The sequence below is a fragment of the Struthio camelus genome, chromosome W, assembly GCF_040807025.1.
Source record: "Struthio camelus isolate bStrCam1 chromosome W, bStrCam1.hap1, whole genome shotgun sequence".
Taxonomy (NCBI): Eukaryota; Metazoa; Chordata; class Aves; order Struthioniformes; family Struthionidae; genus Struthio; species Struthio camelus.
This window is the reverse complement of record NC_090981.1, coordinates 21,173,660-21,417,452: the sequence shown is the minus strand read 5'-3', so window position 1 is coordinate 21,417,452 and position 243,793 is coordinate 21,173,660. Positions and strand designations below refer to the sequence as shown.

Genomic DNA, 243,793 nt, shown 5'->3' with positions numbered 1-243,793 from the left:
CACGCGGACTTTGCCGGCCTTAAATTAAACCGACCGACCGTTTCCAACCGTTTTATCCCCGTTGCCTTCCCCCCCCCGCCAACGGTCGGCGGGAGGGGGGCGGGGCGGTGGCGGCGGCGGCACGCGCGCGCGCAGGCTCCCCCCCGCCCCCCCCTCGCGCCTCCCCCCGAGCCGGTGCCCGGCCCCTCCAGTCACAGTCACGTGCTGGGCGGGGCCGGGGCGTCACGTGAGCGCGGTGGGGGCGGCGCTGGCGGCCCGGGCCGGAGGGAAGATGGCGGCCGAGCGGGAGCCCCTGCCGCTGGGGGAGGCGCGGCACGCCGAGCTGGAGGAGCCGGAGGATGGCGAGGACCTCTTCACCAGTACCGTGTCCACCCTCGAGGTGAGAGCCCGGCCCGCCGGCCGCCCCCGCTCCGCCCTACCCTGCCTTACCCTGTCGCCGCCAGGGCCCCGGCCGTTGCCCCGGCCCCCGCCGCGGCTGCCCTCGCCGCCGAGCCCCGCGCCGTCCTTCCCGTAGGGGCCCCCGGCCCGGCCTCCCGCGCCCCGCCGCCCCGGGGCCTCGTCTGTGGGCGGCGGCTCCTGGGCCCGCTGCTCCGGCCGGGGCGAGCCGCCTGCCCCCCCCCGCCTCCTTCTCCCCCCCCCCCCCGGGCCGCTCGGTCCCGCCAGGGCCGGGTCCTTCCCCCGCAGCCCTTCTCCTGCCGCAGAAACCCGGAAAAGTCTCGCCGGGTAGCCGCTCTTCCCTGTCATCCCGTCCTCTGCACGGCTAGGGTGAAAAATACTTGCACCTTCCCTCTCTGCAAGACACCAGCTTCACTAGGCCATCTGCCCTTAGACGTGTCGTGGAGTAATAACTCATTTTCTTTGTTTGGTCTAAGGCTTCATCCCCTTTCAGTTTGCCAAAACTTCTAACAACTTGTTTCTCCCCAAATCTTTTTCTGCCACAGTTAGTGCAGTGCTCAGTTGTAGTCATGTAGCAGCATATTGCTGTTGAACAGCTGCTAGGACTTTCCCTTCCCAGAGTAGTTTTTTTGTTGGGGGAACTGTAGCATCACTCTCTCCATAAACAAGTGGTAATTATGGGTAGCTAAAGAGAGGCATTCATGCAAGAAGCTGTGAAACCTGCAGTTGTTTGGAGAAATCACTCTGAAAGATCTGAAAGCTTGTACTGAATAAATCTAGAAACCTTTCTGTGTCAGGTGTCTAATAAAAAAGAACCCACGACTGAACGTGTAAGTACTTCCTAGTTATGAAAATATTTGCGTTCGTTTAACTGGGAGCTTTTCTTTCTAAGTTGTGGCCATGTTTCACCTATGGCAGTCCCTTTTGGAAAAACTTCGTTCTCCTTGTACACAGTGATCCATTTAAAAAGAAAATTGTTCCTGTTCTTCTTTTCCTGAAGAGTTTCCTGTCCCTGACCTTTACAGTAATAGGATCAGACTGTTTCTTTGTTTTGCTCTGATTGTTGCCTGTCCTTAACAAAAAAAAAGGTCAGTAAATAAAGAGACTCTTAAATGTATTTTAAAGGCACTTGCCTTCTCTGCAATCACTTAAAACATTTTTTCTTCTTTTTATAGATACATACTCTGTTCAGTGCTAGAAAAAAAATCTGTGGAAAAATGCAGTGATGGAATGACAAATGATATGATTTATGAACCTGCAGTTGACAACTGCTTTAATAAACCTTTGTACAGCTATGTGTGGTATAGCGTGTATCATTGGAGTCTTGTTTTGTAATCTTATGCTTTACTGCAATTTTTCTTAAGTAATTTCTTTCCTGATGTGGTTTAGAATTAAAACATCAAAGCATACGATAGGATTATTGCCTAAACCGCAATCTAACAATGAAAAAGCCTCCTCTTAATGTTTTAAAAATAGTTACTGACAACTTTGTAACGGGAGAAACGGGCAAAGAAATGCACTTTCTGTGTATTAAGTGGTTTGGTTGACAGTGCTGTTCTGCTTTGTTTTTGTAGTTGGTACAATTGGAAGAAAGTAGAAAGGGAAAACCACTGTGTTTAAAGAGAAGCTCTGAAGAACTTTTGTCAATAAAGCTTTTTCCTGACTTCTAATCAATGGATTAGGAAAGAGCCTTGCTCTTTTGAATTTCTAGGAAATTTGGAAGGAAGAGATCACGAGAATCAAGTTTGAACTTCTCTGTAGCTTGAAGCTAGATTGTTTAACTTAAGTGTACTGTACTTAAGTTCACTGGGCACCTTAGTCCAGAGAAGAATGAGTGTCATGGTGTGGGCCTAATTCTGTATTTAAGTGTTCTTGTAGTCCTGTAAATATTCATGAAGTACCTGTTTCGAAATAGCAGTTGAAGCTCTATTAAAATAAAAACAGAGTAGACTGTGTTCCTTATAGTTGAGTACGTATGTTAGCTGACGAGAGGAGGGCATGGCAGAAGACGGTGAGGTCCAAAGCCAACTTTTGTGAAGCTTATGGTACTTTTGAAAGGGTTCCTGACTGCTTTGGACTTGGAGCTGTTCCTTTGCTTTTTGTGTGATTAAATTCTGCTCTTGTTTCCTCATCTCCCTTTTTTTTTTCCTTGCTTTCATTTTCTTTGCACTTTGCAAAAGACATGCTGTTCCTTTCTTACCTGGCAAAGCACTGGAAAAGCTATAAGACTGCTAATAGTTCTTCCAAATAGCTTCAATGTTAACAAGGTCTCCCTTTATAAAACAAATACCATTCCCTCTAAGTTTGTTCCAACAAAACATAAATTTCATGGATATTGTGAACAATGAAAATAAATGAAATATTTAAATATGATGTATAAGGAAGGCTCGCTCACTTCAGATGCTCGTCTTTAAATATGACAAGACTGTTACTTATTTCAAGCTGAATTCTCTGCATGTGAAGAGAAAGAAGCTGGAGCTTTAGCTTTCTTTGTGCACATACTAAAAGCTAATGTCTTGAATTAATTCTAGAATATGAAATGTTAAAATTTGGTGCTCTTCCCTGTAACATCTGGAATTTCTGAGATGCAGTGGGAAGGAGTTCTGAGAATGTAAAGTTCCCAGGGATGGGGACAACTGGACCTTCCCCTTCTGAGAATATAGTCTTTGAAAACTCGGCATGTGGAGTAGCTCCTCTGAGCTAGCAGGGTGCTGATTTCTTCTTCAAATACCTGCAGCGCCTAAAAGTAGTAGAATGCTTCTCAGGTTTTCATTGTGTCAGTTGTATTGTAATGTCTTGTAGAATACCTCCCTTAAATTTGTGGTCCCAGAGTGATCTTTGCCAATTGCCGCGCTTGCTTTCATAGGTAAGAACAGCCAGGCTTGGTCAGACAAATAATCTCTCTAGGCCCAGATCTTGTTCACAACAGCAGTCAACAGTAGATGCCATGTGAAGGCTTTTACTGATGATTATATGTATGAACTAGTACTCACAGGGGTTGTTCTCCCAGCTACCGGCGTTTTGTAGTTCAAGGACTTCCTGAGCTGTAAGTAGCATATAATATTATTAATCTTCCATGGACTTATGTAATTGCTAAGTTTTCAGGTGTTTTTTAAAAAAAAATCCAAGATGGAGGGAACAAGAAGTTATCTATGGAACAGGAGATGAGTCTTCTCATAATACAAGGTTTTTGTCAACAGATTGCTACTTTGCTATCTGTGTCCTTTGCCACTATTAGAAGAGACAGCAAACAGCTGTGTGAAAATCACTTTTTTGTAACATGTATGAAAAAAAGCATAGTTTAAGCTTTTCCTGAAAAGTAGGATGTGTAGTGCTATTCTCGTTTCATCACATCCTTCTCTTCCTTCTTCCTTGCCCAATCTGTTTCATTCCCTACTACTTTCTTGCCTCTGTTTTTCTGCCACCTCCTTCCTTGCTTTTCTGTTGCCTCTGTTGTGCCACTTTTTACTTCATCTTTCCCTAAATACTCCTTATGGGTTTCATTATTTCGTGTCTCCCTCTTCTGTAAAGCAGGTGCCTTGTGAACGTACAGCTAAGCTGCCACCTACTCATTTCCAGTGGTTTTATACTCTTGATTTTTTTTTTTTCCCTAGTGGAAGAAGATATGGAGGCACTTGAAAACAATGAGTAAGCAATAGATGTGGTAATTTATCAGGGACTGTCATTTAGGGCAGGGTGTGTATATAATCTCATTGCAAGTATAACAGCTTATGTCATTGACCTATGGGTGGCTAAAATATAATCTCATTTTGTGCACAGAAGCCAAGACATTAGATAGACCGTTATAGAAGTCCAGATGTCTTTATAGGTATCTAAATCAATTTTAACATGGAAATTGAAAGTTATAGGGGAAGCGTTAATGACCCTGTCAGAACTTCTGGGATTGAAACATTAAGTCTTTGGGCACTGTATTAAAACTTTGCAGAAAACTAGGTCTATATCCGTGATTAATTGGTGTAATTCTGGTGGAAGCATGCATCCCTGTCTTCAGTGTTAAATCCAGGCAGTAAGGGAAAAATAAAGTAATTGGTCCTGTTGAGATTGCTTGTCCTCCTACCTTTTGGTGAAAAGGTTTCTGTTTTACTATTGAAGCCCTATTCTCTCTGCCCAAGCAGCAGTTTGTGGGCCTTTGTACCCTGTTTCAGTCAAAATGAGCCAGGTTAGCGCAGGTAGCTAGGATAGCATGCTTTCTTCAGCCTACTGCATCCTGACCAGAAGAGGCTAGGGAGCTGTTCAGACATGTAGTTGAACTGGCTGGGGCAGGGGAGCTGTGCTATTAAGAGAGGGGATGATGCCCAAACAGCTAGGGCTATTATTTCAGCCAACAAAAGGTGTATGGACTCGTTCTTGTGCCTTTATACGTCAATGCTATTAAAATACTCAGTTCTTGACACCAAATGTAATGCACAATAAAAGTGGGAAAAGTGAGCTCTTGTTAGTGCTGGTGCAGACTGGAACGGGCCCATAGTCCTCGCATGTGTGTTCAGTAACTCGTTTTCTGGAAAACAAGTAGAGCCGGATCCCGAGTGTCTGGCATGTGTGAATATGCTGACCGTTGGGTGTCTCGGTTGGATGCTTCCCCTGGCTCACTTCCTGCTCAGGAGTTTCTTGGAGGCTTTGTAAGCACGTACCTTTCAAGGAATGGACAGGTTCGTGACTTTTTGTGAATCCTTGGGGTCAAATAAATTGAAATATTCTAAACAGCTGTCCCGTGCATGTGGCTGGCTAGGCCCTGAGGTTATTTTTTCGTGGTTGGTCTCCCTCCATTTCTTGTGTGATAGTCAGATTTTCACTGCCTTGTTTCTGTTAGGTGCTCTGAGCTGCTCTGCTTTTGTAGATGGATTAGCTCTCCTTCACAGAGATAAAGGAGCAAAACTGGGGGACTCTTTAGCTTGCACGTGCACTGGAACGTAGCTGGAATAACTTAACGTGTTAATGCCTGTACGGGTGGCCTTTTTATTGGGGAGGCTGAACAGCGCTCTGCGATCCACTGATCATATAAAATAATCAAAGAATTGGGAATTACTGACACCAGTTTCTGATATGCTCAGGAGGGTGGCTTTCTGTGTCTTCCTAGTTCACTCAGAACAGCTGTCTGTTTTGAAGACAGACAACTAAGCTTTGTTGCAAAACTCAAAAAGAAGTTGTGTTCAAAGTTACAGTAACTGTTCAGGCCATGAATCATTTTTAAGAAGCGTTTTAGATAGTTATGCACTCTGACACAAGTTCTAATTACTTTAAAAAATTAATTTTGTTGTCCTTTTCATACAAAGGAAGTCCCAACTGAACGTGAAGATATTTATTCCCATCTTTAATTTATGTGGGAATGGCAGCTGTTAAAAGATGCCAAAGTGCCACTGAAAGATTTAGTAGTGCAGGAAATACCTTATTCAGCTGAAAATGCATTTTAAAGGAAAGACATTTGGTCTGTAAATCATCCACAAAACAAAACTTTAATATCTGCTCTTCATAATAGCAGAACCTGAGGGTATATAACAAGTATAAATTTATTATGTATTTATATAGTAGGTAACAGATAGGCAGGGTATCTGTTTCACTGGAAATCTGCCTGAGTGTGTCACCTCTGGACCTCGTGCCTTGTGAACTAGTTAAAGCTTGTTCGTGCAACAACTATGTTTCATGAACTTTGAGGTGCCCCTAAGGTTTGTTCGTTTGCGTCTTGTTTTGTGAATGTTCTCTAGTTTCACTTCATTGGAACCAGGTATATGAAATACTGTGAAAGTCCCTTGTAACTGACACTCTAGCTAAAGCTGTGAAGCCTCATGTCTAGCACAGAATGCCTGGTTTTCTCGAGTAGTGCCACGGACAGAATCTTTCCCAATTTAGTAACAGGAAATGATCTGTAATCCTACCAACACTTGGTAGCGTCTTTCCATATATATATATATATATATGTCTTTTCTAGGAAGCCTCTGTTCCTTCCTTCAGAGTGGGAATGTCTTGGTATTGGCCTGCTTTAGATCCTCTGGTGAACTTGTTGATTTAGGCACATAAATACTGCTGCTGCTTATTATTATTATGGCATATGTGGATCAGGTTTAAGAGTGCAGGGTGAATCTTGTGTCTGGTAGGGTTTCTTTTTTGTGACTGGAACCCAGGTATAATCGAAAGTGAACATCAATAAACAAGATAGCTACCTTGGCTAAAACCGAGGAGATAGATTGGGGGCATAGCTTGAAGATGAGAGTGCTCTTCCAGGGCTCTTCTCCACCATTCATTAATCAAGAGCACAACTAAGGGATAGAGCTGAAAGCCGTCTGCTGTGTGTAGCAAGTGTCTGGGAAGGCTTTTATTCCCTGTGCCTGGCTGTGTTACAGCTATTCCTCACGGAGGTGAAGTCGACAAGCGTGAACTGTATGTCGTCCTCAGTCTGCGTTATTGTGGGGTGCTTGCTACCTACCCAAACCCGTATCTATCGGGATGGAAGTAGGTTGTTGCCAAAGCTGAGCAGCAAAACTGATTCTGAGTAAGTGATCTATAGTGTTTTAAGAGCTGCTTTTGTTGATTAAAATTTTAAACTACTTGAGTTTCTCAGGGAGATAAGTTTTCCAATGCCCTACTATTCCAATTGAAGTACAAAATATTGAATTCAAAGCTCTGTGCAGAAAGATGGACCCTTTTCTTCTGGAATGTGCTGCTTCCTGAGTTCTCAAATCACTTTAAGCTGTTGACCTTTACATGTGACACGTACTGTCTATGTTGCCATGCTTCATTCTTCTACAAATGATAAGTGGTGCGTGTGTGTGGTTTTTTTTAATTTCCTATTTCATTTTTCTAAATTAGTTGCAAGTCTTGTGATACAGCTTGAAATCATACTTCACAGAATGAGCAAACTTCATTGGACTCTTTTTGCTGTAGGATCGTTTAGGCATTGATTTAGTGTAATATGAGAAGCATTCATCTGCTCAGTAGATCTGTTGATTGTAAGCTTATAAACTCTGCTACCTACATATAGTTGTCTAGCGTTTCTGCTCTGACTTTTTTTTTGCAAGTTCTAGGGTACAATCCAACAAGCAACTTGAGTGGCCACTACCTTTTGTGGCTCGTAACTTTTATTGGTTTCCCAATGTTGTATCTGGGTTTTTCGGAGAGTGGCGGTCTTGAGGAAATGGAATGGGGTATAACCTCGTTATCTGTTGTTTGAATGGAGTGTTTCCTTGTTGCAACCTTAATCTGGTTTAAGTTTATCGGAATACAGATTTTCCAGTATTCTTGTATCCACTTTTAGCTTCCTTGTCCCTTCAGCAGGGAAAGACTTAGTTCAACTAATACCTTTCCAGGCTGAGAGAGTTTTAATTTCATATGTCCTGTGAAAAACTGTTTTGTGCTGTATCTCATTGTATCTGGCAGAATCGTTACTGCTCCTTACTTACTTCCTCTGACTGGGATTTCAGGTAACTGAGATCTGGATTGACGCTCAGGCCGTGACCTTGCTTCAAGTACAGCAGCCCTGCTGTGCTTCCTGCCAGAAGATGCGCTGTTCTTGGCAAGGCCGATATGAAGAGGCCTCCCTCTTAGGGCTGTTTTCTGTGCTGTATTCATGAACGTGCAGTATGGAGTCTGGACAGAATTTTTCAGGGGCTCTTCAGCATTTTTCAGCCTTTTTTCCTTCTGTAGCCCATGACTTTTTTTGAACTGGCCCCTCTCACGTTCTGTTTCTAACCTTAAATTATGACAATTTTACGCAAAAAATAGGAAGTCAGTAGTGACTCTCGATTTACAGATGTCCCTTCTAAAATGCAGGTTTGTTTTTTCATAAATATGCTCTTGTTGAAAATTCCTTAGCTAGCTACTTTGGTGAAGTTGTGGGAAATGAGTCTCACGAATTTTGAATTACTCTGAAATAACCAGAGTTGATGCAGAATCGACAAGGACTTGCTTACTGAAGCACTGATCTTCAATTAGATGTGTGTGTTTTTTATTTTTTTTTAAAGCTATACATTCAGTACCTTAACTTCAGTGTTGCTTTTATTTCCCTGAGTGTCTTCAAATATTTCGCTTTTCACAGGACATGCTAGCCTTCAGTGAATTAAAAGACCGGAATTTGTGGTGAGCCCAGCTTGTATTTCGGTACAGTGTGACCCTCTGTGGCAATAATCCCCAACTTTGAGCTGTTGCAAAGATACTATCCAAGTAATTTTGGGGCAGCCTGCTTTCTAACTCCAAAATTTCTTGTGGCTGCAGGCAGCCTTGGATTGTTCTTTGAACGCAATCGACTTGTTTTCTTAATCTCTGAAAGACTGCTGTGGAACACTCTGGACTGTTTTTGTACATAGAAAAAAATTACTACAAATCTAAATATAAGCCTTTCCAAAGGGAACTTAATAATCAGACTGCACTCAGAAAGACTAATAAACATATTCTAGATATTTCTGTAGCAGTTTTTGTTTCATGCTAATTATACTTGAGGAAGCGGGTAACTTTTTTTTCCTGTGACAAAGGAATGAAAAGAGTTGTTGACTGACTAACTCATATCCTTTGTTCATTGTTATCCCACTAGGAGTAGGAAATGGAAATAGCTGACAGGGTTTCCTTTCTGTACATCTCACTTTGTTTCTTTGCAATGAAAGACTGTTTGTTGCAATAATTCTTATATACAGACACATGGCAACTGGTTCTCTGCTTATTATTCCACCTCTTTTTTTTTTAACAGTCAAGTCCTTCCTCTCCAGAGCCAGCAAGTCTTCCTGCAGAAGACCTCAGCACAAATTCTAATGGTCCAAAGCCAGCTGAAATCATGCTAGATGATGATAGAGAAGACCTCTTTGCTGGTAACTGCTCTTTTCTTTTAATCTGTACAAACAGATTCTTTTCCCCTTAGACATAAAGGAGCGTGCTTTTGCAAGGAGGAGGGGGAAAGCGTTTTATGCCGTAAAAGGTCATTTTCTTAGCTGTAAGGAAATGGAAGCATTACCCTTAAAAATGGAAACTCTGGTTTTAAATTTTCACAATTCAATATTGTAGTACATTTTAACCATCGCTTAATCTGCGGTTACATTTTCTGGAAAGTTCACTAAAGGTTTTCCTTTGAGTATTAGGAGTATCACTAGCTTTTGCAAATCATTCCCTGTTGGGTTTAGCCATCACCTATTTAAAGTTCTATGATCTTCTGCAGTGTAATGTCAAATTCATGAACTTGCAAATTTGCAAGAGAAGTAACATACTACAAAGGGAAAACAGCCGAGGTTCTTCCTTGCCCACAGTCATTTGTTCTGCCATTATTAACATGTACAACTATTGTTTATTATTGTCAAACTGTTTGAGTGTGGCCTTTTTATTGCGCGCTCGTAAAGCAGAAGACTTAATCTTGCTCATTACTGAAAATAAAGCATTACGTGACTCCCTTTTAGGGATAGATGAGTTTTGCTTAGCTTTCTGTTTTTTGCTTAGAGTTCTGCAGTGAGTTTGTGTTTTGTCTCAGGAGGAAACACTTCCATCGCGCTCATGACAAAAATCATTTTTGTAGCAGACCTTTTAAGAGTTATCGTGACTTGCATGCTGAATGAATGACACTTTGAGAAGCTTATTTGATAGAAAAATAAAAATACATTTTCTGAAGTACTTTGTACTGAATTTTCCTCTTAAGTGAGAAACTGGCCTATGAGATCAGTTCCATCATTTCACTAGTGTAAAATTCTATCTCTTAACGTTTGACAGTACTGGATGTTTTGGAGAAAGATGTATGAAACTTCTGATTAGTAGTCAATAAACAACACTTATTTCTAATCGTTGATCAATTAGTCACTACTTTGTTTATTTTCTACAGCCTGTTTTTCGCAGAATAGTCACAGGATCACATAACAGCTGGGTTTGGCAGGGACCTCTGGAGATCATCTGATCTGACCCCTCTGGTCAAGCAGGGTCATCCAGGGCAGGTTGCCCAGGACTGTGTCCAGTCGGGTTATGAATATCTCCAAGGATGGAGACTTCGCAGCCTCTCTGGGCAGTTTGTGCCAGCGTTCAATCACCTTTGCAGTTGAGAAGGTTTTTCTTGTGTTCCAGTGGAATTTCCTGTGTTTCAGTTTGTGCTGGTTGCCTCTTGTCCTGTCAGTGGCTGCCACTAAGAGTCTGGCCCTGTTCTCTTTGCACCCTCCTGTCAGATACTTTTACACATTGACGAGATTCCCCCTGGGGCCTTCTGTTCTTCAGGCTGAACCGTTCCAGCTCTCTCAGCCTCTCCTTGTATGAGAGATGCTCCAGTCCCTTAACATGAACAATGATTCCTGTCACAGTTACAGGTGTAGAAGCACTTACTGTTCAACGAAGGAGGTGTAATGTTTAGAATACGTTATATATATCAAAAGATGGCTCTAACACTTTTTTCCAGTACTAACAGTTACCTTTATTACTACTCATTGAGTGAGTCAGTTGACAATTTGTTTTGAATACAGTCCTAGTCTCATCTTTGTGGATTCTCTGATGTAATCATTTGATATTGAACTTTGTAGCGTTTGATTCTGTGTTATTTTATGTAGTTAGGGGTGTGTGTGTGTATATATATGTATGTATGCACATATATATACACACATAATGTGCATTACCTTAGTTTTCAACTATATCTGATATTATGGTACTGTTAGAATGTGTTAATTAGTTTATTAACTCTCTGGAACAGACTGAAGAGAAGTAAGGAATAAACAATTCAGCAATAATCCTAGTAGTTTTGTATTTATTTCCTGACCTTATGACCCACAAAGATGGGGAGCACTTTAGAAATGAACCTTCCTTGTACTATTAATTTGGTTATATAGCTTCAGTATGTAAAGGCAGCTTTTTGTAGCCGTAGGACCATCTGGAATGGATATTTCAGGAAAGCCAATTCTCCTTTGGCTGGAAAATATTAAATTAAGAACAAAGGTGCCTGGAGCATATATTGATGGGATCCAGACAGAAGTAACAAACGTTAGCAGCCAGATTGTTGCAACTGAAATGAATGCTGCGAGAAAACACGCTTCCCAAACAGATTTAGTGAGTTTGGGTTTTGCTATGGAAGACGTTCTCTTAAAGGCAAGCAGCATTCAGTTGAAAGCGTATATAATCCTGCAGGTCTAATGCAATTGAAAGGGGTTTTTAGAAGGTCATTATATGTACAGACTAAGGCTAGTACAATCTCTCCAATGGGAAAAACAGTCCAAGATAACGTGCAGAAACATGACATCTTTCACAGTATCCCGTTCTAAGCAGGAAGTTTGTGTAGTGCAGCGCTATCCTGGTGATGAAGTTCTACCTTTGGGTCACTGTCAGCATGCCTTTTCTCAGAAGCAGAATCTAATGTGCGTTTCCATGTTGTACGCTCACAAGGATACCTTTTTTCTTTCTTAGGACTGTTTTGCCAGACAGTGATGTTCATCCAGTGCTTTCTGACACTGATTTGTGATGAACAGGCATAACACGAGAAGGTTGCGTGAGATGTCTTTCCTAGCGTTCAGCGTGATTGCATAAGCCTTGCTTTCTATGAAAGCAAGACTTGAGTAAAAAATCAAATGCAACTGTGTGTGTGGCTTTTTTTTTTTTTCTTTTCCTTTGAGTTCTCTCCCTCAGCATGTTGAAATTTCAGAGGAATCTATCCAAAGCTTGCAGGGACAATTAACTGGAGGGGGGGAGAAGGATGAAGTTCCATGCCTTCCTAGCTTGTGTTGCTCCTTATTGCATTATTAGATGCTATAAAACCCATGTAAAGGAAGTCATACAAATGGCTCCTGAAAGGATGGACTCTGACCATTGCAGACCTATTTGTAAAAATGTGATGGTGTTCCTCTCTAGCTACTGTAGGCTTGATAAATCTTTTTCGTTATTCCATCTAATAATGCAGCCTAATGGGAAAAGTATGTGAGGGAGAACAAAGTGGAATATTTCCTCTGCTGTCTTAATGCAGCTCAGAATCTGGAGCTTTTTAGGCTTTGCTACTGTGCTTCTGTGGCAGCTATCAGATAGCATCGGCAATAAACAGTTTTAGATATTCTTTGCCTTGTCTCTGAATCACAGTCTTTGTCTGAGCTATTAAAAATGAGTTGTAAAGTTGGAAGACAACAAGTTTTCCACCTATCATTGGAGACCAGTAGACTTTGTTACCCCATTTATAAATATTGTAGTTCTTGACTCGGTGAGTGGGGATGGCTATCTTGCTAAACCCATTTAAATGCTTTCTCCTGTAGGATAAAAGTCAGTGTGTTGATTATTTCAGGCAAAATAGAAGTTACTTTTCTTAGCTTGTAGAGCTTTTATGTTTGGAGACCATATTGATCACTGCTCCAAACCACATAGTATTCTAGAGATGTTTTGGAGGCATTTGGCTTTTTGTAGTTAGGAGAATACGATAAGAGCACGCATTCTGATGTTCAGTCTTAAAACCTGGCCATCTCTAAACCCCTGAATTTCTAATATCAAGATAAGAACTAAATCTTGAATGACTGACTGTTCCAAAATGGTGGCCTGAAGTGCTACTTATATATATACATATATATATACACATATATATATACACACACATACATATAGCTGTAGCTGAAGAAATGTGGATTGCCTTTGCAGAGCGTAGCTATGCCTTCTGCCTCTGGTGCTCATAAAATATGAGCCAGGCTGTGAAGTTACATCAGCGCTCTGTTACCATTTTCAGAAAAATACCAATTGTACCACTTCTCTAATCTGATAAAAGATTACTTTTTACCATTTCCCTCCCCCACCTCCCCCAAACCCTTGCCCTTCAAGGGGTTTGGGAATTGATCCTCTTATGCAGATGTGTAGCTACTATGTGCTGAACAAAAGTCAACTTTGTTTGGTTTGTTACTTAAAGCTTTAGGTCGTACTAGATTTGTCTTAGGCTTTTATTTCTGGGAGGTCATACGGAAAAGGAGATGCTAATTCTGTAGACCAGACAAAACGCTTAGTTGAGGCCCAGTTGAAGAGCAAAAATTCTAGCTAATGGTGTCTGTCAGGCCATTGTTGTGTGACGTGTCCGATCAGGGCCGTCATGCGCAGATGCTTGGCTGCCTTTCACAAGCAGGATATTCAGTTTGAGGTCACTTCTGGAAGAGAGAGATTCACAAAGATATTTGGCCCTACAGTTTTGAAGTCGAAAGAAAGCCTTATAAGTAGTTGACTGTCCTGTCAGCTGACCCCTTTTTAATGACTTATCTTCCATTTTGGACAACAGTATCTACTTCAGTTTACTTCCAAATTTGTGCAGTCACCTTCGTAAACCTTCAAAGATAATAAGCCAGTTTAAGCACCCAAGTGATGTCAGAGTGTTAGAGGTTTGTGGCACTTAGGAGTGTGATCAGTAAAAATGACTTATTCAACCTGAGTGATGCTGCTTGTGATGAGTTGGAAGCTTGCACTTTCTCAGATGATGATGGTCAGTGAGTACTAATGGTGAGATGTAAAGAAACAATAGGCGTCGAATGCCGAGATTGACCCCCAAGCTTAAGCGCTGAAGAGTGTTGATAAAAACTTGGTATAGTTGCCTGTGGAGTGTTAATTCAGCATGAATATCTTCTGCAGCAGGCTGTGAGGTTTCACGACCTCTCAGAGTTAAGCATCTTGACAGTGATCTCATATCAAAGCCTGTTTGTGGATGGTAAAGTAGGTATTAATGTGTGTAAGTTTTATGATGCTAGATTGGTAGGAGTGCCTAGTATGTGCTGATAGCTGCCATCGCTGGTGTGGCTGTTGATCTCGATGCTGCTCTTCTAAAAGCTGGATGGAGCAGTTGCCTCTCTATGCAAGAGCCTTGTGCTTTTGAGCACTTTCCAGGAAAGCTGGTGGCCTAGATTTCATTGTCCATGTAGATACTAAAAGTTAAAAAAAAAAAAAAAAAAAAAAAAAAAACCAAAAACCAAACCCCACAAATGCTTAAATTTTCGGGGGAAAATCTAAATTGAATAACTCAAACGTTTCTGGAAGTGCATTAGTTTCTACTCTGAAACCTACCTGTTCATGATTTTAATGCATGTGCAGGTACAGGTCTGAAAAGGAGGGATGATGGGAAAGGTGGGCTATTGTTTTGTCTGGTAGCACTGCTAGTTTGTTCCCTTTAATTCACTCTTTTCTGTAGATCATCCTTTTCCAGTAAGGGAACGTGTTTTTTCAACTGAAAATGAGAAATGTGGTCTGAATTGTTTCATGACTTGTATTAAGCCTGTCTAAAACGTGAGGGTACCACAGCAAAGTGCACCTGATTAATGGTTTGTTTCTCAAACATGGGTGCTGGCAGAAAAAGGAAGAGTTTGAGTGAAATGGCCTTATACCCTTTTCTTTTCCTCCTGTGAAATAGTCAGTGGTATAACTTCTTAACTCTGAATGCTTTTACCCACCAATTGAGAGAACGACCTCTTTTCCATGTCTAAATGTTTTGCTTCCAGGATTTCAGTCTAGAAGTTTCTTGTCAACTGTCTCAGCATGTTTTCCCACCTGATCTGAGATTTTGAATAAAACCTCTTTATTGGTCTAAGATGCAGTAGCCTTCCTATGGCATTTGAGGGTAGGAAGCCACCAATAAATTTCTTCCAAAAGATTCAACAGTAAATGTAAAGCAGTTTGTATGGTAAGAAAATCAATCTTTTCAATGAATGCTCTTAGATAGTGTTTGCTCGTATTACAAGTGAGGAATATAAAAGGTGTCTCCTTTTAAGCTTAGTTTGAAAATACTATCAAAATTTATAATCTGAAAGTAGGAAGAGCGTTGCTAGCAGGTTGAGGGAGGTGATTTTTTTTTCCCTTCTACTCAGCACTGGTGAGACCACATCTGGAGTGCTGTGTCTAGCCCTTTGCCCTGCTTTGGGCTCCCTAGTACAGGCGGGACACGGACACACTGGAGCAAATCCATTGAAGGGCCACAGAGATGATGAAGGACTGGAGCATCTCTCATATGAGGAGAGGCTGAGAGAGCTGGGACGCTTCAGCCTGGAGAAGACAAGGCTTGGGGGGGATCTCGTCAATGTGTATAAATATCTAATGGAGGAGTAAAGAGGACAGGACCAGACTTTTGTCAGTGGTGCCCAGTGATAGGACAAGAGGCGACTGGCACAAATGGAAATACGAGAAGTTCCATTTAAACATAGGAAGAAACTTTTTCACTATGAGAGTGGTCAAACACTGGCAGAGGTTGCCCAGAGAAGTTGGGCAGCCTCTGCTTTTGGAAACGTTCACAACTCTGCTGGATGTGGCCCTGAGCAATCTGCTATAGTTGAGTCCGCTTTTAGTGGTGGGGGTTGGACTAGATCTCCAGAAGTCCCTTCCAACCTCAGCTATTCTGTTATTCTGTGAAATATCCCTAAACAAAATAATGACAGCAAACTCTATCTGCCTTAAGCTAAAACATGCCTCTGGTGGAAACTAGGTTAAGGCATCCTGACCTTGATGCTTGTTTTTAATCTGTTTTGAGCTTCGTTATCGAGCAAAATTTAGGCATGCAATCTTTTTGATCTGTGATGTAGAGAAAGGTGCTTTTGTTTATGAAAAATCACAAATTGACAAAAAGTGCTATAAAAGAATGGGAAACAGAATTGACTAGCAGAACATCTCTTAACTAGCAGCAGGGATAAAGCTGAGTGGTTTTGATATATTAATTAGGAAAGATCGCAATGTCACTTTTTGCAGTGATAAATGATTGGATTCAGTTGCTGAGGGTGCTATTTCCAGTTCTAACTAAGCGGCAAGCTGTTTTGGAGAAGCGCACAATGCTGTGCGGACAAAAAATATACATAGCACAAGTAGCCTCACAAATTGTAAAGGAGATCTAATCTTTAAAATGGCCATTTTCTTATCCCTTGAATAAGGGTTTGTTATAATTAATTATATGCACTAAGTTTTAAAAAGGTTGAAAGGAAGCTCGCTTGTTTTCTTTTGAAAACTGAGCTGTCCATGTAGACCAGAGGTGCAAGAACAGCATTTTTTTTTTTTTCTTAAATCATATAGTAAACTATTTTGGTGGCTTAGTATAACTTGGAGTAGATCCACTTTGCTGTCTCAGGCTTGAACTTGGCTGAAGCACTTGGAACTTAGGACAGGAAGTCTAGTTTGTAGCAAGTCTTGCGATCCGTTGTGAAATCAAATTTCATATCCAATGATTGTTTTATGGTCAATGTTATCGTTAAAGAATTAAATTCTTTAAAATGTGTGTTCAGTAAGAACCACAGCATTAGTTACTTAAGCTAGAACAGCTATATACCTGAGATGTGCATGGTTTGCCAGTTGTCAAAACCAGTTAGTGGAGGGAAGCACGCAGTTAGGCAGAGCAGAGATGTACATCCTCTTTAAACACAGAAGAACTGCCTGCAGGCTGAAGAAAGTGTTTAGTTTTAAGCACAAAAGAGATTAAAGAAAGTAAAAATAAGTAGCCTTACTACTCAGGATGCCTCGTTTGCTGATGTTTGTATTTTACGGGTTATGTGCTTTTGGTGGAAGGGTATATTAAGGTTGTGTAACTTCCCTTAAAAACATACTTCTCTTGGTATGCTCAATTATCAGCCTAGATGACTTAATCAGCTGTTAAAGGCAAAAACTAAAATTGGCACAGGGGTTGAAAAAAGCGGTCTGTGTGGTGGAAAAAATTTCAGTAGTTCTTATGATAACCTCATACAGAAATGAATGACTCACTACTTGTGACTACTCTAAAAGACCCTCTACCTGTCAGCATATATATTAAAAAAAAAAAAAAAAACTTATATCCATGGTACACTGGAAACTCAGATAATGCATGTAGTTTTAGCTACCTATTTAGTATAATCATATGTGAGACAAATGGAAGCTATTTAGAAGTGATCTTATTAGACTTGTGTATTATCACTTTTTAATGTGCATGCGTGGTATCTTTGTGATGCACACTTATCTGTATTGTACAAAAACTTCTCTGCAAACTTGCTCTTTATCTAGAAGCCACAGAAGAAGTTTCATTGGACAGCCCAGAGAGGGATCCAATACTCTCTCCAGAACCTACACCTGCAATCACTCCTGTAACACCTACTACGTTAGTAGCTCCCCGCATGGAATCGAAAAGTGTAACAGCCCCTGTGATTTTTGATAGATCCAGAGAAGAGGTACTGAGTAAACTTTTAAATTGTGGGTTGGTTACTATGAAAATGTCTTGGCCTTTTGAAGTTAAAAAACAACAAAAAAAGCAGTTCCTAAATTTTAAAGTAGGTAAGAGGAAAAACTATTCAATTTATTTTACATTGGCTATTTAACGTGCATTTGACTCTTTCTATAGCATCAGCGTTTGTTGCTTACGCAATTATACTAGGGGTCGGTACTGTGAGGAAGAACATTCCTACGTTCCTATCCCTGCCTACAGGACAGCTAACGCGTCGATGTTATGAAGTGTGTGTATGAGCAAGTGTTGTACTAGATACAGGAGAGATGTTAGAGATGTATAGTAATTCATACTAGCATATTACAAGTTTTAACTTGGATTTTCCAAAGCTGCTGTTAATGACGACAGGGAGGAAGCAGCTGTTAGCCCTGTCTTGCATGCTAACAAACAGCTGAGGCTGATCATAGTTTTACCACTTTTAATATTTTTGATGTTTATGTTTGGTGTTCCATTCCAGGTCTGGGCATTGGCAAATACCACTCATTCTAGAATATGCTCTTGCTGGACAGTGTCCCCGATGAATCAGTTTGCCAAACAAAAGTAGCCTAGGTCTCAATGAAGACTGCTTCCCCAGATGCCCCAAACTGGCATTTTATTTCAATATTCTTCCCCTTCAGCCCTGGCACACAGTCCTGTCTGCCATGTGTTTCTCAAGATCTCCGTTATATCAAACTTAAGTATATTGCATGAAAGATAAATTCTGCATGGTCAAAGCTCAGGCAAATATCTGCAAGTTCTGTAGCTGTTGCTTTCCTCATCCCCAACTGTTCAACTACAGAAACCATTAATGACAAGGAATGTCGGTCTCTCGGTTAGAAGCTTATAGAAACATTGCAAATGAGAATATTTTTGAACCTCCTTATTTGCTGGAATTGGAAGAGATAAAATAGATATTCCCTTAATATAAATATTTACTAGAAATAAGTCCTAAGATCCTAAGAAGAGACTGCCACACTAAAAGTTTTTGCAGGAAGGCTCAAAATTAAAACCAATACTAGAAACTATGTTCACTTAAATTAGATGGTGGATCTGGAAGGGTTTTTTTAATCATTGAGACATACTGACTCTTCTTTCTTCCCCAATACCCTAGTTTCTACCCTTGTACTGATAAGTAATATGAATGCACATTAACTTGTTAAATATGGCATACCCTTTTTCTAGATTGAAGAGGAGGCAAACGGAGACTTGTTTGATATAGAAATCAACGTGTCAGACCCAGAGAAAGTTGGTAAGTTCATGTCTTGAACTTAGCAAGTCAGATGATAGGCCGTTTTACCTCTTGGAGACTATCTCGGGTTATTAGCGTAATTTCTTATTGAGTTATCTTTTTGACTGTTTTTAGTATTTAAGTGAAAAGCTACATAATGTGTATTACAGAACAAAAAATGTGTGGAAGAGTGAAGTGACTTGCCCTAGGATAAGTATTTTAATTTTCTTACAGGGGATGGCATGAATGCTTATATGGCATACAGAGTAACAACAAAGGTAACTAGTGCAACAAATATTTGCAAATAACCTTATATCACATCTGAGCAGATATATTAGTAAGTTATAACTAAAATGACTTCTCTCTCTCTCTCTTTCTTTTTTTTTTTTTTTGAAGACATCACTTTCCATGTTTCACAAAAATGAATTCTCTGTTAAAAGAAGATTCAGTGATTTTCTTGGGTTGCACAGCAAATTAGCAACAAAGTATATGCATGTTGGTTACATTGTGCCTCCAGCTCCAGAAAAAAGTATTGTAGGTAAGTCTAGTTCCTGTAAGATTGAATGTATGCATATGAGTTAGTACGGTAATAAAAATGGAATATTTTAATACCTGTTGTGCTCGTAAAATAAATACTGTTTTGCACAACTATTATGTACTGCTTATCAGGTGATCCAAACGATTTTATGCTTCCCATTTTGTATTCTAAAAAATTTTGTGTTGAAGTTGGAAAGATAGGTGCTAGGCTCTTCCTAACGCAGAGCAGTGCTGATAAGAAGAAGGACCTTTGTCTTAATGCATGTCCTTCTGTTTCTTATCTGTCGTTCTTTCTTCACTGTTGCCTCTCAGGAGCCAATTAGTCTATCAAAACAAAGATGTTAAATGAAAGTTTATTTTTAACTAGTGCTGTTATCAGTTGCCTGTAATACCCAGGGCTTCCTATGCGCTCCACATCTCTGATACTGTAGTCTATTTCTTTTGGTTGTCATGAACACAAAACCCTTAGTTCTTCCAAGTTCTAACTCAAAAAATACTTTTGAATGATGCCTGTCTTGGTAAATTCCTTGAGGAAGCAAATCCTTTGCTTGCTCCATAAGCTAAGGAGCAAGGAGGAGATATTGAAGTGACTTGAAATTGCCAAATTTTTGAGCTCTAAGTAGTAGAGGTTCTTTCAAAATGACTAGGTATTTAAAAAAATAAAAGCCGTTGAAGTCTTTAGTTACGTTTGTGCGGTTTCTTATGTGACTTCCTTTGTGAAAAACAGGATTGCTTTCTAAACTCCAATCAGTTGGGTATATAGAGAAGAGCGGGCCTTACATTTTTTTTTTTTCCTCTAGCAGCAGTTTAGTCTGTAAAGCTAATCAGAGCAGCAACTTTTCAGATAAGTAGTAAAAGACAGATTGAGTAGTTGTAGGGAGCAGAAAGCTTGGAAAAATGATACTTTTAATTTTGGGAAAAGGCCACGTTTTTCAGTCTCTGGGAGTTTTAAGCTCAAAAAGCTTTTTTTCTGGGTGGGGTGAGGAGGGGCCTGCATTTCAGACCTTAGCCACAAACTCCAATGGTGAATTACTTATCACGGAACGGTAGGATAAAGCTGAGTCAGCAGTGAGCTGGAGTTGAATGTTCATCTAAACTGCCCAACTACTTCGTCACTGTGTTTTGGAAAGTCATGATTTTTGTTTTTAAGAAAATAATCACTTAAGCTGTAGATTCCTTCCTGTGAAGCAGTTGGGTGCTTGTGTTACAGAAACTGCCTTCACACTTGCTCTTGAATAGGTTTAAATTAGGAGAGAAGGAAATCTAACATGTTATCTAGACATTACCAGAAGCTAGGAATTCCTTCTTTTAGGCCATTTGATTGCATTTTCATTTTTCTCCCTATGGACTTCTGTTGACATCAAATATGAAGCATCTTTTCTATTAAACTGTAGCATTTTATGCTTTCTGCAGTTTAATATTAATGAACTACTGTTCATTAATGCCAAAAGATAAAGGCATGTGAATTACATCACCTTTGTTTGCATGCTTTAATCCTTATACTTTAAGAACATATTCACTTATGAATTTACAGTTACGTTACACTGTGTAATATACATTTGAAAAATATGCTGATGGGATTTATCTCTATCATGTAATGCAGAAGGGAACCCCTAAGGCTTCACTGAGGGGTTAAGAGTCCCTCCTTGTTCTTGAAAGGATACTTCTTGTTCATGGGTTATTGTGTGAAATTTCTAAAGTCTGACGTGGGGTTGAGAGGGGAACAATTTTGGGAACTGCTGATCTAACAGGTCACAGAGTACATGTTCAGATTTTGAGACTTTTCTACTCAGAACTTCTAGCTGAAGAAGCACGGAAATAATAGAGCAGGAAACCACTACAGGACGAAATAATGATGTTTGGACCGTATCATGACTTACAGCTCCCATGCTTTAGGGAATAAGAATGAGTGTTCAGTGTTTCACACTCATTTTGATAGGACTTAGGCTCCTAAACACTCTGAGTTTGGGTCTTTAGCATGAAAGAGAGTGATGTCAGTCTGAGAGTTTTAGAGATGATCTGTTGCTGAGTTTGAGTGTATTTCTTATCCCATGAGACATCAGGAACAACTCTCTCTCCATTGTCTGTTTCTTTGGCCGCTCCTTTTTGGGCAGAGGAAGCAACATAAAGCCGAATACGCTCTGCAGATTTTCTCTTCCATTCAGTTTGTAGTTGTGCTTCAGAATGTTCAAAGCTGGCTACTTTGCCTCAAATAATAAAAATAATAAAAAGACTCTTAATTTTAGAAATTAGAAGATACTAGAATGAAAGTGTTGGTCATGAGTGTACCAATCAATAGGATTATAAACTGAGATTAATTATCTTATTCTGTTTTATTAGAGTAACTGTTTTCTTCTCAGTATGAATGACCAGTAAGAGACACTGATCTTTTAGATTATCTTCGTAAAAGTGAATTCAACTAATATTTTTAACGTGAATTGCAATAGATGTATTACAGGAAACTGCTTATTTTACGGGGCTGTTCCTGCAGAAGCATACAATGTGCAGTGTTCATGTTCTTTGTATTCCTCTGTGGTGCTTTTCATTATAATTTGACTTAAATACAGAAACTTAGCTGAGCTTTATCTTCTAATCATATCAGCTATGTTAATGATTTCTTAATGATAATGTAAAATCAATATGATGCAATTTTCTCCAAAGGCATGACCAAGGTTAAAGTAGGCAAGGAAGATTCTTCATCTACAGAATTTGTAGAAAAAAGAAGAGCAGCACTAGAAAGGTAATGTATGTATCTAGCTAAAACTTGTTTAGCCTCAAAGTGACTTGTAGTATACTACATGGGCTTTTTAGCTGGGGTGTGGGTCATTTGTACCTCAGTGGATTCTGGAGGCCTTATGAAGCTACTCAATTTTTGTGTAGAGATGGAGTAATTTCCATTAATAATGGGAAATGTTGACTTATGCATATGGAGAGTTATAGCTAAACCTTTTCAAACAGCTAACTTCTTAAATTGGAAATTGCAGGGATGCAGTAAGCAGCTTACTCTAATTTTTTACTTAATTTTTGGTTTTAAGCAACCAAGTGGATCTGCTTCATATAAACTCAACTGTTGGGTAGGCCAAGGGTGTGAAGGTGACTAGTTGAACTTTGGTGCAAGAGATTTCAGATCTCTGTCACCCAGCACTGGCATACAACTAGTACTGTTCTAGTATCTTTGCTGTGGTAGAGTGCTGTCACTGATGCACTGTTTCATCTCTTCCTATTGACATGGCTAGTGAGGCCCTGGAAAACTTCTGTAACTTGTGGTTGTGTTCAGCTGAGTCAAGTATACAGAGCTGATTTTGGCATGAGTTATTATATGCCTATTGCTGTGATGTGATTACATCATATGAAGACGATGTACCATTTAACAGTTTGTTAGATGAGAAAATTAACAGAAATCAAAGGTTTTCAGATTGTCAAAGGGCGCATCTAACAGATAATGTATGAAGGTACCGAGCTTTTGGGGTTCCAGAAATAATCTTGGTTGAAAAATCTGTCTTCAGAATCCTGTTGCTATTATCTTCTCATTACCTAGCTAATCAACTGAACATCTGAACTGATATTGACACTGCAAAATACTAATAGGTTGTCCTGTCTTATAGTTTGTCACTAAAGATTGGTATATAGCTTATTGTTTGCCAGTTAGAATTGCACCCGGAAGTTACTGAAGTAGTTGCCGCTTGGAGCAAAACTCTGAAACGCATCCTGCATGTACAGCAAGCCTTTTGCCGATGAAGTAGCGCTCTGAGATGCGAAGACTTGCAGTAGCAGCCAAGATTGGAGTAATTGGACTGAGAAAGCAGAACAGCCATTTCCACATAACTTCCGATCTTTGCAATAGAGATGACTAGTTTCCCTCTTGGTTGTTCATTTGAAGAACAGAACGAAGATTAGGCAAAGCAAATTGACAAACTTGTGTGCATGCTTTAAGTGCTGCGTTTAATTTGTTAAAGTGATAAAGTAATACCCCACATCTAGTGGATGATGAGCACTGCTCCCATACTGAGGAGAGGACTCCTCAGGACTCTTGACGACGTTGGGAAAGCTTCACAGCATGTTGCGTTTGGTTTTTCAGAAATACCATAAAAATCTTATCTGGCAAGGGGCCACTTTTTCATTAGCTGGCTTTTCCTTCCAGAAACAGAAAAGTAACCTACTTATCCAGATATTCAAAAGATATTTTGAGGCAGTGGGTTTGCTGCTGTTTCCCAAAGCTGAGGGAAACATGTTTATGTTTTTTAGACAGTCATGTCAAAGGAATCTGCTCTCAAAAAAACTGCTCTCCCTTGAGCCCAGAGCTGTGGGATGAGTGGGGAGGGGTATGCCTTTTTAGTTGAGTTCACTGAAGTTTATGCCTTAGAACAGGGAACTTAAGTACTACAAGTCTTCCAGGTATCCTCAAGCACGCATCTAGTTGTCTCCAGTGAAAATGCTAGTAATCTCCCTTGGAAAAAGCGCTAGTGTCTAGCAGCAAAGTTCTTGAGAAAAATCTCTTTGGCTGCTTGCAATGTCAAATTTAACTAGTACTTACTTGCTGCTGAGTGTCAGAACAATGGAGGAAAAGTCGAGCAATGTAATATATGAAATGGTTTCACTGCAACTCTTAGCTCCTTTAGGAAGAAAATTAAGGATCTGTTGGCCGTATCTAATGGGGAATGGAGAAAAAATATTGTATTTACAGTATCAGTATACTCAGGCTTTCAGTTGAGAGTCTCAGTCCACATCACACTCTAGGGCAGTTTCCGTGCAGTTGTGACTGTAATGGAGCAGTTCTTGTACTTTGCAATTTTTGCAAAGCTTTAGTTTTTCTCAAACCTCAGCTGAAAAGCACTGTTGATAGTGTTCTGTCAGTGCATCTTAACTGGCAATATCTGATACTTTCTCATGTTCCCATGATCTCTTGAGATACTCAGTTTCTATGAAGCATTCTTGTAAACAGTGAACACTGTGAATACATAATATTAAAATCAGTTATGATAAACTTGCAGCAATTTTTAGTGGGTGAGTACTGTGGGAATTTCCCTCTTCAACCCACATTGGTTCAGTCAATAGTTTTTTAGACTTCCAAGTGTTTCTGCTCAGATCTAAAAAGGAAGGAGTTGCACTGATTTAATTTCGGGGTGGATGAGTTCTGTAGAACTAATAGAGGTTGAACGCTTAGTCTAGCCAGCAAAAAAATAGTTCATACTATTCCTATAATTCCAAAGCAAGCCAGCCAGAATTAACTGTAACAAAAAAAACCTGTACTCTGCGCCGCTGCCCAAGAGTATTTAAACAAGCTCATCTCGTTTCTGTCTTAAATTGGTTATTAGAGCAGGAAGATGTCATTGAGGCATTGAAAGCATTGAGTGTATTACTGTATTTTAATACTGTGCAACATAGTTATGACGGGTCCCACCTTGAGCAGTTTATGATGTAAACAAACTAGGTTAGAAACCAGGGCCAGCAAGCTGTGGCTGTAATGTTATGGTATGTGGTGCATGGGGCTGCATTATTTTTAGTCAAAAGTTCCTGGTTTTGTGATAGCCTTGCAGGTTTAAGACTTAAGTGAATGTTTAAACTGCTTATTGGTCCTATCTCATGACTCTGTGCAGGACTTGGGTGTTGGGGGAAGGTGACAGAATGCATAAGTATGATTTGAACACTCAGCAGAGAGGCAAAGGATTGAAGGGGCGTGGAGACTGAACTATCCTCTGACCCTTTAGAGGTGACTTTACAAGAGTGTTCAAGCCCCATTAGATAATGAAGGGAAGTTGCGTGCTGCCTGCATTGTACCCGTTCTTTAGATAAAGGACACTTTCCAATGCTGTCAGGCGCATTAAATCTGTTTTGTTATCTAATATTTTAATTTTTAAAATCATAGGTATCTACAGCGAACAGTAAAACACCCAACCTTGTTACAGGATCCAGATTTAAGGCAGTTCTTGGAAAGTTCTGAGGTATTTAAGTTCTTTTAAGTTCTCCTATTTATTTTCAGATATGGTAACCTACAAAGTAATATACTCTCTTTGTACTGAGACCTGATCTCTTAAATTCAAATGAAATCAAATCGGATTGTGCCCTTCATGGGACAGAATGGCAGAAGGCTACTTAGGTAGCGAGCTGCAAAGTCTTTTGCCTCAGCCTCTGTTAAACGTTAGATTGGTAGCGACCAAAACTTATTTACTGTTCAGTGACTTCTACCAAGTGAGTTAGTTGGTCTGTCCAGTTCTGAGTGGCCCAGTTCCGAGTGAAGCTTGTCATACACACAGTGAAAATCCATAACTGATGCTACTAATGGTTAAGTAAGGTCAGGAAGTGAGAGAGCTTTTTCCAAGCCAGGTTGCCTGCAGTGGTCAAGCTTCAGGTTTATTGGTGGGATAATAGGAACAGGCTTGCAGTGCTGCTGGCCGTGCTAGAGGTTTTGTGGATAGAGGACTTCAGTCACCAGTGCTATCAATCTGGCACCTTTCACAAACATTAAATACATTGCAAAAGAGATCATCTGTTATGCCTCTATAAAAACATCAGTCATCTTATAAATGTGCATAGTGGATTCGCTGTAATACTGAACTGTCTTTTGGCCAATGTCAATATCTTAGCTTTACTAAAAAGTCACAGAGGCCTTGCCGCTGACAAAAGCATCATTGATAGATAACTTAAAGTGGATTTGTCAATGTTGCTGACACATGAAACGTCAACTGCGAGGGGTAAATGATCTGATGTCGGGCCCATCTCGTACGGCATATTCGGACTAACTGTAACAAAGAATGATATCAGTTAAATTTAAAGTTTGTTAACTTACCTCCGAGGATATCTAAGTGCCTTGCAGATAGACAGTTCTCACAATATTCTGGAGGTAGGTTTTGAAATCTGGCCTATATTTAAAAGTAAGGACATCAGTTCTTTGTGATCCTTAGACAGTGTAAAACTTGCATTATTTTTACAGAATTTCTGTACCTTAACTTACTGGAAATGTAAGCTTTTTTGTTTCTGTAGCGCCAGTTGGTTCTCTGTAACGTGTAGGTGGCTAGTTAGGACCTTAGGCTAGTTCGTAATAACTTTTGACAAGGAGGTTGTTTGTTCCATTTAAATGTAAAGGTGCAGAAGAAAAGTAAATAGTCTGTATTTTTAAGTTTTCCTCTGAGAACGTAGAAGTAGTAAATCTGAGAAATTAGATTCTGCTATATTGAAACACATAGGAGTAAAGAAAACACTATATCCTTTTCTTTCCCCCTGGTGCCCAGTTAAACCTCCAGCCTTTTAACCAGTCTGTTTGCCCTTATTTGTCATTCAATTCCAGCTGCCGAGAGCGGTTAACACCCAGGCTCTGAGTGGAGCAGGAATATTGAGGATGGTGAACAAGGCTGCCGACGCTGTCAACAAAATGACAATCAAGATGAATGAATCGGATGCAGTAAGAGCTGATTTTTCGACTTGAATAATGAGACGAATTAATGAGGCTCAACAATTGCATTTTAAAGCTATAGAACTAGAAAATGGGATATTAATTTGCTTATTGGCCTGGATTCTCAGCTGTGTTAGTTGACCACCCTGGCAGTACATGGATAATTTGCTGCTTTAAAACAAGAAATGCTGTTGGTAATCTAATTTGTAATGCTTGACTCTTTCATCTTTTGTCAGTGGTTTGAAGAAAAACAGCAGCAATTTGAGAATCTGGATCAGCAGCTTAGGAAACTTCATGCCAGTGTCGAAGCATTAGTCTGCCACAGAAAAGGTACGTTTATTTTTCTGACTGTGTGGACTTAAGTGCTTAGAGCTTTAAAAACATTAATGAAGCAGGAACTTAATAATGTTAGAGCTCTAAAGTAACAAACAGTCAGAGTTGTACAGCAGACTTTACTGCAGAAATCTTCTAACTGTACCTTTTGGTTTAGAGTACTCTAGCGTTTCTGGGTTTTTTGTTTGTTTGTTTTTTAATATATCCCAAATAGCTGTCATTTTTTCTGCTGAACTTGTAAGTTACTGTATTGATTAGTGTAGAACTTTTTTTTTCTTGCAGAGTTTTAATATTATAACTAACAAGTGAAACAACAGTAGACATCTGTAAACGTATCTGTAGATCTCACGGCGAGCGGCATTTCCTTTTGAACAAAAAGCAGCTGCACAAATCCACTCAAACATCTTATGGCTGAGTTTTGTACTGTTAACTGAGTTTAAGCCCTTCATCAGAGATTTGCTGATCTTAAACTGGTCCACATAGCGATGTTTCATCAAAGATACAGTTGAGATAAACTGTTCTGGAAAGATAACTAGTCTTAAAATGTCAGCTTTAGATTTCCTTATTTCAGAGAGAGGGAATGCCCGTAAACTTAATATTTTAATCACCTGTGCAGCTGTTTTGTCAAAGACTGTTTTTCATCACATGCTTTAAAAATAATCGGACTTTAATTTGGTAGTATATGGAACACTATAAATGTGCCTTCTGACACTACTGCTTAATGTTGAAGTATGGGGTCACCTTTCAACTCTGCACTTTGAAAAATGCATGAATGTGTCTTAAGCTGCTTTCTCAGATCTCTACCAGGATTTATTCTCTGTAGTAAAAAAAAAAATCTTTGGACAGATGTCCTCAAGGTTAGAGTATTTCAAGAAGGAACATGGAAAATGAACGTGTATTTGGTTACTGTGGATTTGATGCCTGCGGTTAAATTTGAAGAAATTTATTTTTTTTAGAGTTGTATCTAAATTGTGAGGGTTTTATGTATCTGAAGCTTTTTTCTTCTATAAAAATTTCTGATGTGCTAGTAATTCTACAAAGCTAGCACAGTCACAAACAAACTTGTATTTTCAATCTTAGAGGAAGTTTGATTAATACGATATTTTGTTCAAAGGTTCTTCATAGGTGATAACTTTATACAGGAGGACTTAAGTGGGATTTGATGAGACAATTGTCCAAGTATTTGTTAATGAGTAAGCTCAAAACTTTGGCTTCATGAATGCCAGTCATGCTGGTGGTTTTTTATTGTTACTGTTATTTTTTTTTTTAAACATGCCTTGCAGTACACCTTGCATGCATGACTGGCGTACGCTACAGGACGCGCAGTCTCATTTAAGATACTTTAGTCAGTAGAATAGTACAACGGAAGCAAATTCTGCTCTGCTGTTGATGTTCTCACTGAATACTACTTACTGCGTTGCACTTTCAGCTACGCTACAGATCAGGAAAGAGTGTTTTGAACTTGCTGTGTAGGTGACTTGGCTTTTGTTTTGTGGGTCTGGGTTTTTCTGAGCCGGGCAGTTGGCTCATACTGAAGTGGCAGTTTCTTCCGTGTCTTTTGCCAGACAGAGTAGGCATCACATAACGGATTCAGCAAATCATTTGCTGATATTGGGTACACCATGTTCTCCTAAACGTGCTTTCATTGTAATGCCTTTGTGTCATGGCCATGTGTGTTACCATCATGAGGTTTGGGAAATACAGTTATTTTTCAATTGGTGAAGTCAAGATGGCTGTAGGGCAGAGGTGTCTGCTCAAGAACCAGTTTTAAGTTGATCTATACTGAAGTGTAACAAAAGATACTAACTACGTTATACTGAATATTACTTCTGTATTTCAGAGCTTTCGGCCAACACAGCTGCCTTTGCTAAAAGTGCTGCCATGTTAGGTAACTCTGAGGACCACACTGCTCTGTCTAGAGCTCTGTCTCAGCTTGCAGAGGTTGAGGAGAAGATAGATCAGTTGCATCAAGAACAAGCTTTTGCTGATTTCTATGTGTTCTCAGAACTGCTTGGTGACTACATTCGTCTCATTGCTGCAGTCAAAGTGAGTGCTGCTAGGCAAAATGTTAATTTTTCTGTTTGAGGTCACGCTTTCCCCTTAATTTATAGATTCGGAGTAAATGCATGTTCATGTGCATTTGCACGCTTTATTGTGCAGTCAGGACTTGATGAGCTCTTGTCTGAATGCCAACTGAGTAAAATGAATGAATCCATAATCCACACAGTAAATGGCTGTGATCAAAAATGGGCATGGATAAATCGGATCCAGACAAAATGTAAATGGTGAATGTCTTCTAAATAGAGCAATGCTAGCTGTGCGCAGTATTTAGGGACACCACGCTAATTAGCATGCTGTACTTTTTTCATTCAGGTAACTGATTTTTTTTTTCCCATAAAGTATTTTCGAAACCATAATTTGGCTGTATCAGGTAGCCAAGTAGTTTCAGTAAGTAAGCAACAAATATCATTTGAGGATCTACATCTCATTAAAGTGTTAAGTTTTGGTATAAATCATGCTGTACAGCATGATTTGGTTTTGACATGGGGAGCGATGCCTTAAGAATTTTATCTGGAAATATCTTTGAACTTGCCAGGTGTTTGCAATGTTTTTTTTTTTTTTAATGTATGTGTACTTTTAGTTCTGCTACGTTAGTCCATTGCTAACAAAAATGTATTGCTGGATATGTATATAGTCAATGAAAAGGTTTGATAGCATCTGCATTTAGAGGAGCATTTGTGTAATGCAGCGCTTTGTAGCAATTGCTTTGGTAGTGTTGTGATGGGACAAGGAACACAACGAACACAAAAGGGTATGGGGCCCTAAGGTGTCCACTCTGAAGAGGCTTATTGAATGCCCTTTATTTGTAGGCAGTATTCAGCTTTGCAAGCATGCTGCCAAATTAAATGCAAGACCACCTGTGGTAGACACAGTGAAGTTTCTTTCAGTACACTTGCTCCAGTTTTATGCAGAAATGTATTTCCTTAACAGGAACGTAGATGGCTTTAACAATTCCAATTGCTTAATAACTTTGTCCATCTTTACAGGGTGTGTTTGATCATCGAATGAAATGCTGGCAGAAATGGCAAGACGCTCAGGTCACCTTACAAAAAAAACGTGAAGCTGAAGCAAAGCTCCAGCTTGCCAACAAACCTGATAAATTGCAGCAAGCTAAAGATGAGATAAAAGAGGTAACGTTATCAAACGTTTCTGTTATTCTGGAGGCCAGACTTTTTGCATTGGTTCATTCATTCCACATTAATGCACCACTTTATACAGTTTTCTTTACAAATAACTTATTCGTTTGCTGTTTTCCATATTTACTGAAATTGTTAAAAGGAATTTATTTAAAATATTAAATGTGCACAGTTGTTATCCATTCTGAGATCTGTAAGGCAGTTGAATTCTGTCTCTACAGAGTCTGGGAGATGGGAGGAAGGGGAATACGGGCAAGTTTTAAAATGCTCTTAACTGTTACAGGTAACTTGGGTAGACAGAGGCATCTCTTTGCTTCTGAAACTAAAGTCTATCTAAAAAGATAATGGAGAACTGTTCCTGCATTTTGCTTGATGATGCTGCATTTCTGCCTATATATGTATATGTGTATACACACACACATAGGGTATAGGGTATAATTTCAGTAAAAATAAATCTAAGATGTTGAAGTGTCATAATTTATACACTTTTTCTGTCATGCTTCACTAAGGAAATTGAAGAGGTAGGACAACTTAATTATTTAACTAGAATGTGTGCATTAATGTTATGCATCAGTAATCTCCCATTAAATAATGGGAGAACATCATTGCGGATTTCAAGCTGTATTATGCAATTATTTCATTTGGCTGCCTCATTCGTCGCTAACCACAAGCTGCTTTGTTCTTTCTGCACTTTGATGTATTTTGTGTACAGTGCTGAAGTTACTCATTAACTTGTCTGTCTTAAAAAAACAGAAACAAATGAAAAAAACAAAAAAGCGAAAAATCCCACTGTGTTGCCTGGTAAAACTCTGCATCGCTTTTGTGTGACCACATTCTTGTTGGTTGACTCTCTTGATGTCACCCGTCCATCCACCATGCAACAAGTGAACTGAAACTCCCTGATGAAAATACTTCCTGAATGTTTGGAGCTGTAGGAAATACTCAGTGACTGTTTCTCATCCCTAGTATAAAAAAATTAATGATGTTCCTGGAGGATTTGTTTTTCTTACTTGCTCAAGTGATTAGAGAAGGTTGTTAGTAAACCCACAATTTGAACATGATGACAAGTTATTGCCGCTATTGAAATAGAATTCAGCAACTGGGAATATATGATAGTAGTCCTTCTGGCAGAGAAATTGCAAAGTAGAAGCCAATGCAGCTTGAGCTTCATCCATGACTCATAACCTTTTAGCTGCAAAAAGGAAAGAGAGTAGCCCTAGAAACACCCTACTGAGCAAGGGGAAGATTTCTCTTTTTCAGAAACTGTAAGTTTGCTGACTGTTACGCAATGTTAATTCTTATAAACCCGTACTTGGACATAATGAAACTGGAGCGTGGGTCCGTAGGCCTACAGAGGCTTTCGGCGCCCCTAGCTGCTGTGGTAGGAAGATACTTCAAAGCAGTCTCAATCTCCCTTTTCCTGGGCTGAGCTTTATATTGTCCCATTTATTAGCTAACTCTCTAAGCTGTGTACATATGAGTGTTTTTCTGAAGCACCTCCTGTTACGGCTTATTGCACAGCTTCGTAAATATACATCTGAAGAGACAATAAGGGAACTTTGAATGAATATAAACTAAAAATATAAATATCTAGGTACTTATTTGGATGTTCATTGCACACTGCATCAGTAAGATTACATGGCACCGCAAAACGCTCTTTCAGTAAACAGCACCGCTGGACTGCTGACAGGAATATACTGTACCAGCGTACGTTGCTTCCTGGTGCCTTTTCCTCAGGAAGATAACTGTTACCACAAGTATGAACTCTTGTGATTCCGTATGTGAGATTGAGAGATGCCGTTTCATTTTAGAAGGCCTGTTAGCGCACCTGTGCCTCGAGAGTCGGGAATCCCGCAGAAGGGAGAGATTTTCCTTTTTATACTACACCTACACAGGTGGCTTTAATTTAACAATATTAGAAAAAGCAGGTGCAAAAAAAGAAGCCTAGTAATGACAAGGTAACATAGCCGGTGATGCCGCCTTCGTGGTGTAGCTGGATCCCTTTTCCCATAAACTGAAAGTTTATGAAGGTGACCTAGTGTTACGTAGTATCAATTATGTTAATACCACGCTCCCAATATGGCAAAACCCCATGAGCAGCTTCACTTGCTCTGAATTTTCCTTCTGTGCTGCTCTTAGCTGCAATAACTTTTCTACTCCCACTGTCTCTTAAAACAGTCCCCAGTGAGCAGGAGAGCACGTGCTTTGGCTTGACCAAGCAATGTGCAGTCTGATCGCATAACCAGGAAACACACCCTCCTTAGCTTGTCATCTGCCATCTGCAGCAGAAATATGACAAAAATAAGCATATACTTGACCCTAAGCCAAGGTGAAGATTTAATCGCCTTTTCTGTCAATGGGAAAATACAGGGAACTGTTTTTCTGAGGCTCTCGCATTTGACTGGACAGGCAGTCGCAGAAGGCTTACAGGGTTAGGCTCCTCTTACAGTAGTGTTTAAGTAACTTAAACCTTGAGAAATTTTTTTTTCGTTGCTAAAGAATCTTTGAAATATTTTTTACTATGTATTCCTTAACAAACCTCAGATATTTTTCTGTATGCTATGTAGGCATCATCGCCTTTGGCAGTATCATTGCTTTAACTGATCTGAAGACAGATCCTTCTCTGCAGGATCTTGCTTTGAAATTGTTATATTAAGACTTTCTTTCAAGTATATCTGAAACCAAACAGCTGCTTTTCAGCTCTTGAATGACTATAGTCGTTTCCCCCCCCCCCCCAAAAAAAAAAGAAAAAAAAGGAAAAAAAAGGTACTGATAGGTTGAATGGAGAACGCAAAGCCTTATCTCTGCATGTCTTTCCTTTGCCAGTGGGAGACAAAAGTTCAACAAGGGGAAAAAGATTTTGAACAGATCTCCAAAACCATTCGCAAGGAAGTGGGAAGATTTGAGGCATGTATAATTGTTGTTCAACTAAATGACAATTTTACTTTAATATCAACATTCCAAGCAAAATTGCTTAAGAGTAATCTGCTGCAATTAATTTACTTTATTTGTTAACAGAGGGAACGAGTGAAAGACTTTAAAACTGTTATTATCAAGTACTTAGAGTCATTAGTGCAAACACAACAGCAGGTAAGAGAAACTTTAAAATGTTTGTACAAGCTAATACACTGCTATGTTCCATATTAGGTTAATTAAAAAAGACAGGCTTTAGGTATAGCAGTTCCTAAAAACACAGAGGACTGATTCTAGTCTGTGCTATATCGCTGAACATAGTGATTGCTGTCACCTAGCTATTACTGTTCTTACTTGCATAGCTCTAACTCAGGAGTGCAAAGGAGAAGCTTCCTTGGGGAGGTGTAAGGGAGTAGTGTCTTGTCTGTTCTCTCTCTGAAACTGAGTTAACATTTTCACTTGTAGGTGGGAGTAATGTGTACTGAATATGTGCTTAAACTTACTGAAGAGACTTGAATACTTAAAAGTTTTTTATCAAAAAAAACCATGCTGAATATTTTACAGCAGTAAAATAACTTTCAGTTTAAGGTAAGAATAGCAAACTGAGCTGGCAAACGAATTCTGTATAAATATATCCTGTGGCCTAGTGCTCAGTGCGTAAGGGTAATTCTGTTATCGTGAGCAGATTTGTGTCTTTATTACTTTTTTTTTTTTTCTTGCATCATGTAACATGTTAATAGATAGTATGAAGCATCTATGTTTTTACTTTCTCCTGTGGAGACAAGTCCAGCGCAGGAGGAGGAAGGTGTATGTGTGTTCTTTTTCCAACATTCAGTACTTAACAGGGAGGTGTTTTCCTTCTCTCCAAGCTAATAAAATATTGGGAGGCATTCCTACCTGAAGCCAAAGCCATCGCCTAAAAGAAGAATATTCCAAATAACAAGGCACTCTGGATGTTTGTCCTGGATAAAAAAACTAAATTCCACAGTGAAATCACTTTAAAATCATCCAAATAAACCACTATATATTTTATGAATTAACATGTGGCTCTTTTGTATACTACCGCATTTTATTAACAAGCTGCATGTCCTGACCCTCTTTAAAGTGGACTGTGGCATGATGTTCTGCAATACATTGCTGAATTGAACACTATTGTGTCTTAATACTTGCACTAAAACGTGCACTGCAAGGCCAGAAAGCAGATATTTTTGTTCTTTACAATACAATGTTCTGTAGTATGTTTACCTGATCTTTATGAAACAAATTTAATTGCATTGATTAATGTTCACTTACACATTCCTGTACAAAATCATGTTTTTGTGATTACAATAATAAAGGGATGTACCTTGTGAAACATTAAACTCCCCTGGTTTGTTTTCTGTAGATGTTTACTGTATTCTTAGAAGTAGCATTTTTAACAAATGGAGGTTATAACCAAGGCAGAAACACACCATCTGGTAAAGAACATCAAAGACGGTGCTAAAGATTCACGAATAAGTATTTGTGGTGAACTGTTCTGCTTTTTAAATCTGGTTCTCTTTGTTACAGGCGTTCTTTTAACCTGAAGTTATCACTGCCTTGGTAAACTGTAATGCCTTAATATGGTTAGGGTCAAAAGACTGAAGCTTGGCCAACAGACATACGTGAACTGAAATCTTTTCTGAATATCTTACAAAGCTTCTGAAGGGCTAAGATCACCTGCTGGCCAAATACAGATGTCATATTGGACTGATAAATTTCGTCAGTTTTAATTTTGTCTTGAATGGTCTTGAGATACAAAAAGGGGGGGGGGAAATCTTTCATCAATTCTGGCACCTGAGCAAGGAAAAGTCTGTCTTTCAATTGAGAGTGCAAGCTAGTTGTAAGGGCTGGTGTTCTATTATCTGGACTTTCTTGATTGGAAAACCACTGGTTACTATTATTATTGCTAACGCTGGCTAATATCTTCTGTTATGTATCAGTACAGCTAAAAATATTTTTCTGAAATATGCAAGATGAACATAGGACAAGCTACTTTGTCCTGTGTTTTTACTGAATTCATACTGAATTCATGAGTGGCATGTATAAACCTAACAGTATTAGCAACTTCTGGACGAATGCTAATTATATAACACACCAGAGGAGCTGTTGCTTTCAGCTAATTGTAAGACTGCATGATAAGCCCAAGAATTTGTATGACTTATGGTCGAGAATAAAGAAACACTCGATAGCACTTCTGAACAAAATGGAAACTTAAATTCAGCTGAAAGATCATGCACTCTGTTTTACACAAGGAGACTAGTTTCAACTTTCGAGATTAGTGTCTTCCCTTTTGCACAGAGTTCTGTTGACTCAGCATTTCTCGGAATTTTCAAGGAAACTAGTACAGAAGCTAAGCAGTTTCAAAAAGCCTTTATCAAGTCTTTATCAGGCTTTTTTTTAAAACAGTTGGAATGCTAAACCCTTAAGCTTGTAATAACTTGTGCATCAGCCATAGTCATTTAGCCTGTGTCTGATTTCTGACAAGCTCAAGTTTATAACAGGTTTATTGTGAAGAATTTGAACTAGGCATAACACACTACTGAGTGTTATGATATACTTGACTTTGGTTTGTTCAGTGCTAATGAAAATTGATAGGCAGCTCACCATTAAACCTGAAATCACTTACAATGAAAGTGAAAGCGGGTACTTTCAGAATTAAAGACTCGGTTTCAAAATGGGTAAGCGTATGCTTTTGTGATCTCTTTTCTTTGAGCATATTCTCCAGCATTCTTAGCTCTTGATTCTTTTTGCTTGCATCAGCATCTGAATTGAGATGAATTCCGGATCCACTTTTTCCTCTGTAATGGGTGAACAAAATGAGAAGTAGCTTTACTGGACAGCTAAAAACAAGAATATGTTGTGTAGAATTTTTTTTCTTAAAAACAAAGACTTTTGGGAGAACAAAAAGATAACAGGTTTTCTGGAATTAAGTGGCACAGAGTTACTAATGCAAAAATTTCATCGTCTTTAGCATCACAAGATTAATTTGAACACCAGACCTGATGGACTGTCACTCTTAGCTTGCCTAGAACAGGAGTGTTTCTAGGACCTGTTTGTTTATTTTGCTTATATTCCTTTACACCGTAAAGACTGAGGGATTGCTAATCTTTCCTAGTACAAGAATTAGTAACATCTGTACTAGCAGATACTACTCGAACCAAGTGTATGGTGGTGTTGCTGAACTATTTTCACTGTGGAGCTCACTGGAGGATATTATTCTTGTGGAAATGTCATTTTCCTGAAACTCCAAGTCCCCATAGTGCTGAAGAATCCTTAGAATGAACAAAACGATTGTTGGCAAAATAGTGAAGAACTACTGTTCAGGTAAGGGGTGCTGTACGTTTGCAATGCTGTATAAAAGGTAAGTCGTGGTGCTACTGAAGCCTAGTTTACTTGCCAGGTTAAAACAAACTTAGATGTTTGCAGCCATGAGTTTTAAATCATCCCTGCTCTTGTATCCATCACCTCCATTGTGTTTTTTGAATTGAAAATTTTTGCCCCTGAATGATGAAGTGGTGTAGCTCAAATTGAAGACTAATATTTCCTTGAAGGCATTATGTTATCTTTCTTTTCCTGGCATTCAGTGTGTACAGTAAGTCTCATCTTTTCTTTAGCCACTGTCCTTTTAAGAGAGAATATTGTGCTTTCCCTGTCAATTATTCTGTCCTGTACCTCTCCCAGACTATTTCCTTCTGAAAACCTCAGTTTGTGTTTTGACATATCTGGAGTTTGTGCCCCAAATATGTCGGTTTCTTTCAAGCTCTAGTGGAGAGGACCTGCTGGCTACAAATGGGAAGTTCTCCATTCACCTGGAGTCTTCTGCCATTCTCATTTTCAAATGCATTCTTTCTAGGTTTTCAGTTTTCGCAGCTATTTTTAGTGAGGGGATTTATCTTGGTCAAAACTGGGACGAATGTTTTGTTTACATTCCTTTTTTTGGTACAGCAAATGATGCATGTGCCTTGCCAAATCTTAGTCATCGTTTCATTCTTTGATTAGCATATCCTGGGCATTTAAGTGAACAGCAAACATACAGTACAATTATGGGTACGGTGCAATGATTATCTTTAAATCCACATTTTTCTGTCTGGTCTTTCATTTGCCAGGTGGAAGAGGCTGTGTAATGATTTGTATCCCTGGCAAAATATGAATCTCTTACAACCATGCAAAGAAAACAAGTTTAGTGTTAAACACGTAAGGAGCTGAGGTTTCAGGGCTGTTCAAGATCATACTTGTTATCTACTAAGGAGTTCCTCCAGTTTCTTAATTCTTCTACCTTCCATAGTTGAATGAGAGGTGAACTTGCTAATCAGCAAAATAACTTTTGACTGCACTACTAAAAGTACTTGTTTGTTTGTTTGTTTTCTCTGCCCAAATCTGTGAGGAAACAACCTCCATATGAAAAGGAGACAAAATAACCCAAATCTGTCTTCTGTGGTAACATCATTAAGAAAAAGGGTTTCAGAAGAACGTGGGAGGCAGCTTGGACAGAATTTGGAGCTGCTTTTTTAACAGCCTGCTTCTATGAAAAATAGAGTAAAAGCAATGCACAATGAAAATAGGGGAGAAAAAAACCCCGTATCTATGGCTTATGAGATAATCAAAATAAGAAGAGAGTTGCACAAAGCATGAGAAAGGAAATACTTGTACCTTAGCCTCATATCCCAGATACGTACGTATGTGTACACACACACTGCTTTGAGTACTACTTCCTCATCAGCTCCCAACATAGTGGCTGTTGAGAAAGGGAACAAACTTCATGTTTGGTTCTAGATAGCCGAGGCATGAAAAAACTCGTATGTAGAAAGCAGACTGACTCTTCCAGAATTATCCTCACATCTTTTTTCTGAAGTCGCATACTTGTATAAGACGGTTTTTGGTTGTGCTAACAGGACGCTGAAAGTGCTTTGTGCTGTTTTAGAGCAACTATGCCACTTAAAATTCAAGCTAAGTCTTCGCAGAGGAGGGAGGAAGAGGTGAACGCCTTAATAAGCAAATGTTGTTTTACCTATGGGATTATGATGTGTGTTGAACTTTGCTACCGTTTACTTAGGAAATCAATGTCTGTAGTATTACAATGAAGTGCATCAAGATCACAAGGACTGGTTTATTTAAAACCAATTTTTCTGTTAGCAGTTAGAAAGTTAGCAAACTGACGTTGACTATGTTCTTACTAAAGACTTTTTTAATCTGGGCTCATGTTTTGATATGTACTTTATTTATCACTTTGATTAGAATTTTTATATGTGTTTCTTTTGCCTATTTCTAATCAGGGAACTAGCCATTTGGAGAGTCCTTGAATAGTGAGTGTTACTTGCTGGGAAGTGGTGTTTGAGAGTTGCCAATGTCTGTTCCTCTCTTCCTCTCCCATGATGTTTTATTTCTTTTTTAATTTTGGGACTCCACAATCCTAGGCAAAGGAGCTAAGATGGAACACTTGAGTAAAGAAGGATTTGTGTGGAGAGGGGACAGGGAGAAGAGTTACTTTCAGGATAGCTGTCTCATCTGTAATATCTTCATCCTAGCATGAAGACGCCAAATTCTCCTAGGAGGGATTGAACAGAGACAACAGGTGATTAGAGGGAAAAGAAAAAGGTTGGGTGAGGGTGTAGCGGGGGGAGCAGAAGTGGTCAACAAAGTTTTTTTTTTTTTTTTTCTTCTCTCTCAAAAATATGTTTAATTTATAGATAGACTGAAAGCTAATTGTGGAATATGACACATTTTCATTCAGTCTTTTATTCAAAGTGTGGCCTGCTTTACTGATTAGACTAAGCAATGATCATTCTTGCTAGTATAGTCTCTGTGATCGTGGAAGTCTAAGATGGAGCCTAATGGCAACTACCAGTCAAAGTAGGAGTATACTTATTCATGTAGTTTAGCTTCTAGATGAAATTAAGTTAAGAATATAGCCCAAGACACTGATATCTGTAACTTAAACAAACAAACAAAAAAAAAACACCACACACACAAACAGACTAAAACCTACAGTTCCTAGAAGACCTTTTTGGGTCTGCTTAACAGATGAATTGGAAGGCAGCCCATGTAGCTGTTACCAGTACAGCTCAACCCTTTCACAGTTTTGCTGTTAAGATTACTAATATGATTTTAACGGAAATCTGTCCCAGTTGAAATCAAGCTGCATTGAAACTATATTCCATTCTCTTCGCTGCTTGTGTGTGTGGGGGAATCATTGTGTCACTTGTGCAATTAGCTTTGAAAAACAGGATTCCTGGATAATATTCCTGTGCTCACTCAGGCTATCTGTGACTCGCACAGATGTTGATTTGTGTTTTAGGAATTAATGTTAAGTTTTTGTCCCTAAATGTATGAGACAGAAAAGATGATCCTTGGTCTGTCAGCCATGAGGAGAAATCCTAATTTTTCTTTAGCTGTAACTTTCAAGATTAGCTAACTAATGATGATACATGGTGCAAATTAATTATTTAACATTCCAAAACATATTGATGCGTTTGAATGCAGCTCACCATGTAATCTTGCTTGTTCCTCTTGGCTGATGCACGGTCAAAATTTCCATTATGTACTATTGAACTGGAAACCAGATTAATATCTCAAACTTTTCTTTGGTAATAAGTTATACTACATTGGGGGGAGAGTAGGTTTTGGAAATTATTGGTTATTAAATTACTAGCAACCACAAATAGTGTGAAATTCTTCTACTGGCTTTGCATCAGCATAAATGTATTATGTAAATACATTAAATGTATTATACACCATACATAAATGTATGATGTAAATAGTGTCATTCCTATTATCTGTCCTCCTTATACTGGGTGAAAAACAGAAATTTAAGCTTAAAGACTGGCATCTTCACCAGAGTCTTAACATTTACGATAGTGTTAAAATTGTCCTTTAGGGTGCCTACATTTAATGCACTAATTAGACTACAACTTTCTGTTATTATATGGGCTGTCTTTCCATGCGAGGATTATAACATGTCTAGCAGAGCATGCTCTGGGGAAAAAGGGGATTGCTTATTCAAGCCCTTTTAGTCTTCACAGCAGTTTTTCAAGATTTGATCGCTACAGCTAAAGCGCTCTCAAACTGGGAAGCACTGGGACTGGGACCCAAAAACCTGTTTGTTCTCCTCTCCCCCGCCCTCGGACAGCGCTGGAGCTGGCCTGGAGCCGCTGGTTGGCAGCGGTTGCCGACGCTGGCCAAGGGGCAGCATGAGGCAGGGACAGATAACCCTGGGCGCTGGCCAAGGGGCAGCGAGAGGCGGGGACAGATAACCCTGGGACTGGCTAGCTTTGATTTCAGGTGGGTTTCTATTACTTACAGCTGTTATATTGTTTTAGTTGGGCTTTTATTCTCTGTTTTTTTTTTTTAGTCAGAAGTATTTTACTTTCTATCTAATTCTCCAAGTCTTTGCGTAAAGCAAAATATAACTAAACTTAGCTGGCAGTAAAAGAAAAAGAAATGGGGGCGGGGAGAGGGCTTGTGACACCTTTTCCGCTTGATGCTTCTAGGCTAGAAGGAAGCAGATGGGTTTTCAGAAGGCACTCCAAAAAGATGCTCTTTGAGACACTGAGATAGCATGATCATGGAGGTATAAGTAAGATTTAAGAGATCATTAATTTTGATTTGTGTCTGCTCTCAAGCTATGTTGGTCTATTTGAATCCGCTTATACAAAATCCAACAAGGGTTGGATGAGCCCGAGTTCATAGCGGTAGCTCTTCTTTAAAAGACCAATGAGAGATGGTGAAGTTACCCATCTGACCACTGAAGACTGTCCAGCACTTACAACACCTTGTAACGTGTAGTTTGAAAGCGTTGCCGTCTAGCTAATACGGCTGCGGTTCGTTGTCATCTCGTGGTGTATCTCAATGTTTTGAAACTTGGTGTTGGAAATTTGGGTGAGGTGGAAGCTGCTGTGTAGCCGCTTCTTTGGAGGAGTAAGAAGTTGTACTTAATCTCCCAAAAGAATAAAAATAGTCTCTGAAATTGTCTGAAAGGGTTTGGCTTGCTCTGCTAGATGAAGAGTTGCCAGGCGCTGGCTCAGGAGACCGCGCAGTGCAGCCGCTTTCCCTCGGGTCCGCACAAAACGTGGGTTTCACGGGCTTCACAGCAGGTACCGGCACAGATAGGAGATTGTTGTGCTCTCCTCAGGATCTGGCTCGCCACGTAGGTGAGCAAGTGGTGTGTCCCGCGTGAACCTAAGCCTATACATTCATCCCTTTCAAACCCAGACTCTAAAACAGCTTTATATCTCTTCCCCCCCCCCCCCCCCCCGCTCTCCAGTCGGGACCTGGCGGCGGGTTAAGGCAGGGGCGCTCAAACTGTGCTGTAAGACACCTCCCTCGGCAGCATGGCGGCCGTGACGCAGGTGCCGCCCCTCCCCACCCACCCCGCGCTGAGGCCCCGCCCCGCGGGCCCCCGCAGGTGCCGGTGGCCCCGCCCCGCGCGCCGTCACGTGGGCGGTGTCACGTGCCCGCCGGCCGATGGCTGCGGCGGCGCCGCTCGCGGGGCGCCGGTGGCCGCTGTAGGGGGAGCGGGCGGCTCCCCCTCCCCCCCCCCCCCCCCGCCGCCCGGCCCGGCCCGGCCCGGCGCCGTCGCCGCCATGGAGGTGTTCATCCCGTCCTTCCGCTACGAGGAGAGCGAGCTGGAGCGGGGCTACACGGTGAGCGCGGCCGGGCGCGAGACCCCCGCGCCTCGCAGCGGCGCCTCCTCGCCGCAGCGGCCGGGCCGGGGCTGCGACCCCTTCCTGTCCCCCCTCCCCTCCTCTACCCCGCCCCAGCAGCGCGCGCGCCCGCGGCCGTTATAACTGTCACAACGACAGCTTGGCCGGCTGCGGGTGGTGGGGGCGGCCCGACCCCCTGCCCGGCGCTGGGCGCCCCGCGCAGGGCCGCGGGGATGGTGGCGGGGCTGGAGGGAGGCTGCGGGAGGGCTCTGCGTGTGAACACCTGATGGCGGGTGGTGCGAAGAGGGGGCTGGAGGGAGGCTGCGGGAGGGCTCAGTGCGTGTGAACACCTGATGGCGGGTGGTGCGAAGAGGAGCGGGCCAGGCTCCCCTCAATGGTGCCCGGGGACAGGGTGAGAGGCACTGGACGCAAATCCAAATGCAGCAGATCGCACCTAAACGGAAGAAGAAACTTTTATCCAGTCGCGGACACTGAACAGGCTGCCCAAGGAGGTTGTGGGGCCTCCATCCTTGGAGGTATTGAAAAACCCAACTGGACGCAGCCCTGGGCGGCTGGCTCTGCCTCACCCTGCCTGAGCAGGGGGTCTTGTCCCACCTCAGCAATCCTGCAGCCTCACGGAGCTGTTGGGACGTAACACTATTTCCACGTGTTTCTTAGTGGATGTATGGGATGTGCTGAACCAAAGTTCAGGGCACTTGGCTGAAGGTGGGTGTTCAAAGCCAGCTTATTTTATTAAATGCATTTAGTAATTCTGAGCTGTTAAGAAATACCAGGAAAAATCTGGTCATCTTACAGAGTAGAGAAGATTGGTAGGCATAGTTGCACAGTGCCCAGCTGCATTTCTCCATTGCACCTTTCAGAGGAAGCTGGCTCAAGTGATAAGCTCATCTACCTCGTGCTAATGCTGTATGTTGTTCCTCTGTACCGGCAAAACCATGCCAGTCTGTGTAGAGCTTTTCAAGCCTGCAATGGGCAGTTTGTCTTTGCTCATGTGGTGGAAGTTTGTACCTCTGCGTGCACAGGAGTTGTATGTTAAATCATCAAAGGTGAGCCAGGTGTGGGGGCATTGTTCTGCTTTACCCTCTCTGACATCTAGATCATTCATTGGTGTCAGAGCCACAAACTAAACTAGTGAATTTTAGGAGTGAACGGATATTTTTATGGCAGTATGTATTTGTAGAAAGTATTTTTAGTGTTTGTATTTATTTTTTATTTTTAACAGTAATTCTGTCTGTGAATCCTGCTAAAGGATTTGTCTCCGATTTTATAGATGCCACGTGGATGCCTGATGTGTAAGACCCTGCTCACTAAACTTCAAAGAAATTAGAATTGAAACTGTATCTTTCTGGAAAACAAATCATAGTCTTGGAAGTGAAACAGTTTACTTATTACAGCAGTGGTTGTCTCATGTCACTGGTGATGAGTAACTCTCATGCATCTGAAACTTGCCAGTATGAATTTGGTCTGGCTTATTAGCGATTAATGGTTGTCCTTGTGTTGATGAGTGTGCCTCTTCAGTCAGATGAGTTCCCTGAATCTCCATTTTACATCCCATGCAAACCATGACGCTTTACGCTATCAGACGCATTAGTTCAAGGATTTCACCGAGCATGAAACTGTAACAGCAGTCACAGCTAAAGTTCCTCTGCGTCAGGCATCCTATGGGACAGGATATGGAAGTCTCTTCTGATTATAACAGGTGTTTGTTTTGGTTTTAAAGAGTTTATTGACCGTACGTGAGCCAGACTTGCTCTAATGCAAGTGAAAGTATGTTAAATTATTAAAGAATTTGCAAAAATATTGTACCAAGCATTGGAGTTCATGGTAATGCAAACGAATGCACTGTAAGCAAGCACTCTCTCCAGCAAAGCAATGGCTGAGAGCTTGCTGTAGCTTGCCATCACTCTGCACTAGCTGGGAAGATATTGTGTGGGAAGAGATATTTACGTAAGAAAAACATTGACGTAAGAATTATTTGGCTTTGAGCCAAAAAGGATTTAGCTTGGTGAGTTTCTGTGAATAAATGTTTTGGTGTCCAGACCGTATCTGCTCTTCTCCTTTTGGGCCTCTTCATGCAGGAGTTAATGGTCAGAAGAAGCTGTAGTTTCAGTAGATACCGCTATAAACTATGGGCGTTGAAGATAAAGGACGTTGTGATTAAGTAGCCTCTTTAACCACTTCTGGGCTACCTGGACGTGCTGAATTAGAAAAATTGAGGTAAGGGTAGAAGGTGACTCTGTGGAAGTACTGAATCTCTTCGAAATGTAACCTTTGGATTTAAGGGATGGGTAGAAGCCAGGAGTGCTGTAATACGTCGGAGTATAGCATTTCTGTGAAATGGTATAGGTGATTTTATTTCAATTATTTTATGTCATTCAGCTTACATACAGTGTTAACATTTAAAACGAAGTACAGTGAGGGTCATAGCAGTGCAATTTGCCACACCTGACTTCTTACCATTCTCTTCCCTACAAGTGATAACTTGCTTCTTAGCATATCCAAGCTCCAAATGAAGATGTTTGCTTGGAGTGACTGAAACAAGGAAATATCAGAGATGGTGTGATTAATGGTATAAAGGGATGATGGTGCTTGGGCTACACAGAAGTTTGCTGGTGTGCCAGTTCCACACAAGCCCAGTAACATCCTAGGAGGTCACAAAGGTTGGTCGTCTCCTCTGTGACTTTGAGGGCCTGTTACAGAGAAAGTGGGCTGAAGGAGGGGTTTTTGAGAAGTGTGGTGAGGGGTTTTGTAGTTTGTTTTCTAGAAGCAGCAGCGATCCCCTAGGTGCAATGAGAGAACGGAAGAAGAGTGACTGGAGATCCTCCCTACAGCGGCTCCACACAGCTGACAAAAAACGCTTTCCTGTTTCCGCAGGCGCCTGGTTGCTTGTTTTGGGGAGGACAGGGTGCCTGCTGAAGGGAGCAGCTCCAGTTCTCCTCGTGTTCATCCTGCCACAGTTTATTCTCACTGGCTGGAAAGAAAAGAGGTGGAAAGGAAGCTTGGTCCTTTTCTTTAGGAAAGCTTATTACCCCTTTGCTGCTGTTCAACTTGCTTCCTCAACACCTGTTGCTTTGGATGGTTTCCTTTCTCCCCTTGGTGCCTCTAGACAGCAGTGGGATAGTGGAATAGACAAAGAGCTGTCAACACTAGTTAGCCATAGACGCACAATGCCCTTACAGAGAGAGGATGGAAGTAACTTGCCACAGAAATGAGAAACTTCTCAGCTCCTAGGAGAAACCTAGGGAGAAATTAAGTAGTAAGTAAATGGGGTGAAGTCTTGACCACTGTAAAGGTTGGTCCAAGGAAAGAAATGATTAGGAAGAAAAAAAGGGGGAAAAGTCTCTAGTGCAATGCTTGAGTTTAATGCTCTGTCGAAAAAGTATATGGAGGACTTGTTCCCTCCTGACTTTATTTCAGGAGCTCAGCGCTCTTCCTCTGGCATAAAACTCTGAACACTCTTTTCTCCAGGATAGTCAAGAGTATAGTTGCACTTGTTCCAATTTTGTTTGGGATATACCTGAAATGCTGAAAAAGAGAATAGGGAAAATATCTGTTTTCCGTTTGGCAATTGGATTTCACTGTCAGTTTAAATTGATGACGCTAGCTTCCAAACTATTGAGCCTGTGCTAATAAATGCAACAGTTGTTCATAATTTGGCAGTAAATGACCTTTAAATGTAGACGCTTACTAAGGATATCCCTAGGGGACAATTTAACTTCAAAATGACACCCATGTGCTCTTGTTATCATTTAAATATGCTCCTTTTGTCAATAACAGAATACTAAATACTAGTTAGATTTCTAATGTTGATTCAGATGCTAGGTAACTTGCTGCATAATTAATATTTAATTTATATTGACCAAAAACATTTTACAATGGTATGTTGCAGGTCAAGGTGACATACATTTAAAGGTGTTGTAGAGAAGAGGTTGTGCTTGACTGATGCATGTGCTTACTGCGTTTTTAATTAACTCTTTAATGCTACTCCCCGGATTGCTTCCAAACTTGCAAATGTTATGGAAGCAAGATGTAACCTGTAAGATTCTCAGGCACTGTGGGTTTCTTTGGAAAGTCCTTATAGGCTTTATCTCGTCTCGAGAAGCAACGCTGTAGTTTCTAGGCTCTGCTCCTGCTTGTGGAAGTACAGAACTACGACACAGAAGTATTGATGATGTAAAGCATGGAGGGAGTAATTCTGTGAATGAGTTTGTGTAAAAATAACTTGAAATATTACTGTTATAACCCTTACACAGAATCTCTGGACTGTGTGAACTTGGTAATTTTAAAAATCTGAACAGGCTCTGTGTGCCTTAAGTGGGTGGGAAACTTGCAAGCATTAAGGAGAGAGGAGATTCCTACTTGCCAGCCTGACTTGTGAGAGCTCAACAAGCGTTAGGTTGCCTCACAAATTCTGTGGCAGTCAGTAACGGAGCAGCTGCTCCAACTAACTTAATCGGATTTTCAAGAAAGTTAAACAGAAAAATGGGACCTGTTTTTAGCAACAGTTAGACTTTTTCTGTTGCCTTCACAGAGAGCTTTTAAACGATTAGTATCGCTGCAAGTGAATCACAGCAGCTCTGTACAGATATTTTCTCTCCTGCATGAGAAGATGAAGAGGATAAAGATGATTTGACAGATGCTAATGACTTTGTAATGTCAGAAAAATGCTATAGGTGACAATTGGTTTTTCAATTCTAATGAAAAAGCATGGATTAGTAGATTAAATAGAACTGGTGACTTAAGCTGAAGATTGTTGTGATTGAAAATTTCTTTTTTGGTGAACTTGTGCATTTGGCAGCACTTTAGTTAGGTGATTAAATTTCTTCTCTCCCGTTGTTTTTCCTACTGACAGACTTTAGGTCAGTGGTATAAAACTGACTATTTTGTATGCAACAGGAACATAAAGAGTATAAAGGAGAACAGAGAGTTTTGCAATGTGTGTGCAGAAGGCTGCTAAGTCAGAAACTGGGAAAAAGTACAATCAAAGTGAAAAACTTAACTGATGTGAATGTATACGTCACAATCGGTTAAAGCTGTTTCTTTGTGTGTGTGTTTAATCTGGTTTGGGATGTCGATGGATTAGATGGATGTGCAGCTCCTGTGATATCTGTAATTTTGCAAATGCTCAAGAAAACCCTCATCCCTAGACGAGAAATCCTAGTGGAAAGGGCCGTGTAAGATTTCTTTGAGCAAGAAACCACTTTCAATGGATTCCTTAGGGTATTCAGAAGTAGGATAAACAGCAGCAGAATTATCTATATCAGTTTACCTTCTGAAAGAGCAAGAGTTGCCACATATTCTGCCAGTAAAGCGTAATTGCAAAACATCTGTTCCCCAATTCTCTCTCAAGACTTACTGATTTGTATTTTGATGAGGAAGTGATGTTTTCAGAAAGATTGGGAGTAATAGATCATTCAGACAGGTGTCACAATAAAGATATATTTGAATGTCGTTGAATCTTTGAGAGGTAGTAGTGGTAAAATATTGTTAATGGGGCAGCACCAATCAAATTATTTCATCAGAAGAATTCATGGTTACCTGCCTGTGCTGGTGTTTTGTGTTCACGTAGCGTCAAGTTATGATACTTGCAAAATCTTACGAACTTAGTATTACATGTATCCTTTGCTTCCTGGGAGGAGTGAGGACATACTGAGCTTATAAAGACAAGCGGGAAGATATAATAAGTCTCTCCCTTCTTTATTTCTGTAACACATATTTTAATTATCCTTTGAACTTTTTGGTGCCAAGTACAGTTGCATTTCAGGTTTAATAATTAGTCATCATTGTAATGGCATTTATGAAGTTATCTTGGAATTTTAGTATTTAATGATGATAGTTTTATGCAAGGTGGTTGGTGAAGCCCTTAAAAGGCTGAAGATGTGTATTTCACCCACAGTAGTGACCAGATTATTAAATAAACTGATACTGCAGGAGCAATTTTAGAAAACTGTGTTTTTAAAAACAGGCATGTATTTTTAGAGTAACTGGAAATTTTAAATGGCAGTTCTTCAAAACATTGCAGTTCAAAATTACCGGTTGGAAAATACCACCATTCTTCTCAGCCTGAAGTGACTCTCTTTTTAAATAACTTCTTGAGATTTTATATGAAAGAATTTCAAAGATTGCTTATATGGAGGCTGGAAATACATAAATCCATCTTGGTGGTTCACTGATGCTTCTCTTTGTATTCACAAGAAATATAAAAGAAAATGATGGATTTTTATAGTGCAGCCAGCCTAGTGACTGAATTGTGTTTCTGACTAGGAAGAAGGACAAAATTTAGTCAGAGTCTTGATCCAGTTCCTCTTAGGTCGAGAAAGGTCTTCCTAGCATGTTGGGAATGATGAGGCTGTAGAGAAAACAGATCTGTGAAGCAGAGGGCGTGGTGTTAAAATTCCTGTGCTGCGTTTGGGAATGGTGGAGGCAATGGAAGTAGTTATGTTGGGCATGCACCGTGGAAGTGTACTAAGGGAGTCTTTCCAGTTACTGCACATAGAATATTCTTACTGTGGATATTGATTATTTTTCTTAATTGTTTTAACAATTGTTTTACAATTTTATAAGAGGTGTAGTATCAAATTTTCATTTTCAAGTTTTGGTGAGACTTTGTGGTTTGGAGAAGACTAAAACAGCATTTTGTAGAGCGTTTTGAAAGAGGATTTTTGATGACAAAGCAGAAATTTCATTTACTTTGAAAATGGCACTGTATTTTTATGGGAAACAGAAGGATAAGTGTACGCAGTCTGTTAAAGGAATATATGTTTTCAGGTTTCCCGGTGATAAATATCTGGTGTGCCTGTAGAATGACTACTCTCTTTCCTGGAGCAGTCATACTTGAACGCAATGTGGTAAGCATGTCGCATTTCGTAAACCATTAAGCATACTTTTTTGTTTTAACAGATGATTTGATGTGCTGCAGTGGTGCTTGGATATTTTTAGGAGTTGAAATAAGATGGGATAGAAAGAGCATATTTTGAGAAAGGAGCACCCGCTCCATTCCCTATTCTAAAACACAGATCATTGCCCCTCAGTTTTCCTCTGCTGGCGCAGTGAGAGCTCCCCCTTCTGTTCGAAACAACTTTCAGCTCAGAAAACCTGTAAATAGGAAATCTTGCCAAGACATTTTTGGATGGCAAACGCTACCAGTCTGGATAGAAAGAAGTACTTTATGAGAAGTGGCAATAAAACGTCTGTTGCATCTTCCATGTCATGTGTTATAGATATTTGAATATGATAAAGTCTGTGGGTCTCGATTAACACCGGGGCCCTCTAGGTAAGAATTGTTAAATTGTGTGCATAGTACATGCTTTCTTGACATGAGAGTTTCACAGCTCACTTTCAAAAGCATTGTCTGCTTCGGTAATGCTTTTCTGCTTGATGAGTTGTAAAAATTATTGACTATCCTTAACTATATTATCACTGTTTGACTACTGAATTCTGGAATATAGTGAAAATGGTACAAGACTTCTGTGATAGTCTTTTCTCCCACCATTGCCCCTTGAAAACTCTGAAATAAGAATTACTCATCTATCTTCATTATTTTATTTTTTTATACTTGTCCCCTGCTATGTTTGGTTCCCTTTTTAAAAATGGATTCTGTTTTTATACTAGGGCAGGAAAATATTCATATGCAGCAGTGTCCTCTGATCGGAAAATAATGAAATCTGAAGCTTTCCCATCACCTCTTACATGAGGACAAATTAAGAATCTTGATTATGTGGTGAAGCAATCAATTGTTCAGCAGCAGGTTTGTATTGATTGCAGGGTACTGCTTTTATGAAAAGTGATCAGATGCGCTTCAGCTAACTGGAGTTTACTTCTCGTCTTGCACAAGACTGTTTCTTTGCGTTTAGATTCCCTTACGTACTCTTTTTATTTAGTAATCGAGCCCCTTCCCACAAATAGGAGTCCCTGGTCATGCTTTTTCCTTGTAGTCAAGCTGTTATGGTAATTATGGTCTAAATGTCTTGTTCTTTCGAGATGACGAAACAAAAGGAACATATCTTCATTCTAATTGTTGATTAACGGGCTAATAGGTTTATAGTAATGTCATGGAATGTTACAAAAATATTTGCTTTGGTTGAAAGCTGTGGAAATTAGAGAGTATTTAAAAAAAACTTCAAGATTGTCATTATAGAATCAGAAAATGTATTAGCCTATTGTTTTTCTGATTTCTTCCACCTTCTAAGAAAAATTATATCCTAGGATGACATACACTACCTGAAATTCCAAGCCATTTGCCTCTTAAAAGTAAGTTAGAGAACATTTAAAAGCTAGATTTTAATCAGAGATGCAGTTTCTCTAAAACATAAGAGCCTGCCTTCCCTTTGTAGTAGGTCATAATAAGGGAGCAAAAAAGGCAGTAAGTAACTAACACATTAATCTATTTTTGATACTGAGTAAGAAAACGTCAAAGACCTTTCACTTTGCTGATCACACACAACGTGAGTGGATGTGTGATTGGTAACAACATAATCCATTGTTTCACGCTGTTTCCTGTGAGTGTCTTAAAATTGCAGTTTTACACAGAGTTTGCAAAGTTCAAGTGGTTTTGCAAGTATTGCTGAATATGCTGCATTTTTCCTTGCGTGTTTCACCTCCGCATCAAAATCTGTTCCTTTGGTAGTTTCAAGTTTTGCCTTCCCCTGGCAGAAATGTTGTGATGTCAGACTTCCAGGTTCTGCCGTAAATTCTTTGTGACAGTTGGGAAGAGGGATAGAATATGTTTAGATGTATTTTAGAACAGGAAACTTGGTAGTGACTTGTTAGGAGCGTTAGTGGGGATAGTAGTTCTCTCCTTTTCTTAAATCGGACAATCCTGATCTTGAGCTGAATTAGAGACAAAGTAGGAGAATATATTCTAAGTTCAGCCCCCCTTTCAGTTGAGAAAAATCCTTCAACATTTTCTTCTTACCTTTTGGTCTATAATTGCAATTATATAGTTATCTGGAAAATAAGCCTAAGGAGCATAGGTTAATAGGAATCAGAAGCCATTGAATGTTCTGTAAACTAAGAAAAGATGCCTAAAAATTAGATCCTTAAACCATGAAAGCCATCTCTGATTCTTTTGCTACTTTCTTATGCTAATACTGTGATAGCATCACTGTTTTTTGTTTGTTTTCTGTTTTTGTTTTTGTTTTTTTTATTCAGTGGTGAACATGGCACTCACTAAAGCAAAACTTATCCTAACTGCCTAGGTGTTTGAATAATACACTTTGGGAACTGGTGTAAAAAATGCAGTTACTATAGTTTTGAAGATGATTTGGTGTCTGGGAAAGTACTGGCAACATGCTGCACGTTTGAAGCTATTTTTTGCTACTCGCTAAATAAATTGTCAAAAATTGCTGATTTGAAAGGGGGTAAAAACCTGCTTAAAGTAATCACAGATACAAGTGTTATCTGTTAAGGGCTAAGAACTTAATGCCCCATTTCTCAAATGAGTTTTTACAATTACGAGATAGCTATATCACACTCCTAAGTGAAAAGCTCGTGCACTTGCCTGCGTGGTTATTTCCAACCTCTACTCTTCTAACAAGCTCCCAAAGTTGTTATTGCTAATAAAAGTGGAAAGTGGACCTGATAAAAATGTTTAGTCTGCAGGGCTGTGTTTTATTTATCATACCACAAAAGAACGATGTTTTGTTGCATTGTGGTCAAAATAGAAGCGACCTTACTTGTTCACAAATGCTCAAAGCCTAGAGATAAGAGAGGCAAAATAATAGAGTACAATAGCAAGAGTGTAGTGTAATTATTTGTGGCTTGTCAAGAGAAGCCCTCTCAGGCCCCAAGTGATTCAAATCTGGGAACTCTGCACAATTCTGTACACTCGCCGTAGCCAGCATCAGAGAAATCTCGGCCAGCTTCTGCGACAGTACTGAAATTGCATCAGTTTGTCATGCACTGAGCATGCCAGCTTCACACAATATCATTTGCTTGCAAATGGGCCTGGCCCCAAAGCCCTGAGACGCATTCTTCGGTATCTGACTCTTGGCCTGTGATTTGTCATGTCTCTAGTGCTATCAGCGTAAAGTAATTTTAATAGATTCTGATGGTTTGCTTGTGGAAGGTAAAGAATGCACTACAGATTGTGTCAGGTAGCTTTCTATGGCATGTAACATGGTGGAGGCCCTCATGATGGTGATAGCCAAACAAAGAGTATGGAGAAATGAGAACCCTATTTTGAGTGGTATTTAACACCCCCCTTTTCTACGCCCTGCTGTGGGCATCTTTGCTAACTCAGCAGGTTCAAGAACTGTGCTGTTTAAGCAAGCAATATTTGTGCCTAATGCTTGTTTACAGGTGGATTTTATGGAAGAAAATCGGTGGCATTTTTTCTCTCATTCATAAAGAAAAATGCTTCAGTAAGAGGGGTAAAATGTTAAGTAATTTCCAGAGACTAAGCTGTATGCATTTCACTTTTTTTTCTTGGTATTTAAGTTAGTGCTAATTATTTGGAGATTTAGTAATCTCTACGTGAAATCCCTGTATTTTTTAACAATTGTTTTCTGTAATACTGTAAAAGAGAGAAAATTTTGTGCAATTTATAAATGTGCTCTGGAATATAGATTTACGAGGAGTTACTTGGTTGGCTTTGATTACAATAGTTATTTAGGAGTTGTTGAATAACTCAGTCTTTTGAGTAGTTAGGTAATTTACCTGCGTGTTATGGAATAAGCATATGGCATATTTTTTACTGTTCATTTGACACTGCTGAGATGAGATTATTTTGCCATTGACAACCCTGATCTTTGCATCATTTTTTTCAGCTGACTTCCTTAATTGATTACTACTGTGGTGTTGCAGCCTGCAGCATAGCTCTCCTGAATTCTGCTGACACCGATCGATTAATGTGAAGGTGTTAATGTTAGTGATTTCATCTAAGCAACGTTCAAAACCATGTCAGTAATCTGTTCTTAGAAACTGCCAGATCATTGAATCTTGTAATTTTGCACATGTTAGTTTGAGTTAACAAGGATTTCTCTGGAGAGCAAAAAGAAGAGCAGGTTTTTATTCAATTGTTCTACATCAGTGTGACACACATGCTCGTGCTTAAATATTTAAATGACTGTTTTAAAAGTGTTCTTATCAATATTCATGGTTTCTCTGAAGAATTTATAAAAATGCTTGAGTGGAAAACCACTTCTTTCTTTTACCTAGGGAATTTCTGACAGGAGTGTAACTCTGAGCACCCTGCTAGCAAGTCTGCACGAGTCTGCCAGTTTCTTTCCCACTTTGCCTTCCACGTTTGCTTAGCAGTTTTCCTTAGCTAAGCAGAATGTTAAAATGAGCTTGCATTTATTTTCTCTTTCTGTTCTAGGTATACTCAGCAGATACTATCATGTTATACAGTTCCTTGGAGAAATTCTGCATTAGGGTCAGAACTCACTGTTCAATATTGTAAGGAAAGTTGCTTTTAAAGCTTGAAGTAGATCAACTGTTGGAAATACTTTTTTTTTTGTTTTGGTGATTTTTTTTTTGGTAGGATGATTTCTTAAAACAATGTGGATTTTTGCAATTTGATAACGGATGTGTGTTACGCATGCATCAATAAAACAGCTCTGCTATATTTTCTAGTTAAAACATGCTGTCAGTTGAAAGTTTGCACTAGAATCAACCACCGCATATGCTATTTAGGAGTTGTGAATTTTGCTTGTGTTGGAAGCAAACTAAATGTTTGGCGACTGACCAAGCACCAAAGCCAACTAATTACTTTGATCAATGTCATCTCCTTATATTCAGATAGAGGCAGAGAGTAGATGTGCATGCCCACATGTGTTTGCACATATGTGGGCCCAGGTATGCAGAAGCACGTGCATGCATCATCAATGAAAGAATTTGTTGGATAGTATTGCGGAAAGGTCTGTTTCAAGTCCCGTATGAGTAAATATTTTAATAGCCTGGATGATGGAATAGAGTATGCTTATTTAAATTTGCCGTTGACACCAAGATGAAAGTGCTTGTGAGTGTGGTGGAGAATGAGCAGAATTAAATATGAAGTTGGTAAGTTGGAAATATTATTTGAAAAAGGAAAAACGGGGAGGAACTCAGTAGGAACTAACATTTAGTGCTGCATTTAACAGAAATAATCAGTAGCAGAGAGTAAGATCCAACTGATTAGGTAGTGGTCCTTCGTGAAAGGAACTGGGATTTATTATGTATCACAAGCTGACCCGTGGGTCACATGCTGACCGTGGGTCACTAACGTCATGCTGTTGCAAAAAAGACAAATCTATATTGGGTTTTTAAAGAGGGATATGAAGCGTAAGAGAGAAATAGTCCTTACTAATGCCAAGTAGAGTGTAATCTATGCTGCAGGACTGTGTCCAATTTCAGGTACTGCAGTCCAAGAGAAAATGCAAGTCAATTGGAATGGGTGTCCCCAAGGCAAAGCAGAGTAGGAGGAAAATATGACACTGCTTTCTAGATCTCCAGTCAGTGAGAAGAGCAGAACAAACTGGGGGTTGTTTAGCACTAAAGAAGAAAATGCTGACAGGAACTTTGTAAAAATCCTCGGTAACATAAAAGGCTGTTGCGAAGAGAGGAAGCAATCAGTCTGTGGACTGGAGATGCTGTGCTCTTATGCCCTGCAATTTCTCGTCCTATCTACAGGAAGCGAGAAATATTCTTAAGGGACTATTTTGAATACTGAAGATACTGCAGCATAGCTTTCAGGAAAAGGGTACAGAATCTCCATCTTTGCAGGGGTTAGATGTTTCTGTCCAGGGTAAGAAGTATAGTTGATCTTGCCTGGAGACAGCAGGTTGAGCTAGATAACTCACAGAAATATAGGACTGGAATATCCCTGTGGGGATTATCGGTCATTCAGCCCTGGCAGAGCAAAAAATACTGTAGCGTATGCAGAAAACTTGTGTAAGCAAAGTCTGTGAAGTTCTGAGATCCAATTGGCCAGGTCCCAGCAAAGTTCTCCTAAACCTTTAGTGTTCTCTCTCTCTCTCTCTCTCTCTCTCTCTCTCTCTCTCTCTGCTTTTTTTTTTTTTAAGCCTTCCCCTTATAACTTAGTATTTTGTTCTTTGCATTATTTCAGCAATTTAAATTCTGCACATTGATAATGAGGAAAAATTAGTCAATTCTGAAGCTTTCTAAAACTCTTGAGAGCTCAACCAAATTAACTGTGTTCTCCTGTTCCAGTGGTGCTTCTTGCTGCTGTTCCCCACCTTGTTTGTAAAAGAGTAAATTAGGGTCCTAATTCCTTCCGAGTTGACAGTTCTTGTGGTTTTTGTTGGTGTCTTGTCTCTGTTCATGGAAGGTAAGGTAACACATAATGACAAAGAACCTGAAAGTGAAAGCTAGACAAGGCTGATGTTGCTTTCTTTCATGTTTCACAACTCTCCTAAACTGGGATCGTAATGCATGGCTTGTACGCAGTGCAGTGCAACAGAGAGGAGTTTTGCCTCCTGTGATTGTTAAAGCATCTCTTGCTGGAAGGGTTGCTGAAACAGTCATGAGCTTCTCCATCTCTACCTGGCTATAGTAGAAGAAACCTCTCTTATTCAGTTTGCTCAAGGGAGAAGGCTCCTTTTGCAAGGTCACTCTCTTCCTGAGAGCTTCTTTTCTATTCCTAAGGAATTTCAAGATTTGAGATAAGAGCAGTGCTTGGAGAAGACTTGTGTAACATTAGATTTTTTTTTCCTCCTTATTTAAACACTGCTAATGCTATTTACTAAAGCGTTTGTTTTCCGTATGTTCCTTGTCTAGTACTTCACGCTTGCAGACAGCAGCAGTGAAGAACTGGACCAGCTGTATCCGTTTCCGTAACTGTACATATACATAGCAGTAAAGCCCATAGGAAGGTTCGACACATTGGGGAGAACTCCCTCTCTATAAGGCAGATTAGAAATTAGGAAAACTCAGTGCCACTATTACCTCAGTACACCTCTTCTTGTATGTAATTTCTACCACAAAATGCATGCTCTCTAAACGTTTTAATTACTAGATGGATGGCTTACCTGTGAAGTGAAAAGCAATTCAGGGACAGGAATGACTATGGACACTGCCTGATCAGAGCTCCGGTTTGCCAACCTTAGTCCAGCCCTGTGTCCTCATTTGTCTACTGTAAAAGGAGACGAGCGTGATTTTATAGAAGGGAAAAGCCATGCAGCAGCCTTTTTTGCTAGAGTTAGCATCTTAAAAGCACGGATATATTCCATATGAATCCTGACTCATCTGAAGAGGGATGAAGGTAGACTATATGAACTTGGGAAGTTGGAAGGCTCTTCAGGTTTACTAATAACAGAAATCACAGAACAGAGACCACACAGTTTTTGTCAGTTATTGCCAGATGATCCAGGAGCTGATCAGAGAACTGTATTTTGAGGAAGGGAGGAGTATTTTGGGGAATTTGTAGGGCAGCCATTGGTGCTGTGTTATAACCTTTGTCTGCAGAACTTACTGTAGGTATCATCAAATCTTGTGTTTGGTTAAATTATTCTCAGGTGTGTGTTTTTAACTTTGTGGGGTGAGCTGCTTCTTGCCAACGTGTGCTCTGGTATTCAAAGATCAGTGCTGTCTTTTTTTTTTTTCCTGTTGTTTCTTTTATGTCCACTACTAGTGGAGACCTTTTCTCTGACCTAATGTAAGAGGCATTTTGTAATAAATTTCAGTAAAGTTCTTGTATGCTTTTTCCCATGTGTGTTCTGTTGAGTGCTAATCTAGCTGCTCCGTTGCATCTTAGACCACATACGTTGTCAGACATTGCAGACAGAGCAAAGCAATAAAATAGTGCTGCGCCTTCTGCCATTCCCGTTCCCTCTTGATGCTCTTAGTCTGAGACATCTGCAAATAGCTGAGCTTCGCTTTCTGCTCAGCATAATTCAGATGCTATGTTTAGACTTAGCTCATGTTTGACTTGCTCATGTTTAGACTTAGCTTTTTACCCTTAATACCAAGGAAAGGATCAAAGAATCTTCTGTGGTTCCTGCAAGAGTATTGCTTAGAAAGAGAGGTTTTGGTACAAACTGTTGGGTATACAGAGGTATAATGATGTACCTTTGTTCTGAACACTGATTACAGACCCCTTGTATTTCACCGCTGTCCGTTAGCAGGAGGTGTGGTACTAACTGAATCAAAAATACCTAGTCTGCTAGAATTGTGGTTATTAGCAAGGGATGTGATTAAGGTGAGAGAAGATTTTTATTCCTCCTGGCTTAAGCAGACAATATCTATATTTCTCAAGGCAATGGGGTTGTGAGATTATGGTGGGCAATTAAGAAATGGACAACAACAATCAACATTCACTCAGTCCCCAGTTGCAGAATTAATATATTTGTTTGACAAAAGCCCCCTTTTTACCTCCTGCATTGTAAAAGTTCTCAATTTCTAGTTTGTGGATAGTGAAATACAATTCCATTAACAAATCATCAGCAGACTTCCAGAAGACACTGGGGGACCAATTTATCAGTCCCTATGGAAGGCAAGTTAATAGCTAGGTAACTTTGTGTAGTAGCAGATGGCCTTTGACTGTCGACCTTTTGGAGGCACCAATGCTGGGTCACCTTAGCTCTTAACTAGAACAGTTTTTTTTATATATATATATATATATTTCTTTTTTTTTTTTTCCCCCCCTTAGGAGCAATTTCAGCACAGCTGTATTTTGGAGTTAAGAGGAGGCAGAAACTTTAGCTGTGATTACTGACTCATGGCCAGTCCCCACGAGTGTCTTTTATCTGAGAGTTCAGGGGGTGCACGGACTGTCCAGCCATGCCCATGCCGTGGAGTAGTTTTGGATGCTGTTAGGTCGCAGAAGAGACTAGGTGCTCTGAGAGCATACTGTGAAAAGCAGGTAAGTGCAGAAAGCTACAGGTCACCTGAGAATGCTCTTGCATCCCTGTAGTCACAGCATGTTTTTGCACTGCTGTACAGAGATTGGGGCTTGGAAACCAGTGTAGATTTAGAGCAGTAGTTTGATCAGAGCAGCCTGCTGGCACAGTAGTAATTCTGGGACTGGAGCTGGCTTAATGGTAGCTTTGGCATTTCTGCATTACTTTCTACTACCGTAGAGAGGGAATCTGGGTTTCTGAAAGACCTAGGCCCCTTCCTTTGGTGGAAGACAGCTTAGAAACTTTAAAAGTCCCCGTTTCTGATGTACTGCAGAGATTCAGGCCCCTGTTTCACCAAGCAGTCTGTGCTGGGGCTAAAGGTCTGGAAATCTTGATTCCCCAAGTTTGGGCAGGGTCTTGGGAAGGTTGGGCCCTCGCTTCTGCCGGAGGGGACTGTGGCCCTGCAGGGCTGTATCCTGTAGGTTTGTCCCAGAATGGGAAATGTGATGTCCGTAGCTCAGAGACCTCCCATGACTCGGGACAGTATCCCTGGGGAAACCTGGCTTGAAATGGACTTCCAGCCATTGTGAATAGTTTGATAAATCACATCACAGGGAAGCTTTCTGCCAGGTTTAGTAGTGGGCATCACAAGTTGGGTGTCTGGAATTAGCAAATATTTTTGATGATTTTGGATAAAATTGTTTCAGTGCTTTGTTTCCACGTTCATAGACTAGGACAGTAATGCTACCTCCTAATGTTCATTTTTCTGAAGTGCTGAATCAAATCAAATATTTGATTCAGTTTAGGATTTAGATGGCACTTACAAGGCCTGGGATCAGACACAAGTCAGGCGGACTGACAGACACCCTAGGATGCTTGTCCTCCGAATAGTGCTAAGATTTTGAGAAACAAGTATTTAATTATCCCTAAAGTATTAGGCACTGAGGGATTAAATTGTGCACAGACCGCTTTATTTTTTGATTTCCCTGCTTTTGGAGTGTTTGACTTTTAACCTTAATGTGGTATGTGTTTTTTGGTTTGTTTTTTTTTTGACGTAATATTTAAATTTACGCTTCTACAGTGGAGGTTGCAGTACTCTGTATTTCATTGAAAACAATAGCAAAGTTCACTGTATAATTTTGAAAAAAATGTTGACTTACAGCCACCTTAAATGTTTTATAACATGTCGTTGTTTTTTCCTTTAGTCTCCTTTGTGTAGCATTGTAAATATTTAAACACGGCTCCCAAAAATAAAAACTCTAGAAAATGTTGCACTCCTGTTGAAGGCTTTAGGGATTTGATGTGCTAAGTTGGAACTGGTTGGACGCATTTTAAAAATAACTTTTGATTGTTCTTGTTCACTTCGACAGCTTTGACTAGTGGTCAGAAATTATGGGGCAGGACGTAGGCCAAACTGCTTGTGACCACTATAAAGTCTAGAGGTCTGGATTCTGCCTTCGTCCGGCTACTCTTGAATAGTTGGAGTGGATGAAGTTATTTGCAAGCTCCCATTATGAACAAGTGCAGTGGAACACTGGTCTGACTTGGTTTAGACACAGTGAAAACTTGCAGTAACTGCAGAATAGTCTTTTCTTTTAATGTTCAGGGATTTTAAAGCAGAAAGAAGAGGCTGGACTTCTGCCCTGTTACTTAAGCTTTCTAAGCAAAGGTTTCCTTTGAAGTTGCTTTCTCTTACTAGATTCTTGGAATTAGTCCTGCTCAAAACGAAGTCAGAGGCGAACGTTCTTTTCGTTTGGTCCATCTCCTCTTGCACACTGCAATTTTATGCGTGTGCTATTAAAAAGGCTGATGGTTGAAGAAGTGCCCCTGGAACACACACTTAGCATAAGCTTTGCAGTTTGCTAATTTTTATTGATCCTAGTTGGATACTGATTTTATATAAAAGTGTGTGTGTATGCATGCATATAAAATGGGGAACATTCAGTATTTCAAATAATCAACCGTAGTCTTTTTTATTAAACTGTGAATGTACTCTTATATTAGTGTTAAAATCTTGAGCAGTCTTGCAATTATTTAAATTAATAGTTTAAAAATTAATAAAGTAGTATAATGATAAAGTGTGTGTATTACAGAGCACATTATTGGTCACCTGGCTTACTAATTAGTTGTCTATTAGACCAGGTGGTGTTTAGGTAAATAATTAGACGCTTCTGGGACCTTACTTTTTATGTGTAACATATACAGTAGCAAGTTTAGTCTGATTCACTGGGGCTTGTTGTAGTAATTACTATTCTTGTTAAATTGGGAAAGTACAGTAAACATACCATTTTTTTCCCTCATTTAAAAACTCTTATAGACTGAAGCTTGTTTCTCCAGGTAATTTAAAAGAAAAAAAACTTTTTGGAAAATTTTGAAATCCTCATCATATTTTGGCTCTCAGCCAAAGATGTTGGTATATGGCATGCTTTATTTGCAAGCCATTTACTTGATTTATTTTGTTGTTTTTATTAACAAGATGAATAAATTTTAAAAAGCCCATAGGAAACACTGGGATGCTTCTGCCTCTAATGAGCTATTAGTATTAGTTATTCTGTAAGCTGAGTAAAACGTGCCAAGTCTGTATCTGAAAAGTTACTGGATCCTGGTAGCTGGATGTGAGCTTAGCTCAGGTTCGTTGAGTGGAGTGACTGTATTGCAAGCTTACAGCTTTGCTCAGATGCCTCGCAGACCAGTAGGGGTCACTGTGTGCATTGAATTTAGGGACTACGTAAGTCATTTTAATTAATTTTGTAATCGCATATTGTAGCATGCTTGAAAATCAGAAATCCTAGAGAAACTGTGTTCATTATTTATTATGTTCTACTATCTTTGGGTTGGGAGTGTCTATACCGAGCATATGTAATAGTTAAAAATGTTATAAGCTACATGCAAAGTGTCAGTATTTCAGAAACTGGATGTCTAACTGATACGGTTTGGAAAGGATCTGACTTTGAGCAGGTCAGCTCTCAAAACCTGCTGAAAAGCTGAGTGATCAGAAGGTGGCTGTCACTGGAGCTACCATGTTTCCAGACCCAAACGGTAAAATGCCTCACGGCTGAAAAGAAGGTGGAAAGGTTGATGAGACAGGTAATGGGCCACGTAAGTGCTTCAGTGACGTTTTCCTCCATTTTACTGAAAAAGGAAACCATTTTTAACAACTCCGGTGGAAACATACCAAGCATGTTTTTACTTTTAAAATGCGTATCTTTTAAGTGAAATAGATATATCCTGTCCCTTAAAGTCGGATAGTTAATAATGTAACTAACTGATAATCAATGTGGTAAGTTCAAGCTAATGTTTAAAATCCATCCATTTCCACAGATTTTCTGTGATGGTAATGTCAAGAAATCTTCCCATCTAGAGATGAGTGTTTGAAATATTTTCTGTATAAATGTGAGTATGTACAAACAGACATATCTTTTTTTACGTTCATAAATGGTGCATTTATCCAGTTTCGAAGGAAATATGAAGACCAGGAGTAGTTGTTTGTAATGTTTTAGGCACCTAGATTTCTTAATGAGGGAGATACATTGCACATAATTGGATGCAGTTAGCTGTGCTGTTTATTTTCTTATCCTTCAGGTGATCTCTTCTTCCCTACGTACTGCAGTAGTGTCTGTGTATGTGTTACTCTGTGCTGCATTTGTGCCTTCTGGAGCTCACCTACAGATCTTGAGCCTTATTTCAAAATATGTTGAAGCTAAAAAGAACCTTCATCTTAAGTGGTCTGTGGATGAGGCTGCCCTGTTTTCCAGGAAAACCATCCCAGCCTGATGCCCTAGCTGACATCCAGGAGCTAAGAGCTCAGTTTCTGATTCAGGCAAGTCACTGGGATCTGGCAGTTCACTTCAGTAAAACATGGAGAACTGTGCTGAGTCAGCTAAAACTGAGATAAAGAGTAGGAACATATTTTTACTTTTCACTGTAACAGTAATATTAATACTTTTTGCCTCAGAGGCTGCCTGTAAACTGGTTAGCTTCTGTAATGCTCCCTGATACAACGGCAGATGGGAGCAGAAAGAGGCAATAACAAGATATTAGGCAATAGCATTGCTTGTTTTTTTTTGTGTCTGGGATTTGCTTGATTTGATTCACGGGCAGTATCTGAAAACTTGTGCTGATCACTTTTACACGTGTTCCACTGAGAAGAGAACCAAATATCTGCACAAGGGTCTGTATCCTTTTCTTTACCTAAATTGGCTGAAATTTTTGTTACATTAGTAATCTGTGCATTAGAGTGAAGAATATCTTTTTATCTTCCTTTCTGTAATTGTCTTTTTGCTACTAAGAATTGTAATGCAGTTGGGGGAAAAAACAAGGAGTGAGGAAGAGCATCAATCTTTTCATTGTATTTTTTTTTATGAATTTTATATTCTGCTTGGTCTAAAAAGTGGTAAGTCTTTTAAGCACAGAAATGTCTTCAAATAACTATGATAAATTTTGATTGAAATAGAATGACAACTTCAGCAATCCTGTAACAAAAAGTTGTGAGCAACTTTTCAATGATATTACTTGAATTCATTGAAAAAATTACTTCAGCTTCAGTTTAGGTGTTTCTAAAGTAGCATGAGAGTACTTGTTTTTCCTTCTTCTAATGCTTGTCCTCTGCATCTCCAGTAAAGTCATGATAGTTTGAGTAAATTGCAGCTTTGCTTCCCTCCCTCTGCCCCCAAGTGTATGAGTTGTTTTGGTCATTTAAAACCTAGCATATCTTGACACCTTTGTATGTAGCCTTTACTTCTTCAGAACTGATCTTCAAAATGAAAGCTTGCTCTCATCTTTCATGTCAATGAACTTACTTTTTTTAAAAGGAAATATGATGTTCAGGAATAATTGTAAACCCAGCAATCGTAACTTAAAAGTTATTAAAAAAGAAAAATCAATCCCTAGACCCAAACACTTAGTAGTACAGCTGAGAGCTGACAACACTGAAGCCACTTAGGCAGGAAGGAAAGGCTGTTACATCTGACAGTACTAAACCCCTTACTGGTTTGGGGGGTTATTAGTTGTACACTGAACTGTGTTATAGAAAATAAATGAATGATTTTGCCAAGGAGCAGAGTAAGAAGGTTGAAGCTGGAGGAGGGAGCAAAAAGCAACATGGGAGGGCGCTGCTGGAGTTGTCACAGATCCTCTGCCTGGGAGCCATGCGTGGGACCCTTCTGAGTCAGGTGCTTTCGGGCCCATGCTCAGAGGAGCCCTCCTGCAGGACCCGTTTTCAAATGGAAAGATCCAATTACGTGATGCAGGTTGTAGTGTCTCATTACACTGGAGAGAAGTGTAAGTTACTGTAAATAGGTAAATCACATTGTCAGGCTTTATAACTGCGTGCATATGTTTTCCGTAGTCTTTTAGGATTCCTTTTTAAAAAGTGTTAAGTACTTGTGTTTTTGTAAACCTTTTATAAGACAACAGCCTATGGCACTAGAATCTATACCTTTCTGCTGACAAAGGAAGAAGCTTCTTATGCATAATTAATCCAAATATTAGTTTTTCTTTTGACTTTGACTTAAACTCCATAGAGTTTAACTAGGAAAACAGAAAAGTCACTGCTTCAGCTAGTGTGCCTGTCTAGAAAGAAATGATGATACTGCTGCAGGCATGCTTTGAGCAATGACTCGGGCATTTACCCAGTTCATGTATCCCTGTCATAAAGAGTCAGTCTCTCTTTTGAAGTCAGATGCAGTGATGTGGGCTTTCTGTGAATCATTCACAGGGAAAAAAAGTCTTTTGTCTCTTCTAAAACAGAAACAAATGCCTGTGATGTGTGTTTTCCTGTAATGAAATAAAGGGATATTAAAATAATATCCTAAATGTGAGCAAGTCATTTTAGTTATTGCTTGCTGCTGTTAGAAAGGTTGATAATTGCTTTAGGAAAAGAGAAGTTGCACGTAAAAGGATTTAAGTAATGGCGTTATCAGATGTGGCAGTCATTGTATATTATCAAGAAATTGAAGGAGCAAAGTGTGTTTATTATACTTCACTTTCAAATTCTGCATTTCCTCTATGTATCTATACAACAGCCTGTCATGCAGTCTGTTCTTCCAATCCCCTTAACTCCCTTTCCATTACAGGTAACTTCTTGCTTTTCCTATGACAGCTGACTCCAAGGTATGTCCAGCACAATTTGGGAATAATTAGCACTGAGCAGTACTTGATTTTTAGGGTGACTCAGAACAGGTTAACTTTATTGAATGAAGAGAGAGGGATTTCCTGTGCTTTGGATGTCTACTTTGCACTCCAGATAGAGCAAACGGTTCTAGATCCGGGGTTAGTTTAAAAGTAGGTTCACTTTGGTTTGGTGTGGGGTTTTTTTTTTTTTTTTTTTAAATAATCAGTTATGAATTGCCACAGTCATCAGTATCAGCGTCAAGGCTTTGAGCCCAGATATTTATGTGTATCAGATGACTGAGATGAAGAGAATTTCCTGTTTTCTATATAAGCACGAAGTGCAAGAACCAGACTTGGAAAGGACAAAATGTAACTTGTCTGCAACTTCTTGTCTAAAGATACTCTTCTTGATAATTTTGAGTTCTTATGAATAAAAGCTTATGTGGTAAAAGATTTTATGGCAGAAGTGCAGAAAATCTTTGTTTTCTTTGTTTAAAAAAAAAAAAAAGTTTCTTAAATATACATAAAATAGCATCTTATTTATGCTGTCCATTGTCTGGAATACTTCCTCTTCCCCTCCCACTAACTACCAGAGGATTACAGACAGTTTACTTTTCAGACATTTGGCATCGTATACATTAAATGTGTGACTATTTTTTTATCTTCCTTTTTCCTCTTAGATCAGTACACGTTAAATATGAATGTTGTTGTGCAAGCAGATGCTGACAGCTAACCATAGTATCTGAGATAACACAGTTACTGCTACTTATAGACCAAGCTGGTTGTGGAAAAATATTGAAGAGATATTTGAAAGCCAGCTGGTAACTTGATTAAACCCTTAGTTTCATTTTTTTTCTGGAATCGTTGCAAGCATCAGCTTCTGGGCTGAAATTTGCAATCACAGGTGACTGAAGTTTTTCTTAACTTTGTGGGATCAGTTCACCTGCTTCTGAGAAAAAACAAATAGAAAAGCTGTTTTGCAAGGGTTAATAAAGTAAGTTCAGTCTCGTAACTGTTGTGCCAAGAAACTGTAGTGCCTTTTTTTCTGCTTTGGAGAAGAAACAGGGAAGTAGAATTAGAGTAGGAAAAGTCTTTTGCTATCTACCTGAAATTTGATCCAAACTTTGCCACGTGTCCTCTGAAAAATCTCAATTTACCCCAAGATTTTTCTCAGAGTCTGGTAGTAAAATTCTTCTAGATTGTTTGTGTTAGGTGTGTTAACAGTGGGAAACGCACAAAGCTTTTCTTAGAGTTACTCTTTTAGTCCGAAAGAAGGTTCTGCAATGTGACAGCTGAACAGAGAATAGCAAGACTGTTGTCATCTTTTTGCTTATGCTTTCATGTATAGGATAGTCTGTGTTGTTTCTACCAAGAAATAGAAGAAAGATGTATTCTTCTATTTTAAGATGTTATTCCATTGCTTCTCTCTGGCATTTTTAAAGCTTGCGTTTCTCTAGTTATATATGACTTGGATGCAGTCTGAACCTTTGGTCTCATGCTGCTTGTCTAAGTCGAGCAATAGAAAATGCCTTCTCTGAGAGCTGAGTCTTTTATTGCTTTCCATTTTAAAACGGAAAGAATTTTTCAAGCCTCTGAGGTGGCCAGTAGTTGTTTTGAATCTGAAAACCCCTTTTGATTATAAGCAGTTAGCCTGAGTGCTAGCCTTAGCTTAGAGAGGCTGGGCAACACTTACCCATTGTGAAGAGCCACTGTTGGACCATCAGCTTCTTTTTGCCCTCTGGATATTTTTTTCTTTGAAGCAAAGCCCTGCGCACCTCTGTCTGCTGAAAGATATGAAATGGAGGGTGAGTTTTTCTGAGGTCTGTGCTGTTCTGTGTTCCTCTGGAAGTTTCATGATTTCAGGTTTTGCAGGTACTTGTTTTAATGTGCCGATTTTTTGGAATCATTGCAGTTTACTTTGTGCTCAAACTGCTTTGGGTCTTTCACTTAGACTAGTGGTAATGTTGGATTGTGTAAGGAGTGTTAGCGGAGTGGCTGTATGTTATAATTATATACTTACAGGTTACTCTGGGGAAAATGAGTATATGTTAACATGATTTTCTGTATGCTAAGATAATATAACAGAAAGACAAAAGTAATGAAAGTAAGAAAATGAGCGTTTTAGCTTCAGGAGAGTTTGTGTGGGGAGCCTGTGCCCAGGAACTGTTTAGCCTTTAAATCAGTACAGTTTGAAAGACCCTCATGCAAGTTGATATAATAACCTCTGAAATACTAACGATCAGTTATCACTTCCATTGGGAAACTGTACCAGTCCCAAGCATAAAAATGGTCATTTCAAATGTCTTTACTAAGCAGCACAGAATTCTGCAAAACTAAATCTTGAGTAGATGTGACTCCCTAAATGGTAATTCCATCTTTTTTTAAAAGGTCAGCTCAATTAGATTTTGGCAAGATTGAGTCTTCAGTGTCTCTTAGTATATTCATCAGGACACATTGGCTGGTAGCTTGCAAGTGTTCATGGGCAGTTCGGGTTAGTAATACATTGGTACCAGTACAAATAGATTGTCCTCATCACCGCATAGACAAAACGCTCATGAGAACTGTGCGATTCTTTAAGCACTAGTGGCATGATATAATGAAGTTGTATTCCATTAAGCCCTTGTATACTGGGGAGCAAAATGTCATCACCTGAGTGTGGCTACATTTCTGTGATACAACCTCATCTGTTCCGTCAACTAGTTTTGCTGTGATCAATAAGCAGTTTTCTGTGGCCTTTCACTACTGTCAGATGTCATTGAATGATGTAAATACGCATCAGAAACGAGAAACTTGACAGCTCACCTAGACTGAAGAGAGAAGTGTGGGAGGGGGGAACTGCTGGAATAGACAGAAATGATAGCTGATGTCTGCTCTGTATAAATGATTTGATATTGCTGCAGACAAGACTCTTCATTTTCTGTAAGCATGCAACAAAATGCTTGTACACGAGTCATGCATCATTCAAAAAGGCTTTTTGTGTTATAGGAGGACACTGGTTACCGTGTTTGAAATGGGCCACGCACGAGTTAGGTCTTGTCTCATTCTTCTCTTTTGAGATTAACTTCTGGGTTCTACCTGCAGTCTACTGGGATCTATTGAAAAAAAGGAAAATTAAGTAAATATTGAAAATGTTCTCCTGAGCGTTATACAATGGGATTAATTTCTAGCTGTGCTAGCATACTCTTTCAAAGCATCAAAGAATTCACTTTTTCCATATTTAGTCACTGGATCAAAACACAGTGATATTTAATTGTGAAGTGATTTACAACAGCTTTAAAAACTGACAAGGTAGGGGAGTATTAGATGATGATAGTTATTTTGCACAATGGTGAATGTTAGCTGAAATGTACAGTTTTATTTTCATTTGAATTAGTTGGCTATACTTGATAACTCAGACAATATATCGGCTGCTGTTGGCGTTATACAAGAAGAGAGCGCTCAGCACTATTCAATATTTGGTTTTATAGTTGCTGGATTGTGGGTATCGCACTGTGGAGCAGACTCTTTCTGCAATTTTAGCACAAGTTCATTTACCATACAAGTCCTGGACTAAGTTTTTTTTGTGAGGAGAGGAAGTTTCTGTGATGGATGGTTGGAGCTAGATAAGCATTTAAGCTGTCCTAATAAGAGGATGGTACTTGGCTTTTTGTCTTAGGGTTGATTAATCTTTCTTATGCAACATACGCAGCTGATCTTTACTGTATTTGCTAGCACATAAGAAGGAAAATATGGAAGCTGTGATTCAGAAGAGAAAGTGAATACATTAGTAAAATAAAATCTATTTTTAAAAAGTCCTTAGTTTTAACAATCTAAAGTAATACCTGCTTACGTATAACAGAGACACCTGTACTCTAACCTCCTCCTAACAGCGATCTGCTCTGCTGCCTCAGGTCACTTGGTTGCCCTCCACCTCTGCTCTCACAGCCGCTGGCAAAAATGCTTTACAAGACAAGGACTTTGTCCTTGTGAGGTCGTGTGTGTGTGTATAACAAAGCTACCTATCTAGCATATGTGGTTGAGGCTTCACTACCTTAATAAATTTGTCACCCTTTGATGTTCTTCAAACAAATCAGATTTTCATATAATGGTAAGAGGAAGAGCTCAGGGGCCCTCGGAGTTCAGTGCCGTGCTTTGCTGTCACAGGCTTTGAGTGACTGCTGTGTGGCTGCTGCTCATATCACTGAGGTTTGACCTTCACCAGTCCTTTGCTGCATTGCCATCACGGCGCGTACGAGCATGTCTCAGCCGAAAGGCCTCATTGCAGACCAGGCGTCAAAGTCCCCCTGAGTGTTCAAGCTCCGAGGTCTCCCATCATCTCTACGGCTGTGTGGGTCTTCCTACAGCACTTTCAAAAATTGCCCCTCTGCTAGCCTACTCCTTGACTTAATTTGCTCCATGTGATGTACGTGGACATTTCCTGAAGGAGAGGATGTTACTGGAAAGCCTCTGTGCAGGCTGATTGTTATTTTGAATTAGAAAATGATTTTGAGCTGGTTTCTAGCCTGCTCATCAAGTGACTTAGAGGCAGTATTGTTCCCTTGCAAATGAGAGATGGTGATAAGTCTCTTATCTTTCTGATAAGTAAAATGACCAAAATGATTTAAACAGTGTTCATAGGATGCTTGTCACACAAACGCAGAGTAGTCTCCAGGTCTTCCTACAGCTGGTAAATGGGACTTTTGCTATTGACCTCATTTTGGCCAGGTTTTTTACCGCTTTTTGAGGGGGAGAAAGGGAGATGATTGACTTCATGGCGGGGAAAAATCATTACGTAGAAGGATAACGTTCCAGCTGCTCTGTCTGATGTGTCTCCATGCAAGTACCAAGCGAGGATGATTACTGGAATTCTCTAGAAGCTAGCAGAAGGGCTCTGCTGCAACTTCTAGTGCTTTTCTGTGCTTTTGGATACTTTTTAGGTTTAAGCCAGTCTACTGTGTATTTTCTTCCTATTAAATTTTCTTACGAAATCACCTTTATTTCATTTCCAGTATTTGGTTGCTAGTACTGGCAAGTGAGATAAGATATCTCATAGTCCATTATAACCCCTCGAAGTACTCCGACCTCCAGAATACCTTGAAAATCCCCAAATGAAGAGGGTAAAATGCCATTTTCCCATTGCTCGTAATACCACTCTTGGTGCAATGTTATGTTTTAAAAAGTCTTTTTAGATCTATTTCTGCAGTCCTGAAATACCCGTGCATCCTAAATAGACTGCTCAGTGACGTAAAGATTAAAACTCATTCGGGATGACAGGGAGTTGTGTCGTCAACCCAAACATACTGGTCAAAACAATTTTCCATACTATTCTGTTGTGTAGTCTCTCTGCGTTTCTTATGTATTAAAATAAAGGCACAGTCAGATTTTTTTTTTATTTACAGATTTTGCAGTGTTTCTGTCACTTCAACTTCTTTTTCCTTATTAAGACTTCAGAGATACAAACCAGTAGCTCAGTAATTGCTTTCTTGAATCTGCCTTTAATAATTACATTTAGTAAAGCTGTATCGAAAATTAGAAAGGCAGAGACTAATGGAAAACTAGATTTTTCACTGAATTAGAAAGCAAGACAATCCATATATTGACAACATTTCAAGTTGAAACAGATCAGGAAAACTGTTTTGGACTGTCTGTGCAGAGAGGCAAACACAGGCCTGATGTGCAGTGGCATCTGCATTTTATAGAAGCAGAGAAACTATAAGAGATTTCATGTAAATAGGTGTCTTGAGAGGGGACAGTACAAATCTGATTTGGAAGCAAGTCATTTGAGGTTTTTTTGGTCAGAGGACTACTTTTTTTTTTTTTTCTTAGCATTAACAAAAAATCTGGAAAGTACAACTTTGGACTAATCAAAATACCTTGAGATGGGAGGGAGAGGAGAGAGGAAACATTTGCAGTTCTTATTTTAGCCTGAACCACAATCTTTCAGAAGAATGTTTGTCAAGGTTGTTATGACAGCACTATGAGCCACTCTGCATGAAGTGGGTAGAAGAAAGAAGGTATTTGATCATCGTTCAGTCGTTACTGAGACTTTTCGACAAAAAATTCGAGGCATGTCGATTCCCTTTTTAAGAACAAGCAAAAACATCAAAACTATTTCCAGACTTCTATTCCTGATATGTTAACTATTTTAAATGCCTCTCATTTCAAGCAGGCTCTTTTTTTAGATAATGTGTTCATTAATAAATGAATGCTTGTACCGGCTGTGGTACTTTGAAAGAAACAAAACTCCTTAAAATGTGAATAGATCTTACAGTATAAGTCGATCATCCCGAATCTTATGTAGTATTGGTTGGATTTAAAAGCTTGTGCTTGTAAGATTTTTATTTTAGAAACAAGTTTATTTTCTGTTCTGTCTCCATATGCTTCCTGTTTTCATGTAGGATCTGAACTGTGCTGATAAATATCATGCAGGTATCTTTGCATCTTTCTATAGTGTTTTCAAGTTGGGCCTTACTTCACTTATCCTTTTAATAGACGCTGCTCCTGAGGAAGGTTATATTAACACTTTCGGCGTTTTTACAGACCTTCATTTTTACCCAGCAGTACAGTCCTATTTATCTCATGTACATTTAACAATAGTTTGCTTTAACAGCGTAATGATTTCTTCTGCTGCTTTCTGTGGGTTTTTTTTTTTTCCAGAATTGGGCTCAACGCTTCTTACCTGAGTCTTTGTCTGATTTGCATCAATGCGTCATCAGTAAAACATAGATGCTGTGATTTATGACACCTTGGATCAATTTCAGATAAACACGGAATAATAATATTTTGCTTATGTGTGTACAGTTCATTTATTGGATATTAAATTAAATTTACCTTAAACTGCTGCTGAATTTTCACTTTTCAGCATGTTTCATAGAACAAAGGCTGATGCCTTTGAATGCATCTGAAAATGGAGGGGCATGGATCTTCTTTTACTGAAAACTTTGCTTTAAATCCTAATCACACAGCACAGAGTTTAATAACATTCGTCGTATTATTTACCTATATTAATCAGTATGTCGTCTGTATGTTTGTAATCCAGTAAGCTTCTTCATTAACCCGGCAACTTTTATGGTGGGCTGAGAAAACCAATTGTTGCTAGTTAGCATCTGAACCTTTGTTAAGGCAGTGTGTTAAACTGTTAGGCGATAGCAATGAGGAAGACGTAATTATTAGATCACCACCAATCTGGGAAATTTCACTCTTGTATATACAAGCCATTGAAACAGCATGCTAATATTAGCCTCATTTGGAGTGGAAGTAAGGAATGTATAAGAAAACAATGCTGGAGTTAGAGGGACACAAAAGAGCTCCTAAGGTGAGACATGCTTGGGATTCTCACCTGGCTGCCAGCTAATGTCTTGAGTTATTATTTGAGCAAGGCACTGTTATTTGTAACTTAAGAAAGATTTTTGTCGATTGTGAACAAATTATCAAGTGTCTGTTGGACCTGACATTTTCTCCTTTGCATGGTGGGAAGGATGAAGGACTCTTAAGAGAAATAACGTGAAGTTAATGGGAAGATAAAACCTCTGCATTCCACCATCTTCCTTCAAAATATTGCAACAGGATTTTCGCAAATACAATAGGCTCAGAATGTGAGTGGATAAGTTGGAAAAAAAATCAACTTTTCATGGTAACTTTCAACAGCTGAAGTGCTGAGGCCTACTTTGATAACACAGAGATGTAGGAAGCAGCTGAACTGCACGCTCTGAGCATGTACAAATTTGTGACAAATATTTTGAGAAGCTCTCTTTCAAATATTTATGTGGGTAAGAAAATAAATTGTGAGTATATAACTGGATCCCCTAACTGTCTTAAAATAAGCATAGAAAAGGGAAAAAAAATTGTCTCCTCACTTTACCTCCTGATGTGGAAAGACCTTTCGTAGAATTAGTACTTTAGGTTGGCAGGGACCCCTGGAGATCGCCTGGTCTTGTCCCCTGCTCAATGCAGGACCGGCTAGAGCAGGTTGCTCGTGGTCTTGTCCTGCCAAGGTTTGACTTTCTCCACAGCCTCCCTGGGCCCCTGTTCCAGTGTTTTTGTTTCTGATGAGGCTATTAAATAAGCCGTATTTGGTGTTAGATCTTGTGATGGTCATGTTTTTCTAGAAAAACTGAATGCGATTTGCATGCAATAATTTTCCATCAGTTCTTATAAGTAATTGGGCAGAATGAGATTTGATAGAAAACGTGTATGTTTACAGGGGAGTCAGTGCAAAGGAAGAAACTTTGCTGTTTTATGAAGTTTAAAAAAACTATTTGTTTTTGTCCTTATTTTCTGTGGAATAAAAATACCTTTGTCTATTTTTAACTGAGATCATCCCTCTCATTAGAGGCACTAACAGTTTTTTTTTTTTAGTATTATCCTGGCTAGAAATGTGTGGTCTAGAAATTAAAGCACACAGTTTGTGGCAATTCTCTCTATTCGTGGTAGGTAGAATTTTACAAGCTATTTATTTTGCAGACTGATGTGGTGACATATTTCAGGGGAAGATTTTCTTGAAACCAAACATACTGGGTAATGGTTACATAAAGCAACAGCTGTCCAAAGCCTTTCAAGTCCTAGGATTTTCTGAAAGCATTTTATAACTATTATCTTGTCATTTTATACTACGATAATACATCATACCTTCCTTTAAGACCGTTACAAATAGTATCAGTCTTTACTGTCGGAAACCTTATGTTCACTTTTACAAGGTGTTACAATGTTATGTAGTATTAATGGTCAATTTTTTTTTTTTAAAGCATACATCTCTGAAAACTAATCTGTAATGTAGAAATAAGAAAATACCACCCTTTTAACTCTGTAGTAGTTTTTTACCTATACATTTTAATGAACTGGGTCACATTATTTTCTGTGGGTTTAAAGGATAATGTGAAGAGTTTGTTCCAGTTAAAAATGCTCTATTGGATTCATTTAGTATTTGCTAGCAAGTGTTAAGAAGTTTTGAGGAAAATGGCATTTTTCCTTGTAAATATGTCAAGAATGTCTTAAGTATGGGTACTATTTTTTGATTTGTTTTTCCGTTTATGTAGTGTCAACATATCCCAAAAGCACTGGCTCAAGCAAAATCCTGCACTGGCTCATGGTTTTTCAGGTCAGTGTCATCTTTTGGGGACTTTTTCGTTCATGAGGTAGAGGAGAGAAAGAGATGTTTCTCACTGACAGTCTCCTTCCCCAGGTAGAAAAGTCAATACAACGTTTTGTGGAAAAGCTCTTCTATGTCCTCTCCCTCTTTAAAATACCCTGGGAGGAGTTGAGCAGTACCAAATTTACACATAGAACAACGTAGCGATGCAGCTTCTGATATTAAATCCTCTAGCGTTCAGCACTGGCATGGTGTGTGGAGGAGATGATTTTAGAGAATCTTTGGGCTTGTGTGCGCACTTCTATAGATTTCCCCCCTCCCACCCCCAGATTTTACATGCAATTCTTATTAAAGGGCCTTCCATGTTAGGGTACTGTGGAAATGACAAAATTGGGAAGAGATCAGAAAGTACTCAAGTTAGTTTCTCATGGGCTAAAATAGGCACCTATAAAATAGCATGCATAGGAGAATGTGCAGTCTGTGTAGGTGTATGCACATCATATGTTTGTGCTTTCAGCCCATTAATTCTGTAAGGAGTTTGGGCTTTTGACCTTGGGCCTCTGAGTCATGCCTAAGTTGGGATGCTGAAAGTAGGTTTTCCGAGGGAGAAGTCTGATTTAAGTTGTTCAGCATTGTTGGAACTACTTGGATTTTAGGTCTAAAATTTCCAAAGTGCCCATGGTGTTACCATTTGCCTTAATCATGAAAACTTTCTTTCTGTATTGATAGTTTTCCTGCCTTTTCTCATGCATTAATTCCTAGAGAAGGTGGCAAGAAGGGCTGGAAGCAGTAAGTCCTTTGCTCTGAGGCCCCTTTGTTCCCATGGGACTCAGTCGTGTACACTGAGCAAAGCAGGTGCTCTGCGGCGAAGGGCAGTGCGTGTCTGACCATTGCAAATGTGTATGGGCAAGGACACCGGGTTGTGGTCGTGTGAAAAACTTAACTGACACTTCTGGTGTTTGAGTACTTGCGTTCACGACAGTTGTTTCTTAAGGGTTTCCCCATTCTTATCTTTCTTCTTTCTACCCTGGAGAAGGGCCCTGGGAGTGAAGGAAAGGGATTGCATCTTTTGGATAGGTACTGATACCAGATATACAACCAGTGGATGTGGAGCCTTCAGATCCCCAGTACAGAGCTCTAGAATAGGAGGCACCTGAATTTTTAACATCTAGCTGCTTTTCCAATAGCAGAGGGAGAGAGAGGGCTTCCACAACAAGGAAATGCAGCCATTTAAGTTTCTGATTTATGAGAAAAATCATACGTTCCCTTCCAGGTTACAGGAGAGGGAATGCTTAAATTAAGAGCCCTTATTCCTGTTATTCACTGCTTCATTTAATGCAGTGTGGTCTTTTCAGGTATTGTTCCCACATGCCAAAACCTAGATTCCTGTCCTGAATCTCTCTCTTAAAAACGTAAGACTATCCCCAACTCTTCTGCTACCTAATATCATAATGATTCCTGGTATGGAGTAACCGCAAAAAAATAGCTGCTGCTGTTTCTGTAGGTCTGAAATTTGTGGTAACTTTGTGGAGATGCCGTAAACTGAGTTCAGTCAGCATGTAGGCATTGCAAAGCAAGAGAACACTGGCAATGCAGTTGTCGTGGGAGAACCTGCTTGTCAATGGATTCATCAGTGACCTGGATGAAGGCACAGAGTGCACTCTCAGCAAGTTTGCTGATGATACTAAACTGCGGGGAGTGGCTGACACACCAGAAGACTGTGCTGCCATTCAGAGGGACCTGGACAGGCTGGAGAGCTGGGCAGAGAGGAACCTCATGAAGTTCCACAAAGGCAAGTGCAAGATCCTGCACCTAGGGAGGAATAACCCCATGCACCAGCACAGGCTGGGGGTTGACCTGCTGGAAAGCAGCTCTGCCGAGAAGGACCTGGGAGTGCTGGTGGACAACAAGTCAAGCATGAGCCAGCAGTGTGCCCTTGTGGCCAAGAAGGCCAATGGTCTCCTGGGGTGCATTAGGCAGAGTGTTGCCAGCAGGTCGAGGGAGGTGATCCTGCCCCTCTCCTCAGCCCTGGAGAAGCCACCCCTGGAGTACTGTGTCCAGTTCTGGGCTCCCCAGGACAAGAGAGACATGGCACTCCTGGAAAGAGTGCAGCGGAGGGCTACCAAGATGATGAGGGGACTGGAGCATCTCTCCTCTGAAGAAAGGCTGAGGGAGCTGGGACTGTTCAGCCTGGAGAAGAGAAGATTGAGAGGGGATCTCATCAACGTGTACAAGTATCTGAAGGGGGAGTGTCGAGAGGATGAGGCCAGTCTCTTCTCCGTGGTGCCCAGTGACAGGACAAGAGGCAACAGGCAGAAACTGAACCACAGGAAGGTCCATCTGAACCTGAGAAAAAACTTCTTCACTGTGAGGGTGACAGAGCATTGGAACAGGTTGCCCAGAGAGGTGGTGGAGTCTCCTTCGCTGGAGATATTTAAAAGCCGTCTGGACGTGATCCTGGGCAATATGCTCTAGGTGACCCTGCTTGAGCAGGGAGGTTGGACTAGATGATCTCCAGAGGTCCCTTCCAACCTCAACCATTCTGTGATTGTGCTTTTCACACGTACTCTGTGAAGGTTTGTAAGTATTAGGCTTTCTTTCAGAAGTTTATAGGTTGGCCAGAATTGCTTCCCAGCTGTCTTCCTGGTCTCCTTGTTCACATCTTGGAGAACTTTCTGTGAAAATGTGTGTGGTGGGTGGTGTTTTTTTTTTTTTAATGAGTGAAATAAAATGTATTTTTCTTTAAATATGTGCTTGAACAGTCTTAGCTGAAACTTTCTAAAAATATTTTCTGCCTGAATCACATACCTGGGATGGAAAATCTAAGTCCAAAAATTAAAGGTTGGCAAAACTCTAAGTAACTGAGAACAGAGTCCTGGAAAATATTAGATTAGTCTAATTACTCGTATCGCTGCCAGTAACTCCCATAATGTAGTTTATTAAATTAACTCTATCTCAGTTCCTCTTCAAATGTTATTGAAATATGAATTAAAAATAGCAAGAGTGTGTGTGAACTGCAGTGAAACAGGAAGGCAAGAGTCATTTGCTAATAGGTAAGTGTTGCTTCTTTACCCTTTCACATTTCTTACCCATGAAAAACATCTGTGGGTGAAAGAAGAGGCAAGGAGGGAGAGGGACTGCATGGAGTGATGAGTAGTTGCTTCCTGAGACAGCTGGAGATAAAGTGGCACCTCACCAACGTATAGGATAAAGTAAGTTGTATTTTCTCTGCCCTCTAAGTATGGAAGAGGCACTTTCTGTAAACATGTAGAAGAATCAACTTTCACTGCAGCAAAGAAGTTAAAGTAAACTAAGCAAAGTTTACATTCCTTCTGCAGAGGGACACTCGAGGCGCATAATAATAGAGCATTTGTAACAAAAAATATTTGAAGAAGTTATTTATGGCAGTGTTTTATGTGGATAGAAACTACAGATTTTTTATATTCTTCACAAAAGGTGAGAACCAGAAAAATACCAAGACTCAGGGAAGGTTTGCATAGGGGAGTAAAATTTTCATGAAGTTCACAATAAGGCAAAACAAATTTGAAGCATGATGATCAGGGAGGAAATGATGCTTAATGTTATCTGTACTTTTTTCTTGACAGTATGTTTGAATTTGTGTGCCAGAATTTAGGTTTTTAAGTCTGTATTTTCCTATTTAGACAGGTAACTTGATATCTGCAGGTGATGAACATTCAAAATTTTCCACTAGAGCAAAATAAAGATTTATTTTACACCCTAAAACTAGGACATAATAGATGAACTCAAACTCTCAAATTCTGGCTCCTAAAAATGAGAATATGAATGTTATTTTCTTATAGTGCACTGTGTTTAGGAATCTGGTTAGTTTTTATTATTGAAGTACCTAAGACAATTTTTTTCCTATAGTTCTTACATGACTGTCTTCAGTTTTTTCCTCCTTTGAGGAAAAGGCAGGCAGTCATAGATTTTAGATCTTGGAATGATACTTTTTGACTCTGACACGCTAGTTAGCATTTGAAGAGATTGGTGCATTGTATTATCTTCCGTTTAAGCAGCAGTTAGTTAATGAAATGTTTAACACTGTTTTGTGTGTCTGTCCCTTTGTTTGCAGTGCACACACTTTTATTTGCATGATTCCAGCATCAGATTCAATTAATAACTTAGTCTTTCAGAAATGTGTTGGCTATATAATGCTTAACCTGGCTGAATATACATACAGGCATGTAATTACTCAATATTTGCCTTCCTAACCTCAAGTGATTGAGAGAGCAGTTAGAAATTAACATAATTTTCGATGAATCAATTTTAATTGTCTTTGAAATTATAAATATTTAATTGTATGACCAGTATTCTCTGATAGGTTATTCAATCTTGTATTGCAAAATTGCTAATAGGATACTTGAATTCTATACCTTATCCTGGATATTGATTTGTATTAGTATTTCTACTGCTTTTGAACTTGTACAATATGTTGACAGACTTGCTCTGCGTGTGGTCTGTTAGCAGTTCAGCTGCTCCCTCTTTTCAGACAAAGGTGACTGAATCAAATTCTGCACCACCTTAACTCTTCCGCCAATGCATTCCTGACTGAAGTGCCTTTAATGCAGCTACTTACTATGTTTTACACTGTAACCCTAAGGAGAGTGAATCAGAAAATATTTCTCTCTTGCTTATATTCTTCAAGTGTGCTAAAGTCAGGATTCGTACCTGAGCCTGAATCCCTCCAAACTCGTGCCACAAGTTGCACAGATGGTGCTGGCCTCAGCGCTGCGCTGCTGCCAATGCCCCAGCTAGGTTACCTCCAGCTGAGGACTATCTATGTTTGTTGTGCTGTCATGCCAAGTACGCCAGAAACAGTCTATTAGTCACGGCGCATAAATTCCAAAGTGTAAAAACTTCAGTTTTGATTTTGGCTCTGTTTATAATTTGTTTGTGGTTGGTTTGTTTGTGACCTCGTAGCTGCTTCTGTAGTTCAGCCTTGGCAATGGTATCATCAGTGCTGTCTATGTTTTGAGTTTATTGTTTCCGTTCTCTCCAATTTCCATCTGCATAAAGAGCCTGCTTGTTTTTTGAAGTTGGATGTGTCAATGGACACATCCTGGTAACCTATTTCAAGTCTGCTCTCAGTAGCAGCAGGCGTATTTCCAGTAAGAAATGAAACTATCTTATAGCTTTTGGAGCTTGTTTCTTCATCCCTCTTTGAATTCTTGTTCAAAAGAAATTAACCTGGCAAAGGAAGTCTTTGAGTGGGATGGCGTTCTTTGGTAAACTGATCTAATGACTCTTCTCAGAAATGGATGGATGCTGATGTTTGAACTAGAGCTCAGTTATTTGCAAGAATGATGCAGCAGCATGCAATAGCAGAGATGATTAGTTTTCTATTTCGGAGGACAGACCAATGTTAATTTAGTGAAAGTCTGGATGAGTTAACCTCTTGAAAAGAGGTGCCTGAAAATGTTCTGTACGTCCTGTCGAGTTACTCATCTTCGTTATGGACAAAATAGCACTGGCATCCTCCGTTTCGGGACTGAAGACAGGCTAATCCCAATATTTAAATGTAATACATGGATACTCTTTGCTAAGCTGCACAGGCATTTGGAAAAGCAACCTTTTTTGACTACTTTGACTACTGCTTTTGAAAAATGACTTGGATGAACTATTTATGTTGGCAGGTAAAGAGGAATAGAGAGAAAAATGCTTCTGAGATGGATTACACAGAGGCCCTAAGAAGGAAAGACGCAGGGACTGGATATATAATCTTTCTTTGCCCTCGTATTTCACTCACTGTGAAGAATGTGGAGCTGATTTTTAATAGTTTGTGTACACTGTATTTTGACTAAATACTGTCGTGTTTCATGTTCCTGTGTGTTCAGTTAGTCCTAGCAGAGGAGAGGACTAAAATCACATATAATGGCAGACATATAACGGAGTATGAGACACTCCAAAGTCAACTCCTTCGAAGTGTAACGCTTATCACCCTGCTTTGGGCTATTTGAATTGATTTCTGACTGATGAGTAAAGATCTTGGGTTAGATGGAAGACGTTTCACTAAGTGTAGTCTTTGACAGCTGTTCAGATGTTCCAAGAAATAGGTGTCTGTGCCAAAGGCAGGCTTAATTCCAGCGTTAATGTCTTATGTCAAAGCCTTGAGGAATAGGATGTAGTATCTTCATCACGTCTACAACTCTGCTTGCATGTGACACTCAGCCCTGCTGTGCACGCAAGTAAGTGTCTGGACGTGGTATTAGCTGGCTCATTAAGCATTCACCAAAAGTTATAAGCTTCTGAAAGGGATATTTGAAGAGACCGATCAGTATTCTCTGTTGGCACAAAGGATGCTACACATCAGCCCAGCCATGCCAGAGAGTTTTTGGTAACTGAAGAAGCAGGTGGTAGAAGCTGGAGAGGACCAAATTATTAAGGCTTATGTGCTGCTACATTGCATATTTTGTTAATGTGTTCTCTGACACCGTTTGACGTTTTTGTTTGTAAACCTTCATTATCCATGCTTTGAAGGCTCTTACAGCACCTGGAAGTTTTCCAGCAAGCAATTACAAATAGAAACAAAATAATGCAGACTTTAAACTTCTAGGAAAAATGGGTCTTGTGTCTTGTTTCCTGCAAAACGGAGTTTCTTGCGGCTAGCTGAGTGCTGTATGGGGTGCTTTCATTTTAGTCAGGAGTTATGTCTTGCTTTCTAAAGTGAGAGGATTCTTTATAGACTGTCCAGATTAAACAGCAAAGGATTTTGTGACAACATAGAAGACTGTTTACATTTATCAAACTTTGAATTCATCAGTTTCATATATTTTTGTCACGAGATTTTTTTACAGTATTTAATTTTTATCCTAGTGAATTATTTCCATTAGAAAATTAATCTCAAGAGACATTGAGATGTTTCAGTGCACAATAAATAGAGCAGGGCAAGCTAATTTTTTCTGCATAAGTGTGGGCATTAACATGTGTTAGGAGCGTTTTTCAGTAAATGATCAGCGTCTTTAAATGTGGTTGCAAGGATGTTAATTGAGTAGGTGACCACAGTGACAACCAATTTTTAAAAGGACGAAATCTGTGCAACGGTTGTGCTCCGCAGAACTAATGAAGAAAAAGTATCAAAAGCAAGTCATATCTTGTAGCTTCTTGGTTGTGTTACAAATTAGATTTCCAAAGTCAGTGCTCCACTGGCAAGGGAGAGGTTTTTTAGCTTATAAAGCCAAGATAGTTATTTTTCAGGAAATGACAGAGAAGTTCCTATGGGAATTTATGAACCATGTGTTTGGAAGAGATTGGTTTAAAGTGAGTTGAAAAAATCAGAAGAGTATTTACACTTACATGTCAGCTACTCTCTCTTTCAGCAACAGTGACAGTTCCATAGAAAGCCTCCCTAGAGCTTCCTATTTTGTAGGAATTACTGTCTCACTGGGTTCCCAATGCAAATGGTTTTACTATCTGTTTCTCTGATCCCTAAGGAATACGACATACGTGTCTCAAAGGCCATCTCCAGAAGGAATACCCCAGAGTCCTGTACATGTCTTTTGTACGTAATTCCTGCCAATACCAGTCCGTTTTATGGATGGAGAAGGATGATAATGCAAGAGAACACGGGATAGGGAATATCCGTAGTTGTTTTGTGGTATTGTCGGGGAAGACAAACTACATGTGAGAAGGTACTTGCTGTGAAGACGCTACAGTCTGGTTTAGGTAGGATATAGTAATCCAGTGGGTGTTATGAAGAGGTAGATTTTTCAGTAAATAAACAACTGAAAGCTAAATAAAGTTAGGGGAAACTTGAAGGCAGAGCAGTGTTGGCAAGAACAACAGGTGCTTGTGAATGTTCTTAAGTGCAGAATTTTTTTTCTTTTGAAGGTCCAGGGTTGATTGTAATAACATGAGATTTAGCAGAGCAATTCAATGAAACAACATAGTTGTCCTCTCAGTGGATTTAAGAGTAATGGTAGAAAATTTTTTTTACTGTACTGTAAAGATTAGTAAGGCTGTTTTTCCAGGCCAAGTGGTGTCAATTAACTGCTTCATATAGTCTGGAACTATTTGGAATATACACTTGAAATCCTTGAATTAATGACATATTTTCCTGTGGTGACCTTCCTCTTTCGTGGACTCTGGACAAAGCGATGTCATAACTGCATAATGTCAAGTCTTGATTTCCGTAGTTAATAAAACTAGGTACTGTTTTCTTCTGATATAACTTAATGAAGTAGGTGGTAATGGGGACAAAATGAAATGATCCAGTTTCAGATAACCGAAATTATTAGAGTGTTTTTGGGTAGGGGAGAGGGGCACTGTGTAAATCCAGCTCAACTTTTGGGCTGACTTAAGGTAAGACAGAGTATTCAGAAACGCAATGGATCTGAGTGTCTTTGGAGCCCTTCTTTCTTAGGGAAACGCTGATGTCCCACCCCAGTCTGGCTCTGCCCTAGGATGGCTCTGTTCCCACCCTAGAATTGAATTTTGCTGCCCTCCCTCCCAAGGATGAAGTCAGAATAAGTTAATTTGTTTTCATTTCGGGGATCGCAAGATTCAGTTTTATCAAGGCTGCTGTGAAGTTTGAGTTGGCTCTGAGTGCTGCCCTCATCGTAGCTGCTACTCTGCAGGGCCTTCTGAAGTATGGAGCATTGCCATGACATATGTAAACCCCTGAGGTACCAAGTTGTTGCTGAACCTACTTGCAGCTGTGTGGTAGAACAGGCATTCAGGTACTCCTCCTAATTCTGAGAGCCCTCCTTTTCCCCTGAATCAGTAGGATGAAAACAGGTTTAAAGTCACCTTTTGATCTTTACCATATGCTGTGGTCTTGTTCTAGTCATAGCACAACTGAGACAGAAAATGTGCCGTTGTCTGAACGGTAATGAAACACTAAACGTGTGGAAATCCTATTAGTGTTTCATGGACCGGAGCTGTCATTTCATTTGTTCTGGAATTCCTTTGATATGGCTATGACAGAGGCTTAAGGTTGAGTTTCTTGACGCTTAATGCATTAGCTATTCCTCAGTCAAAAGTCTGTCGACTACGCTGAAGCATCTAAAGGGATGTATTTATTTCTGTAAGTAAGAGATTAAATGGAACTGGTAAGCTTAGTCTTAAGAGAGAAAGGCACGATAAAAGAATTCTGTGGCTTTTTCTTTCCTGGTGAATGTTAGACAAATGTATCTGTTTTTTGTAAACTTCTCTTTTTCTGCTTCTGGTTTTTGTATCTCCTCATTCTAAACAAGACTGCTACAAATCCTTCTCTCAACTGTAAGTTTTCAGAAGTTTATATACTTTGCAATTAATTTCCCATATATAAATATACACAATCTGATAGTATTAACTTACCATAATTGTAAGCTGTGTAGTTAATGGAATTTCCATGAGTGAACGTAAAAGTATCATCTGTGTATTTCCCATGTAATAGAAAATAAGGATGAAAAGTAAATCCCTTTTCTACTTAGTCTCCTTCCTTGCTCCTGGCCACGTTGGTCATTCTTTTCTGTTTTTCATTAAACTGACAAAATTATTATAACTGCATATTTGTGCTTCAAATTATCAGATATAAGATGTCCATTTGCATTAAGTCTAAGCATTTGACATTTGTAGGACCTGAAGGAAAGTGATATGAATGTGATTCTACACAGTTCTTTACATGTATTTAGAATATCTGTAGGCATATAGGAAAGCATGAATGGTTGTTGTTTTATTTGTTCCTATTTTCTTCCACTAATGCTTTCTGTCTGGAACTTCACAATGATGCATACCAATTATTCGTTTGTATTTAATATGTTTCAGTCGTTACGTAGTACCAGTCAGGTGCTGCAGTTTCTGCAGCAAAAAAGAGAAATGCAAGACCAGAGGTTATTCCCCTTGAAAACAGTGGAAAAAGGGCAATTCACTTAGAGGTTGGATAACAGTCAAAAATCAGTAAGTACAGGATATTTGCAAAATTAGGCACGTTCACTACTAATAAGATATGAAGACATTGATTTCCAGTGAGAGCATGTGTTCAGTTTCATTGGAACAAAATGGAGGGGAAGAAAAGCAAAAATAGGGTTTCTTTTATTTATATGTGTATGTGTGTGTATATATATATATATATGTGTATTTTAATGTTTGATAGTTGGACCTGAAAGTTTTGAAATATCTCATTTAAAAAACACCTTAGGAATTCTGCTTAAAGAGTTGTCTTTGGTTTTCACAATTGAGTTGGGAGTGAAAGTTCGGCAGTTTTGGTAGGAAAAAGATCAGCGTTATTCCAGCTGATTTCCGATGCAAAGATTTTTATCCCATACAGCATTTATGTGGGTTAAACTGTGGAAGAATGCTTTTAATTAATGATGATTAAAAGCATCTGTGCAAACATCATTTTAAAGTGTTATTTTAGTAACCAAGAAAGGTGAGTCATGTGTAGTCTTCGGATGCTTGTGAAGAGAGCTTTTCAATTGGTGTATTCAAATCGGTGGTACTTTCTGTCCTGGTCAAGATGAAGTGCAAATGTTTCAGTGAAGTGTAATTTCTGGTATTTCAGTGACTATGGGAAAAGCATTTTACTTGTCTTATTCAGTGATTAATTGTTGCATTTTTCATTTAACTACCCGTCACTTCTAAAAAGTCATACTTATCTGTTTGCAGAACACGAACATTTTTACAAGAAAAGTAATTTCCTTGCAGTGTTACATTTTTTTCCATAGTTCTTCCTTCTTTATTTTGGCACTTTCACCAGTTTCCTTGCATTGTTTTTCTGTCAGGGCCTGCAGTTGCTCAGTTAAATTTGTGTGAGATCTATCCACAGCTCTTTTGAATCCGTGAAGAGATCCCGTTTCTCTTGTATGCAAAGGTATCTTTCTGCCTTTGCTGCACAGCCGTGTCCTCCTATGAAATAGAAACTCACTTCTGTGCCTTTAGGTTGCTCTTGTGAACTGCAATGTGGTCAACAGTGAGGAGGTAGACTACGAGTTTATGCCGTCTAAATGAAGCCATTTAACAATAGGAAGCTCACAAGCACAATATATGCTGTTTCGCTTAGCTCTGTTTCTGCTTTATAAGTTACTTGTATATCAGTTGAATATCTGGAAATGTTTTCATTGAAAACTTTTAGAGATTGTCCAGTTAATACATCTTTCACAATTACTTCAAATTTCAGAAATACAGGTGCCACAGTGAGTAGATTAGAAGCTTGGAAAAAGTAATTTTCAACTTTACTTCATGTGTGGTAGATCCCTTGTCTGCCTCTGAAAATGTTAGGTTGCTACTGAAGTGTAATCTGTGCGCTCTGGACTGTAGGAGGCAACGTCAGAGCCGGTATATCGATACAACCAATCGAAGGTATAAAGCTAACAGATATGGGGGTGCCATGCAGGTGGCATCAGTGTGTATGGAAAGTTGTGATGGTGTTCTCATGTCTTCTGTGAAAGCGACCAGCAGATATCTTCTGTAGTGTATCGGACCTGTCTCCTTGCTACCAAAAACTGTGTAAAGAGAGTTTGAATAAATGCTATATGTATTTTGGTATCTCGAAACCATTTGTGTAGTTCATAAACAAGTGCTGAAAAGCAGAATAAATAGATACCTGCTTTGAAAACTAAGTCAGAGAGATTTATATCTCCTGTTGTCCAATATTCCAACCCTTCTCCTTTATAAAATGACAGGCTGACTGACTGCAGAGGGAAAGACCTGTCTCTGAAGTTGCTTGTGTATGACTAAAACCAAAACAGGACTACATAAGTCAAGCTGTAATTCACAAAAAAGTTACCTGAGAAGGGGGCCCCTACGGCTGAGGCAGGAGCCTCTTAGACTTCCCCAAGTGGCTTGGCCAACCCTGTGCCCTCCAGAAGCGCTAAACTCACAGCGGTGCCGAGCTCCTTACCCGATGCAGGTAATGGCAGTGTATGAGTTGCTAGTAATTGCTGGAGATTTAATATCAAGTTAATTCAAAACCATCACAGAACTGTAACAAGGATGACTCTAGGTCACTGCTAACCTAACTAGGTTCATATTCTGTTATCCAGCCTTCCCACCATTTTATCTTTGAGGCTCCTTCAATGCTACGTATTTCCTGTGCGATTGAAAGTGTTTTGTTCCTCGTGGAACGTTTTGAAAAAATACTTCTTTCATACAGTATGTAGAATATAAGCTGTAAATAGTGTTTTTCCCTCATATAATTAGAATGCTAAGTCTCAACTGAAAACATAACTTTACATTGATTTTTTTTTTTTTCTTTGCATGTGATTCTATGTACATCTGTGAAATTACAAAATATTCCTAAGGGTGCCTTGGAACTTTTGCAACTGCAACTGATTTCTGGAGAGAGATTGTTTAATAGCCAATAGCTGTTCTCCCAAAATTGTCTAAATAGATAAGGGGGGAAAAAAAATCAATACACCCAAATAAGGTCATCTGCTCCCAGTGATTAGGACACAGAAATAGTCCTTTTCGAAGCAGCACAATGTGGCACAAGTTATTTTGATAGATTACAAAGATCCGAACTGATTTCGTAATGTAAACATTGGTGCGAGATGACTGTGGTCCCGTCCATACCACACTGGAACAAACGTAGCCACATTTCAGTCTGGATTAAATAAAACGCTGTCTGTTTCTAATATGGTTTGGCTAGCCGGTGAGAACCATAGCGTTTTTGACCAATGTTTACAAGCAGATTCTAGTGGACAATCAAAAGCATTTATTCAAATGATTTCTGCATGTTTGCTCTGATCAATGCTAGCTGGACTTATTGTGACAGAAACCCTTTTCTTCTGCACTCAGGCATAAACACTGTTTGCAAATTTATTTTAAAGGACTTTTTATATGGCCTAAGAGTTGGATCTTGATGTAATCATCTGTCCTGAGCGTAGTTTTTCGTTGTCCTGGACATAATTATTTCCAGTGTTTTCTGAGCAAACCAGAAAACAAAGAACTCTTGAACGGACCAGGCACCTTTTTTAATATGGCTTTTCTGCTGCTCTTGCCTTCCTTTAGTAGACTATATTTTCTTGAGTACTTCAAAATATTTCTCATCACTTGCCCTCAGAACTGACCCTGTGACCTGAGAATCAAGAAAATGTCATGTTAGTGACTACTAATTAGTGAATCCGGCGCGCTGCTTCTCTTGGCCTTTCAACCTTCCAGAGCAGCAACAAAAGCTGTCACATGTATCATACAAAGAAAAGAAGCCTTTGCCATGTGTGTGATTCTGGGTTTTGTTTTGTTTTGGGGGTTTTTTTCCCCTCACCCCCCCGCCCCCCCCCCCCGGAAGGAAATGGTAGCACAAGCTTGGCTTGGACTACAGATGGATAGGCAGGTTAGGAAGAAGTTAACCAACAATACAAAGTCTGTGTTTATTTCTCTTTTTCTGTGCAAATCATACCACTTTGTTTATCAGGGACTTGCTGAACCTGTGTGCATTTATTGGCATGTGGGATTGTAGGAGGCAAAAAGAATGAGTCCTTATTTCTTTTTTCTCTTGTCTTTTTGTTCTGACCATTTTTTCTTTTCCGACTTCCACTCGTATTAAATATTTTTGACGGGAATATTTTAATTGTTAGATTTTAATGTACAGTTCAAACTTAACCACTGTTTTGTATGTTTGCCGAACAAACTTTTTAGTCGGACTTAGCCATAGTATGCAGTAATTTTCCTTGTGCTTCTGTGCCTCTTGAGTCATCATGGGTTTTTTGGGAGTGACTACTGTATTTGAAGGGGTAAAATGCCATGTTAACAGAATTGTTTGAGTAAATAAGGTTAATCTTTTTATTATTTGCAATTTTATAGGTCTTTAAAATAGAGGTGCTAATGAATGGAAGAAAACATTTTGTTGAGAAGAGGTATAGTGAATTCCATGCTCTTCATAAAAAGGTAATTATCTCTTTAGTAGAAGTATCTTTGTTTTGTTGCAGTTGATACCTTTCCCTTCACTTGAAATTGTTGCCTATCTTTAAATATGTCTTGTGATTTATGTCTCCCCAAAAGAGTGGACAGCTCGTTTTCTTCTGTATTTCCTTGAAGGGGTTGAGGACTTCTCAGAGGTTTCTTACTGTCCTTTTCTTTTTGTTTATTGTTTGCACGCTGTATTCCTAAAATGCTCTGGCTGTGGTGTTTTTTTCCTTGTAAAATCATGAAATAAGGCCACTTTCCTATAGCAAGTAAATATTGTTTTGATTTTTATCTAATTAGGTAAATAGTTTGTTATTTCTAAAAAAAAACTTATGGTGGTAACGTAACTGTTGCTAGCTTGTATAGCAGGAAACTGGAAATGAAAAAGGCCAAGTAGACCTTCCCATTCCATTGCTCTTTATACAAAGATATGATATAAAATAACCGCTCAGTTTATCTGCAGACTCGTATAAGGAAACTAACTCCTGATTGCTTTCAAAATTGAGTAGCCACTAAAACTATTCTTTAAATTATTTTGGTCAATGTTAAATAGAAAGTCTAATTTCTCCTCTCCAGGCTGCACTGGATGCTGCTTTTATAGCTGTACACCAGTGGAGCAAGCTCTGCATCTATTCTGCCTTATAGGGGCCTAGTAATGTGAATGAGACTTCTGAGAAAGCAGCAGCTTACCGAACATGGGGCCAGGATGAAGAGCATCTGGGCAGTTCTCCTTGCCTAGGACCTGGGTCATGGAATGTGTGTGTGCACACTTGCCTGCTTTTGCTGGTGCTGCTTGCCTCTGCTATGAAAAACTTGCCTCTGCAAAAGACAGAGGGACACAAGGAAGAGCCTGGGGACACAGCACCTACGTTGCAGTGTCACAAGAGCTCGCCCACATCAGCAAGTTTGCTGGTGGCCTTGAGTCAGCTAGGATATTGTCTTATTCAGGGAGGTAGCTTTATCCAGGTGGCAGAGAAGATGGGTGTTGCCAGCTTGTATGGGAACGTGGATACATGCAAACGTGGGGCAGCAGAAGCTAACTCCTATTGACTCAACTGCCTGTTGGCCTTCAAAGTTCAAAGAGCCAGGACATGTTTTGCTTTACTGCATAGTTGTTGTTACGTGCATATATTTCTAAACTTCTTGCTCCTTGCCCCCATTGTGAATATCACAAGTTGCCACATTTAAATATGCGTTTTCTTGTTTGCTGTTTTAATTCAGATCTCTCTCAGGTATTTCCCCCACGTGTTCATATTGAATACAAAACCTCATGAGCAACAGTGCCAGAATCAGTGGTACCACCACCCAGTTACCCACCACACAGTCTGGTAGCACATTACTTGTGTATTTTACTTTATGTATCAGAACAGTCCTATAGTTGAAAGTAAAGCAGGTGAGTAGAGATTACCAGAGCAAATAAGTTAGGAAACGCTAAGAGAGGAGAATCAGAATGTATATGAATAAAGCACACCTACAGAAGTATACAGCGTCTTCTAGTTGTTGTCCTATTTCTGGGATTGCACAATTTAGTTCCTGTCTATCTCTCGTCTTATGCTTTACTTAGACACTTGCCTCACTGCTCTACGCAGATGTCGTGAGCGACTGCGGTCTTGCTCTAAGCTTCATCTCCTTGCAAGTAATCTCCTTCATTCCTCTGCAATAGCTTCTCTCTTTAAAGATTTCTCCTTAAAACGACAAGAAAAACAATAAATGATGACCCTTTTCTGTCTCCTCAGAAATAGTAGCAAAATGAACAAACCTGAAACATGGGAGTTCCAGCAGGACGTTCTTTGCAGCACTGTTCAATTGGTTACATCTCACTCCTCATCTGCTTGTTATCCGTTTAAAATACTCTGCAGGCTTGACTAACGGCTTATTTGTTTTCTGTACAGATGCAAAGCACCCAGCATGTTTTGGCACAATATGCTTCTTTGCTTAAGTCTTATTTTCAGTTGCAGTAAAATTTTCAGTAAACAAAGTAGTTGAACAGCTCCTGCTCCAAAGCGGTCTTATTGCTTTCAGAGTTTCAAAAATTCTGGAGAAAGCCTCCTATAGTTATATGGTAGGCAATTTCACCCTTGTTTTTTCTGTTTGTTTTCTGTTAGAAGAAGCAGAAAATCTCAAAGCTCTATTAATACATTTGTCTTTTCTACAGTGACGTAACATGTATCCAAACACTTTTTACTGAATAAGAATGTTTTAAACTTGTATTTCACTTTGTGCAAACTATTTACATCGTATGGCACAATCTATACTGGTGTCTATATACCAGATGTGTTTTCAGCATCCCGACAAAGCGTTTTATTGTCTGTTCCTCTTTTTCCCTTTAATTTACAGTACAGGTTTCACTGTAGAGAGCTGTGAGTACATGGCAGTTGGAAAGGTATCTTTAACCTTACAGCATGTTCAAGGTGCTGGAGATGTCTTACAGTGAGTAGTAGAAGTAAAGCCTTTGTTGGGAACAAACTTGGTAGAAAACTGGAATGGAGGCTATAGGAGAGGTAGTTCCGTTTGCCTGAGAAAAACATACTACACTGGCATTGTATGCAGGAAGGACTCCATTACTCATATAAGATAAGAGATTATTCATTCATCAGAGTACCAATTAATGGTTTGATATATTTTTTTAAAACAAAGCAGTTTCCAAAAACAAAGCTTGATTTGTCTCCTTTCTGTGTTCAGCTTTTCCGACATTCCAGTTGAGTAAAGAAGTTAAGTCCTGCTTCCTCTGCAATCTGGCTCTAATGAAAAAGGTTTAAAATCTTTTCAAGCCTGGTGTGATACATTGGGAGTACAAGTTGCTCCTTTGATAGAAACATCCACTGCTGTTGGTTTGTGTTTTATAATTTGCATAGGCCATTATATTTTGACCTGATCCTGACCTGGCAAGGTAGACTTTTCAGGCTCTGAACCTTTCACGTTACAGTACTGTTTTCAAATCTGCACAAAATTTTTGTTATTTTCGTTCAGATGGATCAAATGTGGCTGAAAATATAACCATATATTTATTCCTTATTTTCTTTTATATTTCTTTTTTTTCCATTTACATTTTAAAATACTGGCAGTTCTCTTTTAGTACCAGAATTTCAGACAGTAGCAGTGTTATGACAACTGTAGTGGAATCTGCACAAATATTAAGTTTTACATCTGATTTTGCAGGTTATTTACAATTTTAAAATAATTACTATATATTCTAAATTGTATTGACTTTTCACACTTGGGAAAAATAGTTCTTTAATTGACGCTTTAAACCTTGTTTTAAACTTGACGAAAATAGAGACAACTATTTCAATTAGGCATTAGGTCAGTGTTACAGACAGGAAGGTATTACAGACAATAAGTGTCCTCTGATAAATAAGTGTTTCATGAGCATTGGACAAGTCTGGAGCAGTATAACCAACATAGGGAGACTTGTATAATATGTTTTGATATTATAGTAATCATTATTGTTTTATAATGTATTGTTGGATTATTACAAGCTTAAGAAAGTGTGCTTAGCACGTATTCTTTGTACATCTGTATGGCATGGACATTATACCCATGCACAGTACGTATGCTTGTATGTTTTAGCCCTTGTTTATTGGATGCTTTATTTAACAGGGTCACAGAGCAAAAAAGGATTGTTAATCATCAGCTGAAGTGTCAGCCACAGAGTATTTATCTTGTAAGCAGCTAAGCCTTAGTGGAAACTTGTATTGTTTTGGATTTGTCTCTCTTCATCTGGAGTAATTTGTTACTCATCTGCAAGCGCTGTCATGCTTTGCAGCAGCTGTGATCATAGCTTCTTCAACATTCCTGATAAATTTAGAGTTTTAGGGGAAAAAAAATGGAGTTTTATACTTTGACTTTCAGATCTATCAGTAAAAGTGTGGGTTTCTTTGATTTTTTTTTTTTTTCATTTCATGTTTAATTGTAGCGTAGCACGGTTAAGAAATAAGGAAGTTGAAAAATGTTTCCAGAGCAATTGAGGTTTCCTTGTCTGAGCTTCGTTACTTGTGACTGTAGAGACGTTGATATGTTGGCACTGCTTTTTCCTATAGTGACATCTCAGCAAGCTCAAAGATGAAATGTAAATTCTCAGTCTCCCATGGGTACGCATGTCAAAGTCAATTTTGAGTTTCTTTTCTTGCGTTCCTTGCCTTGCATTTACTCAGAGGCAATATCCAGCAGAAAGTCTGTCTAATGTCACCTTCTATTAAAATGCAATGGAGTTGGTTCCAGTTATTGTTTTTGCCTTTTAGTTTTGAGGAAGATGTTAATTTTTATTGGTTTTGAAAATACATTTTGCTCTAGAAAGAGGATCGTTAATGTTGTCAGAATATATGTTTGTATGGGTTTATATGGACTCGTGTACACGTTTCCTTATATATATGTATCTGTAAAAGCTTTCCCTATGGGAATCTTTAGAGGAACAGTTGTGGAGCTGTCTTAGAAATATGTTCAGTAGCAATCTTGCTATTGCTTTGTGTAAACTGTTAGGCCTAACTGTCAATGTATTGCTGCAGTTTGGGAGGGATGGGTATTTCACTCTCTTGGTTGATAGCTCTCCAGAAAACCGGTCAGCTCTCTGCCCTGTACTTCCCCTGCCTGTTCATAAATGCTGAAACGTGGAGTTTAAAATTATTGCAGTCGTGTTTTGTCACTGTCCTTATCAAGGTACGTCCCCATACTTCACAGTGATGTTGCAAGGCATGATCCTGGGTTAACTAATGGGGAACTGAGGTGCAGGAGGGGCTACGTCTCCAGGGCGTTCATGGTTGAGCTGGGTGTTGAATCCCTCTCGTATGCTCTGGATGCTCCTTCATGCTCAGCTTCCTCCTTATTGTAGCTGTGAGCCGAGCTCAAGCCGCTGTGCCACAGCCTCTGTGGCTCCTAGGCAGCTTCTGAGGTTCAGCCTTCTACGTTACTGGCGTCACCTGGAGTCCGAGATTGCTGCTACTTCGCTTCAGTTGGAGCCGAGGCCCTCCTCAACGGCAGGGGGTCACTGAAACGGCATGTGGTGCGCCTGCCCTCTGCCTGCTCCACTGGCTTCGACTAGCTCTCTGACCGGAGCGCTTCATCCCTGGCTGACAGGGGTCCTCGTTTTCACGTTTTTTCACCTAGCTGCTGCAGTTTCATTGTAAAATTTCCAAAAATCTGTCAGGAGGGTTCCCCTTCACTAAGAAGGGCAGCTGGACAGGAGAACTTTTGTCTGTAACCTGTAGGTGTGAAGAGATTATTATAATAAAGACTGTTGCCTATTTCACTGAGTTTGATGGTGAGTAACATGCCTGCAGTACTGTTGTCCTTTATGAGCAGTTACTTTACCTGTTCTGTCTCATTTTGGCTGTAAATGTTTTTAACTTAAAGGGGCACTATTATATTTTGGGGTTGCCTGGATTTCTTTTTGTCTGCAGCTCAAGAAGTTCATAAGAACACCAGAGATCCCTTCAAAGCACGTCAGGAACTGGGTCCCAAAGGTCCTGGAGCAGCGACGGCAAGGTCTGGAGTTGTACTTGCAGGTGGGTGTCTCCTTTCATCAATGTGACGCTAGAAGCCACGTTTTCAGAGTGGTGGTTTCCAAAGCGTTTTGAAGATACTGCAGGTATTAGGTGGGGTCTTTTATTGATAAGCGATTTTAGGTGTGGGAAATGAGTTACACAACTTAGTAGCAATGATAATTTCTGTTCACTTAGGAAGAGTTTAGCAGCTAGAAAACTGGACCGTTTCTGTTCTGTTTCTGGTTCTGGCATAGGCTGTGGTCTAACTTTGGAGAACCTACCAGTACCTCGTTTTCCTGTGCCTAAAATAGGGAGAATAACGTCATTCTTTCCAAAATTGTTTTGACTGTACCTGTGAAAAGAGAGGAATAAGGAGGCTTTATTACTGATCTCTGTTTAGACAGTCTCGGGAAGAATCAGCTCGACAAATTCACATCCCTGTACTGTGTGTGCGCCTGTATCTGAATTACTCATCTAGTTGAACTAGGCACCTGTCATCTCAAATTCCTCTCGTTCAGTTTGATCACTTGCATTTAAAAGGCCAAATTCTGCCTGTTTGGCTTATAATTTTGGCACAAAACTGTTAAGGAAGAATTTTCAGGAATGACTCAGGCCTGTAGATATCTAAATGTAGGGGTGATAAATCTCTTCCTTTTTTGGAGATGGAATTTCTACTCTCACTATAATTGTTTCAAATGTTTTCCTCTTAAAAATTGAAGAAGCCCAGTGGTGTGGTTCCACAGCCATTTCTCCGATAAGGTATTTCTGCGCACGTTCCCGGTTCACTGCACCTGCAGCTGTGCTGATGCAAATGTTGTTTTATTCAAGGAGGGGATTGTGGAAATGATCTGAGCCAAAAGGCAATTGTTTTGGGAGGAGAGTAAGAGCGAGAGTAAGGCTTTTTTATTTTCACTCAGATCACTTCAGAGATCTGATTTATGTCATCATCCGCAGTTGCAGTGGCACAGCTGGAGGAGTGGTGAACTGCAATATAATGGACAGTGAACAGCCATCAAAGAAAATGGATGTTGACCTGCACTGCTCAGGAACCTCCCTGATTCTCAGGAAGGTTTGTAAAAGAAAACAGGTTGAGGAGGAGGAAAGAATTGTAAGGGGATGTTAGAAAGTATTGCTTCTGACATTAAGCTTTTAAAAAGTAGTTTGAAAACAAGGAGACAAATGCAATTTAAAATGTTTTCCAAGATACAGGGACAGTTTCAGGAAACATAGGTTTTTTTAAATATAATTTTTAACTTTTAAATATTTAGTTGTTATTGTTATATTGAGAAATGTAGTCCTTTTTTCTTCCTGCCCTGAGTTTTATTGTATTAGTGGCATCTAAAAAATTACATTTATCATGTAGGTAGAGAAAACTGCTCTTGGAAAGACTTGGTTTGGAAAAGGAGTAGGTCCTTTTTGTTGCTGACAGCTGTCAGCCCATCTTGCTCTGTCATTCGTACATTTTTCTCTTACAGATGTTTGTTATGACTTTTTCCTTATTTTTGATTTGCATAAAACTATCTTTTGAAGAATATTGCTACTAAGGCGCATGTATTTATTTCTGTTTGTGAGGTTGATTTTTGTTGCAAAGGTATGGGGTAGGTTGGTTAGCACTTTTTAATTGCTGATAAACTGTAAAAGAACATCCCCCTCTACTGGAGGAGTTGATTAACTTACATTCTTGTAAATTTAATTAACTTTTCCCCTGTTGTATCACCAGTGACTACCATAGAAACATAGAATAGTTTAGGTTGTCAGAGACTGCTGGAGGTCGTCTGGTCTAACACCCCATTCAAAACAAGGCTAGCCCCTAAACTAAAGCCGTGCTAACGTGCATACTAAATTTAAAAAGAAAAAAGAAAATAATTAATATTCTTGGAAAGCAGTCATTAATTTTAAATTTGCTGACAGAAAACAGAAATAATCAACAAGTGCCAGGCGTTTTCCAGGACACAGTGTAGGAATATGGTACCATTGCAGAAGATGAATGATCAGATTTTAGTTTAATGTCATGTGTATAAAATATTGCAAACATTTTTCAGGTGATACTAAGGAGAGTCAGTCTTTAAGAGCAGTTGGATTACTACCATAGTACCACTAGCTAACCATTTCTGTAGCTAGTAAACTATTACGGTAATTGGTTTAATATTGCTATTTTAGAAACAACTGGGATCCTATGCAGAGGTTGAGCATTTACGCAGATGTTACTTCCAAATGATTTGTTTAATGCAATATAGCTCCATTTCTTATTATGCCATTTGAATCTTGAAAATCTGTACAGGCATCAAATAATGTGAAGATTGTAGACAAATACAGACCTGTATCAGACATGGTCTAATCATACTGTTTTTTAATATAATCTTGACTAAGTGTAGTCCTCTCTAGTTGAAATTTGGATGAAAATTGCTCTATGAAATTTAAATATTATAATTAGTATCAAGGAGCAAGGAAAGCAATTGTTGTAAGATGGAAAGTGCTGCAGTTGTCAGTACGCTGTCACTTCTTTGTAGTCTTTTCATGATGAAACCACCCTCGTGCATCCTTTCAGGGTGCGTTGTTTTTTTATTAGAGCGGAAGGATGGAAGTCCAAAATCATGTCTTTGTTTTTCTAAAGTGTAGCAAAACTTTGAATAAACCAAATATTATTAGATTGTGCTATAAAAAGTTCATTTTCTTAAATTTATCCCCATCCATTGTCAGCAAATGTTTATTAGATGGCCTTTGTGGTTTTGAAAGCCAAGTGGGGATTTTTTTTCCCTCTTGATTATAGATTGATTTTCTGCATAGAACTGTGAAAGACTGGTTTATATATGTTTCAGTGGCTTTCATATTTTACAAGTTTGACTGGAATTTACAACTTTCATTTTTAATAGTGCAGAATAGTTGACTATTAGTAAGGACTAATGTATATATTCAAGACTATGTCTAGTATTTCAACAGTATGCAGAGTAATAATATAGATTGCTTGTGAACAAACGACTGTCTGACAAGTGGAGAAGAGGATTGTTTAATTTATAAGTGAGGAAAGAAATGCAAAAAAGTGAAAGACAGAATGGGGGCCCAAACACTCAAGCAAATGAGCATGAAGCAGTAAGCTATTACTCCTCTGCTGAGCCATGGTAACTGTCCCCATGCATGTTCTAAACCTGTAGCAGGTAGGACTTAATCTGAGTTGGTTTTGTCTTCACCAAAAAGCAATCGCCTTTTCCTGACATTGGAGGAGGGCTAAACTCACGCTGATTACCTTGTGATGGCTGTCAACTAAGAGCACTCTCACAGTCACCACAAATCACTTACTGTGCGGTATAAATTTTGATGTCATAGCAACTTATTAGTGTATCTGAGCTCATAACTTGTAAGAGAGCAGAGATCAGAATGCAGCTGTTTCTGATTTAAAATTTTTAAAATAAATCATTAGATTACACTTTCACTGACAAAAATCTCTCTAAAAGTGATATTGGATTGCACTAAAACTGTTAACTTAGCTATAATTTGTTTATGGTTATGAAACGTCTTCTATTGATAAATTTCTTGAAGAGTTAGATGTTGAGAAAAGATAGAATATACAAATTTCAAGAAGCTGGTTGTATAGGGAGCCTCCGATTTGAGAATGGCTGCCAGCTGGACTTGCAGCTGGACTGTGATTGCTGATATTGCTTCTGTGAGTTTGGTGAAACGTTTGTTTACTTGAAAGTACTAGAAGTTATAGGTAAATGTGCAAGATGGTAGGGCAGACTGTCAATCAACATTTTAGCCTTTGGATCTTTTTAAAATCCACTGTGCAATCTGAGACTGGCTGTTTATCACAAAGCAATTTAGAAATATGGTCTCCTTTGATAGATAGTGTATTTAAAGGAACAGATCACTTGATATGCTGCCTCTTGCACAGATATTGCTGTGCAAAAACAGTCAGCCGTTTGGATGGAGCTACTGCACAGGCAGTTGGGTTTATCCTGGACTTTGGAGACATCACTGGGATTCATAGGAGAGACCTTATCGAACTGGTTGTTGAAGCCACTGCAGCTGTGTTGTCGGTCTGACCAGTCTTTGTTGTAAGTAGATTTTATATGATTTAGTCTTGAAAGAGCAGTTTTTATGGACCTTATTCCCAGTGAATTGATAGCGGAGAGGAATCTGATCTAACCGCTTGCCGCCTTCTGATCAAGAGTCATCTCCTTATCCCAGCAAGCTGATACTAGACGTTATTGCCATCCAGTCTCTCTACCCTAGGGACTAGCCCTTTGACGGGCCTGCCTTTTAAAGTTCAATGGAATAGATATTTTCTAACCCCACGGGCAGAAGAAATCCCATCATGTGCTGATATCATCAGTCCTGCAAGGTAACAGAAGTAGTCGACAGAATCCACTGTGAAATGGCACCTAACACCTTGGGATGGGACTGTGCAGCCACTAATGTTTGTTGAAATGGTTTAGTTATGCAGAAGGGTTTTGGAGAAGGCACTTATTTCTGATGAGCTTCAGGATACGAACGCATTACTTGTGGTATGGGTGATCTGAAGAAATTGTTCTTGTAACCGGCAAGAATCTAGTGTATAACGGGGCTGTAAACCTTCTGCGCTGCTCTGTCTGTCTGTAACCAGAGATAATACGTAGAGCTAGAGCTAATCTTTCTCTCTCATTTGGGGTCAAGAAAACATACTTGGCTTTTATTTAGTCTTGAACTTTTACAAAGAGAACAGTCCTGATTCCTGGAGATAAGATTGGTTAAAGCTCTGCTTGGCTGTGAGACTTGAAAATTTGGTGAACTTCAACATTCCAGCAATTTCAGGAATCCAAATCTTCAAAATGAATTATGGAGTTTATGCAACTGGACTAGAGATTTGTTTTCCATTTAAGGAAATAATCTCATGATCTGAGAAGCACTTTGACCTATATTTCAGTATTCTCCAAAATATAACTCCTTTAAAGAAAAAAAACCTACCAGTCCTTCCTGAGAAAGATAGATAAAGCAATATCTGTTACGATTTCTGCTGTTAAGAAAGTAGAACACAATCATATAACTGTCTTTGTTTCCAGCAGAGTGGAATTAGGAAAACAGCATATATAGTGATGAATACTGTGTAGCTGCTTCATGCATAAGTTCATCGGAAGTATAAAGGAGATGATCACCCATTATTATATTCATTTTCTTACCCTGTTTTGGGGAGCAGTTCAACAGCAGAAAAAGTGAAGATGAATGAGATATTTCTACAATTGGTGGCTGCAAAAGGAAAGCAATCTTACTGAAAATTTGGCCCAAGATGTCCTTTCAGCTGATGATTTTCTTTAATTGCTTCAGTAAATGTTGATGTTAAAGTCCTTGTGATAAAGTTGGAATAAATAGTCTTTTCTAATTGAATTTTTCTAATTTCTAATTGTTCATAATGGGTATGAGCAAATAAATAAATGTGGATGACAGGTTTGAATAACCTCCTCTAAGCCCAGAAAAATCCCTCTGATTTTAGTTATCAATCTGAATTTGTGCATTCTAAAGCTATTGAACTATCTTGATTTAAGCTGATGTAGTTGTGTGCTGTTGCTTTGAGAAAATTTAAGTTCAGTTGAAACATTTTTAATTAAAGTACTGAAAGGAAGTTTTTACTGATTTGGGAAAATATGTTCTAGATCTCTGCAGAACTAATGCAGCATTTCATATTGCAACAAAGGATAAGAATCTTTCATCTCCTATGGCTATCTGTTGTTGCCCCTTTTCACTGTGATTCTGAGAAGTGAGATACTTTGATTTCTCAGAGGTTTTTTTTTTCTCTCTCTAATTGTGAAGAAAAAAGATTTGCATCACTTAGTGAGAAGTTATACTAGTTCTTCACTGCTTAACTCATTTAATTTCTGTTGACCTCTCACTGTCTTAACAAGGAAGAAAGTGAGCACGGTCATTTATAACCCTGGTGATCCTCAAGGAAGAGTGAAGCTGTCTGGTGTCTGCGCTCAGAAAAGCCCTCTAGACTCCTGATGCCAGTGTGCAAGTAAACCGCATTGTACGCTGGCTAGAGCTTTGCTCTCAATAGCAAAATACTCCTCTGTTAACTGCAGCTGAAATACTGCTTCAGTGCTTTCCCAGTTGGAGGAGGGTCAGAAGATGTGTGAATGTGGGGAAAACAAATTCTTAGTGATGCATAGAGTTTTGCAGTATTTTCTCTTCTGTCTGTGATGCAGAGCGGAAAATGTCTCACAATAGTACCTAAAGTCAACCTGAGCTCTGCTAGACAGAACAAAAGCTGGAATGTCGTATAAAGTGAAGGGGATTTTGATTTGTGGGTTATTTGAAGCTGATGTGGGCTTCTAGGATGAGAAGCCATCTGTAAGTGCTTTCTACCTGAAACAGTTCTTGACTTTGCATTGTCAATATTTAAAACCAATACGTAATATTTGTAGGAACAGAAGTTTCTGAACCTATGCTGTTCCTGAGCCTTTTAGAAACGTTGAGATCTCTGTATGTGACATGTACACTTTTATGAGGAATTCCTTTGCTTTTGCCAAGTAAAAATGAATAAGTTGGTTATTATTTAATTCTAGAATTAGAACGGCAAAATGATCATAGAACGGTTAAGCTATTCACATTTTTTTTTGTGCAGTTCACATTCATCACATTTATCCATTTTGTCGATGTTAATATTCATTACAATTGTTCTTTCTCCTTAATACTCTGAAATGCGCTCTGCATTAAGAATTTAGTTATTCCTGTAAACCTATGCGTCTTTGCCAAAGGGTGCTGCAAAGGCAAGAAGTTCAAAGTGGTTTGAGGAAAGACTGGAAAGGCTCATGGAAGAGCAGTTTACATCTGGCACAGAAAATCCCTGAGCTGAAAATAACTTTGGAAGTTGGTGAAGTATTAAAGGAAAATATCTCATATGCTTGTCTTGCTCATACTCTTCCTTGTTATCTGCCTATGGCTGCTTTTTGAGATGGGATACGGTGCTAAATGGACCTTTGGTCTGAGGCAGTACAGGCTTTCATATATAGTTCTAAAAATAAACATGTCCTTATGTTTTTATCTTGTTATTAAATTAGATTAAACATTAATGTGTTTTTGTGAATTGAGATTTGTATGTGTGGTGAACACTGACTTAAAAAAAATGCAGCAAAGAGGTACACAAGTCGGATGTGCTGCGCAAAACCTTTTGAAGCTGATGTCTTATAAGCTCAAAGGCTTTATGCGCAGGAGATAGCGGGCTGTATTTTTTAAAGCTGAACTCACAGGAAGACATGTTAATCTTTAACGCAAAATGTAGGCCTATTTTTTTTTGTATTCTGCATCTTATTCTGTGCGTTCCTGACTTGCAGGTGTGTTCTCACAAGGCTTCTATTTAACCATTCACTGTATCTGAGAGATAAAGCGGGATGAAAATCACTTTGACTTCCTAGTGTCATTCATTAACCACCCTAAAGATTTCTGGAGAAACAGTCCTTCCCTTTGTCCTATGTGCACATACTCCAGGATCTATTTCTAACTAATTTAACACCAAACAGGCTTATTTGCAGAAGAAAATTTCCATCAAGCCCAGAGCAGATATTTATCTTCCTGATTGCTGTTTCTGGAAAGGGGTTTTGTTTTAAGTGCTGGTAAGTACAATGGGAAGACTGAATCTAGCTTTATAAAGATGCAAGTGAAAGTTGAATGTAATGAAATAAGATTTAACTGCTGTTTTGCTGGAAAGTCTGTGGAATCACCCAAGTGTATTACTGCCATGAAAAATTCTTTGTTATCGAAAGTTGCTCAGAGTGTTCCTCCTCCAACTCCATTTAGCGTGCAGTAATCAAGGATGAACTGTACCTACAAGGAGCTCTAGAAGCAATGGTATGATAAGTATAAAAAGACAAAACGTTCTTTGTCCTCATTAAAGATTGTGAGCAGAGTGTTAAATAATATTAATGGCTGGGATTGTCAGTACTTAACAGTACTTTCCTCGTACAAGTGATTTTATTGATCGATACAGTCTCAATGTAACAGGGCAGATTATTCTAGTGATTTTATCGAAACCTTAACTAAGTATGTTAGTGCACCACATATCTTTAAATAGATCTAGATGATGATGTGGATTAAGAAAAGCAGACCACCATCCATCTTTTTTTGATCGGTTAATAACTTAAATCCATCATTGCTGCGACCAGCTGCTTTAAGATTCTGTTGTGCGTGCATGTTTCTTTGGTGGAACGGATACGTAGCTGGTTTCGGATGGCTGTTGGTTTTAAAGAAGTGTATTTGACAGATGTAGGCTTGCATATTTGCTACCAGGAGGTAGAAAGCAAGGGAAAGGGAGAAAGCAAAATAATTTTTGCAGATAATTTAAAGGAGAAGCCTTTATTAAGACTGCCTTTTTGCAAAGGTGTTTCCTGTGGATCTGTTCCAGGCTTTTTTCAAGCATGCTTAGGAAATTTAACTAGTTTGTGTTTGTTTAAAAGGTTACAATTTTCTTTATAAGTGCTGCTACTCGATGTTTTACAATTCATGTTCTTTCCTTTTTCTTCAGAAATCTGCTTCTTGGCTCATAGAATTGTGCTGTACGAACCCCACTTTCATTCTACTCTTGCATGTCTGAGCTGATCAAAGTAAATATTATTCAATTAAAAGCACAGTTTTCATTAAAAATCATGACAAATTTAGAAGCCATTTGTAAGTGCTCATTCTCTTTTAGTTGTACTATATATCATAACACTATAGTGTCACAAACTTTTGCTCCAGGTAAATTGGACCTCAAACTGTACTATGTATATACAGAGCAAGAAATGGTTGCTGTCAGGACCTGCGTATACCCTAAATAACTGCAAGATATTTTAAGGAGGGAGACAAAGCAATGAAGTTCTCTGCTCAAGATGTCACAGCCTGTTAAAGCTGAACTAGGAATATTAAAACTTGAGTTCCCATTTTCTGGCTCACTGCTTATTGTCACTGTAGTCAATCATTCTAATACCTGTAATTCCCTCTAGAGCAATACAAAATTTGGGGATGCTTCTTTTATTTAGTCACGATAAAAGGAAGAATGGTCACCTTCCTGATCTAGGAGGCAACTCCTCATTTGACATGCAGACAATAAATTTTCTTTTTTTCCCTAATGAATATTTAATAGGTTTTCATGAGCATGTCTGTAAAAAAAGGTCAAACAATTTTGTTCGTTATAGCAAAGGAAGGAGAGAGCTACAGTTCTTGCAAAGGGTCTTTATTATCCTGACCTGTATTATAGTAGAATGACTCAGTTTCCCCCATCATTTAAATCAACCTGTTGCATTTGAAACACATTTTCTTTTCCAACTGTGTGTCATTTTCCATAAGCTAATTCATGTTCTGTAGCATACAAATGGTGATTGCTTTTTCAAACAGGCTTTTCAAGCCAAGTTAAATCTTAAGGTCTTTTTCTTCAAAACTGTTCTGTAAAGATACTTGTCGAATTGCCAATGAAGGGAAAATTTTATTCTCCAATGAAAGAGTATTCTGCTACTGCATGCGTAACTATTGTGTTACCGTTGTTCAGTAACGTGCAGCCTAAATTATCGGGCGATTTAGACATAGGTCTGCCAAATGGTTGCTTGTGTGCAATCCGATAGCGTTCTTTTGCCTACGCTCTTTGAGTGAGGATCGATCATTAATATTCTTAAAGCATTTATAAACAGCACGTGAGGGCTGAGGAAATGTTCATGAGGATGTGAAAAATTCTTTATAGCAGGATTTGAGCTTGCACGTAGGACACAGGCCACATCAGGAGGTGAGAGGAAGAAAACAAATATTGAGTAGTTTGAAGTATTTCAAAATACCTTTAATGTTCTTATTTGGCTTTGTGTGTATTATTTAGTGTAGTATGTATACTGTAGTTTTCACTGTACTGCAGACCATTCTGAAGGACCCTCCCATCATGAAACTTCTAACAGGAAAGATACTGAATTAAATGAGCGGTAATTCTTGAGCATCTGCTTTAAGGGTGTTATATGGAAAGTGCACAGGAGCAAAAACATTCTTGGCAAAATTCTTTGGCTGCCTAAACAAGAGGCAAGAACAGGTCTGGGAGCACTTCAGAGAAGTGAGCAGACAAGGAGGTGACGGGTGGTCTTCAAGCAGGTTGTGGGAGGGTGGTCAGTGAGTCTTCTGCTTCGCTCCTTCAGTAAGCGAGACTTTCCCTGTCTTAGAGAGAGTTTTTTTCTGTGTGTTACCTTTTCTTATCATTTATGCAGTCTTCCATGTGTTTTCCGAAGGATATGTTGGAGGATTCCAGGGTGAATTAAGGGTAGGAGGTCTTGTGTTCATAAGGTAGCACAGAAAAATCACAAATACTTGTTATCTTGTGATAACACTGTTGTCTTCCACGCATACTGGCACTGCTCGCCATTACATTTCTCTTTTCACTTGTTCATTGTCTCTGTAATCCAAATATAATGTGGATTTAATTCAGAGTAAGAAATGCTCATTTTACTGAAGCTGTTGATTATAGGATGTCCTGATTGAAGCAGACCTGAATTTAACTGCATGATATTTAGGAATGAATACGCATTACTGAATGACACGTAAACTTATACGTTCTGATATGAATTTTTCCTGTTGGTGGACATTAAAATCAGAAACTTTAATAGTTTCTTATTCTGGTAAATACTGCGATTTGTATACAGCAAAGTCTTCAAATAGTATCAATATAAAAATTGAGTTTGGTGATGCAGTTTCTTTTTCATTTCTCACAACTATTGTTGTCTTTCTCTAATATACTTTTTCTTGTTCTATAGGTGAAAAAAGTTTGCAGAAACAGGGTGAAGTAGAAGTAGACTCTTTAATTTCATTAAGCATGTTGTAACGGGTGAAGATTAATGCATATATCTCTTGCTAATTCTTTTCAATTACTTAGTTCATATAAATTCCCAAACCTTGTTAATTATGCTGAAGTCAAGTGGTAATTTTTAACAGTATTTTCACAGCAAGGGAATTTTCCTGGTGTAACCTTGCCCTGCTGTAGAAACTCTCAGCAGATTAGGCATTCTGACTCTAGTCCATTCATTTTCAGCACAAGCCTAATTGCTGCCGACTGCCTGCCACAGGTACCCTGGTTATCGTACGTTTAAGGGATGCAGGTTCTTCTGAGAACAAATAAGGAAAGATTAATTGTTTGTTTTGTTTCGTCCCAAGAGAAATGTGGGAGCTTAATCAAGAAAAATAATTTCTTCTGTTGATTTGGCTTATTTGTGGAAAGGGATAATTGTATAAAGGCAGGCATAGAGCTATGCATTTTGAAAGAAATTTTGCCATTTACCTACTTGGGAAGCAAAGATACAGCAAAATGAATGTAACACAGCATTGGAATTGATAGGGATGGTTCACATTTCTCATAGTAAGTAATTTGGCTGCTGGGCTTTTATTTGAACCAATATTGCTAGGTGGTATTGTCATTTGTTTTGTCTGCTTCTTTGGAAATCTAATCAAGGAGACAATAGTAGGGGGAAAAACGCTTTTCCAAATTGTCCTTAATTGCTAGAGCACGAAGTGAGCTAAACACTCTGGTGTTTCCAATTAAAGGACTTGTTTCCAGCAAGCACCATTAAATCTATCTTTCCCAATCTGATAAATAAGCTATCAAAGAGTGGAACAGATTAATTGAGAGCAATTAGTTCAAAGCTTAGTATAAAAGTCAGAGTAAACCAACGTTGTCAACGAATGCAAATTTTACATAAAGCAATAAGAAACACTGAAGCAACAAAATAAGATTGAGAGTAGCCACTAAAAACAAAGGAAAATTTTATTTGTGATACAGAAATTAGTTTCTCTTCACAACAAAAGCACTAAAAGACACTTATTTTCAAAGCCTCTGTTTTGGGAACGTCAAATCGTATTTGACCTTGATATGTATGTACCTTTGCTGCATACATACCTCCTTCAAGGAAATTAAAAGACACAGGAAAAATCCCAGATACCACAATTCAGGGCTGGTCACAAAATCTACTTCCAGTTTTACCTAAAACTCAGACCTACAGCATTTCAGTTTGTTACTGTGTAGTAAACATGGTAATATCTAAGTGTGGCTTGTTTATGGTTTACATTAATAACCAATAACCCCTATGTTTGCTGAGGACTTAAGCCTTGCACATTAGATTTTGATGACTTTTCCGTGTTTTCTCGTTCCCTCTTTAATACAGGTGGGTCTCCCTAGTGAAGTGTACCTAGACAGTTCTGGTGGATGTTTCTTTCTCCCGTCTATCCGTGCATCCCAGCCGGTGTTGACCCACCTGCTGCAAGCAGCACTCTGCACATGGGTCCTCCGGGTATTTCCCTTAGTGGCAAACTATAGGGGAACCTGCTTGGGTTTTTCCCCAGAGTGGCAGCATTTAGCTTGTTGAGACTCAGTGCATCAGCATTGAAGGTCCTGCAGCAGCCCAGAAGAAAGCCTTTCTGTCAGGTAACATTGAAATAAATGTATGGACTTTGAGTATTAGTGTGGTCAAAGGAAGTATTGTGCATTGGTTCAGTTGATGATATTTGTTCTGTAAGTAAGGTTTTCGAATAAAGTACTTCTAGATTATGTTATCAAGAAAAAGTAGGAGAGTATACGTATCATCTGTTGCACACTAAGCACTTTCATTTCTAAATCACTTTTGATAGAAGTATCTTAGCTAGATCAGTTGCGCTGCTAGTGCAGCTCGCCTAAACTGATGGCACAAATATACCAACTGCTGCAGCTCTTAAAACTGTTTTCCTAGAACAGCAGTTTCTGTGGTGCATCCATGACCTTTAAAGCAAATATGTGGCGGGAGTCTACTTTTGTAGAGTTACGGTTTTAAAACAGTTGGACAAAATTATTTTCTGTGTGTGTGCGCACTGTTGCAGCCCATTGGGTATGTCTATTCTAAGAAGATCAAAATGTCAAAGATAACTTTCCCCATAGGCGTTCTGAGAAAATGTCATTCCAGTTACGAGTGTCTGACTGAGGGAGTTCTTCCTCCGTTTTTTCAGTGTGTTGTATTTCTTACCTTCTGAATATCATCATCAGTCGGGAAATAGAGTATTCATAGCTGTGATAGTGTGGTGTCGTTTACTGTGATAATAGACATGCCATAATAGACATGGCGTTTGAGCACAGGTCAGTTACAGTATTTTTCTTTGTATACTTGCTGGCAAGACGGTAGGAGATTGTAGTGGTATTCTGAGTACCCGTGGCTTCCTGAGCAGCTCCCTGTAATATTGGCTTCTGCATAATTTTTAGTATGCCTTCAAGAAATCTTGAGAAAGTGAGAAGAGGGCAACCTCCCCCAGTTTCTTCGCATGTCCGGGAATCCAGATTTCCAAGTGCCCTTTGCAGCATGGGAGCTGGCTCTCGTTGCACCTAGTTCAGTGGGGAAGATTTCTAGTGTAACATTTCAAAAGCACTTACATAGCAATAACAGATGGCGGTAAAGCTATGGAGGAACAAAGACCATAAATTCACAGGATTCATAAATCAGCAGTGTTGTAGCCACCAGCATTTTCGTAACTGTCTCTAAATGATACCTTCAGGTGTTTCTCAGGGCATTTGGAATCTCAGTCAAGTTCACAAAGCGATACAGGCTACTTGTTTTGAGCAGTAGTAGTTGTGTAACTTCAGGATTAGGAAGCAGTTTGCTTTTTTGTAATGACATTGTATTGATATGCCCTGTAATGGTACGTATCTCCTTTCCTGGCGGATCTTTTTATAATTACAAATTTGCAGTTAAATCCAAACAAGTTTAATCATACAACCTTAATTAGTTATCCAGCTTTAGTAGTTGGAATGGTGAGGATATTTTTTGCAGGGGTAGGTTACTGTAGCATATTGGGGCTTTTTAGTAGTGGAAATAAAGGTTAGTGGGTTTTATGATGAATTTGTGCTCTGATGGTGCAGGAGGTTGTCAATAACTGTGGTCTAATGTTGATATTCAGGAACAGTTTTACTCATATAAATAGAGTATGAACAATGTTTCAGTGAAGCGGTCTAGCAGCCAGACCTACCTTAAAAAAACAACAAAAAAAAACAAAAATAGTGAATATGGCCAAAAAACATGGAGCCCAATTGTATCTGGTTTGGACAATTATTTTTGCCTGATTTTACAAAGGGTGAGATTCAGCGATGAATCCAGAAGGAATGCCAGCATCAGGGCACTGATTGATTCAGAGCTAGGACAGGTGGAGAAGCCTAGGCTTGTTAACGTGAGGATGGCGACATCTAAATTATTTTGTCTGTAGTAAATTTGCCATTTTCCTCAGTCTCTGTGTTACCATGTTTAGATCTGTAGCTGATCCCTTCATGTTTATATGTCACTAGCCATCTTTCCACCTTGACTTGATTTTTTTTCTGAAATTTCATTTTGTCCTCTTGACTGATTCATTCAATCTAAGTATGTCATAGTGTTATGTACTGAGGCTCACGTGTTAAAGGTCAAGCCTGTGTCCAGTCAACAGAGATGCAAATTGTTCTAACCGTTATAACAATTTTGTTATAACTTCGTTCTGAACCCTTGATACTTTATCCACGTCCTGCTTTGATTTCTGGGCACCGCTACTCCAGACAAATTTGCACCGATGGCATATCCCTCTTTTATTTGCTTATCTTTCTGTCCAAAGCCTGACTAAGCTTTCTGTACCATAGAATTGTGGTCCTGTTCTGTCTGTTCATTGAGACACCAGGAAATGTGACTAAAAATAACAATTTACACTTAGCTTCAGATGACAAAGCCTACTCATAAATTAAACCAGAGCCTTCAGAGGCAGAACCACTAGGAAGGGTGCAGCCCAGCCTCTTTGCAAATTCCTCTTGCATGGGGAACCCAAAGGCTGCAATTGTGTGCCAAAACTGAATAATAAATATAAAGAAGGTAGCTGACTTAAAAAAGCCAGAATATATGGTGATGGTGATTCCCAGCTTCAACCTCGTTGGGGGGCTTTACTGGTCAAAAGTAAGTAGCTCTCTGGTTTCTAAGTAAGGAAAATGAGCGCTTGCTGAATGTGAAAATAACATTAGAAACATGAGATTTCTAGAGAGTAGCTTGGCATTCTTGCAATGTTTTAATGTTACAGTAATTTTTAATGGAAATCTAGACAGCTTAGTTGTGCTAAGGGGCTAATGGGGAATTGTATTTCTCGTTTGGGGAGAAATCGTCTCTCTTTCAATAACAAGAATGTGGAGAGCTTTAGCCGAGTCAGAGCATTAGCTGTAGGATTGCTCCGCTGTGATAAATGTAATCCTTTGATTGAGGCTGCTCACTTGTCATCAGCACAGAAGAGGTTAATAAGCATTCCCTGACCAAGTTAGGTTGGTCTTTTTTTCCGCATGTAGTTGCATAGTTCCTTGCCTTTATCAAGGAGTGCCTTGCTAGTGAGTTTTGGGAGGGACGAGTGTCAAGGAGCAGAAGCCACAATGAAGTACCTGTGATTGAGCAAGGATTACATTGCTCCGTTAATTCTGTAAAAACTTGTCAGTTTGCCACCCAAATAAATGCCTAGAGTGCGTAAAACATGGAGCAGAGTGACCTCTAGGAGAAAAATCAATGGCAATTCATATTTCATATGTCTATAATTGCTTGTGAGAGCATGGCAGCAGTTTGTTTATAGAGCAGCTCTTTCTACCAGGGATTGTTTCCTGGCTTTTTTCGCCTTTGCAGTGGTGATGCCTCTCATGGATTGTGAGTTACAGCCATATGTAGCAATAGACAAGTTTTGGAGGTGGATTGTTATTATTGTTTTTGCATGACCACCCTCAGAATTGCTGCACCGTGCTCTGTTTGGACCAGCGCGCTAATCTATAGTCACAAGTAAATTGTGCGCTGATAACACAGCCGTTTCCCTGGAAGACTCCTGCAGCTGGTTTTTACTTTCTGTTTATAGGCAAGGATTTATCCTCAGTGAAGTTATCCATTTTGCTAGTATTTTAGCCACCAAACTGAATCCATTGTGTGGCTTTCATGTTTAAACAATTTCTCAGAGAGAGAGGAAATTCTCACAGTCTGCTAATTTGAAGACAGAATTTTGAAAATATCCTTTTTCACACACTCCCCCCCCCCCGCTTTGCTTTGTTTTTTCATTTTTTTTTAAAGATGCTGTTGCAAGATTTGTATCTCCACTGAGGACTGAGATGTCATAGGGATAGAGAAAATGCCTCTCACTTTATGGATTACTGTTAGGTCAACAAAACTTTGGCAGCATTGATTAACTTGACAGTGAGTACAGCAGTACATTTATCACTTATGGCTGTGCTGTAGAAAATCTAATAAGAGGCAAACAATTCCCTTTAGAGCAGTAACAGGTTCACTGTGGCTAACGGTGCATGCACTGGAAATTTCTGACTTTAAATTATACCTTTGCTGCTAGTTGGGTCATTGACTAAAGCTACTGCACTTTCTTTACCATGTTCTGTATTATTAATTTGATCAAAACTGTTTTGGTTTCTATAAATGTGATTATATATCGACGTTCATATGAGCTTATATGCTTTTATGTAGAAAGCAGGCAGAAGGAGCTTGATCCAAGCTCGGGGGAACAGAACAGGGAGCTGCCAGTTATAGCTACAAATATTTAGATGTGTATGCAAGATTGTAAGAGGGAAAAAATTGAAACGTTGCTCACAAATCAGCCTGTAATTCACAGATTTAAACAAACCTCAAACCCTACTCAGTCTTGCGTTAAATTTAGTTGGTTGGTCAGGTGACATTTAAGAAAGTCTGTTTTCGTATCTGCGAATATCAGCTTTATTAATTACCAGTTAATTGCCAATTAAAAATTCTATACAAGTTGATTTATAGATGAGTTCAACCAGTAGTCTTGTTTTTGTAAGAATTATGAGAACTGAACAACTGACGAGAGATTTTCTTTCTCTCCTATATATGAGCGCTGCTTTTTTATTGGAAGTTTTTGTTTGGTTCTAATAATTTATTTTTGATCATGAATTTCTTTCTTAGGCAGTAGTGTTTAGGTTTCTTGTAGTAAACCTTTTCTGGAAAGTTCATGGCCAGTGCATTGGGAAGTGTCTTTGCTTTGTAAATATATAGAAAATACAGTATTTAATTTTTTTTAAAAAAAATTGTTAATTCTCTTAAATGGAAACCCTACATAAGATATCCTTTTACAAAAGCGTACCAAAGCTTTCTTGCAGTTCAGAGAACCAAAAGTAAGTGAAAGCCAGATACCAGAATAATTGTGCTTCTGTATACAACCAGGATAAAAGAATGAAGGAAATGTGGTATAAATGCTGATCAGAAGGTACAGTGTGCAACTAATTTAGCAGCTTTATTTTGGTGATATGTTATGCAAATATTTTTCTCATCTGAACGGTAATTTTTCTTTTAATATTAGGAAATATAGCTCACTAGAGTAGAGAGCCTTTGTGAGTCATTGTGAGTACTTGGTATTATTTTAGGAACCAGTTTAAATTGGAGGGTTTGTTTTGCAATATCTGTAAAATGATGTTGTTTTCTTTGTTGGGAGAGAAGTATTCTACTTGAATCAATTGTCAGGAGGCTTAATGTAATAAGGCAGTTTGTGGTCTGACTAAAAGAAACACTGTGCAAAAGAAATTCCCATAGCAGTTTGTTTTTAACAGAAAAACTGAGTTCACCTGAAACATGAATACATTGAAAACCAAGACTTAATAAGGTAGAGCAGCTTTAGAAAGAAACGGATTGGGTTGCCGTCCAAAGCATGTCTTGTAATGGCTATGATTTAACTAAATAGCTATGTTAAATGATAGTAAAGCTCCATCAAAAGCATTTCAGCAGGTTCGTTGTTGCTGCAAATCATCAGACGCATTGACACAATACCCTTTGCACAGTGAAGGAAAAGAATTTCACTTGAAATAATGTGTCCTGTTTCGTTCTCCTGTTTTAATTTGCAGGATAAAAGTTGTGTTTCTCACTCTCCTATTGTATTTTAGAGGCAACAAGACGCATTTCCACGCGTTTTCCAGGGCTCATACAATAGAGAGTTACCCTACTGCCTGCCTTACTGAACAGAGACCTGATATTGATTAACTATCACGCTGGCATCAGAACTACTCTTAGGATTCAATTTTTTTGTTGTTTTGCATATTTTATTGATCAGAAGTGGTAAATGAGCATCAAGCGTGCAAGAAGACGATGAATTGTTTACTTGCATAAAATAACCTTTCAATAAGGGAAGATGCATTGCTCACACTTTTGGTGCTGTTCTGCTGCCCGAAGCAGATGGCATTCAGCTGCTATTGATTTGCTCCTATAGTTACAGAGCAGCATGTAACAAGGCATGCTCGTTTTGCTGAAAGAGAGGTGAGTTTTTTTGCTGGGGTGGTGGGAGTGAAAAAGGAAGGAGAGTTTTTTTTTCTTTTTTCTTTTTTTTTTTTTTTTTTAAAGGGAAAACAAGGAAAAGCTTCCAGCCTAAGATATTGGTTCTATGCAAACAAAAAGCCAGGTTTATATGCTTTCTGAGGAAGGGAGAGTTACTTTCCCTAGTTCTAGCATTTCTGAAAACATTAATTCCCGCTAAAAACGATATCCCCTGCAGATTGAATTCACGAGCAGGCAACTGCTTAGGATTGTAAAACGCATCCAGAACTTAGTGTCACAAAATCTACACCACAGCTCTTAGCTACTTTTATTTTTATTTATTCATAGTTTTTCCTACATGTATAAAGACAGTTGACTCCTGAGCAGGACAAAATCACGCTGCAGTACGCTGGCCTGGACTCAGCAAACAGCTGGTTTCACTGATGAGTGAGAAAGTTTATCATTCTCCGTCGGCTCTCTCCTGTAATGTGGGGGGAGATGAAAAGAGCCCTTTCTGAAAGTTTACTCGAAAGGGTATTTGACACAGCATTTTGGCACTAAACTGAGAGAAATCTTCAATTGTTTGGCAGATTGTAGTGAAATGTAGATAAGCAAAAATACACTGTAAAGGAAACTGTTCCAGTTAATAGAGCACGGGAATATAGGAATGGTTATTCTAGGACAAAGCATTTTATCTAGCCACTTGAAAGGCTTGTTTCTGGCAAGAGTGGTAGGTACAGCGCTGCAGCTGCGGCGGGGAGTGCAGCCCTCCATCCGGCTGTTCTAACACCGAAGTAGCTCATCCGGCAAGATCCACAAGTGTGGTAGTGTGAGGGTTAACGAACTCAGCTTCTCGCTGGCAAAATTGGACTAGCTAAATATTCTGAGAAACGTGGTCAAATATTAAAATCTTCCTTGTCCCTCTGACTGTTCTGCAGTGACTTCTATTGCTGGAAGTGTTTGCTGTTCATTTTTTATTGGTTACCATTCTGCCTTGAGTATCTCCCTGCTCTGATGGTGTTTGGAAAAACAAAGTAATTTACTCAGTTATAACTGTCTTGCCCTCCTTTGTGTCATTTATATTCTCTTCCTTTTCAGTGTAAATAATGAATGAATTATGACTCCTGACAAAAAATTCTCACAGCATACTTATTTATCAAAAATTTAATATGAATGTGCACATTACTCTCTGTTTAAAAAAAAAGCCCTACTTCATCTGTTCAAGCTTCTGTTGTTCTTTTGTTTAATTCATGAAATGCTGAGTTTTTATAATGTCCATCTAGTAAGATGTGCACTGAATCTCAGCCGTTTGTTTCAAGTACTTCTTGAAATAAAGAAGTAAGCAGAGATTGTCTGAATCTTTGACTTTGATCTGTTGACTTGAATCCAAAGTAAAAAATTGTTTTAAAAAAAAAAATTTTTTTTGGAAGACAACAAACCGTGGTGAGTTTTTCAGAAAACAGATGCCTTTGAATCAATGACTAATGCTGTCAGAGCAGCATTACTGCATTGTTCTAATTTGATTGGGTCTTGCTCTCCTGTGGGGCTAGGGAAATGTTTTAAACATAAGAATTATTGTAAACAGAAGGTAATTTAATAAGAACTGAAGAAGCTGTATGTTTCTGAATGGGATTTTCTGTGTTACAATGGTTCTACAAGAAAACCGATTGTTTTCACAAATTAAAACAAATATATTTTTGTTCCATTCCTGTGATGTCTGTCTATAAAGTTATAACTGACTTCTGTTTTCCTCAGACCATCTGTCTCTCTCATTTCTGAGATTACAAGTGGTTGAAACTTACGTTGTGCTGCTTTGCCCTTGGGTAAATGGCCTGTTCGTTAACTCCAGAATTAGGGTATCACAGAGTAGATTGTTAATATACTAGTTATTCAGCCAGAAATAAACCAGATTTTTTGCTTGATTTTGCTGCTAAAGGTAAGTAAATGTCGTGCAGATGCAACATGTATTAATGTATTTTCTTTTAAAAGCCGATTAAATTTGATGTGAGCTTCCGTGTTTTTAAAACTAATTGTACAGATTTCCTTACGGTTACTCTTTCAACATTGCAGGCTCTAACAAAATAGCCTAGAGACCTTATTTGACAACATATTTTTTGCTGAATGGGCTGCCATATCTCGACTTTTTTTCTTTTTTAAATGCATACACATCTAAATTTATTTGGCCCGTTAGGTTACCCCTTCTTTACCTCTGCAAAATGACACAATGAGTTCATTAACCCCAAGTGCAGTGAATTCCCTGTGCTTTCTGCAGTCTCCCGTTCTGACTCTAGAGTGGGTACCTGCTGCTTAATCTAATTAGTTTCAGAGGGAATGTCGAATCGTTTCTCAAGAGTTTACCCTGACCCAAAACCTCTGACAAGAAAATATCAGGGAGACAAAACAAGAAAAGTTATTGTAGAGTTGAATAGCATTTTTGCCCCGGTGCCTTACGCAAACAGTGTAGATGAGGAAATGGTCCTCAGAAGAGGCTGATTTCTAGATTTTTGACATGACATTTGAATGAAATTGTCATTCGTGTGGAGGAGAGCAAGACTGTTTTCATAGCTCCCTTTATCAGTCTTAAGGCGCTACCTGGCCTTTTCCTTGTTCCCAGCAAAACCCACAATACGAATTAGAGCTATGAGACATCTTACTTAAGGAGTGAAAAAAAATGCATAGAAATGCTGTTTCAGGGTTGTTTTTAAATCTTTCTTGGTGCTTTAAACGCTTCAGGATTTTTGTGGGCTTTTTCAGTTCATTTGAGGCTGTGTTATTTAACCAAAACCACATTATTCGGCTGAAAAATCCAACAGGCAGTCCAGCATCTGCATCTTAACAGAACAGGCTGGATTGTGAGGCACTCGTATAGAGCTCATCCAGAGGGTGGCTTTGGGGGCTCGGGAGCGAGTCAAGGATGCTGCAGAGCTGTTCCTCTCTTCCTCTGAGTGCTGGCAGATCGCTCTGTTGCAGTTGGCTCTCTTCTCTGAACAGTGAGGTGTAGCTGAGTTCTTCTAAGTGTAGCGGTTTCTTCGCGCTTGCTCATAGGTTTCCTCTCTATTAATGGCTGTTTGCAAGCATTGTAAATGTAGTATATAGAAAATATGTCAGCGTCGGAAAAACATATTCTGTACAAAAGCAAGTGGCAACTTTTCCAAACCCCGCTTTGAAATGCGGCATAATTAGGACCAAGAAAAAGAATGATATCTTACATATGTTTTATGATATGTTTATGATATCTTACATATGTCTAGAAATTGAACATGAAGATACTTACAAACACTGTAGTTATTTTGCAGCTAAAATATTATTCTCTACCAAATAGTGTGTTTTGATGAAGTGTGAATTAATTTAATACGCTGTACAGCCTGTCTACTTGAGTTCTAGTAAATTAAAATAACTTCCATTTCTTTTATTTCACATTCAGACATACGTTTTCTCTCAGATAATTTTTATTCAATATGGCTAAAAGAAAACGAGCACTATTTACTTCCAAGTGATGTTTTAAGAGATCTTAAAACATTTGTTGCCCTCCATTAACTCTTACTCTGTTTTATCCTTACTTTGTGCTAATATTATTTGGCTTTGTGTATCTCTAATGGGCATATTTCTAAAGTGAGACTTCTCACAGTTGAGAGTGAGGGAGAAGGGTTGGATCGTCATCCCTGCATCATCCCTGCCACTTCAGTGCCCGCGGCTGGGGGTGCTACTTGCTCACAGGGCCTAAATTACGTCTCTCCTCTCCCCCAGCCATCTTTTTCGGACTCAGAAGTCCTTGCTTATTTTTGTTATTGTTGTTTTTCTTTTAATCTGGAACTCGTTCCATGCTTTGGATGATGCTCGTTGTCCTGCTTTGAACAGGACTGTTCCAGCTCCACAGTATCCTTTTCAAGAATCAGAACAGCACATGTTGTTCGAAGTAGTGGGCAAACGAGGAAATTAGAGAATAGCATTAAGTTCTCCCTTTTGTTTTGATTCCCTTTTTCATAATTTCCAATCTTTTTTAAATAATAGCTAATAGTGTTTTTCTCATAGTTTATAATTATTTATTGATTCCTTTTCTAATAATTTCTAATAATCTTTTTATATGCTTTTTTAATTGCTGCTGAGTAATGAGCTTATATTTTCATGGATCTGTTGAAAACTCTAGCACCTCAGTCCTCTGATGGCTAAGGCTCAGCCCAAAACCCAATCGCTGTATGTGTTTCTTTTTTCCGCTAACGCATCACTTTACGCTTGTCTCACTGAATTTCAAGTACCATTTCATTTCCCATTATTGAGTCTTGTAAGATGTTTCTGTATTTCTTCACAGTTGACCCTTGTCTTTACTATCCTAAATAATTGGTGGTGTTGGCAAATTTTGTCACCTCGTTGCTGAGTTGATTTTCTATGTTGTTTGTTAATGCATTGAACAGCATCAGTCCCACACAGACCTGTGAGCGTTGCCACTGGTGACATCCCGCTGCTGCAGCTGTGGGCTGTGTGCTCCCACCCTACGCTTCACTTGTAACTATTTTTGTTTGTTTGTTTGTTTGTTTTTTACCTTTGCAGGACCATGGCTGCGTGGTTTCCCTTAAAGCCTTTGGTGAGGGACTTTGTTAAAATAATTCTTTTGGAAATGCAGATTGGCTCTGTCAGCAGGGTCACCTTTATCTGTGAGCTTGGTTGTCTTTTCAGGGGTTTCATTAAGTTTTTGAAACAGGATATCCCCTAACAGGAACCCTCGTGATTCTTTTCCGTTCTAATGTATTTATCGATGTGCCGCTGATTCTCTTTCTTACTGTCGTTACCAACTTACCAGTTTGTAAGTCCTCAGATCTCTCCTCGTAGTCTTTTTCTAAAATCCTTTGTTTGCCGTGATTCAGTCCTCACGTTCAGAGGACTCATGTGAATAATGTGTTATACGCACTTTGCTTCAGCAGTTTCATCTGTGAGAGCCTCTGGACCCTTTGGAGGAGTATTGTGTGGTCCTACTGGCTTGTTACTGAACAAGCAAAGCAAATGCCCTTCTGTGTATTTCATACCTACAATTAGAAACAGCCTCTGATGAGGGTCCACACACACACACACACACACACACAGAAGTATATATTTTAATGCTGAGGATTCAGAGTTTAAATGTGGCAGTGATGAGTGCTGGAAGGGTTACCACATATTAAAAAAACAGGAACATGCACTAAAGCCCCAAATTTAGAGGAACACTGTTTGGGTTAAAAATTAAAAAAAAAAAAAACAACCTTGAAAGTTTGGAAAATCCAGAACTGACGTTTTCCATGCGAGTTTTATTTGCCCTAAAATAGAGTGTGTGTTTATTAAGTGTGTCTTTAATTACCTGCTCAGATGCTGTTGCATGTTTTGGGTTTTTTTTTTTCCCCGCAACTAGACTTTTGCCTCAGTGCATGAAGATCAGCATAGGAAGAGGGCAGCATCTGATTGTGTGCGAAACCAAAAGCCTACTGGTTTTCAAACTTTCCATGTGGCCTAACCTGCAACCTGAATCATTTTCTTTTATTACAGCTTATTAGTATGTGATATATATTTAACTCCTTTAAGCTTAGAAAAGAGTGCTGCAAGTTTAAACTTCTTCTTTTACCTATTGTTTGATTTTTTTTTCCTTTGTTTGTTTTTTAAAGACTTGACACAGTAGCTTTCTTCCAGACTTTCTCCCCCCCCATACTCTGAGACCTTTCAGGCATAACTTCCTAATTTGTTGAGCATCGTAGCATGTGGATCTACTGATTTATGCATATTATTGTCTAAAGTATTCCTGCACCTGTTTGGTATCAACAGCATTATTGACATAGTCTTAATTACCTGTTAATTGTTCATTGTCCTAGTGGTGCATTGACTTTTAAAAACCACTTCTGTTCAGCCATTTTAAAATCAACGTTTATTTTGGTGTCTGTCTTTCTCATTAGCGGATCTGCTTCCTCAGTGTACTGCCTTTTCCTGCTCATTATTTTTAAAAGCCTTTCTTGTTCCTGCTAAATTTTTTGAGTAGCATTAACTCATTCTGCCTTTCTGCTTCTCTTCTTTTCCTTTTGCTCTGTTGATTTCTTCATTTCGGTAGCGGCTTTGTCTTATCCTCCAGTCCTTTGAGCCTTTGAGTAGTGTCTCGGGAAGCTATATTGACTGCTTCTGCCTTTAATTCTTATTTTTCAAAGGAACTATGGTCTGTTGCACTTTGTTTCTAACCTTTCAGGGGCTAGTCTCTCATTTGTCTGTGAAGAGAGCTTCACTGTTTGCTTCCACCTCATTATGTTCAGTTTTCCAAAAATTTTTTTGTAACGTTTTGTTGTATTCTGTTGTTTTGTTTTATTTTTCACATCAACTGGGTTATACTTGGCCTCAAACCAATCCACTTAGTAGTTAAACATGAAATGTTCGCTGGAGATATTCAAAACCCGTCTGGATGTGATCCTGGGCAATATGCTCTAGGTGACCCTGCTTGAGCAGGGAGGTTGGACTAGATGATCTCCAGAGGTCCCTTCCAGCCTAAACGATTCTGTGAAATGGAACTGTAGTTGTGTAATTAAGCAACTCTAGCTAAATAAAGTACTTACTACCTCAAAACTTAATTGGTAGCATTTTTAAATCACAGTGAGTCAAGTGCTCTAAAATTAGGTTAGGTAAGGCTTAAGCGAAAATGTTAGCAGCTTATAGTCACTGCCATCAAGCTTTCTGCATATCTTTAATGAGGATCCAGCTGTCATCCTCTGTGGAGCTTGAGAATATTATGAAAGATATATTTGTCAGACAGGAAGTATCTGGTGAGCTTAAGTTCACCAAAACTTGATTTTATAGTCTTTCTATAGATATCCACTTCCAGGTAATATCTTACGGATCTTTGTTGAAAGTATTTTGGCACGTAATATCTACTGTTTCTTTTCAAGCTCCCCTGTATCGATGGTATCCCCTAGCACTGTTGACTTTCCTTTGGTACGTGATCTGGGGGCATTAGCTGGCTGGTACTTTTTATTTAGTGTCACTTCTGTTTTGCTGCAAGTGTGTTTTTGTACTTCTTGCGTCCGTATGCAGAGTTTAGCTGATACTTCTTTTGTTCTTACAAATTCACGTATCAGTGAACTTTTCTGGTGGGAATGGAAAGTGGAGAGCCCTTACTATGATAGTTTAAGTAATATATTGAGAAATACTGCTTGCTGGTGTGATGTGCAACGTTCTCTCTGAAGAAGTAGAGTGAGTTTCTTCATTGTTCCTCGCACTGAGTAATACATAGCATTATATTGTATCTACTGTTACTTTTTTTAGTAAAAGGAAAGCTTGCTCTCAAAAGTCTGGTACCTTCATCTATTCTACTTGGATTTTAGTTAATATGTTCTTTTGCTAACCTTTTTATCATTTCCTGGGACTGTGTAAAGCAGCAGCAGGAAAGCAGGTTAATAGAAGAATATAGACTCTAAAGTGTTCTAAAAGATGCGGGTTTTGGTCCCAGTGGAGACTGACACTCCGGCCTACTTACTGTAGCTGGAACGTATTGATTTTCTCCTCCCCCATTTTTAGCTTCACCACTGAATTAGGTATTGTGAAGCATCTTTCCCTGTGAAGAGAGGAAAAACTGTCATGAACTTTTTCACCCTAACAGTACGGCATTTCAAACTGAACGAGATTGAATGGAAAAGGCTGCAAGGACTCTTAAAAACCTTATAACTTAGCTCCCCGCTCTCATTTCTCCCTCACTGACGGGTGTTCCAGCAACCTGGAAAGCATGATAGATGATCATAAGAAATGAATTTTTAAATCATATTTTTTAAAAAAAACAACAGCAAAAAAAAAAAAAATCCCTGAAAACAATGTATTCCTGTGGCACGATCTCCTAAGGTTAGTAATGTGGTCTTGTGCAAGTTTCCAGCAAGATGTTCAGTTACTGCTATAATTGGCTGATGAGTAGGTTTGGACCTAACTAGAATGCCAGTGTTCGATTTCGCAGTGTCCTCTGTGAAGATATGTCACCATTTACCCTGGCTTTAGTGACAATTTTCTAAAAAGGAAACTCGTGGGAAATCATTATGCTGTTTATATGTCTCCCTTGCTGGAGAGCATTATCCTGTGATATTTTAGCGCTGTTTTCCACTGCATGATGGCATCTAGCTAAGGTTAAGGCAGAACAAGTCCCTTTGCAATTTTGTGACTATATTTTACTGGCTGAAGGAGAAAAGATAACCGACAATTAAGTATTTCGGATGTCACTGAAAGAACATGTGCAGCTAATCAATGACATCCTTAGGGAACACGATTTTATGAAACTGATAAGGTAGAAAAATTGGGATTTTAGTGATTTGTGTTACATAATAATAATTGCACCCTTTCAATGAAAAAGACATTTCTGCTGATGTAAACATCAAGCTTTCCCTTGTGGTTTCTTTTTTCTGAAGCATGCAGTAGTTCATTAAAGTGTGACAGTAACGGATAAACACCCTTTACGATTTTTTAAGAAAATATGGTGCTTATGCTCCTAGTTCAGCTGAAATCAATGAGTTTGAAAAATGTGTTTCTGGAGTCACTTCCCAAATCACTTGCTAGGGACTGTATTAGGTGTTTTACTTCTTTTTTATTTTAGAAAGGAAATATGCATGCTATTCTTCCCTCCCCCCCCTTAAATTAGCCCGTTTGACACTCTGAGGGCCCATATTTGAGACTCGTTACTATGATCTTGGTAGAATTCAGGTGCATTGGAAAACTACGTTACTAATGGTCTAATTGTGAGTTTTCATTTCTTTGAAGATATATCTTCGAAGTTCCTTACTGCAGAACATAGTGGGCAGCAGTCACGTTTACAAGGCAAGGTCATTTATTGACTTGAACAAAGGCTACGTTTGAGCACGCTGCGTCACAAATAATAGATAGTGGCTTAGAGATTCAACTGCTGGTTCATTTTCTGCTCAGCTACTATTTAAAGATTATGGAGTTCACAAACTATACTTTTCCTAAAGTTTTTAGTCAGAAGTCAAAAATCTGTGGTCATGTCTTTTATTCCAGGTAAATTAAACCAATTGTGATTACATTTCTTTCTGATTCTAAGCGTATTTATTGAGTGGAGGAGTGCGCACTTGAGACTGCTTCTGTTTTTCTCTAGTTATCCACTTTGGGCCTCTACTAGAAGCAGGAAATATGGCTAGACATACACAACTAATGCAGTGTGGCTGTTCTTTTGTCGTCCCCAAATTTTTTTCTCTTTTCCTTCATGTTCTAGTGTGTAAATTGAAGGGCTGGATTATCTGCTGGCCCTTTTTCATTAAAGCCAATGGAGGCAGATAATTTGACCCGGAGTTTAGTATAATTAACCTGTGGCTTCATTTGTCTTTTCATTCTTTAAAATGCACATCCTGTTACATTAATGGGAAAATCTTCCTTTGTGCAATGCAATCCTACTTCCCTTCATGAAATTCTGGAAATGACAGAATTCCATATTAGCAGAGGCAGGGTGCAAAATATGGTGCTGGGTAAATTACTTTGGCTTTTTTGCATACTCTACACTTTCAAGTTTATTGATCACCAGATAGAGGTATTATTAACAATTAACAAGCTACTTGGAGAAGACCCTGAAATAGATGCTATTTCCTTAAATCTTTTAGTAAAATTTTTTGCCAAAATTAGGGCAGGCCTTCTAGCTGGTTAGCAGAGTTTGGGTTGACTCGGTGCCCAGCAGTCCTGAAAAAAATTGAAAGAGGTAAAATGAGATATTAATCTGGAGTGAGTAGAAGTAGCAAGAACTATGTTTGTTAGCATTGCCAGGGCTATTACTTTTTATGCAGTGACATATCCTTCTGTTCTTCCCCCACGATCACTATTCTGCTCAGCAGCCTCAGCTAGCAACTGAGCTTTTGGAAGAAGCTGTCAAGAAGTATGAGATTGCACAGAAATGTGGGGTATCCTTAAACATCTTTATACAACTTTTTGTAGTACTCCATTGCATACTGTTAGTGAAGTGGTTTTGTTTGAGCAAATCATTCACGTTGTTAGGCGAATCACGCACCCTCTGAATATGCATCCCCCTCCACCCCTCCTTTTATGCATATCTTGAATGCAGAACAAGATGAATTTTGCAGCAGCAGAGTGCTGATTTTACAGAATGCAAATGAGGTGGCATGTAATGCAGCATCCTCAGACAGAGGTGAACTGAAAGGCTTAACACTTGCCAACACTTCAGACCTTCCCGTTTCTTCCATAGGTGTTGACATAGCCATTAAAATCTACAACAGAACAGTTCAGAAGCTGCGTTCTTTTGCCTGTTCTTCCTTTTTTTCAACTTGTTAGTGGTGACCTCAGCTGCTGTTAAAGAAATGTCCACCCTGAATTCAGAGTTGGGAATATAACATAAGAAAAAAGAAAAGAAACCAATTCCCAAATATCTTTGTTTTAAAATTTATTTTTCTCTTTCAGTCCATATACATTTTAGGTAATTGTCACACTAACTAGGTTTTCATTACACAAATAACCGAGCTGTTTGCTATTAGACTAGGTGACCTCTAGAGGTTTCTTCCAACCTAAACGATTTTGTGATTCTGTTGTTCTCCACATACTGCTGCATCTTCTTAGTGATATTATGATGTGAAAGAATATGCATGCAGGAATAAGTTATCTCCTGAATGTAAGCAGAGTAACCATTACCATTCTTGTCGCTTCTCTGCGTGGATAGCTTTACTTGTGCAAGCAGTTTTGTTTAACCAGTTATTTATGAATTTAGTAAAGCTTCTTCCATATTTATGTTCAGTCTAAGATTAGGCCTTTATGAAGGAAAGCTATTTAGGGAAGAGCTTGTGGCTTTTGTTTGTCTGTGAAGTACTGTACTCAAACAGTTACATAGATCTGTGCGTGCTATCAGACTGTATAGTAGCATGAACAAGTACACAGGGACTGAATCTTTCAGATGAGTTCATTGAATTTATGAGCTGTTTTGTCTGTCTTGCGTGAAAATTAAAGATCAGTAATGATTTTGGGGCTGCTTCTATAAAACTGTCAGATCTATCCTTTTCTTTAAAAGTCATTCTTTCATGATGAATGTGTGCCTAACCATCTCATTTACTTGCTATGTATTTTTAAGTAAGTGTACTGCTAATTACTTTACTCAAAATTATAAATCCTCTCATCAGTGAAAAAAGAAAGGAGAATGGAGTCCAGCCGTTAGGTTATTGCTACGGAAGAACGTGGTGGGTTTAGAGAGGCAGTAGCTCTTTGAGATCTTTGTCATTAGGGATCGCCGTGTAGATGTAAGGAGTACATTGTAAGTACATCTATCAAGCCAAGCAAACAGTTTACCTTGTTAGCATTTACTGAGGCATGCGTTAATGAAACTGTACAAACTGGAGACTTCCTTTTTCCACTGATGAGCCAGACAGGAATCTTCTGGGAGGTGAACGTGACAGCACTGAGCTGTAGCTGTTTTATTTTATGTTTTACATAAACAGAATTGTAGTCACAAGTGAGTGTGCCAATACCTTAGTTTCAGAATCAGGCATCTCTGCTTGAGACGTATCTAGCTTGTCACTGGTGATGGCAGGTGAAAGTATCTCCCAAAGTCTAAGAATGGAGTCACAGGAGCTGAATGTTTTAATATGTGATTCATTAAGAATTACGGTTTCCCAGTTGAAATGCTTATACTCCGTAATAAGTGAAAAGGCTTGGAGAAGAATTGAACCGTGTTGCACGTGAGAAGTCTTTTGGTAGTTTGAATAAAACTTTGTGATATTTAAAATATGAAACAATCTTTGTTTTCTTATTGTCCCTTTTTTTTTTTTTTTAATTACAGACAGTCATTTTAGAAAATGAAGAACTCCCTAAAATATTTCTTGATTTCCTGAATGTTCGCCATGTGCCTACCCTGCCAAAAGCAGAAAGTTGTGGGTAAGTTCTCATTTACTGAAAAATATATGGAGGCCAAAAGGCCCATATCCATTCAGTGCTGATGCAATTGCATTGACTTAAAATGGTCTTGCTGCCAGCTCTAACATGGTAAAATAAATGGGCATTAGGTTCATGTTAAGTATGTTTATATATCCCCAAAAGGTGATAAAATAAATTCAGACTATTCAGAGATTGAAGTGAGGTTTAATGTAATATCCTTGGAAAGCAAAGGAGAGGTTTAGATGAGAAAAATATGATTTTCTTGTACGTCTTGGAGTATCTTCTGAAAGGAATTTTCAAAGGTATTCATAAGCACTCACTACAGTTGTGCTGAAAGCATTTGTGTGTGTGGGTTTTCTGGTTATCGGTATTTGGTCGAGATAGAAATTTATTCTGCGACCATCTTTTTGTTTGGGAATGGTGTCTTTCACCTCTTTGGTGGTATCTACCCAATGGCCACATTGCCCTTCCCCTGGGAAGAGTTCTTGATCAGGGTGGAAGAAAGGAATCTCAGTATGGCTATGATTAGCGTAAGGATAACAAATTCCCAAAACAGTGTAACCAGAAACTCTTATACTCTGCAGGTATAATGTTTGTAGGGAGAATTATCTCTTTTACTAGGCAAGCTGACATAGTTGGAAAGTCCAGCAGTGTTGTCAGAACTCGTTCCCAGGAAAGCAGTGTGGCCCTTTTCTGCTTTCGGGGAGTTTCTGTGCATCAACAGCAGAGGACTCGCGCTCAGGAGGAGAGCTGAAGAAGCTATAAATGATTTTGAGGCCCTCCTTAACTTAGGGCTGTCTAGGACCCTGAGCAGTCCCTAGAGTCGTTCAGACATCTACCCCCCAGTACGCCTGTCGTCGCCATTAAAGCGGAAGTTTTGTCAGGATAGTTGCACTGCTGAGCAGTGGAGCCAGATGAGGAGCACGGTGGCGTACGAGGAGCTGAGAACGGGCTGGAGGGAAGGTCTAGTTTTTCCCACATTGGGAGTAAATCTGCACCTGCCTTTCGGTAGGATGCAAGAACACAATGGAAATTCAGCACAGCTTTAAATCATTTTCTTCTTCCTTAAATGGGTAGCCTTGCAAAGGGTAATTTAGGTCTACATCACAGGCTGTACTTTCTCTGCAGAGTCTTGGCATTGTTGTTTCAAAAGCGGTTAGTAAGATCAAGTTTGGAAATCATTGTTCACTTTCAGTACAGCTAACGTTAAAGATCTGTAGGAATTATTTTACTTTTGCCACGTTTATACGATGGTTTTGAATGTTCATATCATAGCAAATATAGTCCATATGCAGTCTGTGTAATATTGTCAGTCCTGCCACTCTCACTAGTTGAAAGAAACTGTAAATGATCTGTCCTTACTGTCCAAAAAACTCCAGATTTAAATATTCAGCTTTTAGTCATCTAGGGACAACTTTGTAGACTTGTAGTTTTCACTTGTAGTTAATGATGTCAACCAATGCCCTCAGTGGAAATGCATCCTATCACTGCATACATAGATAGATATGTATGCATGTGAACTTATTACAGAGATAGATGCTGTCACTTCGAAGCAGTGGCTGCAAAATGATAAGATCTCCCACGTTCATTTAACCGTGTTGTATTATGCAGCCGCTGACCAGAAAAAGGATGCTCCCTTTGGTGGTTGTTAAAAGACTTTTTTTGCTTATGAAGTTAATTTTATTGTAATCAGTTTCCTCTCACTTTAATTGCAGCTCTTTTGATGAAACAGAATCAGAAGAATCAAGGTGAGCTTGATTCCTACTCTTTCTAGGATGTTAGATTAATAAACTACTTGAAATTATTGGTTTTTCCTGTATTTGTTCCTTGCAGTTGTCAAAATAACAATAGTTTAGCCTTAAAAGTAGATATATTTGTTAAATAATGTGGCTGATTTCATCAGTTTCTCTAGATCCATTTGTAGTATGAACTGAGCATGCATCTTGTACGGAGAAAATTCTTGCAAAACCTTAGTAGGATATTATCTCTGAATATTTTTACCCATTGTAGTGTATTGTTTGTAGCAAGATTTATCAGATGGAATTAGGGGTTTGGGTTCTCGCCTATACGTTTGGCGGAGCTCTGTATGGATTTGGTGCACCGCTTTGCAAGCGTATGTAGAGAGTGGAGCAGAAAGCGCTGGCCCTAAGGAGTAGAGGGTTCCCTTTGCCTAAGCCCCATGGGAGACAGCTGTGTAATGGGCTGCCAAGGGCTTGCTTCCACTGGGTCGGGTGTGTGACGGGCAGATGGAAGAACAGCATGAAACTGTGAGTCTGCCCAATGGCCTGGAGACTGTGCACACTGATCTTAGCCTCCTAAGGTGGCCTGCATTACACTGAGTACTGCAGTGCAGATGGGGGTGAGGAAGACTCAGAGCTGGCTGCAGGACGCCTCTCCAGGACGCGATGCAGTCACCTCAGATTTCACATTGATGGCCTCGCGTTGTGATGAGGAACAGCAAGCGTTGCTCCCCGGAAATGGGGTCTGCTCTTCTTGACAGCCCCGGCATGCCGAAATGCACTGACATTGCTCTCGAGCAGCTTGATCACCTCGCTTTATCAAAGCTAGTTTGTAGAATATTCTGTTTACTGTCCCTTGATACTGACATCCCTGTTCTTGACCTTTCCAGCAAACTGTCCCACCAGCCTGTGCTGCTGTTCCTAAGGGATCCATATGTCTTGCCTAAAGCCAACGGTAATCAAACCTGTCATCTGTTAACAGCGCTTAACTCTTCTGACCCTGCACCACATAAACCACGTTATTATTAATACAGGCCTAGTTAAATGATGCCAGTCCAAAATCTAATAACCTGCCAATAAAGCAATAGTTCTTTCGTAGGAGACTGTTAAAACCTGAAGTGAGATGGATGAGTTATAAAAGGATGGAATTTTTCCCCCAGTTGTTTTCTCAGTCAAATCTACTGAGATTTCCAATCAAAAGACTAAGAACGTTGCTCTTTTTTTTTTTTTTTTTTTTTCTTTTTTGACCCTTTGGGCTGTTTTGCCTGAAGCATTTGAACTGAGAGGCCCAGTCCTTTGTAAGTGCTTTTTCCCTAAACACCAGTCGATCTACTGCGAGCATGTTTGTATTTCTGTTTGGATTATTACTATTTCTTATCGTTTATAACCTCTAGAGCGCTTTAGGAAAAAAAGAATGTATACTTTAAGTATAATTGATGTGTTCACTGGACATTTATGTTAGCCTTCATCTTTTAATACATGCTTCAAAGGAGTGTTTGAAATAGCTTATTATCAACTTTTTTCTTTTTTTAAAAAAAGTTCTTTCTTTGCATTATTAATTCAGAGAGCTTATTCTCTATCTTCTTTCTAGAATTAAATATGTGGAGAAAAAAATATCATTTCTAGTAGTGCTTTTTACCTGGATTTGTCATTTTACCTGATAGAACTGTTATTTCTACTGCATTTTATGTTAAAAGTGTATTTGTTTTTAGGTTTTTTTTTTTTATATGTCTGAATACAATTCCATGGGAGAATTTTCTCCCAGAACTGTAAACTGAGACTCTTAAATGTGGGTTTTTGCTATGGGTTGAAATCAAGAGTCAGGTTCTTGAGCTGCCTTGAAAATCATGGCACTTTGAAGAGTAATTTGGGGAAAGGACAAGTGTTTGCTTATAGTTTCTGAGCCAGTGACATGTACTTCCTCCAGGTTTTTAAGCTTTTCTTCAAAGCCACAGGGACTGTGATCATGTATTTTGAGAAGGTTAGTCTCTCTTGCAGCTGTAGCAAGTAGCATGGCCCAACAGGAGTGAGGCCTGGAGTCCTACTGAACTTGAAGTCTCAGGTCTGGAGCGAAACAGTCGGTGCAGAGGTCCTGCATCACCAAGGTCCACACTAGATACGTTCCAGGTTTTTGTTTGTTTGCTCGGTTTTTCACTTTGGACTAGCTCTAATCTGGCCGGCTGGCTGAATGTCTGTTTGAGGCTGGAGGGCAAAACACTGAAGCCCAGTGTGCGGAGATGCTGAGAAGAGTCAGCTCACAAGGTCACTGCTGACCCAAACTACAGAACTGATGGAGGTGCACTCATGCAGTTACTTCTTTCTGAAAGTTTGCACCATGCTGTGATGCTCATATTTAGAGTTAGCAACATTGTGTGTCTCGCTCACCCCTTTTAATTATAAACTTGGATCCCTTCAGAGTAGGGTGTAAATGGTCAACATCATTTCACTTCATACTATTTCTGAGAAAGACAACATGGATTTTACGTACAGTTAGCCTGAAACACGAAGATGCCGCTTAAAGTTTCCAGCCCACACGTAAGGTTTCACTGTAGGACTTCTTTTCAAGATTTGGCAGTTCTGCGACAGTATTTTTCTCCCCTGATGTGTACTCTGAGCATGGCTAAACCTCCTTTTATTGAATTCATTAGAATCTTTATAATGAATTTTGTAACTGCTCCTTTTAAGTAGTGCTTTGCTTTGGATCAAGGATAAATGCCATATGTAATACGTGACATGTTTAAATATTAAATAATCTTCATTAATGGTATCTGAAACAGGGCTTTTCAGGCCTTTGCTAAAGCTTTTTTTTTTTTTAGCTTTGACATCTAGTCTTTAGAATTTCATACAGCAGGTGAATATTCTTCCTTGTGTTCAGAAGACCCTAAAAAAACAGTCACTTACAAGTTTTTTTAACTCTTTTAGGAATCAACATAAACTAGAATGTGAGTTTTAGTCAAAAAAAAAAAAAAAGGGGGGGGGAAAAATTAAGCCGTAAGTATAGAGATTATTCTATGTTGGCTCAGTTTGGTTATAAAGAAACAAAACTTCTACAACGGCTTGAATTTTAGCATTTTACCATTGGCTTAAATTTTGCTGCTTTTTCAGTTTACAGCACAGAGAAAACATAAATGAGCTTTCTAAAATTGTCTCTGATAGACTTTGATAGATTCTGATTTCTTTTTAAAAAGCAGTCATGGTTGTTCAAACTATGATCAAAAATACATGTCTGTTATCAAATAACCATTCACTGCATTTATTCTTTGAAGAAGTTGAATTATGACAGCCGTTTAGATCAGAAGTGGAGTTAGTCTCTCCTGGACACAGGAATACCTATGTTAACATTTTCCAATAAGATAGGATATTGTGTAATTGTGAGCTTTGTAATGAGGGGAAAAAAAAAAGCTGTTTCTGGGACATAATACTCGATTAAACTTTTTTCCTCATCATACTGTTACTTGTCTTCATGAAATGCTGTGCTGCTATTATTTTAGCATTGTTGGGTTGCAACAGAATTTTTCAAAAATAACATTTACAGTTACAAATTTTATTTTTCAGACTCACTTTTTTTATAACAGCTGTGCACTTGAACACATCTTTTTTGTGTAAGGTAGCCACTTTTGGAATAAAGTGCAAAAGACCAATTACATCCTATTTTGAAGAAAAATGAAGGAAAAATCTAAAATGATGCCTCAGAAGTTGAACAATGGAATCTCAGATTTCCCGTCGGTTGGTTGAAAATTGTTCTGGAGATTCTTTAAGCCACGTAGGGGATATGTGAGACTGTTTCAGTGCATTTGTACATTAAACTTAAATTGTTATGCTTGATTTTTTAAGCAACAAAGCCTCACAGTAAATCGGATCCTGTAAAGTTGTACATTTTTTATCAATATTCATTTTCCTATATTTACTGTTTGTCCTGTGTGTTATAGAAGAACCAGTAAAAACAGGTTTCCGAAACTTTAGCATTTAATTTAGCATGAAACCATCAGATTGCTCTTACAAAGCGTATTTTTAATACCATAAATGACAACAGCATAGGGTTAGTCTAGCAGAGCGATTTGGGTTAGCTGAGCTTGCAGGACTTTAGAAATCATTACTGGATTCAAAACATTAATGAGTAATTTATAATGATGACTTAACTATCAGAAATTGGGGAGAATTATGCATGTATTGTTTGTGGTGAAGATTCAGTCATAATAACATCCATAAAAGCTCTCTGTTTGTAAAATCTTTAATACCGTAGAATCACCTTATTAATACTTGCTAGTTTTAACACCTGTAAGCTAATAAGAATTTTTTCTTTTTGAGCCTTGAGCTACTTATTGCTCAATGTTTTTACCTTCCAAGTGATTTTAGCAGAAGGACTAGGGGCAAAAAACTAATTCCCAGCTGTATTAGGTAATCTACTTGATGAAGTATCTTATGATTTTAATGGAAGTTGCATCTCACTTTTTTTTGACTATCCTGTAGGCTGGTAGCTGAAGGAAAGGTTTGACTGGAGTGGGAAGTTCTGTGTGAGATACAGTCTGTTTATTCCAATACATCTTCTAGGCAAACCTATTTCTTTGGCTATTTTAAGATCGTAAGATAAGATCAGAAATTCTTACTCTTAATGCCCAGTGATTAAAGTAAACCCTTCATTAAGAAGACAGGAGTTGGTGCATTTGAAAAAATGTTTTCACTTCAGTAATGTACATCCTGCCTTTCCTCTGTGCGGATCTGTTATTGTCTTTTCGTTGGGTAATCCTTTCATGGTAAATTTAACATGAAGTGTCAGTTTCTGCTACATCTGTGGTAAGAATATAGTGTTTTTTCTCCTTCAGATATTATAGGATGACTTTATGTAACGAATGTGACATTTTATGTTGATTAGACAGCCTAAAATTTTCCTATCTCAAAAAATCATCTCTGATGGTATAGGCATCCTCAAGTCTGCTCAGTCTAAACACTGCTGTAAACCACAATGGAAAAACAGCTCTGAAGTATTCCCAGTAGCAATCTTGGAATTCCTTCAAGTGTATTGAGATTTTGTTAGAAATTGAATTGCCAGTGTAATCCATCTTCCTTGTGAGAAAAGATTCAGATAAAGAGCTGGAGCCTAGCAGCATTAAGTATTAGAACATCCCTTTAAATCAATAAGCTACAAATCTGGCAGCGCATTCATGCAATGCCCAGTGCTATACTAAAGTGGCTTTAGTGCTGAAACAGCATTACTAATAGCACATCCCCAACACGGATAAAGAGTTGAGTGATGCAATAACCTAAATAATACTAGGCCTTACCTTGTTAAGTTCCACAAAAACATTTATATCATATTGATGTAGATAAGAAAGCAAGTTTTTGTTTTTTGTTTTTTGTTTCAGATGACTTTCCAAATGTAGTTATAGAAGGCATTCTGCATGGCATATTTTATCCTCATCTACTGCCCAGGTAGAAGTGGCATGTGGTTAGAAGAAGCAGAAGCAAGTCTCCAAGTCATGTCTAACGGAATTAATGGGAATAAAATTCTGGGATGTGATAATTAGGCTCAGAAGCAAGAGGGACAACCTCAGATTAAGTTCAAGCATTATATCTTTTTAAATAAAATCAATGTCATAACTGCTGCTTTTTAAAAAAAGATATGGAAACAACAGTATTGAAGTTATTTAAACTTTGTATTATATAGACATGCTCTAACTATTTAACACTAAAAGCTGAAAGTCATACACTGAATTACACTAAACTTTGAAAAGAATTGAAAGTTTTACTAAATATGTCTGGATTTCTATCATAAGTTACACTAAACCTTTTTTGCATCAGGATTTTTCCCAGCACATCCCCCATTGCTGGCAGTGGATGGATTAAAAGTGCTGGCACTGAAGAGAGTATGTGTGAGATTGCAAAAAAAAAAAAAAAAAAAAAAAATTAATTTTAAAAGCAAGAAGAAATTGAAAGTAACTTAAAAGTATTTTGTTCATTTTTCTTAAGTTATTTTAAAATTCCTCAATAGCTCCTTAATATTAGGTTGGAACAGAGCCAATGCATGTATATGTAGAGTTTCTATTAGAAAACATGCTTATACATTTTGAAATATGTAGCTCCCTTCCAGGAAATTGTCTAGATTTCAGTCTAAAGGATTTTAACTACCAGAAGATTTTACATGGCATTTATGAATCTCATTCAGTTATGACATCTAATCTGTATGTATGTTTACTCTTTTGAGTCAACTCACAGACTGTATTCCATATCTTAACATTTTATGAATCAGTGCATACGACTTTGTGGTAAGCTGAAGCCAGAATATGATTAAGTAGTAAAATAACAAACTAAAATGTGTGTATATATATATATTTGTTCAGATTTAACTGGAAATTTGTGCGTGTTACTGGACATTACAAAATAAATTACTAGAACATGAATGTACTTTGTGCATATCTATTCAAATAAGACATTTCTCAGAGCTTGTTCCATCAGAGGTGGTACTCACGTCTCCACGTGAAGCCTGAGAAAATACTTGGCTGTCTGCTCATTTAAAACTCTCAACACCATGCTAGCTCAAGATTTATAACATTGTATGTCTTGGGGGAGGGGAAAAAAACCCATTTTTCAGTGTAGCTGCACAGCCGGTAATTCATTGCGTTAAACAGAGGAAGGGAATGTCACATGATAACAAAAATGGCAAAGCTAGGCACTAACACAAATCAGATCCTGGAGAAGCAAAGGTTGCCTCCTGCTGACTATTGTAATCTGTTTTAAAGCTACTTGGAGATGATGAAAAGTTGGGACTGACTTGAAAGGTACAACTGTGATTAGAGCCCCTGTTCAGGTGGTAGAACTTTCTCTACTGTCTGAGGGATCAACCTCCAGTAAAATGTTTTTAACTACTAGTGCAAAGCTATTTGGATGAGGGATAAGGAAGCATTTGTGCTCTTACTTCCAAACACTGCTTGTCAGTGCAGCTTTTTTGTGACTTTTTACTTTGAACAGTTAGTAGGGAGGAAAAAAAAAAAAAAAAACGCGCAGCACAACCTGAACAGGGGTAAAATAGAAGCGTGCTTGCCTAGTACTAGGCAAATTCAGAGGCTTTCTCCACTCCTCTGGCACTCTCTTTGAAAAGGAGGGTAATCCTTTCACAGGTCTTTGCAAAAAGTGTCAGTACTTACCTTCAGAAGAGGCTCTGGGGCTGTGGATGGTGAACTAGCAGAAACAGCACTGCAACTACAAATCACATGTTAGGGTGCAGGACCCCAGGTACATCCCTGCTCCCAGTGTTCTCCTGTTACCTTGGGGTGGGGCAGCAGGTATTTAGAAGCTGTGGGCTGGGTGATTGGGCCCCCCCTGCCCCTGCAGTGCTCGCTTCCCCCACAGCCCTCAAAGGCTGGCTATCTCACATGAGCTTCAGGACACCATCCACTTAAAAGGTAAGCGTCATGGTACCAGTTTGCAGGTAGGTGAATCCTTTACCAGGGCTAGGTATTGTCTCTTCTAGCTTAAATTTTAAAACAATGCAAACTCAAGGGAAAAAAAATCCACATCTCTCTTTCCTGGAAAATATTAACTTGTTTAAAGAAATGTTATGCAGCTGTCCAAGTGCTATCTTATACTGAATTGTTTAAAAGCTACCAATTAAGGTGCGAGGTTAAGGGTTTTTAAGAAGCATTGCAGAAACAATGAACTTAAAGCTGCATCTCCAACATAAAGCAAAACTTTTAGTTAGTTACAGTTTTGGAGCTGTATCTTAGATGGCATGATTAGTTATGAGTTATAAAATCCATTGGGCTGTAAACAAGGGCTTTTTTAATCAGTTTCTAACCAACGATTTTATTTAACAATAAACTAAGCTGCTCTATCTTGATTACAGTATTGTATCTGAATACAATCTTTTTTCGAAAGATAGTAGGGACTTTTATCTGACACATCAAGACGATTAGAGAGATTTACCACCCCTGCTCTTTTATTTCTTGGAAAGCATCATTTATTGAATCAACTGAGATTAGAAAAAAGGCCTTTTGCAAAAAAAAGCAGCTCTTTATTAAGTATTTATTTGAAATCAAATTTTATTTTTTCAATATTTCAATATTTTTAACAAGAATTGTGCAAAATATTCTCACTGGAAAATAATGTTTTCAAATAAAATGACAGTAACAAATACTGTAAAATTTCTAAAGAAAACAAAATGACTCCATTTCAAACCCTTGAAAAAATAGAAATATTTTGAAATTTTTCATGAAAGAATTTTTCTGCAAGTTCTAGGATTTAGTGGGATGTACCTTGAATTTCAAGGAGTAAAGCTTCCATGCAATTGTTATAGAAATTGCCACAATTTTATATATTTGGCAAATGTTAAGTATTGTTTACGTATAGCCTCATCTGTTTTGAGGAGAAAAGTTTGAGGAGAAAAGTTAACGGATAATTGAGATCAGTCAAAAACTTAGGCCTGAAAGAAAAATGATTACATTTTATTTCCCATTGTGGTTGTTGGTCTCACCAGTCACCTACTTCAACTACAAATGGTTCCTTTACAGCTATTTTGCCACTGTTCACTATCACGCAGTCTTGAAGAGGGCGATCGTGTTCATCTGTCTGCTGAAGCTCTATCGAGTGCACTACAGACTGTTTTTTAAAAAAAAAAAAAGTTCAGTTTAGCCAAGTAATCTCCAGTGGCTGAAATTCCATACCAGGTGACTAACTAAATGCTTTTAGCAGTATTTATTTATTTTTAAGCAACTTCTGAACAAAAACCTTTGCCATGTACCATTCTGCAACCCACACACAGCTGACAGCGCCAACACCGAAGGCTCTGTGCCCTTCTATAAAAACTTCCAGTTAGCAAAAACGTTAGAAAGGGAAAATTGAAAATATCCTTTCAAAGGATTGACCTATCACACACGGTCTGCCTGGGTTCAATGAGCTGTAACTGAATCCAGAAATAAAGGATGAGCAGTAATTTTTTTTCTGAACATATAGCATAATTGTGCTTATAAAAATCTGATGACTCCTGTTACTCTCATATAACCTATGCCCAGATGTTAAGGGTGGGCAGCATGCTCTTCAGTATCTGGCTTTAGTTATTTGCCCATTAATATACCTCTGGCCTAAAACTCTAAAACTCTCCTTTTTTCAGTTTTATTGTAGCTGACGAGAATTGAATTCAATATTGGGGGGGGGGGGTGTTGATGAGGCTTTCAAACTCCACATAGATTTGATTAATGCAACAGGTCATGTTTTCCCCATTCATTTCAAAAGAGATTAGTGGAGTAAGTTAAAGGGAAAACCAGATTAGCAGAAGTATAGTCAGCAGGAAGGACCATTTCTTAAACGGAAATTCTCTTTGTCCATTGCAAGCAGGCAGGCATTTGATCAGTTTTGCAGCTATACGTTCTGAGGTTGCTGGTTATAAATCTTTTTTTCTTTTTAAACAGATCCAAATATATATGTCTGTATACTTCACATTCACACCTTCTAAAAGCCCAAACAGTGTGACAGCATTACCCAAAACTAGCACGTTAAAAAATTAGATTTTAGCTTGTGGAAATACAATTATTTCATGCTTAACGGGGTTAGTGAAGGAGGGACCTGAATTTATCCAATTTGTAGTATGTAAAGGTGTCAGTGTTGACTTTGACAGTTAACGGTTTACAATAAGACATCTGAAAGCCAAAGGGATGATTTAAGTTTCTATTTCTGCATTCACCACTTGCCATTTCAGTTCCAGTTTAAGCACTCTGCATACATTTTCTACCTCGTCCACATCAGATAACAAACAATACAGTGTTTTGAACTACAATGGCATGATAAATTACACCCACACAGATAGATATAATGCCCTGAAGTTTGTCTAGATTTTCTAGAGTAATCTTTCCACTATTTTTTAAACTTACCATTCCATCAAGGACTTTGCCAAATACCACATGTTTTCCATCTAACCAGGAAGGCTTTGTCACACTGATGAAGAACTGGGATCCATTAGTATCTGGGCCAGAATTAGCCATACTAACCCATCCAATTCCATAGTGTTTGAGTTTAAAGTTCTCATCTGGAAATTTTTTGCCATAGATGCTCCTTCCTATCACACAAAATAAGAAAGCAAACTTAACATAAATACTTTTTTTTGGTTCAAAAATGGAAAAAATTAAATGTAAATTCAGGACTTGAGAAGATTCAGAGGCTGAATGAATTCAGCACCATCACTGCTACATCATCGCTGATCCAAAACTAGAAATACTTTGTATGTAGAGGAAAGCAAAAGGAAAGCTAAAACACCAGCTCTAATGAGAGAATATTTAAAGCTGCTCGTCCTTTAGCCTCTGAATTTAACAAGTAAGCTCAGTATCTTCACAAGTCATGCTTATATACACCACTAAACAATACTATACTTTGTCCTGCTCAGCAAATTTAAATCAGGTAACTATGGCCATTAAAATAAGGTACTTTGTGCTTTGTGACAATTTTAATATTTAATTTTATAACCTTTTTCCCTAGTACAAGAAATTGCTTTAGACATGTTAAGAAATACAGAGACCAAATGAAAGTTAGCTTAAAAGACTCAGTGTGGAATTGTATAAATATTACATAAGGATTTTGATGTTCCTAAAATAGTTTAGAAGAAAAAACATTAGAGTCATGTTTAAACCACCATAATTTTGAAAAGAGAAGGCTGTCTCATTCTTTATTTGTACAGTGCCTAACACAGTGAGACACTGTTCCCAACACACTGCCAGATACTATCCCAATAAACAGTATTAGCAGGCAAACAAACACTGCCTACGTTTAATGCTAAACTGTCTCTTTAGTGTTTTAGCCCTCCCCATTGTTCAAATTGCAAGGAAAAGGAACGCGTGTGTTTTCTGTTCTGTCCCGGTGGGGAAGCTGCTAACATTGTATACAGAAAGTGCAAATCATAGCGCTTGAACGCGGTCAAAAAGGAAGAGAAGAAATGAGAAGCCAGAACGCATGCAATGCAAGAGATGCGGCACTGGGATTGCCCTCCAAAGGGCCTACTGGCTGAACTGGTTTTCTGGAAGTTCAAGAGAGAGAAGCGACATAAATGGCCAGAACGCAGGTAAAGAGGAGCGACCCAAAGGTAAGTAAGTTTATGGTTTTCAATTTATTAAGAGAAAAAAGGGGAAGGGCACTACCTTCATTTTCTAATTTTGAAATTCCTTCTGTTAGGATGTTTCGGAGAGTTCCACCCAGCTGGGTGAGCCAAAGAGAGAGAGAGGAGAGCCTGTACCCACCCCCCTTTGCCTTCCCTCCACGCACGTCGCCGTTTCCTTGCAGATTAGTTTTCTGCTGGGTGACTCAAATTAGTTCATGTACAGATGCAACGGGTACCACAGGGAAGGAGCAGAAGCGCACAGCCAGAGCGGAGATGGACAAAAAAGATCTGCAAAAACTGAGGACAGGGGAAGCCCTAAGCATACATATAATCTGATAATGCAAATATTTGCAGCTAACGTGCCAAGACGCTTAGAACCGTTCTCGACGCGATGAATGTCTTCTTCATTTATTTTATGTGAAAGAAAGAGAGGAAATGCCGTTTCGCCGCTTTTCCGTAAGCATTCAAAGGCGTAACAGAAAGGGAAGCTGGAAGATATGGAGCATGTTACCTCCTGATCCATCTCCAACTGTAAAGTCCCCTCCTTGAATCATGAAGTCTTTGATGACACGATGAAATTTACTTCCTTTGTATCCATATCCTCTCTAAGAAAAGGAAATAATTCTTTAAGTGAATATAACATCTAGTTCTACACAGTCACATGGGGACAGGCACATGCTGTGAACGGTCAGGTTGCAAAGAATATTCCGCAACCTGAGACAAACACTGACAGGAAACTAAACTGAAACGCAGGGGAACGCAGCTGGGCTGCGCTGCCACAGGTGTTATTCAGGTGAAAAAAGCAGGTATCTTCCTTTGACTGGTACACTGATACACAGTACTTCTGCCTGCTAGATCTGCGAGCTAGGGGTAGACTGAGGTGGTGACGTCCAACTTCCCATATTCACAATTTGGGACTACAGCTGCAAGGCTTTTAGGGATACAGGCAAGACAGCACGGCCTCTGGGATGGCGCTCTCCCTCACTGATTCCACTGAATTAAGACAGATACTTCATACTTGAAACAGCATTTAACAAATATTTACTTCCCAGCCCAACCTTGAGTACACAGTGAAAGAAAACCACAGACATACTTCTCCAGTTGCCAGCACAATGAAGTTCTCCACTGTCTTTGGGACAACTTTTCCAAACAATCCAATTACAATTCTGCCAACATCTCTGTCTCCAATCTTCACGTCAAAGAACACCTGGACGTTTTTGTGAAGAAAACAAAAGTGATACAAATATGAGCGCAACAAAAAGGCCAAGCTTTTGAAAGCGTAAAACGGTAAGAAACAGCCTTTGGCTGGTCTACGTTAATCGAATCCTTCGATTGCCAAGAGTGCTGTTTAAGAAAAATCTTCTCAGAGCTACCGACTTCAGATCATGGAGAATACCCTGTGAGACTTGGTGATTATACATTTTGATTCTTATCCTCTTCAAGGGCTCAGTGGAACTGCTATATCACAAGTTTGTAGGTAAGGTTCAAGAAGCTTTTTTCCAGATATGCATGTGTTTAGCAGGCACTGTATGGAAATTGTATGAAAAAGATGAAATACGAAAAGTAAGGAAGAGCAATGCTGCTATTCCAGTGTCATGACTGATTTCAAAGAACTATAGTACAGACGCTTCCCCAAAAAGCTAGTTTGCTATCCACTCTTAATCTTCACTGTTCTAGGCATTAGGGTGCATGTGATGATTAACTATACACGAAAGCCTAGATTTCATTAAATTGTCAAACAATGGGAATAAAACCTTACTGCTAAAGCGAGGAGTTGCTTTCCTAAATATGAATTCAGAACTGCCCCAAGAAATAACCAGGCTGCGTTAGACAGCTCATTGCCCAAAAGCTTCAACATAGGCGTCACTAAAAAGAATACTTGAAAGACAAATGAGTTAAAAAGCGTCTGAATATAGTTCAGAACAGATCAACGCATATTTGACCATGCAAAAATGTTCTAATGATTACTGAAGTTAGGAGCAGCTTCAGGAAATGAGGCATTCTGAAGTTCAGAAAAAGTTACATAAAGACTATTAAAACTTCTAGGACTCAGCAATGCCTAGTCCCATGATGTGCTATTTCTCGTTCCTTGTGGCACTCAACCAAATATCACCTGTCTACAACTCTACGAAATTAGCCCAATAATGGTAATAAAGGACCACAGTCTCTCGCTACTGTGAATGTCTCGTTCACACTCTCTTGTTGAACGTTTCTGCCAACTCTTGATCTTCCATGTGGTTTTGACTGCTGAACTTCTGGATAACTTTACAATGATATATAAAGAAAACAGAATTCCTTTTGATACACCTCATCCATTTCCTTGGCACTTGGCACCAGACAACCTACTTCAATGTGTGGCTCCTGAAGTATAAAGACCAAGTTCTCACTAGTTTCTTAATGTGTTTATAGACGTACCTCCCTGAATTTTGCAGCCAGGCCTATCTAGGCAAGGGCTACTATATGCCTAGGCTTTCTAAACGCATCTTCTTCTGGTCTAGGCAGGACCACCTGTGATACGTGAACCTCTGGCAATGCAACTGGGGCTACTCTGCAATACTCCCAGGTAGTAACATCAAACACTTTTACGGAGCAGAGAGAGATCCAGTCCGTCACACAGGGGAAACCTAACCCAAGCAGAACGCCCCACGCGGGGCAGAGCTATGCACCTAAGCAGAGCGCGCAGCATTTCTAAGCGGCCGTGCTTGGGCCTATTCTGCATTTGGGAACAAACAGTAAGTTCTTGGCCCCGTTAGCACTCCACATACCTGTGCTACATGATCGGCGCTTTTGGAAAGCGCTGCGCTTCCTCATTACGCACTACATAACATGTCTGTGCATATTTCTGGCCAGGAAATCCTACAGAGAAATACGGTAGGCCTAGGTGTCATTTTTGCCAAGAAAAGCCATCTTATTTTAAGCAATTCTTTTAAAGTTCTCTGAAAAGGCAATCAGCATGTAGCTACTAACGAGCTGGTCAACATAGCAGTCTTGAATTTCCAAAAATTTCTGGTCAGATTCTTCACCAAAAGTTATTAAAGAAAATTAATTATTATATAAACATTTAATCTTATTTACAATGTGCAATAATTATTTCATGATTGAAATGAAATAGGGTCCACCAGTAATAGAGGTTGGTTCTGGTGAACACATTCGTACATAAATTGTACGAGCAGGTTTACAACAAAATGAAAAAATTGCCCAATAGTATTCAATTATTGGGACAGAAAAAAAGTTGATTGTGAAAGAAAGATCTCATGATTCTTAGCAACCAAATAAACGAAGTCCAGATGTACAAAGTACTGTATATGGAAAAAAGACTTTGCATCTACAGTGAGGGGTCCTAAATAAGCTACCACACAGAAACGACATGTGGAGTCACCTGGTGCAGTTTAATGAAAAGTTTGACTCGCTGCTCATGAAGGTCAGAACAAGAAACTGGATGTTAGAAATTATTAGAAAGGGAGGGCAACAAAAGACAGACATAATTATGCAACAGTATACGTCTCCACTGTGCAATCACACCCTGAGCACTGCATGCAAATCTGGCTTCTCCATCTCAGAATGAAAAAACAGACCCAAAAAAGGTGCAGAAAAGGGCAACGAGGATGTTCAGAGACATGGAACGCCTTCCATACGAGGAAAGATTAAATAAAACCATGCACCTTGGAGGAGAGAAAACCGAAATGATGTGACCAGAGCTGCAAAGCTACGAGTGGCTTGGTGAAGGAAAAGCGGGAGCAGTAATTCACCGTTTCCCACAACGTAAGAAGCAGAGGTGGGCATAACATGAAATCACGAGGCAGAAGGTCTGCACAACTAAACGGTGGATCACACTGCTAGGAGACAACTGGAGGCCCAAGCACATAAGACGTAAAACAACAAGTTAAATTCCTGGACTGAAGGTCCATCGGTGGCAATGAAATTCAGAGGTGCACACACAGGCTTCAGTCCAAGAAGCTGTGGCATCTGCCCCTGCCCTTTTCCGTTTTTCGCCAGCACCACCGCAGTCTTTCTCAAAGCGAGCGGGAAAGATACGTGCAGGTGGAAACATCTAAGCCCTACTTTACCCACGGCTGGTACAGGCTACTTTGGGATGGCTCCTTGCCCAAAAACTGCAGCGTGGATGTTGCCAAACATCCTGCCAGGGCAGGAACGCCGCCACCTTACGATAACCAGGCGCCCTGGTCCAGCCGGCGCGTCCCAGCCGGTGGCGGCCGCTGCGTGGTGCGGCCCGTCCGTCCGTCCGTGGGGCAGCTTCGCCCACCGTCACCTGGCGCGTCCCTTCCTGCATCGCGAAGGGGGCCGCGAACCCGAGCCAGGGTTATCTGCGGCCTACAGCTTTCGACGCGGCGCGCTCGGGGAGGCGGCAGCCGACGGGCGACCTCGGGCGCGGACGGAGGCACGAGGCGCCAGCCGGGTTTTTAAGCCTGCCGTGGCTGGGTATGAACCGGGCGGTGGAAAACGAGGCAGCAGGGAGACGACGCGAGTTTCTCGGGAAAGGAGAGGACCACCACCGCGCGAGCGAAGAAACACAGCCGGGCTGACGACCAAACCAAAGCAGAACAGACGGGCGGGCTCGCCGCAAACGCCACGAAACGACCCCAAACGCGCTGCGGCGGCACCGCACGGCAGGGCGACACTCACGAGTCCTGAAGCCGCAACGTCCCTTCCGCAAGCGGGGGGCCCGCGGCGGCCGGAGGCGCCTGCCGAGAGGCCGCGCGCCGCAACGGTTCAAACCCCGCGCCGGCCCCCTCCCAGTCACCTTGGCTGTCACGCTGGGTCCCCTCTTCTTGAAGCCCCCCGCGGCCGCCGCGGTCCCGGCCAGGAGGCAGAGGCAAGCGAGGGCACCGAGCAGCGCGGCCGGCCGCGGCCCCCCGCCGCCGCCCATGGCGCTGAGGCGAGCGCTGCGCCTGCGCGCGGCCCGGCGGCTCCGCCCGCGCCATGTGGCGGGCGGGGGAGGGGCAGCCGCGGCCGGGCGTCTCCCCTCCGCGCTCCGGCCGGCCCCGGCCCTGCTTAGCTTCCGCGCGGCGAGAGGGGCAGCGGGGCACGCGGGCGCAGGACCGTTACCGCCTTTTCGGGCGGGTCCCGGCGCCGTGAGGGGCGGCTCCTCCGCGCCCTGAGGGGGCTGCGCGGGGGCCTCGGGGCCGGGCCGCGGGGGCTCCCTGGGCACCCCCAAACGTGGGGGGAGTGGCCAAAACGGGCGAGCTCCAGGGGAGCTTGGGAATGGACCGTTTTCCCGTTATCCCTGAGGTATTTAACGCGCTGAGGAGCAGCACGAGCCTGAAGGGCGTTTGGGAAGCGTGGAAACCCCAATAATGGACTTTTGTTGTTGTTTCCTTTGCGGTGGCAGTAAGGGCGCACGGCCCGGGGCCTGCGGGTGCGCCCTTCGCTTGAATCAGGAAAGAGCAGCACCACAACGAATTGATCAGACACCAGCCCTTGCCTTTGCCGAGCCGTTGCCCGCCAAGACAGGGGAAAGGGATCTTTGTCTAGGGGAACAGTTTTCCCTTTATCCCCGACCTGTTGTCCTCCCTTTCTGCTCAGAAGCTGTTCCCCTTCCGGAGCGACCCCAAACGCTGCTGCTGCTGCAGTCCCTGGGAAGCTTCCCAGTTGTAATGCCCACCGAAATGTGTAGCTTCCCGAGTTACACGATAGGACAGACAAGTAATTAATAGATGTCCCCACGCTGCAAGCAGAAAGGGTGACGATGCCATATGTGAACGTGTTCGGGATTCGGGGTCCCAACTCTTGTGGCTGGGGATGTATGGCATAGTCTGCAGGCAGGGCTGCCGGAGCTGGGGGGGCGCGAGGGTGAGCTGGGTGCTGCCACCGCCCCCTCAACCAAGTCACCTTAAGGCTGTGCCTGCCTTAGCAAGTAGTTAAGGAGAGATTTCTAGGACAAACCGCTCGGTGCCGAGATGTTGATGTCCGCCCCGTATGCTTTTCAGGTGGTTTGTCCGGCAGAGCAAACGTCCGATAGCCGTTGACGCGCGTCGGGCGCGCCGCTGGAGCGCGCCTTCTGGTTTGGTTTCGTCTGGAAGGGAGCCGGTGTGTGCGCGCCGAGGCCTCTCGGCCCTGGGAACCACAGCACAGTAAGTGGGGGCGTTCGAAAGAGCCGCTTCAAAAGCGCGCTCCTGATCCAAGCTCAGACGTAGCATGGGCATGCCCTCGCGCGCGCCTGTGGCTACCGACCGGTCATAGACTCAGGTTCTCATGTGTAATGTAACTTCTTTGCTGTTACCCGTTCTGCCGTGCCTGCTGCCTGCACTAGTACATCTGGGAGCAATGAGATTTTTCATCAGGTGACTCTAGTAAAAACTCATTTACCAGGCACGGCAGAGAATGGTGGTTGGTGATTCCTCGTTAGCTGGCACATAAGCCAAAAAGGCTGAGTTTAACTCTTTTTTAACTGACGACTCACTCCAATAGATCCCTGTTTTTCAAGAGGTGTAAAATACCCGTGGTTGGAAGTCATGGGACAAAAAACAGCCTAGGCTAATCTGGGCCTTAATTTTGGTACCTGACCTATGCAGTGGGTCCTGGCACTTTGCAAAACTGGGGGCTTTGCTGAAGCCTTGCCTGCACTGATTCACTTTTACCACTGGGAGATACAGGGCTTCGGGTATGGTTCAAGACATTCACCTGGCTGCTAATTAGACCTGTTTGTTTCAGAGTTAAAAAACAAACTTTTTTGATCCTCCTGTTAGTGGTTGATATATTTCACACTCAGAGTCTTCATTAAATATCAAAGCAGAACTGAAATTGTACTGTTTCTTATGTTAGATTCTTTAATGTGTCAGTGCAGTTTCAGTGAACTGAGTATGTGTATTTTTTTCTCTGTTGGTATAACAAGGTACTGAGGATTTAGAATTACGATTCAGCTGCCTTCTTCGCATTGCATCATCGCATACTAATGGTATTTGACTTGCTACTGAATTAAGATTTACTGTAGAAATGTAGCAAAATCCAAAGATATGCTGATTTATTGTGGTAGTTAGGTATAAAGCTGTAGCTGTGTTACAAAGTAGTTCATGTTTTTACATAAATAGTGGGGGGAAAAAAACATTGCAACCTACAAATGTACCCCACCACGCAGATTTCAAGCAGTTAAAAAAACGGAGGTTTTGAGAACTCACTGTAGCACTCTTCTCCGTATTTGTCACAGTAATCCACCTTTATTATAGCTCCCTCTTCAATATTTTCTGCTCTCAAGTTGTATTTGTTATGTTGATGAAGACGTGTTATTGATGGAAGGATGTTCAGAGGTATATGATAACAATGGAAAAAGGTCCCTTTTAGAGCATATTAGTATAGCATAGGGCATGTTAGTATTCGCTAGCACTGTGAAGGTAATATTTTTAGGCTTTGAGGTGAGCAGGAAGAGACCTATATGGGACAGAGTTCTTTTTCTGTTCCAGATGCATGCAAGCCACAAGGAGGATGTTGGCAGAAATGTAGGAAAGGATGGAGCAGTAACTAATTCTAAGTTCTGAATTTGAAAGAAGAAAAATATTACCCAATAAGACTGTATTTTCTCAGAGCAATTCAGTCAGAGTAGTACGTTTTTTTAAATCATGAAGTGCAGAGGGACGTGCAATGAGTTGGAAGGGCAATAAAGAAAAGATGGTCTGGCTCTGTGGTTCCTCCTAATATGGAAGGGTTTTTTCTCTATAGATATGCTGATCAATACTATCTGCTGCACTACACAGAGTTTTTTTTACACTCTTTCACTCCCTCTCAGTAGAAGTGTTGGGGTTAGGGGAGTGGCTTCCCTGCTTTTGGAAATTTAAGTGTATTTTATCCACATAGAAGATGCTAGTATGGGCAGGGGGAAAGAAATGAGATGTGGACTCTTGTTAACATTGAAGAGATTTAAAACAGCAAGATGAGACAGGATCTGTTTTATGTTATCTTGGAAAGGTTATGCATAGTGGTGATGCTGCTAAATATTTTTTGGAAGAAGATGAAGTGGTATTTAAAGAGAAAATCTCTACAAGAGGCAGAAACTTAATAGGTTCATGAAAACGCAGTTTTACACAGAAAATCTTTTCCTATCCCTAAAGGAACAACTGCGTGTTCTTTTCCTGGGAATTTCATGTCAAGAAAGAAATCCTTATAGTGAGACTGGAGGATAATATGTTAGTATTTGTTGTAGGGTTTTTTTTTTCTGGTTTAATTATTCACAACTACCTTGAAGATGTTGAAGGTCTCTGCAAACTATTTATACAGGCAGACCGAATACGGTCTACTGAAAACCACACTGAATTCACTGTGCCTTTGCGCAGGCAGTTTCCATAGAGGAAAAAAAAATTGCAAAATCAGGGGAGGAGCTGCAAGAGAAGACCATGATTTCCTGTTCCATCCTCACTAGGCATGGACAATTTGTTCCTCTCTTCACTGCTGCTGATTTGAAGACTGTTATCATTTCTCCTCTCAGTCTTCTTTTCTCTAGACTAAACAACCCCAATTCCTTCAATCTTTTCATATGGGTCAAATATTAGAGTAGGCGTCATCTGGCTGTACAGTTTTTAGTTGAAATATTACCTTTATCCTTAAATGTGTGTAGAAGTTACAGATAAGCACGTTTTGTCATTTCTCAGGGTTTCTTAAATTGATCAAGTGGTGTGCGGCTATCGTGACAAAAATACTAAAATACATTCAAACTATCTTTTGTTTTGTAATATGGTTCACAGAACATTCTGCATTTTAGTTCTAGCAGACATGCGTTATTTTGGTGCTTGTTGCCTTCTGAAGTAATCAAACCTTTAAAAGAATAATTTGCCACTGTTTGACATTCTTCAATTTAAGTAATAGTATCTGTAATGAGGTGTTTCATTGCATCTGACGGCCTCTTTACAATTTAAAGTAGGTACAGAAGAGAGATATATTAAGCGTATAGCATCTGACAGATTTTGATTTCTAGTAGTACTAGCATTGGCAGTAATTCTAGCACTTCCTTTCAGCACTGTGGCATTTTAGTGAGCTGTGATTTATTGTAGTGATAGAGAAATATTTCATATCCAAACTGCCCTAGTATATCATGTTATACAGGTAAAAAGAATTCCGGGCATGACATACGTAATAATAATGCTTTATAGTTCTGCAGGCACTTTCATCAAGGTTAACTGCGTGACAGCTGCCAGGATAAAACTTGGAGTAGGCGCTGTGTTCTGGAAGGTTGCTGTACTGAGTTTTTATTTTTGTGTTTCCTCGCTTTGATACGCGTTTAATTCTCAAACCTGAAGGCACTGAAAGTGTGTCATCTTTACCAGGCATAATCTTGACCCATGTTATTTCACAGTGCCATAGTATTACTTGTCTTCTTTTTTTTAAATGTGTTGTTGGCAGAATATAGTCATATGGTTAAAGCCAAATTTTAATCCTGTAATGACTAAGAAATGTCACTGCTTTATCTTATATGTGGTCTGTATTATGATAAGAATAAAAGCTATAAAATAGCAGGACCGTTGTGGCTGTATATAATGCTAAGAAACCACAGCTTTAAAAAAAAAAAAAAAAAAAAAAAGGAAAAGAGAGCAGCATAAGGTACAAAAATTGTAAGTCACTGTGTATGGCCTTCATGAATAATGAAGAAAGAAGTTTATGGGGAGTTTTGTTTGTATTTTTTGTCTTTTCCTTTATGTGACTTCAGAAAGATGGAGTGTATCATATATGCTGTCTCTTCTATTAAATCACTTGTAAAATGGCTTAGACTCCTCCTGTCATCTAGTGCACTTATGGAAAATAAATGTGTCCTATGCTCCGGATAAGTGTCTTCCTTTTGGTGAATAGTTTTTAAGCTTTTTAAATTTTGTATCCAAACACAATTTGAAGTGTCACCCTTTCCACTCTAATGGTCAAAGCATTTATTTAGGTGATACCAGCAATGTGTTTTCAAAATATTGCAGCTGGAGCCAGAATGGTTTTTGCTTTGAGCACATTTGTTTACAGGATATCAGAGCTATCTGTAATTGCACATCTCACTGTAGTGAGCATTTAGCACATAGTCATTCATTTGATTTCTGTCTTTCATATAGTCTACAGTCGCATGAGATTCCTTAGGGGGGAAAAAAACTGTAGCAGTAAAAACTAGCTATAAAGAAGTGTTCAGTCAGTTTTCTTTGTTTCCGAGGCAAATAAGCTAGAACCTCTTCATGCCATCTGAAAATCAAGACTTTATTTCTCCAATTGTTGCTTACAATTAAGATTCTAGATCTCCCGACACTTCTGTCGTCCCTTAATTATGACAGTGGTCGCACTTCTGTGGAGGTACTCACATCTAAAGTTACTACGGAAGTGTTACAAAATTGGGCCTTTGTCAGTAACTGTAAGGTCCAGTAATCAATACTCTTAGTCTGATAATGCGCAAAGGTACAAATCAGGACAGACGGCCAGCGTGCTGGGCTCTTGAGGGAAAAGAAGAGAGAATTTCTGCCCTAAAAATATGAATGGGAAGATTGAGAAAGTTGAGAAACAACATCCCGTGACACGGCTATGGTGAAAATTGATCCAGCTTTGCTGTTTGCATGTGAGGTGCTTAATTATTATTAATGAATGTTAGATTATTATTTTTGAGCAAGGAAGAGAGAGGAGAGGGAAGAAATAGGAAGAGTGACACAGAGGAAGCTCATTAACTGTTTAGGAGGAAAGTGGCAACTCAGAAGCATCACTCAGAAGAGGACTAACATACTCAGAAGTGAGCAGACATGTAAAGGGGTTTGGTTCGCACCTTCCAAATAGCAGAGAAGATTGTAACAGTCAAGAGGAAAAGTAGGGTTTGCAGCTTATCAAGATGGAAGTGTCAATGGCTTCCTCCAGACCTCCTGCTTTCTGAACCGTAAAGAAAATGGCCAGGTGTTTAGAGAGCTTTTATATGAAAAGAGATAATGTTTAGAGAAGACCTCAGCATTTAGAACTGGGAAGAGGACTCCATCAAGGATGTTTTTAAAGAGACAAAAAGATGGTGGTTCATTTCAAGCTGAGTGAAAGGTGAGGACAAATGATATTTCTCTCTTCCACTCATTCTGGAGCCTGCTGTGCTGGCAAAAGTACAACGTTAGCTTCATTTGCGCAGGAAGTATGACTTAGAAGACACTGAGGGAATAGATATGTATAATTTCAGTGTCCTCCTTTCAGTTCAGTATTGTTGTCACCATGCTAAAAGTAGTATCTAGACAAGGCCCCATCTATCTAGTAGGTTCCTGATCTATAAGCTGCACTGTAATCAAAAAGATTTAAATTTATTTACTGTCGTACAGAGTATGCTCAAAAAGGTTTCTTACGCTACCTACAAGGATTTAAGGTCAGATCTTCACATATTTCCTTTTGACTTTGAAAAAGATCTCATATTTATGTACACTTGACTTAGATACCACCCTATCTGATGAATGTTCTAGGTCCACTGTGTATGTTCCATCATGAAAATATTGTACACGGAAGTAAGGAAAATATTTTAATAAAAGTGTACTATTCCCTGCGGCGATGTTGCTAATCAGAGATCACATTTCTGATTACCACGATCTGATTCTGATACCACGATCCTTTGTCTATACAAACTCATTTCTTATAAGATTTTGTACATTGAATGTAGGCGCTAGCTAAAGGAACTCTGTCAGGAATAAGTCAGGACCTAGAAAGATGCTGCTTACAAGAGCGGTGAGCGCTCAGCTATAGGCAAGCATATATGTTTGGTATTTTCCCTTAGTGCCTTTAGCTCGGATAGGGTTAAGGTTGGTTATGTGCCAAGTGCTGTGCAGTGGTCCTCATTAGAAATGACTACATCACTCTGTCTTAAAAAATACAGTGGTTTGCACTTGGAAAAAAAGCCCAGAGTCCTGACTAGCGTGATACAATAGCTCTGTACATACTGATGTTTTAGTGGTGTTTGTTTGGGTGTGAACATACACAAATGATTGCCAGGGAAGCTATTTTTCTTTCCCTATCCGTTATCTATTCTAAGTTGATTCTCTCTATTCTGAGCAACTTCTTTTATAAAGGCAACTACTCTAGAAAGTTTTCCAAGTTCTACATTTCATGCCCTGCAGCCTGTTACAGCAGTCACCTCTGTCTTTCATCACAGGGTTTTTTGTGGTGCTAGTAACAAATAGTAATGTTAATGTGTTATTTTTGAGAAAATTATTCTAGATCACTTGAAAATAATTCTGATTCACAGTTTCGGAGAGTTGCGCTGATGTCAGTGAGACAAGTCAGAAGCTCAGAGGTGCCTAAATGATCTCGGCATTGAGCTCCCGTTATCAAGAGAAGTCCTGAGAGGCCTGAGATTATGGAAAGTTGGGGATTTTAAACATCTCGTTCACTTTTGGGAATAGACCTTCCAGCCATTGGGATACTTTTCAGAATTGTTTTTCGACTTTACAGGCTTAGGCTAGCGGAAAAGAGTGATGTTTTAAAGATTTTTTTTTTAAATATCAACAACAAATCCCCTAAGCCCTGAAGACTATGCAAAACATTTTAAAACAAGAACTCCTGACAAAATACATTGGATATACATAATGCATGGCAATGCAATTGTCTGGAATGACTTACCTAACTTGCTCAAAATGCTTTCACTTTTGAATATTTAATTGGTGAGAATTTGATGCTGATGACATGTTTTTCACTCGCTGTTTGTGTTTCTTGTATTTCCTGTGAAGCAAGGCTGCTAACTCTTCAGCAGCCGTAACTGTATATATTTGTTCTTAATGCATTGCCACTAAATATATTTTATTTTACTGGTTGATGGTTTTATCCTCCACTAATACGAAGCACTGTAACCTGGAGAAAAGTAAGATTGGTGAGTGTGAGCAAAGGATTTTGGAATGAGGAGCTCAAGGATCAGATGTATTCGTAGAGGTACCTTTTACTGGGAAATGCTTTCAGAAGTATGGCTTCACGTCATGCTTTGTATACTGAAATGCCTAGTATGATTACAGTTATTTTTAAATATAGTTATTTTTCTAGTCTTTGGATTGAATATCGTTTGCTGGATGACGTGTTTTCACTATGTCTGGAAGCGTACCTTAATTACGTAGCATTTTGGATGGCAAATCTCTCAGAGTTTTGGTTGGCAAAGTAATGGTTTGGATGATGAAATGGATTAGAGAATCCCATTTATTTTATTCAATCCATTAAATTCGAGGTACTCCTTATTAGGGGCCTGAAAGCCTTATGATGATTTTTGTTTTTCTGTTCAAAATAGAGCTCTAGAGATTTAAATCAAATTCTGCAAATTACCTGGAAATTCCACATTACCTGGAAGCTGGTTTACTCTAATGTCTGTTTTTACGTATCTTAAAATATGTCCCTGTTTTTTAGCAGAAGCAACAGCAGAGTAGAAGCAGAGCAGATGTTTCTTTGATTGTATCTAGGGATATGTCAATGGTGTTCTTAGAAACAGAGATTTTGGCTTGGCAAACAAGTGGTGGCATTTTTCTCCTCATTAAAACATCAGATTGATAAAGTCCATGTACTGCTCTGTTTCAAAATGTTCAGGCTTTTTTAAACATTAACATTCTTATCATTTCATTGGCACTGCAGGCTCCTAGGGAACTCACTTTTTACAGATCTCTGCCTTCACATCTTTCCTTCCATCAACCTGACAAGCGAGAAAAAAGTCACCCCTAAGATTGCCAGTTGTGGCTGCTGCTCAAGGCAGGGGATTACAGTGAACGCTTACAATTCAGCTCCAGGAAAGCTTTTTCCTTTTTGGGGCTATGCCCTGTCTCTCCCAGTTGACAGAAAACCCAGCGCCTTCTTGGATTTAGCAATGTTCTGTGTCAGAATTCTCTAACTTCAGACAGCATAGCCAGGGAAGTGACAGCTTTATATGTTTCCCTTTGTAACACAGCTTAGTAGCGTTGTAAATCTGGAGTTTATTCACAACTGTTGTGCTAATACTTGGCTATAAAATCAGACTGATATATCATATGACGTGCAAACTACTGTTTTCACACTTAGGACACCAATCTGCAAATCTGAACCAGTAAATCTTCTTGAACCTGAAGACAAAATTGGTACTCGTTTCATAAACACATTGGCTATGTATATTATGTCTAATGCAGCAAACGTTCCCCTAGAGGATAAACAACGTCTTCTACAGCTAACGTGTTGTCTTTTAATGACATGGTTCATAAATTACAATGTCATTGGGAAATTAGATTCAAACTATTTAGGAAAGCAAAATGGGCGCTTTAAATGTAAATGAGAAGTTGGATCTTTTTCTGTCTCTAGCACCAGTGTAAACTCAGTTCTTCAAAAGCGGTATTTGCCTCTGTTGGAGCAGGATATTCAAAAGCACATGAATAGCACATTTGTGAAGCTTCCAGCAGGGGTGTCCTTGTTGGCTGACCTTCTCTTCTCTCTGTCTTCTGTCTGTGATGCTTTCCCATTAATTGCATTTTCTGTCTGAGTAGGATTTTTATGTTTCATAGCGTTTGAGGCAGCTTGTAAGGATCGACTTGGCTAAGGATGTTTTTGTAGTGAGTGTCTACATGTGGTCTTTTCTGCCAGAACGTGTGAGGGGTAGAAGACACATTTCACAGCCAAGATCTGATTAAATGAAGCGGATCCATAGCTATGTCTGAACCTCTCTTATCAGTTCTAGGAGGCGCCGTGATTGGTGCTTCTTCCTTCAGATCTGGAGGAGGCCATTGCGTGACTACAGATCTTATCACAAGTGGTATTTCAGCCGTGGTCTGAATGAGCAGCATTGTCAAGCGTCCCAATCCTAATTTACAGAGGAAAATAAGATGAGCGTGGCTTTCAGGTCAATTCATTAGAAAGAACTTCTCTGGGAGAACTGGGAGAGGGAGCAGGTCATCTGTGGGGGACAGCTAAGACAGACACAGGTTCAGACTGCGGCAAGTCAGGGTAAACATGAAGTAAAGGCGTCCGGTTTCCTTTCTGGATTGTCCCACTGACTCTTTCTGAGATTGAGGAAGTCTCGCCTTGTCTGCCTCTGCAGGGTATTATATCACTACCTCATTGCTACACAGAGATCAGCAGCTTAGTTGCAGGCCCCATCAGGATCCATGTTTTCCAGAAGTTACCACGGGGAAAGGAAGTGACAAGTCCTCACTGGAGCTACTTCCGGTAGTACGATCACAGCAGCATCTCTATTCCCGTGGATGCCGTTGCTACTGCTGTTAGGATACAGAATGCTGACAAGAAATCAGGTGCACCTAGCTCATCCTGAATCACAGCAAGGTGAAAATTATGCTGGCCTGTAGTAAGATGCTTTCAATACCAGGCTGAGAGACTTTTTCCCAACTTTATGCTGACCTCCATGACACTGTGTGAGGCCTTAGCATCCTGTCTGACACAGGATAATCAGGTAGCATCAGTATCTATGAATGCCTTGCTTAACCTTTAGACTCCTTGGAAACTTTGCCTCTTCCAGCTGGACAAGGACCTGGTAAAGCAATCATTTAATTTTGTTGAGACCTTGAAAGGTCTCACCTGCTTCAAGTGAAGCTGCCCGGCTGAGGCTGTAATAAGTCCGTCAGTTACTGAGCTCCTATCCAACTTTGCATCTACTTTTTGGACTGGATCATCTTCAAAGTCATAAATTGTTCCAGTGAAATGAACGAGGTAGAAAGCAGCTGGCCATCTTCCTAAACGTGTGGTTTTGTTATCTACTAATCTTACCTTTCTGTATGTACCTAGCAATAATGTCAGTCTTGCAAGTGCAAGCAAATTTAATAGCAAAATCAGCGAATCTAATAGAAAGTATATTCTTTGGAGAAGGGTTTTCCCAGGCATTCAAAGTTACAGAAGCTAAATAGATGCCTTGAAAATAAATGATTAACTTCCTGACATGACTAATCCCAGCTGCTCTCAGTGTCACCAGGCAGGTAATGGCTGTAAGACTGAGTACATGCCCAGGATTCAGGATAAATGGTAGAAGTTAGTTAAATTACTTGCTTGTTTCTAAAATTGTAGTGCACTAACCAGTTGCAGATTGTCTGTATTTTGTTTCCTGAAAAACAAATGTAGGCATCGTATTTCAAAATAATAGAATTGTTTTTCAGTAGAACCCTTTGCTTCCTAAGGAAATGTTTTTCAAAACTGGAGCGGGAAGAGGGGAAAAAGTCTTGTGAGTACTTCAGCATCTCTCCACAGAATGCTACCATTGCAAACGTACGCAAAGTCAACACCTTTGAAACAGTAATACTTCATTTTTTCCTATCCTCTTATTTCCCTAGCTGCCATTTAAAATATTTCTCTCTTCCTCATATGTGTAGCCACACTCGTTTACTATTTCCTTGGGTCTTCTTTCTTAATAAGTTTTTTTAAATCTGCTGTGGTTTTTGCATCCTAATATGTACGGACAAAAAGCTGTGGGCTCGCACAGAATTGAGAAATGATTGGATGCAATTATAGATAATTATAGATCATGAGCTGGTTGCTGTTTTCTGAAGAGCGTTAGCTCTGCCAGCTTGATAGGGTAGCAGACCACAGTCTGCAACCTGACCAGAGCCTGTCCAGGGGCAGGAGAAACAGGTAGGTGTCGTATAAGAGGACTCTGTGACTGAAGAGCAGGAAAAAGGCTGCTTGGGCTGTCACAGCCATCTCTGACGCAGGCCCAATTATTTATGAAAGCTCAGAAGCTGTGGTGGCAGTTCCCGCTCTCTCAAAAAAATATTGGCAGTTGAAAAGAGAGTTTGGTATTTTGACGATTTGGCTTGGAGAATGAACTAGGAGTTTTACACACTAGCCTGGGAAGTGCTGCAAGAAACTTTGAAAGAAAGCCTCTGAAAAGAGTAGTCATAAAATGCTCGTGAGAGTAGAGTGAGTGGGCTAGCAGAGGTGGTTATTGGTATGGATTATCTAGGCATAACCTTCTTTTTTCATTAATGTAAATGATTATGGATTGATTATTTCTATTATTTTCACTTCTATTTAATTCACTTTTCCAGCCTCGGTGAAATTATATTTTTATTCATTCACGTTCATACGCGTATGGAAGAAATAGGAGTTGCAGTATTGGACTTTGAGGAAAACTTAGAGAAATAGGGTGAAAGCACTTTGATTACACTGGCGTACTGTTTGGACACCAAAGGATTCTTTCAGCGAAAGGACTCAAGTAGATGTTGCCAGTCCTGTCTGAATGTGATTAATTTGCCAAAGTTCCCTAAAAACTATTAACAGAGCTATCTTGCTCTTGGCTAAGCATGGCAGAACAGTAGGCCAGGAGATGAGTACTCTAGATATGGAGTTGTTTTTGGAGTTCACCTGCTTTTACTGATCCTTTTTTCCTGTCTAAGCAACAGCCATGATTATTCAGCACAACAAGAACATGCCAAAAGTTTTTGTGGCTTCATCACCAGCCTGAAACATAACTATTGTATCTCCAAATACGAAGTGATCATGATAGCGTTACGTCCAAAGATAACTGAAGGAGCGTTTCCTATTGAATTCCAGGGGAGGAAGAAGGGGCATTGTATCAAAACCTTTTGTGTTTACGCATATAACTTTTTAACCGGACATCTCTGAACTAGATAGGATCAAACAGAAAAGATACTGTGTCAGAATGGTGGCTCACTTGAGACTCCCTTATAATGACGTTAGGCCCCTGCATGTTAGTGTATGTTATTGAGGATTAGGCGATGAATAATGTTGGTGAAAAGATTATTCTCTACCTCCATAACTGGAGATGCAGGTTATTTTTTGATATTTCATAATCTGTACTCCTTAATCTGTTCTTCTCCAAGGCCTTTTCCCCAGCCATTGAAGTGGGGGGGGGAGGGGGCGCTGATCTACGTAAGAACCAGAGAAGATGTTACAGGGTCTAGCATCACTGCTGCCAGGTGTTGCCGTCAGCTTGGCCTGCGGGGAGGCAGGGTCCACGAGGAGGTATAAAACGCTCCAAACTGACAGCAGTCTATGTGTGCAGCAGGACTAGCGGGATTCAGAAGCTGCGCTTATTGCACCATGAAGATGCCTTTTCGCGTTACACCTGACCTGATGAAATTGTGGGTGGCTACCAAAAGAGGTGATTCCACTCTTTCTCTTGTCTTCCTGTCCATCCCAAGCTCTAGCCAGTCCTTTATGTCGTATAAAGGGATCATGCAGCTGCCCAGAGAGTCAGATCAACCTGCTGATCTGATTGAAAAGTGATCCTTCTTTTTTTTTTTCCTGTAGATTAGTTATTTCGTAGGCAAGTGGACCAAACCAGCTCATTCTAAAGCCTCATGGTTGGTAGAGCCGATATTATGGTGGTAAAGGGAAAATAAGGTTGAGAGTGGAAAAGGGAGGGAGTGGGAGAAGCCTGCTGTTGGGTAACATTAAACTAAACACCTACGTGTCCCCTAAGAACTAGCAGTAGATGGGTATCTAGGAAGGATATGATTCTAGCATCTCACAGTCTATTTGACCTTTTTGTACCCGTTTCTTCTCCCTTGAACATTGACATAATGCTTTTATATTTTTCTTTCCAAAGTGTTGCAAAGAGAGTGGACTACTTTAACACCACAGTTCCTTTCAGTATGTGGTGTGGATCCTAGTGATGGCTTGCCACCTTGCACTTCCTTGCTGTTACCAACTTCCTTTTATCTGATTTCTTACTGCCTTTTGTGTCTCATTAGCCCTACAGACCAAGGCTAATGCAGTAGGCTTTCTGAATGGAGTCCCCTCACAGGACTGGTAGAAAAAGGTTAAGAGTTATGTAGGTGGTAAATGATGGTCTTGCTTTTGTTTTGATCAAAACATTCAGTTAGCTGAGCTAAAACGTGCAGCTGTGCTCTTACACACAGTTCTTGCAAACACCTTTCTTGCTGCCCTGCTTTCTGAGCTGCCTGCTCAGAATTGTTCTCTATAGCATCACTGTAATTTACATTATTAATCTATATTGTTAATTAAGATACCAAATCAGGAAAACCATTACTATCTGGCATCATGAAAGCTTTAATGCTGGAGTGGATGACTGGAAGTGTACTAACCTCCTGATTTTACTGACAATTTGAACTTTTATCACCTAGTGCTTAAGACCCTTTCTGATGATAAAATGTGCAATAATATGATTTCCCAGTGTGTCCAACCGCACTGCATGATTTACCCACAGGAAGAAACACCAGAATTACTGCCATATGCACTCTATCTTTAATCTTACAAAAATAAGCTGAAGCCATTGAGGGTGAAGCAAATGGCTCAGTTTCCTGAAATAGGACAAACAGCAACATGTTATCCTCTTCTTCATCATGCAGAAGTAACTGAAGAAGTCTCTGCTACTGAATAATATGGCAAAAGCGTAAGAGAAACAAGGCAAAACCTATATGAATATGGAGGCAATTTAGGAAAGGTTTTGCAGTGTGCCATTAAACCCCCAAATCTTACAGGTCCTATTTCTCAGAGCTAGCTCCAAGAACAACATTGTACTCTGTGATCTAGCGGCCACAAATAGAACTTTCAGCAGCTTTACCAAAGGCTCTATTCATCAAATTTAAGGGCACAGGCAAAGGAAATCGATTCACTTCTGGACCACTTTCCACTGAATCCATCATGAAATTCATAAAATAAACAGTCTGAATGCTTCAATTCTGTGGCTAGTACCAGCCACAATTGGACAAGGCCACTGTCCAGTTTTTCTCAGGCTTTTAGATGAAGTTGTCATCTTTGTGCTCCATCCTCTCTGGAAGAATGCCATTAGTTCTTTGGGAATTATTACTGCAGTATGCGCCACATACTTCGTATATCAAGCAGTGATAGCTGAAGAATATCTAGCGCTCTTAGATCTTGCCTCCCAAACAGACTTGTGTCCCTTGTGATACAGAGATGCTCTTCCTGCATTGGAGCAACTTTTGCTATGAGCTATGATGGTCTGTGGATCCATTAGTCGTGCTATTTGTTTTTATTTTCTAGGTTTAAGCTTTCTGTTTGTTTCAATGCCATAACAGAAATGGAGGCTACAGCTGAAGCCCAGAATCAAGAACATGAAAGCTGAAGTTACTGGTTGCACGAACTCTCCCCTGACGGCACAGGCTTTATCTACAGAATATACCTCCAAAGCTTTGCGTAGTCTAATTCTAACTGTCTCTCTTGGTGGGACTTCCTAAAAGATCAGCTGAGACCCCAAGCTGTTTGGGACAGACATATGTCATAGAAGATGCAGCCGTGGAATAAAGTAAATGCTTTGTCCTGTGTTGTCAGTCTGTCTCAGTCCTGCACAATCAGAAAGGGTATCATTTTGAGAGATTGCTCTAACCCTTTTTCTGCTCATGCTTCTTGCCTAGGCACTAGCCTGCTTCCCAGGTAGTGCAGGAACCTTTTGCTCCATGAGTCCTGGAGGAAAGGGTAGCATTTTTAGAGTTATTCCCCTTCCCTTAGTTTTGAGTTCATTTCAGATACTCTCAGAGCATCTCTGATTTTTCCCCTGTACTTCTTAATTCTCATCTTTTTTTTTTTTTTGAAGTTTAACACTGTGCTCATTGTACTTAAATAGCTTTAAGATAGTCCACTTGAAGGAAAAAAAAAAAAAAGAAAAGCTGTTCTGTCTTAAGTTGTCACCTTAAAAGTGTGCTCACCACTTTATAAGGTCATCTTTTTTCAGCTGCTGGGAATGAAATGTGACAGTATGATCTCTATTTGTGGTTGGCTGTAAAAGGCAGAGGCAGTAGGGGTGGGAGATTCCAGTGTCCTAAATCTGTTTCATGGTGATTATGCTTGTGTATATATAACAGAAGTCCCCAAAATACTGCACATATGTTCAGCTGTGCACGTGACATTTGTTCCATTGATTTCAAAGAATATATTTTTATGTATGAAGTCTAAACCCATACTTACTCCATGTAGGATCAAGACCTGTTTTTTATCACTGACTTGGTTTCTTCATCTGGAGGACAGCCGTCTGCAATGTGACTGATGTTCTTTAAGAGGCTTTGTAGATAAAAATTGTGAGGGAGGTGGCAGTTGCCACTATTTCTTGTTACTTGTTTCTACCATTTATTCTTGGCCAAATCTCCCAAAATCTTACCTAAGTAAGGTTTTTGATATCTTTTTGTTCGTCTTAAACTGAACAGGCATCTACCAGACAAATAATGCTTTCTATTGCAGAGTTGTTTACATCATGAAATTTTCTATTTTTTCTTAAATATAGAATAGCTGAACCATCTTCATACTGTCCTGAAGGGCATACCACTTCTGTAGATTCCTCTTTGGCAGATGCTCTCAGAAGTGAAGGTTCTGGGCCGTAAGTCAAATGCTGTTTGAGGACTTCTTGACTGCATGTACACTTACAAGTTTGGGCCATATAAATGTGTACAGAGATGTTTTGAAACAAGCCAGATCTGCTTATTATTCCAACTTAATTGCTGAACGGGCAGACTGCCCTACTCTCTTGTAACTTTTTATTGCAGGGAAACTGTCTAATCTGGCTCTTCCTCCATCAACAGAACTTTGTGAACTGTTCACGTCCCGCTTTGAGAACGAAATTAAGATCATTGGGAGTCAGCTGCCCTCTAACGAAGCTGCCAACACTAACAATTCTGTAATTCCAAATCCTGAGCCTGTCACAATTCTCAAGCTACAAATACTTTTGGCATTTTATGCTCTAACACCTCAGGGCACTATTATGTTTTGCCAAATCTTTGGTCTAAATAGCTACAGTTTTTCTTGATTCTCTAATCCTTCTGGGTTCTCACATTGTTAATCTTTCTTTGATGGTGGAGGACTTCTTAATAGCGCCATAAAGTAAAACAATTATCAGTCCAGTTTTTAAGAAAAAAATCTGTTACCAATAGAAGATCCAGCATGTTGCCATCTAATATTCAACCTTCTTTCTTTTTTTTTTTTTAGTGAGTGTAACACATTGCAACTGTGGCAATATCTTTCAAAGCAAGATCTTTTGGCTTCCTCTCAGGCTGGATCCTGTCCTCTGCACTGTGCAACAACACTCCTAAGAGTTTATTTTGATCTTCATACCCTGACTGATGATGAATTTTTTGCTGCTGCTGCTTGACCTCTCTATTTCCTTTGGCGTTATTTTGATCATAATAGAATATTAGGTCTCTTGGCAACCCAGATTGATTTAGCTTTTGTTTTCATTGAGACCTATTATGCACATAGTCATTCTGCTTTTCTCTTTCCCTCTCTCTCACGCATGTATTCTCAGGCACACATGCTCCAGAGTATCTTATACATAACATAGCACAAAGCAGGCAAACAGAAGCGCTTTGAAGATTAATCCTCTCTTCTGGCCACGGTGTAGGTTAATTCACTATGCTTTAATTAATGGATGTAATATCTAGCCCTTACACTACTTTTCATCTGAAGGTGTAAAAGCTTTTTACAGAGATGGGTAAGAACTAGTATCTCTGCAGAGATGCTAGTTGCAGAAAGGGAAGTTGGCCCATTTTATGATTTGGGACAGTAGCTGAGCTGGGAACAGACACCAAGTTACTGGCTCATGACCAAAGGGGTATCGTTACAGAAGTCTCATGGCTTTTCACTCATCCTCTCTCAGCATGTTTATTTGACATAGTTTTGTGCTCACTATTCGGGATATAAACAGGATTGTGGCTTAGGTCCTGTTTCTTTTAGACTCTGTTTGTCTCAGGGTGAATCTTGTTTATTCTTCACAAAAGGTTCAATGCTAGGCCATTTTATTTGTACAGCACAGCCAACTGGATGTTCGTTTGCCCTGATGTAACCTAATGCTATACAGTCTGGCAGGTCTTTTTAGGTATTCAGATGTTAAATCACGCCATTTCTCAGTGCTGTGCCTGTTAGCACTGGTATTTTGCTCAGCTCTTCTTGAAACGTAAAACTGGGACATGGAAAACTAAATCACAAGTTGTTGGTTCCAGAGAAGAATTGCAGCTAGTTTCCTTATTTGCATTCTTCGTTAATGATTTTAGACTGCTGAACGTATTCCTGCCTCATAAATCAAATGTGCTTTTTTAGTATCTCTTATCTTGTAGACTCCTAATAGGTAGTATTCTCAGGTTTTTTTGGTTACATTTGGAATTAGTTGGAATTGTGTTTCTTGAAGAGGCTGCCAAAATACTGATTCATTCCTCTTTGTAGATTAGATTATTTTAAATGTTTTATATAGTCAGGCCCTCTTAATGTCAACATTAATTCTCTAGGATATTTTGAAATTATCCGGGATATTCCAATAGGAGATCTGACTTTCCTCAAGTAGAAAGTGAAATCACAAAAGAGGAGACATTCCCTTCCAATCTTTCAAGGTTAGAAAAATGAAATCTTAATTCCATTCTTCTTGGGTCATTGTTTCCCAGAGATTTTTTTTTAATGCACAAGTCAAGCAACAAGAAGAATGTATGAAGTATTACTGGTCTACTTAATCAAAAATAGATTTGAGATGAGTGCAGTAATTGAGCAATCAAGGTATCAAGTACTGCCGGTTTTTTTCAACTGACGTTATGTGGGAAAATGCTTAAAATGTGGCTTTTAAGCGACTGCAACTATAACTTAATGGAGAGTTGTGTGTTTCATTGTCCCTTAGATTTTCTGTGTCACGTTTGTTCTTTTGAGGGGCTTCAATACAGCCAGTCCTGAAAACCTAACCTGGGTTCTCAAAGTAAAGCTGTTTTTTTTCTGATCACACCATATCACAGATAATAAAGATTAAAGAATCAGAGGTTAGCTAATAAATCTGCTTATCTTATACAAATGGAAAAGTATCTAGCTCATTCTCCCACAGCTGTGTTGATTCTGCACAACTACCAGGAATTAAAAGTGGTAAAAAATATATTTTAATCACAGAAAAATAGAAGAAGGGAAAGCATCTGTGACTCAGTGCACACCAGGAGTAAATCTGTTAAAAGGTGCTATTTTTACATAGTCACTTCAGTGACCATAGTCACCCTTGGATTTTAAGCAAGTACAATTGTACCAATTTCAGTGCAAAAGCTTTAAGAAACGCTTTCAGTATGGCGTGAAACTTCCCATTGAATAAACTGAAATTAAGGCCTCTTGGCAATAATTAACTTTTTAAAAAACGGTAGCTTTTACGTGCTTATTCAAGCTAGTAGACTACATTTAACTATCTAATCTTTTTCTCAGGTATATTCATTGTCATTTGTCAAGTGAAAATATATTCCAAAATTCTCATGCTTACAAAACCAGATCTAATAAAAACAGTATAACTCTCTGTTTTATGTAGAGCCCATCGACATCAGATTAATTTCCAGAATTCTTGTAAGTCCTTTCAAATTCTTTTAATCTATAGATGTTGACAGACATGTATGTGGAGAACTGTTCTGCGACTCATATTCAAATTGTATCAGGGAATGCTATATTGCCTGTACACACATAGGCACACCATTTCCCTTTCTGGAAAACTCTCTTTTGTAATAAACATTACAGAAAACAGCCTTTGAGCCTACTCAGTGGAAGATAACGCTCTTAAAGTTAGGTGTGCCCTTGAAGGGTGTCTTGCTCAAAGCCTGAAACCAGCTTTGCTTATGTACCTGTGCAACACGCTGAATTCTCCCGCTGCGCCTGAGGGAGGTTCTGAGGTTACTGTGAATTCAGTGTTCTTCCCCTTTGCGCATGATTAAACAAAGTGAAGACGCTGATGAGGAAGACAGACAAAGTAATGATGAGCCTGTCATTTCTTCAAGTGGTGTGGTTTTGGCTGAGGAGTCATCTTCCCTCCGAGCCGCTATCCTAGAGAACTGCTGTAGTCCTCTGCCATAACAGAAATCTGTATTAAAACGATTCTTACTGCTTTTGTCTAATATATGCGATCAAAGTGTGCAAATCCTCAGTATTTCCCAGCAATGGTAAGATGGAGAACGGGATTTGCTGCCAACAGCAGCAAAATTTGTCCATTCTTACTATTCTTTACTCTTGCTTACCAAATACTTCTTCAACAAAAAGGCAGGAAAATGGTATAGGGAGGGAGCTTCCTAAAGTGCATGTTTTGTCTTTGCTTAATATTCTTTCTTGCTTTCAGCCTTAGTATTTTTCTTTGAAACTATTTATACAATAGTAAAAGAAACACTTAAGTACAGAGTTTCCTTGTGTTCTGCACTACTTGCATAGTTTCTGCACACACTTGAAGGGAGTTTAATGTTGCTATTGTACCTCAACTCTGTAAAGCGTTTGTTTTGAGACCTGGTAGAGCTGAGAGGTGTCAACAAAAAGGTCACCTGTATGTTACCTAACTCTTTCCGGATGCTTACTTCTGAAGAAAGCTTTTCTGGGTTCTCTTGCAGCTGCTCAGCTCTTCTGCCTCTGTGAACGCCTGCACTGATCTTCTGCGATCGTTTCCCAAATCTGAACAGCTCTCAGGAGGTTCCACAAAGAGCCAGACGGCATGGTGGGTGATCAAACCAGTGGAAATGGCAGGAAGAAGACATTTCAAAAGGTATGTGCCAGGGCTGCTCAGGGAAAGGGAAGCTTAGCAGGGTGGGGGAATAGGGTCAGGAACGTACCTGTCTCGCCTCCTCCAGTTGTAACTAGAAACTACTATTCAGGAATAGAAAGGGCAGCAGCCTGGCATCATGGACTGTAAAGTGGACTTAATTTCTTATTGGAATCGGTCTGACCTTTTAAAATATTGCAGGTTTAATTCAGATGGCTAGGACAGGTCATGGTTTAGATTAGCTCGGATCTGTGTTATGAATCGGTTTGTTCCATCCCTATAACGAACCAGGCTTGGACCCTGAGCTTAATATGACAACTGAAGTTTTCTGGCCAGCGATTAGATGGTACAAACTAAGCCACTGTTAATGTTCTTACATTTTCAGCGTTTCTTAGGGAATTTTATTTTAAATAGTGCTGTTGTATTGCAGCCTGTGGCATATTTTAATAATCTGTGTAGGAGCAGAGTAGACAGGAAATTATTCTGAAATGAAAGTCAGAGGACACGAGGTAATTGACTTGCCTGGCATGCGTTAAAAGTCTATTCTAATAGAGGAATGAGTGGTTTCATATCAAAAGCAGTGATAAGCATTCCAGAATGTTATGAATCCATTTCAGATGAATAGCATAGTAACCCATCTATACTTGAAAAGTGTAATTTGGGGTTGCACATCTGCCGAGAAGCAGCACAAGTAGAGATTAATCTGACTTTGGAAAAAACTCTATTGAACTGACACTGCTTGCCATTTAAAGTCTTGATCGTACATTACATTGGCAACTTGACTTTGACTTTTTTGATATTCCCTGGAAATATATATGTAATAGAATGAAAATATTCATTTTTTTGCAAATAGTCTAGTGGAAGCAATAGCCCCTACCAGAAGCTCTGCAGTAAAGGAATGAGTACATTTGTATGATTAATGAGCTTAAAATAGAGTAGCAATAAGCACATTTTCAAGATCAGCGCTAAGCACATTCTGTGTAGTAGACCTTTTCCAGAGAAAGAAATCCTAAAGTCATCCCAAATGCCTTTCCTGTAGAGTGCGGAAGTTGTTTTACAAGTTCCTCTTGGACCATCTTCTTCTTTAAGTGTGGTTAAGTGATGAAAATATGACACACTGGTACCTTACTACTAACATGTTCTCTCATAAATGGCAGAGTATGTATAAACTGTAAAACCTGTTTTTGGGTGCACTTTCTCATACTATAAATTAAGTAACTAATATAAAAGAACATTAGAAAATCACATTTCATAGTTTGCGAAACAGGAAGGCCTTCCGTCTGTGCTATTGTGAGGGTCTGAACAATATATCTTCCGATCCCTGTAGTAGGCTTCTCTCATTTGAACAAAAGCAGTAATGGTAATCCTTTTTGGGATTATCTGGGAGGAGATACCCACTCGTTTTGCTGGAGGAACTGTTTGCTTACCAGAAGTGGAATGTGGGAGGAACAGAATTCCAAGGTTTGCTCTCGGCTTTGGGGAGGAACCGAAGTCCAGTGATCGCAGTGGCTGCAGGTAATAAATCACGCATATAGATTTGACACTCTTTGCAAGTGAGCGTGGTTTAGCCAGTGACTCTGATATGTGTTAGATTAAAGACGTGAGATGCTGGTGATGCTGGTTGTCAGACAGGAGCTTAAGCTTGTGTTCATGCCATTTCACCCAGTCATCCGCACGGAGCGGTAGTGAATGCCGTCTGAGTCTTCACATTTTGCTCGAGTTCCTTCTGTATATCCATCATAGCTGCTAGCTGTTCTGTCGACAGTTTGCGTGGTAGCAGCAAGGGCCTGGATAGGCAGTGCCTAAGTCCCTGCTGCTCTGTCTTCCAGCATTCCTGCACGCGTCGTTTTGTTGCCAAGAAGTTAGATGGAGTTTTAGAGGTTGTTGTTTGAAGTTTAACCCTTGATTTTTCTCACTGCTTATTCCAAACTGCCAGCACGGATGTTACCTGATCCCAACTGTTATAAGCTAGTTCCACCTTCCTTTTGCTTTGCATTGTCTCTATAAACACTGTAAAGGAGGGGAGTTGTCTGTTTGTGTGGGGTTTTTTTTTTCCTTAATGCAAGATAGTGATTTGAGATATAATTTTTGTTTCTCATTCTTTCAAGATTCAGAAATAGCTAAAGGTGCATTGATGTGCCTAGTACCTTGGAGGATCTCAGTGTTATCTGGCCAAGGCTTTCTTACTTTTCTGAGATAAAACTGACCATTACGTTTTGGTCTAGTGGAACCTTTCCCTGTGGCTATCACTGGACCACTGGAGACGTTTTGATTTCCTCTGTTCTGTGGGAGGCTATTCACTTTCTAAGGTTCCCTGGATGTTTTCACCTGACAAATTCCTTTCCCAGTGCAGAGGCCCATAGCCCTACCGGTGTCCTTGGTCTTTTCAGCTCTTTACCTATGGCACGTTGTATTTGGGAGAATTGTTTCACCTTTTGTACTATAAGTCTCCAGTTTATTACAGTATACTGTTTGGGAGAAGCAGGAGAGGGTAGGGCTCCTACAGCTTGCAGTAGTCAGAAGGGATGTTCTTTTAAATCTTTCTGGACCTAACAGCTGTTTATATAACTGTCTAGAATTGCAGTATACTGAATTCAGTGGCCAAAGCGTTTCCTTCCAGTTCGGAGTTTCTATTTCTTCTTTCTAAACCCAAGAAACAGTACTTGCATCACCAGTGTGGCAGAATAGCTAACCTATTCTAGCTGAAATGTGGAATAGCCCATAAAGTCATGCGTGTCTGAGAGGGTTGCAGGTTGACAGGATACAGAGAACCTGCTTGTTTTCTCCAAACGGGGGAGTTAGCTCCGAGTATAGATTTAGCACACATGCACAAAGTGAAATAATACGGCCTGTCTGGTTGTCAGAAGGGAAACAGAAAACTAGGAAAACTGCTGCTTGGTAGTCAAAATGGAAGAGTGCAGAATTTCACAGTAGGTTTCTAGCCTAAGGCATATGGTTGTTCCACGTATTTGCAATTTACATCAGCCATTTTAGTTTTGGCTTCCTTGCCACGAATAAGTCACTCTGGAAGATGTTAGAAGGTAAGCTCTGCTGTAAAAAGTTGCCAACTGGAATACCATTGCTCTCAGTTGAAAAGCCAGTTGATTTATCTGTGTCATATATTCTTTGAACAACCGAAATTTCTGGACTAGACTCTAGACTTCGGTTCCCATTAACCTATAGTTCTCGATAACGTTACAGGAAATACTTAGTCAAGCAAAGAGCTGAAGCAAAAAATTCATCTGATAAAGCATCAGGAACTGAACCAAAGGAACGGCTGTGGAGTCGAAAGAACTCTCCTGCAATTTTTTCATTCTTTAAATTGCTCATTAGCTACTTCTGCTTGACTGTTCATCTTATGGGCTGTTCAGCTTAATTCATTTACGTAGGGGAATTCTCTTGGTCGTCAGGTACTATTTATTCGTATTGCCCTAGTCGCCCAAGGCTCTGCCTGATGCTAGAGGTGACCAGGCGTTTTCCACAATACGCTTTGCACAGCCATTTTGAATTCAGACGCGCGCGCTGGACACAGATCAACAAAAAGATTACAGCTCACAATTTCCTTGCAGGGTTAGTTGTTCAGTCCGCCGCACACGTATTCTCTTCCAAAAGAGACCAGAGACCTACACATGGAAGTTTACCAAAATAGCTATTCTTGAATAATGATATCAGAATGAGCGCTTGTATTCTGGAATTTGGCTTACTGGAATAAGTCCCATATATGGGCTTATTCTGAATAAACTATTCCACTCTATACTAGTCGTTCTGTGAAACTTCTAACACGAAGGAGCAAAGATCACCTACCTGCAGGAGTCCATCAAAATCAAACAATATTAGCAGGGTAGGTATTTCAGACATGCGTGTGCAGCCTTTTACGACATGGTGCATGAGACAGAGGAAGACATGGTCCCTGCGGTGAAGGCAACTTTGTTCACCAGGGCTGTCATTCTTTTTCCTTTCACTGTCAATATATTCACTGGTGACTTATGAAAATAAAACCACCAGAGTATGGACCTAGAAAAAACTGGTAGAAAAGTGCACATTGTGAAAAAGCAGTTATTATGCTGGAAATCTAAATTGTGAGGTTTTTCTGCTAAAAAAACATTAAGTTGTGATTACAACTCTAAGCCAAAATGGGGGTGGGGGGGGAAAAAAGATTTTTATTTATTTCTATAAACTTTGTGGTAAAACTGTGGCATTCTCATGACAATATCAACCGTTGCAATGCTACTAGTCTTGAGTTTTGTCCAGACCTTATCATTCTAGTGTCATATGCAAACAATCGCATTTAATAGATTCCGTATTTATGAGAACTATTTATAGCTAAAGTACAGGAAAACTTTCTAGACTATGTTTTGCTGTTTGAAATAGCTACCCAGTGCTGCTTAAGCATTCAAAACGTTGAGTGCCTTTGTTTTGGGAAGCCCGACGTTACACGCTGTAAAGGGGGCCTGCTTTTCAGAGCGCTCCTTCGTATCACTTCTGAAACTCAGGTGAAGGAAAGGCATATAAAAATGAGCACTCAGCAATGCAGGAATCCAGAAATCACTAATCATGCTTAAAGATATCAATATTCTTTATGCCTATTAATCTTGTTATGATCCAGAGGATAAGATTTTAAATTGTATAATCCTGTCTGGAAAATCTCCCTGAATTTTCTTCTTAGCAAATATACTGTATTATAGAATAGTATTAGACTGGGTCTTTGGTTTAAAAAAAAAAAAAAAAGAAAAAAAAGAAAGAAAAGCCCCCCAAACAAAGCCTAGATTTGAATGGTTAACCTAATTCTCACCTAACTGAGAATTCTTTCAGAGGGGATGTGAAAAGGAGGAATGAAATTAACCCAAATTTGACATGCTTTAATTCAACTTTTTTTGTTCTCTGACATATTTTTACTTGGTCTTTACAACTGAATGATTCCTTTTCTTTTCCCGTCTGCAGCATGCCTTGCTTGGAGCAGAGTTTGTTTTGTTGATGGACATAAATATTTGAATCTGTCTGTTAGGGGGATGCGGTGGCTCGGGGAATTGGTAATAGACTATAGAGCGCATCACCTCAAAGGTCACTAGTTCACATCCGTATCAGGTCAATAGTGGCAGAAAGTCATTATTTGTCTGGCTGGCATCTGCTTGGTGGCCATTGGCAAATCATTTAATAATCTCAGTCCAGGACCATGCGGGCAGGTGCTTCTTCTCCTCCCCAAAGCAACGGCCTGCAGACTCCTCGGGCAGCCTCTTGCTAGCTGCTCCCAAGGCAGGGTCTCCATCCCGTTCTTGGAGGGACCCTTCATCCCTGGGATACCCCACAGAGAGGGCCCGACCAGGGGCCCAGCGTCTGCATCACGTTAACCCCTGCAGGGAGAGGGCACCAGGGGCAGCCCCGCGCTGTCGACGTGGCCCCCTTCTCTTCCCCCACCCGCAGCCGCTTTTCTCCCACAGCCCTCCCCGGGGAAGCTCCGGGCAAGGCGAGAAGGGCCCGTGGGGTGAGCTGGCCGCGCTGAGGTCGGAGCCGGGGGCTCCCCCCGAGGCAGGGAGCGCAGGTTAGGGCGGGGGGCTGCCCTTCCTCCTCCTCGGGCGGGCAGAGGGCGCGAGGTGCGCTGAAGCGCCTCTCTCCAGCCCCCTCGGCTTGGCGTACGGCAGAGGCCGCGTCGGGAGCCACCTCTCGCCCCGCGGGGCGTGGGGCGCCGCGCGTGTCCCGCCCTCCTCCCGTTTCTCTCCCGGGGGTGGTGGGGGGGGGAGAGCGGTCCGAGCGCACGCCCTGCTGGGGGCCGCGCGCGGTGGAGGCGTGTCGGTGGGCGCGCGGCCCTGGGCCGTACTCCTTCACCTGAGCGCCGTGAGGGTGCAGGAGTCCCACGCAGCCGGCGCGCGAGTCGGGGCTTCTCCCTCGGCCCCGGCGCCGCGACTCTTTTCGTACCAGCCCGCCCGTGTTGCCTGCCACGACGGGCCCAACGCGGCCCTTGCCCGACCGTGGGGACGTGCTGTCAGTGAGTGGGAGGGTGGGCGGGCGTGGGGCAAAACAGCTTTTTTGGTCGGGTTTAGGCGGGCGGGCGGCGGTGTGGTCGCTTTCTGATTTAGGATTTCGTTGGGGAAGGAGAAGGGGGAGGGAAGCGCCTGGCTTCAGTTCAGGAAGCGCTCGGGAGGTGGCGAGTGCCGCCAGGCCGGCCCCGCCGCCGCCGCGGCCCGGGCAGGCCCCGCCGGCGCTGCCCCCGCTCGGCGGCGCGGAGCGGGGCGGGCAGCGCGCCGGCCAGCGGGGCTGTGGCGGGCGGGCTGACCTGCCCCACGCGGGCTCGCCCTGGCGGCACCGCCTGGCAACCGCCCCGTGGAAATGGGTGCACGTATTGTTTAGAGCCTTCCTCCGTGCCTCCTCCTCCTCCCCCCCCCTCTCCTCTTCAAGGGAAACTGAAGCCCAACGATGAGATGTAAGGGAGCGTGAATCTCCGGGAATCCCATCTGAATAAATGTCTATATTAATGAATTATTAACTCAGCTGCTCATGACCTTAAAACCGGAACGAGGAGACGCCTAGGGCGAGAAGGAAAGCTGCTGAATCCTTTATCGGACTCCTGTCAGAGGTAGCCGACCATTTGTCTTCCCCAGATCAGGAGAATTAATTAATATGAAAGGCAAACTTTTTAATTGTGTGTCAAACGAAATCAGATAGGGTGTCCCCGATCCGATCCCTTCCCAAAAGGAGTTTAGCTCCCTTTTCTACTCCCCGCCCAAAATAAAACGCTCAAGTTCTCGAAGAGGCAGACATCCTTCCTAAGGATTATTTACCAAAAAAGAAAAAGAAATCCCAGGGAAAATGATGAATTTGGGTAGTTAATTTATCGATCTTGGCTCCTCTTCCCGCTTGTTTTATTTTAGAGGTCATTAATCAATGAAGAAAAACACCACCGTGTTCCCCCTTTGCATTTAATACACTTACCCTCCTTATTTATTTCTTTTGAACAAATTCCTAGCAAATTTTCACCAATCGATTCGCAGGCGATGGATTTTTATAAAGGTTTGATCGCTTTCTAAACGGTCAATGTGATTTGTTTCAGTGCTCGTCCTCTAAATAATGAAAAAGCCAGGGAGCAGGGGAAGGGGTGGGCAGTAGAAAACTCTTTTTTTTTTTTTCCCTGCATCTTTACCCACAGAAGTCACATCCGGGTGTTGGGGAGGGAGGGGGAGAGAAATAATAATACATAGACCCTAGACAAACCGGGGTGGGGTGGGGGGAGGTAGAGAGGCAGAAGGGACGCGCACAGCCCAGTCTGCCTGGGGAGGCGAGAGCGGAGGTCAGGGCTGGCGGCAGCCGGCGCGGGGCTGGCGGATCCGCTCGCTCCTGCTCTTTCGGCGCGGGTGGAAGGGCCGCGGTGCCGTTACTGTGCTGAGGCCGGAGCAGCGCTCGGTTTTCTGTCCCGCCGAGGCCGAGAGGAGGGCAGGGTCTCTCTCTGCTTCGCCGCCAGCCCTCCGCAGCGGGAGCCGCGCTCTCGCCGCTGCCGCTGGGCGCCGGGGCTGGCCCGTCGCTCCTCCGGCGCCCCCGCGCCCGCGCCCGTCGAGCAAAGCCGGCGCACGGCGGCCGTCGGACCGCGTCCTTCCGACCTGCTCGTCAAAGAGCGAAACCCAACGACGGGGCTCGCCGGGGCTGAGCGACGGGCAGAGGCGGCCGGGGCTGCCGGGCTGCCTCCCCGTCGGGGCCGCGGCCTCGGGGCAGGGCGAGCGGGCTCCCGGCCGCGGCTGCCGCGCTGCCCGCCGGCGCCGGCCGTGGGGGCAGAGCGGGCAGCGCCGCTCGTCCTTTCCCCCGCCTGCCTCCGGAGGGCTTGATCCCAGTGCGGACGTGCTCGCTTAGAGGCTCTATAAATTTCAGGCTGCCACCTTGGTCACCCGAAGTGATACTTTTTTTCTCGCTGTAAAAATCCCAGGCGATTTTTTTTGCAGTCACGGATTAAAGTCCTCCTAATATGAACCCACGTGGAATATTTCTGTTAACAACTCAAGGCAAATGCAGATATTGACAATGCACTTAAGCCCATTAGCTGGGAGCTTTTCCCCACTTCATCACGTTTTTCCAGCGTGAAACGAATTTTTAGAGACTGCTAGCACTAAAAGCAATTTAGTATTTTTTAAAGGTGTCCGGTAATGAAAACGATAATAATTCAGAGGTGCAAATTAAAAAACAAAATAAAAGCAAACGGAGGGGCTGGAATAAAAATATTACCAGGAAAGAACTAGCGCCGAGTGAGATAGTGAATTAATGCAGTGCAAACAGAAAACCTAGAGCCCCCATACGCCGGTCTGTATTTCCACCAGCGTTTTAGACACACGCTAATGAGGGTGCTAAGAAGTCTCCCAACCTACACCGCTGTCCCCCTGCTAAATCGCAGTGTTTCAGAACTTTTTAAAAGTTGATCAGTAGAGCGAGAGGACTGAAAATTCATTATATCTGACACAACAGCATTGATCAAAGACAGTAAGAAGGTTTTTATAGCTAGCTTTACAACCCATAAAAATCAGGGGGTTTTCCTACTTGTGTTTGCCTTTAACTTAGGTGTTATCAATCTATACAGCAGATGACGGATGACCTTGTCCAAGTGACGCCAGTCAAAACATTTTTTGCCTCAGCTCTTGTTCAAATTTGTGTTAAAATGTCCTGCCGTAGACACAGACAAAATCTAAACAGCAGCAGCTTTCCCAGGCTCTGCGAGAATGAAGGGTGGGTGGGAAAGAAATAACTGGAAAGCGGGTGGTGGTGGTGGGGGGAGATGGCATTAATTGTTTAAATGCGCTCACGTTGTGTTTGTAAGCGTGTGTGCGCGTAGTGGCGGTGTGACATCTAACAGCGGAGGCTTTGTTCACACTCGAGAGATGTTTTGACGATATAAACACTTTATGTAAATATTTTGTCTTAAATGTATAGGCTACTATATACATGTGATATATGTAAGACAAATGATAGCGCTTGTCTAGTTTTTCATGCGATGCAGGAAAGAAACTGAAGAACCTGTTAAATGCTCATTGGTATGTGACCTTTCTCAACAGCTGAGTAGAGGGGAGGAAAAAGCCCAATATTAAGCTAAGCGGAGAAAAAAACAAAAAAGTAGTTAGAGATTAAAAGTCTATCGCCGTAGGTTGCATCTCCCTCTGCATAGCTCTTGGTTTGTGCTGTGACTTGAGTATAGCGAGGAGGAGAGAGACTTGCTGGTGCTCGAGAGGACAAGGTTACAGGAGAAGGAGATTCTGGAGCAATGAGTTTCCTCATCCGTGTTGGGAGCTCTTGGGGCAGGTCTTAGGTAGCCGAGGGGAGCGGGAGGTAGGTGAGCCCAGCAACCAAAAGAAGTAAAGTAGGTACGTAGGACCTGTGTGAGAAGCGCGAAACGGACCGGGAAGGGCTCGGCAGCGCACCTTAGCCCCGAAGGAGAAAAGGCAAGGCCGTCCGAGGAGCGGCCGCCGCCGGGAGCAGCGGGCTCCCTCCGGGGCTGCCGCCGCCGCAGAACTGCGAGGCGCTCGGCTCCCCGCCGCCGCCGCCGCGCTCCTCGCACCCGCGGGCCGGCAGCGGCACCGGCGCGGCTCCGCCTCGGGACGGCGCCGGGCCATTGTTCCCCCCTCCGCGCGGGTACAGCCCTGCGCTTGCGGGGAGCGGTGCTGCGAGAGGCTGCGGAGGGAGGGAGGGAGGAATGAAAGGAACACCTTTAAAAACGCAGCAAGGAACAAAGTGGGGGAGGTTACCAAAAAAAAAAAAAAAAAGGGGCTCTATGCTCAGGCTCACTGGTAACTTCCCGCTCCCTCCCCGCCCTCTCGTAGACACCACACACACACTTGTATTTTGTGCTGTCGTAAAACCCACGTGTCTAGCCCGGAGTCTGCCAGAGAGCTGAGCAAAGAGCCCGAGCGCGCCTGCGATGCACAGCCACGGCAGAGGGAGCCCGGCGGCTCGGATCTAAGCGGCTTCGCGGCCCCGCCACCTGGAAGGGGGTAACCCCGCTTCCCCGTGAACAAAGACAAGAAAAGCCCCCTCTCACCACCCTCGCCCGACTTGAAGGCTCCCGGCGCCGCGCCCGCCCCCCGCGCAGCAGCCCGCCCCTGCGCACCCTGCCCAGGTAAGGGAGCCGCGGGCCGGGGCGCCCGGCCGCCCCTGGGGCTGCCGCGGTCAGAGTGGCCCGGGGATGCTGCCGCCGCCGCCGGGCCGTGTCCCCTTTCTATAAAGGCTGGCTTGGAAAGCAGGAGCTGCTGGAGAGAAGAGACTTGCGCGTGTACGGGGCGGAGGGATGAAGTTTCCTCCTTCTCTCTGTTGTGAACTTTGGGAGTTGCTTGTTCCCGGGGAGAGAGGGAGAGGAGCAAGAAGGAGAGGCCGCGCGGGCGGGCAGGTCCGCAGGGACGGGGTGAGCTGGCGCGCCTTTGGGGGCGGCTGGGTCTCAAGTCACTAGCGAAGGGGCTGGCCGGGCCACCTTGCCCCAGCGCAGCGCAGCCCGAGCTGTGGGGAAGGCGGCCGCGGCGAGGCTTTGTCACTTCGCTCACTAAGTGCGTTTCGGGCGCTTGGAGCCGAGCTTTTCTCCTGCCGAGCCTGGCACAGGCGAGGAAGCGGGGTCAGGACGCTGCCGCCCCCGGAGAGCCGGCGCCGGGAGCCCCACGCGTGCGCCGCGGTCTCCAGCATGGGCTTCGCCGGGGCCGCCCGGCCGGGGCGGGGGTCTCACGGCCGCTCTCCCCTTCCCTCCCCGCTCTGCAGGCAGCGGCGATGCTGAAGCCCGGCGATCCCGGCGGATCCGCGTTCCTGAAGGTGGATCCCGCCTATCTGCAGCACTGGCAGCAGCTCTTCCCGCAGAGCGGCCAGCTCAAGAGCAGCGGGGCCCTCGCCCAGCTCCAGCCGCCCGAGCGAGCCGAGCCGCCGGCTGACAGCCTCCGCCAGCGCCCGGCCTCTCTGTCCTCCGCCTCCTCCTCCTCTTCCTCGTCCACCCCGTCCTCCTCCTCCACCTCCTCCTGCGCCGCCGTCGCCGCGGCGGCGGCCGCCTCCCTGGCCGGGCTGGCCTCGCTGCCCGTGGCGCAGATCCCCGTCTTCTCACCGCTGCAGAGCTCCGAGCCCGCGGCCGGGGGGGCGCCCGCTCCCCTGCCGGGCAAGGACTTGTGCGGGGCGGGCGGCGGCGGCAGCAAATGCGGCGAGCGCGCTGCCGCCCGCTTCCGCTGCACGGCGGAGGAGCTGGACTACTACCTGTACGGGCAGCAGCGCATGGAGATCATCCCCCTGAACCAGCACACCAGTGACCCCAACAACCGTACGTATCGTGCCGCCCCCCCCACAGCCCCCCGGCCGGCCCCACTGCGGGCGAGCCGAGGGGACCCTCCGAGCTGGGGCGCTGCGCTCAGCACCCTGGCCGCGCTGCCCCGGAAGCATCCTCTGCCCCGCTCTTCCCACCCTGGAGATGCTTTCGCGTACGGATGCTTTCTGGAGCCGGGTGGTAACCCCTGGGTAACAGCGCCTTTTCTTGCCTGAGCCCCGAGTCCTCCTCTGGAAGGCGGACTTCACCAGGCTGGCTGTTGGGGGTAGATTTCTCTCGGAGGGTCGGCTAGGAGAATGCATTCAGGAACGGGGCGATAGCCGCTTGCTGCAGAACGGGTCCTCTCTCGCCTTGCTTTTCTCGCTCAGTTCCCGCCTGGGAAGCCCGGGATTCGCTCTGTCCCCAACAATCAATTACTCCACTGCGCTGGGCAGGAGAAAAGTTGCAGTTTTCATCAGAAGGGCTAGGGCGAAGTTCGCCTTCCTCTCATCTCGGAGTATCGTTTGCCTTTCAGACCTTGTTAACACCTTGCTAGTTTTATTTTTCATCCCTACTGAAAAGTGTGACACGGTCATTTAAGACGAAAAGCGAACTGGTTTTCGAGAGGAAAAAGCTCGTCTGTCTGACTGTCAGAATTCATTTTGTACGTGGTGGTTAGGAGGCATTTAATCCCGGGGTTGCCAGTTATCGTTTTTTTTGGGGCGGGGGGGGCAACGCCCCGATTATTTAACATCTGTATCGGTTGGGGGGGGGTGATTTTTAGAAATTAGTTCCGCCTGTCTTTTGTTCCTGTCTCTGTAGATAGTACACAGCTGAGGAAAATCTCGGGGTGAAAATAACTAGATTAACTCTATTAATTCATCAAATTTATTACTAACAATGTGAACACACAGCTCTAGCCCTGTTAAAACACTGGAAGACGCCTTTAGCTTGTGCACTTTTTTCCGTTCCTTGAAACACCCTCTCTTATCCTAGAGTTTCCTAAAATTCTTTATTTCTGTTCTCTTCCCCCCCCCCCCCGAAATGCCTATTTAAGGAAGGCTGTTGAACGGGCAAACGACACCCAAAACCGTAAGCACACCCCCAAGCAAAACGTAGATTCGTTTAATTTCATTTCAGCGATGGAGTTTGTTTTGAAAGTGTCCATGAAACTCTGTTGTGTAGCAATGAAACTGCGTGGATGCTAGGGTCGCCTTAGCGCTTGTGCATTCATCTTAAAGAGCAAGAGGAAAGTTGACGCAGAGTTTGTTGGGTGTCCCGTCCCCCCCTTCTTCACATTGAAAATCTTTCTGTGTTAGATACCAAGTTTGTTTCGAGCGACTTCTTTATGCTTAATTTTGCCCTGTAATGAAAAGTACTAGTGTATTTTCTCCTCTCGGTGCAGAAAACGTGATCTCATAAATTACATGCCCTTAATGGAATCTGAAATGCACTTTTAATCGCCAACCAAACTGTTCAGACAATACATGTTTTACTTCTCGGAGCAGCTCCGTAAATCTGCGAGATAAAGGTTTTAAAAAGAGAAAGGAAGATAAAAAAGCGGTTGGGGTGGGGGAGCGGGAAGCGTTTTCTAGGGAGTGAGCAGCATAACGGCACGCTGCAGAGTCGCTGGCGAAGTCTGCGCGGTTTCTTCCTCCTCGCCCTGTTAAAGGTGGATTCCGCTGAAGGGCCGCGGCGCTCGCACAAAGGAGGCTTGTGCGCCGGGGCGAGCGGCGCTCGCCGCCGGGGGACGGGGCAGAGCCCGGCCAGGGCGCTCGCTCCTCTTCCCCCCCCCTTTTTTTTCATATCTAAAAACTCTTGTCATTGATTTTTGTTTGCTGAGCAACTTTTGCTCTAGCGGGTTTTTTTTTTTTTAAGCTATCTTTGAGCAGAACTTTTATCCCGAGCGAGTGTTTCAGCCTTCTGAGATCTAGGCGTGTTTTGCTTCGGGCAACGTGTCCTTAAAAATAAAGGGGGGGGGGGAACCCGAAGACGAAGTGAGAAAGGAGCGCGGGAATTACAGTCCGTACCGTGCCCCTTCGCTTTCACGGACAGACGCGTAGAAAAGCAAGCTGTTCGGCCCCGGCCTGGTGAGCTGGGCACGGTCTCCGAGCGCCTCGGGAACCACGCAGGGAGTCCTTGGGCAGACGTGGTCTTCAGCCACTTTCCTTCCTGCCTTGCGTGTGCTGCACTGGATGGAGGTGCTTGCTTGAGGGAAAGGAGGCTTGCGCTGTAGATGAGGTGAGAAGTGACGGGCTTTAATCTGCGTTCTGCTTGCTTGCTTTCATCTGAATTTTTAGCTCCGAATAAACGCACCGAAACGCCAAGGCGGGCGAGGAGGCGCTTTACATGCCCGGAGCAGGGCGAGGAGAGCCGCCCAGCCCGGCAGGGCCCGATCCTCTCTGCCCAGCGCGGCGCTGAGGGCTCCCGGCTCGGCCTTAAACTTCGGTAGCCTGCCGATGCGGGAGGGAAAGGCCCTCGCTGCTGCGTGTTTCTCCGGTTTTACTTCTAGATGCACGTCCTTCGCTAAAGAGCGAGACGCTCCCAGGGCAGCGCAGGCTTGCTCGCTTTCCCGGGCGACCCCTAAGCACCCCCATCCTCGGCCAGGGCCGGTCACGTCTGCCCCGCTCCCGAGTGGGAATCCGCCGCCGCGGGAAGACGCTCGCCCGTGGAAGAGGCGCCTTGAAACTTGGCCCTTGACTTGGGGCGCTTTCGGGCGGACGGCCCAGCTCTGCCGGGCCGGGGGCTCCGCCGTGCCTCTGAGCCGGGGCCCGGCAGCCGCCGGCGGCTCCTCCGCCGGCTCGGCCCCGCTGCCGGCTCCGGGCCCGGCGCGGCCGAAAACGGCTGGAGTGGCGGCGGTGTCTCCGCGGAGGAGCGCCTTGGTCGTCGGATATCAGTTAAAACGGCGCGGTCTGGGGGAAAAGAGGGGGGCGAGCCCGCGGAGGAGCTGCGGGTTAAGTGTGATGCCTGCATATAATTGCTCTAAATGGAAAGGGGTTTACTAGGGGGGAAAAAAATACATAGCTAATTAGGGCCTTGCGGTCTTTACTCCCAGGGAAGTGAAAGGGATTACGTTAAATCCCTGGTAATGTGGCAAGGGCTTGGGGACCGTTTGCCTTCCTAGCTCTGAATTTTAGAGGAGGAGGTATTTGTGGGCCGCGGGGGAGGGGCTCTTGCAGGGCGAAGAGGCGAGGTGCTGGGCCGCGGCTGGGGGGCCGCGCCGCGCCGCTCGCCTGCGGGGAGCCCCTCGCTGCTGGGAAGAGGCTTCCAGCAGGACAAGCCTGCGGCTCCCCCGCCTTCGCTACAAAGCACCAACCTGCCACCGTCGTAAATGCGCCGTGTAAAACTAGTGTGTCGCATGAGCAAGCGGTTTGCACGCCCCTTCCCATTCAATTTTCGGGGAGACAGTGTATTTATAACGTGCGGGGAAGCGGGTCGGTGTGGGGAATATTTGGATTTTTTTCTTTTTTTTTTTTCCTAGGCTGTTGGTAATTTATATGATTTAGCTATTTTACATCATTAGTTACCCAGCACCCTTAAACATAGCAGATAGCCATATATTAGATTGAGGTTAGAGAAGGTGGTGACTGTTTATTTAGGGTGATAAAATGGTCCATCAGCAGTAATCTCCATCGATACGTGCCACCAGGAGATGAAGGATGAGGGGACAAGCCACAATTAATTGCCCTATAGTTTTGTAGGAGAGAGTGGAGCCAGTGCGGACTGCGCTTCGATCTCCTCTCCCAGAGCCTATTCATCATCTCTACATTGTATATGGGGGTCTCTCAGGGGCAGGGGGTGGCAAGGTTTATCTACACACAATATTCTCCTACCCTTCTCATACCTGACACGGAAATTTAATTCATTCATACGTTCAATCGAAGACAGGAGCGGGGGGGGGGGAAACCCTCGCTCCTCCACCCTGCCCCCTTTCGCTTCGCGAAAAGAGAGCGAAATAAAGCCCAAAGTTGCTCGGCAGGAGGGACGGTCCCCTCACCCCCGCCGGGGCACGGGGGCAGGCGCTGCCACCCCGGCTCCCTCCCGGCGGCGGCGGCGGCAGCGGCCAGCGCGGGGCGGGCTCCGCCGGGGCCGGACACCGCGCCGGGGGCAGCCGGCACCCGGCCCGGCCCGCGGCGCCGGCCGTCGCTCGCCGCCCTGCGGGGCCGGTTCGGCGGGCAGCAGGCTCGGCCCGGTCCCCTTGTTAGAAGCGAGGATTTGAGGCAAAAAAAAAAAAAAAAAAAAAAAAGCAGCCCGTAGGGGAGAGCGTTATCTGCGTGTCCTGCCCAAAGGCGAGGCTGAAAGCTCGCCTCGTTCAAGCAGCCTCCGAGCATGCGGGGAACGGGTTAATTTATCACCTGCGCAGCAATAAGAGATTCATCTCTATTCATCTCTTGAGGAAACTGAGGCACGGGGAGCCCGTGGTCCGTAGGAAAGCACCAGCCCTCAGGCAATCAAAGGGGTACGGTACCGGCCCACCCAAGCCACCCTCCGTTTTGGCTCGCGGGGCCGGCACCGATGATTTATACTGGGTAAGCGGGCAATACCGTGTGAAATGATGGCCGCTTATAGCGGATACCTGCATGCTTGCGGTGAATTATGAGGCGGGGGGTCAGAGGCCACCCTTCTTTAATACCCGTGAACTGCAGGTATCCAGTATAACTGCACCTTTGAAGCGTATTATTGCCGAGGCGAAATGTGTTTCTTTCATTTATTGTTACAGCTGGTTTAAACACGATGTTGGACTCTACCTTTACTGACAAAAGCTTTCTCCTCTCAGATTTCTTTTAAAATATGCAGTAGTGGTATTATTTAGGTTGGAAAGTGTTTAGAAGCTATTATGTTTTGGGGGCAATGACGAGCCCTTTTTGTTTGGCTTAAGTTTAGTACTTTCAAGTGTACTCACGTGGAGTTACAGTGCTGGCATTACGCTGTGTTCATTTTTATGGAGGCAAATAAACGGTAACATATTGTGCTCCTCCCAAAAGAGCCATAGCAAACAGCTCCACTAGGATATCTTTTTTTTTTCCACCTTGCTTTTTCCTTGCCTAAATCCTCCCATCTATAGAGGATGAAGATAGAAAGTGAGAAACTGTGATCTTCCTCCAAAAATCTGGCTGCATTTGGGCCTGCAGTACAGCGTTCCCAGTGACCTTACCTGCTAAGTCTCCTGATTTCGTCAGGAGACGCTCTGCTCTGGCTGCAGTTCTTGCTTTTTCCATTTTCAGCAAATCCCTTACTCTTCTCACATTTCTTGCATCTTCTTCTCCTGATCTGGGGCTTGACTGAATCTGCTACGGTCGGTAGAAGAATTAATTTCGGTGATCCTTGGATGAGAATTGTATTCATCACATAGCTGCTCTTTGAGGCCAGAATAGGAGGGAGGAGACGGCGCGACTCTCCCCGCACGTGTGGCAGCCGTCTGGAAAGTTTGGACTTGCCCCACGACATCCCTTTTACATGAACTTCCCCCCGCCACTGTAGTGGATGCCACCCAGTTTGGCGACTCCGGTAGCGTGATAAACAAGCGCGTCACGTCCACCTTCACAGCGTCCACAGAGATGATCCTGTTGATCCTCCTGGGGAGACAGTATGAGGGCAAGAGAGAGGCTGCTTTTATAAATAAGCTCTCCTCCCTTCGTTACCCATCTGATATCAAGGACTTGCCTCCCTTCTCCTTCGAGGCAAAGGGATCCTCTGTTTACGGTGACTGTCTGTAAATGTGTATGTATTGAAATGTATATGCTTATGTATCTGTAGGTATAACACTGTGGAAAAGTGCTTGGGTAGCCAAGTGTCGTTAGATGAAAGTAAGTCACAGAAAAGGGAAAGGCAGGCACTAACTTTTTTAGTCAAAGCAAGGTAAAACGTGTCTCGTAGGGCTTCCACTCCTTATACCGTGCATGGGGAAATTTGTGTGGGTTTCTGAAAAGTAAACAAAAACTAGAGATAGATGTATTAAGCATGTGACTAGGAAGAGGAATTTCAGTACTAGTTAGTATTAACGACTCCCTCCCTCTCATCCCCAAAGCATAAGCCAAAACAGTTTCAGAAGATGTCCCATTTTCCAAATTTTCGGCTTTGGCAGGACAAAGGGAAAGGAGCACAGCAGGAGATAAGATACTGCTGCTGCCAAGCATTAAAACATTACCAGCGCTTCCAGAGAGTGGAAAATAGTATCACTATGTGCGACTTTCTGTAAACGACAGTGGCCACGGGCTTCGTTTATACTCCTCTTCGATTTCTTCATCTCTTTCCCTTAAAGAGGTCGAACTACAACGATGTGCCCGCGCTCGCGCACACGTATCGTTAGGATGAAGCGAAGAAATCCGCGTTCTGGGCAGGTACTAAAAAGCTGGGCGGGTGAAAAATTATGCCTATCTGGCGGCGGGATGCCCTGCAACTGCCTGGATGGAGCCGTGAAGATGCCTTGGCATGTTTAATTTCAGTGGCTCCAGAGACACGGTGTCTCCAAGCAAGCCATTAATAATCAGGCAGTTGGGAGGAGAGTTACGCATCTAAAAGATCGTCAGGCAGAGTGCAAACAGGTCGCGCTCAAGGGCCTGCCCCGGGGTGCTAATTGAGATCATGGTTAGCCATCCTCTCTTTCAACCCTCACTTTTCCTGTCCAATGTTTTCTTTCGCAGTTGCGCGGCGAGATGCCGGATTTGTTTAAAGCGTACTTGCGTGCCAATTTGTTTCTTTTTTTCCTCTTTGGGATCCTGTCCCGTGTGATGTGCATGCCAAACTCCAGTGCAGCCCATGAGCTCTTTGGATATGCCAAAAACGCAGGGTTTCCTGATCACTGGGTTCGGAGAGGAAAGACAAGACGTTGTGGGGATACTTCACTTTCCAGACTAGCTGCAGAAACAACAACAGCAACAGTAACCCCCCCCCCCCCCCAAGCAGGTACTTGCTGTCCGTTGTTTCGCCTCACGGCCGTAGGAATATTTGCTGCATCAGAAACGTCTATCAGGACTAGTCAGAAACCTTTCCCCCGGGGTCCCGCAAATCTCCCTCTCTAGCCCCCTCTGATTGACGTGGCTAAGCGAGCGAAACCCCTCCGCGACTCGCGGCTTAACCCAACAAAAGGGCCGTTTTGCGGTGGGGATTATATTGTTCAGGGAAGGCTTTAACCGTGTGCAGCCAACAGGTAGCTTCTTGCCAATGTAAGCAGCGGTCCCCGCTAGGGGCCTTTGTCCGCGGAGCTGCGCCGGTGTTGGGTTGCAGAACTGGCAAAGGGCTCGTCCCTCTGCCCTTGCCCTGCCGCTGCGGGACACCTTAGGGCTCACATGGGGTGAAAGGGCGTTTCGTGGGCAGCCCTTCTGCTTGGGGGGCACCCATCAGAGCGGCGCGCGCCTCCGGGCTCGCTTGCCATGCTGCTTTCTAGAGACCGTCAAGAGCGCAGAAGGCGATGGTGAGGGACGCGGGTGTTCTCCCGAGAGGCATGAGGAAAGGCGGGAGGATTTCTAGGGAAACCAGCCTCTGCGTGGAGCTTCCTAGCTCTCTGCGTATCTCTGAGCTCATCGTTTTCCTATGGTACGATTTCAATGAGAACGGCTGGTGACAGCGCTTAGAAAGCGTGTCCGAAAATTTGAGAATAGAGGCCATGTTTTGGAAATGCAGTTTTTACCATCTGTGCTGAATAGAGAGGCAGGTTTTCTTCTGAAGGCTCCATAGGAAAGAGGCCTACATAATAAATTGCATGGAGCTCCTCAGTACATCTACCTTGGAAAGAGGAAAAGCTGAGTCAGTCCTGCTGAGATTTGAACCTGTGGTTACAGGCAATCTAGCAAGGCTAAATCTGTGGCTTAGACCGCTAAGCTCCAGCCTCTATAGTGAATACTTTGCTTTATTTTTATAAGAATGGGTGTAGGTAGTGTAAAATTATTAGGGGAAAGATCTGTGAATTGCTGCGTGAATACTACGGTATAGTTATTGTTTTTCCTTTGTTTGTATTTCTGGAACAGATTTATATGAAAACCTTTATTGTGGGTCAAGATGTGAAATGTGCAGAAGACAGTAACCTATTTCAATAGATTTATTGTTATATTAACTCAGCCTACCTCCAGAGAAATGGGTTTCCTGAGCGTGAAACATTTTCCTGGAAGTTGCGCATTCATGGTATGTGCAATAGTGTGTAATGGAAACACTCTTCCAATATTTCCTTTGCTCATAAAAGAAAAAGCACAGTTGGATCTTCCCAAAATAGAGAAACATCATCCATTAATAACAGCAGTTAGGGAAATTAACGTTTCTGCACACTGGTCTTTTTCATGGGAGCTGTTCACAAAACCAGACATGCTGTTTTTGTTCTTAGCCTCCGCCACATGTAACAGGCAAAGGACATGTATCCCGGCTCAATAAAAAAAGACATTTCAAAGATGTGCTACAGATGTGGAATATTTGGCACCTAGTTGCAATTTCCAGATTAGATTAGGTTATGAGCAAGCAAACATGCGTAAATGTTCCAATTTGTCAGTCATGAGGGTCTCTCTTATTTATTTTATTTTCTAGATAGACATGCGTGCACACACATGTTAATGTGTAAAGTAGAGTGGATGTTGCTTCAGAATAAGGATCGAATTAAATCCCATTCCAGTTAAACCCTTGGGCTGAGCTGTGGTAAGCCAAATGAGGGAGACTTGTAAGAAATTACGAGTGTGATTTAAAATGCCTCATTGAAACACATTACAAAACCCTTCATCACAAGAGTGAGACGGTTTAAATGGGCTTTTTATTAGTCAAAAAATTAATCTTGAAAACTGTGTCACAATAAATGAGCCTTGGCAGGTCTGTGAACGCACTGGGCTTGCAAAATGTCTGCAGGGTTTCTGCGGAGCCTTTGAGATTTCTTATTAAGGGCTTTGGTAAGGTTAGGAAAAGTGGCCGAAGCGACATAGAAAAGGGCATGTTGTGTACGTGTATCGGGCTGCCATTAAGTGACGGGAAAAGCAGAGGAATCCAGGAGATCTTGCTTGGGGTAGCGATCGTGGTGGTAGCTGGCAGCACCACATTAATAGTGCTTTTTCCTCTTTGCCTGCCAGGATGTGACATGTGTGCCGACAACCGCAACGGCGAGTGCCCCATGCACGGGCCCCTCCACTCCCTGCGCCGTCTCGTGGGCACCAGCAGCGCTGCCGCAGCAGCCCCTCCACCTGAGATCCCTGAGTGGCTCCGCGACCTGCCCCGGGAAGTGTGTCTGTGCACTAGCACGGTGCCCGGCCTGGCCTACGGCATTTGTGCGGCGCAGCGGATCCAGCAGGGCACCTGGATAGGGCCTTTTCAGGGAGTCCTCCTCTTGCCGGAGAAGGTTCAAGCAGGAGCCATCAGGAACACTCAGCATCTCTGGGAAGTAAGTCGTCACCTTTCCTTCCTTGTCACGTTTGATTATTTTGAAGTAGACATCAAATGCAATTGTATGTAGGACTAACACAGTTTGATCCCAGTGGAAGAAGGATCTGATTAAGTAAAAGCCCACCCAGCAAATTTGGAAGTGTAGTCAATAGCCAGTGCAAGCAGAAAACTGGCCCCACTAAGAGTACCCAGAAAACCAGTGGGCACCTCACAGCTGAACTTGGTTCGCATCAGTAGAGCAGGTTATTGCAGATGCTCTGATATGAAACACGGAGACATTTCCAGAGAAGTCTGTAGGTTACAACAAAAAAAAAATGTTCATATTTTGATCTGAGTAGCCATAGCTCAAGGAGCTGTCAGGTCACAGTATGGGCTTTGTCATCTTAATTTGAGTAGAAGGCATGGGCTACAATGTCATATTGCATCCTGGGACCGTCACTGTGGCCTACAACCAGTCTGATAAAGATGCTGAAACAAGAGCAGGGGCCTAGTCTCCAGGTCTGCCATTCCCACAGTGAAGGTGTAAGCGCATGTTCACAATTTAGTACAGCTCTGGTCATGCGCTGATTATTCATTCGTTCCCTAGTGGTGCCTGCAGTGTTGTTGTGTGAATGCCACTTTTAGCTCTCCGTTGAGATGGTCTTTTGTATTTGTCACCATCTCAGAGAGGACAACACCGATGATTGATATGAAAGCGTGCAGGGTGTGATAGTTTGGTTTATTTCGTGATGAACGCCGGCTGCAGTGTGGCGGAGGAGATCACAGACCCTCTGTTGTATTCCTTTCGCCTTACAGGGACATCCATGGCTATTACTAGTCCTAACGACTTAGACTGGTCTCAAGCGAAGCACCGGAGTTTCATGCTTAGGAATGATTTATACACAAATGCTAGCAACAGTGTCTTGTATTGGTTCAGAAAGAAAAGACAAAATATGCTTATTGTACACGCAGAAGTGATGAGGGATCTTCATCACTTCTTGTTTATAGGAATGGCCTCCTGTCTACCCTGCCTTTCGCCGTTCGTTTCTTCTTTGCTTTGCGCTGGGAGGTGTCAGTTCTTCGTTCTGTAAGCCCTCTGTGGCTGCAGCTCCCGCTGACAGCGAGGGTAGCTCCTATGGAGAGTCAGCAGGACTCTGCCCGTAGAACTGCAGATGATGTTTACAGCTCCACTCGCTTAGACCAAATCATAATCTTCAGAAAATAAGGGGGCATGCTAGCTGATTAGAAACCTGACCAAAAGTCCGTGAAGATGCCAAGAGCGTTCCTGTCGTCTTCAGTGGGTATATATTAAGAGAGAATGGATTTTTGAAAGATATTTGGTGTTACGGAGCCAAGACGATGTGAAAAGCAGTCCTTCACAGAAAACCTGTGAATATTTAGGTTATCAGTGTTCTTTTTTTTGCATAATACCTGATAGGGGTGCCCTGTTTCCATTAGCAGGAGCTCCTAGGCATTTTCTATATGCAGATCAATAATAATCATACATCAAGGGCTTTGTTTTAAAGTATTTACAGAGATGAGTCATTGAGGCAAGAGAGAGAGTTTCACATGAAAGAGAAAAGATCAGTCCCAGAACACACGTAAATCTACTCAGTAAAATACTGGATAACTTGAAGTCATTGAGGGTTTTGTTGCTGCCTTCAGTGGGGTTCGAATTTCTCTTGTATAGCGTTTATTCATAAATTGGACTTAATTCTTTTTCTGCCAGAGCCCACTGCTTATGAAGAGAGCATTTAGGGATATGCTATTAACCAAATATATTTATGCAACACTCTGTGATGATGATGGAGGCTTTATTATCATTTTGAAGAGGGGTTTTGTGGTTTAGACTATATAAATTAACAGAATATCAAGTGATAACAAAAGCAAGCCAGATCCTCAGCTTGCAGAAATCATTGAAATTTAGCTAAAGTAATTGAAATTAGAGCACTTTCCATTAGCCTTAAATATTTACTTATCAGTCTTTTAAAAAATTGATTCGTTGGATATGAATCAGTTTTATGCACATTAAATTACATATATTGATATGCTTTTTTTTTAATAGACCTTTTTTTTTAAGCCTAATTTCAGTTTAGATTAAAAATTGTTTTAAAAGATCAGCTGAGAGATTGGTATTTTTTATGTACCATGATAGAAAACAGATAATGGGAAAGAGAAAAAAATACCCACTGCAAAAATGCCCCACAGGCTAGAGCTGAACTGTGGAAAGGTGCAAGAGAAGCAGAGGGGGAAAGAGCCGAGAGCAAAGAAGAAGAAGATGTTACGGAAAAATAAGACGCAGGACTGATGTATATGCCAAATTCAGGCCACCGACGGGCGTCAGCTGAGTTTTTGTGCGAGTTTGCTCTTTTGCTCTTAACGCACAACACAGATTTCCTGTCGTCTAGGAGCAATGTGTGTGTGTGTGTGTGTGTGTGTGTGTGTGTGTGTGTGTGTGTGTGCGCGCGTGCGCACACGTGCGTATTTTAAGTGAATCATCTTCAAAATAAGAACTATATTTATTATTTTGGAGAGGAGGTATTGCTGGGGTCTCAGATTATTTCTGTTAATGAGAAAAATTGTTTGCAAGAGTCACATACGCTAAGCTTTAGTTAAACATAAAGTTTTGGCCGTTTCCCATTTATTTTGACTTTCTATTTGGTACATTTTATCTAGCAAAGCACTAATGTTTAATAAAGAAGAAATATAGCCAAGAATGTCATCAGAGAGTGTGCGTGGGTTTACAAAGCTGGTTTAAGAAAATAAATACAGGCTATAGAAAGTATATATTTGAATAGTTTGTATTCTTTTAGTCTATATGGTATAAGAGGGTGGCTTAAAACACTGTAAATATTAAAGGAATGTCTCATCGATGTCCCTTTATAAAACTGTGGCTCTGGTCAATTCTTTTTCACTGATCTTTTCAACATAGCTGTCAACCTGAAAATGCCTACAAACTAGTTATTCGGTGGTAAGTCCTCATGTATCTTACAGAGGAAATGTTATCTTTCTTCGTCCTGTAAATAGATTTCTAATATTTTTTTTTTCCCCCTCAGCATCGCAAAGTTAGGTTGATAGATGTATATCTTCGTGTACAGCTGCTTGTTTTCGGTGTGCACCGGCGAAATAGAAGCGCTATGGCAAAGACTTTTAAGGATCGTTTCTGATTTGGCGGCTTCTTTTATTCCCTTTGTTGTGGGAAACATCAGAAGCGTGGCGTCTGATGTATAGCGCAACGCTATGGAAATATGCTTCAGTCTGTCTGCACGAGTGTTCCCACCACGCACTCAGTGTTTGCTTTGTCTGTAATCCATGCAGCATAATGTACAGCGATTCAGAGTGAATTTCATACCATTCCATTACCTCACAACAGGCCTTGACACCTATGGGTGTTCATGGGAAATTAGAGAGTTCTCCAGCAATCAGCCAAGATCATTTTTTATAGCTTACAGAAAGATCGGCCCTTCGGAAAGCCAAAAATATTAGTCATTTTTAGTTGTAGTTCTTTTTTTCCCCTTTGGCCCACTTCTACCCAATCCAGAGTTTGCTTGTATTTTATAAAAATACAATAAACTCTTGATTTGTTTAAAACAAAAACAGTACTGGGTGTATTAAGTAAACACTCTCTTTGGTAATACAGGCATTTGTTCCAGCAGTGCTTGATAATATTCCTGATCTTTTTTTTTTTTTTTTCGTTTTGAAGTAATGAGAACAATCCCTTTCTACTGTTATTGCAAAGAAAACAGAGACTTTCTCAGCAATTAGGTCTTATTGATGAGAATGAGATAATTTTCCCTTAATGTGTTTTCTAATAAAGAAGTGAAAAGGCACGCTTGATTCCAACATATATGAAAACATTATCTCAATTATTAATGTGTCCTTATTCCCTGGAGATAAATTAATCTGGTTGCACATGGTTTCCCCTTTCTGTTTAACATCAACATTTAATAAGAGTAGACTTAAGGAATGTGTACGATACACACTTAAAATTCTATTAGAACGAAATACAGAAGTTTAAAAGGCATATCCATTTTAGTAGTCACAGTTTTTCAGGCTCTGAACTTTAAACCGCACATCTTGGAAACAGCTAAATAGTGAACGGTCTTTTTCCCTGCAAACGCAGCTGAGATGAAGCAAGTTTTACTGAGAGACATATCAAAGGATGGGCTCTTACCGTTTCCTTTTTTGCGTTCCCCTGGTCAACAGTTTGCCGTCTGTCATATTTTTGGCCGGGTTTTTTTTTTTTTTTTCTTGCAATAAGCCAAGAATGTCTAATATATCATTTCACTTTGTTTCAACTTGATTTCATTTTAAGTTTTGTTTTTGTGAAAGACCTGATTTTTTCATCGGTTAGGTTTTCTTAAGGGATGAGTAAAACAGACGTGCGGCGGGACGCTCCTTAATATTACAGAGTGCGAAAAGTGGTGCCGATCTTCCTCTGAAACGGGGAGGGTTAACCGGTGCGCCGGTCTTTTGGATGACGTGCCGTTAGGTACTTGCTTGGCCTCTTTGCGCTCCAAGCGAAGGCGAAGGCAACGTTGCCTTGGACTCGATGCGGACGCGGATGAGGCGCGCTGCCGGGCCGTGTGCTGGCCCCAGGGCTGTGCAAGAGGTACCGCGCGCTCCTGCAGCTATTAACCTGCACATGCGATCCTTAGCTTTCCGATGAGGGGCTCCCTGCAGTTACGGTGACAGATTCGTATTCAGCGTCTCAGGGCCGTAGGTTTGGGCGAAATTCACTGTTACAGCAAAACACTAGGGGATAGAATTAGTGGCATGGCAGGGTTCTGTGAAAGTGAAAATTATGTTTCTCAGCAATCCATCATCTGGTATTCTAGACTGCTTGTCAGCTCTGTTTCAAGTATGTCATGTTCATGAAATGCAAATAATTTTGGCTTGAAAATAGACCTTAGTTCTGTTACTATTATATGTCACATTATGCAGAGTAACAGCTGGTGCCATTCTGTTGTTGGGTTGTTTTGCCTTTTCTGAGGATTTTGTGTGTGTACAAACGCTGCTTTTATTTTCTGTTGAAAGAGCGCGCAGCTTTTTATTTCTACGCGGATTTTGAATTCATGTACGGCCTACAGGAAATGACACCAACGTTGCGCTCAGTAGCTCGCTGAGCTGAAAGTTCACTAAGATCACGTTCAGCGCCACGGCTTCTTTAATTTAGGCACCTTGCAAGAAAATTGCGCCGAGCTGCCCTAAAGCAGCTTGCTCCCGTTAGTGTTTCTGAATCACTTAGTATCACGTTTTTCCGGATGACTTTTGAAAGTTATAGATTCTTTACTGAGGAACACCTAAACTTAGGTTTTTTTCCCCAGATGGAAAAGCTAGTTTATATTTGATAATTCTTATCCTTAGAGCAGCTAAATTAAAACTTGATGTTTCTCTTCGAAACCCTGTGTGTTTGATCAGACTTTTTCATGCCTCTGTCTTTAGTCTGTTTGTTCCATGTACACAAGGTGTCTGTTGTACGCCCGGGCGGATGTAAGCCTAAGAACGTGTGTGACAAAAATAATCTAACTCAGCACGGGGACTACTCCTCCTCTTATCTAAACGAAGGGAAGTTTGGAATAAATTTTGGTGGGGAGTTGCCTAGGTCCCCAGAATCCCAGCGCTGTTACTGAACACAACAATTCTGTGTTTTGCCCAGAACGTGCTCGCGGACACACAGAATTCTCAGATTTTTCCTTTTTTTCCCTCTAAATTCCCCCGTCTTGCAGTGGCTGCCTGTTTTTCCGTGGCACATAATCTCACTTTGGAGATGTGATTATGTAATGCACAAAAATGTTGGAAAGAAACACAAATAAATACCAAAGCGCATTTCTGTCCTTATTTGACCCACTCTCCTTCCATGTTGTTCAAAATGACTGTACGCCAGTCACCAAAATCCTGGAAGCGTTTGCGCGTTTCTTTTTTTTTTTTTTTGTGTGTGTGTGTGTGTTATTGGAATTTGTTAGCAAAGGCCATTTGCACTGTTGGATAAAATCTAGTTTGTAAGGCTTGAAATTGCGCTTAATTTATGATACCATTAACAGTGAATTATTTCTATTGACTTTTGATTAAATGTGGGTGAAGAAAGGCAGTATTTTAAGGAGATATATGGATACCCAAAATATATTGCATACCTGATGCCAATAATATATTAGTGATAGGTACAATAAACCAAAATGCAGCACGCTGTTTTCAGGGTGGAAAAGATGTTCAGTATTTCGCAAAACTGTCTCAGTCACGTCTTTGTGTCTTTTTTTGTCCCCTCAGATTTCATGTCATCAAACCTGTGGTGACTGAAAAATGCAGCCTTTTAAATAGCACAAAAGCTGGCAAATTCAACCTCGCATACACTTTGCGTCTACGCATTTGGCACCTTTTTCAGATAAGTTACAGAATTCCATTATCCAAATTGTTACACATGTGTGACAGAGGTTGACCTTTAGTCATGTCAATCCTTTTTGTGTAGGCCTCAGGCTCCAGCCTAATGGCTCAAAGCCTGATTTACTCACTGTAATAAGGGCAGGAGGTCGAGCAATTGTCAGCTCGCCTGCTCGTACTCGTCTCGGAGCCTGGTTGAAGGCTGTTAACACAAAGCTTTTCAAAGTGAATTTACAACCACCACCACTGACAGAGGCCAATCAGTACACCATAAATGTCAGGTTAGTGAGATTGAGCAGTAAGTAAAGTACTGGCAGCCCACTATTGGCCAAAATCAATTGCTTCAGGTTTAACTGAGAATAGCAATCTAAGCATAAGTACGTCTGTGGAGCCGGCGTAAGAGTGGAGAGCAAGCTGGAGCACGGCTTAGCCAGACCTACCTACTAGTCACAGCGGTGCCACCAAGCCCTGCGTCTGTTCTGCTGCGCTATTGATGCTGCCTGTACGTACGTGATTCGTGGTCAAAAAGTTGTGCGTTGGACCTGCCTCTCAGTTCAAGAAATAAGGTGGCTCGTTTCTGTATGGGGAAACTAAGAAAAAAGGTACAACAGTGAGCTATCTCATTTGGACAAAGAGGGCTAGGCCTATTTTTAAGTATATAGGTTTAGTAGCGCTCAGTGGTTTTGAGTCTTCAGTTGCAGAGAAGGGCTCTTGCGTGAGGCAACTGTGGCTTTTCGCTGTTGTTTTGCAACTGGAAACTATCACAGAATTCACTAATGAGTGATTATGTACCTGATGGTCTGAATATCCATGAGATGTAGTTACCCGCAAGACTGAATGTTTTTATCATTTTGTGCAGTGACAGCTTGGACAACAATTCATTCGGCTTTGAAAGCATCAGCATTAAAACGTAAGAATCCATTAAAATGCTGTATGCCAGGATTTATAAATTAGGCAATTTCCTTGATTATTGCAATCATTTACAAAATTGATTGTCCCAGTGTGGTATAGGCAGATTTCAGCAATGATCGTTGACAGGAGGCACCGTCCTCTAATATCTATACTCATTGTTCACTAAAAGAAAAGCCACTCTACTAGGAGGTTGTTCTCCATCTCAAGGTCAATTATGCATTGAAATAAGTCTACTAATGGAAAAGATCACACGTCTTCAAAGGAGAACTACATCAGCTATTTATAGACTGCAATGATAACTGGAAAGCTTTTTTTTTTTTCCCTTTTGTTTCTGATTTGTTTGCTGATGGCCAAGGCATTCGTTTGAGTCTGTAGTGCGCATTCTCTTTGTGATCCGTTATTGAAAGGTAAATAATTTTGGCAAATTGCAGCTCTAAATACTTATTTGATTGAAGATATAAAAGTCAATAATGTGTTTTATTTGTCGCATCTTAAAGGTCTAATTAACCAATAGATATAGTGTATAGTAACTTGATTTGGGTCGATTATTTCTGGAAGAAATAATAAATACATTATGTCAGAAAGCAAATACCCTCTAGAAATTTTCCTGTACCGAAACAAATATGATAAATCCGCAAAGTGCCAGCCATCAACCGCAAAAACCACAGGGCTTCCTACTTGCGTGAAAACTGGCATTATGCATAGGAAAAACCTCTGGATGCTTTTCCCTTGAAACGCAGGTGATGATTGAGGATTCTTTTTGCAAACGGTAGGTGAGCTTCGGTCGTAGCTGGCAAGCAGCTAGTTTGTCGAGCCTCACGCAGATCCTGAGCGTCTAGCACCGATACCCAGCCGTCGTTAATCGGTCCTTGCTCAGACCAGCTTCCCGTCGACGTCACTGGGAACTTTAATGAAGTCTTCGGGCCCGAGTGAGTAGTGCAGTACCACTCTAGTCACAATCCTTGAATCCTTTTTTTCCAAGGTAGGTTGACCTTTCCTTCGGCAGCGCAGAGCCAGCTGCGTGTTGGGTGCCACTGTACATGCAGCCGCAGGAAGGTGCAGTCAACTTAAAGATACTCCGGGACGGATGTGTTAATTTGACCTAGCGCCAATATTTTACGTGGAAAAAAGAAAGGGTTGCGTTGCCAGGGGCTGTGTAATAGCGCTTTGTGTATGGTTGCGTAAGTAGTAGCATCAAATAAATACCTGTTTTTTATCTTTGGAGTCCAGTGAAAAATCTGTTACGCATACATTTAATGTTTGTACTGCCCTGCATATTTGGTGCACGGATTTAGCAAGACGTGCATAAATAATTCCATGTTTTAACAGTAATTCAACCTGGTACTTTTTGTGGAGACACCTACTGGCGTAGAAACGAGGTAATTTAGCGACCTCAGGGCACTTCCAGGGATGTTTCCATTTCAGTTATGGAACTGCAAAGCAGAGAAAAGCCGTTTTATCATCATGAACGCTACCCAGACAGAGGCAACGTGAGGGCTCCGTTCTTTACATCCTTCACCTGTTACGGAGCCCTGAATTTGGAAATGGCAGAGTATGCGTTTCAAGCTTAAACTAAAACAAGTAAATAAATAAATTCCCACATTAAGTGAAGTGTCATTCATAAAGTAAATGAAGTAAGCACATCCAGCGTTCCAGATGTTTATCCAGGCTAACGTTCCAGTCGAGGAAAGATCGGTATTTCTAAAAAGGGTTTATATGTTTTGTTTCTACTTTTTGCCTGATGTCATGCCAACATGCACTATGGAAAGCACAGTGTTAGTTTTTATCGTTTTTGTCAGGAGAACGTTTCTAGCAGGACAGAGTGGGCAGATATTATTTCTTAGGCCACCATTTTACAAAGAAAGCTTAACGTAGGAGTCAAATTCAAAAAAATTCTGGGTTTTTTTTTTTTTTGCAAGGTGGCTTGAATTTTGTCCCCTGTTCTGTTGCTCCGGTAGAAGCAGGGGATAGCAGAGATGTACAGGTTCTTGCAGATAAATGAGAAGGGCTCAGGTATAATTTTTATTTGCATGATCAGTTGCTCATAAAGCACATCTGCATTTCCAATGGGAAAAGTGCAGTTTTGCTGAGCTACTGCTGTTTGCCTGTGATTGTGTGAATTTATTTTATTGTGGCCAGCAGGACTTCAGTGACAGTTAAGGAAGCAAAGTGGCAACATTTATTCACCTCTAGTGTGGAAAACAGCAGGAAATGGGCACTACATATTGCAGAGAAATTTCAGGATAAAATTAGTGTTACTTTGAGCCCTGATGAGCGATGACTCAACACTGTCTGTGGGCATAATCAGCTAAATTTAAGTTTGGCCTAAACGTCGCAGTCACACTAAAAGCCAAAGGCTAGTGTGGCTCTTTTTACCAGACTTAATTTTGGGTGCTTAAATGTGTTGCTTTTGAGATGGTCGTAGGCTGTCTCCAGGTCTCTTGTGACCGCTTTCTGATTTTAGCGCAGTATTGGAGAAAATACTTAATTGGCATTAAGAGACAAGCAGCCTTTTGTCACGTGCCTTTCTTAACGCTCTTACCAGCGCTTCTGTCCACTGAATGCACCTATAGCTTGGTGCTATAGGAAGATATCGCTATCCGTTGCCTACTGCTTTAGGTGGTCTAATAGACAACATCTGTTGTCTGTAAGCCTTGACTCTCTGATATCTGCGCGATTTCTGTGTTGTGTTTTTAGAAACGGCCTGTGACAAAGTGTAACAGCAGGTAAGTTGGAGCGTCAGTCTCCGAGTGAGCATGATGTGTTATGACAGAGAGAGTAATGCCGCTGTCGCTGAGGCTCTTTCAGCTCAGCTGCTGGAACGAGTGAAATCCTGCTGAATGAGACGGCTTCTTCCCTCTCAACAGTACGTCTTGGAAGCGTACAGATTAGACAGGGCCGGCCATCACTGAGTGATGCAGCACCGCTGCTGGAATAGCGCTGCTACGTTAAGGCGGGCAAGCTGTAGCTATCTGCGGGATTTTGGTTCTTTTGAATAGCATGCTGCAGGGAGATTTTTCTAATTGGCCATATTTTAGGCAGGATCTGACTCTCTGCACACTGTGATGAAATCCGTAATGAATATAGTGACAGGACTAAACATACAGCTTTATTTTTTTTCCAAAGTACTAAGTGTTTGCAGTTAATTCAGTTTGAACTATATTGCCTCCATATAAATGACTCATATAGTTATTATACGTTCCATGAAACGGTGAATGAGAACTAATGTCCTACACGCACTTTTAATCCTGTCCTAATAATTTAATCCTAATCCTAACAGTTTTCCTAGGAGGAATGGTTGTTCATATCTTGACCACACCTTGTGTTCGTGTGCTGAAAACCAGGTTCAGAATTAGTAGATGACAGTGAAATAATCTTAACAGAGCATTTGTCAGCGTGGCTGATGGCCTCAGCAGTCGAGTGGACTGACTTTGGAGTGGAAACTGAGCTAGTCCAAAATGGAAATACTGCTTTCTGCTTTCCTAGCGGTTCTGTGGTTTTGCTTTATCCTGGCAAGGAGTGAAAAGGCAAAAAATCGAGTTCTCTTTCAGAGCAAACATTTTGAAAAGAGTTTGACACTTGATGTCAAAATAAAGCGTTTTGTTTTCTTTAATTTGATTCTAATCCAGGACGGAGGAAAATCGGAGCATGAAAAGTGGTTGGTTACGTGCCTCTACATAGTATGCATTTCAGGAAACTCAGAAAGAAACACTAACATGTAATTAAAAGAAATGTGTTTCTTCTTAACTAGTGCAAAATATCGTCAAAATACTTAAGCAAAACTGGTAAGTTCCTGGAGAAATGTTTGGTTTTGAACAAAATGTTTTTTTCAAGGAAAAAAGGGGAGGTTACAGAATAATTCTTGACTGGTAATAAAAATGCAAAAAAAGAGTTGCAGAGACTTACAAATTCCACTTACCGCTACTGTCACTTTTTTGGGGTTGTTGGCAAAGTGTACATTACCAAGACTTCAGCTGTACTTTCAGCAGTGACTTCATTTCCAGCTTTCTTTCAGTCACCTATTCTTCATCTCCCTCTCTTTAGTCCCTGTCCTGCAAATTGTTGAGTACCCTACTCTGGCTCTGGCATTTTGCAGAGAGAGGCACTTACCAATAAACTTGAGGTCTCATTTCTGGGTCGGGAGCACAACTTTACATCTAACTCAGCCCCTTGCATTGTTCATGGTCCAACAGTTTAGTTTGCTAAATCGTTCAGCGTGTTTAAAAGTTAGGCAAGGGGTTTAGGAAGCTCCAAATTCAGTGCAAGTTTCTTGCGAAGATAATTAAAAGGGAGGTGAGTGTTGGCTCACCTTGGACCCCACACTAATTTAGGGAAAAATGAACACCATATTGTTGTTTTAAATCTTTTCGTCGGTGTCGCTCGATCTGAATTTCACTCTCGCTTCTGTCCTGATCAAACCAGGATCACATCCAGGTTTCCTCAGGCAGTATGAGAGATGCAAGAGGAGGTGGTGTTTTAGGAAGACTGATTTTGTTTGCCTGTTTGTGTTGCGTCCCAGGCCTAGGGATTTGGTGTGTTTCTGCCACTGAGCGATCTCCAGCAGAAGCCCTGTGGCCTGGGCTCCGGGATGTCTCCAGCCCACCCTGTGGTGGAGCGTACATTAGAGCAGGCTACGCATCTGAGCCTGGGTGGGCTCAGACAGTAACTCTGGCTGAGCAGCTATTTGACCTTGGGGTCTGCCATTCGCAACAAAAGATGGCTGAGGGTCAGGCTGAGGTCTGCAGCCTCCCTTTCCTCCAAAGACCACATTCATCTGTCTCTTTTCTTAACCTTAGTGTTTTTTGTTTATTTAATAAAATGTTAATCTTTATGCTCTAAATTACCCTGAAGTGACGTGTCCTAGAGGCAAAAGTGTCCCAGGAGTTTCACCTCATTGTGTGAAGTGGATTTTTCCTTATTTCTGAAAAGCTGTTTTGTGTGTAATTTCATTGTTTGCTACTAAGACAAATCAAATGACATCTTTTTAAGGGTATAGCAGCTGTCATGTTGGACCTCTTTAAGGGCTTTGTAGGGTCTTTATCTGCTTAATCCTTCATTCTTAGTTTGTAATTCTTCCATGTTATTAGTTATCGTTTCATCTCTTCCGAAGTCTCATGGGTGCGTATGCTGTACTTTATGCTATTCATCCCCACTCTATGGCCTGCGTGTCATAGTGGCTGTATTTATGATGAGAAATAGCTAGCAATACCTCTCAGGAGTCTATCAATCCCAATTTGAAATGACAAGGGTAGCCACTAAAGAAGAGGCCCTCTTCCCCTCTCTGAAGTTGAGCAGCGCACAGCTTCCATACTGCGCCCAGCTACTGATCAGGAAAATTCAGGTAATTCAGGAAAAATGCTCCTCTCTCTGCTGCATTTGGCTTTCAAGTTATCTGTTTTAAGGGATGTAAGACATCCCGGTTTTAAATTCACTGCTGTACCCATGAAGAAAACAGCAGGCTCTGGTGATAGCTGAGTCAGGACAATTCCATGTCTTGGCAATAATTTACGATCAGCGCAAACCTAGTGAAATTACAGACCACCGTGGTGTTGGTTTAATTGTACTTTTACTGTCTTTCATTAGAAAAGCTTTTTGTGGTTCTTGAAAAGATGTGCATTTCTCTCGGTGATTTGTACAAAGAGGGCACCCTGGCACTTCCTTTTTGCATGGAAGGTGACGATTTATTTGGAGGGTTCACGGTAAGTTTGCTGTTGGGAGCATCCATTTCTAGTTCTAGCTCTGTCATCCCACATTAACTGGGAGGGGAAAAAAAGTGTTTCTCTTTCACAGACAAAATTGGACTAGTTGTGTTTTAATACTTGATCCTTTGATAGTTAGTTTGCTGACTTCATTCAAACGATACCAGAGTCAGTCATTGCAACTCAGTATTGATTTATTTGGTAAATCTCTGCAAGAAGTGATGCTAAATTATTTCTGTGTAAGAGATACATTTTAATAAAGAAACATCGAAGGATCAGGCTGCCACAGATTGAAAGTCTGACTGAATTTCTGCTTCCTTCAAACTCTTTGATGGACTCACCATAAAAATCAGAGAGCTAGATATTTATCTTCCACTTTTCCTCAGTAAATTCATATATCTGTGGAGGCAGAAAAAGTGGATCTTTAGATCAGAGGGAAAACTGGGGCGACAAACAGATGCAGGCTGCTAAAACAATCTGTTTGAAAAAGATGATGGAGAATAGTAGCAAGGCAATGTAGTGCCAGTGAGTTGTGAGAAAGAGCAAGGGCATTCAGACCATGTCTCTTGTTGAAGATTACTGCCATTCTTTCTCTTTATTTTCAGAGATCACGGGTAATTTCACTACTCTGTCACAAAATGGGCTAGAAATGTCTCCTGAGCGCTACACTGCTGATCTATGCGTTGGTCGGTTGTTGAGCTGTCGCTCTCTGAGGATGAGTTGTGGCTATTTGAAAGAAAGGCACAGACAAAAAGTTAAGAAATGATGGTGTTCTAAGTTAATCATTTTCTCTCTGTGTTCTCCTGGTTTCCTGCACTGGATTTTTCCTACTCTCTGTTGACTCGTTTAATTAGTTAATCTATTTTTTCTAGTTTATCCCGGTTTCAAAAGTTGCAGGTGCTACAAAAGGTAGCTTTGTGAATGTTCTCAAGCGTGCAGAGCTTTGCTTAGATATCTTTAAGGGTGTCTTTGGTGTTGCGCTTGGAAATATGATATCACACCAAGGATGGGCCATGGGCAGGCGCAAATGGGCACAAGCTTGCTCTGCCTGTGGCCTAAGCTGACCAGATACAAGCCCACTGTGGCCTGGAAGCCCCCTGGGAGCGTGTCTGCTAGCACAGTGCCGTGCCCAAGGAAGCTGGATCGTACCCAGGTGGCTTTTATTATGATTAGAGTGAGCTTGGATTTCTTTGGGCCTTCTGACACAGCTACGTCCAGTGCTTGCTAGGGAAACTTTTAATGACTATTTAACCAATGCCTTACTAGATTTTTGTCAAAACTTAAAGGATAAGATAGGTTTTCACTTATTTAGCTGCAGGAGATTTATCCTAACAGTAACACTGATAGGGCTTGTAAATTGTTCTAAGTCAACCGCGAGCAAATGATGCAATGGCAAGTACTACAGCAGGTCTTACATTGTGTGCTTTTATGATAGGGCAGTTTTGCACGTGCACGCGAGCCAAGTTGCTACTGAAATTTGCTAAACCTACTCAACAACTCATGCTGCTAAAAGTCGGATAGTTTCACGTTACAGATTTGAAAAGTGCTAGTAACTACACTATTTAAGAAAAAATCAATTGCTGTGCCTAGCTCCGATCAATTGTGTAAGAATATTCTTCTCTGGTGTGCATGATGGATATAAATAGTACAAATGGAGGCCTCTTAGACCACAATGTCTCTGTGTGATTCTGAGCTCTCATTTACTCCCTTCAACTTCATTGGGAGCTGGTGGTGTGGAGCAGCTTTCAGAAAGCCTGGAGTGGCTTTCAAGACTAGGACCCGGGTGCCTCGTCCCGATTTCACATTCCAGGCTCGTATCACAGTCTGACTAGAAACAGCAGAGACAGTTTAGGTGAGCATTAGTTTCTGAAATTGTTTGATGCTGCGAACCACAGAACGTGATGTCAGAACCCAGTCTGGAAAAGCCCACACATTTTTCCTGTTGATTTTTAATGTTTCTTAGGCCTTTTTATGCTCTGTTTCGTGGTGATTTGACTTGCTAATGAGTAAAAAGACTCCAGCATTACTCCTAGTTCTAGCAAAGCAAAAATGGTAGGAGTTTCAAAGTGGGAAAATGTTTTCAAATCCCACATTAGTCTGCTAAACTTTCCGTCCTGGAGGAATCTGGTGGAAAGGCGCTAAGGGACGAGCCGAGAGACCTAGGTTCCATTCTTGGCTTTGCTCATGCGTATGGGAGCCGGCGTTTGAGTTCCCCAATGGGCATTACGGCATTTACCCTTAGAAAGTGAAACGGGGTTATGGTAGCTATAGCTATAAATTGTACAAAATGAATAGTATCATTTGGCTGAAATATTTTTGAAGAATTACATCGTGTCTGGAGTCCACAATGAGAGAACCACGGGAAAAAGGAACAGAGTTCAAGGCGGCTATAGAGGTGGTCAGGTTGTGGAGAAAAGCCTTTGGATGGAGGCTGAGTGGAGCTTAGTATAGTGTGTTCATTAAAGAAGAAGTTGAGTGTTGATTTGACGTCTTTATGTAGACACTTGACTTCTTTGTATAGATGCTTAACATATGGGGAAGAAAAGCTGGCAGAAGGGCTTTTCCATTCAGTGGATGAGACTGGTGTAGAGAAAATACAGTGGCTAGAAGCTGAAGTTAGACAAAATGCATCTTGAAAGAAGAAGGTAATTATATTTTGCAGTAGTTAAACATGAGAATATCTTACCAAAAGAGGAAGCTACCTTACTTTGACTCTTTAAAGGGACATTAGATTTTTTCTTTAGAGTTCTGTTGCTTCAGGTGGGATGATCTTAGCCTTTGCCTTCAGTCTGTGAACCTCTGGAGCCTTTGCTTTAGCTGCTGGGCCGTGCATGAGGAGAGCAAGACGGCCTGCATCTCCCTTGTAGCATTTTGCTCAAGGAGTATAATCAGATCTCATAGTACAGGTCTTCAGTGGGTCACTTGTTGGGAATTTCTTCCCTTAGTTACCTCGGTATTTGCTGCTTTCCTTTTGCTTTTCAAGTGGGGCCACAGAGTTTGGGACCAGGGACAGTGGTTTGAGGCTTTACAGGAAATCCTGTCTCTCATCGCGTGACTCGTTCGTTTGTGCCCTGGGCAGACTGCCGTTGACCCTGCAGGTTTGTCGGGCCCTCTGCAGCGTAAGATGTGGCTGTCCTGGCTCCTCTGGCCATTTCTTGCCTTAACAATCCCCTGCCGTTACGGGGCTTCAGGTATTTGTGGCACACTGGTCCTCTCCCTTTTCTGTGCCTTTTCCTGGATGAAATTTAAAGGCCTGTGAAGTACAGTCTAGGCTAGATGATCGAACAGTCCCTTCTGGCTTTACAATCTATAAAGCTCTGAAGTCAACTAAGAAAAGTTACTGTGCCTGTGTAAACCTTATCAAAACTGAGTTCTGCTCAGTCTCCCAAGTAAGAGTTTCTGTGCTTATAAATTCCTCTCCGCCTCCTTTTCTGACAGAGTGCAGCACATCAGAGGAATCGGCTGATAAAGATGGGGAGTGAGGAGAGGGATTATTATAAAAGCCAGCCATGTAGCTTCTACCCGGAAGTCTGCCTATTTCCCTTATACATGAAGTGGCATGTACAGGCTGCAGCTTAACCCAAAGCTCCGAAGAAATAATAATATGGGAAAAAGAGCGACAGTAGCTCCTATTTTTCCTACAGTGATCCCATTGCAACAACACTGTGAATGAGCATGCAGCCATACTCCGCAACCCCCACAGCTGTCACTTTGGCAAACCTTTTGATAAATTGGATCTTGATATTTACAGAATCTATTAAAATACAGCCCATCATGTGTTTGTTTATATGTTGACAAGATGATGTACACCCTGCAGGTCAAGGGTGATGTGAACTGTTTTGGTGTTCTTGTCAAAGCAGCTAAAAAAAGAGCATTTAAATAATTTTTGTGGAATAATTGTCCAAGAGTGTAACAGCAACGTACAGAATTCTTACTTTGAAAAAGATCTCCACTGATCTGACAAAAAATCTGAGCTTGTTATCAATCAAAAAGACTTTCCTACTTCTTCTCTAATATGTTAGAAAATTGGCAGCTCAGATAGAAAAACAAATAGCAAAATTAAACAGAAAGGAATTGATTTAACTACTTGGGTGGTTTATCCAATACCATAACAAATTTTTCATTCTGGCTTGTCACTTATTAATTATATATTTTTTCTCAAAAGAGGCTATGCAGCACATACGAAGTCTTGAACTATTTAGCTCTAAATATTCTAAGTCAGAATCAGCTTTCTGAGGGTATCAGAGGTATTCCTTTGAACATCATTCTTATGTATTTGATTTTTTTTTAGTGTCGGAAGTTAAATCGTATCAGCCTACTTCTGCCTACAGGTATGCCTTGTAAATCCAACAGGGGCTGTATCAAGGGTGTTACCTGTGAAAAATCGCACCCCAAACCTATAGATTCCATTCTCCCAACTTTATTATATAGCAATTGGATTATATTATCATTAAGTGGGTTGAGAGCTAAGGAGACTTACTGCAGAAGCATCTTCTTTCTATCTCACGTTTTTATTTCATATTTTTTCAACGCTTTGAAGGGAAGTGCCTCAGAAATAAATGAGACCTATTCCTGTCCCCTCATAAAGCTAAAACATGATCATATCAGTGTGGTAAAGGAAATAATAGAAGAGCATGGATAAGAAAGATGAGTTTCGTGGGAACAAATAATTTACAGTTTACTTAGTTGTGTCATGTGCGTGTTATCGAATTATTGAGGTATCCAAATACTTCACCCTACGCTCACAACCGCTATGTTTTAAAAAGGAACCTGTGTATCTGGAGTGCGGAGTGGAGCTAGGATGAAAAGCCTGAGAGAGCAGAAGGCTGTGTGGAAAGTGAGAAAGAAAGAAAGGGCAGGTAAAGTGAGGGAAAGGAAGAGCTGGAGCTAAACCATGCGCAGAAGCGCATGGAAGGAGTGAGGAGCGCTGCGGAAGAGGACCACGGGTGGTGATGAAAAGCCAGTGACGGCTGGACATGAGACGTCCTGGGGCGTTGTGCTGACAAAGTGGTAGCGTGGGCCCTGGTGGCCCAGTGAGAAGAGCAGCTTGCAAGCAGCTCATGTTGACTTTGGAGCTCCTCTTCCAGAAGGCAGCAGGTTGGACTGATTTTGTTCTAGTGAGAGCTTATGCCACGGCTCTGGTGCCCCTGGGAGAGCTGCCCCTTGGAGCAGGTCTAGGGAAAGGAAAGCAGACTGTCCTTTTATTCATATTACAGAAAGGAGGTTCAGGGCTTTTCTGAGCTGAAATACTGCTAATTTCTGTTCTTTTCCGTTGTTACACATTTCCAAGCCTGTTTTGGCAAGGAAAAGTGCTCATCACTTTGTTTCGAAATGAAAGCCAAGAGCCTCCTTCACATCCTCGGGAACTTCCCTCTTCCTCTTTGCTCCTTCAACTTGCCTTAACCTTGCTCCAGAAGCAGTACTTCAAACATTTTGCTTCTTGTTTGTTGTTTTAGACTTGTTCTGTCTAAAGTGAACCCGTTAGAACCGGTTATGTTATTAGCTATGGTTTACAGACAGTTGCCTTGTAGGAGCAACTGAGTAGTAGAAGCTGAGCGGATACCACCAAAGGCAAAGGCGTAGTCACCACGTGCTAATGCCATTTGGTTCACACTGGATGCGTCTACACTTGCAATGAGGTGTTGGGCTGGGGAGGCTGGACTTATTTTGGGCTGAGCTATTGCGTCTGCGTGGCGCAATGTCGCTAAGCTCTCAGTAGCGTTAGCCTGGCTGCATCGTTGCCACCTGCCCAGGGCGATACGTGGTGCTGCACCGCGTAACGTAGGCAGGCTGGGAGGTCCTGCTCCTGAAGCCGCTGACGTCAGGGACCGGGGCTCTAAGTGGGGCTCAGGGACTGGGGTGAATCCAGTGGATTTGTTCCCTAGGAAGGGGAACAAACGTGTCCCGATTTGCCCGTTGTGCTAAGCTGTTAGTTATAATGGTCTCTAATTAGATGCCACAGATCTTTCAGGTGCGTGATATGTGTGAACTTTAAATAAGAAAACCTGAAATTAGGTGACAGTCTTCTATTTTTTAAACTTCTTTTCAAATTTTAAGCACGCAGCAGAATCAGAAAGAGGCATGATCAAGCCAACGACAAAACCTATGCTTAGTTTTCTGGAAGCTTATGTGAAGTTTTGATCTGTAAAATGTAAAGCACTTAAGTTGTACAGTGTCAAGTGAAGGAAGAGGATGAACGTGATTTGAAACTGAAGCGATACGCAAAAATCCCCAGTCATTTTATATTATTTTATTTTGTTTCATTTTATTTTTAAACAGCTAATAAAGGTTGCAGTGCAGGTTATATGCCTGTAAACTGAAAAATGTATTACAGGCAAGTATCACCCTTGCGTTACATTTTCCAGATTTTCTAAGTTTGTCAGACTGAATGCTCTTTGGACAGTGTTTCTGGCAGTTTAATTAATTATAATGAAAATATGACAAAACGCGCATGCCTTTAGCTGTATTCTTTGGCAAGTATTACACTTTACGAAGAACTTTGTAACTCTGGAAAGCAAAAAAATCCAATATATTAGTTAAGCTTTTTGATTTTTATTAATGGTCTTTGTTAATGTGCTCCCTTATGTGGGAACAGACTCGCAGACAAGAAGGATGAAAACAAGCAAGAACAAAAGGAAAGTCTCTTTTGGTGTCGGGCTAACGGGCTCGCCCGAGTACTGAGAACAAATTAGCTCCCGTTCAGTGAGTGAGCTGAGAAACACGGAGGAACGGTACAGAGCGCACAGTCGCTGGTTATAGGTACGTGCTCCTCGTCAGTGTTAGGAATCACGTGAAAAACAGCCGAAAACAGTCGAGTTGCCTACTCATAACTGCAGCTGCTTCTGCCCGAGGCTGCAGAGCTGTTGTCCGTGGCTCGCTGGTGGTCTGCAGGACCCTGCAAGCCGCCCTGTAGATTACGCGGGGGGCTGAGTTCAAAAGGGGGTCTCCCTAGGTGGTATGTTCGGGAGCTGTATTTCAGCACCGTCGTGACAGATGCCTCCCCTGACGCAAGGCAGGGCCTGCGCCGTGCCCGGCGTTGGTATCCGCACGGATGTCCGCCGGCGCGCGGCTCAGGACAGCTGCGCGCCGGTCAGGCGCTTGCTTGCAAGCGTCGCTGGTCGGACCCCGTACTGTGTATTCGTATGCGCAGGCGCTCCGTGTGCTTGTGAAACCGGGTGGTAACTGGAAGCGAGTGTCAATGTACAGTATGCGCGTGGCTCGCTTCTGCTGTGTAAAAACGGCCTTCCTCGTGGTTCGCTGCACTGTCTGGATAATCAGATTATGGCAAGAGTCACTAGATGACACTGTTACATAGTTTCACGCGTTCTTTTTTCTTAGTATCTGCGCTGAGTCTTTGAAGACTCCCGGTCCTGTCCTCTGTGGTTCAGTTCCTGCTACTTTCTACAGTTGCAAGCACCAGGGGGATTTTTGTCTCTGATTAAATCTTTCTGACTAGACCGTGCCGGAGGGCAGAGTTGGTCCTTAGTGTTGGACAAGACTGAAGCCCGAAGACCCAGATTGGACAGCACTGATTGCCCCTCTGATAGGAAAGAAACCTGCAGGGACCCTTTTGGGACCCTTTGGACCCTTTTGGGTGTGCCTTTCGGGGAGCTGAGGAGACATCCGAGCGCGCCGCGAGGCAGAGAGCAGGGCCGTGGTGGCACAGGGGCGGCTGGCTCACCCGCCGGGGTGCCTTTGGAGACAGCAGGGCAGCACAGGGAGCCGCGACTGCTGCTACCGGCGTGGCTGGAGGACACCTGCATGCCCCATCCAGCCTCGCGGTGCCGGGGAGCGAGGGGCTTTGTGGAGTCGCCGTCATCTTTCATATGGAAACTATGCTTTCGCTTGGCCCATAGCCCTGGGGCAGGGAAACAAGTCTCTGGCCTTAAGTAAAGCCTCGTTTCTCCTCCATCTGATAAGGCTGAAATAGTTAGGCTTGCCAGGCTCTATTATTTTATTCTGTCGTTTGTAATGTCAAGATTTTACAGCAATGCGAGCACTGGTATGCAATTATTGTCAGGCTCCAGACATACTCCTATTCTTGCCACTCGTGTATTATCTCATGGCTTTCAAAGAATGACTTGAGGCATCCCAGCCAGTCAAGTCTTGAAATTAAAGTTGAGTGGAAGTGGCACGCTTTTAGGTTTTTATTCTTTTAAGTATGTGTCTGAGAAGCTTTCCCAACACAGTAGTTTTGTGAGCAACATGACGAAAAGTGTTTCTTTTTGCTTTTGAGTTGCCCTGCTGGAATCATTTATTGGCTAGGAAAGGTCATTTTAGGGAAGCAGCTTTCAGCAGTATTACAACCACAGCTCTCCTAAAAGCTGCTGTTGCTGCTGTGCGCTGTGCAGAGAATAAAAAAAGTGAGAAGGATGTTTTGGAAAGAAAGCCGATATTAAAAATAAAGAACAAAAGAGAAGAGAACGATGTTCCTTGCATCATTTCTCCTGATTAGTTAACCGCAAGCTTACATAGTCCGCTTATAATAGAGGCTACTGAGAATTTTTAAGACTGACATGATGCTATATATTTATTTATAAGTATATTTATTTGTTCAAAGAGGTTATTCTTGCTTTGCTGGTCCAAAAAAAGCACTACCATAGTCACAACCAGATTTTAAGATGAAAAAAAAGATGAAAAGTTATTTCCACCAATCTTGTTCTTCAAAAACATGTGCAGATGCAACCAACAACAGAAAAGTGGCTGATTTATTTGAGAACTAGTCTCAATGCACTCCAGGGGGTGGCATCTGAGATCGTATATGCGCTCTTTCAGTCACTAGTACTCAGCATCTGTAAGTTAAGTGTGTAGTCTAAGTCAGTTAGCCTTGCTTATGACGAATTGCCCCCTGGAGGTGCCTGTTTCTCTCCACTGTCTCTAAGAGCAGATTAGGCAACAGGGTTAGGTTTTACGCTTAACCCCGGGGGGTTAATGTTGTGTCAGAAGGATCCTACCCTTCAGTCACTAACAATCTGCATTTTGAACTGCCTGCGAATAAAGGATGTGATCAACTGTGGCCCAATATTTATTATCAGTTTGCCCTATTGTAAGATCACCGTCAGGAGGGCCATGTTACCTGGCAGCCAAAGATGTGGGCACATCTCCGTGTAGCTACAAACCGACTAGCCTTAACCAAAGTAGCTATTTCAGCCGTTACAACTAAGGTATTTTCAGCGATACTGAGCTTGTCGTGGGAGACAAAACTCACCTTAGAAGCTTGGTGAATAGCCGTAAGTGCATCCCACGCAGCTGTGGTTGCTCTGCTCTCGCTGCTGATGTACACCCACAGAACAAAGATTGCCTGCATCAGTCCCAGTGACTTTGACTGCAGTGCAGACATGCTTTAAATCCGTGGGACTTTAACTCTGTGGTTATGCTTGATGTGTATGAAAGCAGAATTAGGCTGGTCTCTTTTCGCGTGCAATGCATCTCATACATCTACTAGAGCCAAGGCGGCCTGATTTAAGCATTGTCTGTTTTGCAAATACAGAGCCACCAATATTTTTCTTGCAGAACATTTGTTCCCAGTTGTAGCCATCAGAAGGTCAGAAGAAGTTCAAAATGACATGATGGAGTTTATCTATTTGTTTGGAAGAATGATCTGATCATTGCCATAGCAAGTTATATTAAATTCCTTTGGTTGTATGATATAGGATTTTTATATTAATACTATATTTTAGGTATATTTATAAAACAGTTGAGCTTTTTTGACTGTTATAGCTCAGATCTGTGCAGTTTTATAATTGAGACATTTGCAAATTTACAGTTAAAATTATTTTGTCAGGGACCAAATATAGATGCGTTTTAAAAGAAAAACTTTGGATAATTGCATCATGATGGATCTTTCGAGTCCTGTTCATTTCTGCTCTCAAAGATATTAAATCAATACAACTCTCAGGATTGACTGTATGTAATAAGTGAATGATGTATGTGAAGAGGTTTGGATTTTTTTCTCATTTATATGCACCTTATATGAATATGTGCCATTAAAGTTGACAGAGCATTTAGGCAGAATTGCAGTGTTAATGGCATGGCTTACCTTAGCTGTAAAATCGGAATTACAACACACATCGTTTATAATATTACAGGTGAAAAGCGCTACGATCATCTGTTGCAAGTGAGGAAGAGTTTTCTTACCCTTTCTCTCCCATCACCACAACTACTTGAAAAATGGCCAACTCTCTGCTTGCTGCATGGTTATTCTTCTCCCGACTTTTAGCGGACTTGCTCCCTAACTAACAGACTGAAGCAGGCACCCTGCCTGCATTGGGGAAAATGATACCTTCTGACACTATTTGCAGTCCTTGCCTGGCATTTTGTGTATTGAGTTGCTCATATCAGTATGATTTGGCGTCTGATTCAGATCCTATTTGCAACTTGAAATATTTTTTTAGAGGCCAAGGGTTTTTTTTGTTTTTTTTTTGAGTGTGTCTGTTGATTTTGAACATTTGTGGTGAATTCATATTTTAGATGGAGAAAAAAGTCACAAAAGCAGCATTTTAAAATTGGTGACTGGGAAACGTAACTACAAGTCAACTGCATTTTAAAAGTTGTACTGGTTTGTAAATCAGTACAAACTCGTCCGATATGCCTGTAATGATTAGAACTGATTTAATCAATTTAACTACAGTTCTATAAAGACAGTAATCTCGCTTTCATTTTCACAAAGTGTGATGCAGTGGGTATTTCAGGTGAAGTTAAACCTTCTGAAATGTGAAAAAGGTAGCAAAAAGCAAGTGACAACAGGAAATGTCATTTGCTTCTTTCAGGACTGCCAGACATTCTGTATAATACAGGATATCCTGTATATATAGTCAAGTCAAATATGAAAAGCATACAGGGCACGCTCTCTTACGTATTGTCATGGCAACTGATGCTTTTCCAAACACCCGACAGCTTAAACTTCCCGAGATTTAGGAAAGCAGCAACTGCATCTGGGCCTATTGCATGTGCAATTGATCCAACACATGAGGTTTGCTGAGCGGGTGCAAAATGTACCCTGTGATTTTGCTGTCCAGCGCTGTGCCAGACTTCAGTGTTTAAAACTGGGCGACCTGACCGTCGTGTCACTTCACGTTCCGTGATGTGGCTTCTAAAAGTAGCTGTGTGCTTGTGGGATGCTGTGGGGAAGAGCGCTGTAGATGCAGGTAGGTGTTAACGGGGATGAGCAAATGTCACCAACCCATCCATATCTGACTGTTGGGCAGAAGTCAGTGGTTTTTGTGAGCCTCTATTGTCATTACCATACCTCTTCTCTGCTAATCCATGACGAGGCCAGATATGCTAGGACACCGTTCATCGTGCTTTCGCAGTGAGAGACTCTACTGTACGTTTTTGCTCCTCCTTGTGCTGAACTCCCAACGACATCTGTCGCAGTGCTGAGTACGTCATAAGTGAAAAATATTTGGATATGGTGTTACATGCTGGAATAGTTGTAGACAGGGAGAGAGCTGAGATTCTTACAGCAGGGAGAGTTTTGGGGACAAAGGACACAAATCCGTGGCAAAGCCAGGCTTCATGAGTTCGGCTCCCTGAACAACTAGCTTTTAAATTATGGAATGCTTCTGAACGTACCTCATTATTAAGCTTCTGGTAAGTGTCTTTTCCTCTCAGTCAGTTTGTTTATTCATCCTTGATTCCAAGGATTTGCTCAATTTTCTAGTAAGTATAATATATTTCCTATCCAGATGCCACATGGGATTACTAGACAATTTACTTATCTGGACAAAATAAATGTCTTTCCTTTGAAGCCTGGAGTAACTCACATCCTTCTCTGCTCTCCACTGGAGAGTGAAAAGTCTTTGAGGAAAAAGAAGCAAAATCTGCCTCGGTGAAATACTGTTGTATTCTGTTGGACGGTCCTTAGTATTTTTGGCAGGATGAGTCAGCAGAGGCTAAAATCATAGTGCATTAACCTCTCCCGTCTCGCTCTTCCCGTACTCCCAGTTTCTTGGAGGGTTTTTAGACACATTTGAGCAGGCTAGGATGACAGTCCTGGGACTGCAGCAGCTGTTGTAGGCTGTCTCAGCGCAGTGTCTTATCTAAAGTTGGCCGTGACTCTGTAATATCAGTGACTCCCTAATGCTAGAGTACTTTTTCATCGTCTCCTCTCACCTTGTACTTTGATTTTTGGCTGAAGACATTGGGCTCCTTAGTTTACTGTTGTTAGGTGGAGTGAGTTCAAGATACTAAGCAACCGAGGGGTTTGAGTTTAGGAATGTTTTCAAAATAACTATAAAATATGAAATTTATGTTATCCACAATATGTTGGAGGTCAGTTCGCCCTCAAAACATAATGTCTGACAATTGTGCTTTCTTAGTGTGGGTTAGAAAAAGAATATAGTAGACTTAGGAAAACATCATAATTTAAGAAGTGACACGTTTCAACAAAGACATAAAACTGTAGGCAGTAGAGAAAAGAAGTAAAACCTTAGGAAACCATTACTTCATTAGGACAAATATTTTATGTCTTTTAAAAGACTCCTTATTAAAAAGGGTGAGCTCTAGGACATTCGTGTTTGTATGAAATCATAAATCTGCCATTTGAGAACCAGACGTGCTTCTTTCTATGGATAGAACTGATTTTTGCTACAGCTTCATCAAACTCTTTGAAAATAGTTTGTCTGAGTAAATGGCTAAGAGGAGGCCCACAGATAGATAGTTATTTTTGATACTTCCCTCTTCCCTCTTACAAGTGTCGTGCTAGAGCCAGTTACAAAAGTCAGCACCATCCAGAGTCAATATGCAGTCTGTGAGGCACAAAAAAGCAGCTGAGGGAAGACTGATCTGCTTGCTCTTACCAGGAACACGTTCATTTATGATGAGCCCCTTACATCGAATATACCTATTTGCTGTTGTGTTGGCCACGTTGCTTGGCCTCTCCGGCCCTTTCTCCGGTATGCCTTCTCTTTCCCTTCGCCCTCCGATGTTTAGGCTAATATATGCCGATGACTTACAGTTGCTCACCTTCCCGATGGCCTGGCAGGCCGCAGAGAGTGTTTGGCCCAGAAAGGGCTTAGGTTTTAACCTGTCCCCGTGGAGAGTCAGGCTTTATTTTCTCCTTGAAGGGGAGGGAGTTGGTAGAGCTCTGTACCCCACTGGGAAGCCCAAGGCTTTCCTTTTCTGGCAGAGGGGAAGTGGAGCAAGTTCGGAAAACTAGAAACTCGCCTTCCCTGTTAATCTCATTGTATTTAAGCGGAGGCTTTTGTGATCGTGCATGAGGGAGAAAGAGACAGAAAGTGGGTAGGAAAAGGTTACATTTTCAACGCGTTTTCTGCATTTCCCAATTCATTTAGCCTAGCTGTGTCTTTTAGACCGCAAGCTCTTAGGGACTGTGACTGTTTTTGTATGTGCCTCTAATAGCCTCTCACCGGTGTGCAGCACATAACTAGTTACAAATAGTTGGCATTTTCCAAGCAAACTTATTTTTTCAGTGAATGCAGAGAAACTGAAACTGTGTGCAGAAAAATGTCAGTTTCTGGGAAACTTCTGAAGAATAAAATTTGGGGGAAGACAGTTCAGACTCATCTAAACATGCTCTGCTGACATTTTCTAACCAGAAAGTTCATTTTTCAGGTCAGAATTGCTTTCATTTGAAACTTCAATGAACTTATAATGAAACGTTTGATTACAGTTTATAAAGTCTTGAAATTATCCAACTGAAATTTTTCCCAAAAAAACCTTGCTTCAGAACATTTTGTTAATGTTATTGCTTTTTGACCATTGTGACGTTTTGGCTATAGCCAGTGAGATTATTTCGCATGCAAATCTGCTAACCAGTGATTAATCCCCTCCCTGTGTTAAACTTCGAGAATGATGGGAGAATAGTTAAGAGAAGGTTTGTTTTGCTTTTTTTTTTTCAAAATTTAGACTTGGGGGAAAAATAAGACTGGTTTTGCATGCCTCATTTTATTGCTGAAATTGTTAGCGTAGATTGTAATCACTGGTTCTACTGTTTTTCAATTGATTCATCTGCTCTTGAGTTCCTTTGTGCAAAAATCATCATTTAAGGCAAGTACAGTTGCTGCTCAAACTCCTGGCTTACCTGCTGTCTCTGTGCTAGCTGGTGTAAGCAATCCAAATTATTTTCACCTATAGCTGTTTGGGACACAAAAAATACCTTATTGCCTACAATTATTTTGGCACAGAGAGCAGAGCTGAGAAAGACTAGAAGGAAGCTGGATGGTGTGGAAGATGCAGAACTGAAAAGGAAAATTGCAGAATGGAATAGAGAAAATATGAACGTCACAAGCCTTTGTAGTCAGTCCTCAGTTCTCAGGCTAATGAAGCATTCTCAGGTGTTTTTCTGCCACCTTGATGAAGTGAGGGATAAAAAAATAGGAGCGTGTTAAGACAGTGGCTGATGGGAGAGTAGAGGCAAGTAAGGAGAATTTTGGATAGCACTGGTTAGATATAGAAGAGGAAGCTGGAACTGATGGTAAGAAGAGTGTTTCTTAGTTTGCTTAGAGCTAAGAACAGAGAAGAATCACGATGGCATAAATGATATTCTTGTAACAAGACAAGCTAGTCATGGAATAGCATACCGCATAGCTCCAGAAGTAACCGTTAATAGCGCATCCGTATGTGTTGTATGTAATTTTAGGAGTGGCAATGAGTGACTCAGTCCGGGCACAAGGAAAAGTGCCCCCTGCTGAACCGCCAGCACTGTTTCTGTCAGCATCTCAGCGTTGCTCGGAGGTCTCCCATGCCAGTACCGACATGGCTAGGTACCACGTAGCTGCTGAGAACCGATTGAACCCCTGTGGAATGTAGCTCGGCTCCATGCAGGTGCAGGCTATCCTGCGGTGCTGTACTCTTCTTTTAAGCGATAATTTATATTTATTCATAAATCTGTGTGATCCTACAACTATAACAATGGAGTTCATGAATGTAGTGCTAATGAAGAGCAGGCTACAGCATTACTGTTTATTTTTAGACCAAATCTTTTTTGGCCCGTTGTTTTTTTTGGCATGAAGCTAGAGTGTGGACGCCTAGTAGGGAAAATGCTTCGTTCCTGTTAACCATCCAGGTAATTTTCCAAAATAGATCCTTCCTTCCTCACCTAGAGAGGGAGGAAGTCAAGTTGGTCAAGTTTTAATTTGCACAGCGCGTTGATGTGGTGAGTACAAGAGCAACTACTCGTACCTGCTGTTCATAGCCCGAGATGAATTGCGAGACATAGGTTTGCAACGAGTAGTTTACCAGCATCTATCAAGCGCTGATCCCTTTCCATGTCAGCAAATGTGGAAAGGAAAAGGATGAGGGAAAACTTGAGCTGAAGAGAAGTTGGAACCTGTTGTGTTTCATCCACCTCAATAGATAGGAAAAACGCTGTAATGATGTGTCCACCCTTTATTTACAGTATACACAATTCGTGACAGCGGTTTTTATAACTCTAAAAATTACACTTAATAAATATGAGAAGATACAGGTTTTCTTGATTACTTAAACCTAAATGTTTATTCAAGCTTTCATGAGAAGTTTGTCTTAATTTAAACAGAGCTAGGGCTGCTGAACGGGTGCCATTTTTTTGATGTGGGCTCAGTACACATGAAACGAATCTTAACAACATACACAGTCATTTAATTGGTAAATGTATCCTACAGAGGCTTTGCTTCATGGTTTGCCTACTGTAATCAGAATGAAACTGAAGTCGACATTTCATAGGTAGATTATATTTATAGGTTTTATACTTCATTTCATGTAATGAAATGATTGCTGGTTTTAATTTAAAAAATTCAGAAGAAACGTGTAAATATTGCTGCAGTAGTTCAGAGCAATGAGGTATTACTTGTATTTTCCCTTTTGGTGTTGATGTTATGTAGAAGTTGGAGACACTAACACATTGTGGATATTGTTGCTGAGAAGGGGAAGGGAAAAAAAATAGGTTTGAAACACAGCCTGTGAGGTGGCACAAAGCCAACACACTGAAAAATGGCAAACGTCACATTTAACAGCTGGATGCAGAAATATTTCTCTTTAATTTGGAAGGAGAAAATTTTTTTCACAGCAGGGCACTCTCAAAAGAGCACAACATCAAAGAGGGTGGGTCTCCCCAGTCAAATATCATCTGGCTCCAGTGATGGAGCAAAATGAATGAACTGTCAGGACTTTTTTCCAGTGTGTATGTTTTTGCCAAGTGAAAAGTAAAAGGTTCAGTGGCTTGTTCTGATCACAGACCAAATCCTGATAATGGAAAGCTGATTCCTTAAAGTCTTCCTCTGATCAGCTGACAGGCCATGTCTGAAGAAGACCCCAGATTGATTGATGGTCCACTTTGTATTGATGGCCCCTGCCACCCTTAGAGATAAGTGAGATATGCCAAATGCTTAACGGCTCTGGAGGGCTCCTGTGACTGTGACTCAAGCAACGTTCTAATCTAATGTTATAATCCTCACAGGAACGAACTCGCTTCCAAAGAAACTTAACATGATACTTACCAATACCAGACCCGCGCTCTGGCAAGAAAAAAAATCATTTCTCATTCTCCAACATGTGCCCACTAGAAATACCAGCGTTGCTCTTTAATGCATTCTTTTCATCTGCTTTTTGACTCTGACTTCAGCCCTGAAGTAGTTGCAAACTAAACATCACCATGCTGGTTTTCTAAGAATTCTATAATCTAACAAATTTGAAGAAATAATACAGTGCAGGCATTTTTCAGTATTAAAACATGGCAACACAGTTTGTACAGCCATTACTCATTTGTTTTATGAGGAATCTCAGGCATAGTTTATCATATACTTTATTACTTGACCTTTTAATCATCATCTGGGGAACTTAGCATTCCAGACATTCCAAAATATTCCAAACTAAAAATAACAGTGCGCCTCGTTATTGAAAACTCACACAAACGAGCTAAGTATGTTTTCTGAAATATGTCATTTGTATTGAGAACCCTCACGTATGGCGAGTCTTAATGGTTCTCTCAACAATGATACGTTTTAAAAGGACTGAAACAATTATTTACTAATACAGTAGTTGACTCCCTAGATCAGTGCTCTGCTGAGATGTGTGCTTTACATAATGTAAAGACAGTCCCTACCCGTATTTACCTACAATCTCAGAGTGAAGATAAACAAAGGATTCCCAAAAAGAGTATCAAAACCCGTGTTTTCTGTAGCTGAGGGGTCAAGAGACAGAGTTTAAATACTTGGGTTAAGTCAGATGACAAACCTATTTAGAGCAAGACCTGAACCCAGATATCTGAGGAGTGATTCCAGTATCTAAACCGAGGTGTTTCACACTGTTTTAGATCCCACCAAGTTATCTAAGATATCCAGACACTACGGACAGGTAAGGTACAGGACTTAGAGAGAGCTGCTTACCTTCTGGAGCAGTAGCTGGAGGTGCAGAGTAGCATATGCAGGGGCATCAGAAATAGCAGTAGAAACTTAAGTTTAGATGGCTGAATTTAACTCTTTATACCCTAGTCCATTTCCAAACGCTTAGCCATGGGTCACAACTATTACACTAGGCAGCAATGCTTTTGTCAGAAGAAAGTAATGTTCCTGACATTACTTGAAAGTGAGGTTACCTGTGCAAGGGCTTTTATAGAAGGTTTTGTTTTGTTTTGCTTTTTGTAAGTAATGCATTCTTTAGTTAGGATTTTTTTTTCAGTTTTAGTTCTTTTTTTTCTTAGAATGCCCATGAAGCATGAGTCAGGAATTTTGAAGTAAAGATGGTGGAGGTCTTCACTATCTTGTGAGATTCTCATTTTTGAATTCTTGAGACTGCAGGCCTTGAATGCATTTATGATGGAGGCCAAGACAGTTTGGGGGATCATTGCTAACCCTTATGTTCCCCATGTCTAGAGCCCCACGCCTTCACGCTTCAGAATAGAGGGACAACAAACTACAGAGGAACGAGTTGACTCTCACATCAGCCTGCCTGTTTCATGGCTTATGTCCTGACCCAGAAATCACTGCAGTGAATGTTTCTGTGTTTTTTTCACTGATTAAAATGAATTTTCGATCCGGCATATCTTGTAGGCCCCGCAGATCGTTGTGTTAGGTCGGATGCTCCTAATGCAGAACGAACACGTGCACCGAAGAGAGAGACATGCTGCCCTGCCTGGACGTACAGACTGTAAAGGAAAATTCCGTTCCCTTCACCCAGTCTCGTTCTGTGTGGAGCTAGTGACTCCTTTCAGTGGGAATAACCTGTGAAATCTATTTATTTGAAAATGAAATGTAATTGCTTTGGGGATTTCTGGGCTTCCTGTTCTTGCTGATGATGGCCGTCATCTTATTGGAAGTGACAATATTTGATTGGGCAGAGTAGGATCCTGAAGTAAAAAACTGTAAACAACTTTCAGTCTGCAGTGAAGCAAAGAGATACTGAATGGTTGTCATTCAGCATTTCTGTAGCTCTGCTGGTGTAAAGTACTCTTTTTACATTACTCTTGTTTTTAAGTTTCAAAAATATCTCTGTAGTTGTCCTACATCACTTTCTCTCTGGACTATTCTGCTTCAAATCCATTTACACTGTCAGTCTAGGTTATGCACACAATTTCCTTTTGAGTACTTCATCCTCTGCCTCTTCTGCAGAGCAGTCTTAGGGCCAATTCATTGCATCTGTGGTTACGAGGAGACTGTGAACAGTAATGGCTTTGGGCTCTGTGACCCTTTTTCACAGGGAGATGTTTGCTTTTCCTTTTATTCACGCCTAATCACAGTCTTTTTACATTCAACCCTCTTCCTGATCTCAGCACTTGTCATCCTTGGAAATACTCAAAACTCAACTGGACAAGATCCTGGGCAACCTGCTGTAGCTGACCCTGCTTTGAGCAGGAGGATTGGACTAGATGACCTTCAGAGGTCCTCTTCAACCTCAGCTACTGCATGGTTCCATCAAATGCTCCGATTCCAAATGAAGCTGTAGCCTCTCGCAGTACAGGCGAAGCCAACAGAGGAATTTCCAGTCCTAAGGCTCTCTAAGTCCTAATCTTGCTTAGAAAGTTAGAGCAAATTATAGCAGCATTTACATGCCTAAAAAGCAGACAGGCATGTAGGCAGCTTTCCAAAGAGTCCCAATAGGAGCTTGAGCCCCATTGATTTCAGTGACGGTTTTAAGCCTAACTTGCTAGAGGACTTTTGCCAGTTCTGCTATAAGATTGAGAGTGTCCCTAGGAGCTCTATGCTTGAGAAGTTAAGTACCTTTCTAAATCTGGTCCTTAAAAAGCCTATGGGGATATATTGTTGGAGCTCTAAAACATCCTAAAGGTAAAGAAAAGAATGAAAAACTCCAAATATTTCCAAGTGAAAACAAACAGAATCCTTCATCTAGCAAGCTCCGTAGTTTTTAAATGATAGCTATGCACTATATGCTACGTGCCATGCTTTTAGTATGTCTTAAAGTATCACTAAGCATCGAGGCGGGAATTGTAAGTCTAAATCTACTACCTGCTAGGAAATGCTAACTTGCCCGTATTACATGCACAAAGCTCTGAGAACACACTTTGGAACCATGTTTTGAAAATGTGCTTGACAGAAATTGTGGGAGTGATGGCTCAAAAGGTGTTTTCTCCTTGTGCTATCAACCTGCTCTTTGTCCGTAAAGAACAGTAAAGAAAAGCCCCGAGTAACATTCAAGAACAAGTCTTCCTCACTCTCTCTGCAGCTTCCTTCCTTCTTGCACACTAGAGTCAAGGCAGTTTAGAAATTTCCATTTATGATTGTCTTTTCATCCTGAGTGATTTCTTTAAGGTCATTGAATGAGTCCACTGGGGAGCTAGGTAGCCACTCACCTGCTTCGGCTGCATTGCCTAGCTTGATGAGGAGTGATGACATCTGCTAAAACTTGTGTTTTGTACATACTGCTTAGGAGTGCTGTCCTCTGTCACATTATACTTGTAGTTCGATATTTTACCTTTTTAATTCTTCGCCCAACTGGGTGGGTGTGTCGACCATGTGGAAATAGGCTGAAAGAACGTCTCAGCTGAATGACTGGGAACCCTTCTGGAGGTGAGTACTTGGTTGTTCGTAAAAGAATGAGAAATGATGTAACAAACGTTTTTCTTTTTTTTTCACTTTGGCATTTCTAATTGTTTTGAGAAGCACCGGGATACGGGCGAAAGGCCTATCATTACCTAGCAAAGGCACGGGTCACATCTTCAGAGGCACTGAGGCAACAAATATCAGCATAAATGTCGATCCTCTGGCTCAGAGTATCTTCTTAGGAAGCGCATTCCTGAGCAAGTTCAGTGGGGCTTCCCAAACTTGTGTGGGTTTTCAGCATCAGACCCTTACAGGCTTTTTGAAACCCCTTCCCTGATACGCGTGTTGGGATCTGCTTCTACCAGCCAACTGGTGTGAGATTCTTCTGTTTGAGTTATTTCAGCTTTGATTATTTGCTTCCCTCTTTTTAAACCATCTTTTTGTTTTTAATTTTTTTTCTCCTGGCCTCTCTGTATGCTGAGCCTAGATTGGCAGTACTTTTTCTTTTCATGCTCCATGTCCCATAGAAATGAGACTGCAGAGGACAGTCTGTTGCCTCCCCATGTGCCTTCTGCTCTCAAGGCTGCATGGAGACGCGGTGCAGTAAGCGGTGTGGAAATACCGATCCCAAGCCAAAATCTCATCAGCTTTGAGCGACGTGTGCCCGGAGTACCGCTGCTTTACCTGTCATATCACTGGAACTGGTAAAAGAGTGCAAAAACACACACTGAGAAGGCCGTGTTATGCCTCAGGGTACCCAAGGGGCACCGGTCCCTAACAGACGTGTTTGGATGTGTGTATCTCTTTCTGACTTGACATGCATTTTTTCCGCCTTGTGTCTTCCCCTTTTTGCCCTGATGTAGAGTAACACCGACTTGTGGTGGTGTGTGTAATTCTCCCCTGTTCCAGGACCTCCACGGGTTACTGTCAAAACAAACTGTTGAGATTTTACTTTAAAAAATAACTTAACGAAGTTTGCGTAATCAGCTGTGCATTGCTCTCGTGACACCCTCTGGAATAAGGCCTCAGTCCTCCTACCACTTGCCCAGATGCTTGATTTCACACACGAGTAGTCCCATGGAGATCAATGGGACTACAACATGTGTGCAAGTGTTTGCTGGACTGGGCTCTAAGTGAGACATGAAGCCTTTCACCTAGCACAGACAGTTCAAAACAATGTTTATAGTTTCATATGCTATAATCCTTTGAGAAACATTAAATCTAAATAGCTTTTAATATTAGTTGGCAAGTATTCTCTTTTTTTAAAATTTGCTAGATGATGCCTGCTAGATTAAAGAGCAGGAACGTTAAGCAGATATTACAAGATGTGCAGGCCATATCAGATGCGGCTAATTGTAGAAAATTGCTTTGAATAGTGTGAGCAGTTAAAGATCATTGGCTGTCAGGATACGTTTCTGTGCGTTTTCACAGGGGTGTTGCATCTCAGGGAGAGTAGTGCCACCAAATATCGGAGAATGTTTTAGTCTGACTTTATCCAGTGAGGCCTCCTGATGTTTCCTCCTAGCTCACTTATTTCAAATCTCTCTTCTCAGGGCGAAGCAGCTCACGGTGTTTCAGTGTAGCAAAATCATTTAGAAATCTTCATGTTAATGTATAGAGTATAAAAAAATTGACATCATTTTGCATGTAATATAAAAATTGCAAAAGCAAAAATTGTTGTTTAAGTAAACTGTTCCATCTTCTAAATGAAAGCAAAATAATTATCCAGTTATTTACCAAACCGAAGCACTTCAAAGTAAGTAAGTAGTTATTGGCGTGGTTTTAGTTGACATATGAATACGGTCCATAGTAACTAGCTTTCACTATCTACATAATAGTAAAAACAAATATATTGTTCTTATTTCATCATAAGCCAACAAGCTTAGATGTTATCTGTAGTGTCAATGTATATTTTTTATTCTGATAGCTGTCCATAAATATTCAGAAGGCATATTTTAAGTGGAAAAGCAAATCAGTTAATCTTACCAAGGAACGGTAGGATGTATGAGAAGCATTTGCAACTAATATTTTTCTGAAATAGTGTCTGTATAGATGAACAGGGAACTGGCCCAACTGGTTCAGCTTAGAGTAAAATGATGTTGTTGACATGTAAACTACTGTTTTTTCATACCAGTTTTATATTTGTACTTGAATATTACAGATTCAATAATAATATTTATTATGCATTGGAGTTAGAGTTATTACAATGTGATGTGTTCTTTATACTGGCTAAGAATAATTTGCTTGTTTACTGTCTAGGTAATATAAAATACAGTACACCATTAATAAAGTATTCCTTTATAAAGGATGTGATTATATAATAACTTTATTAGTATCTCTCAACATCAGTGTTTCTTTTTAGGTAAGCTATATTAGGAGAATTTTCAATGTTTTGGAGTGTGCTTCTGACTTTCCTTATATTTCACATTTTCTTTTGTAAAGGCAGACTAAGAGCTGTTTCTGAGATATTTGCTAAATGGACTGGTTTGGCTACCAAATTAGTGAAAGAAAGAAGAAAGATAGGCTGGCTAAATGCATAATTATTTCTACACAGCTTTCTCATTCAGTGAGTATCAGTGAGCAGATGCATATTCAGAGAGGCCCATCTCCACTACAGCAGATGCCCTAACATTTAAAATGTTTCAAGTCAAAAAGCATTCATTGTTTACGCAGTTGTTAGCATCAAGCATGAACCCAGCTGTAGTTTGGTTTTCAGCCTAAACTGATCTCCTTAAATGTAATCTATTGAGGGAATTTGTCAGTTGTCTCTTCTCTTTCAGTCCCTGCAACATCTCCCTATGAACTTTGCAGGCTTTCCAGGTACGAGCTCCTTTGACCACGTGCTGATTTCAAAGGGAGCAAGGCACCAATATACTACGCCGAATCCAACCTAAACCACTAAGTTAGCAAGTGATGCACACAGTCCAATTTGCTTTCAGTTTGACACGAGTAGAAACGCTAGCAAATAAACAATGAATGCGTGTCGTCATAAACACTAGAGCCCATGGGCATTTTGCTCAACAATCCCTACCGTAGGCAAGGCAAATCACTGAATTTTACTGTGCGCTTTCATGTGTGCATCTCTGAGCTTTTCAGAAAAGTGGCTGTTTGCTATTTCTTCTCTTTTAGAAAAGAACTGATCTTCCTCACCACGTGTAAGATACCCGTAGAGCTCTGTTCTGCCAATAATGCTGCTGAACTCTCTCCACCCAGTCTATCAAAGCGTACATGTATTCAACTTTATATACATTAATAGGCTGTTCCAGGGGATCAATACAATGCTGCAAAGCAGATTAAAAAAATAAATGATACGGAAATGGCAGCTTCCTTCAAAAGAAATAATCCAATATAGAAATCAGCTCCTGGTCTCTTTGCTCATAGCTTCATTTTTGAAAAACCTAAATGAAAATCTAGACAGAGTGGTTGGACAGTTGTGGATCCTAAGGAGGAGGCTGGACTCCAAAGTTTAGGAGGAGTCAGAAAGGAAGTGCTTCAGGCAGTGCGGGGTCCAGTGAGGCAGTGAGCTCTCTGGGCCCTAACAAGGGGATTCCAGCAGGGACGCTGTCTCTCCTATGGAGAATAGGGGCTTTATAGGTCCGGTCCCTCAGTGTAGTCTTCCAAAATTGCGCACCTCCTAAAAAATGGCGGTTATGTACCTCTGGAGTGCCATGCTGCTTCTCAAGCAGATTGCTCTTTTTGGCATTGTTTTAGCTTCTGTGGAGGATACAGCCACCTGTAGAGGATGCTGCAGTGGCGTTACCTCAAAGGCATGGGCTCCCAGTGGTGAGGTTTGCACAGTGTAAAGTTTACCCAGTTTTGATGCCCAGGCGAGCAAAGACAGACGGCTTGTGGTGCTCCTGTGGCCTATAAGTTCATACATAGTTACAGAAAGAATATAATTTGTGTGCATGCTACCGCACGTGACATGTCCCTGTGTTTCATCACAACCTACTTCTCTATCTCTCCAGTAGAGTTTAGAGAACAGCCACGGTTTTTAACTGCGTGACTAATGATTTGTGAAAGGTTTGTGGAATCGCCAGAAGTCCTCAGTGCTATCCTGAGTCTTTCCATTGAAATCAAGGGTAGCACTTCTTGTGGGAGAAGAAGGTTAATGCTGAGTACTTTTGAAAATCCTGTGACCTTATTCATGTAGATGTCATTGAGAATAGCGCTGAACAGCAAAAAGTAAGATACTCTACTAATGGTTAGAAATAGTTCTTGCACGTGTTGTGGTTTTCTTCACATCTCTTCTGATGTCTTGAAACATAAAAACGATTCGAATAGTTACTTTCAGAATACAAACGTACAGCAGTCTAAGTTTTCTCTTGAAACAAAAAACCACTTTGACGACGAGTCTTTTTCCCTTCTGCCTGCAAGGAAAACAAGAGGTCAATTAAGTTGCACGCTAATACCTTTTTTATTTGACCAAATGGAAAAATAAAATGCAGGCAGAATTTCAAAAGACACAATCCTTCACCAGGCCATGGAAAGAGAACAAAGGAAAGCAACAGATAGAGAGGAAAGAACTCCAATGAACTAACCATTTTTCCTCTCCCTGGCTCTTCTGTTAAATTGTTTTTAATCGCTTCACAGCTTGGCTTTCGCTGTGGCTGTGCTAGTGTGTTCTGGCTCCTTCCTAACTTTCTAAATTCCTGTGGCACCAGTGCCAGTAACTTGCACCATAATCTTTAGCCTGAGAATTAAATTTTGCCCTCATCTATCCGAGTCGGGCAAGAGCAAAGAAAACTGTGTCAGTATTGAAAAAATTCAGAGTTGTCAGAAGGTCCTTTAATGATCTGCTTTATCTTTTATATTACTTAAATCTTATATGGTCCTTCCTAGGTGTGTTGCCAGTGTGGCAGATGTTCTAGCAAGTGCTGTTTATTTTATTAAGTAATAATTGTTCGTAGATTTTAGAGTATCGCTTATGCGAGATGTTGCCTGCTTTAGAAATGATATTATTATTGTGGCCGTTATGCATTGCTACCGTCATCATCATAAGTTTCAGTATCTGCAGCCTCCAACTAATTATCAATAATCAATCCGATAAATAATAAATCCAGTCCTTCGTATTGGGTTTATATTTGCATGCCATTACAAGGTGAACCTGACCAGTGGCAGTACACTGGCTCCCTAAGCGTTGTTTCTTGCGTTGCCCAGCTGAACTCATACGTACTTCCTGAGGAGCAGCAGTGGCACCAGGTAAGAAATTACATCACCTACCTCATCTACCTCTGTATCTGTGTCTTGAATACTGAATAAGCTGGTGTTTGTGAGGAGAGGAATCAAAAAAAATGGAAAAGAGAAGACTTGCATTATGTTGTACTGGTTACGCTTTGGACTTACTCTCTTGGCAAACGAAGCTGTTTCTGTTGTGTTCTGAAGTCAAAGAATGAAAATTTTAAGAGAATAGTGTTTTACATTCTGAGTCTCTTGATCTGTAAAATATCAGTAACCTACTAGTAATAATTCACAACCTCTTAATAAATTGATCCCATGGGAATTATTAAGGAGGAAAAAACCCCATGTCTAATGAGAAGGTGAGTGCAATCATCTCTTGTCAGATTCTGGTCTCTGCCTGTAGGCTGGTGCACTACTTAATGCTGAAACAGTCAACAAACAGCAAATCTCAAAACTTCGAAAAAGTTGAAGCATAAGCAAAAAAAAAAAACTCAGCAAAAACAATAGTTAACAAGTATTTTGGGTCAGAAGAGGGAAAAGATACAGTAAGCAGCTTAGATGGCACTCTCAGGTACCGTCAAAGTAGAAAGAACCAGTAACTAAGTTTGCTTCCACCACTTAGATCAAGGGTATGTGTGAGATACAAAAAAAAATACGTACATACTCCAAATGGAGTTGGGGAAATGATATTTTGTCATGAGGGTTTTGCAATTTGTTAAAATTTGCAACAGAGTAGATGGATGCACTGATTTCATGAGGTAGTCAAAGATTTTCAGTAAATTCAGTTTATCGCAGAATGCTGCAGTAGCTATTTAAAGAGCTGCTATATGTGTGATTTGCCTGTGAGTGCTTAAGTACATACGCATGTGTAACACAGGTGCCAGTGCATATGTGAATCCTTATAGTTGCTATACTGTCTGGGTTCACAGCTTGTGCTGCAGGTTTACTTTCATATGGCAGGTCATGGTTTGCTCCCTCATAATTGTTTCTTTAGGCAAATATATATGGTTGCCAAATTTAGACGAGTGTATAGTTCCTGAGACCTGGTGCACTATGGTAATACGAATACCATATCGGTTAAGTTTTTCCAGATTTCACTGGGGGTTATGTGGTTTAACGAGTAAACAGATACGATGTAGCGTTGCTCTTTTCCTTTTACTGTTATGGTCTCTGCCTTATTGCAGCTGGGTTTTCATTCCTGTAAGGACAGGGCTAAGAATGCAGTGGGATGGATTCTGCCTTTGTGGCTTTGTGTGCGATGTCAGTAATACCCTCTTAGGAAAGGGAGCACAATGTCAGTGATGCAAGAGTAGTTGCAAGAGTAAATAATTTGGAAACATTTAGACTTGCAAGATATTTAGATGAAGAGCTACTCAGCAGTATTTGGAACATCTTATATCTCTTTTCTTGCTGCTGCTTCCATTGATTCAATGTGATAGAGAAGGTGATAATGTCTCCCAGTTGTAGAAAGCAGAATTATGAACTGCTCCCTGCTTCGGTGTTTCTATCTGCTTCCGCAGACGTTGCTGCTGCAATAAGGGATGATACAGAGACTGACAGCAAGCTCAACCGTTAATACCAAATAGAAAGAGAAGACAAAATGATGTTCTCGAACCTGCCCTAGGCCCAGCAACGCCTGTAGAGCAGTCGTTCCTACTCCCGGCCAAAGCCGGAAAGAGCCCAGATTCTGCGTTTTCGTGGCAGGTTTTCACTTCTCATGTCAATTTGTGGCTGCTCATGCTCAGAAAGTGCTGAACAAGTCCCTGTGTGTCCGGATTTGGCTGTCAGTGCCATTTATTGTGAACTTCTTCCTCTTTCTCCTTGCTATTTCACAGCGTTTGGGGATTAGGAAGTTATCAGCTCTTCATTTACGGGAATTGGTTTTGCCTCATGTTAAGCCATGTAGTCATGTTAATAAGCACTATATAAATGAATAAATAATAAACGCTGTCCTGAAACTGTTTGGACACATTTTGCCAAAATGATTCCAGCCAAACACTGTTAGTCATAAAAGTTTTCCTTCTCTCCCTTTATGTGGGCTAATTTCCTGTGTAAGTTTTCCCTTTACATTACAGATTTTTATTCGGTTTAGCGTATTTTGCTCACGTATTCAGAATGCGCTAACATATTTACCTAAGAAGAGGTCCATGCTGATTAGCAACAAGATGCTGTATATGAAAAATGAAACAACGCCCCAGTATTGGGGTATTTATTTGCCTCTGAGGATTCCTCTTGTTTTTTCCCCCGACTTTATTTCACCTGCCAGTGCGTGCTGGAGTAGGTGCTCCTCCAGCCCAGGAGCATCAGGCAAGGTTTCACCTGGTGCTCACCTCAGGCACTTGGGAACCAACGGCAGCAACCTGTTTGAGCATTTGATTTCCCTGCGTTTTACGCCCTAGCGATGAACATATTGCTCCCGAGTACTCCCAGTCTCTCTTGGTCAAGAGCAAAAGCAAGGTCAGCTCCTAAACTTGAGACTCTCATGTGGCAGACTGTGATCCTGGCGTATGCTTTTGTGTGCGTTGTAGGAAACACCTTTTCGGTAATTCAGAAATGTCGAGTATGTTCACATACAATCTGAGATGATTCTCTTGATACTGAAAGAGAATCGCAGAATTGTTAATACGCTTGTTTTGCATCTGCTCGGTTCAATGTAATAAATGTGTTTCCTCTTCAATTAGCAGAAGTAGTACTTTTAAGAGGGCAGATCAAGTTAGGCTCATACAGTTTCAAAAGGGAAAACCTTTGTGGGCAGGATTATTAAAGCAGAAGGGATCTGGGGAGGAGCAAAAGATTTGAAGGTCGGGTTTGCTTTAGATAAGCACCTAATTGTTCAAATACAACTCTGAAGTTTAACAAAGAAATTGCGTAACTGGTAAGAAGCCTGTGAGGCCATGCTTTTACTAGCAGACTACTGCTTTTGCTAGCAGTAGTACTTCCTAGATACCATTTTTAATGCAGTCAGACCTGAGAAGGGCAGGTGTGTAGGAAACATGTAACTTAACATTTCAGAGCCTCCAGAGCAACTTTATTCTTTGGCCTCGGAGAGGGAGGGCCCAGTGCAGAGCAGAGACATGATACTGCTTTTTGCTTTTTTTTTTTTTAAATTACCCTAGCTGTCTCTCATGTCTTTAGCAGGGATGTCATATTTAAGAAAACTATGATTCTCTCAGGACTGATTTCTCATTCACTGAATCAGAAAATTATACTTCTCAAGGGAGCTTGTAAAGGAGTCTTGAACTGCTCTTTTTCCTTCCAGTCCCATTTGTTTTGGTACTAAGAGTCCTACGGCTATGAATCTCTACTGCTTAGTATGTGCCGTATGAGATTGCAGAAGTACATGCTCTTGCTGCGGCTGAGATGTGAAAGAAGGGATACTCATTTAGGGACTATTCCTACCCCTTGCTCAGATGTTCAGGCCATTTCAATGCAGGCTTTACATCCAGATTTTCTTGTTTATCTGGCAGTTCATTATTTAAGGCCAGCCTGTCAAAATAGGTTAAATATTCTTTGGGAAACATGGTCACATCTTTGAGACGCCACAAATATGTTTAATATAAAAAAGATTGGCTTGATAAGAGAAACACGATAAACTTGCATCCCCCAAAATACTTCTCTGTTGTTCCATTTAGATTTGTAAGAGCATCAGTACGCAATGACAAATCTCATGGCAATAAATTCCTGGAAAAGGCACAGAGAGACACCAGCAAAGCGGCGAAAATGATTGCTGATGATTTGTTCTAACTACTTGACCTTGTGCCCTCTTCCCCAGATATATGACCAAGATGGGACACTGCAGCACTTTATTGATGGTGGAGAACCCAGCAAGTCAAGCTGGATGAGGTATATCCGATGTGCAAGGCACTGTGGGGAGCAGAACTTAACAGTAGTTCAGTACAGGTAAAGTATATTTCAATTTACTCAGTGCAAGGAGAAGAAAAAGCTTTCAGTGAAAAGTCAGCCTGTGACCGTCACCAGTACTATTGCCTTTGAATGCAAAGACAATAGTAGGGCTTGAGTGAACACGTCCATTCAGGTAGTACAAGTACTGGAGCGTGTAGTTAAGATGGGTTTAGCTTTGGTTACCCCGGAGCTGAGGCCGTCGTAGCAAGCGCGTTTGACCTGATGCTCGTGGGAGCGAGTACAGCTCTGTGTCCCGCGCGTGCAGGTCACGCTGCACAAAACACCGTGCACATTTTTAAACAGTCTGATCCGAAGGAAGCCAGAGGAAAGGGGAAAGGAAAGAGCCTCGCTTGAAACGAAAGAAGCGGCGTTTTGAATCCAAAGGCTGTTTGAGAGAGCCTTGGGACAAACGTGCACCTAGATGTTATACGCCGAGCGCACCTGCCAGCCAGAATTGTCTTAGCGCTTATGCCTGTGACGTCACTAGCTAGAGAAGATCAAAATGTGAAAAAAGTGTAAAGAAATTACACTACATTTGACTTTATACCCGCGAACAGATCCAGAAAAGCTAGACAACGCATTGTATAAATACATGATCTCAGCTCTAAACAAACCTTTTGCCTCAGAATCAGAAGCAACTGCTTGGCCTTATTAAACATGATAGGAAGTACATCAAAGACTGCCCTGTGTTTGGCGATCACAGTGAGCAGCCCTGATTTTTGGCTGGTTGTTTTGGAGAGGGGAGTTTCTTTTCTTTAGGAAGAATCTTAAACTTATTTAAAGGATCTTTAAAATTAAAAATAAAACATGCAAAAGCAAGCTAAAATGAAATATATATATAAAGTTTGATTCTCCCATAGGGTTCCAATTTACCAACGGTAAAATTGTTTGATTGGATTTTTAACTTTTTTTATTCTATGGCCAGTTGACTAAATAATGCCACAATTAAAAAAATAACAATGCTGCCTATGCACTGCACATCTTTTATTATACCCTAAAATGCTGGATATTTATAGCTAAAATCCTGTCGGATTTTAAATAAACACAGTGGATAAATGAATAAAGTTGCTGGGATGAAAGAGTATTTTTGTAGGTATCTTGTGAACAATTTCTCAGTGTCGTTGTGTGTGTGTGCACGCATATATATAGATATATACGTGTGTGTGTGTACGTATATGTGGATGACAAGCCCAAATGAAACGTGAGCATGAGAAAGTCGTTACACATCTGTCAATATGAAGTGGATTTTACAACTCTCCTTTCATGATGGAGTTTTTACTTAGAGTTCCCTCTGTTGATCTGTTTTCGATTACTTCAGATCTTTATAAAATGAACTGTAAAAACACAATTTAAAAAACTGGCATCCATCACCAGTGACTGCATCCAAGTGCAGGAAAATAGAAAAGTTTGGACACCGAAAAACCGGCCTAATTTTTATTGTACGTGGACGTCCTCCTCACAGAAAGTCAGCTGGTTTAAATTCGCTCTGTTATGATTTGTAATATCTAAATGGAATTTTCTTCAAAGCGCTCGTGATTGATTGACCCTTAGCTGAACGTTTTGTTTTTATTTTGAGGCTGACAATAATGTTTGTTGGCATGTGTTCTGCTTCAACTGCGTTGGGACGCCGTGCAGCTATCTTTATGAGTCATCCAACCGCAATACTAAATACATGTCAGCAAAGGAAATATTATCCGAAAAGGGAAAAATCCCTTTGATGTACTTCAGCATGCAGAGATTTCTGCGAGTTTTGGAAGCTCTGTACGCTTGTAAGGAGCGGTGTACGCTTACACATTTTTTTTCCGGCCTACTCCGAGCCTCACAGACCACCCATTGCTCCAAAACAGTTCTGCTCTTTCAGCGGCAAAGTGTGTCATTCGGTTTTAGCACGTTCATTTGCTGGGCTGCTGTGTTTATGCTAGGGGAAGCCAAACTGAGAGATGAAATGTTACAAGGGTGAAGTACAAAGTAGACTCAATTTTTCTCAAGTTAGGAGATGCCGGTGATTTATAGCACGGCTCCGATTTTGATTTTTTGTGTAGCGGTGCAGAGAACTAACGACATGCGCCGCTCGGGTAAGGAAGGGAGGGAGAAGAAGAGAGGAGGAGGAGGAGGAAGGACAGGGAGAAGACACAAAGGGGAGAGTTTTTGTCAGATGATATTCATAGAGCGGTCGGAAAACCGTTCTGCTTAGCTAGCAGTGCCCTCCTGAGACAGGGTGGCAGCAAGCGAGGAAAATAACAAGATAAATGAAATTTTTGCAGCTGCTAGTAAAATATTGAGAATCTGCACTTTTTTATTGATCTTTATGATCCTGTTGCCAAGAGCCACTTTGCGGTGACAAAATATGTTGACAAGTGCATATCTCACCGCCGTGAAAAATGTGGTAAAGGATTCTCCTTATGTCTGCAGTGTTATACAAGGAACAAATTGCATTGCTACAGCCAATTCTTTACAGAAAGTCTAAATTTAAGGCCTACCAACCCTAAACACTTTTATCTTGAACTTCAGGCTAACGTTTGTAGCAATTCTTCACTGAGAAAACCGGTTGAGGCCTAACATTTTTTTTTGGTCTATAGATATTTTTCTGCCTTACACAAGCTGTTATAAAAAATGGTCATTTCTTGGTCCTTTGACTGTATCATTTTGGTATGTAATCCTTCAGCCAGAGTGGAGTGCTCTTCTTGTATATATTGAATTTCTATCCATCTCACATAAGGGTGTTTTACTGTTCCGTACACAGCGTAAAGCGAAAAGCCACTGCAGACTGATAACATTTTTATTTCACCTCCTAGGCGCCTGATTCTGATCTTTCGCAATGGTTGTCCTTAGGTAAATCCGCTGACTGTAGACGTATCGCTCTGACACTATTTACTTCAATGCGTGATCAGGAGAAGCCTCTAGTTTTCACCCTACAAAACTCTAGGCTTTTTCTTTTTCCCCCTCGACTCCCAGTTCCACGGTTTTGGAATATCCAGAGTCGTTTCCTACAGAGCAAGGCAGAGAGAAGACATCACGTTTATGGTCATGGTAATTTATACTTACTGAAGGGTCATCAGTCTTATTCTCATGTTTCATACAGGGGAAGATTTTTGTGAGTGTGTGTTCAGATTAACCCCTTTTTTTGATTTTTACTAAGCCAAAGTCTATCTTACTCGATAAGCCAAGGTCCCTCTTTTTGGTGATAGAGCACCGTAGTGAAAGGACACGTGTACTGAAGAACTTCTCAACCTCTGTCATTAAAAGCAGTTATTCAAATGAAAAGAATCGTTGCCTATTTACCCCTGTGTGGTAACGTCAGCCTAGATAATAAATGCACAGCTGTTTCAATGGCTTAACTTCCTGAATTGTATGCAGCAGCACAACGCTCTTATGCCTGTACAAAATGAGCAAAACGTATCATTTCTAAAATCCCTTTAGAAGGTACATTGCAAGAAAATATCAGTCTTTTTATAAAATCTTGATGTTTGTAAAATCTTTGTGTTTAAAATATTTTAGTTGTAGAGTACCTGTAAGCTCCTTGTTACCTTATGCTACAGGTCGTAACTAGAGTCCTTCACAGGTTATGGATTCAGTTTCAAAATAATCGATAGGACATTGTTTTTGTTATCTGCAGAAATGCTTCGAAACCAGTGGATTTTTACTCTAATACTGTGTATGCTAAGAGGAGTATGTTCTATTCCTAAACTAGGCTTTCTTTCTTCTTCTTTTGATTAGGTCAAACATATTCTACCGGGCTTGTATAGATATTCCCAGGGGCACCGAGCTGTTGGTGTGGTACAATGACAGCTACACATCTTTCTTTGGAATCCCTCTGCAGTGCATTGCACAGGATGAAAATTGTAAGTTTTTCATTGTATTTCTACCTGTGTAGCCAGAGTTCCAGTTTTACAGCAAATTAGTTGTATTCCTCGATTTCTTTAAGACATGCTAAGTGAACGTGGATATATATTTAAGGTAAGCTTGACGTATCCAAAATAAAACCCTGAAGCTGATATACTTAAGCTATGTAACACCATGGTATGATTACCTAAACAAACTCAGGTGTCTGAGAATGTGTAGCGCACTGCAACCACACAGCAGATCTCCCGCCATAGCAGCCCCACATAGCTTGGTAGCATGTGCAGTCATTCTTCCTTATAAGTGATTAGTTATTATTTTATTCTTAATTAATTTGCTTAGCCCTTTCCATTGTTATCAGACCTATCACAGGAGACCACCTAGCCAAAACAGTAATGCGTTGCAGATCCATCAGGCCTTTGTTAACGATTCTTCATTCTGTTACCACTGAGTATGTAGAGAAAAGCTTTGACTGGTTGTAGAGATGAGGTCCTTGTGGTTAAAAGGCAAGAGCTAGCTCCTCTAAATAAAGGCTAAGTATAAGTAGCCTGAAATAACAATAAGCCTCAATTCCATCATGGCCATCCCCATTTCCATTTATTTTTCTGCCCCGCTCAATATTTCATTTTTATTTTACTAGAAGTAAGTACCAAATTAAACATATAACAGAGACCTGGTGCAACCAAGCACTGGATACTGCTGTCTGTAGTGGGAGTAGGAGAGCCAAGCACACTCTTTGGTTTCACTATTTGTGTGTGGAGCTCGATTAGAGCTTGCATCAAAGACCTCTTCTCCATTTTGACAGCTATGTGTGCCTATGTGGTGGAAGAAACCAACAATAGATGCTTGATTGACTTTGGTCTAAAGTCACCCTGTGGCTGCCCACGCATAATCAATTATATATGAGATATGTTTTTTCAGTCAAGTACTTGGATATTTAAACAGCTATACTGAGATGAACTTGTGTCTCGTAGCAACTTAAATGCTGAACCGTGCAGCAATAAAACAGTAAGGTCCTGGGGATTAAACTGTCAAAAATAAACACCCTTTTTCATCTTGAGTTTTCAAATCCTTTGGACTTGAGAAGAGTTGAAAAGAAATTAAGTTACTGGCAGTAATGTTTGGTGATAAAACTCATGCTCTGCAGTGTACAATAGAGAAATATTATTTTTACTTTCATGAGCTGTAGCTTACCAAATCTTTACTTAAAAAGCAGTGCATCGTAGTTAAAATCTCTAAATAATGTCACCTGCTATTTTGCTGTGACAGAAACCAGAGTTTCGTCCACAGAGGGACTAACGGAGCAGATGAAATTCATCTCTGAGCGTGGAGCCGGCCCCAAGCTGATACATGACTTAAGTGCCGCTTAAACCCTCAGAGTAGCCCTTCAGCTCATCTTCTGCAGAGGGGTATTTTCTACCTGTATTCTTTAGGTCTTCAGCATCCTGATTGCATTGCTTGAGTGGATTCTATGAATACAAAAAAAAAAAAAAAAAGTGATCTGCTTCCTGTGTCAGGGCGTTGGGGGAAAAATGAAAGTGCAGAAATTACCCCTCATGCTGAACGTTTGTAGAGAATTGAAAGATGTATTATACGTCTGGAAACCTGTGATAGACAGCCTCATGGATGTAATTGTACTAAGAAGGAAGGTTCTCAGATACTCCGGAGAAGAACACCTCAGGAAAAACCTAAAAAAATGAGATGGCGTACAATATTATAATATTAGGGTTGTTCTGATTGAGGAAACATATTTAAACATAAATCTGTGAAGTGAAAATTCATATTATTCAAGGTATTACTAGAACATGAGTTTATATTACATGTTTTATTTTATATTAAACCATGTCGGATCATTTATTCCCCTATTCAGTCTTAGAAATCTGTCATAATCACTTACCTGGAGACAATGGCAGTTTCAAATCACCTGTTTAAGTAGGTTATTTCTACCTGTGTATCAATATATACATATACGCACACACTCTATGAATGTAGCTAAATGTGTGTGAACATATGCAGACTTAGACATGTACACATGTACATATTCAGTTTAAAAATCTACATTAAAATATTATGTCATGAAGCTGAACATGCCAAAATTAGAAAGCATGAGACTGTAGTCGGTGCAGGTAGCCTAAATTCTGTTTCTTTTGCATTGTGATACAGTCTTTCAGTACCTAATTCCATGCCTTTTGTTCCATAGGACCCTTGCTTTATTCACTGCATGGTCTAGATGGTACTCAAGGAATGAGGCAGCTGTTCAGCTTCCTTCTATATGTTTGACCGCCTGCCTTTCCTTATCACGCAACATCCAAGTGCAGCACTGAGTCATGTCTTTCTGAGAACAGTATATTGCGTTTGTTGCTGAAATATCTAAGTGCCTCATAAGCTGTAGTTAACGGATGATCACAAGACCTTCATGCAACTAGAAACTATTTTCAGTCCTGTTTTGTGGGTGGGAAATTGAGGCACAAAGATATCTCTGCCTATATTTTGCACTGTCTCGTGGTGATCTAACTGCCACTAGCCTTAATCATACAAGTCACAGTGAAATCCCTGGCTTTGCATTGTGTTGGCTGGGTGACTGTGTGAGATGTAATAATAATACCCTTAGTGGCTGCCTTTTGATAGGATGAGGGAACTCCTGCTGCAGCAGATAATCAAGCTCAAGGAGTGTCTGAGCACAGGATTTTTTTCCCCCTGTGCTCTCAAAATTCATGCTTGTCTGTGATACAGCAATTACACATGCTGAGTGCAACATGTAGAGCCAGTATATCGTAAGTGCCGCAGCATTTTCTTTCAGATGACAATCCTGTTGTGTAATAAAGGTATGTCACAGTCAGGCTTCTCTGAGTCCTTCCAAACTCTCACATGAGTGATGAGTGTTCGTTTCAGGGTCACTGAATCACCATCATCCATTCAGATCACTGTCTCATCCAAGCCCTTTTTCTGTGCATTGTTAAAATGAAAGTGTTTAATTTTAGTGACAAGAAAATGGATATTTATATTTTTTTTAGTGTCTCCCAAGACTGTATGAGTTTTAAGAAGGCATAAAAAGGATCTTATTTACTTTTTTTGTTTTCTCCCAGTGAATGTCCCTTCGACTGTAATGGAGGCCATGTCCAGACAAGACACCCTACAGCCATTTAATAAAAGTAGCAAACTGTCCCCTGCCACTCCACAACGATCCATAGTATTTCCACAGACTCCGTGTAGCAGAAATTTTTCTCTCCTGGATAAGTCTGGGTCCATCGAGTCAGGATTTAACCAGATCAGTGTCAAAAACCAACGAGTTCTTGCAAGCCCAACTTCAACGAGCCAACTAAATTCTGAGTTCAGTGACTGGCATCTTTGGAAATGTGGGCAATGCTTTAAGACTTTCACCCAGCGGATCCTCTTACAGATGCATGTGTGTACGCAGAACCCTGACAGGTAAAACCCAGGCTCTCTTTATTTCTGTATCTACTGATAGCCAGATCCACTGCTTTCTCCTTTTATCAGGCTGTTATCATTTCCAAAACCAGACCATTATTAGGAGGAGTTTGTACGACATAATTCATCTGCAGCTGTGCGAAGTAAGCCGATAAAAGCCATTGCTTGACTTCCCTATTTGTAAAAACATTTGGTGCCTAAATGTACAGATAAAAGGAAATAGCTAAGGATATAATCTTGTTTTCAGAATGGTTTGGTACATCTGTTGGAGGGAACAAAACAGAAGGAAAATTTATGAATAACATAGATGGAAAAATGAGGTCAAGATAATTAAAAGTCTCTCTGTCTTCCAAAGATAATCTGAGTTGCTGCTCAGTGGCTGCCATAGTCATTTCAGGGTTCACCTATAGTGTGCAATGTGTATGAACTTAATTAAGTACTAAGAGGTAATGAATTGGAATTTTTTGCTTAGTACTATTTTTCTTCAGAGCATGCAAACCCATAAATCGTGCAGAGCTGTCAAAAGGAAATACCTACTCCACTAGTGATGTGGAGGAAAACAGATGCCACTTATTCAATAAACTAATATCCACACAGAAGAAAAATGTTGACTAGATACCTCAGAGTCAAAGTTGGTTTGAAAGTTTGTCAATAAAGAATTTTATGGCCATGAACTGAGGATGAAATTTAGCTGAACAAGTGAATTAAAATTACAGGTACTCTGACCGGTGGCACAGTATATATAATGGAACCATTATTTATGAATCAAAGCTGGTTTCTTTGACAATTTTGATAGCTGGCAGGACAAAAGACAAAAATCAAATTAATTCAATAAAAAAGGCTGCCCGTGTTTTGTCTCTTCTTCAGCTATGAAGAAGGTTTCAGCAGAACAGCTGAATCCCTGGAAAGTCATTCTAGCAGCAGCATATGAATGTGAATTACATGTAACTAATATGCTATAAAAAATAGTCAACAGTGACCCTGGGTATGCACGAGTATCCATGTCTCTGTGTGTATGTTACTGTCTGCGTGTACATATATGCCTGTGTGATTCTGTGGGTGTGGAAATACTGGAGCAGAAATCGTGTTTTCCAGCATGAAATTTCAAGGATGCTTGGGGCAAGCTGAATTCCATGCAAATCTACATGGCATCTAAAGAGTTGATAATATTTTGAATGCAACAAAAGCCTTTCACGTTCTTTCAGCATTTTCTGGTTTTTGTGCTGGCCTTAGCAGAGTAAGGCCACGCTAGGGAAACCTATAAGATACAATTGCAAGTTTAAGTGTAGAACGTAGGTCCAAAAAGGCTCACTCTCCCAAGTTGCTTGGGCTCTTCTGTTTCTGATATAAAAGCATCCTGAACACTTAGAGCATGATCTTCTGCACTGGAAGATAAAGAAGAGGTATATGAAGATGCTCCACCACATATTTTTTCACTGATTCACCTGATCAGGTGTGTGGCCTAGATTTCATCCTTTCCTTTGCTTGAACCTGTGTCTCCCTTTTAATAGAACCAAGCTGCAGCTGGCTGTTAGTGCAAGAGAAGTTTCTCCTTAATGGGGCTGTTCCACACTCTTAAGGGGTAGTTAAATATTCATTTTGCCAGAGAGAGGAAATGAGGCTGTCATCCTAGAGGTGAGAGCTTTGCTTTTCTATTTTATTGTCTTCTAAGTATTTTGTATTAAATATTCCCTGAAGCGCAAGCTGGAATTTAGGTCTTTCCCCTCAGAGGTCAATGCCCTCGTTGGTAGGTTACTGATTTGTGATGTCTTATGTTTTTCTCTCTCTCTTCAATGAATATTTAATTTGTCCATGCAGTGCAGAACAGCTTCACCTAGAGAGTTTAGAGCAGCTTTACCTCAGAATAATCTATAGTATAGTAGGTTCAAATTACCTGTGTCAGAGAAGAGAGTTGGTTATTTCCCTCTGGTGAAGAGAGGAAAGGATGGTTAGAGAAAGGACTCAGCAGATTTGGGGAGGCTTGAGTGCAGGGGTGGTTAACTAGTAAGTAAAGACTGAGTTGTGGCTGCTGAATCTCAGAATAGCATTCAGGAAAACTTGAAACGTAATAGTTGACACCTCTATGTCAGTATTTGTACTGGCTAATTTAGCTGATTTCCTCTTTGGCCGGAAGGGTTTTGTGAATCCCATTCTCAAGCACCTTTTTCTCTTGTGTGACACAGAGTGCCTAAAACCTAACTGAGCTGACGCAAGATACGTTTAGGATCAAGCTTGCATAAGTACTGGATGCTGGTGTGCTCTGTTTTGTGATACCTGCGCTCCCTCTGTACTGAAAAATGGTTTACATCTCTATTTATGATATCATTAAATAAAACTGTGTAGACACCACGTGGAGGCCAGTTTTATAATGGCTCCTTTGTTCCTGTGAGATGTGCTGTGAACAAAACTGTCATAAAAAAACACTTCCCAGTAGCTCTTCTTCAGAGCGCCGTGTGGGGCTTCAGTCACACGACTCCTGTTAAGCTCCATGCAAATCACTCAATGCTTGAAACTATGAGAGTAATGGTTACTGTAGATCGTAACTGTCCTAGGCTCTGGGTTCTCGTATACCCAGTTAGAAGTCGTCGTAGGTTGAACTTACGTCACGGTCAGTCTTTTGTCCTCTAGCCAGCACCAGCAGATCCGCTGTTTAGTGATACAGTGGCTGGAAAAGAGTTGTCTTTGATTTCTTGAATATGTCTCACTTCCCTGTATGAAAAATTCTTGGTGTACAAAAACTTCCTGGAGTCAGCTAACAAAGATATAATTTGTGAAAGAATACCCGCCTGCCAGCCTAAAGTACTGGACGCAACTCTGGTTTGGGTCTTCTCACCCGTATCTGCAGCGCTGCTCCAGCTGCTAAGCAGCTCCCTGTTCATTGTGGGCAATTTGTGGGCACGCCGGCTGTTCCATCTTTGCTGTGACTGCAGCAGCAGGAGCTGCCTCCTCTAGGAAATGACTCTTGGCTCTGTCTTCTGGTGCTGCACTTGTTCTTCAACAATGCTGATTGCCTACAGCGTGAGGTACAGGGAAAACATCTTTGAATCTGTTCAGGAGTCCACTTTAAAGCCACTCTGACTCAGAGAACGTCTGCCAGAGCACACAAAGGTGGACAGATATTTAAAAAGCCCAAAATATTTTCTTTCTCACTGCCTATCTGAAAGAAGTATAACTCATTTAAAAGGCAAATGGTTTAAAAAAAAAAAAAAAAGAGAGACTTTCCAAGATCATCTACTGCATTTATTGTTTTATACTGAGAGGAAAATTTTAATTTCAGTTAAAATTATCTTTAATTTACTAGTTTAGCTGCAATTTACTTCTCCCTATACACTGAGGGGGTGTGTTTTTTTTCTTTTTTCTTCTTCTTTTTTTTTTTTTTTGCCTCTTAAATTTTGTACTCCTTCTCTTGGAAGCTAATGGTAGATGGGGCTGGAGTAGAGTGAAGATTCAAATCTGCCTAGATTTGAACCCAGAGACTTTCTGAGTCTTTGGGAGATTTTTTGAAGCCTTGCCCAGGTAGAGGCACTTTGAGTAAGTATTCCTTGAAGCAGGAGTCAGAAATTCATTTTCTAGTTTTTGTTTGTTTGTTTTTCCTGCTGCAGAAATTCCCAACAGTCCTATTTGGGGGGGTTCCAGAAAGGGGTAAGCAAAAGTCTTTGATCACAATGAATCATTTTTAGAACAATATATTTTTTTAATTATTTTCGGTGTTATGTTTTGGTGTAATCATTTTTTCAACAGCAACTGTTTTCCTAATAACAACTCTTTTTTTAATGACGTCTTTCTTCTTTCTCGCTTTGATCGTCCTATTCTGTATGTATTGGTGTTAAGGGAAGGCAGATGCTTGCAATTTCCAGGGGCTGTCTGTGGCATATTTTCATATATAATGTGTACATCTGTGTGATTTTTATTCTCATTGATTGTCATGTATTTAAGCAGATAATTTGAGAGAAGATCCTCATGTATGTGTGTCCATGGCTGGCGGATTGTGGATGTTATCTGGCCTGCGTGCTCCTTGTGTTTTGCTATTACACTTCAACCTTAAATGTGTAGGCTTTTTTAAGAGTAAGAGCTTTAAGGTTGAAGCTGTCAATTTAATAGATCCTTTTCTCTAAGATCGTGGCTTAGCCCATTTTGCGTTTTCCTTTTCTTTATAGGTTCTGTGTCTTTGACCTTGATGCTGTCCCCAAGTCCGTTAATTAATTTAAACATCTCCCATTACAGACAAACAAAAAATAAATGTTGTGAACAAGAGTTGTCTCCTTCTGTTTAAAGAGTGGCTGTGGAATACTGCTCAATTACAGTAAACCTCCTGCTGAATTTCCTGGTTGTTCTTGCATAATCTCTTCACAAAAGTTTGCAAACTACCGACACCTGTAGTGATTAACACTGAAGGGCGCATAGGCTAGCGCGCCTGCCCTACGGCTTCGAAAGCTCCACAACGCTTACGTGAGCTAACTTTCTGGCTTATTAGTTCCTCTACAAGCATTTGGAAGAAAGCCCCCAAATCGCCAGTGGGCTCTGCTCTCCCGTCGGCGCCGAGGCTTGGTGCGTGCTGTGCCCAGGCTTGCTCTTGCTGGCGAGTTGCATTGGTGGAAGTCCACGGCAGGAGGGCCGCAGGGCTGGCTCTGGAGTCGGTGCGTGCATGCAGCCCACTCGTCGTCACACTGATGCTAGGGAGGCTTCGGTGCCCGAGCTAGCAACGTCCTTGAATGTCATCTTGCTCTTGGGCCTCCTAGCTCAGCTTGCTAGAAGAAGACCAAAGCACATGCAGAAATCCCTTGGTACATGCTTGTGATCAGTAGGTTCAGGCTCTTAATTTGGTAGAGTGTCTTATTGGTCCTTTTCCTTGGCTAAGGCATCTGCGGAGACTTCCTCACCCATGTGCTTCCTGAACGGGGCCTAGGCCAGCAAGAGTGCCTTTCTGAGGCAGTTGCTGTGGGCTACTACATTGCTACTGGCATGTTTGACAGATGCTTTCCCTGCAGGTTGTATCACTGCCTCTCTTCTTCACCCTATAAAGATGATTTGTGCACAGGACCCTGTTCCATCCTGCAAAATGTTGTATCCTTTTTGTTAGGAAAACTACGACCTAGCACCTGTTGACTTCAGCTGTCTCCTAAACCGCCGATTAGCATGTTGTACGCAGATTCACAAAGGCCTGGTCCTGGAAGCTGATGATGGCAGCTTTTCAACATGCCCCACTTTCATCTCTTCTAGCGGCTGTGGTATGGCAGCTGCCCCCCATAACGCTGTGAAACGCTGCCCGAGGTGCAGTGGTCTGCTCTGTTCTCGGCTGTGTCCCACCCTGATGCTTTGACATCAACCAGATTGTTTGGCTTGCTCTCCTTAGCCCTCAACAGTGGGAAAAGTGCTTTCAGCTGTGTGTCAGTCTCTTCTTTCAGCTGGTGCTTTTCTAGCTTTTTCTAAGCGGGGGGGGAAAGAAAAAGAGAACAACGTGCCATTTTGTCTCCCTGATTTGACGGTGTTTCAGTGATAGTGTTACAGGTACGAGCAACTCATCTCCTAAAGTTTGCGCTGGGATGCCACCTGACCCCTGAAGATAGCGAATGCGTTTCTGAAGAGGCCTCACTACAAAACCAGCTCACTGTAAAACAAAGAATTTGAAAATTCAGTGGAATATAATTCCCAGATTTTTCAGGACTGTCATGATTCAGCCCCCTTCAAGCATTCTTCTCCACTTTATGATGTAGGCAATAGTTTATAGTGGCTGGATTTATGTAGGACTTTGAGGTTGGAAAGTACATTGTACCAGCAGAGGAATAGTAAACGATAAATAGATAAAGGGCTATGGCTATCTTGCTAAATGCAAATCTAAAAAGAATCAATCCAAATGTACAGTTGTCTGTCAGCAGTATTTCCAGCTGCGAAGGAATGGGTTTATCTGTTATCTCCTAATGTGTTACCTACCTGCCGCCACCGAAAGCGTGGGTATCGGTGATACTCAGTTAAGCACCGTAGGGGAACATGGGCTTTTCCCTGGTGACCTACATGATGCAATTTTACCCAGAAGAAATTGGCTACGAACGTGGGGAAATCATATAATCGGGAAAGAAATCACCAAACAGCAAAGTCATTTAAGAGATTATCTAAATTGGGCAGCCAAAAACATTCTTGATCGGTTTCTGAGACTTTGGAAACGCAACTTGAGGAACTTGCAAGATGTAAAACTCCCAAGTAATCACAAAACCTGAAAACTACTGTGTTACATGTACTTCTTTCTGAGGTTTCCCTTGAAATAGCCTATGTGCCTATAGCAGTGCTCATATAGCCAGGAACCGTGAGACTAGGATCTCTGGAAGAAGCTGGTGGACGCCACACGTTGACAAGCTAATGCTGTAAGTCTGTCTGCAGAAGTTAGTAAAGCTGCGTAATTGATTGATGCTGCATGGGGCCAATGACAACATGGTCATTTTTCTGACGTTAGAATTTGCTTCTGGGTAAGTAGCTGTCCTTCCTTTAAGCCCCATCAGGAAGACAGAGAACCAGGAAAATATGTAGCTAGGTGTTAAAAGCATTAGAACTGCTTTTAATGACTGTCAGCACATCCCTGTATGAACATCACTTTAGCTGCTCTTAAATGTAACTTCCTTTGAAGAATAAAATACTGTCTCATAAGAAGTTTGATCCGGCTGAATTAACAACTGGAAGGCACTGCAAGATCCTTCATGGTAAATGCTATGAAGCAGAGATTCAAAGCTCTGCTATTTCAGGTGGATGCAGATAACAGATGTTTATAGAAAGACGTACTTCTCCAGATAGTCGGCACGTGCTTTCAAGCCCTGGTGCGCCTGTTTCATTGCATTTATGCTTGCAAATCTGCATGTACTTGTGCAAAGGCGTAATGTAGATATGTAGGCTTTCACAAATGAAGTAGCTGACATTCATTTTGACTGAACACTTATTTTCTGGAGCACCAACCTGCATCTGGGCTTATATTCATGTCGATACCACGGAGCGCAAGGTGTGAAAATACGTTCTCAGCTGTTCCAGCAGCAATGCGCTTTTTAGGGGGCTGGGGCCACATTCAGCCTAGCTGCAGCTCTTTGCAAATACAGTCTGTGAAGAGCACTGGTTTTGTTTCTCTTTTCCTGCACCTTCTGTCTGCACCCCTCAGGACACGGAGGGTGAAGTCATCACCTGAATTTGGTGTCCCCGTGCCAAGCAAAGTAGCACCAGAGAGAAGACTCTTACATCAAAGAGAGCCCTGCTCTGCCGGTGTCGCTGTACTCGCCGAACCGAGCATCGCTCTGCACCGCCTTTTTTTTTTTTTTTTTCCCCCAGAAGCAGCATATTGATTTTATCTTCTGCCAAGAGAAATTTCTGAGCGCAATAAAATAGTTACCAGAAAACAAAATGATAACTTCTCAACTTATTGAATGCCTTTTTTTTTTTTTTTTGCTCTTGGAAAAATATTGTTGTGTCTGAAAGTTCCCGCAGTTCTGAGTATTTGAAGCAGCCCACAGCGCAAATTAGATGCGATGTTTATAAATTGTTAGTGTGCCTGAATGTGTATATTGGTTTTCCCTTTAAAATGAGCTTTGCTTAATTTGTGTCATGTATCTAACTTGGAAAAAATTACTTACTCTGCCCATTTTGGAATTAATCAGATTCACCTACGTGTAAACTGTAGAAATGCATCCCTAAAAAGGGGGTGGAGGCAGCAGTCCTTTAATAGCTCTTCTGCCCAGATTTTTATGAATGGAAAAAATACATTTTAAGCAAGCTAATAATAGGTGGGTTTTTTTCTTTTTTTTAAACAAAGCTATTTATCTTGTGCATCAGCCAGTGAAATGTATTTTGGGTGCATATATTAATATGCTTTGTAAACAAGTCTGTTCTGAGCCAGTGTAGGAGGTAGAAACATTTTATTTGGCATCTGAAGGCTCAGTTATTACAGATTTGGAATTTTGACTGTTTACGTACAAATAATGGTGTGAATTTTCACAGTAGGAAATTAATCACATTGTTTAAAAAAAAAAAGATTAATTGGTTTTATTTAGTGTGTATATCGTTTATTGCGGTAGCTGTTAAAAATAGATAACCAGAGGCTAATAGATGTTAATGGTCCCTTTCACCATTAAAAAAATCAATGTTTCTTGGATAGAGAATATCTTAATATGTTCTTTTTGCTTAAAAGTGCTTAATTTGGAAATAACCAAACAATTTTTTTAAGTCTGCATTCACAAATCATCTTTGTTTTACCAGCACTTGAATTTTCATGTCAGGTTTGATAAATGTTTCCCGTGTAAACTAACCATGCGCTTGAAGAAAGGAGAAGGCTGAAAAAAACCATGTTACTACATGTATTTCGATAATAGAAGCAGATATTCAGAAGTTGTTGTTGTTGTTGTTCATGTAAAATAGTGTTTTGCGTGCGCTTCCGCAATTTTTAATCCAGGTTAAGTAACGTTTCCACAGCTTTTTGTATATGTCTTTCAAACTTGTTGGAGAGCAGTTAGATTTCTCAAATGTGAGTAATTAAAACTGCACGCTATTGCGTTATTGACCAATCCTGAGCTATTAATCAAGCTAAAAAATTCTACAATCAGTGTTCAGCGCTCTGAAGCGCTGTAAAATAATAGTGTTTGTGAGCAGTGGTGCAAGTAGCCACAATTAAGCAGCTCGCTTGACAAATGAGATAGTTCGCTTTATTTTGCACTTAATTGAATTGTTGTACGTGCTCGGTCACCATTGTCTCCTTCTCTTAAGTTTTGATTTCTAGCCATTTTAACGTACACGTTTCTTAAAGAGCAATTAAGTTGGTGTTGGCCATTGCTTCTAGAAATGCAGACGTCGAGAGCTGTGCTTTTAAATTAGTGAGCACTGTAATAAAAAAAAAAAAACAAAAACAAAATCCTTCCAGAAAAATTCTTATTTTTCCTAACAAAAGGTCTCGTGAACACTTAGGGCTCAGCCACTAACTTAAGTCAGATATGATAAGGCAAAACACTGTTGATATCAAATCTCTTTTACAACCAGAAGTGTATATTCATGGTTTCTTCACACTTTACCACTTTTCAGTTAGTGATGGTGTTTGCGTTTTGGCCATAGTCTTGTCTCATCTTGCTGTCTCGCATCCTTTTCTTTCTATGTTTGCAGTATGTTTGTTATGATTCTGAATTTGTAGCATCACAATCTGTGGTGTTTTGGTTGTTTTGTTTGTTTTTTAACTGACTATGAAGGCAGAGAAACAAAGTTATGGGTTTCATTTCAGGATCACAAAAAAGGCATTTTCCGTCTGGGATGGGGAAACCTGTTAATTAAATGCAAACATTTTCACTAGCAGCAAGAAAACGGAAAAAATAATAGACGTGTTGGTTGGTTGGTTTTTCCCCAATGTCTCCCGTTGCAAAAGGTGATCTTTATTTAAAAAAAAAAAAAAAAAAGCCTAGATTTCTCATTCTGTCCAAAGCAATGGGAAAAACTTTCTTGGGAGCAGTCACCGAATCCAAGTGGAATATACTTACAAAAATCGGACATGCGTTTATAGGCAGGTCGGTGGCTGGCACCAATAGATGGAGGATTCCTGGAGGCCGTTAACTCAAATGAGCGAGGTTTTTGTTTGTTTGTTTTTTTGTTTTTGGTTTGTTTGGGTTTTTTTTGTGAGTAGGAAGTGCCATGTTAACTTTGGGAGAAATAAGGAAGGAATATGAAGTACAGTGCAGGATTGTTACCTTGCTGAATCATGGTTTGTTTTAGGGGTGGGGAGCGGTGATTTGTTTCTTAATGCCCTGTTTTGCGGTGCGTAGTGCCCGTAGACTCTCAGGTTTCTGCGTGGGGACTTTGCGTTTGCTTAGAAGGTCCTGCAGAGTTGTCCTGGGTCTCCCAGAAAAGTCCCGGGGAGCTGCGCCCGCCGTTCTCTTTGGAAATCACTGGGAAGAGTAGATGTTCCTACCCGCGTGGCTTCCCGCTGGCTACCGCAGACAGCGCTGACGGCGTGGTGTTTCTGTGTCCCGTTGCAGGCCCTACCAGTGCGGCCACTGCTCCCAGTCCTTCTCGCAGCCCTCGGAGCTGAGGAACCACGTGGTCACGCACTCCAGCGACAGGCCTTTCAAGTGCGGCTACTGCGGTCGTGCCTTTGCCGGTGCTACGACGCTCAACAATCACATCCGGACGCACACCGGGGAAAAACCCTTCAAGTAAGTACAGCAGCGTCTGCCAACCGCGAGCCGAGAGGGAAAGGTGTAGCTGCCGTTCGCCGGTCCCTACCGGCACGTAGCAGAGGTTCCCCTGAAAGCCGAGGTCAGAGCACCAGACAAACCCATTAGTGGTGTGACTAAAATCAGAATTAAACGGGGCTTGTTTTCACGTAGCTTGCGCGCCCAGAGCAATTTCCTGTCCTCTGATGAGAGCTTGATTGTTTCAATTAAATGACAGCTAAGCTACCGTCAGGGAACCGTAGCTGAAAACGGACTCAAGGCTGGGACAGCCTGCGCTGTAAAAAGATTGATATGATTCTTTGATGTCAATATGCTGAGGTAGATGCAGCTTCACGTAGCAGCTAATTTGGATCTGGTTACATATTTGGGGGGAGGGGGCACATCCTTTTTTAGTCTCCTTTTTTAGACAAAAAACACAACTCTGTCTTGTGGTATAAGTCTGGTAAGCTCATAATAATAAATTGCAAATGTTTAGCTGTTCGAATGATTAAAAAAAGAAATACGTCTCCTGGTCCAGATGTTTTTTAATTAAACAGACTCTGCCGACTTTTGCAGTTCCTGTTTATTGAAAATAAAGCCAAGAACAAATTTCAGTCTCAAACTTTCTCTCTTCCGTTGTCACCTCCAGCCACAGCACAGCTGAACCAGGTAGATGTTCCTTTAAGTTGTGCAAAGCTCTGCCTACCTAACAGAAGGTGCGCTCAGAGGCAGAACGCTTTTGGTTTTGGTTTTTTTTTTTTTAAAACCATATTCATGTCTGTGTCTTTGCTAACTGACAGACACAGATTCATGTGCATATGGTACCTGGAACCGATCCCGCTGCGGAAGAAAGATAATGTAACGAAACCTAGCTCTCTCGGAAACCCCCCGATGTTCCTAGGAGGAAAGGGAATAAGGGTTGAAGAAGGTGTGTGACTTTTCCCCCTTCACCGGAGGACGGTGCGTCCTCAGTGTACTTTTTGACGTTTGTCTTCGTATTCCCCTTTTGCCTCCCCGTACTCTATGTCTGGTTAATGTAAGAGAGCTGAGCCCCGGGGGGCTGTCAGGACCTCTCCCTCAGTACAAGCGCAGCAGAGATACCGCTAGAGATGCTTTACCTCCATATATGGCTGAAAGGATGCGTGGCCTCCATACATGTGTCTGCTGGGGGCAGGAGGACAGAGCCGGGCACCAAATGCCGCGTATCCTGTGCGGGAGAGTTTGCATACCAGCAATCACGGCTGGGGTAGCGCTGTAGGTGGCGAAGCATGGAAACGCAGAGTGTCTTGACGACGACTCCACCAGAGCCGGTCTGGTGCGTGCTGAGAGCCCGTAGAAAGCGAAGCCAAAAATAGTGCGAGCAGTCAGATTGATTTTATCTAGTTGCTGTGTAAATAGATTTTAGTAATTAATGGAAGAGGTTTCCAGGTCAAAATGGAGAATAGATTTCTTTTAATGTTAAGGTGTTACTTATGTGTAACCTTGTTGACTCCACTTAATTTTTTTCCTTAACATCCTGTTTTTGTCATGTTTCCAATAGATCTGCTATTTTGCCCCATTTAGAGTCATTATTTTTCCCCTTTGGTGTGGTAATTTTTTCCCCTTCTCCAAAATGGTCTTGAGGACAGCACAGTTTCATTTGTGAAAGAGAGGGCTTAACGTACATACTACAATTAACCAATGCTCTGGGATGTGTTTATTTTTCACTGCTTCTACGAAGGCGTTTGTGCCCTTTCTAAAGGCGCAGTGCAGAGCAACAAAAAAATATGCATGCTTTGTGCTGCTTCTTTATCATGTAAGGGAGAATTTGTCATTCTCATAGGGTTTTATTTAGTTCCTTCCTTAAATACAAGAAACAGCAGTTCCAGTTGCTCTCCAGACGACTCAGTGAGGTCTTTGGAGGAGGCCGACTGGTAATTTCACATGGAGCTAAAACTGGAGCTGTGGTTTCTCCCATCCCTGCTAGTCAGATAAGGAGACACACATGCCCTGGTCCTGCCGGCTGTTGACGAAGGCAGAGCTGTCTTCTGTGCAGGACTACTCGCGTTCGAGGGAGGAGGGGCAGACAGCTTATCCAGAAATCAATTCACCCTCTTCGCTAGAGCAAAATAAAGATAGCTGCAGCTCATCTCGATGTCTCATCACCATTTAGATCCTCCTTTGAAAAGGAGGGGTCCAAGACCTAATACTGCGTAAACTAAGAAAAATGTAGCAGTAGTTTCCAGGAAAAAAGAGCCATAAGCAGGACAGATAATATTTTTGTGGCTTGACGGTGCAATTTAGATTTGAAGTGTATTTTTGCAAAGGGGTTCTGAGTGTATGCTTTCTTAAAAAGTGCAAAACCAAAAAGTCCGTTGAGATAAACGTTCTGTACCTCAAGAAGGTCTATATTTCTGGCAATGTACGTACTTCTGTTGAATAATATTTTTACTGCTAACAAGAGAGATCCTGTAGAAGTGCTTGGAAAGCGTAGAATTATTTAAATTCTAGCTAAGTTATATTAAAAAGGCATCGTTTTAAGGTATTACTAAGTTCGATTTCATAGGTGAAAATTAGGCACTCAGCTGCACAGTTAACTTGCATAAACCCTGAATTTCTCATCAATAACTCATGAATTTCCAGTGCAGTAAGCCAGTTATTCTTGTAACTGGTATTTGGACAAATTGTGGTGTGTATGGATTAGGCAGGCAATGTCAAACATTATTTGTGTGCATGTTATTTTCAGAAGGTGGTTTTAAAAAATGGTGAACACGTGGTGAAAGTAGTCTAAAACATTTCAAATTAATTGTTATTTAAGAGGAAATCTCTGATTGGTTAAAAGGCTTCCTATGTGAGAAGGCCTTTTTTTAATAGGTCTTAGGTAACTTTGGCTATATGGTGGAAGACTTTTCTATTTGCTTTTCCTTATAGATAACCTCACTTAGCATCGTTATCTGTAGTCAAAGCTTTAGCTACATTGCCCGGACAGCAGGTCCAGTTGGAAGGGATTTCTTTTCATGTCATCACAAGCTATCAAGTCAGCCTCACCATTGTAATGATTTTGTGTATCCTTATCTTACTGAAGTCTCCACTATGGCTGCTAGTCTGGGAACAAAGCTCTTGAGCAAGTTAAAAGGTAGGAGAAACTGGAAAACTATTGGCCAGCCCCATTTTCTCAAATTCTTCTGCTGTGATCTTTCCCATTTCAGCAAAATTAGAGGCTAGTTAAAAGAACTAATATCACTGCTTGCAGTATCAGCACTGTGGAAACATCTAATTTCCCATAGCCAGCCCAAAAAAACAAGAGAAAAGATTCTTTTAGATTGGAATAAGCCAGGTGTTTTTTCTTCATTTTTCTTACTGAAATGCAAAGCTGGGAAGCATTCATTTCAGGTTGAATATAGACATTGTACCTGCACTGGCATCTCAGATTTGTTCTGTTTTGTTTTGTTGTAAGATTTTCAAATTAGCTTCAAATTTAATGTTAAATATAATTTTGAATGAAATCTT

At 41.0% G+C, this 243,793-nt stretch overlaps 4 protein-coding genes across 10 annotated transcripts in view; 3 read left to right on the top strand and 1 right to left on the bottom strand.

Moving 5' to 3' along the window:
- Positions 1 to 216: 216 nt before the first annotated feature.
- Positions 217 to 34,487, top strand: LOC104150251 (sorting nexin-2). Its single transcript, XM_068926093.1, has 15 exons — positions 217 to 379; positions 9,092 to 9,209; positions 17,311 to 17,474; positions 18,689 to 18,755; positions 18,969 to 19,012; positions 19,131 to 19,272; positions 21,933 to 22,011; positions 25,138 to 25,213; positions 26,557 to 26,670; positions 26,898 to 26,991; positions 28,835 to 29,040; positions 30,042 to 30,185; positions 33,018 to 33,098; positions 33,210 to 33,281; positions 33,974 to 34,487. Exons 1-15 carry the CDS (start codon positions 272 to 274, stop codon positions 34,022 to 34,024), a joined length of 1,560 nt encoding a protein of 519 aa, XP_068782194.1. The 5' UTR covers positions 217 to 271; the 3' UTR covers positions 34,025 to 34,487.
- A 7,088-nt stretch (positions 34,488 to 41,575) lies between these two features.
- LOC104150252 (sorting nexin-24) lies at positions 41,576 to 130,287 on the top strand. Of its 7 annotated transcripts, none has more exons than XM_009684391.2 (8): positions 48,554 to 48,633; positions 49,397 to 49,532; positions 86,480 to 86,563; positions 91,978 to 92,082; positions 122,056 to 122,150; positions 123,866 to 123,898; positions 124,780 to 124,844; positions 129,253 to 130,287. In XM_009684391.2, exons 3-8 carry the CDS (start codon positions 86,501 to 86,503, stop codon positions 129,321 to 129,323), a joined length of 432 nt encoding a protein of 143 aa, XP_009682686.1. In that variant the 5' UTR covers positions 48,554 to 48,633; positions 49,397 to 49,532; positions 86,480 to 86,500; the 3' UTR covers positions 129,324 to 130,287. The 7 variants fall into 7 exon arrangements, 6 of the variants coding, with proteins under 6 accessions (XP_068782191.1, XP_009682686.1, XP_068782190.1 ...); XM_068926089.1 differs by lacking the exons at positions 48,554 to 48,633; positions 49,397 to 49,532 and adding exons at positions 60,883 to 60,954; positions 61,144 to 61,381; XM_068926090.1 differs by lacking the exons at positions 48,554 to 48,633; positions 49,397 to 49,532 and adding an exon at positions 41,576 to 41,764.
- A 2,019-nt stretch (positions 130,288 to 132,306) lies between these two features.
- Positions 132,307 to 139,905, bottom strand: LOC138064286 (peptidyl-prolyl cis-trans isomerase C-like). The gene is made up of 5 exons (XM_068926088.1): positions 139,729 to 139,905; positions 136,060 to 136,173; positions 135,478 to 135,571; positions 133,750 to 133,934; positions 132,307 to 132,481 (listed from the first exon to the last, which is right to left on the bottom strand). Exons 1-5 carry the CDS (start codon positions 139,852 to 139,854, stop codon positions 132,353 to 132,355), a joined length of 648 nt encoding a protein of 215 aa, XP_068782189.1. The 5' UTR covers positions 139,855 to 139,905; the 3' UTR covers positions 132,307 to 132,352.
- A 30,470-nt stretch (positions 139,906 to 170,375) lies between these two features.
- Positions 170,376 to 243,793, top strand: part of LOC138064259 (putative histone-lysine N-methyltransferase PRDM6) — a 79,878-nt gene continuing 6,460 nt past the window's right edge. The window contains exons 1-7 of the mRNA XM_068925972.1: positions 170,376 to 170,659; positions 171,004 to 171,547; positions 180,574 to 180,881; positions 222,742 to 222,869; positions 226,590 to 226,714; positions 229,799 to 230,141; positions 240,128 to 240,304. Of these exons, the coding sequence (XP_068782073.1) occupies positions 170,546 to 170,659; positions 171,004 to 171,547; positions 180,574 to 180,881; positions 222,742 to 222,869; positions 226,590 to 226,714; positions 229,799 to 230,141; positions 240,128 to 240,304 (1,739 nt within the window). The 5' untranslated portion in view covers positions 170,376 to 170,545. The remainder of the gene's footprint in view (positions 170,660 to 171,003; positions 171,548 to 180,573; positions 180,882 to 222,741; positions 222,870 to 226,589; positions 226,715 to 229,798; positions 230,142 to 240,127; positions 240,305 to 243,793) is intronic.

What these genes read in the sequence shown, in the direction of transcription:
- LOC104150252 (XM_009684387.2), top strand. Translation starts at nt 84,408, where the DNA reads ATGACTAAAACCAAAACAGGACTACATAAGTCAAGCTGTAATTCACAA. An exon ending in GAGCTCCTTACCCGATGCAG is followed by an intron (nt 84,588 to 86,479) that starts GTAATGGCAGTG and finishes GCAATTTTATAG; the next exon opens with GTCTTTAAAATAGAGGTGCT. An exon ending in GTCTGGAGTTGTACTTGCAG is followed by an intron (nt 92,083 to 122,055) that starts GTGGGTGTCTCC and finishes TTTTAATTACAG; the next exon opens with ACAGTCATTTTAGAAAATGA.
- LOC138064286 (XM_068926088.1), bottom strand. Translation starts at nt 139,854, where the DNA reads ATGGGCGGCGGCGGGGGGCCGCGGCCGGCCGCGCTGCTCGGTGCCCTC. An exon ending in TTGTGCTGGCAACTGGAGAA is followed by an intron (nt 135,572 to 136,059) that starts GTATGTCTGTGG and finishes TCCTTTTCTTAG; the next exon opens with AGAGGATATGGATACAAAGG. An exon ending in GCAAAGTCCTTGATGGAATG is followed by an intron (nt 132,482 to 133,749) that starts GTAAGTTTAAAA and finishes TTTAAAAAACAG; the next exon opens with TCTGTAGTGCACTCGATAGA.
- LOC104150251 (XM_068926093.1), top strand. Translation starts at nt 272, where the DNA reads ATGGCGGCCGAGCGGGAGCCCCTGCCGCTGGGGGAGGCGCGGCACGCC. An exon ending in TAGAGAAGACCTCTTTGCTG is followed by an intron (nt 9,210 to 17,310) that starts GTAACTGCTCTT and finishes CTCTTTATCTAG; the next exon opens with AAGCCACAGAAGAAGTTTCA. An exon ending in TTGATAGATCCAGAGAAGAG is followed by an intron (nt 17,475 to 18,688) that starts GTACTGAGTAAA and finishes CCCTTTTTCTAG; the next exon opens with ATTGAAGAGGAGGCAAACGG.